The sequence below is a fragment of the Balaenoptera musculus genome, chromosome 11 (assembly GCF_009873245.2).
Source record: "Balaenoptera musculus isolate JJ_BM4_2016_0621 chromosome 11, mBalMus1.pri.v3, whole genome shotgun sequence".
Lineage (NCBI taxonomy): Eukaryota > Metazoa > Chordata > Mammalia > Artiodactyla > Balaenopteridae > Balaenoptera > Balaenoptera musculus.
In genome coordinates, this window is record NC_045795.1 from 102873100 (window position 1) to 103154160 (window position 281061).

Here is a 281061-nt window from a genome sequence, read left to right on the forward strand (position 1 = left end):
AACATGGTGCTTCACGTGACAGAAGGGACTCTGCAGGTGTGACTACATGAAGGATGTTGAACTAGGGCAACTATCCTCGTGGGTCAGATGGGATCACAGGGCTCCTTGTAAGAGGGAGGTAGGAGGGTCAGAGTCAAAGGAGGAGATGTGAGAGTGGAAGCAGAGTTGGGGGTGGTTGGCAAGGGGAAGGAGGATAGAGAGAGAGGCTTGAAAATGCTATGATGCTGGCTTTGAAGATAGAGGGACCACAAGCCAAAGAACACAGGTGACCCCTAGAAGCCAGAAATGGCAGAGGATCAGATTCTCCCTCAGAGTCTCCAGAAAGAGACAGCTGACCCTACATCCTGACTTCAGCCCAGTAAGATCCATGTGGGATTTCTGATCTCCATTTAGTATCAGATACTAAATGTGTGTTGTTATTAGCTATTAAATTTGTGGTTATTATTTGTAGTAGCAATGGGAAACTAATACATTGCCAGCTTATCCAACCGATTCTTTTTTTTTTTTTTTTAAGTGTTTACTTATTTATTTGGCTGCATCAGGTCTTAGTTGCAGCATGTGGGATTTAGTTCCCTGACCAGGGATCGAACCAGGGGCCCCTGGCTTTGAGAGCGCAGAGTCTTAGTCACTGGACCACCAGGGAAGTCCCTATCCAACTGATTTTTTAAAAAATTAATTAGTTTATTTATTTATTTTTGTTTTTTAATTAATTAATTCATTTTTGGCTGTGTTGGGTCTTCGTTTCTGTGCGAGGGCTTTCTCTAGTTGCGGCAAGCGGGGGCCACTCTTCATCGCGGTGCGCGGGCCTCTCATTATCGCGGCCTCTCTTGTTGCGGAGCACAGGCTCCAGACGCGCAGGCTCAGTAATTGTGGCTCACGGGCCTAGTTGCTCCGCGGCATGTGGGATCTTCCCAGACCAGGGCTCGAACCCGTGTGCCCTGCATTAGCAGGCAGATTCTCAACCACTGCGCCACCAGGGAAGCCCTAGTTTATTTATTTTTGGCCGTGTTGGGTCTTCGTTGCTGTACACAGGCTCTCTAGTTGCGGCAAGCGGGGGCAACTCTTTGTTGCCGTGCACCCGCTTCTCATTGCGGTGGCTTCTCTTGTTGCGGAGCACAGGCTCTAGGCACGCGGGCTTCAGTAGTTGTGGCACGCGGGCTCAGTAGTTGTGGCTTGTGGGCTCTAGAGCGCAGGCTCAGTAGTTGCGGCGCACGGGCTTAGTTGCTCTGTGGCATGTGGGATCTTCCTGGACCAGGGCTCGAACCCATGTCCCCTGCATTGCAGGCGGATTCTTAACCACTGAGCCACCAGGGAAGCCCTCTATCTGATTCTTGATCTTTCCTTCTCGGTCTTCTGCTGGAAGCTCGTGTGTCTTTTCTGTCTCCAGCGTCCTGAGGTTTCAGGACCATGTGCCTCAGTGGGCAGTTGGTGGGTCTTTGCAACGTGGCAACTCATCTTCTGGGGACGTTTTTAGACCCTTCCCCCATCTGTCCCCACCCACCCTCTATTTGATTCTCTTTTTTCTGACACTCTTATTATTTGAATCCTGAGCCTCGCGGGCCAGTCCTTAATTTTCTCAACTTTTCTCCTTTATTTTCCAACTTTGGTCTTGTTGTCTACTTTCTGAACTTACTTTCATCTTCTAAACCTTCTACTGAGCTTTCCATTTCGGCAATCATGATTTTAATTACCAAAATTGTTTTTTGTTCTCTGAATGTTAATTTTTATTACATCCTGTCTGTTTCATGTTTGCAATATCTTGTTTTATCTTTTTGAGGATATTAATGATTTTTTTAAAAAGCTTTCTTCTCTTGCAAAAATCCCTGTTTTCTCCAAATTGTCGTTCTTTTTTTCCATCTTGGTCCACCTCCATCTGCATTTTGGCCCCCATGTTTCAGGTTAGGGCCTTTCCTCTGATGTCTGATGACCTTTGCAGGTCTCATATTCGGGAATGGGACACTAAATGCCGACTGGAAACTGAGGGCATGAGTGGGGCCTGAAAACTTTGAGCTTCGCTGCAGGGTGGTGCGGCCGGGTCGTTTAGTTGGGATGTCTCAATGTCACTCATCAGATTCCATCTAGAAAGGTCGTCCAGTCTCCTGCCTCAAGGGGAAGATTTCTGGAGACTGAGTCGGGGAGAGGGCTGGGGCTTTCACCATCCAAAATACACATATCTTTTTGCTTTTTCGGTATCACAACACTCAGTTGTCCCTCGTGTCCCCCAGTCCAGAGACTCACTTTTATCTCCCCCCAAATAAATTGCTTGTCTTCTGCTAGGCTGGGGGAGGGGCCTGAGTGCGGACTGCTCCTCATCACCCCGACTGCCACAGGTGCCTAGCACCTCAGCCCGGGCGTTCCGGGGCTCTGCAGGGCGGAGCTGGCTGGAGCTCCTGCTCCCGACTCCGCCCCTCCTGCCTCCTCTGATCACAGTTGATGGCTTTAAAGCAACCCTGTGTTCATCTAAAAGGGAGTTTGGAGCAAAAGAGATGCCTGGGCTCAATCTGCTACCTCCACCTGGCACGCCCTGCAAGAGAATACTTTGTTAAACATCTCTCCTCTCATACAACAAAATTCTTTTCAGTCATCATCATGAAGTAATAATAACGAAGAAGACTGTCTGGAGGAGAAATGCTGCAGGCTGAACATCTTTTATTGAACTTTGTACGTATAATCATGTCAGTGCATACAAACATGCACATGCACACACATGTCCAAAAAGGAAGAGGCAACGTTAAAATTTTAATTACATTAATTTTCAAGAGGGGAATTTATACTGTATTCATACTCGATTTCACTGTTTTAAATTTTCACCGGAAATAGAAACTCCAAGTCATCAGTAAAAGAATATCAGAACTGAAGTAACTCACGTTCCCTTTCTTCCTCTGTGAAATCACTGTGCTATCATTTTTTATGTTGACTCTCCTGTTTAAAAGCAGGAACATGTGGTGTCCATACCATTGATAGGTTTGAGATAGGGGCCCAAAGAGAACGAAAATGATTGCAAACTTACAATGAACGTGTGCGGCTGGGTCCTCCTGTGTTGGGGGCCAGCTGTGTGAGCAGGGGTTCTCCAAATTCACTGGGCAAACTGCTCCTCCCACACTGCCCTGAGGACATATGTCACATTCTGGAAGTTTCTTAAATGAATGAATGAATGAATGAATGAATTATTTTGGCTGCACCAGGTCTTAGTTGCGGCTCGCGGGATCTTTTTTTTTTTTTTTTTTTTTTTAAAGATTGATTGATTGATTGATTGATTGATTGATTGTTTGCTATGTTGGGTCTTCGTTTCTTTGCGAGGGCTTTCTCTAGCTGCGGCGAGCGGGGGCCACTCTTCATTGCGGTGCGCGGGCCTCTCACTGTCGCGGCCTCTCTTGTTGCGGAGCAGAGGCTCCAGACGCTCAGGCTCAGTAGTTGTGGCTCACGGGCCCAGTTGCTCCGCGGCATGTGGGATCTTCCCAGACCAGGGCTCGAACCCGTGTCCCCTGCATTAGCAGGCAGATTCTCAACCACTGCGCCACCAGGGAAGCCCTCGCGGGATCTTTAGTTGCGGCATGTGGGATCTTTTAGTTGCAGCATGCGGACTCTTAGTTGTGGCATCAGCCTCTTAGTTGCAGCATGCGAACTCTAGTTGCAGCATGCACACTCTTAGTTGCAGCATGTGGGCTTCTTAGGTGCGGCACACAGGCAGGATCTAGGTCCCTGACCAGGGATTGAATCTGGGCCCCTGCATTGGGAGCCTGGAGTCTTACCCACTGGACCACCAGGGAAGTCCCCCTTACATTATTTTTAATGTAAAATTTGCTGCCTACCTACTGCACTCCAGGAACTGCTAGGAGCTTTCACATGTGTTCTCCTGATTCTTAGTTGAGTCCTCTTCTGTGTCTTCTTGGCAACATTCCCTACTGCAGAGCCAGGCAATTCCCTGTCAGCTGAGCCATAGTTAAACACTGAAATGTAAAGTCCTCCTCTAATGAAATTGAGTTTCGGGTTATTCCACCGTCCAGCTGCACGAGAGTAAACCACTTCTACACACGCACAGGAAAATGGAGGGAGGGATTTCAGATCCCCCCAGAGGCCTTTGGATTCCTTGGTTCTACCCGTTGCCCCAGCAGCCAGAATTCCCAACTTTTGACGAGCCTCTGGCCTCAGGCTTAATCTGTCAGCGGCTGCTTGATGCTTTTTGATCTCATGTGTGGAAATTCACATTTGTGTGAATATATTTTACAAGACAGTCACCCCCTTTCCTGCCTCAGCTTGTGACGTTATCTTACGTGTTGTTATCAGTGGCAAACCTGCTGAGGTCCCAGAGGGAGGGGTGGAGCTGACTGCCACCTTGTCCCTCCAGGCTCATCCACTCTGCACCCACAGTGCTGGGCCCGCTGTGAGCCAGGGACCCCTGTGTTAGGGACTGAATGTTTGTGTCTCCCCAGAGCCATATGTTGAAACCTAACCCTCAGTGGGACAGTACTAGGAGGTGGCGCCTTTGGGAGGTGGTGAGCTGATGAGGGTGGAGCCCCGCAGCTGGGATTAGCGCCTTGAAAAGAGACCACAGAGGGCTAGCTCATGCTCTTGCCACGGGTGAGGACACAAGAGGTCAGCTGTCTGCAACCCAGAAGAGGGCCCTCGCCAGGACCCGACCGTGCCAGCATTCTGGCCTCAGACTTCCAGCCTCCAGACCTGTGAGCAGTAAATGTCTGTGGCTTCTAAACCACCCAGCCTGTGGTGCTTTGTTGTTGTAGCTTGAATGGACTAAGACATCTTGCTTTTTTCCTTTTTTCTTTAAATGTAAATATGTCATTATTTTTTACATTGTCACTGGTAGAAGCAATAGGTCAGTGGAATCAGAATTTCTCTTGAACACATTGCCCCAGTTTAACCCTATTTTTTTTAAATACATTTTATTTATTTATTTATGGCTGCGTTGGGTCTTCATTGCTGCGTGCAGTCTTTCTCTAGTTGTGTCGAGTGGGGGCTACTCTTTGTTGTGGTGCATGGGCTTCTCATTGCGGTGGCTTCTCTTGTTGCAGAGCACGGGATCTAGGCATGCGGGCTCAGTAGTTGTGGTACGCAGGCTCAGTAGTTGTGGCTCACAGTTTCTAGAGCACAGGCTCAGTAGTTGTGGTGCACGGGCTTAGTTGCTCCACGGCATGTGGGATCTTCCCGGACCAGGGCTCGAACCCGTGTCCCCTGCATTGGCAGGCAGATTCTTAACCACTGCGCCACCAGGGAAGTCCCTAACCCTCTTTTATATAACTCAAGTTCTTTCCCTTCATAGCATCTTATTTTTCTTCTCCAACTTTTATTTGAAAAATTTCAAATCCACCCCCAAAGTTAAAAGAATAATACAGTGAAAAATTATACACCGTGTCCCAACTCACTGATTGTTAACATTTTGCCACATTTTATTTTACAGTTTCTTTCTTCACATATACTTATATACACACATTCACATGTAAAAAATCATTTGAAAGTAAATTTCAGTTATCATGATATTGCACCTCTAAATAAATCAGCATGTATTTCCTAAGAGAAAGGGCATGAGCCTACTTAACCATCACAAGATTCTCTCAGTCATCGAATTTAACATTGACACACACTATTATTTAATGTATAGTTTATATTCAGTTTTTCCCAATTGTTCCAACAATGTCCTTTACAGGTTTTCCTGATGGAAGATTTCAAATGTTTGTGTTCATTAGTTACACTTTTTCACGTCCTTTAAGCAAGAATAGTTCCCTCTCCTTTGTGTGCACATGTGCATGTGTGCGTTCCCTGGCATTGATATTTTTGAGTCCAGGCCAGTTGTTTCCTAAAATGTCCCTTGATCTGAGTTTGTCTGCATTTCTTCATGATTAAATTCAGATCATGCATTTTTGGAAGGCTCTCATAGAGGTGATGATTCTCTGTCCCCAGTGCAATGCAGTAGGTGGACGTGATGTCACTTTGTCCCTTTATTACACCTGTTAGGATTGATCACCTGGCTAATGCATCATTAGAAACAGGCCCATGTCTCTTTACAAGAAACTAGGTTTTTAAATCCTTTCTTGGGGTGTAGTTTTTATCCAAGTGCTCTGCACATAGTAACTGACAGCCGATGTCCCGAGTTCGAAGGAAAGCAGACGTTTGTTGAGCTTCCTCTATGGGTCAATTCTAGTACCTCATTTAATTTGGCCAGGGAGGGTCATTATTATCCCCATTTTACAGGTGATGTAGTTGAAGCCAAGAAGGGTGAGTAATTTGTCCCAAGTAGCACACTAAGTGATACACTGGGATTCCAACCCAAGACGGTGAAAATTGACATCAGCCTCATTGCCCACCGCCCCCCCACCCCAGGTCTGTTCCTGTCTCCTTAGCCTGGGGACACGAGCTCATGACTTGCTACTATAAACTTGGGCAATGGATACATGCCAGAGGTTCAAAAGGGTCCTTTGAAACAGTGTCTGAATTTGTGCTTAGAAAGCACGTGAGTGGGTCAGCACTCATTCACTACTCGCTGGCATTGAATAACCGCTCACATCCTGAAAATTCTAGTTTTGAGGTATCGAAAAATCACTGTGGAGTCAGCATGTCAGAATAAGTCAAGCAGAAAATGCAAGGCTGTTGCATCAGTTTCTCCCCAAAGCATTGCAGAGATCTCTGGTACAGCGAGCAAAGCATCTGACGGCCCCTGCAGGCTCCATCCTCCCCTTCCTGCTCCTGGAAACAGGACCTCCCACATTTAACTTGGCCCCCGGTTGCCCATATAGCCGCCCAGAGCAAGAACTACATTTCCCAGGCTTCCTCGCAGCTAGGTTCTCCCTGTGAGCAATACGTGCAGTTTCCAGGTGTTCCCATAGAGGGAAGTGGTGTGTCCTCCTCTTCCCCCTTCCAGCCGGAATGTAGAATGTGAGTCTATAAAAGTGGTAGGGGTGTATTTAGGATGTGCTGTGAATATCGGAGTGGTAGGGGTGGATAGGGAGTGCCCGGAGGGTGTGCTGTCACCTCGGCTGTGGAGAGGATAGAGTGCAGGAGTGGAGGGGGCGGGTACAGCGTGCAGGGGCTGAGCCTTGTTGGACCATGTGGACGAGGACCAGGTCTGGCCTGGGGAAGGAGCCTGGGTCTCTGACACAGAGAAGACTTTCTGCCAGCCCTGGACCTCTCATGCTCATATTATTATATGAGACAGAAATTTTGTTTGTTTGATTGATTTTATTCAGTTTTTCATTTTAGAAAGCTTTACATTTACAGGAAATTTGGGAAGATAGTTCAAAGAGTTCCCATATATTCTGCATCCTGTTTGCCCTCTTGCTAATATCTCACATTAGAATAGTACGTTTGTTAGGATGAATGAACGATGTTGAGACACATCTATTAACTAAAGTGCATACTTTATTCAGATTGTCTTAGTGTTTCCCCAGTGTCCTTTTTCTGTCCCAGAGCCACGTCCACGACACCACATTACATTCAGTCAAGTCTCCTTAGGTTCCTTGTGGCTGTGACAGTTTCTCAGACTTTCTTTTAAAACATTTTTATTTTTAAAGCCATTTTTATCTGGGGACATATTTTTGAAGACAGGCTGAACCCACGTCCAAACTAACACCGAGGCCGCTGTCAACTTCATCTCACCCCACTTTCCGTCCTCCTTTCACACTGCAGGTCTCTAAGGACCCGCAAACTTCCCCACACATGCTTCTGCTTAGGCGTTTTGTACATGGTCTTCCTCAGCTGTCATCTGCCTGGTAAACTCCTACTCACCCTACAGTACCTCCACTCAGACATCCTGTCCTCCAGAAGCCTGCTTGGACCCCCATCTCTCGCCAGCCAGGAGTCATTATATCCCTTCTTTGAGCCCATAGTAAAGTGTCCACACCTCTGTTATACTTACCTCGTGGCACCATAATTATTTTCTCACATGTGGATATCTAGAACTAGACTGTCGTTTTCTGGAAGTCAGGGACCATATTTTATTCATTTTTTGTATCCCTAAAAACAAATTTGTAAGAGGCACTTAAAGATCTTTGGTGAATGGATGAATGAGCTCAGATGATGTAATTACATGTATGCCCATAAATCCTCATCTTAAAAGTGTTTCCTTTTTTTAAAAATTTAATTTAATTTATTTTTTTATACAGCAAGTTCTTATTAGTCATCCATTTTATACGTATTAGTGTATATATGTCAATCCCAATCTCCCAATTCATCCCACCACCACCACTACCACCTTCCCCGCCCCTTTCCCCCCTTGGTGTCCATATTTCTCTACATCTGTGTCTCTATTTCTGCCCTGCAAACTGGTTCATCTGTACCATTTTTCTAGGTTCCACATACATGCGTTAATATACGATATTTGTTTTTCTCTTTCTGACTTACTTCACTCTGTATGACAGTCTCTAGATCCATCCACGTCTCTACAAGTGACCCAGTCTCATTCCTTTTTATGGCTGAGTAATATTCCATTGTATATATGTACCACACCTCCTTTATCCATTTGTCTGTCGATGGACATTTAGGTTGCTTCCATGACCTGGCTATTGTAAATAGTGCTGCAATGAACATTGGGGTGCATGTGTCTTTTTGAATTATGGTTTTCTCTGGGTATATGCCCAGTAGTGGAATTGCTGGGTCATATGGTAATTCTATTTTTAGTTTTTTAAGGAACCTCCATACGGTTCTCCATGGTGGCTGTATAAATTTACATTCCCACCAACAGTGCAAGAGGGTTCCCTTTTCTCCACACCTTCTCTGGCATTTGTTGTTTGTAGATTTTCTGATGATGCCCATTCTAACTGATGTGAGGTGATAACCTCATAGTAGTTTTTTTTTTTTTTTTAAGAAATTCATGTTCTTTTATTTATTTATTTATGACTGTGTTGAGTCTTCGTTTCTGTGCGAGGGCTTTCTCTAGTTGCGGCAAGTGGGGACCACTCTTCATCGCGGTGCGCGGGCCTCTCACCATCGCGGCCTCTCTTGTTGCGGAGCACAGGCTCCAGACGCGCAGGCTCAGTAATTGTGGCTCACGGGCCCAGTTGCTCCGTGGCATGTGGGATCTTCCCAGACCAGGGCTCGAACCCGTGTCCCCTGCATTGGCAGGCAGATTCTCAACCACTGCGCCACCAGGGAAGCCCTCATAGTAGTTTTGATTTGCATTTCTCTAATAATTAATGATGTTGAGCAGCTTTGCATGTGCCTCTTGCCCATCTGTATATCTTCTTTGGAGAGATGTCTATTTAGGTCTTCTGCCCATTTTTTTTTGATTGGGTTGTTTGTTTTTTTTAATATTGAGCTGGGCTTCCCTGGTGGCACAGTGGTTAAGAATCCGCCTGCCACTGCAGGGGCCACGGGTTCAAGCCCTGGTCCAGGAAGATCCCACATGCTGCGGAGCCACTAAGCCCGTGTGCCACAACTACTGAGCCTGCGATCTAGAGCCCACAAGCCACAGCTACTGAGCCCATGTGCCACAACTGCTGAAGCCCATGCACCTAGAGCCCATGCTCCGCAACAAGAGAAGCCACCGCAATGAGAAGCCTGCGCACTGCAACGAAGAATAGCCCCTGCATGCCACAACTAGAGAAAACCCGTGCACAGAAACAAAGACCCAGTGCAGCCAAAAATAAATTAATTAATTAATTTAAAAAATATATTGAGCTATATGAGCTGTTTATATATTTTGGAGATTAATCCTTTGTCCATTGATTCGTTTGCAAATATTTTCTCCCATTCCGAGGGTAGTCTTTTCATCTTGTTTATAGTTTCCTTTGCTGTGCAAAAGCTTTTAACTTTCATTAGGTCCCATTTGTTTATTTTTGTTTTTCTTTCCATTACTTTAGGAGGTGGGTCAAAAAAGATCTTGCTGTGATTTATGTCAAAGAGTGTTCAACCTACGTTTTCCTCTAAGAGTTTTATAGTGTCCTGTCTTACAGTTAGGTCTCTAATCCATTTTGAGTTTGTTTTTGTGTATGGTGTTAGGGAGTGTTCTAATTTCATTCTTTTACATGTATCTGTCCAGTTTTCCCAGCACCACTTATTGAGGAGACTATCTTTTCTTCATTGTATATCCTTGCCTCCTTTGTCATAGATTAGTTGACCATAGGTGCGTGGGTTTATCTCTGGGCTTTCTATCTTGTTCCATTGATCTATATTTCTGTTCTTGTGCCAATACCATATTGTCTTAATTACTGTAGCTTTGTAGTATAGTCTGAAGTCAGGGAGTCTTGATTCCTCCAGCTTCATTTTTTCCCCCTCAAGATTGCTTTGGCTATTCGGGGTCTTTTGTGTCTCCATACATATTTTAAGATTTTTTGTTCTAGTTCTGTAAAAAATGCCATTGGTAATTTTATAGGGATTGCATTGAATCTGAAGATTGCTTTGGGTAGTATAGTCATTTTCACAGTATTGATTCTTCCAATCCAAGAATATGGTATATCTGTCCATCTGTTTGTGTCATCTTTGATTTCTTTCATCAGTGTCTTATAGTTTTCTGCATACAGGTCTTTTACCTCCGTAGGTAGGTTTATTCCTAGGTATTTTATTCTTTTTGTTGCAGTGGTGAATGGGATTGTTTCCTTAATTTCTCTTTCTGATCTTTCATTGTTAGTGTATAGGAATGCAAGAGATTTCTGTGCATTAATTTTGTATCCTGCGACTTTACCAAATTCATTGATTAGTTCTAGCAGTTTTCTGATGGCATTTTTAGGATTCTCTTATGTATAGTATCATGTCATCTGCAAACAGTGACTTTTTTACTTCTTCTTTTCCAGTTTGTATTCCTTTTATTTATTTTTCTTCTCTGATTGCCGTGGCTAGGACTTCCAAAACTATGTTGAATAATAGTGGTGAGAGTGGACATCCTTGTCTTGTTCCTGATCTTAGAGGAAATGCTTTCAGTTTTTCACCACTGAGAATGATGTTGGCTGTGGGTTTGTCATATATGGCCTTTATTATGTTGAGGTAGGTTCCCTCTATGCCCACTTTCTGGAGAGTTTTTATCATAAATGGGTGTTGAATTCTGTCGAAAGCTTTTTCCACATCTGTTGAGATGATCATGTGGTTTTTCTTCTTCAGTTTGTTAATATGGTGTATCACATTGATTGATTTGCATATATTGAAGAATCCTTGCATCCCTGGGATAAATCCCACTTGATCATGGTGAATGATGCTTTTAATGTATTGTTGGATTCTGTTTGCTAGTATTTTGTTGAGGATTTTTGCATCTATATTCATCAGTGATATTGGCCTGTAATTTTCTTTTTTTGTAGTATCTTTGTCTGGTTTTGTTATAAGTGTGATGGTGGCCTCGTAGAATGAGTTTGGGAGTGTTCCTTCCTCTGCAAATTTTTTGGAAGAGTTTGAGAAGGATGGGTGTTAGCTCTTCTCTAAATGTTTGATAGAATTCACCTGTGAAGCTATCTGGTCCTGGACTGTTGCTTGTTGGAAGATTTTTTTTTTTAATTAATTAATTTATTTATTTATTTTTGACTCTGTTGGGTCTTCGTTTCTGTGAGGGCTTTCTCTAGTTGCGGCAAGCGGGGGCCACTCTTCATCACGGTGCGCGGGCCTCTCACTATCGCGGCCTCTCTCGTTGCGGAGCACAGGCTCCAGACGCGCAGGCTCAGTAATTGTGGCTCACGGGCCTAGTTGCTCCGCGGCATGTGGGATCTTCCCAGACCAGGGCTCGAACCCGTGTCCCCTGCATTGGCAGGCAGACTCTCAACCACTGCACCACCAGGGAAGCCCAGTTGGAAGATTTTTAATCACAGTTTCAATTTCATTACTTGTGATTGGTCTGTTCATATTTTCTGTTTCTTCCTGGTTCAGTCTTGGAAGGTTATACCTAAGAATTTGTCCATTTCTTCCAGGTTGTCCATTTTATTGGCATAGAGTTGCTTGTAGTAGTCTCTTATGATGCTTTTTGTTTCTGCAGTGTCTGTTGTAACTTCTTTTTCATTTCTAATATTTTTTTAGTCTATTTATTTTTAAAATAAATTTATTTTATTTTTATTTTTGGCTGCGTTGGGTCTTTGTTGCTGTGTGCGGGCTTTCTCTAGTTGTGGCGAGCGGGGGCTACTCTTTGTTGCAGTGCGCAGGCTTCTCATCACGGTGGCTTCTCTTGTTGTGGAGCATGGACTCTAGGCGCGCAGGCTCAGTAGTTGTGGCTCGCAGACTCTACAGCACCTGCTCAGTAGTTGCGGTGCACGGACTTAGTTGCTCCATGGCATGTGGGATCTTCCCAGACCAGGGCTCGAACCTGTGTCCCCTGCATTGGCAGGCGGATTCTTAACCTCTGCACCACCAGGGAAACCCCTCTCATTTTATTGATTTGAGTCCTCTCCCTCTTTTTATTGATGAGACTGGCTAAAGGTTTATCAATTATGTTTATCTTCTCAAAGAACCAGCTTTTAGTTTTATTGATCTTTGCTGTTGTTTTGTTTCTGTTTTGTTTATGTCTGCTCTGATCTTTATGATTTCTTTCCTTCTGCTAACTTCGGGTTTTGTTTGTTCTTCTTTCTCTAGTTCCTTTAGGTATACAGTTAGATTGCTTATTTGAGATTTTTCTTGTTTCTTGATGTAGGATTGTATTGCTATAAACTTCTGTCTTAGAACTGCTTTTGCTGCATCCTATAGATTTTGGATTGTCGTGTTTTCGTTGTCATTTGTCTTTAGGTATTTTTTGATTCCCGCTTTGATTTCTTCATTGATATGTTGGTTATTTAGTAGCATATTGTTTAGCCTCCATGTGTTTGTGTTTTTTACGTTTCTTTCCCTGTAATTTATTTCTAATCTCATAGTGTTGTGGTCGGAAAAGATGCTTGATATGATTTCAGTTTTCTTAAATTTACCAAGGCTTGATTTGTAGCCCAAGATGTGATCTATCCTGGAGAATGTTCCACGTGCACTTGAGAAGAAAGTGTAATCTGCTGATTTCGGATGGAATGTCCTATAAATATCAATTAAATCTATCTGGTCTATTGTGTCATTTAAAGCTTGTGTTTCCTTATAAATTTTCTGTCTGGATGATCTGTCCATTGGTGTAAGTGAGGTGTTAAAGTGCCCCACTATTAGTGTGTTACTGTCGATTTCCTTTTTTTTTTTAAATTTTATTTATTTTTGGCTGCGTTTTTTTGGATCTTTGTTGCTGTGTGCAGGCTTTCTCTAGTTGCGGCTAATGGGGGCTGCTTTTCCTTTGGGTGCGCAGGCTTCTCATTGCAGTGGCTTCTCTTGTTGCAGAGCACAGGCTCTAGGTGCGCGAACATCAGTAGTTGTGGCACACAGGCTCAGTTGCTCTGTGGCATGTGGGATCTTCCCAGACCAGGCATTGAACCCGTGTCCACTGCATTGGCAGGAGGATTCTTGACCACTGTGCCACAAGGGAGGTCCGTCGATTTCCTCTTCTATAGCTGTTAGCATTCGCCTTATGTATTGAGGTGCTCTTATGTTGGGTGCATATATACTTATAATTGTTATATCTTCTTGGATTGATCCCTTGATGATTATGTAGTGTCCTTCCTTATCTCTTGTAACATTCTTTATTTTAAAGTCTATTTTATCTGATATGAGTATTGCTACTCCAGCTTTCTTCTGATTTCCATTTGCATGAAGTATCTTTTTCCATCCCCTCACTTTTCAGTCTGTATGTGTCTCCAGGTCTGAAGTTGGTGTCTTGTAGACAGCATATGTATGGGTCTTGTTTTTGTATCCATTCACGAAGCCTGTGTCTTTTGGTTGGAGCATTTAATCCATTCACATTTAAGGTAATTATTGATAAGTATGTTCCTGTTACCATTTTCTTAATTGTTTTGGGTTTGTTTTTGTAGGCCTTTTTCTTCTCTTGGTTTCCCACTTAGAGAAGTTCCTCTAGCGGTTGTTGTAGAGCTGGTTTGGTGGTGCTTAATTCACTTAGCTTTTGCTTGTCTGTAAAGCTTTTTTTTTTTTTTAAATTATTTATTTATTTATTTACTTATTTATGGCTGTGTTGTGTCTTCGTTTCTGTGCGAGGGCTTTCTCTAGTTGCGGCAGGCGGGGGCCACTCTTCATTGCAGTGCGCGGGCCTCTCACTGTCGCGGCCTCTCTTGTTGCGGAGCACAGGCTCCAGACGCGCAGGCTCAGCAATTGTGGCTCACGGGCCTAGTCGCTCCGTGGCATGTGGGATCTTCCCAGACCAGGGCTCGAACCCGTGTCCCCTGCATTGGCAGGCAGATTCTCAACCACTGTGCCACCAGGGAAGCCCTGTAAAGCTTTTGATTTCTCCAGCGAATCTGAATGAGATCCTTTCCGGGTAGAGTACTCTTGGTTGTAGGTTCTTCCCTTTCATCACTTGAAATATATCGTGCCACTCCCTTCTGGCTTGTAGAGTTTCTGCTGAGAAATCAGCTGTTAACCTTATGGTTGTTCCCTTGTATGTTATTTGTCATTTCCCCCTTGTTGCTTTTAATAATTTTTCTTTGTGTTTAATTTTTGTTAGTTTGATTACTGTGTGTCTCGGTGTGTTTCTCCTTGGGTTTATCCTGCCTGGGACTGTCTGCACTTTCTGGACTTAGGTGGCTATTTCCTTTCCCATGTTAGGGAAGTTTTCGACTATAATCTCTTCAGATATTTTCTTGGGTTCTTTCTCTGTCTCTTCTCCTTCTGGGACCCCTATAATGCGAATGTTGGTGTGTTTAATGTTGTCCCAGAGGTCTCTTAGGCTGTCTTCATTTCTTTTCATTCTTTAATGTGTTGTGTTGGCAGTGAATTCCACCATTCTGTCTTCCTGATCACTTATCCGTTCTTCTGCCTCATTTATTCTGCTATTGATTCCTTCTAGTGTATTTTTCATTTCAGTTACTGTATTATTCATCTCTGCTTGTTTGTTCTTTAATTCTTCTAGATGTTTGTCCTTTAATTCTTCTAGATCTATGTTAAACATTTCTTGCATCTTCTCGATCTCAGCCTCCATTCTTTTTCTCAGGTCTTGGATCATCTTCACTATCATTATTCTGAATTCTTTTTCTGGAAAGTTGCCTATCTCCACTTCCTTTAATTGTTTTTCTGGTGTTTTATCTTCTTCCTTCATCTGGTACATAGCCCTCTGTCTTTTCATCTTGTCTGTCTTTCTGTGAATGTGGTTTTCGTTCCACAGGCTGCAGGACTGTACTTCTTCTTGCTTCTGCTGTCTGCCCTCTGGTGGATGAGGCTATCTAAGAGGCTTGTGCAGGCTTCCTGATGGGAGGGACTGGTGGTGGGTAGAGCTGGCTGTTGCTCTGGTGGGCAGAGCTCAGTAAAACTTTAATCCACTTGTCTGCTGGAGGGTGGGGCTCAGTTCCCTCCCAGCTGGTTGTTTGGCCTGAGGCGACCCAGCACTGGAGCCTGCAGGCCCTTTGGTGGGGCTAATGACAGACTCTGGGAGGGCTCATGCCAAGGAGTACTTCCCACAACTTCTGCTGCCAGTGTCCTTGTCCCTCGGTGAGCCACAGCCACCCCTCGCCTCTGCAGGAGACCCTCCAACACTAGCAGGTAGGTCTGTTTCAGTCTCCTATGAGGTCACTGCTCCTTCCCCTGGGTCCCGATGCGCACACTACTTTGTGTGTGCCCTCCAAGAGTGGAGTCTCTGTTTCCCCCAGTCCTGCCAAAGTCCTGCAATCAAATCCCACTAGCCTTCAAAGTCTGATTCTCTGGGAATTCCTCCTCCCATTGCCGGACCCCCAGGTTGGGAAGCCTGACGTGGGGCTCAGAACCTTCATTCCAGTGGGTGGACATCTGTGGTATAAGTGTTCTCCAGTCTGTGAGTCACCCACCTGCCAGTTATGGGATTTGATTTTATTGTGATTGCGCCCCTCCTACTGTCTCATTGCAGCTTCTCCTTTGTCTTTGGATGTGGGGTATCTTTTTTGGTGAGTTCCAGTGTCTTCCTGTCGATGATTGTTCAGCAGTTAGTTGTGATTCTGGTGCTCTTGCAAGAGGGAGTGAGTACACGTCCTTCTACTCCGCCATCTTGAACCAGTCTCCTCAGTGCTTCCTTTTATACTAAGACACCACTTGTGAATAGCACACCCATCCCTCCTGCAGAAATTCATTGAGCATCAACGTAGTAGTACATAATTCATAAGCCAGGGACTGATTACATATTGCCCGAAAGCCTGCATTACGGTTCGCCAGGTCTCCTTTGCTGAGCCACGCTGCACGTGGGCTCCCTGCCCTGGTGCTGCGGTGACTGCAGAATGTTAAATCAGTGCCCTTGTTCCTTGTTTCTGGCTCCTTTCAGCTCAGAGCCAGCGATCTGGGCTGCAGTGCTAGCAGTTTAGCAGTTTCCAGAAGGTGCTGGGGCGTGCTCACAGTGTTTTCCTGCCCTGGAACGCTGCAGAGTTCAGGGCTTTTCAGGCAAGCGAGTTCTATTCCAGTGGGTGTCATGTTTTGCTTTTCTTTCACTCTGTGCCAAATATCACAGCAGCACTAGCAACTCTGCAGGTGCGTTTTGTACTACTTTTGTACTGATGCTAATACTGGTATTAAAATGATTTTTTCTTCTCTAGAAATGTAATTTTAGCATTTTCTAGGTTTCGACATGCAATGTGTGTGACAAGTCTTGGAGCTGTCCCACATCAATGGCACTCAGCTGGGACTGAATGCTCCTTTGCACAGTGGCCTCTGTGTTCTCAAATCTAGCCTGGGTTTTATTTCTGCAGAGATTTATCTTAAATATCCTTAACTTGTAAAAGTCCTAAAATTATACTCAAACAGTTCTACTGCCCAACTTTATCCACCAAGCTGTGGATTTTAAAATTTAATTGAGAACATGGATTCCATTCTCTGAGTGTGCAGTAATAAAGCATATAGAATACATATGTATTTGTGTGCTTATGTGTTCATTTTCTGTCTCCTTCAGCCAGAATATAAGCTCCAGTAAGAACCTTGTCTCTTTTATTCTGGCTGTGTCCCCAGCACTGGCATATAGGAAGTGCTCAGTAATTTTGCAGAATGACTTTGAGTGGGTGGCGTCTCTCCTCACGTAGATGTCTTTGCTGCCTCAGCAGCTGCTCGCAGTGGGGTGTGCCTGCCTGGGGCTGGGACGCAGAGGCTGGTTCTCAGTGCTTGTCCCCTCCTGTCCTCACTGCTGACCCTTCCTTTCCTGCTCAGGCATCTGGCACCTTTCTCACCCCCAGGCCTTTGCTCTCTCAGCTGCTACCCCACACGGCTCCCTGTGATGAGATTGTTTGTTTTTCTTTCCCTTTCTTCCACCTGTTCTTTCAGGGTAATTAGATTAATTTATCCATAAAATGGGCTCTTCAAAATGCAGTAACTATTTTGGAAAAGAATTAAGGTTATTTCCAAACACATTTTAAGATCTAACCAAGAAGGGAGCAAATCAGGACAGGGGCTTAGTTAAGCAGACAAGGAAGGGCGTTGGCATCCTATGTAACGATGTCGTCAGGGGGCAAGGAATTGCGAGAGAGTGAGGACAGAGGAAGAGAATGCAATGAACACAGTGTCCTGCTAACAAGTGACTGAAGCCTGAACTGTGCACCAGGCGCTCTCCTAGACGCCAGGACAAGACAGGCAAAGTCCGTATTCTCACAGGATGTTCATCCTAGATCACTGCTATCTGGTGGAAACAGGACGAAAATCACAAATGCAAGCCACATGTGGAAGTTAAACTTGTCTAGTAGGCACATTGACAGAGTAAAAAGATGTAAATGAAATTGATTTCAATATTAAATTGTGGGTAACCCAATATATTGAGTTAATCCAAAATTTATTGTTTCAACATGTAATCAATATAAAAATTACTGGTGAGATCCTTTACCTTCTCTCTTTGTGGTAAGTCTTCAAAATCTAGTGTGTGTTTTACACTTGTAGCACTCCTCAGTTCAGACCTGCCGAACCGCAAGTGTGGCTAGAGGTTACCGTGCTGGACGGTGGTGTCCTAGACAGTAAACAAGTAAAGACAGATATACTAAGTATTAATGCATTTGTAAATAATGTAATTTTAGTATTGAGTACCGTGACCTATTATGAAGTACTCAGAATAGTGAGGGTGTTGTGAAGGAAACAGAAGGAAGTTGGGCGATAGAGGATCAGGGGCTACTTGGTCGGGGGTGGGGAGCCTGTCTGGAGCTGACACCCGAGCAGAGCCTGAGAGAGCGAGGGACAGTCCTGCTAAGGTTGGACAGCACAGGGCTTCCGGGGTGGAGGACCCACAGGAGCAAAGGCCCTGAGTCAGGACCAGTGGGCGCGTTCAAGGTGGCGGGTATGGAGGGGGCAACAGAAGGGTTAGAATGGCGGGGGTGGGGTGGGGTGTGGGCTCAGAGCCGTCGGGGTAGGGCCGGACCCGTGGAACCTTGCAGGCCAGGCGAGGCGCTTGTTTCTGGAGGATGTGAATCTGTGCTCCTGTTTCCTAGGTGCTCCCAGCTCTTCCATGTCAAAGGATGCTGTTTTAGGCCTTAACCCTTAAATGCAGCCGTGTGTGTGTCTTGTCTGTCGGTTTCCCTGAGGGTTTTCTATGTACAGCAACTGCCATGAGTCGTCTGTGATTGGACATGGGGACACCTTGTCTGGGGTTTGAGGGCGTCACATGCCAATGCACCTGCTTAAAGGCATTTTCTCCCTGCAGGTGTCACAAGTCACCGGCACGCCCGTTGAATGTATTTATTCTACGCGTATGATAATCATGCTTTAAAAGGGTTATAAATGTGCCTCAGCCTTTCTCTAGGATCAGATGTTGTCCCCGCCGCCACCACCACGCTCCCGCCCCCGCCCGCCCCCGGCTGTGCATCCGTGGCTCTGAGGCTGGAGCGCGCATCCCTGCAAGGCTGACTTTCTGCTGCAGCCCCTTCCGCTCTCGCTGTGGACCCCTCGGTATTTACAGATGTCTTCCCCCTTTGCCAGCCCCTTCCCTTGCAGCGCCCTTCCGCACCAGCCCCGGAAGCTCTGATCTTGCTTGCTGGCCTCTGGGGTTGGGAGGCCGGGGTGCTGTTGTCACTTCCTCTGCTGAGCAGGTTCTGATCCGTCTTCAGGAGGCCGCCAAGTCATGCTTGTCACTCTCGGGAAGTGATTTAAGATCTTACTGGGCCACGCGCTCCACCACCTGGGTTCCCATTACAACAGGTGTGGGGCTGCTGGTGATGTGAAAACAACTTCTTTTGACCGCAGAGAAGAAACTCTAAATGTTACCACCCCTGTAATAGCTTTGCCTGACCGGTGGCTCCCTTCCGAGCCAGGCTGCCCTCTCCCCGATCTGACAGCGGTGCTCCTTCACCACTGTGCCGGGTAGGGGCTGCGGTGATGCTGCCGGCCGTTCTGGGTTAATCTCTAAACAAGCTCAGGAGAGTTTTAACTCAGAGAGAGAACCACACGTTGTTTTCAGCATTTTTGAACTTGGTCCTCGTGGTCTGCTTCAGGTGCAAGGGTATCTGGGAAATGTCTGGTGGTTGCCGTGAGCTGGCAGTCTTTGCACAAATGTGGGTATAAAACGTCCTGTGCATCACAGCTGCACAGTGGGTGAGCCAGGTGGTCTGAAAACTGAAACAAGTGTAGTGGCTCGGCCAAAAAGTTCGTCGATTAGTGAATACGGTGTTCAGTACAGTTCTTGGTGAAAATGAAAAATCTTTTATTTTTACTTAAAACCGAACGAATTTTTTTGCCAACCCAATACTTGTTCTCGGGGACACTCTGCCTTTTCAGTTACTTTGCCAAAGAGTTGAAATCCCAGCACCTGAGAGTCAGGAGGGACATGAGAGTCCTGGCTTTCTGGTGGTTTCTTTTTTTACATCTAGATCTCTGACCCCTTTGTAATTTGTTCTTATGTATGGTGTGAGCTGCAGATCTTGTGTTATCTTTTTTAAAACAACTAATCAGTTTATTTGTTAAAAAGTCCTTCTTTGCCCCAGTGACTTGAGATGCCACCTTTATCAAATGCCAAATTCCTACACGTGCCTGGGTCTACTTTTGGACTTTCTGTTCTTTTCCACGGATCCTTCAGTCATTTGTGTGCTGCTACCACACTGTCTGAAAAGCTTGCTTCAGCGTCCGGTCAGGCGTTCTTGCCTGTCAGGCATTAAATTCGATTCTTGCATTTTTAAGGTTAAGAGCTTTCGTATCAATTGTCTAACTTCACAAAGAAGCTTATTGCTATTTTTATTGGGATTGTTTAAACTTCATAAATTAATTTAAGGAAAACTTAAATTAATTTTATGATGATGCCATTCTGTGTAAGAACAAGGAATGTCTTTCCATTTATTCACATCTATTTTCTATGTCTTTCGAAGGTGTTTAATGTAGGTTTTGCATATTTCTTATTAAGTTTATTCCTAAATATCTTATCTTCTTTGTTATTATTATAAAAGGGATTTTATCTTCCTAATATCCTCTGAGATATATATTTAAGGCTGTTGATTTCTGTGTGCTAATTTTATCTTTTGTGCATTTGCTTTATTGCAGACTAGTGGTTATAATAAAATTAGTTCTATTCCACATTATTGGTTCATAATTAGAAATACATGAACAAAACAGATACAATCTCACCAAGTCTTCTATGGCTAAACAATTAAATTGTCTATGTGCTAATTTTAGAGCCTGTCTTACAGTTTTGTTTCGTTTTTTTAAAAAAATCAGCATTTTTCAACTTGTGAAGTTCCTAAGAGCCACCTAAGGAACATTTTCAAGTAGAGATGCTGAGACTCCCTCCCCCGTCCGAGGTTGCAGAGAATGTCAGGAAAGGAGGGGAGTTCTGGTGGCACTCTGCTCTTCTGGTCAGAACCCACTGCTTAAGACCCAGAATGTGAGGAGCTCAGATCCACGAGTCAGAGAGAGTGGGGCTGGGCCGAGTAGTGGGTTTACCCGCTGCGAGTGATTGCATTTCCCCAGGAGAAGGAGGGAAGAACCACCTCTCATCAGTGGGAATCAGGGCGTCCGCATGCAAGATGCAGAGACAGTTTGCATGAAAAGGGCAGCAGGCCCAGAGGCTGGGCAGAACCGAGCACTAGCCGGGAGGCCAGGGCTCCTGAGGGTCGGAGAAGTGGGTACCTCGGAGTGAGCCCCAAAGGGGACGACGACAGTGACTGTAGACCCCCATGGTTGCTTATTTATTTATTTACATGTTTGTGTTTGAACTTCAGGTGTAGAGGGTGGGCCGAGAATACCCCTCATCTCATGCTACTTACCACGCTTGGTTGTTTCTTCTTTCATTTTATTTACATTTTTCTTCTTTCTTCTTTACTTCTTATTTTATTGTTTGCTCTTTGTTTATTATTTTTATTATTTTTTTTTCTCATTTATCATTTTCTGTATCTCTGCATCCCTCTCCCGATTCTCCTTACAAGCAAATACAGCTTTTCTCTTCTGAATATATAGCTCATGATTGCAAAATATGTTTGGGGTGCCTATGTTTTTAAGTACATATAGATGGAAGTGTGTTATAGATTTCTTTCTGTTTTTCACTTTGTTTACTAAGTGCTCTGCAGGCGCTTCTGTTACTTTGGGTGTGTCTGGCCATTGCTTTGAATTCTATATGACCTTCTGTGATTGGTCCACTGCCCCAGCAACGGCCACTCAGGGGGAATGGACGGCTGCCCACAAAGGGTTGTGCTGCCCCCTCTGGAGCTGTGTGAGAACGGGACTGGGAGGTGCCGGCCGGGGGTGCCAGGCTGTCCACTCCCACCAGCCAGGTGCAGCTCTCCTGCAGCCCCTTCCTGAGCCCAGCCTTCTCTCGTCGCCAGGCTGACACAGGCTTGTACAGAGTGATGTGTCGATGTTATTTAGTTGTGCATTTCTCTGATTACTGATGATTTTGAGCATCTCTTCGATACACTTATTAGTTTTTTGGTATTCTGTTTCTGTAAATCCCCTGTTTATATTCTCTGCCCACTTTTTCCCTATTAGGTCAGTTGACTTTTTCTTGTTGATTTTCAAGAGTTCCTTGTGCCTTGTATAAATTAATCCCTAATTTGTCTTTGGTAAATATCTCCACCTTTTCCTTGTCTTCCCCTATTTGTCCTTGGTGTCCTCTGTCGAAAGGAAGTCCTTAATTTTGATGTAATCAAATTCTTTTTTTTTTGTCTTATGGTTTGTATTTTTAAAATTTACTCTAAGATGCCTTCCCTACACCTAGGGTAACAAAGACATTCTCTGGTATTTTCTTTTAAAGTCTGTCTTTCACTTTTGGGTCTATAATTCGTGTGGTATTAGGTAGAAATTCAGCTTTATTTTCCAGTACTATTTACTAAACCCTCTGCCACCTCTAGTTCTTGCTCTTTTGTGGAGAGAAATTGGTGATTTGACTACATTCATATCAGGGTTGAAAATATAATTAATCATACTCATGTCCCTTAATTTAAGCCACTCATTCTGCTCTTTTGGTTCTTCTTAATGAATCCCTTTGTTTTAAAAGCTTCAAGCCCTTTTAGATGTTGAGAGGTTAACAGCTGGATCCTGGTAGACTAGGGTTGCCAGATTTAGCAATTAAAAATACAGGATGCAAAACAGTTCCATTATGAATTTCAGGTAGACAATGAGTAAAACAGAAATTTTACTAAAAATTAAAAAATATTACATGGGGGACTTCCCTGGTGGTGCAGTGGTTAAGAATCCGCCTGCCAATTCAGGGAACATGGGTTGGAGCCCTGGTCCGGGAAGATCCCATGTGCCGTGGAGCAACTAAGCCCGTGCACCACAACTACTGAGCCTGCTTATCTGTAAAATGGGGCTAATGATAAGAGCTCTTCCTTCCAAGGTTGTGGTGAGTGTTACATAGGCCTATAGACACAAAATATCAACCCAGAGCCTAAGTAATGGGTGTCATCAGGTATTACCATCCCTATACATGACTTAATTTCCATCCCCTGGGTGATGAGGTCCTGGGGACTTAGGAGAAACACAAGATTATTTGCACGGTGTCTCCACAAAGTCTCCTGCAGGTGAAGAGGCTAATCTTCTAGGCTCTGCATTTTATTTTATTTTATTTTATTGGCCGCACCACGCAACTTGCAGAATCTTAGTCCCCCGACCAGGGATTGAACCCACGCCCCCGGCAGTGAAAGCACGGAGTCCTAACCACTGGACCGTCAGGGACTTCCCTAGGATCTGCATTTTAGTTCTTCAAAAAATAAGTGAATAAAATTCAACTAAATGCAGAGTTGGCTATCTCCATTTGCCATTCGACAATCTTATTAAGGGACAGGAATCCTAGGAATATGTCTGTATCTGTGTTTTGGAGGTTGTTTGGTGCCACAGACTAAATGTGTCCCCCACACCACCCCCCAAGTTTGTATGTTGCAGTCTATCCCCCAACGTGATGGTATTAGAAGCTGGGGCCAGGGACTTCCCTGGCTGTCCAGTGGTTAGGGCTCTGCACTTCTACTGCAGGGCCCGCGTGCCACAACTAGTGAAGCCCGCGCGCCTAGAGCCGGTGCTCCGCAACAAGAGAAGCCACCGCAATGAGAAGCCCGCAAACCGCAATGAAGAGTAGCCCCTGCTCGCCGCAACTAGAGAAAGCCCGCGCTCAGCAACAAAGACCCAATGCAGCCAAAAATAAATAAGTAAATAAATAAATGAATGGAAAAAAAAGTTCTTTGATTGCAAGCAACGGAAATCAAATCTGGCTGACTTAAGCCAAAAGGACCTTTATTGGAGCCCTGTTGGATCCCTGACAGGATGCACCAGAGCCTGGAAGCTTGGAAGCCACAGATCAGGGCCCATGACGTGCACCAGGCATCCTGCAGCAGGAACCAACTCCCCCCGCCCCCCAGCCACCATGCCCAGAAAACATGGGTGTGAGTGAGCTCTGCGTGTGCCTTCCATCCTATGTCACTCTGTGCAAGGGTCAGGGAGCCTCCAGTGGCCGTCCTTGGGCCCTGGGCCAACCCCTGGCTGGAGGGAGGTGCACACACTTTGATTGACAGTGGCCCCAAGAATTTACACAGTGGTGGAGAATTCCTTAAAAGGAAATATAGCTGTTGTTGGAAAAGAGAAAGTGTTGTTTGGTGGTCAAAATACAAATTAGAGAAAACAGGTGTCCACAGAGACCTCTTGTGGATTTGAAGGAAATGAGGGGGGGAAAGTCTGACACTGCCTGTGGCAGCATGTGGGTGAGGGACCCCAAGCATCATAATCCCTGGTTTCCAATTGTTTTTCATACCTGAAACACTAAGAATCCACTGGGAATGAAAGCAGATGATGTAAATTGTACCCAAGATGCAAGAGGAGGGCCCCGGGCCCTTGGTATGTACTTGACCGCCAACTTGCTGTGCAGCCTTGGGCAAGTCACCTCACCCCTCTGGTCTCAGTTGTTTCATCCACAAAATGGTGCCTTTAGAATGGATGATGTCTAGGACAGCTTTCAGCTGTAAAATCCTTCCTCAAGCTCACCAGTTTTGCTTGACGTACAGGGAAATGTACATTTAACATTGTATATGGTAACACGATTTCCTAAGATACAGGTTCTCAGGTGTGTGGTATTCACAAAGGCAATTTGGAGGGGAGAGTTGATGCTGTTTTACAAATAGTAATAATAATAATAAAATAATATAGCTCACACATAAAGTATTTACTGTGTGCCCAGCCTTGTTCTCAGCATTTTAATGTGTCAGTTCATTTAGTCTTCACAGCCATTCTGTGAAGCAAATAATATTATCACATCCCTTTTACTGATGAGGACACTGAGGCACAGAGAGGCTAAGTAACTTGCTCAAGGGCACAGAGCCTGAAAGTCCAAGAGCTGATTAAGACCCCAGGGTCTATGCCCATAACAAGCCTCTCTGACCAAAATCAGCCAAATAAAAACAGACCAGAAAATATGCTGTTGTTTAGAAATGCTGTACACCATGCCTCCCCCCAAACTTGCCTAGAGTGTCTGGAAATGTCCATACGCATGCAGCACTTTCTGCAGTTACTCAGCCGTCATTGGACTTTCCCTCCCTGAACATAACCACGACCTCATTTGCCTTCAGAGGCCAACCTTCAGCACTAGGGCAGTGGCATCTATTTCAAGAGAAGTTGAAAAAACATTTTTTAAATAAAAATAGATGTGTGTGACCCGCCACTGTTACTTGCTAGCAGAGTCCGTTTTACTTGTACTTAGAGTGACCCTGACGGAATATTTTTCAGCGTGTATAACTTTAACTGCTCCATTAACCAGATTAGTCAGTGGAAGCATTTCTCCTCTACCGCTGAGTGCAAATCTCATTACAGTGATTGGGCCCGGTTACAAATTGCTGACATTCTGGGCTTGCCAAATGCATTTAAAGGGGGTGGCATGTGGGTGGGAACCTGCATTTTCATCTTTGTGGATTTGATTGGACTTAATGGCCTTTCCCAGTAGGCCTGGCCCTGGTGCTTAAATACATAGCAAAAATAGCCCTCCACAGATGACTTTCTGAGAATGACCTTGGAGACCCTCTGTGCCGACCGTTATTCTGACCCACAGGAGGCTGAAGCCCGGCAGCAAGGTCTCAGGCTGGCGTGGAAGGAGCCTGAACCAGGACGTGCTGTCGGCAGGTAGCAGCAGAGCGCCTCCACCCCGGGGCTCCTCCCTGCGCGTCCCCGACTCGCTTAACGGCCACACCACTGACACTGTAGCTTCGCCATGTCTGTGGACCACGTGCTCTGTATTTACTTCACTGTCTTTCTTTACATCAAGTGGTGTTAAACTTCATTTATTTTAAAGGTTTCTTTAAATAGAAAATGAACTCTCGCCACAAATTTAAGGCAACCCTACAAATAAATGAATGAAGACAAAGCCAAGTGGTTAACTTCTAGGGACGCGTGGTTGCCTTTATCAGAAAGGGAGATGAGTGAGCCTTTACGGATGCGTAAAAACCTAACGAAGAGTTTTCCTCAGAAAGATATAGGGGACTGAAGGGGATTTTCCCATGATGCAGCTGAGTGGCACTTAACCCCTGCCTGTGAACACCTGCATCCATCCTCCCCAGAAACCTCGGCCCACATGCCAGTCTGTAGGAGAGGAAAGGACATGGGGTGCGGACAGATGGGGTTCAGGGGCTGCTTCTGCCTCCCCACGTGTGGGCCGTGGCCAAGGAAAGGCAGTGCAGTTTCCTCAGCTGTCAAATTCCCCCTGTTAATTTAACCCCCTGTTTTGACTCCAGTGGATGTAACTGCTGTGGGAACCCCACTAAAAGGATTAAAATTCCACTGTTTTGTCTTTCCTGCGCAACTCTCAGTGGTCAAGGAAAGGCAGGGACGTGCCTTGAGCGCCACGCCGCCCTGCTGGTGTAACCACCCTCATTGACGCTGACAGCCGTGTCCTCGGGAAGAGTCAGTGGAGGCTGAGTGACCTCAGGAGTTTTTCTGCACCCACACACGCCTTAGGACTTCCACGTGCATCTAACACCCAGCAGCCCTTTCTCAACCATGGCCGTTAGTGGCCCCAAGTGTCCTATGCAGGAAGAATTGATGAAGAAGGAACTTAAGACTTCATGGGAAAAATAAAGGGGGCCAAGGCAGAAATGATGTTAGGAAATTTTTAAGCACATTTCAATACGACAGAACAACAGAATCAATATACCCTGTCATAGCAACCCTAGGATTTTTTTTTTTTAATGACCTTTTTAGTTACAGCTTTGGGTACATCCTATTAACCTGTTTGTTCTGTCATCTGTAAATTCTTTTTTGTAGATAGTGTATACAGTACAGTGTTCCCTTTTCCTTCCTTCATCCAAATTTTCAGTGATTTTAGAAAATGTTTAGACTTGGAACTGTTGAATCCCACCTCCCAGGTCCCGCAGTGATGCCGGAGAAAGGAATCTCTGAGTGTGGAAGAAGGCACGTGTAATGGGGGACCTGCTGTGTCACGAGGCACCCCAGGACTTAGGGCTTCAAACAGCCGCCATCTATTCAGCTTAGGATTCTGCGGGCTGGACTCAGCCAGTGGCGATGGATGTTGGTCCCGGCCAGGCTGCCTCAGGCGCCGTGGGCAGCTGCGGGTGAGCAGGGCCCAGCGGCTCCTGGGCCGGCTGCTTGTGAGCTGCGGAGCCTCGGTTTCCTCCGCACGCTCATCCTCCCTGCGCCTTGGCTGTGGCCCCGCCGAGCCGTCCAGGCGGGTTGACACAGCAGAGGGAAAGGAGAGGAAGCACGGCAGGCCTCTCACGGTGGCTTGGAGCAGGCTTAGAGTGAGCACGGCAGCACTTCACCACGTTCTACTGGCCAGAGCAAGCCGGGGAGCCAGTCCAGATTCAAGGCAGGGGAGCTGGACTCCGTCTCTCCATGGGAAGAGCTGCGCCGTCACAGACGCAGACGGCGTGGGGACTGAGTGGCCCTTCACAGGGGCCGTTCATGCCGCAAACCTCGACACCTGCTGAGGAGCAGTTTCTCGGGCCCTGTCCTCCACACCCACGCCCAGCAGTTGGTCCTGCCTCTTTAAGGAGCCACGAGAAATTCAGTTACTCTCACTCCCATTTGGTGCCCTTGCATCTTACTTCCTCCCTTCCTCCTCCTAGATGTTTCCGGCATTTCCCACTCTCCTCAGACCTCAGAGTGTGTCTGGAAGGTCACTCGAGAACCTGCAGGACGGTTACCTCTGGGGACAGGAGTGGGAAGGAGACTCAACATTCACTGATAACTTTTTGGTTCTCGCTGGCATTTTTAACACATGCACATATATTACCTTAACTTAGAAATCGTGAGGTTTTATTGTACCAGGCGCTGTGCTAAGTACTTGACCTGCGCTGTTCTCTTCAGCCCTGTGAACTAGACAGTAATCGTAATTATTCTCACTTTGTAGAGGCACGAAGAGGGTAAACCACCCGCCCAAGATCATGTCGCTGAAGTCAGCACAGCTGGGCTCTGCATCCAGCCTGTCGGGCCCCCAAACCCATCGACTTCACCACTGTGCTCTTCTGCCCCTTCTTCACAGACAATATCCTGAGACGGTTGTCTCCACTCGCTGCCTCACTCCTTTTCCACTCACTTCATAATGCAGTTCAGGCTGTCTTCTGCCCTGATTAACCATGAACTGGGTTCTCTCCAAGGTCACATGTGACCTCCTTGTCATCAAATCTATTGTGCACACCTCAGTCCTCTTGATTGACTTCTGGACAGTAGTATTAGACTCTGTTGGTCCTTTTTTCTTACCATATGCTGTACCTTTGGATTCTGTGAGATCACACCCTCCAGATCATCTTCCTCTGTCTCCATCACCTTTGCAAACTCTCCACCCCCTCCCCCTCTCCCATCCTCCCTCCTCCCCCTCCTCCTTCCCCTCCCCCTCCTCCTTCTCCCCCTCCTCCACATTTCCTGGACAAGTTACTCCATTCTCATGACCTCAATTACCAATTATTTCCAAATGTCTGAGTCTCATTCTGCACCTGCTACTGCCCATCAGGCCCCTCCTCGGATGTCCCAGAGAACTCAAAATGTCTAGAATTACATGTCACCCCACCATCAACACCTACTCCCCCTCCTTTATGTTCCAACCCAGTAAAATAGACCAGAAACCTTAGGATTGGAGTTTTTGGAGGTGGGCATGGCAGAGGGGCTGGCAGATGGGCACATACATGCACCACCTGAAATAAAAAGCCCAAGAGATGGGTTCAAAGGCAGAATGGAGGTGACAGAGGAAAGAATCAGTGAACTGGAGGATAGGACACTAGAAATTACCCAGTCTGGACAACAGAGAGGAAACAGACTGGAAAAAAGTGAGCAGACCCTCAGGGACCTATGGGAATATAATGGAAGATCTAACATTCGTATCCTCAGAGTCCCAAAGAGAGAGGAGAAAAGATGGTGGCGCTGAAAAAGGAACAGAAGAAATAATGGCTGAAAATGTCCTAGATTTGGCAAGAGACATAAAGCTGTGACTCCAAGAAGGTGAGCAAACCTCAGATGGTATATACTCTAAGAAATCCATGCTAAGACACACCATCGTCAAACTTCTGATAACTAAAGTCAAAGAAAAACCTTGAAAGCAGCAAGAGAGAAATGACATGTTGCCTGTAAGAGAAAAACAATTTGAATGACAGTGGATATCTCTTCAGATCCCGCGAGGCCAGAAGAGAGTGGCAAAACCTGTTTCAAGTGCTGAAAGAAAAGAACTATTAACCAGAATCCTATATCCAGCAGACATATCCGTCAGGAATGAAGGGGAAATCAAGACATTCTCAAATGAAGGAAAATAAAGAGAATTTTTTTCCAGCAGACCTATCCTCAAAAAATGGCTGAAGTAAGTTCTCTAAACAGAAAGAAAATGATAAAATGATCCTTGGAATACCAGGAAGGAAGAAAGAACATGGTGAGCAAAAATACATGGAAATAAAATAGGTTTTACTTTTCCTCTCGAGTTTTCTAAACTATATCTGATGGTCAAAGCAAAAATTATAACACAGTCTGATGTGGTTCTCAAAGTACACAGAGGAAATATTTGACAAATGTAGTATAAATGGGGGAGAGTGAAGGGACATAAGGAGATGTTAGGTTTTTACAGTTCACTAGAACTGGTAAAATGATATCAGTGAACCATGATATATGTGCACATATATGTATATATGTGTAATATACATGCAATATATATATGCTATATACATATGCAATACTAGAGCAACCACTAAAAGTCTGTACAAAGAAATACACTCAAGCACAGTACAGATAAATAAAAATGTATAGAATTATAAAAAGATCCTGTTCCAGTAACCCACAGGAAGGCAAGAAAAAGAAAACAGAAAAAGGAAAAAGAAATAACAGAAAACAAGTAAAATGGTGGACTTAAGCCCTAACTTAACAGTCGTTACAGTCAATGTTCTAAATATACCAATTAAAAGACAGAGATTGGCAGAATTAATTTTTTAAAATGAACCAACTATACGTTGCCTACAAGAGACTCACTCCAAATATAATTATAGTCTATATGGAAAATCCCAAGGAAGCTACAAAAACAAACAACAACAACAAACACCCTCCTACTAAGTGAGTTCAGCAAGTTCAGAGGATACAAGATGAACCTACAAAAATCAGTTGTCTTTCCATGCACTGGAAGTGAATACATGGAAACCGAGATTAAAAATACATGACATTTACAATTATTTGAAAAAAGAAAGATGTAAATCTGACAAAACATGTATAAAACATGTATACTAAAAACTATACGACACTGAGAGAACTCAGACAAGACCTAAATAGATGGAGTGACATACCAAGAAGAATCAACATAGTAAAAACATGTCATCAGCAAATTGATGTACATGTTTAACACAATTCCTATAAAAATCCTACCAAGACTTTTTATAGATATAGACAAGATTATTCTAAAATTTATATTGAAAGGTGAAGGAACTAGAATAGCTAAAAATGTATAAAATAAGCATAAAGTGGGAGGAATCAGTTTATCCAATTTTAAGATTCATTAGATTGCTGCAATAATGAAGACAGTGAGGTACTGATGAAGAAATAGACACATAGATCAATGAACAGAATAGAGAATCCAGAAACAGATCTAACAAGTTGGGCAATTCAGTGGAAGGCGGGGGAAGCCTTTTCAGCAAACTGGAGCAATTGGACATCAACAGACAAAAAACACAAAAAACAAAACTGATCTAAGTCTCACACCTTATATAACAGTTAACTTAGACTAGATCAGAGGCTGAAATGTAAAATATAAAGAGAAAAACATAGGAGAAAATCTTCAGATGTAGTACTAGGTAAAGAGTTCTTAGACTTGACACCAAAGGCAAACTCCATAAGGTGAAAAACTGATAAATTGTTATCATAAAAATTAAAAACTTTTGCTTTGCAAAAGACCACATTAACAAGATGAAAAGACAAGCTACAAATGGGAGAAAATATTTGCAAATCATATCCAACAAATGATTAATATCTAAACTATAGAAAGAACTCTCAGGACTCACAGTAAAAACAAAAACTAAAACAAATAGGAACTTAAAAAAAATCCAATTAGAAAATGGTCAAAAGCCGTGAAGAGGCATCCAGTAAATTGGATATACAGATGGCAAATAAGTACATAAAAAATACTCAACGTGAGCCATTAGACAAATGAAAATTAAAATCACAATGAGATACCACTACATATCTAACAGGATGGCAAAACGAAAACAAAGAAACAGTGACAACAGTAAATGCGGACGAGGATGATGAGAAACTGGATCTCTCATACATTTCTGGTGGGAAAATGAAATGGGACAACCACTCGGAAATACATTTTGGCAGTCTCTTAAAAAACTAAACATGCAGTTTCCATAGGGCCCAGCAATTGTACTCCAGGGCATTTATCCCAGAGAAATGCAAAAACCTGCAGATGAATGTTTACGGAAGTTTCATTCATAGTAGCCACACACTGAAAACAATGCAGACGTCCTTCACCTGGTGAACTGTTAAACCATGTGGTACGTCCATCCCATAGGATACTATGTGACAACCTGGAAATGCTGAAAGAAAAAAGCGAATCCTAAAAGGCTACACACTGTGCAATTCAGTTTATACAACTTCTTGAAGTTACAAAAGTTTAGAGATGGAGAACATCTTAGTGGTTACCAGGGGGTGTGGGGAGAGTGGGGGTGGGAGAGCAGAGGGTGTGACTAAAAGAGGGCAACATGAGGGATCTTTGTGGGGTTGGAAGGTTATGTCAACATCCATATCCCAGTTGTGACATGGCCCTATATAGTTTTGCAAGATGTTACCTCTGGATTAAAGGGTACACAGCATCTCTCTGTATTATTTCTGAATTGAATCTACATTTATATAATTGAATAATCGAGTCTACAATTTTCTCAGAATAAAAAGTTTAATTAAAAAAAAAACCAGATACAGAACAGCACAATCCCACTCTCTTCTTAACTCCCAGTGTGGGCGCTGACCAACCCCCGTGCTGTCGTTTACGTTGGTAACCAAACTAGGAGAGACTCTTCAGGCTCTTAAGCACCACTTCCACTGGGGTTCTGCTGAAAACTGTCCCCCAAACTTTCACAGTGTGTATTCAAAATCATGAGATGCTGGAGCTGGGAAAATCTGAAAGCTGCATACAGGGGACTTGGTGGGCTTTGGGTCCCCCACAACGTCCGTTGGACCCCAGTGGCCACTTCTTGAATAAATTCTAATGCGGGTGCTCGCAGCATGCCAGCCTCCGCCTCCGGGCTCTCTGCTCCGAGACGGCCGCTCCAGACTGGCCGTGCCTGGGTCCTGTCACTTAGCCACCCCTCTCCGCAGCGCTTACCCCCAAGCGGCTTCTCAACGGCTTCTCTCGTTGTATTTCTTAATTTAGAGCACAGGCCTTAAGCAGCCTGGGTGGGACTCCCCCCTCAAGACGTGTGACCCTGAGATGGGAGTTTCTGGAGGACAGTGGTTCTTTTCAACACTGCTATGGTGTAAAGTTGTTTGTGAAAGAAGGAAGGACGCGAAGGCCTTCCGAGGTCAGTGTGAGCAGGGGCACCTGTCACTCAGGGACAGAGGTATTGTCAGTCGTGGGTTGCAGGTGAGGAGACGAAGCCCCACAGGCAAATTGGAGGTGCTAATGCTGAGCCCAGGTGGTCTAGACTCTGATCCAGTGCTGTCCCTGTGCCCCAGCTACACTGCCAGCTGCACTGGACGCTGTTCAGAACTCCCTGTTCCCAGGGGTCTTGTTAGGCGCCCAGGGAGGGTTTCTGGGGCAAGGCCTGCACTTGTCTGCCTCTACCCTACCTCTTGGCGATTGTGCACGTCCTCCCCCAACCCCCCAGCTTTCTGTGTGTGTGTGTCTGTGTGGTGTGTGTGTGTGATGTGTGTGTGTCTCTGTCTGCATGGGGTGTCTGTGTCTGAGTGCCTCTCTGTTCCTTTTTATGTGTTATGTGGGTTTGTGTGTCTCTGTGGATCGCATGTGTCTTTGTGTATTGAGTGTGTGTCCGTGCGGTTTGTTGTTTGCATGCGTGTATGTGTGGTGCCCACGTGTGTGTGTCTGTGGGGAGGTCTGTGTGCATGTGTGTCCCTGCATGTGTCTCTGTGCGGGTGGGTGTGCGCGCGTGGTGTGTGCGCGCGTGGGTGTGGCGTGTCCTCCCGCCGCGGAGGCTCCCGAGAGCCGTCTCCGTTCGGGGAGTGACAGTCCCCGGCGGCCACCCCGGGGCGCGGCCGGTGGGGAGGAGCGCGTGGCGGGTCCGCCGGCCGCACACGTGGGCCCGGCGCCGCCTCTCGCGTTCCCACCCCCTCCGGCCGCCCCCGCCGAGAGCCGGGATAAGTGGCGGCGCGGACGCCGCGCCCTGTCTCCTCGGAGCCGGCGGCGCGCAGCTCTCTGGCCCTGGCCCGCCACAGACGAGGACCGCGCTCGGGGACGCGACAGCGGCGCTCGTGGCCCCGGTAACTGCCTCCCGTCCCCGCCCCCGGCTGCCGCGCCGTCCCCGGGTGGGGCAGCCCCGGGTCCCCGCGCTCCCGCGTTCCCGCGTCCCCGCGTCCGGGCTCGGCGTGGGCTCCCGCGCCCCTGCGCGCGTGTGCACGAGTGCGCGCGTGTCTGTGTGTACATCGGTGCGCGCGCGCCCCGCTCCCCAGCAGCAGCCCCGAACCAACTTGGACCCGTCAACTCCGTGCCCCCGTGCCCGTCCGCGAGCAGAGCAGCTGGCGGCACCTCCAGAGACAGCGCGGGGCTGTGCTGCCCGCGCTGGTGGAGACGGGAGGGGAACAAAGTTTGTCGGGAGCCCGGGTGACTTTCCTCGGGGACCCGCATGTGTGCGTGTGCGGGGGCCTGGGAGCGCGGAGCTGGTTCCCTGGCTTCCCGGGCAGTGGGCGCCGGGCTCCCGGCCCCCCTTCACCCCGCCTCAGTGGTTCGTTGAGGAAAAGTGATGGTGAACTAGTAGTGGAGGCTCGCAGGCGCCCGCTGCCCGCCCCGCGGAGGGAGGGCGGCCCCGGAGAGCTGGGAGGGCGCCGCACCCTTCAAGCCCAGGCGGCGTCTGGGAGCCAGGGCGCGAGGTGGGAAGCAGGGGCGTGGGGCGCTGTGCAGGCCGCCCTGTGACCGCAGAGATGAGGGAACAGCCCGTGTTTGCCTGGCTCTAACTGTCAAGGCTGTGTGGTTGTGGACCGCAGAAGCCAGGACGTGATGGAAACAGGTTTGTCATGGCATCCTTGGAATTTCAGACAGGAGGAATTAATCGGACTATCATCCAGCTCATTATCGCGCCCCTTTGAAACTTCCTTGGGGATTTTAAGATAGATGGGTCTTTTGCAGCTGGGTCTTTATACGCACAGAGCTGACTATAATTTCCACTTGATTACAGCTAAAATAGTCTTTAAGATGAAGTTTCCTGAAATGATTTAAAATAAACACAGATGGGAAGGGGGGAAAAAGCTGTAATGAGGCACTTAAAAAATAAAGTGAGCATTTTTCTTAAGAACAAATGGGATTTTTCAGTCTTAAGAAATATATATGTATTTTAAAAATCTTTGAAATGGAGGTTTTTTGTTTTTTGTTTTTAACCTGCTTTAAAAAATTGTTACTGACTCTGAACAAGGTTTCCTTCCTGATCTCTATGTGTTTTGCCATATCCCTGACTTTGGAATGTGTCCTTCTTCCTTCCCAGGACCTGAAGATCCTTTCAGAATGCCGGAGGAAAGTTCTCCCAGGCGGACCCCGCAGAGTGTTCCGTACCAGGACCTCCCTCACCTGGTCAACGCCGACGGACAGTACCTCTTCTGCCGGTACTGGAAACCCTCGGGCACACCCAGGTAAGTCTCCCCTGAGAGCTATCCGGATGTGCCCTGGGGGGGTTCGTGCCCCCCTCCCCCTTTGTGTGCAGCTCCTGTGCGGCCACTTTCTCCATGACCAACTTCACGTGCCATTTTAACATCAGGTACAGCGGGCTAACAGAACTGAGATTTATACATCATCTTTTTTTAAAATTAAGAAGCAGGCGTTCTATTTTCATTATAACAACTAGGATACGGATTCTACCGTATGGCAGTTTTCAAAAATTCCACATGACTTTATTTTTTGTACTAGAGTTGATTTCCTGTTGTACAGGCATTCCTTTAAAATCCAACCCAACAGTTATAGAAAACCACCTAATCAGATAAGAAAATCAAAATAATGTATATATAGTAACTTTTGTTCTCTTTTCCTGTTTGAGTATGAGCTTCAGAAGGTGTCATACATATGTAACAGAAAGAAAGGGGTCTGGGTGTTTCCTTCTGATTTCTTGCCAGCTCAATTACTTTGTACATTTTCCATCAAGGATTTGTCTTGCTATTAGAAACAGGCGTTGGGACTGCACACACAGTAAGACAGCTGGTCTCCTGCTTCCCTCCTCTTGTACGAAATAGGGAAAACCCTGCTTGTTTGTGTTGTTCAGAGAAAGAAATTATTTGCGGTAACCAATTGGCCTAGTGACAAGTGAACATTTTCTGTTCCATGGACATGTTACCTGTTTCACAGGCCTTTTGTCTCCTAGGGGACATGTATGGTGTGGTGTGGATTATAGGATTATGTCTCCCTTTATGTTTCAGTCATCACCCAACCCTACTGCAGGTACAAAATTCCTTCTACATTTTCAACAAGGTGTGTATAATCCAGGGAGCTGCACATTAAAAAACAAAAGCAGAGATACGGACTTTAAAGACCTGGTTTAAAATCATAGCTTCAGGGCAGCCATATAAACCGGCTATTGTAATGGGCAGTTAAGAGTTCCTACAGGTCTGGCCATCTCCTTCTTAAAGATTTCCTCTAGAGGAGAGAGTGTGTGTGTATATGCATGTGTGTCAGACGGGGAGGTGGGGTTGTCAAGCGTTATCATTAATTCTCCATTCTGACTTAAGTGGCAGTACAAGTGCACACTCTTGGTTTAATTTCTAACAACTTCGTGGTATGTAGTGCCATTATTTGATCGATATACAAAAAAAGGACAAAGAACTGGGAGCTAAGTTTGTGATGTTTGAGTCTCAGACTTTGGGGGCTTTCCTGGTTAAGTGGGGAGGTTGTCCTCGCTCGAGGTCGGTGGAAGGGAGACCCTGCGGTCCTCAGAGGGGGCGGGGCGGTGCTGAGTGGGTGGGCGAAAGCCGATGGCTGCCCTTACTTGGGCTGAGAGGGGTCTTCACAGTCTCCACCCCGAGTCGCACTGTGGGGACCTCTCGTTAGAGATGGCAGACCGCCACTCCCAGTTGTTTAAACCGACAGTCTCTTGGGGTCAGTGTTTACCTTGCAGCGGACGCTGATGGGAATAAGAACGGGGGTGGATGGTTGAGGCAGCTGGGCCCTGGGCTTTGGAAGAGAGGCCGCCCGCCTACCTGCCCAGCCTCCACCCCCTGAGATGATGCAGGGCAATAAACTCCCTCTGTCAGGGGGTCCTTAAAACATTTCCCCACTGGCCCTGACCAGTTGGAAAGTCCTGGAGGCCCCCGCGGTGACAGATGCCGCATCCTGGCGTCCTGGGGGAGGGGTCAGGGCAGGCCGAGTGGTGAGGACGCAGCGGGGGCCTCAGGGCAGAGGTCTGTGCCGACTGGTGAGGGAGCGTGTCCCTGTCGGAGAAGCTGAGCCCAGCTGCTCTGGCAGATAGCAGTGTGGCAGCCCTGCCCTCTTGCTGCTCTGGGTCAGCTCTGCTGCCTCGAGGAGCGGGAGGGGACCGCTGGCCTCCGCCTTTCCCCTCCAGGGAGTGTCCTCCACGGTCTTTCCCCCAGTCAGCTCAGAGTCTTGTCTGCTCTAATCGGTGGGGAAAACACCAGCAAATGTCCCTTTTCTCTGCTCCTTTTAAAAAATCTTTCCCGCAGAGGCCCTTGGGACCTCAGAAGCTACTGTCTTACAGACAGTGTCCAACAGAGGGGTCGGTGCCTGTCTCTGTTAGTTGGCACTGGGATGGGTTGGATTTCTGGTCAACAAGTTGGGCCTGTTCAGAACACCTGCCAGAACATTCAGCCCCCGGAGGATTTGCTGGGTTCCCAGACCAGCTCTGCAGGGCGGCTCAGAGCGACACAGGGTCATGAGCATCAGCCACACTGGGAAACTGGCTTAACCTGCTGATGGAAACAAATTGTGTCTCTACAAACACTGGCCTCCTCACACTGGGCCCTGGGAAAGAGGAAGGCGATTCCTGGGATCGCTGTTACCATGTGTGCGTCCAAACTCAATGCTGTTTTTAACAGAGCAGGCCAGAGGCTCAGTCTTTAATCATTATGAACCAGAGGCTTAAAGCCTACGCTTGGTAACGCCAAGGCAGATTCGTGCTCATCTGGTAGTATTTACGGTAACAACAAACGTTGTACTTAAGGTGTAGCAGAATTATCTCATATTAATCGAGTATCGTGTGTTCTGGAGTCTGGACTAGTCTCTCAGGCATGATCCCATTTTATCTTCACATCAACCTGTGAGGCAGATGTTATCATTATTTTCCCTCTTTTAAAGCTGGTCCAACTGCATTTTGTCCACATTCCTCTGGTTCCAAGTCTCTTACTAAGGAAGACAGACTTTCGTCTAAGTATTGTCTTCCTGATAAATTCTTATATTTTTTGTTAGGGTGAAGGTCACTTCTTATGGTAAAGAATAGTAGAATAATTAATCCTCCCTAATTGTTTCTTCATAATATATTAAAAGTGGGAAATAGATTAAAATATGATCCATTCTGAAACAGAATCTTCTGATGCCCTGGGGGCTGGCTGCCTTATTGAGACTCGGTACTTTGGAATTGTAAAATACTGGTTCTTCAGCAAGTTTCCACTGATGGTGTTTTCAGGGTAGTGGAGACTAGCCCAGGTGAGGCTTGAGTTGCTCTGTGGTCTCTCGTGCCCTTGGATAGTATTTCACACCTTTGGATTCAGTCCACCACGGGGCCCTCAGTCCACTTCAAGGGCAACTTTGAATTAACTTCTGAATATTACTTAGCCATCCTGCCCCACGGGATGAATGACTGGGCAACATCGTTGGGGGGCCGGGGCGGGGGTGGGGGCCTGAAACAATACTCAGTTTGATGACTTGGCTCCAAAGAGGTCCTCCCTTGGTTCTGCTGGACCAGGATGGCTAGAGAGCTCGCTGTAATTGTGTGATCACACAGCTGCAACCTTCTGGGCGGTTAGTTCCCGGCATGGGCCGGTCATGCCCATCTGTCTGTCCGCAAGGCCGGTGTGAAGTAGACACTTGTGGAATAAATGCCCGGATGCTCCTTCGAGCAGGGGCTCCCCCCGTGCTGAGTGTGCTGTCTCTGGGGAGCACCCCACCCCCGCCCGACGCTGAGGAACTGACCAGGCTGTCCTCCAGCTTCTGTGGTGATAACAGCCAGTGTGCCCAGGGGGCCGTTTCAAAGAGCACTGTCCCTCCACGGGCCGATGGCCTGATGCAGATGCCTGGGTGACTCCTCAGTGGACGCTCCAGAGCCCCTACCTTTGCAGGGGCCTCCCAACCTGAGCCCCGGAGCCCCTTCTCCAGGCTGCGTGGCTTTGCCCGCTTCTCTTTTCTTGCCTCCACTCAGGAGCTGGCCTTCCTCCAGTGACCCCGTGGCCACTGGCCGCCGTGGACGCCTCCTCTCCCCTCCCCGGCTCCTCCCATCCAAGCTGCCCCCTCGCATTCTCAGCTGGTGTGGTTGTCAGGACTTTCCTCTTGGTGACAAGGTGCTGGGAGTGGGGCCCATGGCAGGGGCTGGACTAAGGAGGGTGGCGTGGCGTCGTTTCCGGAACCTCCCTGTGTTCTCAGAGCCGTGGCTGTTGTCGGTGGATCTAGAATCAACAAGCCAAGACTCCTCCTCCCCTCTTTATTCCCATTCCCCAGAGCGGGGCTCAGCTGACATCCCCTACCCCTGCCCTACCCTTTCCTGGGTCACTTTGCTCCCTTTCTCCACGAGGCCTTCGCAGTCTGTGTCTGGAGTTTCGGGCGATGACGTCTTAGGGCACTTCCTCCCACCTATGCATATTTACCTGGAGAAGAAGCCATTCCCTGAAGCTGGGATGTAGTTAAATGCTAGAGAACGTCCTTCCTTCCTGCCACCCTCATGATGTCCTTCCATCAGCCACCAACCACTTGGGTGTGGCATCTGTGACTCCAGGAGCTGGGCCCCTCCCGGCCAACCTGGTCCAGACCACGGAGAGGCAGAGTCTCCATCATCTGGTTGGACTTGATTTCGACCGCCCGCCCTCTGGAAATTCTTAGATCAGATTGGCATCTGCCCGTCCTCTCCTCCGCCTTAGGCTTTCCAATTAGGTTGTGTGTCAGTTACTTGGTGCCTTTCTCCCCGCTCCTCACGGTGTGGGTTCCGTGTCCTGGGCAACGTTCCCCGGGGTCTGTGTTTCTTGGAGTGTTTGTTCCTCTCTGTGGGCCCCTGCAGCCCTCATGACCCCACCCCCTCTGAACTTCTGCCGCCTGTGTGGCTAGGCGTTACCGAATCACTTACCTTTGGTTGGTACATCCCCAGGGCCGAGCAAATCACATCCTTTCACTGTCCCTAAAAGTAGCCACTTTGAACTCCATTCTCTTGGTCTCCAAGGGTGCGAGGACCGCCACGCATCTATCTCCCAGCCCAGCCCCTTGGACCTTCCCCCGATTGTGAGGGTCTGGGATAGCTCTCGGGCTCCCCAGAGCCTCTTCAGGGAGGCCGGCCCTGAGGGCTCAGCTCCATGAGTGTCCACTCTTCCCGCTTAGCCATAGCCATGCTGCCACCCAAGAAGTCGCTTAGCAGACCCTGGTTTATTGAAGCCTGCGTGTCCCAGACAGAGCTGGGCACCAGGGTGGGGAGAGAGGAGCAAAGGCCGCTGTGTTTCAGGAAGCGGTGGGCATAGTTATTGTACAAGGGGCAGGTACCTGGAGACGGGACCACTGCTGGCCACACAACACCTTGGTGCAAGTTAGACAAAGGAGCCCATCCAGATAGACGTGGCCTCACAGGTGTGAGGTTTGGTGAGCAGAGCGTGGGCTGAATTTCAGCTCCTCCTCACCCTTCCAGCCAGCGCCCTTGAGCGGTACTGCACCTGTGAGAAGGGCGTGCAGGGCAGGGAACCAAGTGAAGCTAGAAAGGTGGATGGGTGGGGCCAGGCGCCCAGGATCCAGAAGGCCAAGCTGCAGGCTTGAACTTGAGCCTCAAGGGGTGGGGAGCCATGGAAAGGTGTTAGGCCAGGAAGTGGTGCAGTCAGGCTTGTGACTTGGACAGCCAGCTGGCTGGAGGTGTTTGCCATCATCCAGGTGGCAGGTGAAGGGGGCTGAGTCAGGCGTGGTAGTGGCACCTCAAGTTGCAGGGGACTGACCGTGTGTGGTGGTGATGGTGGCGGGGGGCGCTCCCAGGTGTCTCCCTGGGTGACAGCGCACAGGGAACACCTTTAGATTGCTCCGCTCTGAAGACCCGGGGCTGCTCTCTGACAGTGAGGACATGTGGCGCTCCAGGCGCTGTGGGACACCTTGCTGGAGCATCCCTGATAAGCCAGTAGGAAAAATGGAGGAGAGAGCGGTATCGGGGCCGCAAAACGAACCACACTGCGGGCATCACCAGTGAAATGCTAACGCGGGAGCGGTTGATTGCATGAAGGTAGGAAAGGAATCCTGTCTTCCATCTTCTCCCCACGCTGAGGAATCAAAAACCACCTTTGACTTATATGTGTTGGCTCATGAAATTCCTACGTAGACACTGAGAAAATGGACCTTACTATGCGTTTTATAGCAAGGACATTATTTTTAATCAGATCACTGCCTTCCAGTACTACTTCAGATTTCTCTTGCCTATTTTAAGAATTTCCAAAAGTTCCTTCCTCTTGTGAGGAGCCATTGGTCCTCCTCCTGGTGCTTCTGCCTTTCTTTACAGCACAGCAAACTGCCGTATTTTTAAATAGGGCATCTCTTCTGGGCTTTTTTTTTTTTTTAAAGATTCTTCAAACAGCAAAGATCTTTTGATGGCGAGAGGAAAGGCCGCTGCTATTCTTGCAGTTGATTTTTACAACAGCTACGTTAAGGGATAATTTTTTCCAGTTGCTATAAGAATGTTCTGCAGATACAAGTCTGGCTTTGTTTGCAGTGGAGTTGAAGAAAAAAAATAGCAAAATAAGCTGCTTCCTGAACGAGAGCCATGTTCACCATTGTTTGTCTCTTGGCACCTTTTAGGTAGAGATGCTGATCCCAGGCGCACTTTGTCCCCCAGTGCCAGCCAAACATGGGTTATTGTGTCAATGGGGAAACGGTCCTCAGTGGTGCGAATCTTTGCAGCTGAGATTACAGGATGACCCTTGTCCCATATTAAGGGTCAGCCGAGTCTCTTGTTGGAGGAGGTGCTTTCACTTCACAAGACTTGTTCACTGGGGTGGGGGTGGGGAGGCAGTGGTGGCTATCGAATGGGACTGGGGGTGACGTTTTCTCTGTATCGAGGGCCTGGTCCCCCCCCGGGGGGTGCAGGGAGGAGGGCCGCCAGAGGAGCTTGCTCTGTGTCACGTTGTTGCGTCTCGCGGCAGGCGTCCCTCCCGCACTTTGCTGGCCATCAGGCTCTGCTCTGGCGTTCGGCAGGCTCTCTGGTATGCAGGGGTGGAAAGCTTCTCACTTTCCTCAGAAAGGTTCAAAGGAGCTCTTCTCATTAACCTTCTGGAAGGAAGTGGGGAGGAGGGAGGAAGAGGAGGGGCAGAACAGAAGGAGGGTTTGGGCAATGCGTCCTCCCTGGGGGCTTCCCGCGGCTGGTGGAGGGTGTAGGGGGTGGAGTCTGCGGACCTGTTGCCATCATGATGTGCGAGTATATGCCGTTTCCCAGAAAGGACGGTGGGTCACAGACTCCCCTAGACTGTCAAGGTCGGGGCGGCCCGTGACCCCAGCACTCTGTGCAAGCTCATCATGTGCGGGGGAGGTGGCTCAGAGGGTGAGCACGGTCACGGGGGGCTGGCAGGGCCAGAGGGCAATCCCGGAGTTCTTCCACCCCACCCCGTCTCTCAGAAGCTGCTCCCACACCTTCCTCTTGTGGGTTTAAAGCACAGATCAGCCCTTCCCAGTAAGCGTTTAAACAAATGTCTGGCTTGGGGCCCGGCTTAGAGAGGTCCTAATTGCCACCCTTCTCCCCGCCCCCTGCCCCCACCAAAGGAATCATCTCCCATGCCTCTGTTCTGGTGGTTCTGTTTTCAGTGGTGAAGAGTGTGTGGGCACCTATGCGGTGCCCAGGGGGGCCTGAGGAGCAGGGGTAGACGGACCTCAGGAGGATGCAGGAGACGGACTTAGACCCAGAGGTGGGAAGAGGAGCCCAGGAGGCCTCTGGGAACAAAGGAGAAGAATCAGAGGAGGTAGGGGCCCCGAGTGGAGTGGGGGGAGGGTGGGAGAAAGAATGGCGAGAGAAGGAGCTGGAAGGCAGGGAGGAAGCTGCAGGCTCTCCTGGTCAAAGCAGGCCAGTTTCCCCCAGGCTGTCCACGGCGGCTGGATTAGAGATGAAAGGCCCCCGCTTAGGAAGCGCTGCCTTTAGACATTTTAGGAGCTCCGCTCTGTTCTTCCCGTTCAGTCACTCTTGTAGCGGTATGTGCACGGCCGGATGGTGCAGCGGAGAATGGCGAAGGCCGTGGAGCCAGGCCCCAGGACCAGCCTGAGTCCACACGGACGGGGTGGGGGCCGTCACTGGACCAGTGTGTCGGTCTTCTCACCTTTCCCCCCCGGTGATTATACGGTTAGACATCAGTGGGTGGTCAGCACCTGGCACCCAGTAATGAGATGTGTGTCCTCTTTGCCTCCACCGTCTGGCTGGTGAGCTCTGGGGACCGTGGGCATGTCTGTTACTCACCACCCTTCCTTGCTCCCCTCCATCTTCCTGGCCGGCATCAGTCGCGTAGAACCAGAGGCAAAGCAGTAACCTTGATAAACTCCACCTTGACCTCTCTCCCCATGTTGCAGGCTGTGTGCTTTCCCCAGACTCCAGGTTTTCACTTTTTTTTTTCCTTAACAGTTAAAACTCAGTTCCATTTCAGTGAGATTTCAAACTCCATGATAAACTTCTGTAGATGCTTAGTTTACAAAGTCATGGGGAAGCCGTTGGTGGTGAAATTCTTTTTGAGATAACACATAGTTAGCAAATTATATACTTTCTTTAATGTCACATGAGACCTCTGTGACAGTGTTTGAGGTGTCACTCTTGACTGGCTGGAGGACCAAACGACTCTTAGGGAGGGAGGCTGGGGGCCAGTGCAGACAGACCCACCCGCTTCTCAGAGTCCCATCTTCAGTGGCTTCAGTCCTTGCCGTGTGTTTCTCCTTCGGTCCCGATTGCGGGCCCGGGTGTGTGGAGATGCTTGTGCTACAGGATGAGCTTGTGCTACAAGGGCCGTCCTGGCACCTGCCGCGTCTGCAGTGGCAGGGGGTCGGTGCATCAGGAATTCTCTGGGTGGGTGCCCTGTGCTGGGCTCAGCTGGGCAGTCCTTGTGCTAGTCTTGGCTGGGCTCTCCACGTGTCCCTGCGCAGGGCTGGCGGCTGGCGGGGGGGCTGCTGGTCTCAAGTGTCTGGCCCTGGCAGGCTGTTGGCGGGAGCGCGGCTGTTCTTCCCCACATCCCCGGTCCTCCTTTCCCAGGCCGTTAGGGTGGCAGTGTTTCGTGAGCACCAACGTGCTTTCCAAGTCTCTGCTTGTGTCGAGTTTGCAAATGTCGAAGTCAGTCAGCCGGAGGCGGTGGGGACGCATCCACGGAGCAAGGTGAGGGGAGGATAGTTTGTGGCCATTGTTGAATCTATCACATTCAACAATGGAAAAGATGTTTGTGCTGAGATTTGGGAAACCAGTGTTGAAATTTTATTTCTGCCTCTGAGTGACTCTAGACAAGGTACCCTCAATTAGACCTTCCAGCAAGTTCCCAGAGGGTTTTGTATTTTATGTAACTCTGGTGTGTTTTGCATCTCATAGTGGTAGAACAACCTGTGAGCTTCTCCAGGGCAGAATTCATGCTTCCTTAGTGCGTGCCCCTTATAGAGTTTTGTGCCTGGCACAAACTAAGGGATCTAAACATGTTTGTTGAATGAATGAATGAACTTCCCGTATTTAGAGTAAGATGATTGGGCTAGATGAGTCTCAAAAATCCCTTCTGGCATGGTTTTCTAGGAAAAGAACAGAGCATTTCCATCACGTGTAGGTCAGAGGGGCTAACTGTTTGTGCAGGAAATGCAGCACCTAAATCCAGAAGTATGAATGAACGATAGTAACACCTAGGATGGGAACATTCCCTACAGGTGATCCCCTGGGATACTAGGTGGCTGGGTTTTAGCCAATTTAACTTTTAAGTAAAGGTCTGTGTGTGAAGACACACCTACAAGTGGGAACTGCAGGACGGCAGACAGTGTTTTCCGTGTTGGCACAGAAGTCAGCGTGGACACCAGAATCTGGAGTGGTGTCAGCTTCCTCTTGATGTGGGGGATGATTCAGTGGGCGTTAACGGAGCTCCAGATGTAAACTCAGCGCTGTGGTAGACAGCGATGGGGGGGTCCTCAAAGCGACATGGAGACCCAGGGTCTGCTTGACTGCAGACCTCCGATCCCATGAGTTCTTTCTGAACATCTTGTGCATGCCGTGTCTCATTCTGGTTTGGAGATATGGAAATGAAACAGCCCCCTGTCTGCCTTTGAAGACATCTCCCCACATTTATCAGGGAGACAGTTCCAAGCACCGTGGGAGTTTGCTTGTGAGGGCAATTTATTCGGGGGAAGGGGGTGGGTAGTTTCAGGGAAAAGTTGAGGTGACTTTAAGCCGGCCCTTGAATGTGGTTGGAGGAACCAGTTTCACACAGGCATGGAGGTATGTTCTGAAAACGACAGGAAGTCTTTGGGAACTATAGTCTACAGTACATGGCAGAAGAAGAGTTTGGAATCACAGGAGCCTGAATTTGAATGGCCCTTGTATTAGTCTGCTAGGGCTGCCATAACAAAATACCATAGACCTGGTGGCTTAAACAACAGAAATTTATTTTTCTCACAGTCCTGAAGGCTGAAGGTCCAAGATCCAGGTGCTGGTTGGGTTGGTTTCTGCTGAGAGCTCTCTTCTGGCTTGTAGATGGCCACCTTCTCGCTGTGTCTTCACGTGATCTTTCCTCTGTGAGTCTTTCCTCTAATTGGGTAAATCTTCCATGATTCAACTTGGATGAGGATCCTGACTTTTCACATTTTTGCTTCTGTGATTCCATGGTAGATGCCCCAGCCTGTATGAAGTTGCCTTTGCCTTGATGTCTTGTGTCTAAGACCACCTGGTTTCAGCAAACCCTACTGGCCGGCTGGCCTGAGGCAGGTTCAGACACAAGAGTGGGAGATACCAGGGACAAACTCTGTCAGTACTGTGCAGACCCAGTAGTTGCCTTCTCTCTAGCCATTCCTCCTTCTTTCTTACTGATTTTTGTCCCCGGTGGGGAGGGGGGGGACTAATTGGAATATTTACACCTGATTAAAACCATTCTCACTTCCCAGTGTTATTTGTAGCTAGAGGTGGCTATAGGACCAGTCTATCTCCTTAAGACACTAGAAAAAGAACAGTAAATTAAACCCAAAGCAAGCAGAAGGAAGGAAATAATAAAGATGAGAGCAAAAATAAATGAAGTAGAAAATAGAAAAACCATAGAGAAAATAAACAAATCCAAAAGTTGGCTGTTTGACAAGATCAACAAAACTGACATGTCTAGATTGATCAAGAAGAAAAGGGAGAAGACTCAAATTACTAGAATCAGAAATGAAAGACGAAACATTAGTACCAATCTTTCATAAATAAAAAGTTATAAAGGAATAGTATGAGCAATTGTACACCAATAAATTAGGTAACTTAGGTAAAGTGAACACATTTCTAGAAAGATGCAAACTAGCAAAACTGACCTAAGAAGAAATAAATAAAATCTGAATAGACTTATAACAAGTAATGAGATCGAATTAATAAGCAAAAAAACTACCCACAAAGAAAAGCCCATGCCCAGATGGCTTCACTATTGAAATCTACTAAACATGTAAAGAAGAATTAATACTAATTATTCACAGATTTTTCTTAAAAGAGAAGAGGAAGCACTTCCCAACTCATTCTAAGTGGCCATTATTACCAGGATACCAAAAGCAAACAAAGACATGCAAGAAAAGATAACTACAGGCTAATATTTCTTATAAACATTGATGCAGAAATGCTCAGTTAAATACTAACAAACTGAACCCAACAACAGAAAAAAGGATTATACAATATTACCAAGTGAGATTTATCCCTGGAATGCAAGGAGGGTTTAATATCTGAAACTCAATTACTACAATACACTCTATTAGTAGAATAAAAAAAGCTCACATGATCATCTCAGTATATGCAGAAAAAGTGTTTGACAGAATCCAACACACTTTCATGATAAAAACATCCAACAAACTATGAATTGAGGGAACCTTCCTCAGCCTGAGAAAGAACAATGACAAAAGTCTCAAGCTAATACCATACTTAATGATAAATGACTGTATGCTTTTCTCCTAAGATAAGGAACAAGACAAGGATGTCCATCTTACCACTGCTATTCATTACTGTACTGAGGGTCTAGTTATGGCAGTTAGGCAAGAAAAAGAAAGAAAAGGCATCCAGATTGAAAAGGAAGAACTAAAACTATCTCTGTTTGCAGATGAGATGATCTTGTATATAGTAAATCCTAAGGAATCCACTAAAAACTATTAGAACTAATAAATGAATTCAACAAGATTGGAAGATACAAGATGAATATATAAAAATCGATTGTATTTCTATATACATGCAGTGAACAATCTGAAAATGAAATTAAAACAATTTCATTTAAAGGAGCATCAGAGAGAATAGAAATGCTTAGAAATAAATTTAACAAAAGAAATGCAAAACTTGTACTCTGCAAACTGCAAAACGTTGCTGAGAGAAGTTAAAGAAGATCCAAATGAGTGGAAAGACATTCCATATTCATGGATTGAAAGACCTTAATATTGTTAACATGGCAATACTCCCCAAATTGATCTACAGATTTAATATAATCCCTATGAGAATCCCAGATGGCTTCTTTCTGGAAATTGACCAGCTGTTTCTAAAATTCATGTGGAAACTCAAGGGGCCCATAAAAGCCAAAACAATCTTGAAGAAGAAGAACAAGGTTGGAGGACTCACATTTTCTGATTTCAAAACTTACTATAAAACAACAATAATCAAACCAGTGTGCTATTGGCATAAGGATGGAAAAGAATTGAGAGTCCAGGAAAACTCATATATCTATGATTAATTGATTTTTGACAAGAATGCCAAAAGAACTCAATAGGAAAATAATAGTCTTTTCAACAAATGTTGCTGGGACACTTGGATATCTACATGCAAAAGAAGGAAGTTGGACCTCTTCCTCACACCATATACAAAAATAAACTCAAAAACCAAAATGCAAGGGCTACAACTATAAAACTCTTAGGAGCAAATCTTCATGACCTTGGATTTGACAGTGGTTTCTTAGATATGACACCAAAAGGACAAGTTACAAAAGAAAAAACTGATAATTGGACTTCATCAGAATTAAAAACTTTTGTGCTTCAAAGTAAACTGTCAAGAAAACTAAAAGACAGTTCACAAAATGGGAGAAAATACTTGTAAATCATCTATGTGGTAAGGAAATTGTTATCTAGAATATAAAAAGAATGCTTGTAATTCAGTGATAGAAAGACAACCCAATCAAAAAAAATGGGCAAAAGACCTGAGTAACATTTGCCCAAAGAAGATATACAGATGGCCAATGAGCATGTAAAATGATGCTCAGCATCAGCTGTCATCAGGGAAATGCAAATGAATACCACGTGAGGTACCACTTCCCATCCACCAGGGTGGCTGTAATAAAAAAGACAAAGTGACAAGTATTGGTGAGGATGTGGAGAAATCTGGACCCTCATGCACTGCTGGAGGGAATTTAAAATGCTCCAGCCACTTTGGAAGATAGTCTGACAGTTACTCAAAAGTTAAACACTGTTAGCATATGACCCAGCAATTGCATTCCTAGGTATATAGCAAAAACATTTCGGGTTTAACAGATACACACTACTATATATAAAATAGATAAACAAGGACCTACTGTATATCACAGGAAACTGTAATGTTTTGTAATAACCTGTAATGGAAAAGAATCTGAAAAAGAATATATACATATATTGATTTGCATTTCCCTGATGACAGTTGTAGACAAATATTCATAGCAGCATTATTCATAATAGTCAAAATGTGGAAACAATCCAGTGTCTATAAGTGATGAATGGATAAATAAAATGTGGCGTATCAATACAATGGAATATTATTTGGGCATAAAAAGGAATGAAATACTTATACATTGGTGAACCTGAAACAATTATGCTAGGTGAAAGAAGCCAGTCACAAAAGGTGACGTATTATATGACTCCATTTACATGAAGTGTCCAGCATAGGCAAATCTGTGGAAACAGGAAGTAGATTAGTGGTTGCCAGGGGCTGGGGCAGAGGTTGGGAAAGTTGCGGGGTGATAGCTAAAGATACAAGGTTTCTTTTTGGGGTGATGAAAATGTTCTGAAAACTGATTATGATGATGGTTGTGCTACTCTGTAAATATACTAAAAACCACTGAGTTGTACACTTTAAAACAGCAGATTATATGATCTGTGAATTATATCTCATTAAAGCTGTTACCAAAAAATGCAAATACCTAAGGAAATGAGTTAAGGAATGTTATGCAAACATTTTTAACGATGTTTACCAAAAAAACTAATGACACAAAGTTATTTAAGATATAATGGTACAGAGAAAAAATATAAATTTAAGTATAAAACTGTGATCTCAACCATATTAAAAATATAATCATGGAAAGGAGGTTAGAAATTTGACTACAAAAATTGAATGCGTGTCTTCAGGCCTTGCATCATCTTTGGAAAGGAAAGGCAACTAGTCTTCAGAAAGGCCCCCACCCGAGTCTGACACCTTGCTAGATACTTCTTTGGCTTCACCTCCCTGAATCTCACAACACACCAGCGGGTTGGCATCATTCTGGATATTTTATTGACGTGGAAACTGGTCCCAGAGAACCATGGGCTAATGAATGCAGAGCCAGGATTTGAACCCTCACCTGTTTGCCTTAAAGGCACTGTTCTCTTTCCAGCACCCAGCTCTGCCATGTCAGACGCTTACGGAGCCGCTCATAGAACCCAGCTGTGTGCACAGGCGCTGTTTATAATGCTCATGGCAGCTGGTGAAGGTAGGGATGACAACCCCACCTTATAAATGAGACTGATGCTTGGAAAGGCACAGTGGCTCTGATGAGGGGCCCTGGTGAAGTGACAGGTCGTGGTGTGAGCCTATGGTCCGTGGTCCGTCCACCTCCATTCGCGTCCAACTCTACCGTCTGCTCTGATTATGCCGTCCTGACTGTAGCTGCCCGTCAGGGTCATAACAGAGCTCTGAGCTCTGTGCCCGTAAGATTGTGACCATTTCCCTTAAATTCATCGCTGTGTGCTCGTCTTACCTCTCCTGCATTCTCAGTAAATTCCCGATTGTTTATTGCCATCCGTTCGGCATTTCACCACCCAGAAGAACTTGGAGCCATCTGCAGACTTGGAAAGTTCATGCTGTTCTCCTTCCAGGAAAAAAAAATTAATGTTACATAAGATGGGACCGAGCACATTCTTATAGGAAGGTTGGGAGCCACTTCTCAGCCTGAAGAATCCCTGTTACCTCTGCCCGTTACTTCCTGTTTCATCCAGGTCCAAAATCACACTGCAGCTATCTTTGCAAACACGGTTCCTTGCGAAACCTCTAAGAATAAGTGTTGCCTCCATGCCCACATAGAACTGCCCTGTCTTCAGGGTCTCCTCTGGGTCTGAGGAGAGGTTCCTCCTTGAGAACTCATGGGCCTTCCTCTGGGCAGTCCGTGCTGGTCACATTGTCCTCCGTCCTTCAGGCAGGGATAGGGGTCATCTCTGGGGGCGGAGGTCCCCAGGACCCTCGCCCACCTCCTCCTAGCGCCTCTCCAACTGTGGCCACTTCTCCCTCGTGGAACAGTCTCTCCCCGACTCGCTCATCTTGGGTCATTTAATTTTGTCTTTGTAAATAAAATTTTCTCTCTTCTTCTGTGAACATATTCATGATAAGACATTGAGAAATTAAGGAAGAGTGGAAAGCTAGGACGACGGACCACCCCAGGACAATCCTTGCTAACATTCGTGGATTCTGAGAAACTGGAAAGCACCGTAAAGATTATCAGCCCCTTGGCTCTACAGATGGGGCGCCAGAGGAGCTAGGACCATTCAGCCACCTGCAGAGACCTGGTGCCTGTGGCAGGAATCGGGGTCTGAGCCGAGTGAGCCAAGGGCCCACCTCCAGGAAGCCAGAAGTCGGCAGGCAAGTGAGAAAATGAGGGGCAGGTGGCCAGTGAGCAGAGGGGAATCGCCTGACTCTGCTGGGGCGGCTTCGAGCTGAGGTGACCTTGACCTGGGTCTGGACGTGAGCCTGCTGTCCAGTGAGGAGGCGGCCCGGAGCTCTGTGTCCACCTGCCATCCAGCACTGTGCTGCCTGCGGCTTGCTCTGGTGCTTGCCTCACCGGCAGTGGGGCTTTCTGCCTCCTCATCCTCCAGGACCATTTGAAGGTTTGCCTAGTAAATGTCCACCTCTCGTGCGGGTCATTTCTGTCTCCAGCCTCCTCCATCTCTGCTCTTGGTGAGTCTTCAAATGCCCGGTGGTGAGAGAGGGGCCTGGTGACCCCCTCCCTGTCAGAGGAAGACCCTGCGTGTCCTCGTTGCCACAGGCCACCAGCGCTGTGGCGGCTGCAGCTGTCTGAATTGAGTTATCATTTCCTCATTGTTCTCTTTGACTCAACTTTCTTTTTCACTGGCAAGCTATTTTAAGAGGAAGGGTTATTCTAACTCGGGAAATGGAAAACCAGTATCAGGTGCCATCAGTGGAAGGTGACCACAGGACAGAAGAAAACCCTGGCGCTGAATCCCAGCTGTACCCCGGGCTTGCCCCCAGCCTGGGCCTGTGGCTTCTCTCTGTCCTGAAAACGGAGGCGGGTCGTGTTGGAGATCTCTTTCAGACAGACCGGCACCTTGCCCAGGGCTCCCCGCACTCAGGGCGGAATGGGGGGATGAAGCAGTAGTAGCGTCGCCCTGCGCACGTTCCCGTTCCTCGATGCTGTGCCTCCAGCCCTCCCCGGTTCAGCCTGAGCGCTGCCCGCACGGGGGCCCCACAGGTTGGGAGCCTGAAGACAGGCGTGCCACCCCCCCACCCCCGTGACGCGTTGCACCAACTGGGAAACGTCGAGGCTTGCACCTTCCCTTCCAGAGACTGGGGGTCTGGCATCTCCAGGGGCACGCATGTTCACACCACACACCTGCGTTCATGAGTCCCCCGCGAAAGCCTGCCACTCTCTTTTCTGTGGAACATGACACTGCAGCAGGAGCGTCCCAGATGGCGTGGGGTGCCTCCATCCCCGTTGCTGTGCATCTGGCTGGCCCCTGGGAGGAGGCAGGGGAGCAGTGGGAGGCCAGAGCACCCCTCGGGCACCTCCACGTGGCCTGCAGGCGGCGGCCCGCTGTTGGGAGCGAGAGCAGCACAGGTCCTTTTCTGTGCAGGGGGAGGGAGGCCTGGGCTTGGAGGCAGAGCTCAGAGCTCCTTCACGCAGAAACCACGTCAGTCACACCAGCATCTATCTGCCCTTGGCTTCCCTTTTCTGAAATCTTGGGACAGCTGTGAAGCTCTTCATTAATGGACCATCCTAAGAGTCATGCCATGTGCCTTCCACAGACCATTAGTGATTTCCCAGAAGGCCAGTTCCAAATATTGATCTCGACAGCGGCCCCCGAGGAGCCCTTTGGCACGAGAACCTTTCCAGAGCTGCAGGGCCACGGCTGCCAGAAGACGCCTCCAAAGAGATCACACATGTTAATGAAGGGTCTTCATCTCCTGGCCCCTTACAGTTCGGAGCTGCTTTGCGATTGAAGATAAATCATTCCTGGAGGTTGCATCCCCCAAAGCGTAGGAAAGTACTTTGAGGCAGGAGGAATAATAATCTCCATATCAGTTTCGAACTTGGTTTTATGGAAGGCAATTATCTACCTCGCTCACTGGAACTGACGTATATGCTGCACCTTTAGCAGCTGATAGGAGGGGGGGCTGACGTGGGAGGGGCTGAGTCATCTCCATCGGGGCATCCAGGTGCCACTTTTGCTCACTGCATTTTGGGCACTGGAACTGCCAGCTGCTGGGTACCTCAGAGGGCCCCGTATTTGGTGGTTTCTGCATTTTATTGGCAGCAGTAAGGCAGGCAGCTGAGTTAGTGACACCCTCTCCGACCAGACTCTTTCTGTTGTTGCTGATGTTGCTTTCCAGTTTTATTGAGATGTGACTGACACACAGCCCTGTATGAGCCTAAGGTGCGCAGCATAATGATTTGACTTAAAGGGCTTAGAAATGATTATCACGTTAGGGTGGTGAACATTGCTCATCTCATATAGATGCAAAAAAACAAGTTTTTTTTTTTTTCCCTCCTTGTGATGAGGACTCTTAGGATCTGCTCTCTTAACAACTTGCCTGTACCATGTACCGCAGTGGTAACTGTGGTCACCGTGCTGTACGGCACATCCCAGGACTTACTTATCTTATAACTGGAAGTTTGTACCTTTTGACCCCCTTCCTCCGTTTCCCCCTCCTCCCACCCCCATCTTTGGTAACCACAAATCTGATCTCTTGTTCTGAGAGTCTTATTTTGCTGCTGCTGTTGTTGTTCGGTTCCACGTATGAGTGAGAGCACATGCCATTTGTGTTTCTCTGACTTATTTCACTTAGCTTAATGCCCTCAAGGTCCATCCATATTGTTGCAAATGGTAGAATTTCCTCAATTTTTATGGCTGAATTATATTCCACTGTATATATTGGGTTGGCCAAGAAGCCCGTTTGGGTTTTTCCGTAACATCTTACGGCGAAACCCGAACGAACTTTTTGGCCAGCCCAATATATGCCACATCTTTATCCATTCATCTGTTGACGGACACTTAGGTTGTTTCCATAACTTGGCGACAGTAAACAATGCTGCTATGAACATGGGGGTGCAGATATCTCTTGGACATAGTGTTTTCATTTCCTTTGGATATATTTTCAAGTGAAATTGCTGGATCATATGGTAGCTTTATTTTTAATTTTTGAGGAACCTCCATACTGTTTTCCACAGTGGCTGCACCAATCTACATTCCCACCAGCAGAGTAGGAGGGTTCCCTTTTCTGTACACCCTCTCCAGCATTTGTTATTTGTAGACGTTTTAATGGTGGCCATTCTGACCAGTGTGAGGTGGTACCTCATTGTGGTTTTGATGTGCATTTCCCTGATGACTAGTGATGTTAAGCATCTTTTCATGTGCCTGTTGGTCATCCATGCATCTTCTTTGGAAAATGTCTGACCGCAGTCTTGGACCTGGTGTGTCTGGAGTGTCTGGTGCTGCAGGAAGCAATTCTGCACTGTGAGGGGTGGAGCACAGTGGCCCTTGGCCCCCTAACCCTGACTGTTTTCTCCATGGTGCTTTAATGTGACCAGGCATATGTTTATTTGCTGATTATTCTGTCTCTGGCCCTGGACGGGAAGCTCCACCAGGGTAGGGACTTTATCTAATTCAGATGTGTCCTCAGAGCCTAAGCCAGAGCCTGGTCCAGAAACCCAGCGCTCAGTCAGTCTCTGTTACTGAAGAAATGAGGGGCTGAGAGCCAGGCGGCCATTGGACTGTGCCAAGTGGTCCTGTTGCTCCTCCACCTGGTGTTACAGGTGGAGTCATGGCAGCCGTCCATCCCCTTTCATGGGTCTTCGTCTTCTCTAGGGAAAAATATGTCTATGTCTGTATCTATCTACATACAGATGGATGGATGGATGGATGGATGGACCCTTTCATGGGGCTTCGTCTTCTCTAGGGAAAAATATGTTATGTCTGTATCTATCTACCTACAGATGGATGGATGGATGGACCCTTTCATGGGGCTTTGTCTTCTCTAGGGAAAAATATGTCTACGTCTATATATCTGTCTACATATAGATAGATGGATGGATGGATAGACCCTTTCATGGGGCTTCGTCTTCTCTAGGGAGAAATATGTCTATGTCTATGTCTGTCTACATACAGATAGATGTATGGGTGGATGGAGCCTTTCATGGGGCTTCGTCTTCTCTAAGGAAAAATATGTCTATGTCTATCTGCATATAGATGGATGGATGGATGGATAGATAGATTTTTTTTTTTTTTTTTAAGGAAATAGATGCTCTGGGAAACATGCTGGAGGAGACTTGCAGCATTAGAACTTTGCTCTGCAGTTCTTACCACTGTGCTTGTTAGGATCTTGCGTTAAAATGGATGTGAGGACAGTAATATCAGTTGGGGCATGAAGACAGTAGCTGACCACATGGGACCCACATAAAACCTGCCTCCTCCAGCACAGGGTGACTGACGGGGCTGTTGGCAGGAGAACACTCTACTACGCTGACAGTAGCCAGCTTTGTGGTGTGTGTGCTGTGCCATCTGCACTGCCAGTCCTGTGTTATCCTCATTTCACAGGGGAGGAAGCAGAGAATTCAGCAACTTGCCCACCGTTGCAGTTAGGGAACAGCAGAGCCTGGGTTTGAACCCACATCAGCTTGCACCTGCATGTGTGAGGGATCTCGTACACGAGGGTCTGCATTTGTTAAGGTTCAGCCCAAGTGTTGTGAAGAAGAAACGTGGTGCTCATGAAAGATGGAGGTCTGTGTCTCTCTCCATCACCAGCCCAGGGGTCCACACAGCCGCTCAGGGCACAGGTCCCCCCCGCCTTGTTGCCCCACCCTCCGAGGGTGTGGTCCAGTGACCACAGCTGGGCCCTTGCCGCCTGGGCTGCAGACCATGGGAAGGAGAAAGCCAGTGTGCGTTGGGCAGATTGTCTTCAAGTGGCTGTTGTGGAAGCCGCATACATCAGTTCCCCTCACATCCTGCGGCGTGAGCTGGTCGTGTGGCCGCATCTCGCTGCAAGGAGGGTGGGGACTGTGGTCTGTGTCTGGCAGCCATGTGTCCAGGTCAAACTTGGTTCCTCTGGAGAGGGGAGTGGAGTTTGGGGCGGTGGATCTGCGTCTGCCATGAAGACCTCTCCTCTTTCGTGGATGTCAATGCCGGGCCAAGCAAGGGAAGTGCTCTCTGTTCATTATTATCATGCAGGCAGTGTGTCATTATTCATTTAATAACAGTTATTAAGAGGTTTGGGGGCTTCCAAGAAGCCCAGTTCACTGTCTCTGCCGGTAACGTAGCTGGGAGATGAGCTGTCGGCCACCGAACAGGGAAGAGTAAAGAGGCTGAGTCACGATCTCACTCGTCCTTCACTCCCCTTCGTTTGCCCATCTCGCCCTAAGAGAGGGCTTGAGGCTGGTAGCTGGTCACATACAGTTGGCAAAATGCAGTCCGCATGCATAGTCTCTTTCATCTTCTCCCCCCCCCCCCCAAAAGGGGCAGGTAGGTCCATGCTGGTGAGGGCTGGAGCCATGAGCTGGGGCCCTCGGGGATCCTGGTGGGATGGGCAGAGCACAGGTTCAAGGTCAGGTGGATCCAGATTCTACTTCTGACTCTTCTGATTGCTAGTGCGTTATCTCAGCTCTTTGAGTTTCAGTTTTCTCATTTGCAAAATTGGCTACTTATGTCACAGGGCTCCTGGGAAGAGTCTCCTGGGATGAAGGGTATGGCTTTGGGTAAGTGGACGGTCCCAGGCGTATTTCCTTCCCTCTGGCTGCTTCGGAGCCCCCGGTCCCTGACGGTTTGCCCTGCGTGTTTGGCGACGTCCGAGATGGCCCTGCCTGTCCCTTCCCTCGTGGGAACTCTGCCGGCCCTCGTCCTGAGCCTTGTTACCTGTGGTCCTGCGACTCCTCCCACCACCCGCTTGCTCTGCCCATGGTGTCTCTTGGCCGCTCCCCGGCTGGGCCGCGTCGTCCATGGCCTCAGCTCCCTGCGGCCGCCCTGACTGCCCATGCCCTCCCCGGGCCGCCATGGCCGGAGCACCCTGGGAGGGCCCGGAGCAGAGCGTCTTAGGACAGGCAGAGGTGCAGAGCCCGGGCAGGGGCCTGGCAGGGGAGAGGGCCCAGCGAAGGTGCAGGTGTCAGCACGACAGAAAGCTGGGGTTTGTGTCGGCACAGATTGGAGTGGGAGGGCTGGGGGCAGGGTGTGGAGTTGGAGGCTGTTGTGATCCTCGATCTGGGGGAACGGGGGCCGGGGGTGGTAGCAGAAGGGGTGGAGAGAGCGCACGTGAGAGGCGAGGCCCATCTCGGGGGGTCAGGCCCAGGGCTCCATGTCCAGAGGCTGTAGGGGTGGCCGGCGCGGCCGCAGAGGTGGGCCTGGGGCTCAAAGCAGAGGCTGAGCTGGAGGCTGGCTGCCTGTGACGCGCGCCCAGGATGCACCTCGAGCACCGGAGGCTCAGGGGGCTGGCGAGGAGTACACACCTGTCTTTTCACCTAAATCGAACTTCCCACCTGAACCCAAACTACCCTCTGCTGGAATGAGCAAGTTTTCCTTCAAAGCTGATGGAATCCATCAACATAGTGAGCGGCTTGCTCTGTGCCGGGCGTGGTTCTTTTTTTTTTTAATAAATTTATTTATTTTTAATTTATTTTTGGCTGCATTGGGTCTTTGTTGCTGCATGTGGGCTTTCTCTAGTTGCAGTGAGCAGGGGCTACTCTCCGTTGTGGTGCGTGGGCTTCTCATGGTGGCTTCTCTTGTTGCAGAGCACAGGCCTCGAGCACGCGGGCTTCTGTAGTTGTGGCACACGGGCTCAGTAGTCGTGGCTCGTGGGCTCTAGAGCGCAGGCTCAGCAGCTGTGGTGCACAGGCTTCATTGGTCCGCGGCATGTGGGATCTTCCCGGACCAGGGCTCGAACCCACGTGTCCTGCATTGGCAGGTGGATTCGTACCACCGCGCCACCAGGGAGAGTCCCATTTTGTCTTGTTTCAATTGTACACTGTTTTCCTAAGCTGGCATATTTAGGATATTAGTGATAGTCAGAATACATAAAATCGTAGGCATGTAAGTAAGGAGTTAGAGACAATTATAATAAAAGGATGGTGTCAGATCCTCAGTCTTTTGCACCAGGGTTCTGCTTTCAGAGGGCTTCCAGCTCAGAAAAAGGCTGTGTGCAGAGCAAGACTAGATCGAGTCTTGAAAGGTCAAGAGACATATCACTTAGGAGATGTGGTAGTCTTGTGCATCCTGGAGACAACCTTTCTTTGCCTGCAGACATTAGAGGCTGTGGGCTGGGGAGGAACCTCAGCCTTGCTCTGCCAGGCCCAGGTCTTCTCGGGGACAGCCACGCGGGGCGGAGGGCTGAGGGGAGCCAGCCAGGAGAAGCTGGCAGAGACCCAGGAGTGCGTGTGCTGGAAGCAGAGTGGAAGGCAGTCTGGGGATACGTCCTCTGCAGAGGAACGAGGACAGTGGGGCTGGGGGCGAGGCTGGTGCGGACCCCCCGTGCCTGGTGCCGGGGTGGCACCGCACGCTGCTCCCTGCTGGCCCTGACTGCAGGCACACCTGTCAGTCGCAGGAGCCCACGGGCTCTGCAGAGTAGGTGAGATATCACCTTAGCAGGCTAGGTAAGGCCGGCATCCGGGTGGCCCGGGGCGGGGGGGGGGGGGGAGGATGCGATAAGTGCCCAAAGAGAGATGTTAGCAGTGTGATAAATTACGGGTTAAAAATGCATCAGACTGTCCATCCCCCTCTGCTTCAAGGCTGGTGATGCTGGATTTGCTTTTGCACATTTGTATGGAAACACACCCTTAGGTGTGGCCTGTGATTTCCTAGTTGACTGACTTCAGGCAGGCCAACTTTGGGATTTCATTATCCTTGCACAGGGAAACCTTTGCTGAGTGGGGTCAGTGCTGGAAGAGTGGCTGCTCCAGGCGTCCTGTGACACCTCCTGGGGCACCATCGGCTTCCGTGTGTTGCTGTCTAGAGGGTTGTGTGACAGTGTTCCTTTGATGGCCCAGGAATCGAGGAGCCCTGGTCTCAAACTAAATCCAGCCCCGTCACTGTCATTCTGCTGGGACGTCTCCCATCTACTGGATTCCTAGCGAGAGAATTTGAGGCCAGACCCCGATTTTGGAACCTATGTGCAGTGGTTTCACGGTACTCGTTCGTGAAGGCCGCGCTGAATGCAGAAGGACCAGCTGCAGCTCCACAGAATGCGAGAGTCTTGATGCTCCAGGTGGTGGTGACATCATCCTGAGGGAATTAGGAATTGAAGCTGTTCAGAACCAGCCTTTTCAAAACCAGGGCCCAGTGTAGGAACACAGTATGAGTCCAGAGTATGGAGCTGAAAAGGCTCAGGCTTCCTGGGTTCAGCAGAACAGGGAGCTGTGGTTGATTAGTGATGTCTGCTCTGGATGCAGGAGGGGTGTTTATCGTCTAACCGTTTCCTGGGTACTTCCCAGGTGTGGGTGCAGTGCCGGGGGGCCTTCTCAGGTGTTCTGTCCGTTCACTCACAGCAGCTCTGGAAGTAGGTGGTACTGCACTTCCTGCAGGAAACTTCATGGAAAGACGTTGAGGAATCAAAAGAAGGGTCCAAGATGGAACATAAGTGTGATTACAATTATAAACCATAATTACAATTGTAGGTTGTAATTATAAATTTATAATTAACTTACAAATAATGAAAAACAAAATTTAATGTCTGTGGAGAGGGAGAACCTGGAAGGAAATATAATGTTCCTGACAGTATCACTGGGTGGTGGGATTATGGATGGATTTGATTTTTCTTTATGCTTGTCTGTAGTTTTCCATTTTTCAAAATGACCCATATTCCTTTTCAAACTTAACATAAATTATGTGTGTGCGTGTGGGTGTCTGCGTTTTTTTCATATATACTTGTGGAGATTTGGTGGCCTTTGTCCCTTCATAAATTCACCAGGAACATTAATTACTCCTCCTCCTGTGAGTCCTGGTAGCTCCCTAGGGGTAGTTCCGCACCTTTTGCTTCATCTGGACTAAAAGGTTTGGGCAGGACCCTCACAATTGCCCCTCAGTTCTTGACACTGGGCACATCTTGACCTTTTTCAAAAAGGATGAGCAAACGATGAAAATCACCAGAAACCCAAAAGACTTTGCAGCTCCACAGAAGGGCGTCCTTCTGAGGACTCGAGGAAACGTATTATCAGGTAGCTTTGCTGCAAGAAATTTAGAACTTTCCAGTAACTTCCAACAGGGATCCAGGAAGACTTGGCTATAAAACATTCTATAAAATAAGAACGGGCACTTATGAAGAGGGAATAAACTGACATCTGAAAAGGCTCCAGGAGATCCAGAGCTTTTCCAGCCTGGGGGATGAGATTGTGCATACAGAGTGCAGAGCCCAACACCTGGCACACAGGCACTCAAAATACGCCGTTCTTATCATTTTAAAATAAAATTATATTTATGTTATAACGTACACACACACATTACCTGTTTTTTTTAACGTTTTAATAACGTTGGCATATGAGGATTTAGGCTAAGTGGGGTTTTTGAAAGCACCCCGTCGTGCGAATCTGCCAAGCCAGGCACCTTCTTGCCGTGGACGTGCGTGGGTCGCAGTGAGAGCTGCTGAAGCAGCCAAGGTCCCGGGCGGCTGTCGTCCTGCTGCATGCCTGCTGCCCCTCTTTGGTGGCAGCCGAGGGAAGACTTGTGTCTGGCTGGCAGCCAGTGGAATGGAGATGGTCCTGCAGACTTGGGTGGGCTGACAGTGATCAGCACTGCTCCCACGTCAAAATGGCTCGAGTCGCGACCTCCTGTTGGGTTTAGGTCCATATGGGGCCAGGTTGGCCTGCTTATTGTATACAAACCCCGAATACCCCGACCGAAGACCAGGAGGTGACCTGCCTGGCAGCCACATGGCTGTGTGGAGCAGTGGTTGCAAGTGCAAGCACCCCTTGGCGTGTTCTCAGATGGCCTGGCTCACGCAGTGCCACCACGGGCTTGACAGGGAGAGGAAGCCGTGCACCATGCGCTGGGCGGGCATCTCGAGGGCATCGTCATTTACACCTCTGTGAGGCGGGGATGGCTTTTCCCTTTCTACGGGTACCTACCTGAGTGACTTGCTCAGATAGCGGAGGTGGGGTCCGAACTCAGGGAGAGCTGATTTTTAAAGCTCACCCGTTTTTGGTGACTCTAGGTTTTCTCTGTGGCCTTCCCGTCAGGTCTTACAGAAGGACGTTTGTGGACCACAGCTGTGTTTTTCTGCAATGTTACTGGTCTGTGAGATAAAAATAAAGTGAATGGATTGATTTAGCACGAGTATCTTAAAGCCAGGTCTGTAGCTGTCGATCTCCATAGAGAGAGATGTGTGGACTTGGCCCCCTGAGTGGCCCCAGGCACAATGCACTCGAAAGGACGGGGGCCCTGGCCCCTCCTTCCCACGAGGACGGAACTTCAGCAGATGGAGCCAGTTGCAGCATGAAGGATTTCCATGGAAGTGAGGAAGAAACTCCTGGCCTCAGGGGTTCAGTGCTGGGCTAAGTGGGCCACGTGGTGTCCTGGGGGCGCAGTAAGCAGGGAGCTCATTCAGCAGGGTGACTTGACCGCACTCAGCAGATAAGAGTTTCTCCGCTCTGTGGTCTTGGGGCAGCTAAGAGATGCAGAAGACACCTCCAGCCTAGAGACAAGTATAACCAACTGCCAGGGTGTGGAGTAATCAGGGCGTGGACATGAGCTCCGGCTGGGCAGTGGTCACCCTGGAGGCTGCAGGGTGCTCTGAACCAGGAGGGCACGCAGACCAGAGGGGAAGGGAGGCGGGCGGCTCTGTCTGCAGGGCATGTGTGTGCGCAGGATGAGCTTTCAGCTCTCTAGATCTGGCCTTTCGGGCGACCCGGAAGCAAGCTCGTGGTGAGGGGTACAGCTCAGAACGCAGGGATGTGGGGAAGCTCGGTGGTCTCCGCTCGGCTCGTCTTCTGTTTCTGCGAGCATCTTGGTATTGGGTGGGGGGCATGCGCGTCATCGAGAGGAAGTGGAAGAGGGCCTCACAGGGGCTCGCCGGCCACGCCTTACACGTGCACTCTGGGGACCCGGCCACGCTCTCCAGCGGGGAAGGCAGGAGCGGCCGGCCTGGAGGACCAGGGTCAGATCAGAGCAGGAGGGAGGGGGGTGGGGAGTGGGGAGTGGGGGCCCAGACGGGAGGGGGAGTCACATGGGCAGCGGGCAGGCCAGGCCTCCCTCCGCTCTGGAGGCTCTGGGAAGGCAGCACCACGGGTTACTCAAGGCCTTCAGCCCCGCTTTGTATTCGTAAGTCCAGTAAGTCAGGGGGAACGAAGGGCCTGCTGTGCTTATCTCAGGGTTATCGACTCAGAGCAGACCTTCCGTAGGTGGTCTGCAGTCTCCCACTACTGCTCAGGGCGAGGGCCATCGGGACACCACCTGACTGCACATCTGGACATGGTCACGTGGTGTCTTCCCCTTATCATGTGGTCCCACAGTGGCCCAGCGTGCAGGGTTCAAAACCTACAGCTGTGTGACCCCAGGAGAGCTGCTTAGCCTCTCGGGGCCCCACTTTTCTCATCCGTAAAATGGGGAATCTAGCAGTGCCCACCTCTGGGTTGTGAGCCCTGAGTGAGCTAGCGCCCAGCACACTTAGACCAGTATCTGGCCAAAGTAAATACCAGCTGTCAGCACTGGCTGTTACATAACGCCTGGCTGCCCACCGCGTCCTGCTGGGTTATTTTCCATAAATTCTCTCAATCATTCCTCACAAGGCCCGGGAGATAGGCATTATCGATCTGTTTTACAAACGACAGGTCTATTTCTAGTTCCCTCTGTGAAGTTTTAGACCCCCTTCACTGGCTCTGTTCTATTTCTGTCCCCGCTGCACACTGTTCACGCTGTGGGAGCCCTGCCAGGGAGGAGGAAACAAGTCCTCCGGCAGCTGGGTTTGGACTCTGCAGAGCCCGGCGTGCTCCCGCTCTCGTTATGGGGAAGGGGTCCAAGCCAGCCTCACGGTCCCACCCGCTGGCCTGGTGACACATGTGCTGGGGTTTTTTTTTTTTTTTTTTTAAGGCTGCGTTGGGTCTTCGTTGCTGCGCGCGGGCTTTCTCTAGTTGCGGTGAGCGGGGGCTGTTCTTCACTGCAGTGCACGGGTTTCTCATTGGGATGGCTTCTCTTGTTGCAGAGCACGGGCTCTAGGCACACGGGCTTTTCAGTAGTTGTGGCACGTGGGCTCAGTAGTTGTGGCTCACGGGCTCTAGAGTGCAGGCTCAGTAGTTGTGGTGCGCGGGCTTAGTTGCTCCGCGGCATGTGGGATCCTCCCGGACCAGGGCTCGAACCCGTGTCCCCTGCATTGGCAGGCGGATTCTTAACCACTGCGCCACCAGGGAAGCCCCGGGGGAATTTTTTTAAGTCATAAAATTTGGCAGTAAAGAGGGTGGTGGATGTGGATGATTCTCTGACCATCTAGTTTTCTGAGTGGGACGCCTTGGAAATAAGCAAGTACAGCCCCTGAAGAGGCAGGAGGATCCCCTCCCGCCCCCTGCATTGGGGGACATTATGAGGGTCAGTGGGGCTGGTGCCCACAAAGGCTGCCGCTTCCTGGGTCAGGTGACCCCACCTGAGCTGCTGCCTGGTGGTGCAGACATCTACTGTGTCCCTCCGACCAAAAATCTCCTCCAAGAAATCCTTGGTTTTCTGAATTTTTTCCCTAATGAAACGAGCAGAACATCTCTTCAGCTGGACAGTCAGTTCTTCTTGATGAGTCGGCATGTCTGGGAGAAGGGTGCACAGGAAGGGGGCTGACGTCTTCTCCTGCAGCCAGGCCAGGCCGAGTGTTTGACGTTGTTCCCCTCAGTTCTCCCGACGGCCATGTGCCCACCCTGCCGGTGTGCAGACGGAGGTGGGGGCAGATCCCAGCCGAGGCCAAAGTCCTGTAGGAAACAGGTGGGGATGAGTTCTTTGCATCCCAGCACCGCTCTCTGTCTTCGAAGCGCGTGAGGCGGCTGGCCCGTTCCCCGCCCGCCCTTCCGGGGCCTCTGCCCAGTGTGGGTCCATGAATGGGCTCCCTGTCCAGCGGGTGAGTGAGGCAGAGCCCATGACAGGGGCTGCGGAGCCCCTCAGCGTATTTTCACATACATTCTCTCATTTCATCTCCAACCCCATCAAGGAAGCGCCAGTGCCCCCGTTTCACAGGTGGAGAAACCGAGGCCCACAGAGGTGCAGGGCCAGCTCACGGGGGCTGCAGCGTGAACCCGGCCTCCAGGCTGCAAGTAGGACCCCCTGTGCCGTCGGAGAAACATCCTCACCGAGGACAGTGCCAGGCAGGACCCAGAGCATTCCACACCTGTTTTCTTGTTTACCTTGCGACTCCTCTGTGGTCAGTGGTTTTACGATTGTCCCCCTTTTACAGCTGAGAAAACTGAGCCCCAGAGAGGTCAGTCACTTAAACAGTGAACGAGCAGAGGAATAAAGAGAATCAGTTATTTGATGCAGGGCAAGTTCCGCCTTGTCAAACCTGGGCACAGATAAACCGGCCCTGGCTTGTAAGTGCCGAGGAGCTCCGCAGTGTGTCCATCTCAAGGCGGCATGTGCTTTATTGGGAGCTGCCCCACCTCCCAGGGCTGGATGCCAGGCAGGCCATCTGCTCCCGGGGCCGGGCCCGGCAGTCGCCCTCTCCCGGAACGGGAACGACTGGCTCCCTGCTGGCTGCAGCCGGTGAAGAAGTTCCAGGAAAAAGATCTTCGCCAGCGTCTTCTGGAGCCTCGTTCCTGCCGCTGCGGGTATTGCCTTGTCTGCATAAACGGCCTCGCTGATGTTCTGCTGCCCTCCTTTGTCGAGGATGCAGACATGAGGGGAGGAAGGAGGGAGGGGATTGCTTTCCCTGGCACCTGCTGGGGGCCTGGCCACGTGGGTTCCTCGGCAGACGTCGTCCCCTGCCTCCCTGCTCTGTTGTCCACAGCAGCCCCGGGGGCTTCAGGAAGTCAGATCAGGTCACTGCCCTGCTCGGTCCCATCCTCTGCATGCAGAACCCCCGGCTCTTCGCAGCAGCGTCCGGATGGGAGGCCTTTTCTCTGGGCCTGGGGTGGGCAGGACCCTGCAAAGGACAGCTCTCGTTCCCACCACGCCTGTCTCTTTCTCAGCCTGCCTTCCCGGCCGCTCCCACCAGGGCAGATCAGGCTCCCTGCCGCCCCCCTCTGTGTTCACGGTGCTTCTCACAACACACGCTGACATGTGTGTTCTCTGCTGAGATCTGTCTTTCCCACTAGACTGTCAGCTGTGTGAGGGCAGGACAGTGCTGTTGGTCCGTCTCGTGTCCCTGGGGCCTGGCACGTGATAAGCCTTGAGTCAGTATTTCTGGGTGATCTCAGTCAAAGGACTGCTGTTGCTGCCATCCTGTGAGTGGCTAGGGGCCTTGCCCGGGGTCACGCGTGGCAATGCCGGGAATCCAACCAAGTTGTGCTGGCTTCAGCCGTTGCTCCCTGTTCACAGCCTTGAGTGAGGCTGGTGTTTATTTACTTGGCATGCTGGTTCCACAGTGCTATGTTTCCCAGAGCTGAAATGTAATCACGGGGTCTCCACGTGAAACCCCAAAGGAGCGATGCCAAGTGGCAGCCAGCATGCAGTGGTGAATGTGCTGGGGGAGTTCCCTTTTCCCCAAAGACACAGCGTAAACACGCAGCTCGGGACATGGCTGGATGTTCCCGTGGCCACGAGGTGGGGACCTGGGAGAGGCTGGGGCCCGGCCTCAGGTTTAGATCACAGGATGGGACAGTGAGCCGAGGCTCCACCTACAGCAGCCCTTGGGGGTTGGGGGAGGCAGGAAGGTCTGCCCGGGGGAGGGGGGGGTGTCCTGACGGGTGGGTGGGGCCAAGCAGAGGGGCACCCTGGGCATGAGGTCTGAGCCTGTGGGATGCGGTAGGCAGAGGGATCCGGGCTCCAGGGGTCTTGCAGCCTGTCAGCACATCCTTCCTAAGCTCCTGGGTGCGCCAGCATCTTCCTCAGCTGGGAGCTTCGTCATAAATGAGATAAATGAGACCTCTGCTCTGGAGAGTACATGCCGGTCGGGGGTCAGGGGAGGCCAAGCAAAGCGTGGCCGTGGACCAGTAATTCAGACGGTGTCGCGTGCTGAAGGGACCCTTCACCTGAAGTGATCAGAAAAGGCCTGAGACCCAAGCGACAGTCCAAGCACAGTCAGAAAGAGGGGTCCCCAGAGAGGCCTTGGTTGGCGCAGGGGTTCCGTGCCGGCGCCCACGTGCCTGGCTCTCGGGAGTCGACTGTGTACACCTCTCCCCAGCACCGTGTCCAGTGGTGTCACGTTAATAACTTGAAATCCGCTGTGCTGAGAGCATTTACACCATGGAAACTGGCAAACGCTACAAATGAGGACCACTCACTACGGTTATTAAACATTTAGCAGTGCACCCTGATCTGCTTATCTGAGCGCTAGGAAGAAGGGTAGCCCTCGGCCGAGGGGAGAAGGGAGATGAGGGCGTGAGCACGGGGCCAGCAGCTTCTCTCTGACGCAGCAGGAAGTCTCATGTGACTGGATCTTCTCTTTGCTAGACAGATTCTACAAAATAAAGGCTCAGGTCCAGGGAACAAGGAAGTGTGGGGAGCAGGAGGGGAGACTGATGTTTCAGAATCGGGGTCCAGGTGAGAGCTGAAACCAGGAACTACGGAGAACCCCACTTATGGCAGCAGCAGCTCAGGACCGGAACGAGGCCAGTGCCGGAGGGCGTGTCTGTGGAGAAGCCTGGCCTGGGTCGGGGGGAGGCGAGTGTGCAGGTGCTGCCCACCTGTGCGGGGGTTGGCAGAGGCCTCTGCTGCCCGCAGTGGATGGCCACGTCGGTCTGCTGGTTTCCACAGGGGTGGCGGCAGCATGCCTCAGAAGCCTCTGCCGCGGTCTAGATGAGCCTGTGGTTGTCCCAGCGTGTCCCCCCGGGAGGTAAGAGGCTCCCAAGCGGCTGGGAGTCTCCACTCCAGAAGGGCTGCTTTCTCGCCACTGGGGGGCCCACGTGGCACCTGAGCGGCATCGTTGGCCACGCTGCACGTGGTGAGAGGCGCTTCTCTGCCTCGGCCACACAGCGGAACCTCTGGGGCACTCTCCCACCCAGACCAGTTAACCAGAGCTGCTTCCGGGGGTGGGACACAGCCTTGGCACTTTGGAAAGCTCTCCGTGTGATTTCAGGTTGTGGCCCGAGTTGAGAACTGCTGGGGAAGAAGTTCTTCCTGTACAGTAAGAGCACCCGTTCTCCCCCATGTGGTGTCCAGGGTGGGTTCTGTTAACAGACGGTTCCCAGCATGGTGGCAGTGATGGCCGTGTGCCACTCCTGTGGATGCAAATTGAGACTCTGAAGTCCTCCTACGCCCAGTGGGTCCTGACCGCAGGGAGAGGCTGGCTGTCCCGTGACCCGGCTTGTCTGTCTGTGTTAACTGTGGGCTGAATTAATCCAGCAGCTGCCACATTCCCCAAGGATATTAAAGTGCTTGAGCTGCCCCTTCTGGGAGCACAGCCCCTTGTGCCGATGGCCGATGATGGCTGTTCAGAGGTTCCAGCCATGCTTCTGGGTAGCTGAGAGAAGTCCCATCAGCCGACCCCGGAAGTGTCAGGTGGGCAGGCGTAATCTGCCCAAATTGATGTCTGATCAAACAGAGGGGGCTGGACATTCCATGGAGCAATGAAGAGGGTGTGAAATGTCTGTTGTATTTTAGGAAAAGGGCAGGGAGGACAGATGCAAAAGGAAACTGAGGTTAGTGCTGGTGCTTTGTGCACTGCTCAAAGAATAAAATGCGGGGCCCCTCTGCCCCTACACACCCTGGCAGAGGGGAGCCGCAGAGAGAACACAGGAGTCTGTTCGCTCACCACATATGTGCCAGTGCCACTTGGCTGCGGCAGCTCTGGGATTCTGCCAGCAGCAAGATGGACAAGGCTTCTGGCCTCTTGAGCTGACCTTGAAGTGGAGGAGAGAGCCAGGAACCAGGTGAGCAAGTGAATAGCAAAGCAGTGGTAAACTGTGATGTGCAGTACGGGCCCAGTGCAAACAAGGGCAAACTGTGATGTGCAGTACGGGCCCAGTGCAAACAAGGGCAAACTGTGATGTGTAGTGAGGGCCCAGTGCAGGTCAGAAAGGCCTGAGGGATGGAGGCCGCTCTAGGAGACGTCTTCCATGAGTCCCGGGCACGAGGAGCAGCCATGGGAGATCTGGGGGAGGGTGCTCCGGGGAGAGGGGCCAAAGACCCTGAGGTGGGAAGAGCTGGCGCTGCTGAAGAATGGCTGGAAGCCCCTGGTGAGGACGGGTGGTGAGCGGGAAGGGGTCGAGGAGTGGTGACACAGGAAGGGACAGGACGACTTGTACTCTGAGCCTGCTGGTTGCCCACTGGAGACCTGGAAGCCGGGTGGTGACATGCTCTGATCTACATTCTACCCACTTGCTATGTGACCTCTCTGGTTTTCACTCTCAGCAGTAAAGAAGGTAAAGGTAGGATGATTATGAGGATTAGAAATCCTGTATGTGGACTTAGCAGAGGAACTGACACATAGGAAATGCTCCGTGAAGGGGCAGCTGCTGTCCTCCCCTCTCCTCCCCCTCCCCCTCGTCTTTATGGGCGTGGCTCACAGCAGTTCCCTCCTTGCCTGAAGGGGACTCTAGCCTCTCTGGGCCTCATGCTACCAGTACTAGTCTGGGCAGTAGTATATTCAAGAATCTGAGTGCCCTCCTGTAGCCCTCCACTGCTGGCTGACTCTGGGGTGAGCGCGGTGTGATGGGGGCTGCTCTCTGTGTCCGCAGGTGGGCTCACCGCATGGAAGCCTTTCGGCGGGGGTGACTGAGCGCCCAGCCAGGCTCTGCTTTCAGTCCTGAGGCTTCCGCTGCACAGATCTTGGGTGCGAGATACCGCGTTTATTTCAAAATGTCACAGCCTCTTCCTTCCTTCCTTCCTTCCTTCCTTCCTTCCTTCCTTCCTTCCTCCCTCCCTTCCTCCCTCCCTCCCTCCCTCCCTCCCCCCCTCCCTTCCCCCCTTCCTTCCTTCCTTCCCTCCTTCCTACCGCATTTGCAGAGTGCCAGCTGTAGCTCAAAACTGTGCCAGCCACAAAGAGGCAGCAAGAGAGAGAGAGTCAGTGTGTCCTCAAGAAGGCTACAGCCAGCGGGGAGGGCAGCAAGCCGCCTGGCCCCTGCTGGACAGAGGGTTTGGAGCCCAGAGGAAGCTGTGGAATCTCTCTCCTGAGAGGGCCTGGAAGGGAGGGAGGAGGGAGCCAGGTGGGCAAAGGGGGGAAGAGAAGAAAAGCTGCACATGGAGCACAAACTCCAGCAGCTGAGGGCAAGCACGTGCGGAATGGAGTTATCCGCACGACAGTGGGAAGAGCTGTCTGTCGGCACAAGTGACAGAAAACCCAGTGCCTGCACAGCACAGCCAGGAGCGGGGCTGGGAGCAGGGCTGGGAGCGTGCTGGCTTCGGGTCTAGCTGGATTCAGGGCCCAGACAGCACCGTTAGGGCTGGCTTCCCCCTTCGTGCCTCTCCTCTCTCGGGTTGACCTGTCCTCTAGGGTCGGCTCCTCCTGGACCCATTCGCTTGGCTGGAGCCACTTGAGCCAGTGACTGCGGCTGCGACCATGGTGCCCTGATTGGCTCAGGTCTGGCCCCTTGGGTGGGGCCGATGGAGGACCCCCCGTACGCCAGCACCTGCAGAAGTGAGCTCCCAGGACTCCCCCAGCCCGCGACTGGAGACACTGTTGTGGTGACTGTTCTCTAGGAACCGGCTCCGTTCTGGGTGACCCTGAAGCCCATGTTTTAACAGTGTGCCCTCTCACTTAGACCCGTGATTTAGTCTTTGACTCTCCGCTGATGCTGCGGGAGCCCTGCCCCGCCCTGGACACGGCCTCCGTGGCCTGCGCCTTCCTAACGGCCATCTCTCGTCCCTGCAGGGCCCTGGTCTTTGTGTCCCACGGAGCGGGGGAGCACTGCGGCCGCTACGACGAGCTGGCTCGGATGCTGGTGGGGCTGGAGCTGCTGGTGTTCGCCCACGACCACGGTGAGTAGCCCGGGGCTGAGCCCCCGCTCCGGGGCGCCTCCTCCTCAGCTTTCCACTTCTGATTCATGCACTGAAACTGGGAAAAGACGTTCTCCACGGGATGTTTGTAAGTGAAAAATGTGCAGTTATGTCAACAAAGAATGTGTCTGACCAGCAGTTTCTGTTGAGTCTGGGATTGAATGCAGGCTGATTAGAAACCTCCACTGAAAAGCCCGGATGTGTTTGTGTAAGAACTTGCCCCAGGCCAAGTCACCCTCTCTCACGTTTATAAAGTGCTCTCTGCACAGAACGGGCCCTGGTTTCCCCCACAGGACTTCAGACAATGCCATGCTCTCAGTACAAGTGCCGTACACAGCCCAGTGCGGCCTCAGGATGCTTCCAAAGCATTCAGACCAGGAGAACAGTAAGGGTCTCAAGGGCCGTGTGGTCATGAGAAAACCCCGAACACGGGCACATTCACAAGCACATACAGATGCACGCACACATGTGCACACACACATGTCCCCAGGCCAAGTCTTTGATTCTTCATCAGTAACAAAATCCATAGTAACCGTCAGAATGCAGCATTTGTTGCCTAAATCAGTATGTAGTTCCTCAATCTTTTGGGTGACATTCTCTGTGGCTGGGAAGGCTCCCAGTCGAGATCTTTCTTTGTCTAACAGTCTTAAGAATGAAGAGTTCCTTGTAACTGACCATGGTGATTTCTGCACTGCTTCAATGTAGAAATCTATCATCCTGGCCCAGATCCAGAAACGTTGCTTCCGTTTTATCTGATAGGGAAATAATTAAGTGAAAAGAGGGGTAGGGGAGAAGTGACAGGCCTGGGAGTCCTTGTGACAGGAGGGAAAGCTTGCCTGGGGCGTTTTGTATATAAGGAACTGCAATTTGGTCTACCAAGAGCCCCTTTTCAGCCACATATGTGCAAGGGTCCTCATAACTGAGAATATTGACTAAATTCTTTCTTACTATGGTCGTAATGTTCTGTAGTGCTTTGCAAACAGTCCCAGTGATATTTGTGAGACTGTTTGAGAGAATATTCGAGGATTATCCTGATTTTCACTGTGGGACTGTCATTATTTACTTTGGCACCTTCTACACCGTAAGACCCATGATAGGAATGACTTTTTTCCTATCGCGTTTGTCTCTGTTAACGTTTGTTGCAATGAGCTGAACACCATGGGGGCATTCTGAAAGAAAAGAATGTTTGTACTATGCAAACACGAAACACCTCCTACGGAATTTTAAGTTACCTGCTTTTAATCTGGAGGTCAGCTACCTTCTTATCAGCTGCCTTTGGCCAAATCTGTGGGGGGGGAGTAACTGTCCTGCCTTGTTTATGTTGTCTGGGCGTAGAAGTTTGAAAAACAATTTGAAAAGCCTTCTTTTTTAGAGTAAAGAGAGAAAAGAAACAGCCTGCCTTTTGATGTTTCCAAATTAACATCCAAATCTGAGGCCTGTCTCTCTCTGACATTCTAAATATAGCTCAAAGCTGGTTGCTTGCATTCACCTGTTTTAAGTTCCTTGATTGATCAGTTTCTTCCAACGACTCACAGGAAATCTCCCTGGCAAGTGCCTGTGGGCGGTGTTTTATTCAAGAAATGAACCCAGTGTGACTTCGGTTGTCTAGAGATGAGTGTGGCTGTGGCTTCCTTAGTGGGAGAAAGCGGGTGCTGGGCTGCCTCTGTGGGGTCTTGTGCCGGCTGGGCAAGCAGACGCTGGTGGTTACGCCCTGTGCCTGGTTGCTTCTCGCAGGGGTGTGGAGGGGAGCGGGGGGCCGGAGGGACTTGAGCCCAGGCCTGCTGGGTCTGCAGCCCAGCCTCCTTTATCACACCGCACATGACTCGGTGTTCACACCGGCATGACGCCTACAGAGAGGTGCTTCATTCTTTCCCACATAGCTTTTAAATTTAAGTACAGCCTCTATGGGGGAAATGTCAGGGCATTTATGGGGCCAACTGGAGGGATACAAGGATTAAAAACACAGAGCAAAAACACCTCCCAAGGCCCCAGGGCCTCGCCAGTGCCAGGCCGGCCTAGACCTCCCCGTTTCCAGTCATGCTGTCGGTTGTCATCTGCACTCCTGTGCTTCCGGGGGGACCTGCCCCCCAGATGACAGAAGGGCCCCGACGCAGACACACCTGGGTCCAGGTGTCTGCTGGACTGCGATTCCAGCCGTGGGCCTCGGACGCCTGACCATTTCGAGCCTTAGTTGTTTCATCTACCAAATGGGCCAGACAGGGCAGTGATAGAATAAAATAAGGCTACGGGGGCCCAGGGGAGGGTGGTGCCTCCTCCCCTTCACTCTGCCAGCCCCTAGACCCCCTCCATCCCCAGCGGGGGACACCGAGGCTGGGAGCAGGGGTGCCGGGTTCTCGGGTCCCCTGCCCGGCTGCAGGGGCTGCAGTGAAGATCGGCTGAGGGACAGATGGAAAACGCTTCACAGAGTAAACAGACCTACCAAGGGCGGTTTCATGGCTGGTTTCTGTAACACAATTTGTAGAAACACGGGTTTCTACAAATGCTGTGCTAACTCGATTTTAAGGTAAATCTCCTTGCTCAGCTGTGCTCCAGCAAGAAACCTGGAGACCCTGGGTTGGGTGGTGTGGCTGGCAGCCTGGTGTGCACGGCAAGGTGCTCAGTTAGCACCCCGCTTACCTGTGTTTTCTGTTTGACCTTAGAATGTTCCAGGATGACCTCATGGGCCTCAGGGCTTTGCCAGAAATGAGAATTATATTCCTGCCCTTTACTGAGTGCCATCTGCATGCCAGGCTCTGACCAAGGCCCTTTTCGTGCAATTTCCAACCCCTCATAACAGTTAATACGTTACCCCGTTCAGAGGTGAGGGTCTGAGGCTCTCCTTGTCCACCAGAGCACACGTACCAGTCGGGGGGCTGTTTGACTGCATCAGACCCCTGACCTCGGTAGCTTAACAAACAAAGGTTTATTTTTCTCCCATGACATGTGAAGCCCAAGGCGGCTTCGGGACGCCGCCGTGCCATCCACGCCCAAGGCTCCCTCCGTAGCTTGGCTCAGCTGTTCTCAGCGCGTGGCTTTCATGCCCACGGGTACCAGCTCCAGCTCCCGGGCTCAGCAGGAGGCAGTGCAGAGCTCCCCGTCGTGTTGCAGCTACACCGCAGGTGCCAGGACAGCATCACACGGCGGCCAAGGCCAGCTGCAAGGGAGGCAGGAGATCTAACTTGTTTGCTGCGTGTTTGCTGGTTCAGACAAAACAGGGCCCTGTTGCTAAGAAAGGCACCCAGGATGGACGCTAAAGCACCGTCTCCTCTGACAGCCACGCTTCCAGGCGTGTTCTTTAAGAGAGCATTTCTCATCCGTTTCTGCTTTATATATTTTCTGAGCTATGTTTAGCACAGTGTCACCTTTCTATGTGCTTTCAGAAGGTGTAGACGTGAAGGTTATTATTAGGATCGTCAGTGTGTAGTGGTGAAGGTTGCCAATCGTGCATTAACCTTGGGTCAGGTGCTGTACGAGGAGCAGTGCACGGACACAGGCACTGGCATCCTGATGGCCGAGGGACCTGTCCCCCCCGCCCCCTTAAGCAGCCCCTGTGAAGCGCTCAGCTTTGTCCTAGTACTTTTACCCTGAGGGGTAACTCTTCCTTTGGTGGAGGCAACGGAAACTGACTTACGGTGTCGTGTGCTCGCTTCTCGCTCAGCCCCACGGCCTTCCCCTTGCTGTGCGGCCCAGGCCTGGGCAGAGAGTAGAGGCATCAGCAGTGTTTGCCGAACGAGTGAAGGAGGGAGTGTATGACCCGGAATAATAGATCAGACCAGAGACGCTAGGAATATCAACAACCACTCACGTGAAAGGACCTGCGTCAGCAGGGTGGAGAGGACCCAGCAGGGGGACCAGGACTTTGGTCTGGTGGCCTAGGCTGGGGCAGGGCTGCTGTCGACTGAGCTGGGGCAGGGGAGCCTTGAGGCCTCTAACTCGGGTGCTCGAGGCAGGCTCGGCCACCCACCGGCACACGGCTTCCCAACGCCTGGCAGGCTGGCGAGGTGCTGGGTCTTGTCGGCTGAGTAGAGGAGCTTGAGGGGAGAAGAAAGGGTGTAGAGGAGGGGCCCATAGCTGAGAGCCGTGGTCCTCTCCGGGGATGCCCCTGAAACACTGGGGGTCTTGAAAAATACTGATGCTGGGGCCCCTCACTCCACAGAGACTCTGATCTCTCGGGACTTTGGTGTGGCCGTGGTGTCAGGACCTTTGAAATCCCCCAGGTGAGTCTAGCGAGCAGCTGAGGTTGAGAACCAGCGTTCCAGGCAGAGGAGGCCGTGCCGTACCGGCAAAACTCAGACGCACGGGATCGCACGCTTACGTCCTGTCCAGGTGGGACTCCCGGCCCGAGGGTTTAGCTGGACCCTGGAGTCTAGCCCCAGGAGCGGGGGGGAGCCAGCCCCTGGCCTGCGAAGCTCAGGGCTCTGTGGTGAGACCCTGTGGACGCTCGGGAAGGACGCTAAGCAGGGAGTGACCACCCGGCGAGACGGGATCCAGGGCAGGGCCAGCGAGGGAGGGGGCGGCAGGCGGAGTTGGGGGAGCTTCCGGGAGGTCTGAGCAGGTGGAGAAGCAGGGGTGGGAGTTTGTGTGCTGTTCTAAATACAGCACCGAGGAAGCCGGGCCTCTCGTTCACGCCATCCCTGGTCACCAGCTGCTCACGGTGACTCACTGGAAGCCCCTTGGAGCAGTGGTATGAGCGGGAGAGAGGGGCCGGAGAGGCGGGCAGCCCCCAGTCCCGCCTGCCGCTGGGGCGGGGTGTTGGGAGGACGTGGGCGGCGGGAGCCCTTCCGTCTCCAGCACAGCGGCTCCAGGCCCTTCCCGTGAACAGCCTCCCGACTGCACCACGGTGCGTTCACAGTTACACTGGTGGGGCCCGAGTTGCCCTCTCTTTATTGACAGAGTATAAAAGACCCGTTCCTAACTGATGAACAGTGAATTAATTATGTGCAAATGTTTGAGGGAAAGTGTTAAAGGCAGTTTGTATGTGTCTTATTTATCTTTTAACTTTTTAAAAAACTCAGCCGGGGCTGGGGTGTATGTGAGAAGAGGAAGCTCTGGGGGAGTGTCTGTGGGCGGCGGTTAAGCCTGACTCTCTTTGGTGGGAGCCCTGCCCAGTCAGAAGAAGAGTATTTAGGAAATTCAAGGGGAGAAGGAGGTACGTGTGTGTTTTCCACGCAGGGAGTTTTGAGTCAAGGCCCCTTGCGGGATCTAGTCTATAATTGCCGTCAGTTACACTCATATGTTCTGTTTCCAGTGTTGGAAAACTGTGTACATTTGTTGCTGTAGTAAACATGAGAGTGAAATGGATGCCTGGAGAGTGCACGGGGCCCCACCCGCGGTGGGTGCAGGCGTCCGACGCAGAAGGCAGGCCCCAGCCGCCTCTGGGTCCCTTCCAGGCCCTCGTGGTCCCTCCCCTTTGCCCTTCTGTATGCGCGTTATGCATCCCCAGACCTGCCAGCTTGGATATCCGTCTCTGACGTGGGATTGTTTGGTCCCTTGCCTCTTTCTTGCGTGAAGCAAAAGCCTCCACGAGCCTCCGTTTCCTCATCTATAAAATGAAGATGATGATGATGACACAGCAGTGAAGCTGCCTGTGGCTGAGACAGATTGAGAGAGATCGGGTTCACACCTGGGGGCAGCAGGGTCCCAGGAAGGCCGGTGGAAACCCAGACAGCTGGGCCCACCCCCAGATTTTCAGCTTCAATTGGGCAGGTTCCAAGGAGTGGGCCAGGGTCACCACAGGTGTTTCTTGGGTAGAATTTACTTTAAGTAAGGTGCAGCGTCGGGAATTCCCTGGCGGTCCAGTGGTTAGGACTCTGCGCGTCCACTGCCTGGTCGGGGAACTAAGATCCTGCATGCCATGTGGTGCGGCCAAAAAAATAAAAAAAATAGTGCAGCGTCAATGTCGTTGAACTTGGAAGTGTAATATCTGCAGTCAGCAGACTGGGCATCTCCTGCAGCAGATACAGCCCGGGGACCTCCCTTGTGCAGTCTGTGCTGGGCGTGGGCTGCAGAAATGACACAGACCCGGGTACCTACCTCCAGAGCCTCCCAGGGCAGGGAAGGCGGCAGGTACCCTGGGCCTCTGGTGGAGGTGTCCCTGGGGTAAAGGGGGACGGGTCTTCCCTGGAGGGGAGCATGGGGAGAGGCTTCAGAGTACACGACTCCGGTGACCTTGGACAGGGCACTAAGCCTCCCCGAGCCTCCGTTTCCCCGCCTGTGGCTGAGTCATAGCATCTCCCTGGTGAGGAAACATGATGTGGTAGCTGCCGGGCACCTGTCAATATCAGTAGATATCGGCGCTGCCCTCCGCCACCCACAGACCCCTGCTGTCTTCATCCCCAGACGCGATCTTCAAGATGAGGACCTCGTTGTCCCCAGACTAGGGGCGTACTTCCCATCTTCTCTGAAGCAGGGGGCTTACGCTCCCCGTTTTATTTAAGCCGAACTCCATGTCACCCTCGACGGGACCTCTTGAAGGATGTCCCTGTCACCGAGCACCCTCTTTATCACCATCTGGGGGCTTCCCTTTATCATGTCCGTTCTTTACCCGCTACTGATTCCATTTTTAAAGACACTTAGGGGACTTCCCTGGCGGTCCAGTGGTTAAGACTTCGCATTCCAATGCCGTGAGTGCGGGTTCAATCCCTGTTCAGGGAGCTAAGATCCCACGTGCCTCACGGCCAAAAAACCGAAACAAAATAGAAGCAATATTGTAACAAATTCAATAAAGACTTTAAAAATGGTCCACATCAAAAAGAAAAAAATCTTTAAAAAAAAATGAATAAAAATAAAGACATTTAGACAGTGATTGCTGGGGAAGGTGCCCTGATCTATTCATTCACATGTGAAGCAGGTGACAAAAACACGCAGCCCTTTTGAGGGTTAGAGGCAAGTTTTGGTCTGAATCTTGCATCAGGCTCAGCGTGAGGGGCTTCAAGAGCCACATGGATGCTTCTGGAAGCCCAGTGCCGTCTTTTCTCGTCTCAGGGCAGGAAGTGCCTGATAACTTGTCACCCTGTTACCTTTCTAAAGGAATTTCCTCCAAAGGAGTGTTTGTTCACTCAGAACTACTCACCTGGCCCCGAGGTGGAAATATTTCAGGCTTTCTGGTAAGGGGAAAACAGACTCCACTCTCCGTCTCTGGAGGAAGCAGTTTCTGGAGTGTTCAGGTGTGTCACGTGTTGGAGGAGGAGAACAGTCGAATTACCTACATGTGGTGCTGTGCTAAAAAGGAAAAGTGGGTAATTCTAGGGAAGGGAGCTCTTCTCAGCACCACGGATGCTCTGTGCACAGGTCAGGAACTGAGAGCAGATGGACCTCATTTTAACGTATATGTAGGTTATATTTGAAAGTAGAGCAAAACATGTACCTTGGTTATCTGGGAGACTTGATTTCAAGTCAGTTCAACCACTTGCTGGCCCTGTGACCCCGGACAAGTTGCCCAAGCTCCCTGAGCCTCAGTGTTCTCAGCTACAGCAAGAGAAGGATCACAGTCTCTACCTACCCCATAGGGTCAGTGAGGGGACCAAGTGAGGTAGTGCATGTAGAGGGCCTGGCCCCGTGTGGGGACTGGACACGTGGCACCCACACAGGCCCCACCCCCTCCAAGTGCAGGTCACTAGGGTAAGGGAAGCAGGGAAGAATGAGACAGGTAGGGCGGGGGGACAGTCCCTGCAGAAATGGCTCCAGGTGAGCTGGGACTTGAATGACAGCTGGGACTCCATCCAGGCAGAGGTGCAGGGGTGCAGGGGCGCAGGGGCCCGGGGCAGGACGCGGGCGCGGGCTTCCCCGTCACGAGCTAGGCACCATGAGTCAGGGGCGTGTCCTCCTGCATTAAAGGTGAGCATCCCAAGCTTTGGAGCAGCAGAGGCCAGGTCACGGGTTCCCTGCACCATCCAGGATGCGGATGGTTGAGAAGAGAAGCCACGATCGGGCTGGGTGACCAGAGCCTGGGGCTTGGGGACCATCAGCCGCTCGGGAGGAAGGGAACCTGCTGCTGCCAGAGCCTCACAGATGGCCTGGACCAGGGTGCCGAGCAGGGCTTGGCTGCTTCCAACGGATCAGCTCCTGGGTCGCTACGACCACTGTCAAGCAGCTTGGTGCTGCCCACGGGGCCAAGGGATTCTGGAGGCCTGGGTAGCATCAGCCACCTCCTAACGCACTGCTTTGTGTGGGCGCTGGACCAGCGTGTGCCCGCGGCTGCAGCCTACCCGGCGGCCCGGCCACCTCCAGCACCAGCTGCGGGCCTGCCACTGCCCACCCTCCGGCCGGGTCTCCCCGCCCCGGGTCCCCTCAGTGTTCCTGCGACACCTTCCAGCAGAGGAAGGTTCTTCTCCACGGTGCCTTTTCGGCTGTCTGTCCACGCGTTGGCCTCTTAGCTCCTCCAGCTTTGGAGCTGGGACTTTTTCTCCTGGTCACTCCCTGAGGGGAGGTGTCATGACTGGGAAATAAGGAAGCTGAGTGGCCCTCTGAGGTCACTGCCATCCTCTCTCCAGTCGGGGCCCATCCCTGGGGGGAGCGAGGTAGGGAGAGACAGGGTCGGGGGAAGGAGGATGCTGGAGGAGACCCCACGGAGGGCAGGGTCAGGGGCGCAGAGCTCAGAGCAGAGCAGGAAATGGACACCAGCCCGGGCCTGCACCGGGTCAGCAGCAGGACATGTCCGGGGGCCTTGTGCTTGGACAGCAGAGGTCCCCACCTGGTTTGGGCAGGAAGGAGGGGGCCTGATGGCCTTCAGTATCCGGAGCCTCCCCTTCCGGGCTGAGTCAGAGCTGTCCTTGACCCTTCAGAGCCTACAGCCGTGGACGGGCTGCTGGCCAGGCGGCTCGGGAGGCTGGTGCCTTTAGCTGTCGATTTATGACACCCTTGGTCACGGGCGTCTTAAAAACGAACTTTGGAGATGTGCCCTCTGGGCCTTTTCTTCCCGGGCAGCTGCTCCCTGGCTGCTGGGTTCGTGTGCCGGCAACCCTGGCGACCCCCGAGCACGCCAGCCCGTGCCCTGTGTTGCGCTCCACGAGGCCAGCTCCTCCCCACCGCGTGCCAGGCGCCTTCTAAATTGAAACCGTCTGCACCCGCTTAGGTAACAATTACTTTGGGTTATTTTTTCCCATCTGCAAACACTGAGTCTTTTCCTGAAGACGTTCAAGTCGGGTGGATCGGCACCTGTCTCCAGTGTTAGGGACCCGCAGACTCTTCCAGCGCACGTGAGACCAGGGGCCGGGAGCGGCCAGGGTGAGAGGCAGGACCTGGAGTGATCGCCTGGGTTCAAACCAGCAGGCAGATGGTGTGGTCAGGGACGCGACCCGGGGCCCCCCTTCCTTGTGAGGTGGGGATGCTGGCGGTGGTGCCTGGATGCAGAGCTCCCGTGGTCGCCACCCGGGAGGCCCGAGAGTGAGCAGGCCTGGCCCAGGGGAGCCCGGCAGGGGTGGCGCGGGTCCTACACGCGGACTCGTGACTGGAGCTAAAATGGTGATTGTGGCTGCCGTCCTCTTTTGGTCCCCGACAAAGCCGCAGCAAGCCTGCAGGGACGGCCCGTCTCCTCGATTCAGGCGTGGTGGGTGCGGGTGCAGGGTCCCACCCTGAACAGCAGGCTGGGGCCAGGACCCAGGTCCCCACACGTCTCCCCAGGCTTGGGAGCTGCCGCTGCCCTTCAGTACGTTAACATTAGAAGTAACTCTGGCTGCAGATGGACCAGGAAGAGGAGCCACCGAAAGAAATTTTAGAACAGGTGGGGCCAGAGTCGGCTTCACTGGGATGTGTCCCTGGGGAAGGCCACGCTGACGGCCCCATGGGGGGCTGCCTGGGGGAGGGGCCTCGTCTCTGTTCTGTGAGCTGGAGCCTTTCGGAAGTGGGAGCCCAACAGCATGGGACCCGGCCTGGCCGGCCCACCAAGAGCTAAAAATAACTGCTGAGATGCCGCCAAGGGCCAGGGCCTCTGGGAGAAGGGGAGCAGCCGGCGGGTTCCCTCCCCCCACCCTGGGAAAGGACCCCAAGTGGCAGACGAGGCGCTTCACAAGTGCCTGTTACCAACCTGCAAATAACGAAGGCCCAGCTGTGCCTGCTCCTTTCCCGAGGGTGTTTGTAGCCTTTGCTTAATTTCGCTGCACACGTTGCTTCCAAGGTAGCAAGAGGGATCTTCGCTCCATTTCCCAGGTGAGGCAACGAGCCGGGCGGGCCAGGACCAGAACCAGAACTCCTGCTCACAGCTCTGGGAAGCGCCCTCAGTGCCTTGGTTTCTGTCCCGTTAGCGGTAAGAGGAAGAAGTCAAAGGCCGCCGAGGACCCCAGCGGGATACTCAGACCAGGGGCATCTCATGGACAAGCACCCTGGGGGCACCTCGCGTATTCAGCACCTGCCTGGACATCCGAGAAGGAAGCTCTGCGTGTGAAACCTGGGCGAGTCGGAGCCGGAGAGCTGGGCTCCCAGGGGCCAGGGCGGAGAAGTGAGTTTGCAGGACACGCTGGGACGGACGTGGCCTGAGTGGCTGCACCCAGGCTCTGCCCTAGACGAGCTGTGTGCTGGGCCTCTCTGGGCCTCTGCATCTGCAAAAATGAGACCAGAGAAACCTGCGGCGTGAGCTGGACCTACGCAGAACATGCTCGGAACCGAGCGTGAAGTCGGGGTGCGGTCTCCGCCCGAGGCCACTGCACGGTAGCAGCTTCCCCCGGAGGACCGTGGGCTCCTGCCTTGATTCTGGAAGCAGAGGGTGGGCAGCAGGGGCCCTGCCTGCTGGAGCTGGAGGAGCCCTGGAGAGACCCCTGTCCCTTAGCATCTCACGCCCACCCAGATCCAAGCCAGCCAGCCCAACACAGCAGTGTGGAGGAAGGGGGTTGCCTGGTGAGCCCCAGGAAGCAGGCAGACTGGTCATCGCCTCCTGGGGGACGACCCCCACACTGCAGGCCCCTCTCAGCGTGGTCAGCCAGAAGCACGCACCCAGCTGTAAGTGCCAAGACAGCAACTCAGTGACCCGGCTTCCTGGGTCCTGCCTGGAACCCCCTGCGTAACAGGGTCTCGGTGAACGTCTGCTGAATTATGAGGCAGTTGACGAAAAACGATCATTTCTCTGGGTTTGCCCAAGTTCAGACTCGTGAATCGTGTGTGTGTGTGTGTGTGTGTTTATGAATTTGGACTAGAGGATGGGCCCTGTTTAAAGAAAATCAAATAACGCTTTCCCACTGGGGAACATCCATGTTCTCCGTGCTAGTATTTTTTTCCATGGATCACCCCCCACTTAACTCTTGCAGCAATGTGGTGAGACAGCCAACGTGCCCATGGAGGAAGCAAGCTCGCTCAGAGATGGAGAGTAACTTGCCCAAGGCAACACAGCCAATGCGGGGAGGTGTGTGGGGGGAGCAAAGCTGGATTCAAATCCCCAAACTCTTTGCCTTGCTAAGACCTTGACTTTTGGAAAACTGCTTTGGAGTGAGGTGTCGCAGGCCCTGTCCGACCGGCGATGGCTGTGAGCAGCCTGGCTTGGAGTGCGGTCCCCAGGCAAGTGGCCCTGGGGTTTCTGCACCTCCCAACAGAAGTGCCCAAGCAGCTCCAGGAACCTCTTGTGACGCGCAGTCTGTCGGGGGAGGGATGCCAGCTCCCCACCGAGCCCTCCGCCAGGGCTCTGCTCGAAGATGCTCTGACCCCCTTGGGTGGCACCCAAGCTCAGCCAACGGACAGAGAGTGTTGGGCCGATTCCAGGAGTGGAAACGCAGTCCTTCTGCCCCCCGATTCCTCAGAGACGGCATCGCCGCATTTCCCACACTGACTGCATCCTCTGAGCACCACGGGGGGTGGGGCTCCCCGTTTTCACAGTGAGCCCAGCCTGGGCGAGCTTTGTGTGATGCTCCAGAGGGACGCAGCTCGGGGCCTGGCCCCGTGTTTCTGGCTGTGTGACTGGGACAGTCCAGTCTCTCTCTCAGAACCACATTATCCCCGTCTGTGTGACGGGCCTGAGGCTTCCCCTAGAGACCCTAAATCACTGCAGCCAACATAAACTCCATGTGCAGTAAATGCGTGATTCTTCCCCTCCCCTCCGCTCTGCTCTCGTCAGGAGGTTTGAGACCGCCCTCCCTGCCACACTTGTTTCCTTCCTTCAACACAGAAAACCAAGTTGGCTGGCAGGGGCCCGCTGTCTTCCCCAGAGTCGAGGAGGAGGGCCGGATCATTTTGGCACCATAATAGTAATTATTTCTTTCCTTGGCTATTGTGCAGATGTCACCAGATCGGAATACTCGCTTAGAGGGTTTATTCAGTGGAAACTTGCTCTTTTACCAAAAAAGGAGAGCAATCATCTGTGGTGCTTCATCTCAAGGCCCAGGGACAGAGTCCAAGGCCCCTGGGGGGTGGGGGGAGGGCTGGGCTGATCTGGAGCAGGTCAACCCCTCCTTGTGTCCACCGACCCACCAACCAAGAGCCCCTGAGGTCATGCGGCTCCCGGGCTTGAAGCATCTCGGTAAAACGGCACCGTTTCTGTGAACTAAAGTTTCTCCAAGCGGGAGAAGCTGCCGTGAGATGTGAGGACAGGCCTGTGATGAGATTTCTAAATGACGCAGGTGGACACAGGCGTCCCTCTCGAGCTCGAGACCCAGAACGGGGGTGAGCTGACCTCTGCTGAACACGCTGTGTGCCGGGCACGACACTGGGGGCGCTCTCTCGCATCTGTGTGGGGACAGCTCTGGACACAGTTGAGACGTTGGCTGGTCTCCCGGGACCTGCCTGACCCCGTGCGTTTCCCCTGCCGCTGTCACAGAATAGGGGACCATTTGAAGTAGCTGTTGGGAGCCTCCTAGACCATCCTCACCTGCGAGGACACCAGTCACAGTTTGAAGCTAGTGTGTTTATACACATTTTCAAGTTTCCCCTTTAGCGATAGCTTGTCATCGTCATGGTAAATTGACTGGTTTTCCCATAAAGTATGTGTGACTTTAAGGCCTTTTTAAAGAGTGATCGAGAAAAGAAAACTGTAAGTGATGTCCCCACTCTCCATGCTCCAACAGCAGAACTGCTGAGAGCACAGAGTATGCTTTGTCTCCCAGTGCCGGGGACGGGGGGCGCCCGGGAGGAGGTGCTGTGGGTTGAACCTGCTGTGGGGCTGGGATCGTGGGTCAGTTTGCACAGAGAACTCGTGCCATTTCCTCCACATCCGAGAGCTTCACTCCTTCATCCGTTCATTTCTTCATTCACTTGTTCATTCTATGATTTACTGATCACCTGCCAGGGCCAGGCCGGCTTCACACCTGTGAAGGAGACGGCGCAGTCCCTGCCTTGTCAGACACTAAGCGGAAATGAATGACTTCAGAGTGTATAACTCAGAGATCAGTGTCAAGAGGAAGATGAAACGGGGTGGGGTGGGCAGTGGAGCAGGAGGCTGGCCTCACTGAGGTGGTGACAGCTGAGCCGAGACCAGAGGAGGGGAGGGGGGGGAGGGGGGCCGTGAGTGTCCGGGCCGCAGGGCACCTGCAGAGACCAGGCGGCAGGAGAGCAGGCGCCGTGGGCGGAGGGGCAGGTGACACAGGTGACAAGGGCAGGCCATGTAGGGCCCAGTGGACGCTGGGCCCCTCGTCTGTAAAATGGGAGTAAGAGACCTCACGCGCTGTGCTTCAGACTTGATGGTATCGCCGGCGCCAACACGTGGGGGGGGGGCTCAGTGACCTTGAGCAAACACGCACCCCTTTCCTGCAGCACAGACGCAGGCTGGCAGCCTCATCCCAAGGCGCTGATGCACCTGGCCAGAGGCAGCCGAGTTGGGGTGCCCTGAGCCTGCTTCAGATGTCCCCCAGCTCACGATACCATCGCAGCTTACTTCGTGTCCCCAGGGCTCTTCCGGGACTTTATCTTTTAGGAGTTCAGGGAGGAGTTTCTTCCTCTGGGGGAATCCATTCATCTGGGAATGGGGACACATCTCCTGCCAGACTCAGGGCTGGGCCTCGAGCTGTCTCACTGGTTTTGGGGAGTTGGAGGGTCCCAGAGCTAAGATGTAGGATCCTTGAGGACAGGAACCGTGTTGCTAATTGTACATGTGTGTGTGTATTATGTACTGTATGTTGTATGTGTGTATTATGTATTGTATGTCGTATATGTGTCTGTGCGCTGGGATATGCCTCGTACAGGTTCTCACAAACAGTAAGAAATCAGTAAGGAAGTTCCTGGTGTTCCAGTGGTTAGGACTCCGCGCTCTCACTGCCGAGGGCCTGGGTGCGATCCCTGGTCGGGGAACGAAGATCCTGCGTGGTGCAGCCAGAAAAAAAGAAAAGAAATCGAGACATACTTGTAGATCACAGCTTTTCTGACCGAGTCAGGCAGCAGGTGCCACAGTAATATTGTGTCGCAAAGCCCCCCAGACTCGTGAGCGTAAGACAACAATAGCTTTGTTTTTCTTGTGTGTCTGTAGGTGAGCTGACTTGGGCTGGGCCTGGCTGCGCTCAGATCGGGTCCGGTCCTCTCCACGAGCTCTCATCCTCCTTGGGCCAGTGGTCTAGCCAAATCCTGCTCCTCCCAGGGTGATGTCAGAAGCATGAGAGAATGGTGGGACCACGTGATGCTTTTTAAAGTCTCGGCTCAGACTGGCCCCACCATCACCTCTGCCCATAGTCCACTGGCCAAGCCCAAGGTCGGGACATCATACATTCCTCACCTGGTGTGAGGACCCACAGTGACTTGGGGCAGAGAGCTCAGGTGGAGGAGGCTTCCCTAGAAAAGAGCTGAGGCTCATCCCAGTGTTGACCTGGGCCCAGGTTATCAAGGATGGAGCCCAAGGTGATTTTAAACAGTACATAGGCAATCACTTCTTATTTTATTATTTTTACTAATTTTTGGCCATGGTATTCTATTCTATTCTATTGATTGATTGATTGATTGATTGATTGATTGATTGATTTTTGTGTTGGGTCTTCGTTTCTGTGCGAGGGCTTTCTCAAGTTGTGACAAGCGGGGGCCACTCTTCATTGCGGTGCGCGGGCCTCTCACTATCGTGGCCTCTCTTGTTGCGGAGCACAGGCTCCAGTCGCGCAGGCTCAGTAGTTGTGGCTCACGGGCCCAGCCGCTCCGCGGCATGTGGGATCCTCCCAGACCAGGGCTGGAACCCGCGTCCCCTGCATTAGCAGGCAGACTCTCAACCACTATGCCACCAGGGAAGCCCCCCTTATTTTAAAAGATATATATTTATTGACCAGAGGGCAGACAGCAGAAGCAAGGAGAACTACAGTCCTGCGGCCTGTGGAACAAAAACCACATTCACAGAAAGATAGACAAGATGAAAAGGCAGAGGACTATGTACCAGATGAAGGAAGAAGATAAAACCCCAGAAAAACAACTAAATGAAGTGGAAATAGGCAACATTCCAGAAAAAGAATTCAGAATAATGATAGTGAAGATGATCCAGGACCTTGGAAAAAGAATGGAGGCAAAGATCGAGAAGATACAAGATATGTGTAACAGAGACCTAGCAGCATTAAAGAACAAACAAACAGTGATGAAAAATACACTAGAAGGAATCAGCAGCAGAATAACTGAGGCGGAAGAATGGATAAGTGACCAGGAAGACAGAATGGTGGAGTTCACTGCTGCGGAACAGAATAAAGAAAAAAGAATGAAAAGAAATGAAGACAGCCTAAGAGACCTCTGGGACAACATTAAACACAACAACATTCGCATTATATGGGTCCCAGAAGGAGAAGAGAGAGAGAGAAAGGACCAGAGAAAATATTTGAAGAGATTATAGTTGAAAACTTCCCTAACATGGGAAAGGAAATAGCCACCCAAGTCCAGGAAGCGCAGAGAGTCCCATACAGGATAAACCCAAGGAGAAACACGCTGAGACACATAGTAATCAAATTGGCAAAAATTAAAGACAAAGAAAAATTATTGAAAGCAGCCAGGGAAAAATGACAAATAACATAGAAGGGAACCCCCATAAGGTTAACAGCTGATTTCTCAGTAGAAACTCTACAAGCCAGAAGGGAGTGGCATGATATACTTAAAGTGATGAAAGGGAAGAACCTACAACCAAGATTACTCTACCCGGCAAGGATCTCATTCAGATTCGATGGAGAAATCAAAAGCTTTACAGACAAGCAAAAGCTCAGAGAATTCAGCACCACCAAACCAGCTCTACAACAAATGCTAAAGGAACTTCTCTAAGTGGGAAACACAAGAGGAGAAAAGGACCTACAAAAACAAACCCAAAACAATTAAGAAAATGGTGATAGGAACATCATATCGATAATTACCTTAAACGTGAATGGATTAAGTGCTGCAGCCAGAAGACACAGGCTTGCTGAATGGATACAAACACAAGACCCATACGTATGCTGTCTACAAGAGACCCACTTCAGACCTAGGGACACATACAGACTGAAAGTGAGGGGATGGAAAAAGGTATTCCATGCAAATGGAAATCAGAAGAAAGCTGGAGTAGCAATACTCATATCAGATAAAATAGACTTTAAAATAAAGACCATTACAAGAGACAAGGAAGGACACTACATAATGATCAAGGGATCAATCCAAGAAGAAGATGTAACAATTATAAATATATATGCACCCAGCATAGGAGCACCTCAATACCTAAGGCAACTGCTAACAGCTATAAAAGAGGAAATCGACAGTAACACAGTAATAGTGGGGGACTTTAACACCTCACTTACACCAATGGACAGATCATCCAAACAGAAAATTAATAAGGAAACACAAGCTTTAAATGACACAATAGACCAGACAGATTTAATTTATATTTACAGGACATTCCATCCAAAAACAGCAGATTACACTTTCTTCTCAAGTGCACACAGAACATTCTCCAGGATAGATCACATCTTGGCTCACAAATCAAGCCTCAGTAAGTTTAAGAAAATTGAAATCATATCAGGCATCTTTTCTGACCACAATGCTATGAGATCAGAAATCAATTACAGGGAAAAAAACATAAACACAAACACATGGAGGCTGAACAATATGTTACAAAATAACCAAGAGATCACTGAAGAAATCAAAGAGGAAATCAAAATACCTAGAGACAAATGATAACAAAAACACGACGATCCAAAGCCTATGGGATGAAGCAAAAGCAGTTCTAAGAGGGAAGTTTATAGCAATAGAATCCTACCTCAAGAAATAACAAACATCTCAAATAAACAATCTAATCTTAATACCTAAAGGAACTAGAGAAAGAAAAAACAAAATCCAAAGTTAGCAGAAGGAAAGAAATCCTAAAGATCAGAGCAGAAATAAATGAAATAGAAACAAAGAAAACAGTAGCAAAGATCAATAAAACTAAAAGCTGGTTCTTTGAGAAGATAAACAAAATTGATAAACCATTAGCCAGACTCATCAAGAAAAAGAGGGATGAGGACTCAAATCAATAAAATTAGAAATGAAAAAGGAGAAGTTACAACAGACACTGCAGAAATACAAAGCATCCTAAGAGACTACTACAAGCAACTCTATGCCAATAAAATGGACAACCTGGAAGAAATGGACAAATTCTTAGAAAGGTATAACCTTCCAAGACTGAACCAGGAAGAAATAGAAAATATGAACAGACCAATCACAAGCAATGAAATTGAAACTGTGATTAAAAATCTTCCAACAAGCAACAGTCCAGGACCAGATAGCTTCACAGGTGAATTCTATCAAACATTTAGAGAAGAGCTAACACCCATCCTTCTCAAACTCTTCCAAAAAATTTGCAGAGGAAGGAACACTCCCAAACTCATTCTACGAGGCCACCATCACACTTATAACAAAACCAGACAAAGATACTACAAAAAAAGAAAATTACAGGCCAGTATCACTGATGAATATAGATGCAAAAATCCTCAACAAAATACTAGCAAACAAAATCCAACAATACATTAAAAGCATCATTCACCATGATCAAGTGGGATTTATCCCAGGGATGCAAGGATTCTTCAATATACGCAAATCAATCAATGTGATACACCATATTAACAAATTGAAGAAGAAAAACCACATGATCATCTCAATAGATGCAGAAAAAGCTTTTGACGAAATTCAACACCAATTTATGATACAAACTCTCCAGAAAGTGGGCATAGAGGGAACCTACCACAACATAATAAAGGCCATATACGACAAACCCACAGCCAACATCATTCTCAATGGTGAAAAACTGAAAGCATTTCCTCTAAGATCAGGAATAAGACAAGGATGTCCACTCTCACCACTATTATTCAACATAGTTTTGGAAGTCCTAGCCACGGCAATCAGAGAAGAAAAAAGAAATAAAAGGAATACAAATTGGAAAAGAAGAAGTAAAACTGTCACTGTTTGCAGATGACATGATACTATACATAGAGAATCCTAAAGATGCCACCAGAAAACTACTAGAGCTAATCAGTGAATTTGGTAAAGTTGCAGGATACAAAATTAATGCACAGAAATCTCTTGCATTCCTATACACTAATGATGAAAAATCTGAAAGAGAAATTTAAGGAAACACTCCCATTTACCATTGCAATAAACAGAATAAAATACCTAGGAATAAACCTACCTAGGGAGACGAAAGACCTGTATGCAGAAAACTATAAGACACTGCTGAAAGAAATTAAAGATGATACCAACAGATGGAGAGATATACCATGTTCTTGGATTGGAAGAATCAATATTGTGAAAGTGACTATACTACCCAAAGCAATCTACAGATTCGGTGCAGTCCCTATCAAATTACCAATGGCATTTTTCACAGAACTAGAACAAAAAAATCTTAAAATTTGTGTGGAGACACAAAAGACCCTGAATTGCCAAAGCGGTCTTGAGGGAAAAAAACGGAGCTGGAGGAATCAGACTCCCTGACTTCAGACTATACTACAAAGCTACAGTAATCAAGACAATATGGTACTGGCACAAAAACAGAAATATAGATCAATGGAACAGGATAGAAAGCCCAGAGATAAACCCACGCACCTGTGGTCAACTAATCTATGACAAAGGAGGCAAGGATATACAATGGAGAAAAGACAGTCTCTTCAATAAGTGGTGCTGGGAGAACTGGACAGCTACATGTAAAAGAATGAAATTAGAACACTCCCTAACACCATACACAAAAACAAACTCAAAATGGATTAGAGACCTAAATGTAAGACTGGACACTATAAAACTCTTAGAGGAAAACGTAGGAAGAATACTCTTTGACATAAATCACAGCAAGATCTTTTTTGATCCACCTCCTAGAATAATGGAAATAAAAACAAAAATAAACAAGTAGGGCCTAATGAAACTTAAAAGCGTTTGCACAGCAAGGGAAACTACAAACAAGACGAAAAGACAACCCTCAGAATGGGAGAAAATATTTGCAAACAAATCAACAGACAAAGGATTAATCTCCAAAATATATTAACAGCTCATGCAGCTCAATATTAAAAAAACAAGCAACCCAATCCAAAAATGGGCAGAAGACCTAAATAGACATTTCTCCCAAGAAGACATACAGATGGCCAAGAAGCACATGAAAAGCTGCTGAATATCCCTAATTATTAGAGAAATACAAATCAAAACTACAATGAGGTATCACCTCACACCAGTTAGAATGGGCATCATCAGAAAATCTACAAACAACAAATGCTGGAGAGGGTGTGGAGAAAAGGGAACCCTCTTGCACTGTTGGTGGGAATGTAAATTGATACAGCCACTATGGAGAACAATATGGAGGTTGCTTAAAAAACTGAAAATAGAATTACCGTATGACCCAGCAATCCCACTACTGGGCATATACCCAGAGAAAACCATAATTCAAAAAGACACATGCACCTGAATGTTCATTGCAGCACTATTTACAATAGCCAGGACATGGAAGCAACCTAAATGCCCACTGACAGATGAACGGATAAAGAAGATGTGGTACTATATACAATGGAATATTACTCAGACATAAAAAGGAATGAAACTGGGTCATTTGTAGAGACGTGGATGGATCTAGAGAGTGTCATACAGAGGGAAGTAAGTCAGAAAGAAAAAAACAAATATGGTATATTAACGCACGTATGTGGAACCTAGAAAAGTGGTACAGATGAACCGGTTTGCAGGGCAGAAGTTGAGCCACAGATGTAGAGAACAAATGTATGGACACCAAGGGGGGAAAGTGGCAGGGTGGTGGTGGTGGTGGTGGGATGAACTGGGAGATTGGGATTGACATGTATACACTAATATGTATAAAATGGATAACTAAAAAGAACCTGCTGTATATTAAAAAAAGAAATCATAAAATAAATATATATCAGTTAGGTATTAAGTTTGGTTGCTGGAATAAAGATGGATCATAACAGTGGGTTAAACAAGAAGTTAGTTTCTCTCTAACTGGAAAGATGTCTGGAGATATTCCAGGCCTGTGTTTTAAGATGTAGGTTTTATTATTACTCAGGTATGGTGAAATCAACAGATCAGGGACAGGAGACAACTGCCATTGAAAAGATTGTTGTAAGAAAAAAAAAAAGATAATTGTTACAGTCCCAGAAGTGGGGGATGCCACCCCCATGCAGGGCCACATGGGGAAGGACCAGGGAGGGGCAGAGGGAGCAGGGAGCTGGGGACAGGACGCTTCATTGTGGTTTCCCTGGAGAGGGGTGAAGCAGGGTGAGCAGGCTGAGACTGGCTGGTTTGAATAACTTCAGTGGGCTCTGGGGAGTGCGGGCCTGCTCTAGTTGTCTGGTACAGACCCTGGGGTGATTAGGGCAGGAGGATATTGGCCTGAGTGTGAGAGCCAGATAGAGGAGAAGGGGGTGGGGTGAGTGGGCTCTGGATTGGTTAGTTTGCATATGAAACGCACCCTGGAAGGCAGGTTGATATTCTGTGGGAATTGGATAGCCCTAGGAGGGCTTCCCCCTGCTTTCCCCAGGGTCCATAAGGCCCCAGATGTCAAAATGTTATAACAAAAGACACGTTTAATACACCCTGGGATGACAGCTCTATTGTGTTGTCAAGAAACCAGCTTTCATTTATCTTTTCTGCCAGATAGAAGAGCATCCAGCCTCAAGTGTTCCTCTTGGTCCAAAACGGCAGCCAGAGTTCCACCCATTACATCACATTTATATTTCAGACATTAGAAATGCTGCCTACCTTCCGTCTAGATAGTTTCATCCATCAGTTTCCTCATATATCTTTTTTTTTTTTTTTAATTTTATTTATTTATTTATTTATGGCTGTGTTGGGTCTTCATTTCTGTGCGAGGGCTTTCTCTAGTTGCGGCAAGTGGGGGCCACTCTTCATCGCGGTGCGCGGGCCTCTCACTATCGCGGCCTCTCTTGTTGCGGAGCACAGGCTCCAGATGCGCAGGCTCAGTAGTTATGGCTCACGGGCCCAGTTGCTCCGCGGCATGTGGGATCTTCCCAGACCAGGGCTCGAACCCGTGTCCCCTGCATTGGCAGGCGGATTCTTAACCACTGCACCACCAGGGAAGCCCCCCTCATATATCTTAATGACTAGAACTTAGTCATGTGGCCACACCTGATTACTAGGGAGGCTGGAAGATAGAGTGCTCTAGCTGGGTTTATTGCCAGTCTGAATAAAATCAGGGTTAGGTTACTAAGAAGAAGGGAGAGAACGGATATCGGGTAAGCAAATAGCAGTCTGTGCCAGTTACTCTCTGTTTATGGGAAGCGACTCTGGTTCTCCATTAACAGTAGTGTTAGAAAATGTCTGATAAGTGTGTTGGTATAAGATATGAGTCCCCGTGTAAAGAAATATACTGGGTAAATGTTAACACATTTGGTGCATGACCAGGACACAATTGTGAAGGTGGTACCAGTGATGGACGCGGGGTGACTGCCTCCTGTGGAAGAGGTTTGGGGCCACAGAAGGCTTGGTGCATTTGCCGGGGCCCGCGGTGGGTGCCCCTCGTTCTGGGTTCGGAACAACAGTGACCCACGTCCCACAAATCTTCCAGCGTCCAGTTGTGCTGAGTCACCGCCGGCTGGTGGCCGCCCTCCTGACCATGCTTCCCGTCTGCATGCTCCCACCCACGTGTGCTCAGAAGCAGCCTTTTCTTGCAGCTGTCGTTAAAATGTCCTTTGATATATGCCTGACATTCCGTGTCACTGCCGTGTGTGGGGAGGGGGCTGAGACATGGGAGAGCGGGCGGGGCAGGACAGCATCCTGTACTTTATGGAGCTGCACACAGATACTTAAACCTGTCACAGAGACCAGAGCACAGCTCATGTGAACCCTGTTTTAACCTTGGATTTTCCCCTGTTCCCGGGTCATGGTGGCTCATGAGAAGTGAAATTGAATTGAGCCTTTATCTTCTGCTTTTCTTTCTGAGGTTGAGCAATGTTGGGGCAGCCCCGTGCAGATGGGGCTGAGTCAGCTGGGAGAGTGGCCGGAGTCTGACGGCCCTCCTGTAGCCAGCCCCTCCCAAAGGCTAAGGGTGCCGGGAGACACGCGTAAAAACAAAACACCCGTCGCCTTGTCAGAGGTTGCGTCCCTCCTACACGGTCCCCTCCCTTGGGCTCAGGGCAAATTTTGAAACAGAAAGCATCGGGGGACGTTCCTGTCTAAAGGGTGCAGGATATGTGAACGTGAGTGCACACATTTGAAAATACATCTCAGAAGATGCCTGCCCAGAAAACCCCGTTCTTTTCAACATTCCCCTCTCCCTCGCCGTGGTTGTGGTTGGTTTCCTCAGCTGCTGAGTGGGAGAGGGTATGGGGAGCCCAGCTGGGCGCCCTGCAGGGGGAGGCTGGGTGCAGGCACGAGCCTCCCCGCCTCCCGAGACAGGGCCTTGGGGAATTCGGGCACGCCTCCCTCTCCCAGGCACCGCTCAGGACCCTGCCTCCTAGCCTGTAGGGTGAACCTGCTGGGACTAACAGACGAAGGTGGCCAGCTGTGGACCCGGGCGCCGCGGGTCTCCTCCTCCTGGGTCAGATGGGGGGTCAGCAGCAGCACCTGCCTGGTAGGGCTGCTTTGAGAAGTAGTCCAGGTGATGTACGTGGAGGCTCTGGGTGGATGTACAGTATTTCTAGGTTTCCCAGTAGCCTTCCCTCCCTCAGCAAGAGGTTTAAGAATTCTCATCTTATGGTCAAGGAAACTGGAGCAGAAGTGAAGTATTTCTTGCAATCTTGAAACATTTTGGTATGGAGCTTTTTATATATATATTTTGTTTCTTCTTTATTTTGCCTTTTATGGTCGTGAGGGTGACAGCAGGACTGATTCCCTGAAATGGAGAAATTTTCTCACTCAGTCTGGGTGCCTCCTCCTTTCAAGGGGATCCCAGGAGCTCAGCGTGAACTGGGTGGGGCCGTGGATGGTGAGCCTGGCGGGTCACAGGGTCGGAGGTTGCCACGGGGGCTCTCGCAGGGAAGCACCAGCAGGAGAAGGAAGCTCAGAGAAACGGGGGAGCGGGGTAAGTGCGGCCCCCCCACCCCACCCCAACCGCTGAAATGGCCACCAACCAGAAGTGACCGAAACAGAACACTGGCGTGCGGGAGGCAGGGCCTGCAGAACCAGGAAGCCAGCTGAGACGTGCACGGCGGGGCAGAGCCCCAGAGGCTGTGACATGGCTGTGACGGGAGTGCCACCCAAGGAAAGACGGGGCTCGGCCAGTACCAGCTGGTTCAGACTGGTCCAGGCTGGCCCACCCTGCACACCACGCCAGAGACAGGGGTGGAAGTGGAGACCTATCTGCGAGGACCGGGTGCCTGCTGGGGGTGGCGAGACGTGCATGTCCCGAGGACCAGGGTCCTCGTCATCTTGTAGCATGTGGTCCTGTGTCATCGTGGCTTCCGAGCTTCCTTTTTTTTTGCAGAAGGAACTTTCCTCCCCGTGTACCATATGCTGCCCTTGTTACTGTCACCACTTCCAGCGAGGAGAGAGGTGACAGTGTTTGCACAGGGCTCCCGAGTGGCAGAGCCAAAACTCAGGCCCAAGAGTGTCTGATGCTGATTCAGTTTAACTGCAGACACCCAGCTCAGCAGCCGACCCTTACACGCCCGGAGAATCCATGGAACAGAGATCCGTGCCAGCTTGGAAAACCTTGGGTCCAGGGCCGTTGTGCGTGGGCTCAGGGCTGACCCCTGAGGGCATCCCCGGGTCCTTCAGCACCAGGGAGAGGGTGCGGAAGCGGATCTGCCTTCACTGGGCCAGGTGGCCCCCATCAGGCGGGGGCTCCATGCTGCTTCACTGTTTGTTCTGCTGCTTCTCTTCCTTTTGTCTTTTTTCTTTTTTTAAATCTTTTTGGGTTCCTTTTGCACTTCTGTGAATGGTGTCTCCCATTTTCGTACTGATTCCTTTCCTAGTCTTTCTCCCGTAAGAATCTGATGTTTATTTTACAATGCAAAAGTAGAAAGTCTTTTTAAAAAAATTTTTTTAAATGCAAGCCTGTTGACTCGGAAAAATCAATCAAAGGTACAAGAGCAAGTAAATGGAGGGCAGTTTTTTCCTCTCTTGGATAAATATAGCAACTTCAGCGGACATGCTTTTTTAGATTAAGGCAGGAAAGATTAAACTCTGTTTGACAGTCCTGTGCTATGTGGGCTTGAGGCTGCAGGAGGGGAGGAAAGGGAGGGAGCCTGAGAGAGATGGGAGCGGCAGAAACCAGAAGCACAGGACCAGGGATGCTCCGCTGGCTTTTCAGGAATCGTCAGTTCAGTGGTCTGCGTGCGGCTTTTGGCGTCTCCACCCACTGCTTGCTTCTCTTTAAAATGCTTGCTTGACCAATGAGGCCACATTCCTCTTTCCCCCCAGAGGGGCCCAGCGTGTATGCACAAACCTGCTGTAGTTGAAAAGTTGGGAACAGCCCTCGTGCCCACCCAGAGGGGTGGCTAGTCCAGACCAGGGCACACTCAGACCCCGCCTGCTGAAAGGAAGGAGAGAGAGGTATAATTTTGGCTATGGAAAGGCCTCTAAGACATATTGTTAAGGAGAAAAATAGAGTGCCATTTATGGAAAGAAAAAGAAGAGCATAACACAAAATTATCTGGAGGCACAGACGTGAGTGTGACTGTAGAAAAAGGTCTAGCAGACACACACCCAAGTGATAGGGTTAGCAGATGGGAGGCTGTGTTCATGTGCCTTGTCATTTAAAGTAAATAACAGCTTAAAAATCAACAGATGCAAAGCTTGTTGACGGAGGTATTACTTATGGCTCTTCACCTGCCACGGTGCTTGGCCTGGCCAGGCCCCGGGGGGCTGGGAGGCCCAGATGCCCATCACAGGAGAACGAGCCTCAACATGTAAGACAGCATTCTCTGAGGGCAGGTTCAGACTGTGCCACGGTTTTCTCACCCAGGACAGTGTGACAGTTGTTGTGAGAAGCCACCTGCCATGTGTCTAGCCTGTGGTCCTGTGAGTCCACACGGTGGCCTGGGCTGTAGAGGTGCTGGGCGGGTTAGCAGGGCTTCTGGAAGCTGCGAGACCTCTCGAGGCTGGGCCCAGATCTGGCCGACGTCACCGGCGCTGCGTGCGGTCAAAGCAAGTCCAAGCCGGGGTCAGGCCCGGCGGGGAGGAGCTGCGGGCCCACTGCAAAGGGCGCTGCGGGGGGAGGTGCAGCTGTGTTCCCGCCAGCGCAGCAGGGGACCACGATGAGCCCACAGGTGTGTTTCCGAGAAGGCAGAGATGGCAGAATGTAATGAGAAGTGTTTCTTGGAGCTATGTTTGATAGCTGCTTTTCTCCGTCTCGGTGTCGGGTAGGGAATTGTGTTGATTCCATCTCGGTGTCGGGTAGGGAATTGTGTCGATGGCGCTGATCCAGGCCAGCAGCCACGGCATCGCTCATTAAAGGGCCCTTCAGACTGATTGTCGTTACCTCCTTACCCCCCACCCAGATCCCTAGGCTCCAAGCGCGCGACACCTAGCTGAGTCCCGGCCTGTCACTTTCACACCTGAATGCGCTAACTGCAAGTACAGTCACTTCTTGAGAGCAGATATGATTGTAGGCTGGTTGCAGAGATGGCTGATTTTATTTTCAGGCTTTATGTTTCTGTACTTAACGTACAAGTGTGATTTTTTAAAAAATGATTAAAAAGCCTTAATGTTTTCCGCCTGATGGCAAAATACCTGTTCAGTGTAGAAATTTTGGGAAACACAAAAAAAAAAAAAAAAAAAGAAAAGACAAAAAAACTAACCTTAATCTGATTTCCCAGAGACAGTACCCCATTTTGTGGTATATTCGTTCGGCTGTGTGCGTACGTGTGTGTGTGTGTAAATGACACCAGAGTGGATAGATGTCCCCTTACAGGTCACTGGGCCGGCCTCCACCTGCTGTCTGGGGTGTTCTCTGTCTCCTTCATTTTTGCACTTCCCTCTGCTTTTTCTGAAATGGGAAAGTGGGAGCACAGCATCTTGAAGCTCGATGGTAGCAGGTATGGAGGCCGTGTCCTTAACTGCACAGATGGAGAGGCAAGGCCCAGAGAGGGCAAGTATCTTGCTCAAGGCCACCCAGCAGGCTGGGGACAGGATGGCGCCTCGATTCCTGGCCCAGGGTCCCAGACCACCTGTGTGGCCTCCTTGTCCCTCGGAGGCTTCGTCTACAGCAAACCCCAAAGAAAGAAGGGGCCTGAGTTTCACCAGGAAGCTGTGATGGTCCCACTCGCTTGGGCTGGGCTGGGCTGGGCTGGACTTGAGACCCGGTGGTCCGTGCCCGCGGGCCTGTCGGTTGACCTGGGGAGGCCCTCTCGCTTGTGACCCGCGGCGGCCCTCTCGCTTGTGACCCGTGGCCTCTGGCTCCTGTTGCTCCTTGCGTCCTTGGGGGTCTGCTGTGGGCCTGGAGATGTAGGGATGAGGTGAGGTTCCTTGCCCCAGGAGCACTGTCTCTGGGGGGTGCAGTTCTCCAGGTAGAGCGTGGTCACCCCGTCGTGTGCTGACACTGGAGCCGGGGGCCCCAGAGGACAGGGAGAAATCGGGGGGTCTCCTGGGGGGGACAGGATGAGACAGGAGAGCTGAGCTCCACGAGGTGGGGGGGGAGTGTTCCAGAAGGAGCCCCGGAGCATGTGCAAGGCCGGACGTGCGTGGTGCCTGGGGAGGGCAGAGGGCAGAGGCCTGGGAGGCGACCTCGGTACTGACCCTTCCTCTGAGCCCCAGGCCTTCGAAGGGCAGGAGCTGGAGAGGTGCCCAAGGAGCTCCCCGTTTCTGCTGAGTAGGAGGGGCAGGACCTTCTCGCACCCCGTGGTCCACTCGCTCGCAGGGGCGTCCCCGTCAGGGTCTAGAACAGGGCCCATCAGATTAGCAGACCCCCTTCCTGGGAAAAATGAGGAGGGAGGAGGGCGGGGGCGGGAGCACGTCCCCGCTGGGCCCGAAGACCGGGAGGGTTTTGCAGGCAGTGCTGGGCCAGAGGGGGCCGGGCGCTGCAGAGCATGGGGGTCGGGGAGAGTGTGCACCGGTGAGTCGGCGGGCAGGCTCCCCGGGAGGGGTGAGTGAGGGGCGGGGGCAGGCAGCGGAGGACCCTGTGGTCCTACCACCAGCGCAGGTGAGGGACGCAGCACGAGAGGCCTGGGCTGGAGGCGAGCTGCGGGGAAACATGGCAATGGGACCTGGGAGCCCAGTGAGACGGGAATTTGCCCGGGCTGGACCAGGGAGGGGAGGGGGGGCCGCCGTCTGCACAGGGTGTGAGCAGCTTGGAGAGACTCGGGGCACACAGGAACATCAGATGCTTGGAGGAAGTGGCCGTGGGTACTTAGTTTTGGTTTTTCCCTGAAGGAGAATGAAGACGACGTGCCCATTGGAGCTGGACTCTGCTCCGTGTTGGCCACCCCCCGAGCCCCCTGGCTGTCTCCCCGACCTTCTGGCTCCACCGCTCTCCCTCTTCCATTCCCCCTGATTTGTGCACGTCTGGGCCACCTCTGTCCCAGGCTCCTGGCCACTGAGTGTCCTGTTCTGGTTTTTTAAAAATAAATGTATTTATTTTATTTATTTATTATTTTTGGGTGCACTGGGTCTTCGTTGCTGCGCACGGGCTTTCTCTAGTTGCGGCGAGTGGGGGCTACTCTTTGTTGCGGTGCGCGGGCTTCTCATTGAGGTGGCTTCTCTTGTTGTGGAGCACGGGCTCTAGGCGTGCGGGCTTCAGTAGTCAAGGCACGGGGGCTCAGTAGTTGTGGCTCATGGGCCCTAGAGCGCAGGCTCAGTAGTTGTGGCGCACGGGCTCAGTTGCTCTGCGGCATGTGGGATCTTCCCGGACCAGGGCTTGAACCCATGTCCCCTGCATTGGCAGGCGGATTCTTAACCACTGCCCACCAGGGAAGCCCTCCTGTTCTGTTTAAACTCTGTTCTTTGTGTTTGCTGCAGAAAAGTCAAAGCCACTTTGTTAGCAGGGTGGGTGAAAGCAGGAGATTTCACAGCCGGTCTCCTAGGAGCTGGTGCCCTGTGCAGCCACTCCTTCCATGCTCCACGGCCGGTCCCCACGACAGGCGCCAAGGGGGCTGCTCTGGGTGAGGCTCAGGCCTCCTCGGCCTGAGTGGGGGCCACGTCGTAGAGGGGAGCAGACCCCATGCTGGGACTCAGGCGTCCCCGGACAGGCTTTCCCGTTTCTGGAGTTGCCACCGCAAGGACGAAACGCAAAGTGTGGAAGAAGAGGAGCAGCGTTTGCTGGTTGGCGTTGGCTGTTCTCATCTGCGCTCTCATTTAATCCTCCAGCACCTGCCGGCTAGGATCAGGGCAGTTTTAACTGATGGGAGAAACAGGACCACAACAGGGAAGCCGTTGCCCAAGCTCACAGCCAAAACGCAGCAGGACTTGAACCCACACCTGGTGCCAAAGCTGTGTTCTTTCTTCTTCCAGAAACTCTGCCAGTTGAGGGGTTTACGGGGTCGAGGAAAACATGCGAGTCAGAACGTGGTCTATTTAATCTGTTTTCTAACAAAAATAAAGATGATCTTAAGGACACGGAGAAGGTAGTTTAAAAAGGAAGTATCTGTAAAAGCCAGGTCAGGTCGGGCATTTGCCTGATCCGGGCATATTGTTGCCCATCCCTTTGACATTATATGAAATTTTTTTTTTATTAACATCTTTATTAGAGTATAATTGCTTTACAGTGGTGTGTTAGTTTCTGCTTTATAACAGAGTGAATCAGTTATACATATACATATGTTCCCATATCTCTTCCCTCTTGCATCTCCCTCCCTCCCACCCTCCCCATCCCACCCCTCCAGGTGGTCACAATATATGAAATTTTTTTTAACATTAAACCTTTTTCTGAAGTTTCGAGCTCTTGGGATTGCTGATCTCGTGGAGTTTTGTCCTTTGCCTCCAGCGTCATTTGGGATTTGCCGGGATTTGCCGAGCATCCTGTTATTTTGTCACAGGCTTTTATTCCTTGATCTCGTCGCATCCTGGAGTTTCTGTTGTGAATGCCTCTCCCTGCCCCACAGCTGTTGCCTGTTTATAAGCCACGGGCACTTTCTGTATTCAACTTTCGAGAGATCTGGGTGAAAGGTCTGGCAGTTCTGGGTGATTCTGGCTCACCCAGAGTCGCCCAGAGCCCCGCCTGCTCAAGAGACAGGAAAAGAACGTGATGTGTGGGAAGGGGTGGCTGATCCCACGGGGGAACCGGCCTCGCCCAGTCATCCTGCAGCTTGATACAAAAGGAAGATCATCTCGCTAGACACCACGAACCATAGTTATGACACTTTTTGTCATGCTGTTTCCTCTTATTTATGCAGTGGAGAGTAGGATGTTTTCAAATAAACCCTCTAAATATGAAATCCTGAGAATGCATTATTTCTGAAACGCTGCACCGTTAACAGCCTTTTAGCTGGTTATATTATAAAGCATGTTGTAACAGCTCACAAAAAAAAATATATCTGAGCCGAAATGTGTTTCCATAGCCCATATGCTGAATTCTGGCATCTTTATACCTTTTTCAAGCTGTTGTCAATTAGTAGAGAAATTAATTTCTGTCTTTGTGTCCTTCGTACAGTCGAGCTTGTGTATGGGTGCCGCAGAGAACTCCCCTTTCTCCTCCCATCGAGGGGAGCTCGTGCAGCAGGAGTTCAGGAGATGAAAGCGTGTTGGTCCAGGTGTCCATGATGGAAGCCTGGACCATCAGCAAACAGAAAAAGAGGAAATGGCTTTTGTTGAGGGAAACAAACTGTTTTCCAGGCCAGCAAGCTGTGATCTTGGACTTTTTGCCATATGCACATTTTTTTTAAAGAGAGAGAGGGGAGAGACACAGAAGCAGAACCTCCTGGATCACATGGTATTCCCCGAGAGGCAGCACGAAGGTCCTGTCCAGCCTGCACCAAATCGCCTGTGACCCCTTCGCCCTCCGAGTGTCCTTTTGTCCCACACTCTCTGCTCTTGGAGCCTCACAAGGGCGTTTTTAGCATTGGCGGACTCTGTCGGCTGATGATTGAACATGATTTTTGGTGGCCTTTCAGCTGAAGGATGCAGCTCCTCTACTTTTTTTTTTTTTTTTAAACATCTTTATTGAAGTATAATTGCTTTACAATGGTGTGTTAGTTTCTGCTTTATAACAAAGTGAATCAGTTATACATATACATATGTTCCCGTATCTCTTCCCTCTTGCATCTCCCTCCCTCCCACCCTCCCCATCCCACCCCTCTAGGTGGTCACAGAGCACCGAACAGCTCCTCTACTTTTAACTTGTCTTTGGTCTCGTGGCCTTACTCTTCAGTATAGAACGCTGTTGCGCGTGGGACTTCTGCAGCATGAAATCCCATGATTGGGAATTGTCACAGGAGTGCAGAAAACAAGCCAGACCTTCGTTAGAAACGGGCTTTGAAACACTGATGGCTGAATTTTAAGTAGCATGAACACGTTGCAGCCTAAGGTAGGGAGGATCTATGGGGATTCTGGCATCCTCGTTCCAAAAGAGCATTGAGGGGAACTCAATGGAAGCAGAAAACACAGAACAGTCTCAGGGAAACCTGCCGGACCTGGAATGTGTGCGTTTTCTGTCACACCTCTTCTGGGTGCACCTGGTATGGCCCAAGCAGTCACACAGTTGCTCCTGGCAGTCGGGACTTCCAGCTGGGTCGGCCCAGAGCCCTGGTTATCTTTCGAACCATTGTTTGGGTCACATGTGTGTTCTGTGGCTCTCTCCCTACCACAGGTAGAGAAATGAACTGCCTTTAAAAAAGGAGAGAAAAACATTTGATTACAAGTTCTTCAGACCCAAACAGTAGCTTTCCATAGGGTTTTTACCTGGAAGCAAAGTACCGTAATGGGAAGAAAGTGGGTTTGCTACCTCCTCTAATAAAAAAAGAGCTGTAACTCCCGGTGTGGACGAGGATGTGAGGAAATTCAAATTTCTGTGCTTGGCTGGGGACAACGGAAATTCTCAAGTTGGAAGGCATTTTTGGTTCTATAAATGAGGACTCCCCAAAATATTCATATCCTTTGATCTAGAAATCCCATCTTGGCAAGTTTATCCTGACAGTTCTATAAATATCTGTGAAAAGATGTTCATCTCAGTGTTATTTAGAATAACAAACATTGCTGGCAACCTCAATGCTCCACCATTGAAAGTAAAGTGAGTTTCGATTTTTATCCCCCTGATGGGACATCACGCAGTCAGTATAAATCACAAGTATAAATTATGTGTCAAAGTGGGGGAAATATTACAGTCTTATGTGTTAAGTAGAAAATCAACCCCCTGCCCCAGAGCCTAGCCAAGACCAGACACCCAACAGGTAATTGGGAAGCGTTTGTTCCAGTTGAAGCGGTCGGCTTTTACCTTCTTCCTGCAGCAGCCCCTACAGAGGACCCTTGTCAACTGCAGGACTGACCTCCCGAACCCCATCCTGACGTGTACCCCCTGGATGGGAGGTGAGGGTGCTGACTGAATGAGGAGTCCGGTCGTACTCCCGGCTGCTCTGGCTGGAAAGCACTCCTGGCCACCTCCACCAGGACCTTCTGCCCCACTGTGAGGCCCATGGGTGCCCCAGCGGGAGCCTCTCGCCCGGCAGAGGACACGGTGGCTTTGTCTCGTCTGGGAGAACTCAGGCTGGCTGGGAAGAGCCAGGAGGCCGTGCCAGCCGGCCCTGACCCTGCCGAGGTAGCACCCAGGGCCACAGGCAGGACAGGGAACAGACAGTATGGTTTGGTGGCTTGTTAAAAACATAAGTGGTGACAATGGAGGCGTCCCTCACAATTTGAGTTTTTTTTCTCCCAGTGATGTGTGCTGGAGGGTGTCCCAGGTCAGTTGGTACAGTTCACTTTGGCCGCCACAGAAACGAGACCAGACTTTCGTTGTGTTTACTTCTGCTTGGCGAGGGCAGGACTGGTTTGTTGCTTTAAAAAAAAAAATTTATTTGTTTTGTTTGTTTGGCTGCGCCGGGTCTTAGCTGTGGCGTGTGGGATCTTCAGTTGCTGCATGCGGGCTCTTAGTTGCGGCGTGCATGTGGGCTCTAGTTCCCTGACCAGGGATCGAACCCGGAACCCCTAGTTTGGGAGCACAGAGTCTTAGCCACTGGACCGCCAGGGAAGTCCCTGTTGCTTTTTTTGGTTAATTTTTCATTTCCACAACTAATATTTGCCGTCCACTTTGTGCCCAGCCCTGACCTGTGCACTTCACACAGGTGGTCTCGGTTCACGTTGCCCACGGTCCGAGGAGCGGGGGTGAGGAGACAGGGGCCCAGAGGAGCTGAAACCCTGCAGGAGGCTGCACCCTGTGGGGGCCGGGTTAGGTCCAAGGACGTCTGATCCCAGAGCCGTCCCGTGACCCATACTTGGGCTGCCCGACGCTTTCCTGGCTTTCCCCAGAAATCGGCCTTGAACGTGTGTTACTTCTGTAATCAGAGGAGGGGTGCAGGGTTTTATTATTTAAGTAATATTTTAAATGCAGGCCAACGGATGCAGGTGTTTTTCCTCATTCCCCATGGCGCCTCTGCAATAGAAATTGTTTTTAACGCTGCTGAACGGAACGTTCCACGATGGGGCTGATGAGGCTGAGGGCCTGCGTTTTGACGGTTTGCTCCTTAGTGAATTTAAATTTGCCCCACGTGGCTGTGGCTGCCGCCCCTCCAGAGTCGCTGCCCCATGGCACCCGGGGACCAGGCACCCTCGTCCGGGGCCCCGCCGCCACCCTCCTGCCTGCTCCCCCCGTGACCGAGCTCCGCCCCCCACAGGGAGCCGAGCCTCGCGCCCAGGTGGCCCGTCTTTAACCCCTTCAAGGGCAGGCCCGGGGTGGGGGGTGGTTGGGGCCAGCAGGACGCCCACGGTCCAGCCGATGGCCTTGGCACAGGGCCTCCTGCTGCCTTGTCTGTTGCTCTGACAACACCGGAGGGTGGAGGATGCCCGAGGCCGGACTCCAGGCCCCCCCGCCTCCACCCCATGCGGTGATCCCACGGGACCCCCCACTGGCTCCTTAAGAAGCAGAGCCCTGGGGTATGTTTGCTCCTGCGTCGGCTTGAGGAATCAACAGGAAGGGCCCAGACTTCCCGGGACCACCAGCACGCTGACCTCACCCTCACCTCCTAACTTCATAGCCTCGTGTGCAGTAGTGACGCTGACGCATAATTAACGCCGGTTTTGAGGCTCGAGGATGCTTTCACTGTGTCCTGGGGGTAGTTGGTGTGTCCTGGAGTTGACAACGGCAGGGAACACTGCCCAGAGAACACAGGGCTGCTCTGGGTCCCCGCCCACGTCCTCACCCTGACCAGCAAGGCAGTGAGCGTTTATTGAGCGCTTGCTGTGTGCTGCACTCAGGGCTGACCACTGTGCCTCGCTCTCCCTGACTCCCCACGCACCCTGTGGAGTGGGGTCCACAAGCGCCCCTTGGTGCAGGCGGGGAGGCTGAGCCGGCCGAGGTGAAGTCACCGGCCTGAGCTCACAAGGAGGTGAGGTGGAGCTGACTCCTGACCTCCACCCTCGGCTCTGTCCTCCCTATCCCGTCCTTCCCTGGTTCTCCGGGTCCTTAAATGGGGTGGTGACCCTTCCTCGAGACTTGCGCTGTTGTCATCAAACAGGAGGAGCCACGGGTCCAGGGGCTGGCACAGGGCTGGGAGCTAGTAAGTGCTCCTCTTTTCGCCTTTGTAATATTGTAGCTGAATTTGAACTTGCAGTGGTGTTGGTTCAGTACCCGGATGTGGAAGGGCGTGCCCCCTGCCGGGCCCTGCCTGGGCCTCAGTGTGCAGAGCTGGCCCTTTGTCAAGGGAAGAAGGGGCCGTTTGTCAAGGGCAGAAGGGGTCAGTGGAAGTGACCGCTCTGTGGTCACTTCCATTGACTCTCTGTGGTTGAGAAACGCTGACCACCTTCTGTCTTTTCTGAAAGCTCTGGGGTCCTGACTTCAGCTAGTTTTAGTTGCTGGCATCTCCAAGGCTTTCAGAAAGTTCTGCTTCCTAAATATTGACAATACAACGTCTCCCATCCTGGAGAAAGGGATCTGTGCTTCTTTCTAAAGCAGTTCACTTCACCATGGGTGATCTCCTTTGCTTTTTAAAAGTAGCATTTGTTACAGTTTCAACAGAGGTTAAACTTGGGTTGCCCAGTTTTCATGTTTTTCTGTGGGTTACAGAAGCTCCAAACAAATGTCAGGCAGCACATGGGAGCTTCTGTCATCTGGTGGGGACTGAACAGACCTACCTTAATGTTTTGAGGAGAAAAGTTCTGTTAGATGTTAAATTTATTTTTAGTTAGAAGGAAACTGAGGCGAAAGCAAGCCATGATTATGCAGAGGAGAAATACAGGTTAGACATGCAGAAGAATCTCTGATGGAGAAGAGCACTAAACACCACAACTTACGGGTTTTCTCCTCTGAGACTGTATGGGGATGGAAGTGAGTGTTTGGTGAAGACCCGCTTCCTGCCGGGTGTGCTGTTCTGGCTCGTTTACTCCAGCAGCTTTATGATGAGGTGAGGGGATGTCTCCTGGTTTTACAGACGGGCAAGTGACTAGTGGTAACTCCCATTATAAAATTGGTGTTTCATTCCCTTGCTTTTTTATTCTCTGCTTTTATCACATAGGTTTGGCTCTCTAAAAAATAGTTTGCTTTTGCTTGTTTTTTCATTTTCTTTTTTGTTTTTTTTTAGCTTTCTATAAAATGGCTAAACTTGAATACCTTACTTTCTTTTTTTCACTTTGTATTTTGTTTGTAAGGTTCCTACATGTAGATTTCGTTTACTCATTTTTTCACTACTGTAGAATAATCCCTTTAGCTACAATGTGTCCATTCTCCAGCTGTGACAACAGGCTGTAGCGAAAGATGTTACCCCGTCTCCTATGGTGCCAGCACAGGAATTTCTCTTGGGTGTGTGAACGCCTGGGGGTGGGATGGCTGGGTTGTAAAGTATGGAACTCCAACCTTGCGAGATGCCAGATAGGCTTCCAAAGTGGTTGTACTGGTTTCTCTCTGTGTAACATATACGGGCTGGTGACTCCCTTTAAGTTCGGACACGGGAGCTCAATCAGGTCTCCTCCCGGCCCCTCACAGTGCTCTGTTACACCGGAGCTCGTCCAAGTGGCTTTATTCTCCCTCTGGGTCTGTGTGGCCCTGATTCCCACACGTGGCTCCTGCCCGTCCGGGCCTGTGGTTCTGGCGCCACAGTGGGAAAAGGTCAGAGGCGCCACAGTGACCGTCTGTCTCACTGGCCTGAACCACACGTCCTGCAGGAGTCCCCCTCCTGCTTCGTGCTGGCCTGTGCGCCGGCCAGGAATGCAGGGCCAGCCCCCGCGGGATGGAAGTCCATCCTCTTACTGGTCAGATCTTCCCAGGGAGACAAAGCCACGTCCCTAGAGCCTGGGTCAGGGAAATGCTGTCTGCCTGGAGCCTCCAAAGGAGCAGAGGCGAGAAATGAGAACTCTCTGTTTGTGCAGACTCCCCAGTGGGGAGCGTGTGGTCCGCAGTTAGGGCCCTGCTGTGGACCCCTCACCAGACAGGGCGTGGCGATGCTTTTGCTGTGAAAATGGCAAAATTGGGAGCCTGGTACCCCAGTGTCTAGAGGAAACCATGTCATCGTTTAGACTTGCGGGCCTGGTGTGAACGCCTGCCTGTGTTTTCAATCACACACGCCCATCTCTTCTGATTAAAACAGGAAGAACGTTTGAGGTAGATGTAGGGGTAGAATAGAAGAGCGCAGAGGCAGCATGTTGAGTCACCACCGTGTAGGGGGGCGGGCTCTGGAGCAGACTTCCCTGGGTCAGATCCAGCCGTGCCGCGAGGCCCTGGTCTCCTTGTTGGCAAGGGAAGTGGCAGTAAAAGCACCAGATTTGGAGTCTGAAATCAGTGCTTGAGGCCTTGCCCGGCCTGTAACTCACCGGGAAGCTGAGCTCCATCCATTCTGTTCGAGGGTCACTTATCTCTGCTAGAAAATGGGGGAAAGAATCTCTAACTCATGGGGTTGTGAGGATCAAGTGAAATAACCCTGGGAAAAGGGCTGTGCAAATTACAACCTGCTGTGTAAATATCGGGTGTCGTCATTACTGGTTTTTTAATGCTTTGTCTCTCCTTCCTTACTCGAGGCTACGTTTCACCAGATTTTTCTTCTCTAAGAAAAGAGTACTAAGCAGAACTGGTTCCCTAAGAAAAGGGAAGTCAGATGCTCATTTCTTCCTGTTCCAGCTTTAACAGGATCATCAGCTCTCTGGATACGTCCTCGTGATCTCTTTTTAGCACACGGTGGTGCCGTGGAAAGTTATTTCAGGTAGAAATATTTTGTATGAGACAAAGAGACAGGGATTATTTCATCATTCAACAAAGAATTATTAACTACTTAATTGTGCACGGAATACGACGCTAGAGTGTTTTGAGGGTCCTTGGGATTGGTTTTAATCAGATGTGGTGAGACACACAGATATGGAAATGGCTGTCACGAGGGAGAATTGATTATATTCACAATTCCCTAGAAAGGGGGCAGGGCACCCCACACAGGGCCACTCAGGGAAGCACCAGGGCTGGTCAGGAGGCAGAGGGAGTGGGGGGAATGTAGACGGGAGCCTTTACTGCATTTTCTACGAGGAGGAATGGTGAGGCAGGCTGAGCAGGCTGAGGGTTGGCTGGTTTGAATAATTTCAGTGGGCTCGCGGGCTTAGGGGCTGCCCTGGTTGTCCGGTACCTGGCCCTGAGCGACAAGGACAGCAGGAGAGTAGCCCAGAAAGTGAGAGGTGGGATGTGGGCTCTGGGCGGGTTGGTTTGCATGTGAAAGGCCAGCTCACAGGCCAGTTCTTTCCTGTCTCTAGAAATTCGCTAACCCTGGGAGCAGCAGTTCCTCCAGGGACAGCTTTAACCAGACGGTAAAGCATCAAAATACAGAAAATAAAAAACACAGTACATAGCAGAATCAGGGCAAACAAAACAAAAAATATGCTGGATATAAGGCTTGTGATGCAGGGTTCTTTCTTGTAAAAAATATGAGGAAAAGAATTTTAATTGCAAATGCAGAACTGTTGCTCGGTATACGTGGCGGGAAAGGAAATGTATCGATCAGTGTGGCCAGGGTAATGGAGATGAATCTCTGGTGAGTGGCCATTATGGAAATACTGGCTACAGTTCATTTCAACAGGTGTATAGCAGGCACCTGCCCCCTGCCAGGCCATTGCGAGGAGCCCTGAGGAATATGCAGGAGAACAGAATGGGATCCTTGATCCCGAGGTCAGCCCTGGCAGGTGTGGGGCACGTGCGGGCCCAGCCTCCTCCTCGAGTCCGTGGCAGACGTCACCAGTCGCCCACAGCGCAGTGCCGTGGGGGCCGCCAGCCACCCATCAGAGCTGCTTGTCAGCCGGGCTCTAGGGACCCTCGGTCCCTGGGGGAGGAGTGGTGCTGGAGGAGCGAAGGGGGGGGCGCTCCAGTCAGCTCACCTGTGATAGAGACAAGACCTGGTCGGTGGGGGGGGGGGGGGAAGGAGACACTTGCACCTGTGTGGAGGGAATTGACTCCATGGAAGGGTTAGGAGTGGCGATGGGCCTTAAAGGATTTGCTCCTGGCCTGGTGCAGGGCTGAGGGCCCGCAGCAGGGGGCTGCTGTATGAGAGGCGCAGCAGAAGAGCTTGGATGTGCTTTGAGGGACAGCGGCAGGGAGGTGTGAGTGTGGCTCTGATGGTGCTTTCTAGTGCGGGAGCAGGACCAGTCGGAGCCTTTACCCGAGGCCCCGAAAACGGCTGGCACCCGAGGACCGAGCTCTGAGGCAGTGGAGACGCTGACCCCTGCAAGGTCAGAGCAGCTTCCAGAGGGGTGCGGAGGGGGTCAGGGCAGGCAGGGGGGCTGGGTGGGAAGCTCTCGCCAGGTAAAAGGCGATGAGCGTCTCACCCCTTGCAAGTGGCATAGGCATGCAAAGGCGCAGGCCAATCCAGGGGGCTGAGGACCTAGAAGTCTGGAAGGGTTTGGGGGCCAGCTCGACAGAGGGTAGAATGAAGGTCAAAGACAGCAGGCCTGTTTTGAGCCTGAATGATTCAGAAGGTGAATGGAACCCAGGAGCAGAGCCACTTTGGAAGCTGTCAGGGGACTCTTCTGACCAGGGGTTCACGAGGCGGACCTGCAGCTCTGGAAGGAGCGTGCCGGAGCTGGAAGAGCGGGCGGGCGGGCGGGCAGTGCGCATCGTGGGGAGAGGCAACCACGGGACGGGGGAGAGGGGCAAGGGAGAGTTTGCGGGCGGCCGGGGCGGGTAGCACTGCAGTGCCTTCGTCACGGGGGCTGACGTGTGAGCAGGCAGACAGCAGAACCGAGCAGCAGTGCAGAGATAGGCCAGACCCGAGTCGAAGGGGAGCCTTCGTATGGGATCGGGCGGACACCATAGTTCAGCGAGGCGATGAAGGACTTCTTCATAAATTCTGCTAGAACAGTTAGGAACCATTTAGGAGCTTGATAGGGGTGGTTGAACAACATTGTGGATATACAAAATGCCACCGAATTGGTACACTTTACAGTGGTTAACGTTATGTTATGTGAACTTCACCTCGATTTTAAGAAGAAAAGAACCATCAGGAAAGAGGTCCTGTCTCACACCACGTTCCACAATAAGCTGCAGGTGGATCAAAGATTAACATGTAGAAAATGAAACCAAATCTGGAGATGATGGTGGCGATGGTTGCACAAAAGTGTGAATGTACTTAATGCCACTGAGCTGTGCACCTGAGAAAGGTTAATGTAGGACTTCCTGGCGGTCCAGTGGTTAGGACTCTGCGCTTCCACTGCAGGGGGCCCGGGTTCGATCCCTGGTCGGGGAACTAAGAATCCCACATGCCGTGTGGTGTGGCCAAAAAAAAAAGGTTAATGTAAATTTTATGTTATGTATATGTTATCCCCCCCACAAGAAATGAAACCATAAAGGAACTCATAGAAAAAATGCTGAGTTCCTTTATACCCCTGGAGTAGAGAAGGCTTTTATAACTAAGAATCAAAACTCAGAAGCCATAAAAAGAAAAGATTGATAATTTTTTTAAGGGTTTGTTTTTTTTTTTTAAAGCAACTAGTGCTCAAGCTTTTTTTTTAATGAATTTATTTTTTATTTATTTATTTTTGGCTGCGTTGGGTCTTCGTTGCTGCATGTGGGCTTTCTCTAGTTGCGGCAAGCGGGGGCTACTCTTTGTTGCGTGCGTGGGCTTCTCACTGCGGCGTCTTCTCTTGTTGTGGAGCACGGGCTCTAGGCGCGTGGCCTTCAGTAGTTGTGGCGCATGGGCTCTAGAGCACAGGCTCAGTAGTTGTGGTGCACGGGCTTAGTTGTTCAACGGCACGTGGGATCCTCCCGGACCAGGGATCAAACCCGTGTCCCCTGCATTGGCAGGCGGATTCTTAACCAATGCACCACAAGGGAAGTCCCAAGATTGATAAGTTTTTCAAATAAAAATCTTCTGTAGCTTAAACACAACATCAAGTCAAAGGACAAATGACCAACTCATATACAAAGAACTCTTAAATATCAAGAAATGCAAAACCCTGCAAGCAAAGACAGAAATTCTCAGTTTACCAGAAAACAAATACAAGTGACTCTTGAAATATAAGGAGATGTTCGACCTATACTTTCTCCTCTGTCTTAAGGGCAAGAATCCAAACACTGAACGACTTGCTTTGTTGGGAGGCTGATAGATTCAACCCAGCACAACCCACATGGACGGGAAGTGGGCAACTTCTACTGAAATGGCACCCGCATGCACCTTTCAACCAAACAACCTTGCCACCTAGACATACACCCTGAAGGCGCACCTTCACAAAGATGGGATAAAACATTCCCAGTGATTCATTACAGTCAGATGTTTAATAAACGAGAGATTGGATGTCACACAGATGATTTTTGATGAGAGATGGCCAGAATAAGCTGTACTTCACCCACACAGAGGAGCACTGCACAGCCCTAAGACAGAGGAAGAACTCTTGGCCTGTTTGTGATAACGAAGTAATCTCCAGAATACGTTAAAAGTGAAAAAAACTGGCGTAGAATAGGGTGGATCTGTAGCATGCTACCTTCTATTAAAAAAAAAAAAAAAGATAATTTTCTTATTTTTGCAAAAACAATTGCTTTGAAAGAAGAAACAGTAAATAGTTAAAATGATTAGCCATGGGGAACAAGAGGGGAGAGGTGGAGGAGACAGGAATAGAAGCAAGATGTCACTGGATGAATCTTTTTTTATTTTTCTAACTTTTGAACCAGGTAAATGTTTACGTATTCACAAAAAAAAATAAAATTGAAAAGTAAAACAGCAAAATCTATAGTTGTGAACAAATTTATTTTGAAACTAATGAATCTAATCGTATATCAAGTTAGTAACGTAAGCACACAGAGAAAATAATGATCACGTATTTGTAATAATTCGAACTTTAAACATAATACTCTGGGGCTTCGCCGGTGGTGCAGTGGTTAAGAATCTGCCTGCCAATGCAGGGGACACAGGTTTGAGCCGTGGTCCGGGAAGATCCCACATGCCGCGGAGCAGCTAAGCCCATGCGCCACAACTACTGAGGCTGCGCTCTGGAGCCCGTGAGCCACAACTACTGAGCCCTGGTGCCACAACTACGGAAGCCCGTGCACCTAGAGCCCGTGCTCCACAGCAAGAGAAGCCACTGCAGTGAGAAGCCCGTGCACCACAACGAAGAGTAGTCCCTGCTCGCCGCAACTAGAGAAAGCCTGTGCGCAGCAACGAAGACCCAACCAATGCGGCCAAAAATTAAATAAATAAATAAGTTAATTAATTAATTTTTTTTAATGGCAGTATTAAACATAATACTCTGGCCATATCATTACTGAACTATCTTCCAAGGACGGGGGGTGGGGTAGGAGAGTATTGTTCAGTGGGTGTATCAGTCAGCTTGGGCTGCCATAACAAAGTACCCCAGACTGAGTGACGTAAACGATAGCAATTTATTTTCTGAAAGTTCTGGAGGCCGGAAGTCCAAGATGAAGGTGTCGACAGGGCTGGTTCCTCCTGAGGCCTCTCTCCTGGGCTTGCAGACGGGCGTCCCTCTGTGTGTGTCTGTGTCCTAATCTCCTTTTCTTACAAGGACACCAGTCAGATTGGGTTAGGGGCAAGCCCAGCGAACTCATTTTAACTTAATCACCTCTTTAAAGACCTGTCTCCGAACACAGTTATGTTCTGAGCTGTGGGGTTTAGGACTTCAGCACGTGAAGGGAGTGGGGAAGGGGGGTGCAGTTCAGCCTGCGCCAGGAGCATGCGGTTTTAGTTTGAGGAAGGTGGGAAGGTTCTGGGGGTGCATGGTGGCGACGGTTGTACAGCAGTGTGATGTGCTCGATACTGCTGAGCTTGCACTGAAAGATGGTGAAGATGCTATGTTTTACCCCAGTAAAAAATAAAAATGAATTTAAGGGGGCTGAGGGTGCCGCTGAGAGGGTGACAGAAGGGGGCCCCAGGCTGTGTGCGGTGGGCGCTCGTGGGGGACGGACAGCAGGAAACAGGAGTTCGTGGTCTGACCACACAGAGGGTTTCCAAGTTTGAGGTCTGGGCGGCCAGCCGTTCCAGCCGCTGTGAGCAACCCCCCCACTCTCCATCCGTGAAGCGGGCGGCATGGTCACTGCAGCTCTGGGCAGGTCCGCTTGCTGTGCTTCCTTGTGCTCCGGGAGATCCTCCTTGTTTGCAGTTTTCAAACCCTCACATTGCGTGGTTTCTATGGCGACTGACGTTCCTCCGAGAGGGGAGCGTGGAGGGACCCTCAGAACACAGGGAAGTGAACAGCACGGATGTGGGACAGGCAGTACAATCCAGGAGGGAGGGAGCATGACCTAGTTTTACGGCTGCTTCGCTGAGAAGATTCTGGCAGGCGCACTTGACTGTCTTATGTCTGTCACGCTGTCTTCACCAGGAGCTTTAAAGGGAGGTGACAGGATGCAGCACTTTACCTGGTGAAAAGCTAACGCTTGGAAACAACTGTGAGGGTCAAGGACTTGGGAAAGCCCGAGGAGCTCCGATCCTCGTCCGTCTTGTTTCTGGCCACTTGGCGAGAAGCGAGGCCTAGTGAGACTCCACGTGCCTGTCCTTTCTTTCTTCCTGGGATACGGCCACAAGGAAGGCATCCTGGCTGCGTGGACAGGCTTTGTGATGTTCACATCCTGGCTCGTGACTTCTGGCTGTGTGATCTTGGGCACGTTCCTTAATCTCTCTGTGCTTCAACGTCCTAATCTGTAAAATGCGGGGAGAAGAATTCCCACGGTCAAGAGTGCTTGGAAGGACTTGGTGGGTCTTCCCTAAAGAGTGGCTGGTAATTCCGTGTGGAGACCCCTGGGCTTGGCAGGAGTCAGCCTCTGGTAACTGGTTCTGTTTCCCGTTCTCTTCCAGTCGGCCACGGGCAGAGCGAGGGGGAGAGGATGGTGGTGTCTGACTTCCAGGTTTTCATCAGGGACGTGTTGCAGCACGTGGACGTTGTGCAGAAGGACCACCCAGGGCTTCCCATCTTCCTCCTGGGCCACTCCATGGTGAGCAGACCCCGGAAGAGCCCTCTAAGTCAAGCCGGGCCCCAGCCCCAGCCCCAGCCCTGCGGTGGGTGGAGGCTGAGGGTCCCGGGATGCAGGGGGCCGCCCTGCCTCTGGCCCCATCGCTCTCTGCCTGGCCAGCACGGCCCCCTCTGGGAGTTCCCAGACAATTTATGCTCAGGAAACGAGGGCCAGCATCTTGGAGGCAGCCCCAGAGAAGCTCACCTCCGCCCGTTCCTTCCTGCCAGGGCCCAAGGCGCCAGGAAGGTGCCACTTCATGGTGGGGCCCCAAGGGCACTTCTCCCTGCACGGCCGCATCTCAGGGCGGGAGGGCCCCTCAGTCAGCCTGTGGAGAAACACAGGTCCTGTGCGTCCTGCCCGTTTCAGAGTCACACAGTACACGTGGGAATTAGGACGGGCTTCCAGAGGAAACAAGTCCTTACACGTCATTCTAAATCCCTTGCACCTTTTATATACATTAAACCCCCTAAGAATCAACCAACTATAATCTTTAAATCAGGGCTCTTCAAACTGGCAGCATCCAGGCCAAATCTGCCTCTAGACCCCCTGCCCCAATGGCTGGCAAAGAACGTTTTGAGCTACTTGATTTTGAAATCCGGGTGACTTTTCACTCCCTTCCACCCCGGTCACGGTCGGGCTCTGTTCCTACGCGTCAGTTACCTGCCTGGCCCTTGTAAGCATGTGTGATTTCAGCCCTTGGTTCAGATACCTTCAGCTTTAGTAAATAGCCAAGGCCGCATGCCTTCAGCACCACCCACGTTCACTAACTATTTTTCTTGGAACCTAAATTTCTGGGACCTTTACTGAACCAGGAAAACAAAAAAAGTGTAACAATCTCTTATTATCATCAGATTTTTTTCAGATCTCATATTAAGGCTGACGGAATGGGTGAATTGGGGGTCTGCCAGCTTTTGGCTTGAAATGAAATAGAAATATGTTATTGTTTAACTTGCAGCCCACAAGCAGGAACCTTATTTAGATCTCTCTGAAGTGTTTGCTGTTGAAAAACCCGGAGAAAAAAACATGTGAAAACAAGTAATTGCAGGTCCAGTTTATCCAACATTTGAGGGTGTCTATTCCAAGGTACTGTCCTTGGGGCTCTGGGCCGGGACTGCAGCCCAGCCGGAGACCCGCGATGGGGCGGTTAAGAGCCCACGCTGGCGACGCCCACACCCACATGCTGCCCGTTCTCGTTGCAGGGAGGTGCCATCACCATCCTCACGGCCGCAGAGAGGCCCGGCCACTTCTCCGGCATGGTTCTGATCTCCCCGCTGGTTCTTGCCAATCCCGAGTCTGCCACGACTTTCAAGGTAAACGAACTTCCGGTTCCGTGAGACGCCTGCAGCTTCCCTGGCCCCGGGGCGTCCGTTCACAGCTAGAGTCTGGGGGAAAGGGCTTCTCCCACGATTGTGATAAGGTTTGGACAAGTAGCAAGCATTGTTGTCCCTGGAAGTCTGTAGTTTCTCAAGTCAGGTACTTTTTTTCCCAAAGACAAAAGGAAAATGACTTCCTGCTTGTGCATGTTTCGTTGGTGAACGTTAGAAGGAGGAAAGGTTACGCGGGTTAGGAATCCAGCGAAGGGGCCTCTGTTAACAAGCCATGTGCTGGGCTGGAGCTCATTTCCGGGGACCGTTGGCCAGCCTCGGCCACGGTCTGTGGACAGTGGAGCTGCAGGCAGTTAGTGATGTGACAGCGCCGGCCGCCTTGGCTGTGGTGCTCTCCATCCCTGAGCACTTTCACCTCTGACCTATCGGATCCTCCATTCTGTTTTTTTGGCTGTTATGTTCCACACGGCACAACCAGTGGTTCCCGCGTTGAGCTGGGCCTCCTCCCCCTGAGGAAGGAGGTGGGACTCGTGGCCTCAGCAGGGCTGCTGGGTTGCTGACACATTATGCACCTGAAGTTTCAGAGACAGGTAACCCGGTGAGAGTGGGGAATCCCAGCCCCGAGTCTCCCCGAGCAACGGTCAGTCTTCCTGGACGCTGGGGGGCACTGCTGCCCCCGAGCCGGTTCTCAGGACTCTCAAAGGAGCACGAGGGGTGAGTGAGGCAGTGGGTCAGGATCATTCAAGGGTCCTGGTCCGAGTAGAGTAAGCAAGACCAGGATCGCAAAAAGAGGGGGTCCCCACGGCGCGCCGCATGCTTTGATTCGTGGTTTGTTCTGCCCAGTGAGTGCTGGGCACGTGCTGGGCTTACACGTGAATCATCTCCCTTGGCTCCCACCCTCACCCCTGGGAGGGGTCGAGGCCTGCGTTTTACGGTCGGGACGAGTGAGGCTTGGAAGGGACGAGCGACTCTCCAGGTCCACACCCCAGGGTGGTGGGTTGGGATCTGGGACTGTCCTCTCCTCTCCTCTCCCCATCAAGGGTGTTTTCCCAGAGAAGAAAGTGGGTGTTTCCTGCAACGGATGTTTTCCCTTTGGGAAGAGTCCAGGACCATGGGGATTTTTGGATGAAGTGCACCAGGGGATCAGGGCAGCTGGGCCCCAAAGTGGAGCCCACAAGCTTTCCCCCGAGTCACTGGCAAAGGGGGAACTTCTGGGCCAGGCCACCAGCGTGACCTTCCGAGCCTGCCGCTAATAGATCACCTTGTCAAATCAGGAGCCAGGTGTCCCCGGGGGGTGCAAGTCTCCTCTCATTAACCGAGACAAATGAGATTGCCCGTTGCCCCCAGACCAGAGGACACATCCTCCCCACCGTGAAATCTGTTGCTGCTCCGGGCTTTGGCAGTTCTGACTGACATCCTGTGATTCGTCTGCCACCCCCGGACCACGGGCTTACCCTCCACGTCCCGCCTGACAGCCTTCTGAAGCAGTCTCACAGAATCTTTGTTTAAAATTTAATTGACACATTCTTGTAATAATACGTCTGTACGGTTCAAAATGTGAGAGAGGGAAAGGGCATGAGTGGAGCCTCCTCCCGGTTGCAGGCGGGCAGCCAGTTAGCAGAGTGTGTGCATCTCTGCGGGTGCGCACACCCCAGCGGGTCCCTGTGTTTCACACACGTGGGAACACGCTCTCTGTGCTTCCTGTTTTGTTCTTTTGGTGGCCTCTTTGTTTTTGTGGGTGGGGTTTAGTTTGGTCATTTTCCTTTGTGATACCTCTTGGTGCATAGGACTAGGAAAGGCCTCGCTGCAGGCCTTGGGTCAGGTGAGGCCCAAGGGGGATGGCCCTGGGTCAGGTGAGGTGCCCTGCAGGGATGGGCCTGGGTCAGGTGAGGCCCCCTGCAGGGATGGGCCTGGGTCAGGTGAGGACCCAGTGACTGGCCTTTGGGTCTTCCCAGTGGTTCACTCTTACAGACCCCAAAGACAGCCTCCTGGAGACCACCCTGGCTGAGGGGGAGGAGGGGACCCTTCCCTGGCTGGAGTCACACTGTCAGGGCGCAGAGCACAGGGCAGTGTCCTGTTCTGTGACTCTTCTCCCAGAGCGAGGCTCCTTGACAGGTCACAGGTTTGTTTCATGGCAGCCAGTTCCTGATGGAGAGATTTTGAAAATCATTACAGCCAGCAGCATGAGATACCCAAGGCTTGGAGCACAGACGGGCTTGTGGAAGATGACAGCTCCCCGCTCCAGACGTGGGAATGCCAGACCACCCCCCACCCCAGATCCCGCACATCTGGTTCCTCCTCCATTTTCAGCAAGCTGGGGTATATTTAGCCTGGGGAAGAGACAAGGAGGACAGAGTCTCCTGGCCCCAAATGCTGTCTGTGTTCAGATCGTGGTGGAAGCAGGAGAAATTGAGAAACAAAAGCCCTGTGCATCAGAACAAGTCTCAGTGGTTAATGGGAGGTTTCATGGGGATTGTCTCATGCCCCCGGGCATGCTCTGGGGAAGGCAGCACTGCAGCCAGCCCTGGGGACAGAGGGGAACCCTTGAGAACAGGTGTCACACCCTGAGCTCGCCAGGCCTTGTCCCCGGGCTGCAGGTTAACCCAGTCCTTTCTCTGGGGAAGAACCCGACATCCCCCTGGATTTCTGCCCCGGGTCAGGGCGGGGACTCAGCCTGCCCAGAGGGTAATCCTCTAAATGACCTTCTCTGCCTGTTGCCTGGAGGCTGCCCCCTGGGGTCAGGTCCGAGATGCGGGAGCCATCCCCAGTGCTTCCGGATGCTTCTCCACCCGCCCGCCAACCAGGGCGCCTGGCCAGGTGGGGCTTGAGTGGCCGCCGTGTACCCAGCACTCATGCCAGACACGCACCATCTTATTTCCGCCCCCCCGCCTCCCATTTACAGACGAGGAAATGAGGCTGATTGTCTCGCTCAAGGTCGGCGTGAGCTCTGGCTCGGGCGGCAGGCGTGGCAGGATGCCCCCTTCACCCCGAAACTGCCCTGGGTCACCTCTAGCCCGCGTCCCGTCTAAATGCCACTCTGCTGCTTTCAGTTGCCAGAGCCCGGAAGGCCCTGGAGCAGAGGGGCGGAGGAGGGACACGGAAGGGGTCTGGGGAATGGCCACTCATTCAAACTTCAGGTAAAGTTAGACTCAGGAGTCAGGGCTTAGCTAGGTCATGAACTGGCCCCTGAGTCTGGCAACAGTGATGCACCGGGGGTGTTGTTACCTCTGTGAGGCATGCGGGCTTCCTGTTGTCTGCCGGGAGGTGCGCTCTCCCCCAGCCCAGAGACTCTGGACTGTGTCCCGGCCATGCTACTCCTGCGCCCACGGAGGCCTGCACTTCTGGCCTCCTGTGCGCGGGTCAGCCTGTTGAGCTGCTGTAGAAAAGCGAGTGTAATTACTTCCCTCGTGTCAAGTCTTTTAGTGGCAGCAGCTTAAAAATGATCTTCGGGAGCCATTAAAACCTTTCGGATCAATAAAGGCATTTGTGCAAGTCACTAGCACTTAAAGTGATGGGGCTGCAGTTAACCCAGGGGCAGGCCAAGGACATGTGACCGTCCGCTCGCTTGCTTGTCGGGGGTGGACCTCACTTCCGGGAGAGTCATCCTCTTTTGTAGCTGAGATAGTTTGGGGCTCCAGCTGTCACCTGGTTCCGCAGGTCACCTCCTTCCTGGGGTCCCCACTCTGAATGACATCAGCGTTTGCTCAGTCAACCAAGGAGTGTTGGTGGAGCTTCCCCTTGGGGCCGGAAACCAGAGGGCAGTTAGGGACGAGCTCTGGAGGAATTAGGTGTCACGCAACCTCCTAGCAGCCCTTCAAGCTTTGTTTCATTTTCTCCATTTTAGAAATGGAAACACTGAGGATCGTAGACCTTCTCTGGGATTCAGAACCAGAGTTCGAATCCCACTTTGCCCAGCTCTGAGTCTCCAGGACCGATTCCCCCACTTCATTACCTTCCGTTTCCAGGGCTGGGGTCCAGCGACTGTGTGTCAGTCGTCATGGGTCTTGGCCCCCAAATTGTCCTCAGGCGATGTGCCCTGGGGCCCCGTTGAGTCGGGGTCACTGGGACCTCTGTGGTGGCACAGACCTGACTTAGCCTGTTGGAGTCACGATGAGGGTGGGGTCTCTCCTCCAGGGGGCCCGGCAGGGGTCGCCCCTCTCCTGAGCTGGACCCGGGGCTCTCTCCACGCCCCTGCAGGGTTGTCCGAAGAGTTCGGAACACTTACTCAAAATGGCATCAAGATCAGTAATATCTTGCATTCCACTTCCTTTTTGGGTGAGCCACTGCCCCTCACTCCTCGTCTTCCCGTGGACACAGGTGCGGGGCTCTCGCGGTGGATGGCGCTGGGGGAGGTCATGTGAGGAAGCAGCAGCAACCTGGACAAATTGATGTTCCGGGCGTGGGGTCTGCTGGGCCCCCTCGGATCCCCCTGCTTCCTCACCACGTGACCTCAGCACCCTCCTGACCCTCGTCTTCCTTGATCAGCCACTCCCGCTACTCAGTTTTCTGACGGAAAAGCTAATGAAATAGACAGACCCTAGAAGAGCAGCAGGGAAAGTGAGCGTCTCGAGAAGCCGTTCAAAGCATCCTTCCCCGCGTGCCGCCTCTTTTCCTTCTCTGGTCTTTGTGGGGAAAAGGCTAAGAAGCACCTGATTTTTTTTAGCTGTGACATTATTGCCATCAAAGGTTTGTCTCTACCCAGTTGAGTCTTGTTGGAAATGTGGCCAGAGTTTACTCTGCTGGTTTAGAAAAAGAGCTGAGGGTCGGGGTGGTGCCAAGATCTCTCACTGTGGCTCCTTTGAAAGGGAGGCTTACACGTCAGGTGTGTCCGTGCCCCTGGCCCTACGCTGTGGGGGTCGGGGACGCTGCACCGCCTGGGCCACAGCTCAGACCAGGTCAGGCAGAACCTCTCAGGGTGGTGCTTCTCTGACTCAGGCTGCCTGCCCCTCCTCCCTCAGGGCGCGCACGAACGCCGGGGGTCCCGTGAAGATGCAGAGCCTGACCCCTGGCAGCTGCCGGTGCTGCTGGTCTGAGGACCACACGTAGAGCAGGGGTCATGGAACGTCAGGAAGGGACAGGGCCTGATGGGGGCCACGCCCGCTGCCAGTACACCAGCGGGGTGCAGGGAACAGGACTTCAAAGCCAAGCGCCGTCTTCCTGTGGAGACCGGGGGCTCAGGGCCATAGGCTGTCGGAGCTGCAGCAGGAGAGTCCCCGCCGGAACTCGGTGATTGTACCGGGACGGGAAGGTGGGGGGGCAGCTGAACTGCTGTGCATTATCTCGTCCCTCCAGGGACCAGACCCTTGCACTGTTCATTTCATAAAGCAAATGCTTGTCCAGAAAGGGCGCTCCTCCTCTTTTTTTCCCGTGAGGCTCTTCTTGAAGCTTCCCATGGCTGCGCAGAGTTCCTGTTAGTGATGCAGGGAAGACCGCTTGCTCAGGGACAGAGGGCAGGGCAGGTTTCCCTGTGGCCCTCTCCTAGAGGCAGCGTCTCGCCTGGCTGCCTCGTGCCCACACCCACCCCGGGAAACTAGAATGAGGACGGCATGAGCCTCAGCCCGCCTGGCCTGATCCTCGTGGAGCCTGTGAGCGGTCAGTGTCTCTTCCTGGGGGTAGAGGCCTTGGCACTTTGGGGTATGAATGTTTGGGTTGAGAGGTGCCCATGGTGGGAGCAGAGACCGCAAGGGTGAAGGTGAGTCTGACCCTCCATGAACAGCTGGCAGCGTGCCCACGTCCACGCAGAAACGGTGCCCGCCTTGGACAGTGGAGTGGACCCTGTACAGTCTCTGCCTTCACGCCTGCCACGGGGCAGGTGCCCAGGCGGTGCGTCCCTGGGCCTTTTCCTGCTGTCGGCTATCTGATCGGGGAGTGGGTAGGAAGCTGCTTGCCGAGAAAGAGCCGTGTCCTTGAGGAGGCCGTGCTGGACGAGGCAGGCAGATGGGCCAAAGTGGGCAGCGGGGTCTGGTCGCATCACACACGGCCTCCCCAGACTCCTGGGCCTGGCAGGGTCACACATGGAGTCAGCTGAGAGGCTCCGTGTCCTTCAGGAGGCCGTGGCAGGGCATCAAGGACAGCAGAAAGTCTAGGATCAGTTTTACAAGCTTTGGGATCCACGTCGTTTTCCCTAATAACGTTGCCCTTGGGCCGCTGTTGCTGGAAGGGAAAGGGCAGCTGCACCCCAGGCCTCTGCCCCCTTCCAGCTGGCGGTGTGCAGTGGCACTGAGCCTCAGTGTCCTTGTCTGCTACACGAGGGTAAACCCTCACCTCACAGCATGTGTGTCAAGATTAAAAGACTGGGCACCTGGGGCTGTGCCCAGCACACCCAGGGGTTGTCACTGAGTGGATGTGGGTGCCCTCCCCGACGCAGGGTGCCAAGAGGCAGCACCTGTTGGCTCTGTGACATGCGCCCTCCGCGCAGACCGAGGATTCGCTGCTCGCCACCTTCCGTGCAATTCTAATTTCAGCGTTTCTCAGCTCGCTTTGGAAATAGCATCTTTCATCCCCGGGTGTCTGCACAGCCCGGAAACGGGAGCAGCCCCCCTCTGCAGGCAGACGTGTGAGATCCAGGTTCACGCTTTTCCTGGGTAAACACCAGATCCAGCAGGAGGGGGTGGGAAGGCCTGGACCTGAGCCAGGACCACGTTCAAGGAGCATGCGTTAAGCACCTACCGTGTGCCGCTGCCTTTGCACACAGTGGTCCCGGGGGGAGCTAAGGGAACAGGCTCAGTGCTGTGCAGCTCTGCGTCCACACGCCTGGAGCCACACGACCAGCAGTCAGGTCGGTGTCTCCCTCGGCGCCATGACTGTTTGTGCCCCAAGACAGTCGGCAGGTGCTTCCCGACCAGAGCGTGTCCTACCTCGTCTCGGGCGACGGGGTGCTTCTGCTCCTGCCGTGTTTTTTAAGGTCCTCTGAGAGCTGCTTGTGCACAAGCACTCAGCTGGGAGCTCCTGCAGATCATGCAAACTCATGACCCGTGAGGGATCTAGGGAGAGCAACTGCACAGAATCGGGAGCAGCAAAAAACAGATGTGGCGTCGCGCTGTCACCACGCGGCCTCCCCTTGCCCGGCTCACCCACAGTGGCCCACAGCCAGACAGTGAGGCCGTCTGGTCGGAGAGAGGAGGGTCCTTGGGTGCCCAGCCCAGGATCAGGCCTGCCTGATGTCCAGTCTGGGTGTCCCTCTCCTTAGCTGGCCCCGTGGGCAGCTGGGGGGTGGTCCCACTGCACTCACCCTGACTTCCCTCCCACCTAGGTCCTTGCTGCGAAAGTTCTCAACCTTGTCCTGCCGAACGTGTCCCTGGGCCGGATCGACAGCAGCACACTGTCACGGAATAAGACAGAGGTGAGTCTTTCTAAAGACCTGGAGCAGCTGGGGCTGGTGGGGTGAGAAGGCACCAGCCCCGGGGGGGGAATCCAGGTTTTAGCTCTGCCTCGGCCGTTTACCACTATTCAGCCGAGGCTGTGTGCGAGGTGATGGGGACTTGAGGACGTGTGAGGTGCTGCCTGGCTTCGGGATCGGGTGGGAAGGCGTGGGTGGCATTGCTGCCTGTGCGGTACCCGTGTGTGCAGAGGAGCTGACCAGGTGAAACTCTGTGTGTGTCAGCCAGGTCTCTTCTGGTTGTAAGTGACAGAAACCCAACTCAAAGTGATTTGAGCAAAAGGAGGGATTTATTGGTGAGTGTAACTAAAGGCTTCAGGCATGGCTGGATCCAGGGGCTCAGAGTCTTGTTCACCATCTCTCCCCCCACCTCTCATATCCCCTGGTTTGGCCTCGTTCCCAACCAAACTTTCCCCAAGTGGAGGCAAAGCTGGCCACCAGCAGCTTTACATGAGCAACTGCAGTGGAAAGGCAGCATCTCTTCCCAACAAAAGTCTCAGGGCTGGTTCTTATTGGCTGACAGTCTGGGTTATTGGTCCAGGAAAGCGGGCGGCATCAGTCCTACCCAACCTCGTGGCCTGAGAGCAGAGAAGGGCAGTTCTGTTGGGGCACGGGGTGGATAGGATCGAGGATGGAAGAATGGATTCAGGCCAGGCCACGTGTCCACTGGGTTGGGAGCTGGAGGGGGATCAGAGGAAGGGTTTCGTGGCAGAGGGAACAGCACAGGTGAAGATCTCGGCGTGAAGAGCCTATTTGCAGAACAGCCGGTAGTTTGCTTCAGCTACAGTGTAGAGGTGAGTGGCAAGGGGTAAACTGAGGGCAGGTCAGGAGGCACCACTGTGCCAGGGGTGGGCTACTGCCCTCAAGCAGAGCTCGCTGCCCTCTGTAGAAGCAAAACCAGCCCAGGAGGCGTAGCAAGCAGGGTGAGGCGGCCTCGGGGGAGATACGCTGGGGGTTGTGCGACGTCACCGTCACCGCCTCTGGGACCAGACACCAGGTTCAGCATGAACGACGGTGCACCTTGCCACCAGGTCCATGCAGAGACCGGGGTTGGTCTGTGAAGGTGCTGCTTGGTGAACCAAGCCCCTCCCCTTTAGTGAAGGGCCAGCACCTCATCCCCTGCCTGTGACGGGACCCTTATGCTCCGTGCCAGGCTTGTGTCACGTGCTCACCCGTGCACAGCTCCCGTATCGCAGGGGAGCAGACTTGAGGCTCGCCCATGTGCCGGCACATGCCTGGGGTCGCCCACTGACGGGACTAGCCTCAGAGCTTAGGTCAGTGGGTCCCCAGCCCGCTCCGTCTGGGGGGCAGCAACCCCGTGGACGGGCGGCACCCTGGCACCTGGAAGGGGTGGTCCTCAGGGTTGAGCACGTCACTGTGCTGCTCTCCTGCCTCAGCCTCCCACCCGGTGTCAGGAGTTTGAAACCAGGGAGTTGCTGGCTGCCTACGGACCCTGGAAGGTGGAGCCGGGTGCCCAGCATCCCAGTGGCCTCCCCCGCTTCCTTGGGGCATGAGCAGTCAGACTCGGGCTTCATTGTAAGGTTTGGCCTCCTGGCCCTTTGAGCCACTCAGAGAGCGGCAACTACATGGGAATCATCCCTAACGTGCAGGAAGGGACATTCACAATCGGGGGTCAAAGCCCAGGCCTCCGAGGGCCAGCTGTTCATGAACGTGGCGTGTGTGGGCCCTGTGCGGGGAGCCTGAGGTGGGCCAGTCCGCCCAGTCGTCCACCTTCCATTTGAATTTTAATTTAATCTAGTTTTTAAAGTATTTATTTACTTGGCTGTTCCAGGTCTTAGTTGCAGCATGCAGGATCTTTAGTTGCGGCATCCGGGATCTAGTTCCCTGACCAGGGATCGAACCTGTGCCCCCTGCATTGGGAGCGCAGAGTCTTAGCTGCTGGACCGCCGGGGAAGTCCCCAATCTAATTTTAAAAGCAGTAACTCCCAAACCTATATCCTGGGGCCAAATTTGACCCACCAGGGTCAAGAATATTTGAGTAAAGAAGGAAGATTTTCATTCCAAAAGGCAGATCTGTGTGGTGAGAAGGCAAAGTGTTAGGACCCAGAAAGACCAAAGCCAATCATGACATGAGTGAGATCAACATTAACCCCATTTCAGAGGTGAGGAAACCGAGGCTCGGAGGTTAAATAATTTGTCCAAGGTTACACAGCCAGTCAGGGGCAGAGCTGGGATCCGAAGCCTTTGATTCAAACATCCATGCTCGGACGCCTCCTCCCAGCTAGTATTTACAAGCGTGAAGATCTTTCTCCTGATTTGTAATTACTGGTCCACACAGCCCACGGCTGGAGACCATCGCTCTGTGTGCAGGATCGCTTGGGAGGGGAGTCGTGTGGGCAGGGCCTCCTCCACCCGCCGCAGCCAAATAATGGCTCTGGCTCAAACGTGCAATTTCCAGAAAAACCACTGATCTGTGCAGCAGCTGTGCTAGGACAGCAGTGGGCTGGAGGGGGGACCTCCCTTTGAGAGGAAACATCGAAGTGCAAATCCGAATTGTTTATCTCACCCCCTGAAACTACGTGGGCAAAAAGGAAGGAAAGAAAGATAATGAAATGATTCTAAACCCTCATTGTTTGAAAGTAGCAAATTTCAGAGCTTCTATCTCCTTTTTGAACTAATGGAAAATTTCATTGAAGGCCTTATGAAAAACAGAAGAGTCTGGGTGAATATCCAGCATGCAGGCTCCTCTTGTGTGCTCATCGCCCCCATCCATGGTGGCACGCCGTCCTGTGTCAGGTTTCTGACGGGCCGGGTAAGCGGGGTGACTCTTTAGAAGCACTAATAAATTTCCCTGCTGGGAAGGCTCTGAGGGTGGACCCCGGCTGGAATAAAGAGGAAGCGGAAGCTTCCTGTCCTCGGCATCGAGCATTAGCCCCTCTCCTGCCTTCTCTCTGAGTCGCCCTTTCAACATTCTGCTGAGCTTTAAAAATAGCAATGCCGAGGGGGAAAATGTGTTCAGAAAAGGCACCTCCCAGATCCAACACCGGGTGTCTTAAGGCCCATCTTTAGCTGAGACATTTCCCCTGGAGCCCTGCAGCTATAAAAGCCTCAGGAAGAAAAGAACCATTTGCTTCACAAGCTTACTGAAGTAGGACCTGGGGGAAGGGGCTGCAGGCTGGGATGCGGGGGGCCTGGCGGGCTCCCGGGAGGATTTGGAAGTCAGCTGTGTCTCTGGGGAAGCAGGACGTTTGTTTGGGGCTTGATGTGGCAGCCAGGACTGCCAGCATGACACCCTCACTTCACAGCAGCGAGCCCTCAGATGCACAGGCTCCCAGCATGTAGGAGTAAAGGCAGAAATGCGTGGCGTTGTCTCAACACCACCCGGTGCACCGTGTCGCGGCCCTCCGTCTCCCCGTCCACAGCTCTGGGAAGTCAGTCTTAATATCAGTATTTGCATTTGGGAAACTTAGGCCCAGAGAGGGCAAGTCACTTATCCAGGGACACACAGCTACTAAGTAAGGATTTGAGCCTAGGTCTCTCATGTCCGAGCCTTAGTTCTGAAGTGCTCCTGGAACTGAAATCCTGGGAACAGGCAAGCGGCTGCTCGGCCTTCGTTGTGTTTGTCTGCACAGAGTCCCCAGTCAGCACACTGGCGTACTGTACTGACATACTAATTCCACCCTCAACCACGGGATTTCGGGATGTGGTGAATCCCTCCCGCTCTGCAAAGCCTTGAGTGTTCTAAATAGTTCTCCGGCCAAGGCCGCCGAGAGGGAGGTGTGAGGAGGAGGTGCTGAGGAGCTCCTGATGCCCCCTGCGCACCATCGGTGCCCGTCCGCCCGCTCACAAGCAGGTGCCCTGCTTCCCTTCCAAGCCCCGTCCTCTGGCCCCGTGTCCAGGTCTTCTGCTGGGAACGTCCACTGTTTATATATTGAGGCAGTTTGTCTTCTAGAACCAAGTCTCTGTTCTCTGTAACTGTGCTGGGACGCTCTCCAAGCGTCTCCTGGCTGGTTTACATTCATGCCTGCCAGCCATATGGTGAGTTCCGGGCACCCAGGGAGCTGAGAAGGGGCCAGCTCTGTTCCCTTTCATTTCTGTGGTGGGCTCCGCTCCAGACCCCCCCCCCCCCAAGTATTTGCGGTGTGCCTACCTCAGGGGTCAGGCCACTGTTCTCCTGTTGCCTGCGTGTCTTCTGCCCACACGGCTGGGAGGCCACCTGCCGTGGCCCTGGGAAGCTCCTGCCAGCTCTGGGAAAGCTCGGCCATGCCTAGGCGTTTGACTCATCGTAACCAAGGCTAAAGATAGGCTGAGCCTCCCATGCTGCCCCCAGGACACAGCCTCCCAGGAGCCCCTCTGAGAGCCGGTTATTACTTTCCAGTATAACCTGCTTGCTTAGCTGATCTTATTCTGTGACTCGCCATCATTCATAGCTCATATCGCCACAGAAGACTTGTCTATTTCGGGCAGCTGATAATTTACCAACGCCTTAAAAAAAAAAAAAAAAGGAGCCATGGGAACATCTCTTGGCGTGGGCCTCCGTGTGGGGTGGCCGGCGGGGGAGCGTGTGAGCGGGCCTAGCTCAGGCCGGCGCCCTGCATAGGGGTCTGTTGATCTACCCCTGCTCCCAGCCCTCCTTCCACCGGGACCCTGGCAGAAACAGCTCTGAGCTCGAGAGAGGCGGGTCCCTGAGGTCAGTGGCTGTAATGGCAGCAGAAAAGCCAGGGCCTCTGTGGAAAGACTGTCAGGGGCAGTTCCAGCTGCCAGCCAGGCCCCAGACAAAGTGAGGCACCCCCTGCCCTGCAGGCCCAGCTCTTCCTCTCTCCCAAGTACCTTCACGGGTCCAGCAAGAAAGCAGCTGCAGGCCGGGCAGGGCTCACCCACCACAGTCTCAGAGATACCACTGGTGACCTCGCAGCAGGCCGGGAGATGAGGGTTGGAGGCCCATTTACGTGCGGATAGGATGCAGCTGACTTGCCAAGGCTTTTGGGATACCGGCCAAGCCCGATACGAGCCCCAGACAGTGCGGTCTGACCACGGGGGTCTCCTGCCCCAAACCTGCCCAGGGGATGCGTGGCTCCTGACAAGGGGATAAAAGTGACATGAAAGCCAAGACTGCGGGGAGAGGAGAGGTTAATTTCCATAATTCAAATTGGAGCTTTCCCTCCAATTTTAATTGTGGAAAATTTCAAATCTACAGAAAAGTCGCCATAGTAGTATAGCATACACCCGTATACTCCTCCCCATAATTCACCGATTGGAAGTACTCTGCCATACTTTCTTTGTCTGTGCTTAAATATGAAATATCAATATGGACATATATTTTAAATATTTTAAGATTTATTGTGGTAAAATATACAGAATATAAAATTTGCCATCTTAACCAGTTTTAAGTGTACAGCTCAGTGGGATTAAATACATTCACATTGTTCATCCGTCACCACCGTCATCTTCAGAACTTTCTCATCTTCACAAACTGAAACTCTTCCCCACTGAACACCAGCTCCCCAGCCCCTCCCCCAGCCCCTGGGCCCCCCCCCCCCAACCCCGTGAATCTGACTCCTGAGGGACCTCACAGTGTTCGTCCTTTCATGACCAGCTTATGTCACTGAGCATAATGTCCTCAGGGTTCATCCATGTGGTAGCAGGTGTCAGAATTTCCTTCCTTTTTAAGGCTGAACAGTATTCCATGGTCTGTATAGACCATGTTTTGTTAATTCATTCATCCTCAACGGACACTGGGTTGCTTCCGCTTCTTGGCCCTTGTGAATAACACTGCCCTGAACATGGGTGTGCAAGTATCTTTTCAAAACCCTGCTTTCAATTCTTTTGGGTTTATACTTAGAAGAGGGGTTGCCAGATCGTTTCGATATGCATTTCCCTAATGATTAGTGATATTGAGCATCTTTTCACATGCTTTATTGGCCATTTGTATTGATATATCTTCTTTGGAGAAATGTCTATTCAAGTACTTTGTCCATTTTTTAATCAGGTTTGCTGTTGTTGAGTTGTAGGAGTTCTTTATATCAATAACCTCTTATCCAGGTATATGGTTTGTAAATGTTTTCTCCCATTCTGTGATAGTGTTCTTTGATGAACAAAGGGTTTTCATTTTAAGGTAGTCCAGTTTATCTATTTTTTTCTTTTGTTGCCTGTGCTTTTGGTGTCATATTCAAGAAATTATTGCCAAATCCAATGGCATAAAGTAGATGCATTGTTTTGGCTGAAATTTTTTTTAATGTTTGTTTGTATGTTTATCGATTTTGGCTTCGCCGGGTCTTAGTTGCAGTACGAGGGATCTTCGTTGCGGCTTGCAGACTTCTTAGTCGCGGCACGCGGGCTTCTTAGTTGTGGCATGTGAACTCTTAGCTGTGGCATGCATGCGGGATCTGGTTCCCCGACCAGGGATCGAACCCAGGCCCCCTGCATCGGGAGCGCGGAGTCTTACCCACTGGACCGCCAGGGAAGTCCCCTGAAACTTTTGAAAGTAAGTAAGTTGCAGACCCTGTGGTCGTACTTCAGCATGTGCTGCCCAAGAGGAAGGACCCAGAATAAGGACATTCACGCACATCCCATTCTGTCGTCACACTTTGGAAAAGTAACAGTAATTCCCTGTCATCATTCCTTTCATTACCTCTCACCATCTGGTCCATGTTCTGATTTCCTCAGTTGTGACCAACTTTTGATTCCAAGACATGAGGCCACGCGATCTTGCTGTTTTGTGACCAGCAGTTGTGAACATGGTCCTGCAAGACCCCAGTGATTCTTTCTTGTTTCTCTTATTATTTATTCAATCCCTTGGCCTGTGAAAAGGTGGCCGTGGCCCATGTGATTGGGTGCAGAACGTGGGTCTGCTTTTTCCCTTCCCTCTGTGACCACTCAGGACCTGTGTCTGGTTCCAGGGTCACACCGCAGGGACCTCCACTCCCAAGGCACAAGCAAGGTGACCCTCTGCATCATTTCTGGTTCCAGTGCCCTGTGGTGGGTTTGTGCAAACCGCCTGCACCCACCTGCCCAGGGCCTGACCTGCCGGCCCACCTCCGGGCTCAAAAAGCAGATACAAGGATGAACAGGAGTTCAAGCTTTAGTAGCAAAAAGTACTTCTCGGGAAAAGATGTTCGGTAATTCACATGCCCTTGATCAGTGGCAGTTTATACATGTAGGCTAATCCCGATTAGTCCTCTTTCTATCCAAAGTGGAACTGCAGGTCCTTATTTCTGGTGGCTCTCCTCTGGTCTGGCTCAGGAATTTCAGTCCCCCAGGGCGGGGCGCCTGCCCCGGGTTGGGGTCATAGCGGGAACTTGGGCCTCGGTAAACAGGGCTTGCTTCAGTCAGCCGTGCTGGAGAGACTCTGTGGAATCAGGCAGGACCCTTATGTCCCCTCCCCACCCTGCAGGCCGCACGTCAGGCCAACAGACACTGTGTCACTCGCGCTTTGGACCAGGCCCTGTCTTCGGGGTCACATCGTGGGTCTGTTAACAGCGGGCAAAGAGGCGGGGGTAGGGGGAAAGCATGAGCTTTCCAACAAGAAGTCCAGAGGCGAGGCCTAGGAGAGGTTTTCTCTTGTCCGGCTCCCTCTGCAGCAGTCCTGCCCTTCAAGACAAAGGCGGGGCGAAGACATGGTCTCTGCAAAGACCTGCCAGTTCATCTTCGGGTTCCCACGGGTTTCTGGCTCCAGAGAATACTTGGGTAGAGTTGTCCTGCTCTCCCCAGTGTGCCGGGGAAAGCTGTCTGATTTCCCTGGGGTGAAGATGGATGGATGAAGAGAGATGGAAACGGTGGAGGAAGGAGATGGGAATCCCAGGTGGCCCTGAAGCAGGTGGCAGATGAGGTCTCCGTAGGCAGAGGGAGGGGATGGGCTGGAAGGGGGTCAGGAAGACCGGCTGCAGACATGTCTGTAGGTGCCTGGGAGGGAACGCAGGAGGTTAGGCCTGCTGGGCTGGGCCTCTCTGGGAAGTGTGAAATCACGTGGGCAGGGCACTCGCCTGTGCTCAGAGGTCCCCCACCCCATGGCAGGCCGTGAGGGGCGGCAGCACGCTACGGTCCTCACCAGGGACGCACCCGTTTCTCGTCTGAGGCGTGCTGGTTCCCTGCAACTCCACGCCCCCTGGCCGCTTGAGCCCACAGGACTCACCTTGACCTCCCCCTGTCTAAACATGTAGCACAGCGTGGTGAGAGGTTGGGAATGCTGATGGTGGGAACCGACTGCCTCGTTCTTATCCTGGCTCCGTCCCTCACTTGCTGTGTGATGTTGGGTGAGTCACCCAGCCTCTCTGAACCTCAGTCTCCTCATGTGTAAAATGGATAATAATGACAGTCCCTGTGAAGGGGTCCTGCGGAGATTCAAGGAGCAAGTACATGTAAAGCACTCAGCACAGCACCTGGCATAGAGGTGAGGGCTCAGGGCTAGTTATTTCTAATACTGTTCTAATTAAAACTCTAATTTTGAGTCCATCCCAGAACAGCTTTTCAAAAAAGAGGTCAAGAGATCTGACTGGGGAGGGGGGGGTGATTCCTAGATTTTGCTCAACCAGAAGTTTAAGAACGCTCCCAACTGTGGGTTGCTTCCTGTGCTTCAGGGCAAAGCTTTTTCAAAAGGCAGGCAGCCCAGCTGGCTTGTTCCCAGCTGTCGAGTCAACCTTGCCGAGAGCCCTCAGACCCCCGGACAGGGAAGGTGCCAGAAGAGGCTGGGGCTCGGGAGAGGACCCTTCCTTGATGGGAAGCCCAGGCCGAGGAGCCTGACGCCCCACCTCGCTGCCCCGCGCTGGGGTCAGGCAGCCGCACGGCATTAGCCTCGCCGTGGGGCAGACCCAGCCTGGGCCCCAGGGTGCACATCCGTCCAGACGCCCGGCGTCCTCCGGGGCATGACCACCGTCACCCCCATTTCACAGATCAGCAAACTGCATCCCAGAGAGAAGAGCCTTGCCCACATCACACAGCTGGGAAATGTCAGGGCTGGGTGGTCTTCCTCACAGGGTTTCCCGCCAAGAGAAAAGACTTCTCGTTTCAGCCGGTGGACACACCCCCAGAGGTTGGTCACCTGGAGCAAAGATGCCCTGGCTTGGACCCGGGTCCCCAGCCTCCAGCTGATGTGTTCGCGGCTGTGCTCCAGAAATGGGGGGCAGGGGGGCAAGAGAGATTGCCAGAGACCGAGTCCTTGTTGTGCTTCTAAATAAACTTGTGCTTTGAGACCTCTGATTCACGTGCAGTTGTGAGAAATAACTCAGAGGGGCTGTGTGCCTGGCCCAGTTTCCCCCAGAGCTGACATCTTGAAAAACCACAGGGTTATGGCGACCAGGATACCCTCGGGGGTGAGTCAGGCCGTCCCCACAAAGACCCCATGTTGCCATCATGTAGCCCCATGCCGGCAAGCCTGACCACTAGTCTGGTCTCCATTTCTCTGATTTGTCCTTTTTTTTAAAATATAAATTTATTTATTTTATTTATTTTTGGCTGTGTTGGGTCTTTGTTGCTGCGCACGGGCTTTCTCTAGTTGCGGCGAGCGGGGGCTACTCTTCGTTGTGGTGCGCGGGCTTCTCACTGCGGTGGCTTCTCTTGTTGCAGAGCACGGGCTCTAGGCTTGCGGGCTTCAGTAGTTGTGGTGCACAGGCTCAGTAGTTGTGGCTTGAGGGCTCTAGAGTGCTGCCTCAGCAGTAGTGGCGCACGGGCTCAGTTGCTCTGCGGCATGTGGGATCTTCTCGGACCAGGGCTCGAACCCGTGTCCCCTGCACTGGCAGGTGGATTCTTAACCACTGCGCCACCAGGGAAGCCCCCGATTTGTCCTTTTAAGAATGTCGTGGAGATGGAATCCCACAGTAAGTGATCTTCGGGCACCGACCGTTTGGTCTTTGGTTTTGAATGGGCTCAGGCTGCTGACCGGTGCTCTGGGCCTGGCCTGGGCTGGGAGGGAGAACGCTGTCCGTCTCCTGCCTGGGGGACAGGACACGACCCTCCCCCACTAGGAGAACTTTTGGTGGATTTAGGTCTTAAGCCCTCAGAAAGCAAAGGCCCTGGGGTTGGGCCGGGCTGGTTACCTTAGGGGAGGGTTTGGGCTTCTGAGCCTGTTTCCCTGAGAGGAGGTGGTCCCTGCCCTGCCTTCCCGGCAGCCCCTCTGCCCCCGTGCGGTGGTGGCTGGCACGGGGGCCTGCCCTTTCCCCGACACAGCTGGCGGCTCCTCCCAGGTCTAGAATGGGCCATTGTGTACCCAGTGCCGACGTGCTCCAGACATGGAAAAAGAGCCAAGAGCGGGAAGCCACCTGGGCTGTCAGAGCAGTTCACCCGGAGCCGACTCCCTGGGGGCTTCACGGCTGGTCAGCAGGGCAGGCGCCAAGCCGCTCAGGAAGGAGGTGGCCTCGTGGGCCCCGGGCGTTCGTTCACAGGGGCACCCGGCAGCCAGGGCTCTCTGGCCCCGCGGCCTCTTCCCGAGCAGCCCTCCTTGCAGACCTTGAAGGAGCCCCTGCCACTCCCGTGTTCTCGGCCCCCAGACTGGTGGCCCGGCCCCGCGGGAGGCCCGCCGTCTCGGCTGCAGGAAGGGGCTCATTCGTCTCGTGTGGCTTTTCCCAAGTGGTCTGGCTCGCCTGCTCCAGAAGAATCGGGGTGGTGGGGGGACCTGGGACAGCCTGTCCCTCTCCAAGTGGATGAGGCCTGTGGGGGGTCGTCACAGGGGAGACGCAGCCCCCGCCCGAGAGTCAGATGGAGACACGGTGGACACTCAAGCCTCCTCGTGGGCAGCTGACCCTCTGTCCCCTCACCCCTCCTGACACCACGCAGCTCTTGGAAAGAGAGCTGAGGGCAGAGGCGTCATGGCCCCGACCTGGTCCGCAGAGTTCTGTGGGCATGTGTCCCGTCTCAGCTCACAGCAAGCAGGCCACTTACTGTCCACTCGGGGCAAGAGGAGTGAAGCCAGGAAGCCAGGGACGGGGCCCGGGTAGCCCCACAAAGGGCATGGTCAGAGTCTCAGCCGCAGGCGGGGCCGGTGTCAGAGGAGGTCCCGGCAGGCTGATGGCTGAGGAGGGCGGGCCCGGCCGCTGTGCACGTCCGGCAGAGGGGCAGCCGCGTCCACAGGCGCAGGGGGACAGCAGACCTGCCTCTCAGGCCGGCAGGCAGCCCGCTGGAGCCACGTCCTGAAGCCCGCAGGGGTGTCCTGCCCAAGCCCTTCCCGGGCCTCATTCCTGCACAGACAGCCCTGTGACCCGGCGGTCGTGGGTGCCCCTCACCCTCTTCAACCAGGGGACACTGTGTCAGGACAGACAGAGAAAACAGAATCCACTCAGATTGACACCAAACCATCTTCCGAGCTATCCCTGTGTGAAATCATCAAAGCGAACATACAATGCTGCTCACGTGAAAAAACCCCACAGACTGATGCTGAAACCGTCCCGGGGCACAGGCGTGGAGGGGGGGCCACAGAGCAGGCTGGAAGCAGGGGCAGCGCGGCCGGGCTGACCGGGGGTCCCCACCCCGGGCCCACTGGCGGGGTCGGCTCTTCAGAGCCGAGCGGGAGGGGCTGCGAGGGACCGACGGGCTCCTGTCTCCCCTCCCGCAGGTGGCCATCTACAACACGGACCCCCTCATCTGCCGGGCGGGGCTGAAGGTGTGCTTCGGCATCCAGCTGCTCAACGCCGTCTCGAGGGTGGAGCGGGCGCTGCCCAGGCTGACCTTGCCCTTCCTGCTGCTGCAGGGCTCTGCCGACCGCCTGTGTGACAGCAGGGGCGCCTACCTGCTCATGGAGTCCGCCAAGAGCCAGGACAAGACGCTCAAGGTGAGCAGCCGCCCCACGTCCCTGGGGCGGGGAGAGTGGCGCTCCTCTAGGGCGCCTGCCCGAACCCTTGGTTTAGGGCTGGCCTGGCCCCCGGGGAGGCACGTCCCAGGAGCACGAGGTGTCTGTTGATTCCGTGGGAGCTCGAGAGTCATTAGCTGATCGTTCATCCGGTCAAGGAAAGAACCACAACTGGCCTCCGGGCAGAAAAGGTCGTCTTCCTCAGAGAGCGTTAGGCGTGTCAGGCACGACAGGACGGAAAATGCTGTTTCGGGTGGAGCAGTTCCCGAGTGTCTGGCTGAACCGGGAAGACCCCTGGCTGGAGGATGGGGAGAGAGCAGGTGCACCGGCTGTGTCCCTGCGGAGTGGCAGCGGAGCCTGAAGGTGGCTCTGCGTGGTCGGCTGGGCAGACCGCTGCCCCAGGGCACGCGCGTGAACAGACGTGTCCCTGGACAGCGCCGCCCCGGCTTGGGCACGGCCGAGTGGACGCCCCGGTCGAGAGCCACCTCCCGCTAGGTTGTAGGGAGCGCGGGCTGCTCCCCGCAGGTGCCACACCTGCTGCGTGGGGGCCGGCACTGGCGCTCAGCTCTCTGCCCCGAGCCCGCTGCACCGCTTGCCCCAGCGCGCCGTGCTACAAAGGCTCTCACGTGTCCGCACTGTCCAGCGCCCCCCCGTCGCGGCTAGGAGCGGCAGCCCCTGGCCCAACACCCCTGCCAGAGGGAGGCCCGGACAAACAGCAGGAGGAAGGAGGGGAAGGAAAGCCGCTCCCATCACGGCGGGAGACGGTCCCAGCCGCAAGTCCCACGTTAGCACACCCGAGAGAGAGTTGAAATTCAGAAAAAGAATTGAAATCAGGGTCTCGAAGAGAGATTTCCACCCCATGTTCACGGCGGCCAAGAGGTGGATGCAGCCCCAGTGCCCACTGAGGGGAGGTGGTCCGTCCAGGCAAGGGGGTGTTTTCCAACCTTGAAAAGGGGGAAGTTCTGACACCTGCTGCCACACGGATGAGCCTGGAGGAGGCTGTGCTCAGCGAAATGAGCCGGTCACAGAAGGGCAAATAGTGCGTGATTCCACGCACATGACATAGGCAAAGTAGTCAGAGCTCACAGAAATAGAAAGTAGAGGGACTTCCCTGGCGGTCCAATGGTTAGGACTCCGCACTTCCGCTGCTGGGGCCCTGGTCAGGGAACTAAGATCACGCAAGCCGACTGGTGCAGCCGAAAAAAGAAAAAGAAAAGTAGGGTGGTGTTTCCAGGGGCTGGGAGGAGGGCACGGAGGAGGGCGCTGTAACGGGGACAGGGTTCAGTTGTGCAGGGTGAGAATATTGCACCGCGTGCAGAGATACTTAACACCACTGAGCCGTACACTCGAAAGTGGTTAAGATGGTGAACTGCATGTTATATGATTTGTACTACAGCTTAAAAAAAAAACAAACTTGGAGCTAGCTGTTAGAAATCGCTGAAATGGCAAGTGGGCAGGTGGCTATACACATGGAGAGTTCGGGGAGGTCTGGCTGGAGATACAGATTCTGAGTCATCAGCACACGGGTGGGTTTTACAGCCAGGGGCCTGGCCGGGGCTCCTGGGGAGAGGGGGAAAGAGGCCCGACCCCGCCTCGGCCGCACCAGCCTGCAGCTCAGGAGGGCGGCATGCTGTAGTCTTGACCAACAGGCGGGAAGGAGACCAGGAGGGTGGAGAGCTGTGGGAACCACGGAGGAAGGTGTTTCTAGAAGGTTACCCTGGTCAGCTTTTGAATGACGCTAAGAAGCCAAATCCTGCGAGAGTGAAAGTGATCCCCGGCCACGGCGACGTGAGGGCCGTGGAGCTGGTGCCAGGACCACCGCCGTGGGCGGGTGGGAGTGAGGGTCAGCCGGGGCAGGCTGGGGTCCCACAAGGAGGAGAGGAGGCGCAGGGGGGGGCAAGGCTGGAGGGGGAGTGGCGTGGAGAGGGGGCACTGGTTTAAGAAAGGATCTGGGGAACATGTTGGGACCTTTGCAGCTGTTTGCAGCACCACCTGCTGACCAGGCGTGGGTGCGTGGAGAGAGGGTCCTCTCCATCCGCTGCCCGGCCGCCTTGCCCGCCCGTGTCACTCACGGTAGCCGTGACTTCCTGTCTTTCCTAATTGCAGATTTACGAAGGTGCCTACCACGTCCTCCACAAAGAGCTTCCTGAAGTGACCAGCTCCGTCTTCCGTGAGATAAACACGTGGGTCTCTCAAAGGACAGCGGCGGCAGGAACGGGGTCCCCGCCCTGAGTGCCCTGGCCAGCCGTCGGGCCACAGTCGGGGAAGCGGGCAGAGGAAGGGCAGGAGCTGGCTTCTTAGATGTGGCTTGCCAACAAACAAAAATCACAAATTGGAGGAATCCCTAGCACAATTTACTAAAAAAAAAGAAAAAAGACAATCTTGTCGCACATCAGGCCGTCCGCCACTGGATCTGCCTTAAGTGGTGGACACTTTATGCAAAAATAGGAGGTCACAACACTTCCCAGAGAATGTGCTGGAAGGCCTTAGGCCGCAGAGCCCTGCCCCTCCTCTCCCGCTCCGCAGGGTCCCAGGACCCCCACTGCAATAACTGGAGGGGTCCCCTCCCGCCACCCCGCGCCCCGCCCTCACGGCCTCGGCTGGGGCCCCCTCTGGCCGCCGGGTGCGGGGCGGCATCCGCTTCCCCGGCAGACTCTTGTGCCGCCGCGGCCCAGAACATGCCTGCACTTCCTCAGCACGTGTCCACCCGTGACCCGCGTTAGCTCCTTGTCCGCCGGGAGCCCGGGGTGGGCTGTGGGGCAGGTGGGGCTTGGCCCGGAAGGGGCACCCTCGCCCCCTCCCCTCCGCGGGGCACGTCAGGGCAGCTGCTCGTCGCTGGCTCGTGTTACCTGGGGCTCAGAGGACGGTTGTGTTGGAGATGGAATGGCTCGTGTGTATAGCGTCTGTTCTGAAGCAGAGCCGGTGGGGGGTGGGAGCCAGGGGGCTTGAAGGCGTGGGTGCCTGACCCCCCTGTACAGCCCCGGGGGGCGGGCCTAGGAGCCCCGTGCAGGACAGGCCTGTCCCAGCTCCCGCCTGCCGGGCCACAGCCTCCCTGGGAGCCTCGGCGCTGGCTGCACAGCTACCTCTGGTGGCCGGAGAAGCTCCCCACGCGGTGGCCCTGCCCACGGCTGCAGGCCTGAGGCCACAGCAGCCCCGCTGCCTTTCTCGGTGCCAAACCCACGGCCCCCCACCCCTTGGCCCTCAATTGCGCCAGAGGTAAACGGGGTCACCACCCACCCAGGGGGTACTTTGACTTTGAAATGGGACTCGCTGTCAGGTCTTGAGGCCCCACCTGCAGATGTCGCCGTGGTGGGGATGGAGCCGCCGGGGCGTGGAACGCTGGGGGAGGTGCGGTCCCGCCACCCCAAGGCTTCCCTGCCTGACGCAGAGGCTGGGGGCTAGGACTCCCCACTCCTCCTCCTCCTCCTCCTCCTCCTCCTCCTCCAGTGGTGGGAGCTGATGCCCCACGTGTGCCCGGTTCTTCCGGGTCTGGTTCTGGGTCCACCTCCAAGGGCCCCCGAGCTGCTCACCCCCAGCGACGGTCAGCTGGCGGGGGCCTTGGTGTGTGTCCTGCTGCCCCTGCCCCTTGGGAGGGAGAGGCACCCATCCCCGGGGAACGGCACCTGGGTCCCCACAGAGAGCGGCTTCATCGCCACATCTTATTTCTCTGGCTTCTCTTTGGAGGAGAAGAACGTAGAAAATGCAAAGAGAGGTCGGCCCCACCTGCCCAGCTGGGCAGCAGTGAGAAAGTTCCTGCTCTCGGGCTAAGGAACGGCAGAAACTCCACCCACAAACCCCAGACACCCAGCCGTCCCACCCCGCAGGGCACAGCCCGTCCCCCCCCCCCCCAGAAGCATGCCATGGCAAGGCCATATCCCAGATTAAATACCAGGCACGTGGTTTGACCAGTAATCTTTCGATGCATGAATTTATTTATTTGAAAGCTCTTATAGAGGCATATTCAGTCACCTTTACAGATCTGGTTAAAGAATCGCCTGCATTTAAAAGAAAAAAGTTATTTGAAACCAGGACTGTTTCCTCATCTGGGAGGGGGCACAGGGCACGCCCACCTGCTGAGTCAGGGGTGCAGGTAGCAGCGTCTGGAGGCCCCTGGGGAGCGCCCTCCCGTCCTTGCTGCACCGAGCAAGTCTTGAACTGGGGTCACCCTCCATGTTGGCGGCTCCGTGCCGATACCTGGAGCGCCACCGCCATGCCATCGCCATGGTGCAGGGGAGCTGGGTTTGGAAAGGAAGCGAGGTCACACATGGCCTGGCCTCGAGGTGACAGGAGGACAGAGGTCACAGAGGGGCCCTGGACATGCAGCCTATCCAAACCATGCCTGGGAGGACGGACATATTACTCGGGACACTGGGCCCAAGCACGCCTGTGAACTCGGTGCTGCCCTGTAACTCAGAGGCCGTGCTGGGCCACATGAAGTGGTTTCATGCCTGAAAAAATCTCTAGGAAAAGATGTCCCCCGCAGCCACTGGAGGTCCCAACCCCGCCAGGGTCCGTTCCTTTGCCGGGATGTGGGGTGGTGACCCCAGCTTCCCCTTGGCTCTTGGGGGCCCTGGGGCTTGTGATGAGAGCTCTGAAAGATGCTCTGGAAACCCCCTGCAGGGCCCCACCCTCCTGCTCTTTCCTTCACCAACTGCTGACATCACCCTGTTAGGATCGCAGTGATTTTTCCAAGCAATTTACTGGTTATTGTCATTGCTGCAGCTCAGCCATCTCCCTACACGTAAGCTGTTAGTGGGGACCCGTGTATCAGTCTAGAACTATTACAGGACCAACGTCTGCCACAGCTAAGCCTAATAAACCACATGTTTTCTGACGGTGTCGTCTGCCTGTCTGTGCGATCTGACTGCAACGTCCCTTGCGGAGAGACCAGCGGCCCTTTGGGAGGCTGCACTGGGGGTCTGGGCCGGTCCCCCGATACACCCCAGTATGCGGAGCGGACTGCACGCCAGCTTTCTCGTGCAGACTCTGCCGCCGCCGCCGCCACCAGGGGCCGGGCCGCCCCAGTTCAGGGCTCCACGGCTGACCCTCCTCCGCAGTCCCACATAACTTCTGACGATTTAGAAGCAAGTTCTGATCTCCCCCCACGTGGCCGCACCTCTGCCTCGCCTACCTGAGCGCAGGAGACCCCAGCTCGGGCGGGTGCCTGCACCCCTCCCCCCGTCCCCCCTGCGCCTGACCCAGAAGCGGAGGCTGTCGGCTGCCTGTCTGTCCAGGCGGACCATCTCCCTCTGGCCCCACTGGCCCCAGGGCTGTCACGGTCCCCTCCTGCCGGTGGCCACAGCAGCCTCCTCCGGGTGCCCCATCTCCCCGCTTGTGTCCCATTGGTCTTTTCCCACATAGCGACCAGAGCGGGTGTTCAACGAGTCAGGTGGTGGCCCTTCCCACTCCAGCCCTCGTGGTCCCATCTCGTGCAGAGGCGGCCACGGCCCTCCCAAGCCTGCAGGCCCTGGGCCCGTGGCCACACGCCAGCCTCTCTGTGGAGCCTTCCCACCGCCCTGTGTGGAGCTACCCACTCCCCGGCCCCCGCCGCCCCTCCTGCAGCACAGCCACTGCCGTCTGACTCGACCGCGTTCTGTGGACCCTCGGTAGCCCTGTCCCACCGGAGCTGAGCTGCGGGAGCTGGGTCCTCGCGTCAGACCTCTGTGTGGTTTCCAGGGGTCCCTGGTAAAATCTCTCTCCAGGCAGGGAGGGGTTGGGGGACCAGGGCTCTCTCTGGGCCAGGCTGGAGCCTGGAACTGGGGTTATAGGCACAGGGCCCCACTTCTTGGTGGGCGCCCGTGCCCTCACCCAGGCCACACCTCCAAGGGCCCCCTTGGGTTTCATGCTCTGCTGTTGCTGGCTTGAAATCCTCAATCTTTCTGGGCACCGTTCTCCTCCCGAGTTCTTGGACCATCCTTACGATCACTGCTCTGGACTCTTCTTCGGGCAGGTCGCCCGTCTCCATGTCACTTAGTTCTTCTTCTGGGCTTTATCTTTTCCTTCGTCTGGAACATGTTCCTTTGCCCCCTGGGTTCGTCTGAGTTGCTATTTGTACTTTATGTCTGTTAGTTACGTTTCTCGACCTTGGAGAGGGGGCCTCTGTAGGAGACGTCCTGTGTGTCCCAGCGGTGCTCTCTCCTCTCGTCACCCAAGCTACATGCTCTAGGGGTGCCCCCAAGAGGGCTGCGTGAGCCCTCCTGTGGCAGGGGGCTGACTACGTGGGGCGTCTGGTGGGCCTGGTCGGCCCCTGGCCTGGCTGGTTGCCAGGCCTTGCCTCGTGTGGGTGCCGCTGGCTGCTGGGTAGCGGGGTCTGGTCACGAGGCGGCGGGTTGTGGAATCCTAGGGGACCCCAGGCTAGTGCTGGCTCACTGGTGGGCAGAGTCGGGGTCCAGAAGACCCTGGGATGTTGCCCACCCGCTGGCGGGTGAAGCCAGGTCCTGGGGTTAGTGCCGGTCTACTGGCAGGCGGAGCCGGGTCCTGGAGTCTGGCTGCAGGGCCCAGGGGTCCCAGAGCTGGTGTTGGATGGCTGGTGGGCGGGGGCCGGTTCCTGACACAGTTGGGTCTGGGGTCCAGGGCGTCCTGAAGCTTGCGGTGACCTGCTAGTGGGCAGGGCCGGGGCCCAGCTGGTCCCAGGGCGGATCTGGCCTGCTCTGGGTGTGCTGGGTCCACAAGCTGCAGGACTGTGGTTTTCTTTTCATTTTTTTTTTTAAATTTAATTTTTATTTTATGTTGGAGTATAGTTGATTTATAATGTTGTGTTAGTTTTAGGTGTACAGCTAAGTGATTCAGTTATACATATACATATATACACCGTTTCTCAGATTCTTTTCCCACATAGGTTATTACAGAATATTGAGTAGAGTTCCCTGTGCTATACAGTAGGTCCTTGTTGATTATCTATTATATATATAGTAGTGTGTATATGTTAATCCCAAACTCTTAATTTATCTCTCCTCTGCCCCCACGTTTCCCCTTTGGTAACCGTAAGTTTGTTTTCTAAGTCTGTGTGTGTGTTTTGTAAATAAGTTCATTTGTATCTTTTTTTTTTTTAGATTTCACACGTAAGTGATATCATATGGTATTTGTCTTTCTCTGTCTGATTTACTTAGTATGATAATCTCTGGGTCCATCCATGTTGCTGCAGATGGCATTATTTCATTCTTTTTTATGTCTGAGCAATATTCCATGGCATATATGTACCACATCTTCTTTATCCATTCCTCTGTCGATGGACATTTAGGTTGTTACCATGTTCTGGCTATTGTAAACAGTGCTGCAGTGAACACTGGGGTGCATGTATCTTTTCAAATCACAGTTTTCTGCAGATATATGCCCAAGAGTGGGATTGCTGGGTCATATGGTAGTTCTATTTTTAGTTTTTTAAGGAGTCTCCATAGTGTTCTCCATAGTGGCTGTATCAATTTACATTCCCACCAACAGTATAGGAGGGTTCCCTTTTCTCCACACCCTCTCCAGCATTTATTATTCCTACTTTTTGATGATGGCCATTCTGACGGGTGTGAAGTGATACCTCATTGTAGTTCTGATTTGCATTTCTCTAATAATTAGCGATGTTGAGCATCTTTTCATGTGCCTCTTGGCCATCTGTATGTCTTCTTTGGAGAAATATCTACCCAGGTCATTTGCCCATTTTTTGATGGGGTTGTTTGGTTTTTTGATATTGAACTGCATGAGCTGGTATATTTTGGAGATTAATCCCTTGTCGGTTGCTTTGTTTGCCAATATTTTCTCACATTCTGTGGGTTGTCTTTTCATTTTGTTTATGGTTTCCTTTGCTGTGCAAAAGCTTTTAAGTTTATTTAGGTCCCATTTGTTTACTTTTGTTTTTATTTCTGTTACTCTAGGAGGTGGATTGCAAGAGATCTTGCTGCGATTTATGTCAGAGAGTGTTCTGCCTATGTTTTCCTGTAAGAGTTTCATAGTATCCAGCCTTACATTTAGGTCTTTAATCCATTTTGAGTTTATTTTGTGTATTTTTGTGTATGGTGTTAGAGGATGTTCTAAAGTAAGTCCCCTACATAGGAATGAGTTCTGTTCTGAGAGTGCATTCGTAAGTCCAGTTTGTTTGTAAGTCCAACAAAGTTAGCCTAGGTACCCAACTAACACAGTGGGCTATGTAGTACTGTACTGTAATAGGTTTATAATGCTTTTCACACAAATAATACATAAACACAAAAAATAAAACATTTTTTTTAATTTTTTTTATTTTTATGGCTGTGTTGGGTCTTCATTTCTGTGTGAGAGCTTTCTCTAGTTGTGGCAAGTGGGGGCCACTCACTATCGCGGCCTCTCTTGTTGTGGAGCACAGGCTCCAGACGCGCAGGCTCAGTAGTTGTGGCTCACGGGCCCAGTTGCTCCGTGGCATGTGGGATCTTCCCAGACCAGGGCTCGAACCCGTGTCCCCTGCATTAGCAGGCAGACTCTCAACCACTGCGCCACCAGGGAAGCCCCAATAAAACATTTTTAATCTTACAATACAGTACCTTGAAAAGTACAGTAGTGCAACAGCTGGGATACAAGGGCTGGCATCAAGTGAACAGGCAAGAAGAGTTACTGATTGGAGGAGGGAGAGGAGGTGGGAGATGGTAGAGCTGAAGGATCGTCAGCAATAGGAGACGGAGGGCAAGCTGCAATGTCACTCATGCCTGACATTGATGGACCGCACGTTTCGTTCGCAACTTGAAGGTTTGCATGTAGGGGACTTAATGTAATTTCATTGTTTTACATATAGTCGTCCAGTTTTAGGGCTGTGGTTTTCTTGGTCTGGTGTCTGCCCCCTGCTGGGCAAGGCTGGTCTAGCGGCCTGAGCAGGCTCCCTGGAGGGCAGGGCTGGTGCCTGCCCACTGGTGGGTGGAGCTGCGCCTCGCTGTCTGGTGGGCAGAGCCGTGTCCCAGGTGGCTGTGAGCTCAGCAGGTCCCAACGCAGCCTGTCAGCTGACAGGTGGGGCTCTGTCCCCGCCCAGGGGGCTGTTTGGCCCAAGGCTCCCAGCACTGGGCCTGCAGGCTGCTGGGTGGTGCTTGGTCTTGGCGCTCACAGGCCAAGATATCAGCCCAGCAGCAGCAGCAGCTGTGTTCACGGGGCCGAATGTCCCCCAGTGTATCTGCCACCGGCGTCTGTGTCCCCAGGGTGAGCCTCAGCCGCCCCCCACCTCTGCAGGAGACCCTCCAAGAACAGCAGGTAGGTCTGGCCCAGGCTCCCATCAAATTACTGCTTCTGCCCTGGGTCCTGGTGCGTGTGAGGTTTTGTGCGGCCCTTTAGGAGTGGGGTCTCTGCAGTCAAGCCCCGCTGTCTTCACAGCCAGAGGCCCTGGGGGCTCCCGGAGCCGGACCCCCAGGCTGGGGAGCCCGACGTGGGGCTCAGAGCTCACTCCTCGGGGGGAACCTCTGCAGGGTCATTCTTCTCCAGTGTGTGGGTCGCCCGCCTGGGGGTACGGGACTCCTACTGTCTCGTCGTGGTTCCTTCTTTATGTCTTTAGCCGTAGAAGGTCTTTTCTGGTAGGGTTTGGTGGTTCTACAGGCGGTTGTGATGTTGGTGTACTCGTGAGAGGCGGTGAGCTGCTCTCCTGAGGTGACTTCTGATGAAATTTTTGATCATTTTGGGATAGGTCCCATGGGGTGGCCAGAGCTGGCCGTCCCCTGTGCAGAGGCCCCCCTGGGTGGCATGCAGACCTGAAGGACGGCCCCCTCCCCGAGGCCCGCACTCCTTCTACAGCCCGAGCCTCAAGGGGTTGACCGTGGGCAGTGTCCTCCTCTCTGGGCTGTTGCTGCCTCCTGGGAGCACCCACGGAGCACAGACTCCTGCTGAGGGCCATCACACGGCAGGTGCCCCATGGCCTTGGGGCTGCCCCCAGATCCAGGAAGGGGTGACACAGCTTGCCTCATCTTGGTGGGGCAGGAAGAGGGACGATGGAGCACCAGGCCGGCCCAGCGGGGGAGAGCAGGAGGTGAGCAGGAGGGGGCATGTCCGAGGGGCTCGGGGTAGATGGGAAGGGAGCACAGGTTGGTCACAGAACTGGGACTCTGAGGGATGGAGATCTCCAGCAGCAGCAGCACCCCGCCCGGGATGGTGCATGGGGGGAGCCCACGGTGGGGGTGCAGTGCTGGGACCAGCCACAGCGGGGAGCCAACCGCCCTGGCCAGAGGGTGTCTGGAGCCTAGGGTGGAGGACAGGGCCGTGACCAGATGGAGGCTGGGTGGGAGCAGCTGCTGCTCGCCCACTCCCTGCCCTGTCTTGAGTGTGTGGCTTGCAGCCCATGGACCAAGGTGGCTGCTCCTGCTCCTGCCACAGCATCCTCATCCCAGCCCACTGGGAGGGAGGAAAGGAAAGGGGCAGGCTGAGCTCTTCAAGGATGAAAACCAGAGACCTCATCTGCCGTTTCTGCTCACATCTAGGACCCGGTGGCGTGGCCACGGCTAAATGCAGGGAAGCTGGGAAATGAGCCAGGTGCCCACGGCAGAGGAAGGGCACAGAGGTCAGAGAGACAGCAGGCTGTGCCCAGGAATCAGGCATGCACCTCAGGCTTTCCAGGAGGGGAGACCTGGGCTCAGTATCCACCTGGAAGATGCCAACAGGGTGGGTGAAAGTGAGTTGGAGGTGAGGCAGGGCCCCAGCTGGGGCCGAGGTGGCAGGAGGGGGACCCGGAGACCGCCCAGCAGCTACTATGGAGGCTGGGTGACAACTACCTTGAGGGCTGAGGAATCAGGAGAACACGAGTGTCCGTCTCCAAGACTCCACAGGTAAGAAGGGGCTACACTGTGTGCCCGGAATTGCTTGTGTTCCATCTTCCAGGAAAAAAGTTCGTTTGTGCTGAGGTTCAGTGGGCTGAGCCCCACCCCTCTGGGCCCCCTCAGGACCCCGTCTGACTCTCACACCAGGCGTGGTGGCTGGCAGTGCTGCTCCCATTTAGACCGATAAGGATGCTGGGGCTCTGACGTGCTCCAGCCCAGGTCCCCCGCCCACGTGCAAGACACCCGCTGCCTCCCAGGTGAAGGTGGTGACAACCCAGGTGCAGGGTGCTGATGGGACTCCGAGAACTAAGCCACTGGCAGGGGGGTGGGGGGCTGGAGTGCCTGAGGGCAGCTTCCTGGCTCCAGGGCCCCTTCCTTGGAAGTCCCTGCCTGAGGCTGTGCTTCAGACTTTTACCAAAGTGAGAAACTTTTATGCTAGCAGAATGCTCCAGGAATTAAGGCTGCCCCTGGCAAGAGCACTCCTAACTAACTTGTGACGGCACCCTCACCCCTCCCTCTGCTGCAGTGAGGCGGACACTGAAAGCTATGTAGGAGTTTTCCAGGTAGAGGAGCGAACATATATGCATGCCTTTTTTTTTTGCAGGTGGAAAGAATATTATAGGATGGGTTAAAAAATGTATCTTTGGGTAAGGGCCAGGACTAGGGTGAGGCAAGTGAGGCACTCCCCTCAGGCACACAACTTAAGGGTGCACCAAAAATCTTAGTAATCAATATTTTAATGTAATACTTTACTTTTAAATCAAAATTAATGATAAACCAAATATTGACATTTCGAAACAGGATTCCTGGTTGTCTTTTGCTCCAGTCCCCCAGGACTCAGCAGAGCATGGTCTGTCTGTGGGCCCTGCCCCGCCGGCAGGCCCTCTTCCGCCCTTACACTCCACTTTATATACAAGCCGTTCTTCTTTTCTGTTTTGCTTACTCTGTTAACGGTTGGTCTCTTTTTCCCCAATGTGAAAAAATGTCGGGATCTTGCGATGGAATAGAATGCATATACTTTTTCCCAGTAAAATGTATGGAAATTTTTTTTGATTCAACAGTGTTCACTTAGAAGCAGGCCCTGAGCTGAGGGAAAAACAGTGGCTTCCATCCTCAGCACCCCCTGGACTGATACGCACCACAGCCAGTGGCTGAGGCGGGTGGAGGGAGCCAGGCCGGGTCCGCTTAGCTGGGGCCCCGCTCTCCAAGATGCAGGCTGGACTGAGGCCGCACAGCGGTCTGAGCAGCAGCTGCTCAGTAAGTGAGCTCAGAAGCCCCGCCTTAGCTCATCTGAGGGCAAACACCTCTGGCCCCGCGAAACCCCCAGGACCACCAAGGGGGAACCCTGTCCCCAAGGGGAGTCTGGTCATCAGAGGGACTGCACTACTCAGACCCCCAGACGTGGGGCCCTGACCCGAGCTCCCCCCACCCTGTCCCTGGGACACAGGCTCCACGGTGAATTCAAGCTTATTGCCCCGCTCGGCCCAGGAAAACATGCGAGGAGGGGCCAGGAGCAGGTGGGATGGGGGAGGGAGGGCCCTAAGAGACCAGCCCGCCAGGTTTCCCTGAGTGGTGCCCAGCCCCAGGGCCTTGGGGCTGGTTGTGCTGCGGGAGAGGCCTCATCCCAAGGTGACCCTCCCCGGGGTCCCCAGGCACGGAGGGGAGGAGAGCGCAGCCGAGCCCCTGCCGGCACGGCGATGCCCCAGGCTCACAAGCCACCACGCGTGCAGCCGTCAGCAGTCCAGGCCGATGGACACCAGCAGGTCCTCCAGCACCCGCAGCCGCCGCTCTGCCTGCGCCATGGCGCTGCACGTCTGCACCGTGCTGCCCACGTGGAAGCGGATGTCGTCCACCAGCGGGATGGAGTCCGTCTCCTGCCGGGCTGTCACGGCCGCGGCCTCCTCCCTCACAGCCTCCACGAAGTCCTGCTGCCCCGCCAGCTGTGGACGGGCCGGCTCAGGGCACGCCTGTCGCCCACCCCCAGCCGCCCGGGCCCACGCTCACCTTCTCGAGGACCTTGGCCATGTACTTTGTGCACTGGTCCTCCAGGCGCGCCAGGCCAAACAGCTTGGCCACACGCCACACGCCCACCACGCTGTCCTCGTCCAGCAGCTGGGCCAGGCCACGGCCACACAGCTGCTTCAGGCCTGGCAACAGGTACATGTCGGCCACACGCAGCACGTCATAGGCCAACTCGGGAGGCAGCTGCAACGAGAACGGAGGTGAGGGAGGGCACCCGAGGCTTAAGAATGGGGTCCACAGGCCGAGCCAGGGGCTCACGTTGCAGGCCAGCTCTGCCCTGAGCCCCGCAGCCAGAGCCCAGGTTTCCCACCTGCTGTGGCAGGCACGGCCTCAGAGGACGAGGGAAGCGGGGTGTAACTAACACCCAGTCCAGGCGGGGGCACCTGCTTGGCCGCCACCCCCTTCTCCGGGAGCAGCTGTGACAGGGACGCTATGGCCCACTGACCCCTTCTGGGAGGAAGTGTGCTAGCCCTGCCCTGGGCGCTCCCCCTCAGTCGCCGTATTACTACCGTGACCTGCACGCACGCAGGCAGCACACACCTGCTGCCTCCTCACCTGGGGCAGCTGCCTCGGGGCAGCCAAAGGGCCCTGCAGTGACCCCAACGCACGAGGCCAGGGCTCCCCACTGTGGCAGGAATTCAGGGTGACTGTCCCCGCCCACCCCCTGGCTGGAGAACTTGGGGACCCCAGGTGGCTACACTATGTCTCCAAGTGCCAGGTGCTCATGCCATGAGTCTTGTCACTCATTCCTGCCCTGGAACCAGGACCCCTCCACCTGATAGAAAAGTTCAAACAGGACCCACACTCCAGCCTCATAGAGAACAGGTCTCTCAGAGCCAGTCCAGACCTGGGCGCTCCCTCTAAGCCCCGTGGTGACGTGGCCTGTGTCCCCCCCCCCCCACCCCTGCCCAGTGCACACACCTCGGTGTGGTCGCCATAGATGTAGTACAGCACATGGGTGAAGATGTCGGGTGAGATGTCGTGCAGGGTGATGGCCAGGAGGCCGCCTGAGGCCTCCAGCTCCTCGTTCTCTCGGAAGTGGTCATCCAGCAGGGCCCGGAAGTAATCACTGCGGCCACAGAAGAAGGCCTGTGGGAGGCTGGGCTCAGGATGGGCCAAGACTTGTGCCTAGAGGAGCTGGCCCAGGGCTTAAGGCAGGGGTGGGGGTCTGGAGGGAAAAAACTTAGTACCTTGTGACAGAGGAAGCTGTAACCGTCCACTCGGAAGCAGACATCAGGACAGCTGCTGAAGCCGTCGCAAGGGAAGGGCAGCTCCCCAAGATCACCCTAGCGGGGGACAGGAGAGCAGGTGCCATCAGAGCAGGCAGGAGATGGGAGAGCAGCCGGCCCCGGCCAAGAGCCCGTTCTAGCTCAGCCTGGAGGACGACCGCTGCCCCATGTGTTGACTTAGATACAGGACAACTAAAGCAAGCAGGCCAGCTCAGAAAAGGGAAGCAACGGGCTCTAGGTTTAAACCGCAGCCCCATCCCCAGACACGGCCCCTACCCACAAGCCCAGCCCAGGCGGGTGCGCTTACCCGGAGCTCGGGGGGCAGGGCACAGTCGGCCAGCAGGGCCAGGTCCTCCCGCAACCGGGGGTCTGCCTGGGGAGGCTCGATGGTCAGCACCTTCACACACGTGCCTGGCTTGGAAGCCACTGTGGAGGGGAGAACGCAGCTTCAGGGAGCTGGGCGGCCCGCCAGCTGCTGCCTGAAACCCTGGGCCCCGGGCCCCAAAGCCTGGACACGCACACTCACACTTGGCCTCCAGGTCGCCGAGCAGGTCCCACAGCTGGCACTGCTTGGCGAGACGCTCACAGTCGCCAACGTGCTCCACACCGACGTCCAGGCAGCCTGGGTATGGGTGCAAGTGCTGGGGGGAGGCTCAGAGCCTGAGGAGGCCCTCAGCTGCCCCGCGGCCGTCCCTCCACGCACCACCCGGTTCTACAGCACCCGGGACAGACGAGAAGGGCTCCTCTGTGGATGGGAAAAGCCAGCCCAGGAGGCAGCTGGAACCACCCTGCACCCCAGGGGATGAGCCCCAGGAGAGAAAAAGTGGCCCCAAAGCCACGTCTGGGTGTGCTGCAGCCCCTCCCTACCCAGACCCAGGGCTCACCTGTGTACAGGTACTGCAGAAGGGCCCCAAAGGCCACGGGGTTGATCTGTAGGCAGAGACCGCAGGGAGACAAGGTCAGAGGCAGCCACTCAACACGAATTCCCTGCTCACCCTCTGCCCTCCCCATCCCCGGGAGGGACGCACCAGAGGGTGCCTGAGGACCACGACACTCTTGCCCTTCCATTTGGTGTCGAGCATGTGCGCGAAGTAGGTGCTGCGAGCACCCAGGATGCAGCGATGTGCCCGGAAGGACTTCCCGTGCACTAAGAAGACCACGTCGCTGTGGATGCCCTGCTCCAGGAGGCTGGGGGCAGTGGAGGGGGTACTCAGCAGTGCCGCCCCCCAAGTCTCCCCACTGCCCCTCATCCCGTCCAGCGGGAGAGCCCTCAGCCCCACACAGGCCACGCCACCGCAGACCCTGTGCAGGGCTGTCTCGCGCTGTCTCACCGCAGCAGGAAGCGGTAGTAGCAGTCCCGCTGCCGGTAGGAGGCCGTCACCTGCTTGTAGTCACGCAGGGCCCGGCGGATGGCATCACTCTGTGCCCCGTAGAGACAGCGCTCCCCATCGAAGGTGTTGGCCTCGCAGCGGGCTCCTGGGGACGGCAGGGCTGTCCAATCAGCAGGGCCGTGGGGCTGCCCACCACAGCTGGGGAGGGGCCTGGGGGAGAGGTGCATCTCCCCCCTCCCCCCCCACCTACGGGGCCCGAGTCGCCCTGGGCCTGCTCGGGCCCCAGCATTCTCCCCGCCAGGGCCCAGGCACACGCCACACACCACACAAAACAGATGGCTTGGAGGCCGGCCCTAATCTATGCACTGGTGGCCTGGGGACACACCCTAGGCAGAAGGGTCCCCGTCCTCACCTAACTGAGGTTCCTGGGGCAGAAAGACATACACAGGTTAGCAAATAACGTCAGGTGCTCTGAAAGAAAGCTAAGCAAGACAAAGGGTGACAGTGGTGGCAGCTGCCACAGGAGAGGCTATGGAAGGTCCCTGGGGCAGAAGACAAGGTGCAGGGGCCTGAAGTGAGTGAGCGCCATGCCGAGACCTGGGAAAGGCCTTCTGAGCAGAAAGAACAGCAACCGCAAAGGCCCTGAGGGGCACGCGGGAAGGCAGCAGAGGGCTGGCCGGGGCGGGAGGGGGCACACCCGTCACGGAGCAGCTCAGGGCAGGCCAGCTTCTCTAGCTCATGGGAAACACAGCGGGGAAGCCACTCAGGCCAGGAAGCGGGTCACACTGGCCGTGGGGCATGCCCACTGTGGTAAGGACAACACACGGTAGGGGACAAGGAGGGGCAGCCGCAGGGAGATGCTGACCCGGGGCTGGGGAGCCGAGGGGAGAATCGGCTCTGAGGGCAGAGCTAAGGGCACTTGCTGCCGGGGTGCTGGACTGAGAGGGGACGCCAGGGCCCCTGGGCACAGCCCGCGTCCACCGCCCCACCCGGCCCTGCCCCGCGCGCTCACCGTTGGCTAGCAGGTAGAGCACCAGCTCTCATGTCCACAGAGGCAGGCGTAGTACCTGAGGGGGAGGTGGGTGGGGCAGGGGCGCTGTCAGGCCTGCAGGCCCGGCCCGCCCCACCCACCCCCCTGCCCCCCGCCGGCACTCACAAGGGGGTGCTGTCCCACTTGTCCCGCACATTCACCTCCACGTCTCGCTGCTCCAGCAGGTACCTGGGCAGAGGAGGTCAGAGCCTGCGTCAGGATGGGTTTGGGGTCTGGAGAGGAGACCTGCGGAAGGGGAAGGAGGGAAGCCTCCCCAGGTGAGGGCAGAGACCAGAGCAGGACAGGCATTTAAGGCAAAGGAACCACGAAAGAGTGTGGATGTGGGAGCCCCTGGGCGTCAGAGGCCCCAGAGCTGAAGAGGCTGAGCATCTGGGCTGAAGGCGTATGGGAGGGAGGGAGGAGGAGGAGGTGGGGCCCTGCCTCTGCCCGAACCCTCGGGCTGCATGGGGTGGCAGGTTGGCCTTCCCAGGTCAGGGGGACTGGAGATGGAAAGGACCACCAGGAGACTTGCAGGCGTCCTGGCAGCGTGAAAACGAAAAATGGACAGATTATAAAAGGCGGAAATCAGGAAACAAGGCAGCAGAGGAGACTGGGGTGAGGGGAGACCACCAAGGATAGTGATGGAAGGAACCCACTTCGGGGAGACGCCCAGATTGGATCTCAGAGTGCACCACACTTTGGGGGCTACCAACTAACTCCCAGGTGTCACCCGACCCCGCGGAGGAGCCCGGGGAAGCTGCGGGGCTCAGGAAATCCCGACTGGCCCAGGGGAGGGCGCCAGGGAAGGTCGGGACCAGGGATGGGGCAAGGAAAACAGATGCCTCATATCCCACATCAGCCGCCCCTCCCTCCCCGTGCGGCCCGCAGAGACGGCGACTGCAGCACCCGGGCTGCCTCAACCGCAATTAGGAGTCCCTGAATCTCTGAGAACCAGAGACTGGCTCCAGGCCACAGGCGTTCCCAGCGCGGGGTCCGCAGCTCATCAGACGAGCCACGTCGGGGGCGTCCCAGGCCTGCCCCCAGGGTCTGACCTCCGGGCCCTTCTCTTCTCTCTGCCCCTCTCCGCCTCCTCCGGGCGTCCGCGTCGCAGTCCTCCCCTCCGGGACCCCCGGAGTCACGCCAGCACCCGACCCCCACGCCCCCGCTCAGAGAGCTGCCTGGACCGGGGCGGTCCTGCTTCGGCGCCCGGGCCGCCCCCGTCCCCCACCCCCACCCCGGCCAGGCGCTCCGCGGGCGGCCCACTCACACCCTCCCGGGGCCACGGCTCCTCACCGCACTCGGCCCACGTCCCCCTTCCTGCAGCTGGAGAACAGATCGCAGGTATCCATGGCGCGGACGTCCCCGACCCCGGGCAGCGGCGAAGCCCCGCCGAATATAAACACGCCGCGCTGCGCCCCGCCCGCTCCGCAGCGGCGCCTGGCGTCCGGAGGACCGACCCGGGATACGCCCGCCCCGCCCCTCCTCTTAGTCCACCCGCCCCCGCTTATCACACACGTTCTCCCCCCCCACCCACTCCAACCACAGGCGCAAGAACCAGTCGCGCAGGCGGATGCGCGAGGCCCGGCGTGCTCTCCGGGCGGCTTTAATGGGGTCCCGGGGCAGCCCCTCGGGGCCTCGGGTGGGGGTGGGGACGGGGACGGGGACGGGGCCGGGGCCGAGTTGCGCCGTGAGTCGGGGGAAAGCAGGGACCCCGCGACGAGGGCCGGGCGGGGCACAGCCCCTCACAGGTGCGTGTCCTCCTCGAATACGTCCGAGTCCTCGGGGTCGCGCTTGCCCCCCATGAGCGCGCTCCAGCCCCCCGGGCCGTTGACGGCGCCGCCGCCGTTCAGGCTGGGCTGCTTCTCCTGCATCTCCGACTGGCTGTCGCTGGCCACGTCCAGCGTGGGGTTGTCGTGGCAGCCGTTCTCCACGAAGCGCAGCTCCTCGCCGTGCGACTGCGGCGGGAGGGGCCGCTGGGAGAGCACGCCGGGCCCCCGCCGCCCCCGCACCATCCCTTCACCGGTCCTCAGGCCGGCGAAACCGCACGCAGGGGACCCCAGCGGACCCTGATGGACGCAGGCCGCGTCGGCTCTGGTTCCACAGCTCAGCTCCTTTCTTAAAATGACTACTGACCCTTCGCACGGAACAGACCCGTGGCCTCCCTGACACCATCTGATCCCTCCCACCACCACCCACCCCTTCTAAAGGGACTCATGGGAAACAGGAGCCTTGTGCCCTGGCCCCTCCTTTGCGGGGAGCTGCCAAGCTGCTGGAGCCTCCTCTTGACCCCAAGCCAGGGCCTGTCCGGTGAGGCAGCCACAGGAGCCCAGGCCTGCAAGGCCACCCGCCCCCCCCAGCAGGGACTGCGGCCAGGAGCGGCCCTGCGGGTGCAGCCAACGTCCCACTCCCTGCACCTCCAGCACCTCACGCGAGGCTGGCGCCCTGCAGAGGGCAACTGGGGGCCAGGCCCTGCACTAGCGCCTCACCCGCAGTCACCCCACCGGCAGATGAGGACACAGAGTCTCAGATGCCTGAGCTTGCTGGGCACCCCTTCCCTCACCGGCACCACCGCGGCCCAGCCCCCTGCCCCACTGGGCTCCACGCTCGCTCACCACGTGTTTCAGCTTGGGCAGCCGGCGCTGCCAGCAGTTATAGAGCAGGCCGAGCACGATGATGATGACGCAGATGGCGCCGATGACCACCAGCACCACAAAGAGTGTCCCGTAGTCGCTGCGTACCTGGCTGGCCCGGGCCTGGCAGCTGCTGGTGGTGGAGTAGTTCTGGATGCCAATCTGGGGGCGGGAGGGGCCCGGTTCCTTAGCCGAGGTCCTAGGGTGCCAGGGCTCCCCACAGGGCCCGTGGGGTCGGAGCTCAGGGACGCGGAACAGGCTTGGAACAAGCTCCCTCAGAGGCCTGGACCTGTGCTCAGCGAGGACCCTGCCCGATCCCCACCCACCTGCCAGCGGGCGCCCCCATCCCCAGACTCCTCACAAGCCCGCAGTAGCTCTGACCCTGCTGCAGCTGACGTTGGGCCCTAAACCCACCTGCTGGGGGCCCTAACCCCCCACTGAGGTTGGCCCCATGCTGGCAGTCACAATCCACACTGTCCCCACCAGCTTGAAAAAGGACAAGAGCAGCTGTGAAGCTCTCCCCTCACATTCTCCACCACACACCGCAAGGAATCGCAAACACAGCTTCTACCTTGGGAGGCAGGGGTGTCCCCGTATCATTATGGCCATTGTGGGCCAGAGAGAGTGCACGGGGGGCTGGGGATGGTCCACGTCCTCGGCCACCCCCAGTCTCCCAGCTTCCTCCCTCTTCCCACTGGAGTGGTCACCAATGTCATTTACTGCCCAGCACCCCCCCGACACTGCGGGTTGTCTTGAGTGGGCGGCCTTCTCTGGCCAAGTGGCTGCTCTGTCCCCACCGGGTCAGGCAGACGCTCTCCACAATCAGCATCTCGGGTGGAGGAAAGCAGGAAAGGCGAGGCGCCATCATCAGATGACAGGTGCCAGGGTGAGGGTGCCGTCCACTGGCTCCGGCGCAGAGACCTGGGAGTCCCCTTTCTAAAGCCAGGTATTAGCTCTTCTTCCTGTGAACCACCTGTATATTTCCAGTACTTTCTCTATTCACTTTTTAAGTGATCAAGGCTCAGTTTTCCTGCTAGATTCACCACCAATGCACGTGCTAAATCTGCCCACTAATATATGTCCAGAGACCGAGCATGCTTTTCGGCCGAATCAGTCTGAATGAAACATCCGGTAAAGCCAGAATACCCAGGGGAGGGAAGAAGCAGAAGGGTCTGTAAAAAAGGTTAAACCCAAGTTTCCACCAACCCCCAAGTGTTCATGAACCCCAAATCTCACAACTGGACCGGCCCCCCATGGCTACCCAGGTGGTGTAGATACAGACAGCATCACGGTGAAAGGCCTAGGCTCTTGAATCTCTCAGGCCTGGTCCAAAGCCTGGCTCGGCCACGCACTAGCTGTGCCATTTTGGGCAAGTCACCTCCCTGCTCTGGGTTTCAGCTCCCGTCTTAAATGGGGCACCTACGGTACTCAACAGGGGGCCTTATTTACTGCTTACAACCCCGCGGTGGTGCTCAGGGCCGAGTGAGAGAACCCAGTCTGGCACTCAGCACACTTATCAAAAAGCCGCAAACCACCACGGAGGCCACCCCCAGCCTGGCGTGGACTAGATAAGGAGGCGGGGCCCACGGGCACGTGTGCCTCAGCTCTGTCAACAAACACTGGAGGGCTCTCGAGGGACTTCCCTGGTGGTCCAGGGGCTAAGACTCCACGCTCCCAATGCAGGGGGCCTGGGTTCGATCACTGGTTACGAAACTAGATCCCACATGCCACAACTAAGAGTTCACATGCCACAACTAAAGATCCCTCATGCCACAACTAAGACCCGACACAGCCAAATAAATAAATATATAAAAAACAAACTAAAAACACTGCAAGGGGCTTCCCTGGTGGCGCAGTGGTTAAGAATCCGCCTGCCAATGCAGAGGACATGGGTTCGAGCCCCGGTCCGGGAAGATACCGCGGAGCAACTAAGCCGGTGTGCCACAATTACTGAGCCTGCACTCTAGAGCCCGCAAGCGACAACTACTGAGCCCGCGTGTCACAACTACTGAAGCATACGCACCTAGAGCCCGTGCTCTGCAACAAGAGAAGCCACCACAATGAGAAGCCGCCGCACCGCAACAGAGAGTAACCCCCGCTCGCCACAACTAGAGAAAGCCCATGCACAGCAACGATGACCCGACGGAGCCAAAAATAAATTAAATAAATAAATAAATAAAAACAAAAAAACAAATACTGCAGGGCTCTCGAGAACTAAGGGGACTGATAAGGCCCCTGGATTCCAGTGAGTGGACGGGGCCTGGAGGACACGGGCTGTCCTCAAGAAGGGAGGTGAGGAACTGCACTTCCTCCTCTGGGGAAGGTGGATCTGGAGTAGAGGTCGGCCAGCCTGTCTCCTCAGCCCAGGTCCCTGGGGCCGGCCAGGTGTGCGGTGGACTGCCTGGGTCGCCCCCCATCCCCCCACCCCCCCAGGCTCCCGAGCTGGCCCAGCACCGCAACTCTCAGTGGGGAGTGCCTGGTGACACTTTCTTTTGTGCCTTTTGGAACTGCGCCACGTTCTCCCCACCCACCAGGCTTCTGCACGATTTCCTGGCCAGACGTGGTGCTTCTCCGCCGTCCACCAGAGAACTCTGCTTACCCTCCAAGATCCCCTCGGGGGGGCCCCTCCCTCTGCATCCTCTCCTGACCACCTCCCTCCACGGCTTGGGTCTGCGCCTGCTGTCGCATGTCGCACACACCGCAGCTGGTAGCTCCGTGCTCCTCGGGAGCTGGGCCTCGGAGACCGGAAACAGGAGCTGTCCAGAGCTGCTTCAGGCCGCACCCCGCCACGCAGGCCCTCACGCCTCAGGGAAGGCAGCCCCGCCCCAGAGTTTTAGGGGTGCAGGGAGCACGGCCGCGCTCTTACCTCCAGCAGGCTCCTGCGGATGTCGCCCAGCATGGAGAGGACGTCTTGAGTGGGCACCACCCCTGGGGAAACGCACCATCAGTGCAGCCCTGGACGCAGCGGTGCTCGGGCTCCTGACCCTCGGACCCCCTGTCTGAGCCTCCGAGCCTCACTCCCCAGCCTGGAGCCCACGCACACCATGACCTGCACCTGCTGCCCACCCGCTGGCCCACCTATGGTGGGTGTGGCTTCCGGCAGCCACACCCACGGCCCCTCCCCCACCACACACAGCACATGGGCCTGCGCCTCCCTCCCGACCAGGAAGTCCAGTTAGGGCTCAGCCTGCCTTCCCCGCAGCCCCCGCTCACCCTGCTCGCCCACCAAGGCCATCAGCAGGCGCTGCTCCTTCTCGCTGGGCTTGCTCAGGGAGATGTGCCAGTCCCCGTGGCGGCCGCTGCCGTGGCGGGGCAGCACCCCCTCCACCAGGGCCAGGAGCTGCAGCCCCCGGTGCCGCCGGAACACCTCCTACGAGGGCAGAGAGAAAGCCCCGCGTTCGGTGAGGGGTGGCGCCCCCCGACCCTAGCCTCTAGGCCTGGGCCCCTCTGACCCGGGAAAGGCCAGCGGGCTGCCCAGAGGGGCTGCTCAGGGAGCTCTGGGGACCGCGGAGGAGGCTGTGAGCCCAGCCTCGGGGGACAGTGGGCACAGAAAGACCCAAGTTCACTTGGTCCCTGCAGGTGTCCAGGTGCCCCCTCCTGCCTTGGCCTCTTGCACTCACGCGGGGCCTGAGCGTCCAGACGTGTCACGTGAGGGACGAGTATGTGGGGGGGGGACAAGAGAGTGCGCGTCAATACGGCCACCAAAACGGGAGGAGAGGCGGGAGGCATCCTCCCCAAACTCCCCTCCGCCTGTCACTGGAGAGATAGGGCTCAAAGCTGGGGAGTCAAGAAAGAGTCTGCAGTAGAGAAGAAATGTGTGGACACCGAGGCGGGAAAGCGGGGGGGGGGGGGGGGTGATGAACTGGGAGATTGGGGTTGACATACATACACTAATATGTATAAAATAGATTAAAAAAAAAAGACGTCTGCGTCCTCGCAGGGTGCAGCGGTGACCAGGAGAATTAGCAGAGATGGCCATCATGGTAGAGCCCTGGCAGCAGGGAGGGGCAGGAGAAGGGGAAAGGAGACTTCTTTCCCATCTGACACTCCTGTGCTGCTTAGACTTCCTTCAGCTTGTACACAGGTAATTACACAACTTAACAACAAAAGCGAGAGGCTGGCACTGAACAGGAGCTCGGCACGGGGCAGGAGGCCTTGCCTCTGGCTCCCGGCCTGTCACGGTCCCTTCCTGGCCCATCTGGGAATAGGCCCTCCTCGGGCCGGGCCCCCCGACCCCTGGCCCCCAGCAGCCCCTCCCTGCTGTACGTGGGCTCCTGCCTCCAATGCTCCCAGCCGCGGGGCCGCGAGCCAGGTGTCTCTGCCCCTGAGGGCTCTCCTTTCTGCTGGGGCCCAAGCTAAGGAGCGTGGCTGTCATGCTACCAACGTGACGAAGTGCCTTGTTGCCATGGCAAGTGCCCAGTGCAGGCTCTCACGAGCGTTAGGCTCAGCAGCCTAAGAGAAGCCTGCTCAGTTCCACACCTGGGAGAAGGCTGGTACCTGGAGGTGGCCCAAGCAAGCGGCTCGGGAAGCCCCAGCTCCTGAAATGGCCGCTACCGTCGGTGTGCGCGACTACCGTCGGTGTGCGCGCGTGCAGGGGAGGGGAAGCCGTGCCTGAGCCCTCCTTGGGGCGGCGCCCCCCCGCGCGTGTGTGGGCTGCAGCCCTGTGCTCCACCACCTGCGCACACCCCCCATTTTCGGGGTCCAGATGTTTGCCTGGCTTAAGCCCTAGACCCACAAAGTCAGTTCTGGGAGGGTCTGATGACTAGGTATTTCATACCATTTATTCTGTAGATGGGAACTGAGTGTCAGTGGCCTGAGGAAAAAGCCTTGGCTTTGGAATCAAATATGGATTCAAATCTTGGTTCTGCCATTTATCAGCTCTGTGACCTTTAGCAACATACTGTACCTCTCTGAGCCTCAGTTTCCCCATCTGGAAATGTGGGCATCGGTCCTAAATCCATGGGCTTACTGTGAGGATTGAAAGTACTTATTCAATCATAGGTGCTGGGACAACTGGATATCTCAGGAGAAAAGAAAAATCATACCTGGACTCATACTTCACACCATACACCAAAGTCAATTTCAGATGCATTTCAGATCTAAAGCTTTTAGAAACAAGCATGGCCTTGGAGTAGGCAAACATTTCTAAATTGGACCCAAAACCACTAACCATGAACGAAAAAATTGATAAGTTGGAGTATTTTATGATGAAGTTTAAAAAAAATTAAGAACATCCATTTATCAGAGGGTACTATTAAGAGGGTGAAAAGGCACCCCACAGAGTAGGAGAAAACATTTACAATATGTATACGAGACAGAGGTTTCATATCCAGGACATATAAATAATTTACAGACATAAATAAATAAAAAGTCAGATAACCCAGTCGATAAATGAGCAAAAGAGCTGATGAGGCACTTGACAAAAAGAGGCTAAAACACACATGAAAAGTTGTTCAACTTTGTTAATCATCAGGGAAATGCAAGGTAAAACCACAAAGTGATGCCACCACACCACATACCTCGCAAAATGGTTAAAATGAAAAACACCACCGATGGCCGGCAGACATGGCAGCCCCAGAGCACCCAGGCGCTGCCGCAGACTCACTGGCACGGTCACCGTGGAAAGTCGCTGGACAGCATCCAGTGAAGGTGAACGTACGCGTACACGATGACCCCACGGCACCACCCGTCGGAATGTGCCCGGGTGCCCACCCGCCAAAGCGCAGGTCCCAGAACCTCCAGAGCAGCAGATCCACAACACCTGAAACTGAAGCTCCCCAACGTCTGTCACCAGTCAAAGGGATAAAGAGAACGAGCGTGAACACACGGCAACACACGCAACAATACAGGTGAATCTCAAAAGCAAGATGTTGAAGCACAAAAAGCCAGACAGAATATTACACACTCAATGACGCCACTTATGTAAAGTTCAAAAGCATGCAAAATTAATTCATGGCATTACAAGCCAATAAGATGGTTCCCTTGAGGAAACAGTGTCTGGAAGGGAGAGCAAGAGGGGCCTCAGGGGCTGCCGACCGTGTTTTGTGTCCTCATGTGACAGCCTGCTGCGCTGCACATGTCTGACCCATGCGCTTTTCTGGCTGTACATGGTGAGGCATGAGGACGCCCCTCGAGCGTAGCACACTCAGGATGTGACCTGTCTTCCCTGCTGACTCCTGGGCAGGTGACCCTCCCTGCACGTCACACTGTTTTTCCCAGTGCAGGGGCCCCAGTGCCCCTGCTACGGTCCAGGCCCTGAGGTTATACGCCAACTCCTCCAAGTGACTGTGGGGGGAATGTAGGATGGTGCAGCTGCTGCAGGAAACAGTATGGCAGTTCCTCAAAAGATTAGAGATAAAATCACCAGATGATCTGGGAATTCCACTTCTGCATATATACCAAAAGGACTGAAAGCAGAGTCTGGGAGAGATATTTGTACATCAAGTTCATAGCGGGATTATTCACAACAGCTAAAACATGTCTATCAGCAAATGAACGGATAAACAAAATGCGGTCCATCCACACAATGGAATATTACTCAGCCTTAAAAAGGAAGGAAATTCTGATGCCTGCTACAACTGGTACAAACCTTGAGGACATTATGCTCAGTGAAACCAGCCAGTCACAAAAAGACAAATACTGTGTGATCCCACTAACACGAGGGACCCAGAGCACTCAGATTCACAGAGACAGAAAGTAGAAGGGTGGCTGAGAGAGGGGGAAATGGAGGTGTTGAATGGGGACAGAATTGCAGTTTTTGCAAGATGAAAAAGTTCTGGAGATCTGTTTCACAATAATGTAAATGTACTTAACACAACCGTACACTTAAAAATGATTAGCATGATAAATTTTATGTTAGATTTTTTTACAATTAAAAAATCCACCGTAAAAAATAATATTGACTAATTAGGTGGATGTCAAGTCTTAAATGAGAATAACAAACCAGACAAAAACAGGGAAAGCAGAATGAAAGCATTTTAACTTCTATGTGTTCTTTGGGAAGAGAACAGAGACATTAACTTTAGACTTCATTGTTCAAGTATGTGCACCCCAAATTCCAGAGTCTCAAGTCCCCATAAAAGCCATGAGGGCTCCTTGAAGAATGTTGATTCCGTGTCCGGGGAAGGGAACATTCAAGAACAGCCTGGAACATCCTCGTACACAGAAAGCAGGGAAACTATCAAACACTGAAGGTTGGTCAAAAGGACTCAGAAGCCAACTCTGAGTTGAGGCTTTCACTGGCCAAAGATGGGGCTGTAGGCAAAGCAGGCTGCCTGCCACTCAGTTCCACAAGGATCAAGTCTTAAGCCACTGCAGTCGCTGACCTACACTCTGAGAGGAATGCAGGACGAAGCATTCTGTGTCTGGATATATGGGCCCCCAGAGAGTTAAAATGTATACTAAGGAAGAATGGCATTGACCCCAGATTCCTGCATTGTCCCACACAGAGAAAAGCACTCAAATCATTAACTGAGACATCTGGTCCTCAAGGCCAGCAGTGACCTTTTCCTGAGGTCTCCGCTGCAGGCATCCTCGTCACCGAAGTTCATGTGTATCCTGGTCCGTCCCCCCGAGAGGCTGTCTCCCAGGCCACCGTCCTCAGTCAGACACTGAATAAACTCGACTCACAGCCCTTACGTTGCGCTTTTTTTCCAGTTAACAGAGTGAGCATCAGCAAGACTAATAACTGCCCTGGATTAAAACACATCAACGATGTTACAATCTATCACTTTATAAAGATGCTGGGAAAAAGAGAACACCTCACTGGTCACTTTTGGATTAAACGTGTGCATGTACTTTAACTTTTCTCCCAAACACACTGAACAAGAATGAAGGTTTTTTTTTAAGGTCTAAAACCACAAAGACAAAACCACAACAAAACAGCAGAGGAGACAAGAGCCACAGCACGTGATCACCGGAAGCGGATGGGTGAGTTAGTTTCCCAGTTAGGCGAGCCCCAGAGAGCCAGATGCTGAGCCGGACGGGGAGAGCTGCGCAGCGACCAGACTCCTCGTCCGACTTGCCAAGTGCCCTGGATAAGCAGCACCGGCTCCCCCTGGGAGAGAGAACGGAAACAGCACCAGCACAGGACCACACTGAGAGGGGGTTTAAGAAGCAATGGATCCCTAGCTCCCCGACACCGCACAGCTGACAAACATCCCTTCTCCCTGCAGAAGACCGGAAGCTTGTTCTTCAATGATGGTAAAATGGAGGGTCTCGGACCTTGAGGACACAAGACCCAGCTGTGGGAGGGGCTCACACTGCGAATGGGTGCAGTGAATGAACTCACCCATCAGGCACAGGTGTCCTAACACAGAAACACAGCCCTCTCCCAAGCTGCTCCCAGAGCCCTGGAGACCAGCCCCATACCCTCCCCGAAGGACAGAAGTTCCTTTTTCCAAGAATCTAATCACCCAAGAGGAAGGTCCTACAGACACTGACATTAGAAATTTTCAAATGAAATGGCCCAGCCAGACCACCCTCCAGAGAAGCTACAGTGAAGCCCACCCCCAGGCTCAAAGCTTCCGACCAGCTTTTGCTGGCCCTCCTTAAACAGCACCAAACAAACGCCGCCAGACGTCTGAGGAGAGGACGCACGTGGAAAACTGAGAACAAAACTAACCAATGGGGAAAGCATCCCGTACAGGTAGAAAACAACTCTTTAAAAAACAATTTCAAAATCCTCAGAGACAGACGACATCACACACAGAATCAGAAACGGAGAGGGGCAAGCACAAAGAGCCTTGGGGATTTAAAAACCCGAGAGCACTCTTTTCTCAGACGCTGGTGGGAGCCGGCTCCCCCCCCCGGCCCCCGAAGGGCCAGGCCACCCACCCCGGCCCGGCCCGCCCCACCAGCACTCACACAGTCCACGTTCTCCGCCATGGTCAGGATGATGTAGTTCTTTCCGGCTAGGTTGCTCCAGTCTTTGCAGATCACCTGTGCAAAGAAATAAGAAGGGCATCTGGAGGGAGGGTGGACAGAACCCTGTGAGAAGCTAGGAGGGCGAGGCCAGGCACGGGTGTCACAGCTGGGTGAGAGCAGACAGCCTCCGCAAGGTGACATGCCCAGGACCTGGCCAAGGTTCACAAACCCGATGTCTGCAGGGAGTGGAGGCGGGAGCCGTGTCACAGGGGCCCGGCTGCAGGCGCCGGCCTAGAGGCTTTTGAAGGCAAACTCAAGGGCAAACAGTAGCACGCCTGTGGGCCAGATGCACAGCTGACCACCTGGGACCCTTCCTCTCCTTCTGGCGTCGGGGTGGGCGGGAGAGGAGGAGAGCAGGGGCAACTGCACAGTGGTGGGGGGCGTGGAGGTGGGGCTGGCCAGAGCGCTGCCAGCACCCACCCTCGGCGGCTGGGACGAGCAGAGGGCACCCGAACCCATGACGACTGGGCGGGGGTGCCGAGCCTGTGCACCTCAGTGTGGAGAGGATGCCCACTGCTGGGCCACGAGCTGTGCCCCCCGAAGTTCTGCCCGGGATCCACCCGCTGTCCCGGGGCCCAGCAGAGCCCTCCCCATGCCACGAGCTGGGCATGGCCGGGCAGCCCGCGAGCACCTTCACTTACCTGCGTGGAGTCCCAGGGTGTTCTAGACGGAGCGTCGGCGGTCTGCCCTTCCTGGGGCAGCTGGCTGAGGGTTTCTCGTCCCACGGCAGCAGAGGAAAGTGTCAGCTCCAGGTCTCCAGGGGCCAGTGAGAAAGAGGCTGAGGCTCCAGGGTGCGTGGGGTCTTCGTCTGAGGCCTCAGCCCCGCTGGGAGCTTCTGTCTGAGGGAACGAGGCTGGGGACGGTCCCTCCCCCGGCCGGCCGGCCAAGCCAGCTGTTCCCGCAGTGGCCTCCTCACTGGGCTCCCGAGGGGCCTCCAACTCTAGCCCGTGCCCTGCGGCTGGCAGCGCCGTGCCCCCTGCCCCCCAGTCGGCCACATCCTGACCCCCCAGGGTCACTGGACTTGGGGTGACTGTGGGCGGGGAAAGGCTCGGCTCCATGCTGCTCCCCACCTCCACACCCGAGGAGGCCTGGTCCCCAGACTCTTCGTGCCGGTGTTCGGGGGCGCCTGGGGTCTGGCTGCTGCCGGTGGGAGGAAAGCCGTGGACCTGACTTTGGGATTCTTCTTGGGACCTGGTCACAGGCAGCAGCTGCTCCTCCTCTTCCTCCTCTCCGGGGACCACATGCCAGGGTGGCTCCACCAGGCTCATCTTGGGCAGGGGAGACGGGAGGCTCGCCCCCTCTTGACTCTGGCCGGTATCCTCTATGGGACCAGCCTTCTCAGTCAGGTCTGGAAAACCGTAATCTACAGACAGAGATGGAGAGTTCATTCACGAGCTTCATCATTCGTTGATTTGCTGAGTACGTGCTGAACGGATGATAAAAAGAACCGTGAGACCCTCAGGGGAACGGGGGGGAGGTTGGACAGTTGATCGTGTGGGAAAGGAGTGGGAAATAGGCTGGATTGGTGGGGACAGACTGGGGGGACAAAGACCAGGCTGGTCCTCACTTCCTTCATGGGAATAAAACAACACAAATCTGCCACTGAAGTCCCATGACCACGGGAAGGTGCGAAGCCTACACGCTCCCCGGAGGCGGCCCGCTAACATCTGGCGCTCAGGGTCCCTGAGGTGCCTTGTCTGGGCTCTCCCCGGGAGACCCCATCACGACCCTCCACCCCTTTTCTAATGGGCTGGGGTGGGGGTCTTCCAGGTGAAACCCCCCAATGAGGTCTGAGAGCCCTCTGATCACAGATGACCACCACTGTCCCTAGCCAGTGCTCTTATTCTGTAAATCAGGTCCCGACTGGGAAATGGAAGATGCTGGGAGAACAGAGAGGGGCACTGGCTGAGCCCACCCAGCGTCTGGAGCCTTCCAGCACTCACAGGGCCACTGCCGGCGGGTGGAAGGGGAGGTTCCTCTCCCTGCCATCCCTGGAACGACACTCTGAAGTAGAATACGGAGGTCTCCTGGAGACCAGGACATCTGGCTTCTCAGCGCACCCCAGGCCCCGTCAGGATAATGACACGTGAAAAGCACAGACCAGTTTTGTTGGAAATTCATTCAAATATCAGAATCTATATCTAGGTAGCAACTGTTATTGGCTGCCATTTTGTTTCAAAATAATAAATATCAAAGACAGTTCTGAAATACTGCGTAGAACTGAGAGGGCTGGGAAAGGTCTAGGGTGGTGACTGAGCTGCTCATTCTCCTCCTCCCAAATTTCTGTCATATGACAGAATTTTTTTTTTCACTGTCAAAATGAAAGTCTAAAAAATTTAGATAAATTTCTGGGAACACGGAAAGTAGATGAGATCATAAGATCAGATAATCCCTCAGCCAAAATAAACACAGGAAAAGTCAGCAGTGGAGGAGGGGGACTCTCTTTCCATCAGAATTAAGGAGAGAGAACTACTGCAGGGTTAGCAAGGACACAGAACAGAAAACTCAGGGAACACAAGATAGTTTTTAAAATTCTAATGAGTATCCTCAGAAAGACCTAAAAATATTGCATCCCTAAAATAAGAACAGGCTAATAAGAAAATCAAGTAATCTTTAAAAAAGAAAACTTCTTGGAAACTGAAACTCAATTGTTTAAATGTGAAAATTCGATAGAACAGCTAGAAGAAAAATCAAGGAAAAGTCATCAGAACAAAAGCAAAAGGAAAGAAAAGCTAAAAGATACAGGTGATCAATGTATGAAGTCTAGCAACTAGCTAATATGATTTTCAAAAAGATAGAAATAAAATGGAGAGAATAATAGCCAAACAAAGTTCCCAGGCCTCACAACATGTATCATCATGTTGGAAAGGTAATAAACAAGGTGAATCATAAAAGACTCACACCTAGCCTCATTCCTACGACAGTCCAACTCTCAGAGGGCTACCTATAAAGGAACAAGAAACAGATTATCAAATCATCATCAAGCTTCTAATTAATAACACTAGATTGCAGGAAGGGAAAATGTGTTCAAAATTCTGAGGGAAGCTTATTTTGAACTTGGAGTTTTATACCCAACTAAACTATCATTCAAATGTGATTACAAAATAAAGACACTGCCATGTATGTAAGGACTTAAAGGTTTTCTTATCCACAGATTCTGAGAGAATGAATTAAGGAAGTTCTCCAAGAAATCCAAAAAGACATGGGAAATCAAGAAATATAAGAGAAATGTCATGAAAATCAATCTCAGGACAGAAGTTGGGAAGCAGGCCTAGAGAGCAATTGTTCAAATTAGAACAAGGATCCAGAGGGCTCTAAGAATTATTACTTTTCATAAGAAAAAGTATGATTTTTAGAAGCTGATCACTGAACTCCCACTATAACATTTAAATGAATAATTAAAACAGTCCACCACCCCATTTTTGTTGTTAATTATACTCTTCAGGGCAGCAGAGACTTAGTAATTTAAGATCTTCCCCTCCTCCACCCCTGCACACACTCTGTAGGGAAGCTGACCTGTTCCCCACACAGAGCAGTTGGGCTGAGGCCTGCTGGTGGGACAGTGACCACAGAACTGCTGAGGAAACCCATGACAGCCCCTAAAACTGAGCAATCTAGTACCACCTGTACAAACATGGAAGAACAGTCAAGATTCACAAGACATTTGAGGAAAGCCAGGCTCAGGAAAAAGCATGAGGGTGAGAAAGCAAAGCAACTGGCCTCTGAGAGAAGGGCACTTTGAAGAACTGATCATTAACATCTTCAGAGATTCAAGAGACAATTATACCATAAAACAAGAAGAACAAAAATGTTTTACTTCAATAGAAGTAAGAACTTTATAACAGACCTGTTTAAAATTGAAATGCAAAATAAAAACATGACTGAAATGGGCTGGCTGACCACCTGGCGGGAATCTATGTAACAGAATGTCAGATGGGTGTTTGGGCAATAAAACATACAAAAAGCCCTTACAATCGTGCAATTTCATTCTTAGAGGATTAATCTGACAGCAATGCACAAGAATTAGATGAAGGAGGGGATGGAAGAGAGCAGAGAAGAGTTAGGGGCTTGTCACAGTGGATCAGGAGAGATAAATGGAGTGACAATAGTGGAAGTGACGAGAGAGGAACGGATGCAAGAGCTGGCCCTGGGGCAGAGGCAGCTGGCTAACGGGAGGAAGTGAGCACTGTGGGAAGAGCCATTCCATTAACAGAAACAGTGAAATCCAGAGGCAAAAAGCACTGGAAACCCTCAAGAAGCACTGTAAATAGCCAGCAGCTCAGAGAGAGCCTGGACCGTGGCAGAATGGCGAGGCACTGACCCACAGAGTCCCACTGGGGCGGGACAGTCCCCAAGGGGCAAGCTGACCAGACAACCCCTCTACTCACCCTGATGCTGACACATGCCAAACACAGGGGTCACAGTGGTCATGCTGTTGGCGACATGATCTGGGAGCCAGAAGGCTTGCCACCACCTTGCTTGTCTGAGCGACGGCAAATTCCTCAGCTACCCTGGGCTTCAGTTTTTCCTGAGACAAATGAGGATGCCCATGCCTAGGATTTCTAAGATTCTTTCTAGCATGGATATTCTAAGCTTTGGAGACACTTTTGACAAATGTGTCTTATACAAATAATATTGAAAGCAACCACTCGTCTACTGTCCTAAACAGAATAAAATAGGACTCACTAGGTTACAAGCTCCTCTGGACAAGCAGGGGGATCTTCTTCACCTGTGTCCCCAGCACCTAACACAGAGCCTGGCGAAGTGGACAAGAGAGCAAGGCCTGCTCGCTGAGCCCGTCTCCCACCTTCCACCTCCCACACCCAGGGTGTCCCCACAGGGAGAGAACAGGGCCTCCAGTCACGATGCAGAGTCTCCTTTACAATCTGTGTCAGCTCCTCTCCCCTCTCCCTAAATGTGACCACTTCCAAACCATCCGCCCTGGACTCACAATTTCTGCACTTCTTTCTCAGTGAGTTCACTGTTTCTGAAGACTTTATCTATTGCCTCAACACTAAAGTCTCCCAAATTGACATCTCCCAGCAAGCCTCCACCCTCTTCCAGCCTCTCGTCTCTGGTGACTGGACAAATCACTAACTGATGCTCACTGGTGCTGGGAATCAGCAGAATTTTCTTTTTCTACTTTTTTTTTTTTTTTTACCACCTCTCAGCATCCAAAATTATTCCTTTCCCTTTTACTGTGTGATTTCAGTTTCACTGCTTATGAACTGTATGGCCTTGGACACGGAACCTAACGTCCATGTGCCTCCTCTTCTTTACCTGTAAAAAACGAAGAGTACGCAGCACACAGGGCTGTGGTCTGGATTCAGTGAGATGAACCTGGGCACCGCCAACAGTACAAACACCCCGTTAATTTGAGCTCTTCCTCCACTACCAACATTAAAGGAATGCTCATATTGTTAAATCATAAGAGAAAACAGCAGCACTCTGGAAGTGCGCTCCACAAACGAGGAGCACAGTAAACACCTGAGTGGTAAGCCAGGATCCAGGAAAGAGGGCCAGGCAGGAAATGACCAATCGTCTATTGACAAGCCTGCATATGATCTGAATATGGGAAATGCCTCCTACACCAGAAATGAGAACTAATGGGAGGCCCACCAGGGGCATAGACTACGGAAGTATGACAGGAGGTGACACAGGGGCGGCTGGGGGACAGACCCTGGTGGGATGAAAACGGGGGTCCCAGGGGAGTGGACGGTGGGACTGGATCCAAATGTGAATGCAGACTAACAAGCAAAGAAACTGAGCCTTGTCCAAGAGTAACCGCGGTCTGATGAATTGAGAAAGAAAAACCGTGTATGACATTCCTTCCAAAAATGCAGAACCTGAATCTAATTATGGGGAAACACTAGACAAACCAAAGTTGAGAAGGATTCTACAAAATAACTGGCCTGTCTCCTTAAAAAAACAAACATCACAATCATGAAAGACAGACTGGAGTGTTCCAGAATAAAAGAGACAAAAGACACACGAGAACTAAAGGCAGTACATGATCCTGGACTGAACAGTGAACTGGAAACAGTAACTTTTTTTTTTTTTTTTTTTGCTACTAAGGACATTGCTGGGAAAACTGGCAAAGTTTGAATAAAGTTTGTAGTTATATAACAGTATTGTATCCATGTCAATTTCCTGATTTTGATCACTGTACTGTGGTTTGGTAAGAGAATGTCTTTGTTAAGAAATACACACTGAAGTACTTAAGGGTCAAGGGGAATTTTGCCTGCAACTTACTGTCAAGTGATTTAGGAAAAACTCTTGTCTATACGTCCATATATACATACACAGAATAACAAAGCAAATGTGACAAAATGTTAACAATGGGGGATCTAAGTGAAGGGTATATGGGAATTATTCTTGTAAGTTTTCTGCAAATATAAAGTTACCCACCAGAAAACAGAGAAGGCAGGGGACAGGTCAGGCTATGTGGACTAAGAGTTTCAGACCTCCAGGAGAAAGGAATACAGGTGCCACAAGGCAGGTGAACAATCCCAGTGGGGAAGGAGGGGAGCGTTCGTCCCACTCAGGTGTCCACGGGAGGAAGACCAAGATTCCAGAGATTAGCGACCTTGGAGGAGTGAGGAAGCCTCAGCACTCATCTTGCAGGGACCAGGAGTAAAATGACAATGGAGGAAAAGGAGACGGATGGAGATGGGCAGAGTGAAGAGGCAGGAGGAGAGGACTAGTGGGAGGAGGGAGGAGAGGACCGCAGGGAGGGGGAGGAGGGGGCCGGAGGGAGGGAGGGAGGGGAGGAGGGGGCTGGAGGGGGGGAGGGGGGGGCCGGAGGAAGGGGGAGGAGGGGACCGGAGGGAGGGGGAGGAGGGGGCCGGAGGGAGGGGGAGGAGGGGACCGGAGGGAGGGGGGAGGAGGGGGCCGGAGGGAGGAGGGGAGGACTAGAGGGAGGTCGTGGAGAAAATGCACCAGAAATTGCAGGATGACGGGAGGGAATGGGTCTCCTCCCCAGGCAAGGCGGCCCCTGCCAGCGCTCCGGTCTCCAGGAGCAGCATCAAGGATGGCCTGATGCCCCAAATCCTGGACACCGGACCAGAGACCTGTGCACTGACAGCCCCGTGGACACGGACAGTGGTGCTCCATCCTGCTAGGAGCCCAGGCTTTGCCCTCCTTTTCCACCTGCTTCAGGCGTCAGAGTAGGGCTCCACAAACCCCAACAGCCTGTCAGGGACAAACACACCACATATCTGGACACAGGTGTGAGCAGGCAGAGATGCCCAGGAGACATGTTCGAGACAGCCTGAAAGCGAGTCAAAGCCTGTCCCTGTGCCCCGGAGGGCGGTCACAGCGCGGGCAATGGAGAGACAGTAAAGGTCCCTCACAGAGCAGGTCCCCCAGGCGGAGGTTCCAGCTTGGCCTCAAAGGGTGGAGGGTCAAGGAGTGGCCAAGCTGCCCGGGGCTCAGCCAACCAGGTGCCCTCACTATCCCTGAGATACCAGAGGCCCACCTGGGACCTCGTCCAACGCACCCGCTCCCATTAGCTCCCCTGCCTGAAACACCGGCCAACAGTGCGGGGAGCAGCAGCACCCCCAAGTGGCTTCGCTGGAAACGACATCTTCCCCAGAGCGCTTCGGAACATCAGGCCTGCACATTCCAGAGTGGGGCCCTGTGACATCAGCAGGCCCACAGCCCTGCTTTCACAGATGCAGAGCAAAGCTCAGAGAAGGGATGACACTTGCTCTGCGTGGTGAGGCCCAGACCTGTTGCAGCTGTAAAGCTGCCAACCTCAGGTTCTCGTGTGGTCGAAGCCAGTCTCTCAAGACACGTTCCCGGTCAGCCAGGCAGCGCCAGAGCTAGCTTCAGCTGACGCAGCGGCATCACCCCTTGGTCCCGATCCTCTGAAGCTGGGCTTCGGTCACCAGCCTGGGTGACATGTAAGAGCCAAGGCCAAGCTTCAGAGTTCTGCAAGCGGGGCTGGAATTCTGGGTGACCGGCCCGGGGGCTCCGCAAAGCCACCGCTCTGGAACGTGAGGCTAAAATGAATGACATAAGGGATGCACAACCCTGGGCCCACAGAGGCACTCCTTCCTCCCCTGAAAGTCACCTGCAGGTTCTGCATCCCAGAGCTCAGCACACAGCCAGGCACACCGGTGTGTGCTCAGGTGTAGTTGCGGCGGGACCCCGAGGAGTCCAGGGTCCTGACAGCAGAAGAACCTGGGAGGTTCCCTGACGGGCCTTGGCCCTTGGCCGAGGCATGATGGCATTGCTATAAGTTACTTTAATGGTGACTCAATAGAGCGAATTTCTTATTTATCTTTATTCCAACACAAATAAAATTGTACAGACTGTAAATGGCAGAATTATGTATGTATGTATACATAATATGTATACATATTATGTATGTACGCATAAGGGCAAATTATTCAGAAGGGAATTTTTAGACAACGTCTAGAAAGATGGGCTGCAATCTTCTTCAAGAACATGTCTTGGCCTCCTTAGGGAGACATTTCTGTGTCATTGGCTTTTTTTCTCCCCAGTTTCCTTAAACCCAACTGGGATGGTTCGCTTACAACTTAAGCCCATTTCTGTTGTATCTGCTAAATGAGGAGAACCTGGGAAGCATCTTCCTCAGGGGGAAAAATCCCTACATATTCTCTTAGTTGCCCCAGTTTAGCCTTCTTTTCCTGGGGCTACATAACCGTAATTATTCCTTATTCTCAACCCTTCCCCTTGTCATTTATCTCCTCTTGTGAAAATTCTGGATTCGCCAGTTTTAAGGGTGGTCATAAAATCAAAAGAGTAGGCATGCAGTAAATGTCTGGTGAAGGGACTGTTAAACACTGAACACGACTGACGAACCGGAGGCTAACAGATCAGAGGGTAAAGGAAGATCTCTTAACTCACCCAGCGTCGGCACTTAAGCTGCGTCTAGGCCTTTTTGTTTTTCTCTTAATCTCACTACAGTGCTGGTTTTCGTTCCCTAAATAGATCATGTCGCATTTTTTTCCTCCTAATACTTCACCCCAGTTTTGTAGGTCTTTTTCCCTTTTTGTCAAGGTTGCACTGGATGTTATTTCTGCCTTCCAGGGTGGCCATCCTCTCATGTGACCTTCGGCCTCAGCTGAAACGGTAATGAACTGATTCCTCTCTTTAAGACAAGGAATTAAAACAGGCATCAGGGCCACTGGCCTTGAAAGATCACTTTAAACATCCCTTTAGGTTAATGTCAAATCACTGAAAATTGTCCCCTGAGTGCAACACGCAAGCCAGTTATTCAACTGAGTGTTAATATTTACAAAAACATTCACAAAATTCACAATAGATTTGTATAAAACAGAGGTGCAAGGGAAGCTTTCAGTAAATTAAACGACTTTTTAATGGTCAACCTCGGTAGTCATCAAAGAAATGTAAATTAAACCAGATGATAAACCTTTTGGACTACCAACCTGACAACACAGGAGTGCATTTAAGGACCATACTCGGTACCGGGTGAGCGCGGGAACAGGCACTCCACCTGCTGCTGATGGGAACAGAAATCGGGCCACAGTCTGGAGGGGAAAGCATGAACAAAAAGCTGTGAAGGGCTTCCCTGATGGCGCAGTGGTTGAGAATCTGCCTGCCAATGCAGGGGACATGGGTTCGAGCCCTGGTCTGGGAAGATTCCACATGCCGCAGAGCAGCTGGGCCCGTGAGCCACAATTACTGAGCCTGTGAGTCTGGAGCCTGTGCTCCGCAACAAGAGAGGCCACGATAATGAGAGGCCCGCGCACCGCAATGAAGAGTGGCCCCCACTTGCCACAACTAGAGAAAGCCCTCGCACAGAAACGAAGACCCAACACAGCCATAAATAAATAAATAAATAAATAAATAAACCAAAAAAAAAAAAAAAGTAAAAAAACACATGTTGCTAGGCTCTACCAAAAAAAAAAAAAAAAGCTGTGAAGACAAACATCCTGATCCTGTCACTTGTCTTCTAGAAACGCACTCTAAGGAAACAATTAAGGAAGCTCATGATGATTCAGTGTCAAGGATTCCCGTCAGGGCACAGCTCATGGGACAATCCTGCTTTCACATGGCAGGGGGCAGCCCGTCCACACTTGGGATGCCAATTCGGCCTCAAAGCTGAGGCTGGAGAACTGTGTCTACTGCCTGGGAAAGATGTGCATAAGTGAAACCGCAAGATCAGTGCCCTCGAATTCCATTTTTCATAAAGGCATATTTTATCTGTTTTCTATATGGGTAGAAAGTCCAGTAAGAGACACACCAAAATGTTACTGTTCCCAAACTCTGGGTTGATGATGGGGTTATGAATTTTTTTTTTTTTAACTTGTTGCATGTTTCTGATTTTCATACAATGATACTACTAGAGTAAAACAAAAATATGGGGCTTTTTTCGTTTCCTTTCTTTTTTTGGTGTCCAGGTGAAGTGCTACTGTCAGGAAACATGCCTGAAGTGTGGGCAGTGACCCGGAAGGTCAAATCATTGCATAACAGATATGACCCAACAAGACCGCTGTACTGAAACCATTTCCACACCCCAGCAGACAGCTGCTCTGATGATCTGGTTTCCACAAATTCACTCCAGGCGAACAGTAACTGAAGTGCTGTGAGGGAGGAGCTCACACAGAGAAGGAGCGGGTCCTGAAGCAGAGACCTCAGAGCTGAGAGCCGCTCTGCCATCACTCACCTGCACAACCTCAAACCACCCATACACCCCCCTAAGCCAGTCGCCTCTGCCATGAGACAGTAATACTCAGGCTGCTTTTAAGGCTGCGTCAGGTCACCGTGAGGGAAAAAAGAACTGTATGTGACAATGACTGAGGAAACATAAGCACTTAGGAATGTCCCTACTCAAGGGCATCATTTCATCCCCCTTTCTGTTAATGGCACCTTGATTCTCCTCTGGGGGGCCCTCCTCCCCTCTTCTTGGTCCCGAAGTGTGGGGCCGTACCCCCTGGCTTCAGGGGGCTTGGGACCCAGATTAGACCAGACCAACGAGCCTCCACCTGAGTCTTCCCCAGAAGTGCTGGGGCTGCTAAGTGACAGGAGGATGAGAGCAGAGTGATGGAGGGCCTTGCTCAGCTACCACACAGAACGACCGCCTAAGAGTGAACCGACGAGGGGACGCAAAGCACGATGGGCTGAGACAGCTTCTGACGCCGTTTCAACACCTGGACCCCACCTGCCTGGGCCGGAAACCGATCCCTTACAAGCCGATACACACCCCTCTCTCACACAGGTCTGCGGGCCTGTTTGAGTTGGGTTTCTAGAACGTGCCAACCCCAAAGAGTTATCTCTTGTCCTGTAGAACACTAATTAGCTTGCTCACTAGGAAGATGAAAGCTGCATGCAGAGAATGTTACTAAGGAGACTGGAAAGCGAAAGGGGTGAGGCGGCAGCAGGACAGTTTTGGGATGGAGAGGTAACCTGGGAAACTATTCCTAGTCACTAACGGTTTTCCATGAATTAACTGATCAGGCTTCAGGCTGGCTGGATTAGCTGGCAGAGTGGTGATTTATGTTCCATTTCTTTTCCCTACTTTGTAGACACCACTCTTCCCACCCGAAATGTCAGAGAATCATAATATTTTAAAGCTGGAAAAGACTTCAATCTATCACTCCCACGGTCTCACTTTCAGATGAGGAGACTGAAGGCAAGATTAGAAAAGGGACCCACACAAGGTCACAGCCCTCATCACTGGCCAGGCAGCTGCTCTGCCGTCGGGCTCCCAAGGATTGCTGCTACAGGAGGAGAAGGCGCCAGCTCCAGTTCTTCCAGGCCCAACGAACTAGATTGAGACGCAGAACAGAGAGCTCCAGTGACAATCAGAGGCACTGGTTCCTCTCTGACACACACCACCCATGTGCTCTCAGGGCAAGACCTGCTCGGGAGGCCCTGATCCAGACTCAGCTCTGCCGCACACAAGCCGTGTGACCTTGGGCAAAGCTAACAAGCTTTCTTGGCCTCAGTTTCACCACGTGTGAAGCAAAGACAGTACCTGCTGCCTTGCTGACCCCACAGAGCGGCTGTGAAGTTCGGTGAGCTAAGCAAAGAGAAAACGCTATGAAAAAATGGCGGTAACTCCCACACAAAACCTAGGACGTTACTGCTGGTCTCTAGTAAAACTGCTGAGCTGAGAGGCAACACAACAGAAAGAGCCAAGGCTCTGGAGTCTGACAACTCGGGTTTGAATTATGGTTCTTACGCTCATGGAGCTGTTACCCAAACTCCACAAGCCTCAGTTTGTCCACTGGTCCAATGGGAGTAACAATACAGACTTAACTGTTTCTCTGAAGATTAAAGGAGGGAACACTCTACAACACCTGACTTGGCGCCTGGCGCAACTCGGCATTCAATTCCCAGGTCGGATGTCCTCGTTATTAAAGGACCCGCCCCGAGGCTGGACCGTCGGCAGCACGGCCCCCAGCTCTCACAGCCACTGCTGCACGGAGCGACCCCCGTCCCCAGGGGCCTGTTAGGTTGGCACTGAACTCTGGGCAGACTCCCCACCCTGGCAGGCCCTTTGCAGGCCTCTCTCTTTGTCCCCCCGACCTGAGCAGCAAACGCCACGAGTGATGCCCTCCTTCCTCCGAGACCCCTGGCGGGAAGCCTCTGACTTCCCGGGTTGGGGGCAGAGGGCGGGAGGAGCGGCACACACGGTCCCTTCCTGTACACACCAGTCCCACAGCCCGAACACTCTGCCTCTGTCGCGTCCTCAGAGCACAGCGTCGTGTGCTGTGAGAAGACGGAGGCAGGGATGAGCAGGCTGACCTCAGGGCCGTCGCCAGCACAGGGACGTCCCCACTGGCGGATGAATTAGGAAAAGGTGTGCCTTCCATCCAGCCCAGGGCCTGGTGAGAGGTACACAGACTGGACTTCAGCCCCTGGGCCAGGGCACCACCAGCCCAGCCACCTGCAGTGGCCCCGTCACCTGGGGAGCTGGAAGAGCCTCTCAGAGGCCGCAGCTCTCCAGATAAGTGCTGAAGCAGGACACAGCCCAGCAGGCAGTCGGGGTGGAGAGGAACACGCTCAGCAGGTGGGACAGGGTGTAAGGGCATCGTGGGCTTGGGGGATGGGCCTGAGCCACTGTCAGTAAGAGGACACTGATTCTCAATGCAGCCCCATCGCGCACCAGCGGTGACCTTGGGCAAAGCACTTAGCGGCCCTGTGCATCAGTCCCACGTCTGCCATGCAGGGCGGACAACAGGCTAATGAGACGACGCAGTTGCAGGAGGGGAGGAGATGGGGCCGGGGGTAAGGCTGGGCCAGACTGTCAAGGGCGTTTTCTGCAGCGCTAAGACGTTTGGCCTTTATTCCCTGGCCCCCTTTCTGCACACATCTCCTCGGGGTGTTGGAGAAGACTGAGCTGAGGAAAGGGCAGGACGGTGGGCAAACAGAGCAGCAGGAAAGGAGCAAAGACGGAGCCCTCCCCGCCCCCCTCACCAGGGCATGCACATCCCCAACCATCAGGCGTGAACAGCAGACACAGGAAACACACCCGCATGGAGCTGGCATGAGGACCTGGTCACACTCAGTGAGCCCCAGAGAAGCCACTGGGAGAAGAGAAACGACGTGAGAGAAAAAGAAGGGGGGACGCACGGGGGTGGGGCAGTGGGCAGACTAAACGGAGCCCGTCCAGGCCCAGGAGCACCCCACTGTGATCCGAGGACAGGCGGCGCACAGCTGCTGCCTCCAGACCGAGGCTCTCGAACGACGACGGCTACCCGCACACTAAAATCCCAGGAGTACGGACAAAAGGGAAGACCCCAGTACACAGCACTGTCTAGCGCGAGGGGAAAGTGCACTTCTTTTCAACGAGGAGAGGACAGATTTATCAGGAACGCTGCTGTAGCTATAGGCCTGCTCCCCGGGGAGATGAGCTCGATCATCACCCTACACCACAGCGCAAACAGATGACAGCTGGCAGAAAGAGCTACAAGTAAAATTTAAGCTGAAAAAGAATACAAGAAATAAAGGAGCATCTATCTCATGGAGGGAAAGGCTTTTCTAAACATAAAGAAAAACACATAAAAACATTCCAAAAGAAAGGTTGTCAAAGCTTATAAAACTCTTCACTTATGTATGTCAAATATTACTACAATAAAAATAAAAGTAATTACTAAACTGGAAAAAATTTTTCTATTTTTGTCAAAGAAAAGGTTAGTATCCTCTTTATAAGAAGATTTGTACAGTGATAAAAAAATTAAAGCCTCAATAGAAAAAAAAGGATAAGTAATAATAATAGCTAATATTTTCAGAGTACTTAACGATGTGTTAAGCACTTTAAACGAACTATTGCATTTAAACCTCACGACACTGTGATACTATTTCCTACAAGACAAAACTGAGTCTTAGGTTGTTACCTGCCAAATATCACATAGCTATTGAATAGTAGTGCTGGAACTTTGGAATCTGCCCAACTCCAAAGCTTGCTCTTAACTGCACTTGCTTCAAATAAAAAAAAACGATAAATGGTCACAATGAATATAATATATTCAGTGTGTATGGGTTTCACTTACACATGCTTCAGTTAAAATTTACTGGTAATCAAAGGCTATTATAATTTTGCCTATCAAATTGACAAAAATCTCCAAGTGACAAAATTCAGTGATGGGAAGGGGTCAAAATCTGGCATTCATTTCCCTCTCTGACGGGTACGCAAACTGGAGCAACCTTTCTGGAGGTCACCTGGGAAATACTGAACAAGCGCCTGTGCAAAGATTCCCATCCTCTGTGTCAGATACACCCCACTCCCAGGCGCACTCCCCACCCTTCTCCACCCCGTCCTCTGCCCGGGGACCGACCCAGTGAATCACATGAACCGGGCCGCATCCCTGCTTCCTGACCGGACTCCTCCACAGAGGCAGGGGAAGGAGAGCAACGGGGACCCTGGCAGGAGACGGGAGGAGCCAGAGGACAGGCATCTATCTTCCGCTTTCTTCCCCGTCGCCTCACTGCTCGTGTCAGGACCACTGCTCCCCACCCCTCTGTCCTCACGGGCTCCTGTCATCTGTCCCTTTCTTTGTCCCTTGGGTGTGGGGCGCTGAGCGCTCCTCTGCTGGCAGCCCTGAACTCCTCTGGGTTTGCCATCCCCTGGTAAGTCCACTGGTCTATAAATAAACCTCCTTGGTCTCTTCTGGCCCCAGGCGCTTCGGGATCCGCGGGCCCCAGTGCAAACACGGCCAAGCCCGAGAACCACACCACGCACAACCAGTCCCGAAAATGCCACAGAAACGGCATCAAGAAACCCCGATCACAACGATACAAATCTCTTAAGGGGGTGGACCCCAAGTTCCTGAGGAACACACACTTTGCCAAGAAGCACAACAAGAAGGGCCAGAAGAAGATGCAGGCCAACAACGCCAAGGCCATGAGTGCACTGCTGAGGCTATCAAGGCTCTCGTAAAGCCCAAGGAGGTCAAGCCCAAGATCCCAAAGGGCCGCGCCCGCAAGCTCAGTCAACTTGCCTACACTGCTCACCCCAAGCTCGGGAAACGTGCTCGTGCCCACATCGTGAAGGGTCTCAGGCTCTGCTGGCCAAAGTCCCAGGCCAAGGCTGCAGCGGCAAGTGCCGCTGCGGCTCCAGCTCCGGCTCCCAAGGGTGCCCAGGCCCCCACAAAGGCTACAGAATGGAGGCCTTTATCTGCCAATGTGAGGACAGAAGGACTGGTGTGACCTGTGGGCTGCTGTCTGCACGGGGCTGGTGTCCTCCTGTGCTATTGGTACAAATAAACCTGAGGAGGATCTGTCAAAAAACAAACAAAAAAACAAACCACAACCTCCCCGGATTACCTTAGCTTGACTGTGTCTTCTGTTTCTGGGTGGGATGCTCACTGATACATCTTTAGACCTAGCAATTTTACTCTAGAAATTTATCCTAAGGAACAACCAGAAAAGTGCAAAAATATATAGAGATACTTGTAGCATCATTAAAACTGGAAACAAACTGAATAGTCAATAACAGGGAACCGTCTCATACTGAGGGTCATGATCCACACGAAGAAACACTAGGCAGTCACTGAAAACCAAGTTACAAAAGAATAGTTAATGATGTGAAAATAAATTTAAGAAATATTTTAAGTGGAAAAAATGATTCCCATTTGCATATAAGAGAGACTAGACGGATGTACCCCAAACTACTAGCATTAATTATCTTTCAGTTGTGATGTCATGGGTGCGTTTTCTTCCTTGTGTTGTTTTTGTATTTGTCATGTTTTCTACAGTCTTCGTGTATTATTTTCGTAATTACAGAACATAAATCCAAAATACTATGTATTTGAAAAAGGAAAGTCAGTGCTAAATTCTGGAACAGCCCACCCCCATGCACGTGCACACACAGTTTGACAGTCCAGTGCTTAAAAACGGGCTCCTGCCGGCCAAGAACGTTCGCACAGCTGCCGTAGCTGGAAGCACGGCAAGCACGCTCTGCTGCACCTGCAATCAGCCCACAGCTGCGTGCGCCGCTGGCTCCAGGCCTCGGGCTTGCTCTGTGAGCCAGATCCCAGCTCTGGTGCAGGGCCGAGGGAAGGGCACCTAGAATGCCTTGTGGGGCTCTGAGACCCAAGGAGGGACACGGGATCTGCTGACCTCCGGGAACCTTAAACAGAGACAATACAGCACAGAAGAGGGAAAAAACAAACAAAACCCGAGACCTTGGACAGACCTAGGCTTGAATCAGGACTGATCATCTCGACAGCTGTATGACCTCAGGTGTGCTTTCACCTCTCTCAGCCTCGGTTTTCTGACGTTTAAGACAGGAATAACATTCTTTACCTCACAGCCTATAAGCATTACACTGAATTATATGAGCACAGAAGTAAATATTACAAAAGTAAAAAGGGCCTCCTGGGCCAGTAAGACCCTCAGAGCCCAGAGACCTGGCTTTGAGGTGCAGGTGGACAGCAGAGGGTGAAAGCGGGTTGGGAGGGAGAGGAGATGATCTGGCCGAGGAAAGGGCTGTTTGGCACTGTGCCAGGCCTCTTGGCGGCTGTGAGCAGCACACATCTTAGGGGAGAGCGCTACCTGCAGTGGGTCCCAGGTCCAGACTAGAGTCGTTCAGCACCTCCTCCTCTTCCCAGAAGTACTGCGGCGGCTGCAGGATGCGGGACTCTTCGCTCTCTTCGCTGGCGAAGCCAGAGCCAGGGGCTCCCAGGCCAGCCCCCAGTCCCATGGCCTCGCTGGGCTCCTCCGAGTCCAGCGGCTCCAGGCCAGTGGGCAGCAGGAGGTCCAGCAGGGAGGTGGAGGTGAGGCCCTCCGGGCCAGGCTCCTCGGACCCGGCTGCACACGTGACCAGGGATGCTCCTGCACAGACATGAAAGCCGGTGGTTAAGAAGGAAGAGCGGCACAGGGTTGAGACCCATCTCCAACAGCCAAGAGCCCAGGGGTGAGGGCGGGGCTTCGGGGACACTCCTGACGCCAGGGGGCTGCGAGGGGATTCTGAGATGCTGTACTCATCTCCAAAAGGCCAAACTGCTTAGCCTTCCTTCCCTGTAGCAGGGGCAAAGGGGAGACGGGGAGATGGGCGGGAGAGAGGGAGGAAACATTTGCCGAGTACCCACTCTCCACCACGCTGTGTGGGTGCAGGGCAGCGGAGAAGGGGCCCTGCTTCCCTGGACCTTGTGGGCACACTGTTCTGCAGGCTCCTATCCTAGGCTGAACATTTTCCAAAACTGCATTAAGAATGTGATCTGTGTTTCAGCAACACACAGTCTTTAAGACCATGTGAGGGACTTCCTGGTGGCGCAGTGGTTAAGACTTCGTGTTCCCAAAGCAGGGGGCCTGGGTTCAATCCCTGGCCAGGGAACTAGATCCCACATGCATGCCACAACTAAGATTTCATATGCCACAACTAAGGAGCCCAGGTGCTGCAACTAAGGAGCAGGTGAGCCACAACTAAGGAGTCCTCAAGCCACAACTAAGGAGCCTACGAGCTGCAACTAAGGAGCCCGCCTGCCTCAACTAAGACCCAGCACAACCAAATAAATAAATATTAAAAAAAACCAAAAAAAACCATGTGAGGTCACAGGTCAAACTCATCCAGAGCTGGTAATGATACGTCTGTTTGGAATCTTGGACCCCTCTCTCCTAATTTACAAAACAAACAAACAAAAAACAATAAAATAAAGGGCATCTTTTTTCCTTCTCTCTCACTCCCATTCACTAAGAACAGGAAACAGTCCTCTTTGCTGGTTTCACAACATCATTACTAATTACACAAATATCACTAACTTGCTGTTAAGTCTTCCAGAAAGTTGGGTCTCAGTCTCCTCATCCGAAAAATGAGGAAAGTGGGTGAAATGACCTCCAAATTTTCTTTTCCAAAACTAACATTCAATGATGCAGGAAAGAGGGAATTTCAGGACTTATTTCCTACTCTGCGCCTATAGCGCACTATGACGTGGCTGAAGAGCAGTTCATAGAAATTTTTAGTGATGTTTAATAATAAAAATAAACGATAACACTATTGGTGCCACGTGCTAAATGCTTTGTAAGCGTTATCTGAATTTTAATCCTTATAAGCACCTTATGAAGTAGTAAACCCTAAGCTTGGCGGGTGCCCGCACAATGAGTGGCCACTAAGGAAGACAAGGGCTTTTCAGACTGAGAAATGAGTTTCTGAGAACTCAAAAACAGAGAACGTGTCTGGGGGGGGACGGAGCCTTCGTACACTACGCACCAGCTGGACAACACAGGACCACGAATACACTTCTTAAGGAAAGCAGTCCGGGGTAGAGGGAAACGGGCGTAACAAAATAACAAGTGTGCTGAAGAGGATTAAACAGGTCTTGAGATCAGACACAGCAAGAGCGCGTGGCACAGGAAAGCGCCCTGGCTTCCCGGCTGAATAACTCCAGGAGAGCGTCTGCCCCACCGGCACCCTGGTCTCCTCATCTGTAGAGCAAGACAAGAATTCCTCCAGCCCGCAAAGGCCACCCAGTGGCCACCCAGTGGTCAGCTCCATGCAGCGTATAAACTGCACTGCAAAAAGCACACTGCAGTCTACAATCATAAGTATCACGAAGGATAGAGAACCGGGACACTCTCGGCCACGAAGAGAATGTTTAAGAACAACAATGATATCTTCAAATGCATTAAAACAAAAGGTTGACGTGAATAATAAAGATCAGTTATTCTATGTGACTTCAAGGAAAAAACTAGGACTAATGGGAAGAAACATAGACGGCATCAGGGTCTCGAACAGCCTTTAACAAGAAGCTGGTGACGCGTAAGGTCACCTGCACCCACCCGCCTAACTCCTACTCCTGCTTCCACCCTCAGCTCGGAGCAGCCGCCCCGGCCCCTCGGGTCTCAGCTGGGCACCCACCACTACCATCGCCTCTGGACACATCACAGCACTTCCTCGCTGAACTGTAACAGACCACCTTACAGCCTCCCTCACTCAGCAGTGAGCACGGAGTCGAGCGTCCTGTGTCAGCTTCACCTTTGTCCTGCCGGGGCCTCGACAGTCTCTGAAATGTCACAGGAGCTCAAGACATGTTTGAGAGCGAATAAATCAACACCCTCTGCTTTTACAGATGAGATAACTGAGGCCTCATGAGACTAAGGTCCAACAACCAGCCCACAGAAGCACTGTAATTAGCTGGTTTCTCCTCACAAAAAGGTCCTGCAGACGCTCCGTGAAGGAAGACCAGAAAGCTCCTCTTTATGTGCCCTTCTTCCAAAGGATGTGTAAGGAAGAGAGTACCCAGGATGGCACGGACGCCTCACAGGATTTAAGGAGCAAGGAAAGAGGCCAGACCTGAAGACTGAAGACACCCTCTCCTCCCAGCACTCTGCCCAGGGTCCCACGAGAAACCCAAACCATAGGGTGGCTCCTCTCCTGAAAGACCTCACGTTGGTAAAGTGGCCCCCTATATTTCACAAAGAAGCCCTTTTATTTCTATTTCTGCACGGACCCTATGTTTGGAAATAGTTCGTCGATCAACTGTACTCAGGTTAAGAGCTATTTTCTAATTTTTAAAAAGTTAGAATCATATAATATTGCCAATCAGATATGATGCCAATTAGGATCTACTTTGGTTTCAGGCAGGCGGCAGTATCTTACTGGAGCTAACATCTGCATCAGACTTCCACTGCTCAGAGGAATGCGGTCCCCCCTGAGTTCCTATTCTGTGCCACGTACTGTGCCAGGCCCTCTCTGGAGACACAGAAATGAACACAAGACAGCCTCTGCCCTCGGGGAAATAACCACTGTTTGGAAAATGTAATCCAAGTTTTATATAAAATACCAGCTGATAAAACAGGTCTACTTTCAGACTTGGTAAGCTCAGGGTTGGAGGAACCAAATTCTACAAGACAGTAATCTGGAAAAACTCATGCAGTCCAGGAAGAAAAAACTCAATTGATGAGAAATAATTAAATAACAAAAACTGTACAGGTTCCCAGGGCACCAGAGCAGCCGTCTTTGAGATGGCCAAGAGGAGAAGCTCCTTATCCACCTACTGGGAAAGACATTACTTAAGCCGTTTTAGAAAAGCACAATTGACTTTTAAGAATTCTTGGAAGTTTACCCTCCACAAAACCGCTGGAGGATCAAACACACTTTGCCTCGTCAAAACCCAACAGGTGTCTCTGCGAGCTGAACCGAGGTGTGATGGGAGAGGAGGAGTCGCAGCCGTGTGGGCCTCGGTCCTGCTGACCAGACCAGCCCGGACCTCAAGGAACCTGCATGTGCCCTCTCAGGGGAAGTCTGACCAGCAGTCCTGTTGACTTCCCACCTCTGGGGATAAAATACTTTTCAGTCGGTGAAGTTCTCTGCGCAGCGCACTGTGGTCCGGCGAATTCGCTGGGTCTATTCCCGACCATCTGCATGACTTAGGCGGGGTCCCCATTCTCTCAACCTCTCTCCTCCACCTGCCACAGTCCGTCCTTGTCTATCTTTCCCAACAGTCTGATAGGAATTAAAAGAGGTTCTGATAATTGTGCTGAAAAGCTGTGTGTGAAAAAGAGGAATCTGGTTTTTCATTCTTTCTGCGATAAACATTTCCATTTTCTTGAAGTTACTTTTCCCTCTGATGATTATTTTTTTTTATATAGACCTTGATATTTTCAAAAGCTTTCACAGTGGGTAACTATTTAGGTAATTACGAGAGATTACTTATTTTCAAGCTCGCCCACCAAAACAGTAGCTGAGACCTAACCATTCTGTGTGTAATTGCTTTCGCATTTAATGACTAATCTGCCTTGAGACCCCCACCTGATTTTAACTTTCAGAATTACACTCCTTGTGATTTTTTTTTTTCCCTCTAGCACCTGTAATTTTCTGCTACTTCTATGACTCCCAGTGGAAAGGAGAGAAAAAGAAGGCACGTAGAAAGGATTCCAGGATCAGCCTCAAAGAACTGAAAATCTGACCCAAATGAACTCAGAAAGAGGCGAACGAAGCAGGCTTATATCTTAAGGGGGTGGGGAAAACCAGGCCTCTCAATAATCCCCATGTTTTACCTCCCCTGCAATCTGCTCCTGATCCCAACACCCTTCTCTGATTTCCACCATCAGCCCACCCCACCCTTCCCCTAATCAGCAGCTCTGAAGTCCAGGGATCCCTAAGCCCTTGGCAGACACCCATTTGGGAGCTGCCCGGCAGCATCTGTCACGTGGCCCGCACCCTGGAGTGGCAGCTACAACAGAAATGGTCCAGCACCACCAACCTACCACACACACTTGGCTTGTGTGTCCTTGCAGGGTGCCCACACTATGGTGCGCAAGGGAGACATGCTGCTGGACACATGCCACCCAAGCACGGGGGTGATAACAGGCACATGGAGAGCGCGCCCCGGGGGCGGAGGCGGGAGAGGGGGTAGACGGAGCCAAGCTGCCCACGGTGATCCGTGGCTAGCCAGGAAGAAGCACCGTTAACAGCTGGGCATGGTCCTGACTCACTTCGCTGGCCAGTTCTGGGGTGGCTGCCACACAGAGAAAGAGTGGACAAGCGGTACTTATTTGGTGAGCCCCACCTTCTTCCAAAGAGGACTGAAGGTATGCAAGGACAGAGATGGGGCAGCGTCTGAGACAAACACGGATGCCGTTTCTCATGCACATCACCTGGGTCCTTACTCATCCCGGACTGACGGTGCAGAAGGCGTCCCCTCGCTGAGCTGGGCGCAGGGACGCGCTCAGGGGCAGTGGCCCTTCCCCGGGATTTTGCACCACAGCCCAGGGCAGTGGCTGCTCTGCTGCCACCATCAAGCAGAGACCCCCCCCACCCCCGGGGCCGGGACACACACACACACACACACACACACGTGTGCACCACGAGCCCGCGGGCTGCCTACGCGGGGAGCGCCGCGGGCCGAGTCCGCTGGACGGGAGCCAATGCAGGCACCCGGCGGGCGGGCGGGCGGGACCGTACGCGCATGCACACACGTGCACACACATGCGCGCGGGCACACCCCCCCAACGCTCCCCCCGCCCCGGAGGGCTCGCCGCGCTGCCAGGCCACGTCCTCGTGCGACCCGCCCCGCACACGCCGCTCCGTGGCCGTGGCCTGTCTCCCCGCGCCCCCCCCCCGCCTTCACACCTGCCGTCACCTCCGCGCACGTGCCGGCACCGCGCTCGCCCCCCGCGGCCGTCACCACAGTCCGGGGCCCCGCGGCCCTCTGTCGCCCGGACACGCACCGCGGGCCCCCGCCCCGCGCCGTCGGCAGCGCCCGGAGCGCGAACGGCCGCCCCGCCCCGCCGCCCGCCGAGACCGCGCGGCCCTTTGTTGGCGCGGAGCTGCCCAGCGCGCGCCCGCCGCCGCCCGCTCACCTCCGGCCAGCAGCAGCAACAGCGGCAGCGGCAGCGGCAGCAGCGGCGTCTGCCCCGGGGCCCTCAGCAGCCGACCCATGGTGCCGCGTCGCCGCTCCGCAGCCGCCTGGGCTCCTCAGGGCCGCGCGGGCGGCGGCGGCGGCGGCGGCGCGCGCACGCCCATTGGTCTGCGTGGCCGTCACTCGCCCCGCCCCTCCGCCCGCCACTGGCCAATCAGCGCCGCGGAGGCCGGGGGCGGGGCCGCGACGCCGGCGCCTCGCGCCTCGCACCTCAGACCTCGCGCTTCTGAGGCCCGCGTCCACCTGGCGCCCGGATCGTGGAGGAGGGGCGTGGCCCCAGCGCTGAAGGCCGCGCTCGCGAGACTATGCGCGGACCCGGTGCGGCAGCGGTCGCCCACCTGTGCGCCCCGGGCCCCATCGCAGCGCGGGTCCTCAACTTCCATGAGGGGTTGGTCCCTAGGCCGCGCCGGTGGACGCAGGGCTCATTAACTACAGCCAGAAACGCATGCCTTTCTAAATAACTCTAGGATTGGGGAGTAAATCACAAGATAAATGTTACTTTGTTTATAAATTAACGACATTGAGAACGTTGCGTATCAAAATCCGAGGGGTGCAGCCAACAGTTCACAGAGGAGAGTTTATAGCCACAAACACATTTATTAGAAGACAGACAGTAAAAGTAAGCGAATTAAGTATTCAACTTAAGAGGCTTTAACACACACCTACACAGAGGAATCAGTAAGTTTCTATCGTTGAAATAACAAAAACCCAGTAGAACTGACTGCTAAAAGCCTGAGAAAGATGAATAGAGCACACAAATCTTTAGCATCCAGAAAAGGACATAAGTGAATACCATTAGGAATGAAAAAGGGAACAAAACTACAAAAAGACGATTTTAAAATTATACGCAAAACTTGACACATATCAATACAAAATTTAAAATCTAATTGAAATGGATACTTTTAAGGAAAACACAAATTACTGATTCAAGCAGTAGAAAAGCTAAACAACCAACAATGGGGAAAGATAAAAAGATAATTTAAAAAATCTCCTCTTAAAAAAGACATATCGCTCCTTTGGAGTGAGTGCATTCTGTCAAACCTTCAACAAATAAACTCCGCCTGAACAAAGTTAGAAAGCTTCCCAATTCACTTTATGAAGTTGGAATAACACAAATAGAAAAAAAACCCTAAGCCAATCTTACTAAACACAGATGCAACTTTCACAAAAAAATATGAGCAAGGTGATTGCTGCAATGTATTAAATATGTTAATATGTCATGATTAAGTGGGGCTTACCCTAGGGATGCAAGATTGGTTGAGTGTTAGAACCCTAACCTAAACAGACGTTTCTCCAAAGAAGACACAGATGGCCAACAAACACATGAAAAGATGCTCAACATCACTAATTATCAGAGAAATGCAAATCAAAACTACAGGGGCTTCCCTGGTGGCGCAGTGGTTGAGAATCTGCCTGCCAATGCAGGGGACGCGGGTTCGAGCCCTGGTCTGGGAGGATCCCACGTGCCGCGAAGCAACTAGGCCCGTGAGCCACAACTACTGAGCCTGTGCGTCTGGAGCTTGTGCTCCGCAACAAGAGAGGCCACGATAGTGAGAAGCTCGTGCACCGCGATGAAGAGTGGCCCCCACTCGCCACAACTAGAGAAAGCCCTCGCACAGAAACGAAGACCCAACACAGCCAAAAAATAAATAAATAAATAAAATTTAAAAAAAAAAAACACATATGGAAATTAAAATATTGTGGTATTGAATCTGGAATAGATGCATAAACAATGAAATGAAACAGAGAGGTCAGAAACAGACCACTGTACACATGAAAATGTTTTACAGAGGAAGCTTTTCAACATAGTGGAGAATAGATATTTACTCAATAGTGTTATGTCAATTAATCTGAAAATATAACGTTAGATCCATATTTCACATCATACATCATACCCATTAGACTGAAGTACTAAATCTAATCATTTAAAAAGTTGCTTTAAATATTGGGAAGTAATATAGGTCATTTATTAACCAAACACAAAAGGCATAATGGAAATGATTGAGATATACGACCATATGAAAATGAACACCAAACATTAAAAGAAAAATTAATACCAATTTTTCATAAACTCTTCCAAAAATCAGAAGTGCAGGAAACACTTCCAAACTCATTCTATGAGGTCAGTATTACCCTGATATCAAAACCAGACATAGACGTTACAAGGAAAAAATCGCAGACCAATATCTCTTATGAACATAGATACAAAAATACTCTACAAAGTACTAGCAAACCAAATCCAGCAACATATAAAAAGAGTTTTAAACCATGGCCAATGAGATCTACCTCAGGAATGCAAGGTTAAAATTTAACATCTGAAAACCAATTCACCGTATCAATAGAATAAAGGCCAAACCCCACATGATCATCTCCATAGATGGAAAAAAAGCATTTGACACAATTCAACACCCTTTCATGACAAAAACACTCTAGAAACTAGGAATTGAAGGGATTCTTACTCAACCTGATAAAGGGCATGTTACCCCACTGCTGACATCACGCTTAATGGTGAAAGACAGAGTTTTCCCCCAAGACCAGCAACAAGACAAGGCTGTCAAGTCTCGCCACTTCTATTCCATGTTGTACTGAGGTTCCAGCCAGACAAGTAGGCAAGAAAATGAAATAAAAGGCATCCAGAGTGGAAAGGAAGAAGTAAAACCACCCTCATTCATAGATGACATAATCTTGTACATAGACGATCCTAGGTTTTCATCCACTAAAAAAACTATTGGAACTAATAAATGAGCTCAGCAAGGTAGCAGGATATAAGATCAATATACGAAAATCAAATGTATTTCTATACACTGTGTGGTAAGCAGAATCATGGCTCCCCAAAGATGTCCCTAATCTCCAGAACCTGTGAATACATTACCTCACGTGGAAAAGGGGACTTTGCAGATGTGATTAAGTTAAGGATATGGGATGGGAGATGATCCTGGATTATCTAGGTGGGCCCAGTGTAATCACGAGGGTTCTTACCATGGAAAGAGGGAGGAAGGAGAGTCAGAGTCAAGGAAAAAGAGGACAACAAAAGCCGAGCTCAGAGTGATGCAATTTCTGGCCAAGGAACGCAGGGATCCTCTAGAAGCTGGAAAAGGCAAGTAAAGGAATTTTCACCCAGAACCCTGCTGACACCTTGATTTTACTTCAGTGAGACCTATTTCAGACTTCTGACCTCCAAAACTGTAAGATAATAAACCTGTATTATTTTAAGCCACTGAATTTATAGTAATTTGCTATAGCAGAAATAGGAAACATACAAACTGCAATAGAGTAAGAAAATTCCATTTACAACTTAGGAACAAATCTAATAAAATAAATACGAAACTACAAACACTGCTGAAAGACGTTAAAGAAAACCTGTGTAAGTGGATGGACATTCCATTTCATGCATCAGAAGAAATGAAATTGTTAAAATCGTAATCCCCAAGTTGATCTACAGACTCAATGCAATCCTCATCAAAATCCCTCGTGGCTTCTTTGCATAAATTGCTAAGCTGATTCCAAAGTTCATACGTAAATTCAAAGGGTCCAGAATAACTGAAACAATCTTAGAAAAACAAAGTTGGCACCAGCACAAAGATAAGCGTTTCCTTGGAATAAAATTGAGAGTTCAGAAATCAGTCCTCACAGTTATGGTCATATGATTGCCAAGGCAACCAATGGAGAAAGAATAGTCTCTTCAACAAATGGTGCTGGGACAGCTGTACATCCCCATGTAGAAAGTTACACCCCCTATGGCACACCACATACAAAATTTACTCCAAATGGATCAAAGGCTTAAATGTAAGAGATAAAACTATAAAACTACTTGAAGAAAATATAGGGGTATATCTTCATGACCTTGGATTATGCAACGGTTTTTGAAATGATACCAAAAGCATAAGCCATAAAAGGTATATAAATAGGAGCTTGGGGGCGCAGTGGTTAAGAATCCGCCTGCCAATGCAGGGGACACGGCTTCGAGCCCTGGTCCGGGAAGATCCCACATGCCACGGAGCAACTAGGCCCGTGAGCCACAACTATTGAGCCTGTGCTCTAGAGCCCATGGGCCACAACTACTAAGCCCACGTGCCACAACTACTGAAGCCTGTGCACCTAGAGCCCATGCTCCACAACAAGAGAAGCCACCGCAATGAGAAGTCTGTGCACCACAACGAAGAGTAGCCCCCGCTGGACACAACCAGAGAAAGCCCACGCGCAGCAAAGAAGACCCGATGCAGCCAAAAATAAATTAATTAATTAACTTTTTTTAAAAATGAAAAAAATTTGTGCTTCAAAGGACACCATCAAGGAAGTGAAGGCAACCCACAGAATGGGAAAAAATATACTTGGAATTCTTAAATCTGATAAAGGACTTATGTCTAGACTACATAAATAACTCATAACTCAATAATAAAAAGACAACCCAATTAAAAACAATGGGCAAAAATCTGAATAGACATTTCTGCAAAGAAGATATACAAATGGCCAGTAAGCACATGAAAAGACGCTTAACCTCATTAGCCATCAGGGAGATGCAAATCAAAATCAAAGCAAGAAACCACTTCACAGGCAATAAAGATGGCTAAAATCAAAAAGACAGTGTGTCATACAGAACGTGGAGAAATCAGAATCCTCAGGCACTGATGCTGGGAAAGCAAAATGGTGCAGCTGCTCTGGAAAACAGTGTGGTGGTTCCTCCACAGCGAAACACAGGGCTGCCACATGACCCAGCAATTCCACTCCTGGGGACATACCCAAGAGAAGAGAGAACACATGTCCACACAGAAAGTTGTTACAGGGATGTTCACAGCAGCGTCATTCACAACAGTCAAATGCTCATCAACTGATGAGTGGATAAATGAAATGTGGCGTATCCCTAAAATGGAATGTTACTCGGTAATAAAAAGAAGCGAAGCACTGATGTATGCTACAACAGGGATGAACTTTAGAAACATTATGCTAAGAAGCCCGTTGCAAAACACCGTATATTGTATGATTCCATGTGTATGAAATGTCCAGAACAGGCAAATCTACAGAGACAGAAAGTACATTTTGTGGTTTTCTAGGGCTGTGGTAGGGGTGGGGGAAGAGGAAGGAAGGAGAGTGAACATTAATGGCTATGGGTTTGGCGGGGAGATAATAAAAATGTCCCAAAACTGATTTTGATGATGTGCTAAAACCACTGAGCCGTACACTTTAAATCATGTTATTTAACCATATCTCAATAAACCTGTTACTTAAAATAACACGAGTCCACAAGCATACATTTTATAGTCTTTATAACGCACACACAGCAGTACGTAGTATCAGTATACTTAAAATTTTTACCTGTATGATATCACACCTTCTGGTATCTTATTTTTTCAGCCACAGTTATCTTTCAGATTAATCCATTAATAAACTTATTGTATGAATGAAAACTTTTAATTGTTCAATCCTAAAATATAACATAGGAAAAGCCTTCCCTCGATCCCGTACACCTTGCCAGCTGCCCCATCTCACTGCTCCCCTTCAGAACCAGACTTCTCAAGAGTTTCTACGCGCACAATTTCCGCTTCCTTACCTGCTCCCACCCCCTTTATTCTACTCACGCTGCACTGACACTGCTGGTCAAGATCACTGTCAACCTCCGTGTTACCACAAAAACCGGATTTCAACTTAAGAGGCACATTTACAACTATTTCCAGCAACTCTAAACTGGGATGTTTTACAGCTGACGGCATCCAGCCTTTCTAAATGTTAGCATTTTTGCCTTAGTAGCATATAAAATAATGGTGATTCTTGTAACAGGTGGCATCTGACATTGGATGAAACACGGCACGGGGGACAGACCTGTCGTCTCACCTGACCCTGAAGCTGTCTGGGTCCCAGTTGACCTCAACCTTCTTGAAAGGTTTCCCTCTCGTGGCTTCAAGAACAATCCCTCCTCTAGTTTTCCCCAGCACCTGCCCGTTCCTAAGTGTCCTTTGCTGGTTCACACAACGGGCACTCAAGCTTCCAGTGGTGATCACTTCTCTCTGCTCTCTGCAGGGTGATTACACCCAGCCTCACGGGGACACCTGTCGGACCACTACAGCTTGTGCCTAAACCTCCACTCAGCAGCCCAGACTCAAACCTGCCCGCGAAGTTCCCATTTCTCCTGGGACGTCAAACGCATTTCCAGCCAACTCGTCTACGTGAAGCTCCCGGTTTTCCCCTGACCTCAGCCTATCTCTCCGGCCAGAAGCCTGGTCAGCATCCGTGGCTTCTTCTTTTCTCCCAGTACCACCTCTTATTCATGAGATGCAAAATACACCTAAAATAGGTCCACTGTCCCCGTCCCCTGGTCCAGACCACCGCCATCTCTAGGCTACACCCCAGGCTCCCATTCAGCCCCTCCATTACTCTCTCTCCACTCAGTTCCCTGTGGCCGGATAGGACCTCCCTGTAAAACACGTGGGACCAGCTTGTCTCCTGCTTACAAGCCTCAGGGCCATGTACTGCAGTCAGACTCAGAGCCTTACTGGGCCTGTGTGATACTGTGATAGAATAAGAAATATATATTCTGGTCTTCATCCCAGCTCCTGGCCAGAGCTCCAAAAATACCTTTGTAATTTCCTAAGTGATGAGAGACACTGATAGAAGCATCTATTGTTGTAAGATCTGGGCTCCAGAAACAGCTCTGGAGTAATTTAGGTGAAAAGAGAGTCTTTGTTATTCTTAACAAGACCCTTTTGACCACTCCTGTTTGTTACGGAGGTGAATTTTGGAAAGCCCCTAAGGACAGGGCCTAGTTGCCAGGGGAACCAACCAGGTGATCAGAGGGTTGGAACTTGCCCCAGGCCCTGACCTCTTGGGAGGGGAGAGGGGCTAGAGGAGGAGCTAATCTAATCACCAATGCTGATGATCTGACCAATACGCCATAATGAAGCCTCCACAAAAATCTGAACTGAAGGGGTTCAGAGAACCTCCAGGCTGGTGACAAGGACACATCCACACCGCGATGGTGATGCACCCCACTCTCCATGGGGACCGAAGCGCCTGTGCCCGGGACTCTTCATCTGGTTGTTCATCCACATCCTGTAATATAGCCTTTGTAATAAATCGGTTAATGGAAATAAACTCGCCCTGGGTTTGGGAAGCCGTTACAGCAAGTTACCAAACCCGAGAGGGGGCGTGGGAGTCTCTGATTTGCAGCCCAGCAGGACAGAGGTGCGGGTGAGCTGCGGCTGGTGTCTGAGCCGAACCTGGGGGGTCTGCTCGGACTCGTGCAGTGGGCGTCGGAGCTGACGCCCAGTCTGTGACGGCAGACACCCGGACGATCGGCTGGCGTGGAAGCACACGCATCGGGTGTTGCGTACGCGCGGGACAAGCTTTCCTTTTGGCCTGCAAGCCCAGCCTGCCCGCTCCGCTTCAGCCACACCCGCTCCCCCTGTGAGGAGCCCCTTCTAGAGGGTCACCTCCCCACCAACGCAGGCCCACGGCACCAATCCTTCCTCCCGGCTCTTCCTCACCTGCTGACTGGAGTCGATCCGCCCCATCCCGGCAGAGACCACGTCTGACTTGCTCCTCAGGCCTGGCAGCCGCACGGCAGGCTCTCCAGGATTTGGGGGAGGAGGTGAGTGAGGCATCAGACATACTGTGTCATCAGACGTCCACAGAGCTTTCACCCGAGTCCTCATCTTGAAAGGTTCCAGAAGGGAAAACCTGGACAAGAGGGACGATCCAACGCAAGGAGACACTTGTGCTCCGTCTCAGGTACGCAGCAGGAGGACCCATAGGCGTGCAGCGCCCCGGGGGAGCTGTCAGAGCGCGGCAGTGCTAGGGCGGGCAGAGCTGCTCCCTCGGCAGCCTGGTCACCTCCAGCCCCCCTGGGTGTACAAGCCTGTCCCGAGGTCCCCTGATCCCACGGAGCCCACACAGGCAGCAACTGCCAACCGAATTCCCCCGGAAGACCGGAGCGCACCAACAAAGCCGCTCTCCTAGCCTGATTCTGGCCTGCAGGAAACCAGAGGCAAAGAGGAAAGGGCCTTCAAGGCAAGTCCAGGAGAGCCTGGGTTACAATACGAAAACAGAATTGAGACCAGTGTTTAGGTTTACTCCATTTTATTAAAAACTAAAACGACAGAAACAAGAACTCAGAGTACAAATGAGAGAATGAGGAAAGGGCCAGGTAGGAGAACAGATCACACAGCAATGGTGAGGGGGTGGCCCGGCTCCAACGACCCTCACCATCTGACCCCGAACCCACTTCTCCCACTGGCGGAGGCCAAGGCCGCAGGGCCGTCAGAGGACGCATGGCTGTGCCGACAGGTTAGGGTCCCACCTGCGCAGGACCCACACGCTGCCTCTACTCACGGGAGCCTAGAGAAGGCTGCAGGACACAATTCAGAAAAACACTGCCAATACTGACAACTTGCTCTTCAACCACAGGCAGCAAAAGCAGCAGGACATGGAACTCACGCCAAGAGGCCAACAGTTCTGGTAACACCCTTACGTGCTCAGTCCCCTAGAGCAGCCCCCAGGGGTCCCAAACACAATCGACTTCCATCCCCAGAAGGAGGTCAGGCGAACCTCCTGCCAAGCGGTGGGCGGCTGTCAGAGGGCTGAAAACGCGGCTCTGGGAGGTCAAGTGCCCCGAGATGAGAGCAGAGGAAGCGAGTCAAGGAAATAAACACCCCGGACACGGGGTGGAGCCACATGGCACCGCTGCGAGCCCGGCCCCACAACTCGGAGCCCCGCGCGGTTTGGTTTTGGGTCCCTGCAGCAGAGGGAAGTCAGGACCAGGTCTGACCTTCCACCAGGACCACAGAGCTGCTGCGGGGGCTCAGAACTGCTGAAGGATCACCTTGCGCTTCAGGTCGTGGGTGAACTTGTTCATCCTGAAGAGCTCACTGTCATAAAAGGCAGACAGGTTGTGGATGTTGATCTGACGAGCCTGAAAAGAGGGGACGTCCAGTGAGCCGTGCGGACGCGTGGGCAGGTCCCGAGCCCGAGGCCCCAGTACGCGTTCAGGGCCGGACCAGGGGAGGCAGGCAGGCGGGGCCTCTGTCCCCATCACAGGGAAGAGCGAACCGCTGTGAGGCCGAGGAAGGGACTGCAGCTGGACACGGGGCTCGAAATTTCAGCCCGGACAACGGCCGTGAGCTCGGACAAGCTGCGTGGTTGCCCCGGCCTGGCACGTCAGCAGGACGGGTGACAGTAATGGGACAACAGTGGGACACGTGCGTTGTGACAGCCCGGGCAAACCCCGCCCCTGGCCATGCCCATACCTTGTCCACCAAGTCCTTCTCGGGCACCTCGATCGTGTCCTGCTGGGCCCCGAAGCGGTTGCGCTGATACGTCACCTGCTCGGCCACCAGCTGCTTCAGGATGAAGAGCAGCAGCTCGTTGTTGTCACGGCGGAACGACAGGTAGCGGGCAAAAGTCTACGGCGAGAGCGGAGGTGACCCTCCTGCCAGGCCCCCCCCAGGCCAGCTGCTCCTGGCATCAGAGGCAGGGCGGACTCCCGCGGCCCAGGCCCCACCCCCCATGGCCCAGGCCCCGCCCCCACCTTCCGCATGCTGCGCATGACGCTGAACTTCTGCGTGTCCACGAAGCTCTCGAGCATCACGCGGATGGCCATGTTGACGTCATCCTCCATCACGTAGTCGCGCAGGTGGATGCGCGCGTGGGCCTCAGCCATGCGGATCATGGACTCGATGTGACGCACCGTGATGGGGATGCTGCCCGTGGCCTGGAGGGAGGGCCGCGTCAGGTCTCCCCGCGGCACAGCCAGCACATGGCGGAGGGGCAGAGCTGGCGCCGCCGGGAGGCCCAGGTGACCCCCCTGCAGGGCGGCGCCCACGCTTCCACGGGTTCCCAAAGCGCGAAGGCTCACGGCTGCCACCGCCAGCCCAGCACGTGTGCCCCTGCCAGCTCCCGGGCAGCCGGAGTCTACACGCCTGTGGGCGGCTGTATTTGTTACTGTCAGGTACCAGGGACCGCATGACGCAGTGCAGCATCACGGAGAAAACAAAGCTGTGTTTCTGTGAAGCCCAAGCTAATGCTCTGGAAAGACCTGATCAAGTGAAAAGGTGTCAGGAGGGAGGGAAAGGGAAGGAGGAGTGGCTGTCTTGATTAGGTAGGTGAGAGGGAGCAACCTGTAAGAATTCTGCTGTCCACCTGCTTGCAAGCTGCCTTTAAATTCTCTCCCCACCACGAGTGAACGAAAACTAGCTCAGGCGCGCGCTCATTTGGGTGAGATTTTTGCAAAGTCAATGGAACTAAATCAATGGTCCAAAAACAAAGACCTCAGCTGTACCCTCAGACAGACAAATGCACGTACGTCTAAGTTCCGTCTAAAGAAAACAGTTAAGGCGAGTACGTACCACGTCTTTCAGGCCTTCCTGCTGCTCCAGTGCTCCTGGAGCCGCTGATCACACAGGCAAGGCTCCGCCGTGCGCCCCCCTGCCCCCCCGCCCCAGCCCTCACCATGGATTCCTGGAGCCGCTGAGCACAGAGGCAAGGCTCTGCCGTGCACCCCCCGGCCCTCACCATGGATTCCTTCCTCAGGTCACTGTACATCTTGGCCACCTTGTCCTGGTCCATCTGGTTGAGCTTCGGGTGGACCTTCTCCTTGGCGTAGATGATGTACTTCTTCAGGACCTCCTGCGGCAGGGGCTCCACGCCATACGTGTTGGGCATGGGGGGCTCCGGGGCGCCCCCCGAGCCCCCATCCTCCTTGTTGCTGGGGTGGTGTCTGATGTGGCTGCCGACCACAAAACGGGCCAGCATCTCATCCTGAGACAAGACGGAGAGGACAAGAGCGGGCTGAGTGGCGCCCGGCCCGGAGCAGGTCAGCTCACTGAAGACGCTCTGGAGTGACACGTGTCCCCCGCCCGCTATGGGCCGGGAGCTCCGGGGGCGCACCCCCCCCCCCCGCCAGTGAGGACAGAGGAGACAGACAGAGTTCACACTACAGGAAGAAGAGAAGCACGTGGTGGGATGGAGGCCCGAGGACAGCCTCCAGCTGAGGTCCCCAGAGCCCCAGTCACGACATCTGGGAGCAGAGAACAGCGCGCGAGTGAAGCCCGAGAAGGCGAGGGGGTGCGGATGAGAGGAAGGGGAGGGGGAGAGACCTCTCGGGGACAGTGGACTCCCTGCCCGCGAGACGGGATGGGAGGCCGAGAGCAGGTCTGTAAGGAGAGGCAGGTCCGCCCGTGCCCCCAAAGACGGCTGGCCTCTGACGGCGGAAGCCGGGGGCCCAGCACCAAGGCTGCAGTGCGTCGGGCCAGAGGAGGGAAGCTGGGACGGGGTTCATAGCAGCGAGAAGTGAGGAGACTCGGGAGCTGGTGGCAGAGAGTGGACGATGCTGGGTGGGTGGCCGGGGAGGGGTTGGCGAAGGAGAGAAATCAAGGAACTCTGGACTGAGAACAAGTGGAAAACACACGGTCCACGTGGCAGCCCTTCCCTGAGCCCGGCGAGCCACAGCCCTGGGCCGACGCGAGGTCCCCACACTCGCTGCGCACACCCAGGGCGTGGGCTGCGTACCTGGACTGGGTCCACTGTGTCCCTCACCACACACAGCACGTCGAAGCGGGAAATGATGGGCTCCGTGAGGTCCACGTTTTCCGAAAAGGTGAGCGAGGGGTCATAGCGGCCACCTGCATCACAAAGGCAGCTCCCCATCAGGGCTCCCGCTCCCCGGGGCCCCTCTTCTCCTTGACCGTACAAGGTTCTTTCCAACCCACGTGGCTTCAGTGACGGGAGGGGAATCAGTGGTGGAGGGACGCAGGGCCTGCTCCAGGCACCCCAGACAAGCCCGCATGGGGCCTCTCCCCACGCTGCCCCAAACAGCCCGAGGCCGCTCAGCCGCCTCCCGCGAGGAGAACCCCGGGACAAGACGGCAAGGGCGCCTGGGCTCTCTAACCACTTGCTGGCTGAGACCAACGGCCAGTCCCACCCTATTCAAGCGCTAGGCGCTCCTCCTGCCTCCTGAGAGCACGGCTCAGCGAGAGCCCGGGGTCTCCAGTCCTTGCACTCCACCCCCAGCAAGAAACGCAGGACAGAGGAGCACTTTCTGCTGCTCGGTTCCTTCCGCAGACTCAGCGGCGGGGGGCCCAGCGCAGGGCCCCTGGGTCTGCTCTCCCCCTGGCCGGCGCACCCACGCACCTAGGGGGTTGGCGGCAGCAATGACGGTGCAGCGGGCCTGCAGGGAGGTGACGATGCCGGCCTTGGAGATGGAGATGCTCTGCTGCTCCATGGCCTCATGGATGCTGGTCCTGTCCTGGTCGTTCATCTGCACGGCGGGCAAACGCGGCACTCTTGCCCGACCGCGGCCTCTCACACGAGGCCCCCGCGCTCCGCTCCCCACCGAGGGCTCAGCCCACACGTCACCCCTGCGGCCCGGGGACCCACCTTGTCGAATTCATCAATGAGACACACTCCTCGGTCCGCCAGGACCAGGGCCCCAGCCTCCAAGGTCCACTCCCTGCTGACGGGGTGCCGCTGGACGTACGCCGTGAGGCCCACGGCCGAGGCCCCCTGGCCGGTGGTGAAGATGGCTCTGCTGGACACCTTCTCGATGTACTTGAGGAACTGAGACTTGGCCGTGCCGGGATCTCCACACAGGAGCACGTTGATGTCACCTCGCACCTTGTGCTTGCCGCCTGGGGGCAGGAACAGGGCAGAGGGGGCTCAGGATAGAGCTGGATTACCTCCGATTTCCCAGCCTGCTTACTGCAAACAACAAAGCAATGTTCTTTCTAGAAAGGGATGTAATGCCCAGGACCAGCCATCCCACTCTGAGCACAGAACCCAGAAACACGGTGCACAAGGAGGTGCTTATGAAGATGCTGTCTGTAACGTAAACACTGGAGGCCGTGCACGTGCTCTCCAGGCAGGAGGACAGCTGAATACAGCACCACGTGGACCAGGACACGGTAACGTCAGAGGATGAGCTCATTCTCTGTGCGCCCACAGAAAACGATGCCAAAGCCATGCTGACGGGGGCAGCTGTGTATGTCACGGACAGTCCCTCACACACAGACAGGGAGCGCTACACTTGTAAGTAGAAACGTGCCAAAGTGACGGAGTGCCATGTTTTCCGTATCAGCACACGTGTAATCTATCTGAACAGCCACACAAAGTTCTGCCCATGTCCCCCAGACACCAACCAGGTGACCTGCAGGGAGGGACCACGATGAGACAGGGAGGTCAACGGGGGCTTCGGCCCCTCTGAGACCTCTAAGGACTCAAGAACAGGATGTAATACAAACACACATTCGGGTATTACTTCTACAGTTAAATCTGCGCACAGTGGCATGGCCATGGGTTGCACTCTCCCTGTGATGATGAGCTGCCCGTGGACGTGTCCTTCTCCCCGGACACCGGGAACTGCTCCCACCGAGCCCCCTGCAGAGAAGGTGGCCCCCCTGCCCCGCTCACCGGGGTTTTTGGGCTCCCCTCCAAACAGAGCCAGCGCCAGGCCTCGCTTGATGTCTTCGTGCCCGTAGATGGAAGGAGCAATGCTGGCGAAGATCTGGGAGGGGAGGGGCGATGGGAACGGTCACCACGTGCTCCGGCCTGGAGCGCCCACGCACAGCTGCAACTCCCCCGACCCCGCATCGAGACCCACCCCCCATCCCACCCCCAACTCCGGGCCTTGTACTTGGTTGGCTCTTCCCGAGTCACCGAACCTGAGAGCTGACCAGGACCCCGGCCTGACCCCCTTCACTTCGTCCTGCTGCAGGACCGCCCCAAGGTCGCACGCAGACCAGGAGCAGGAGACGAGACCCAGGCCCACGTGGGTGGGGGTGGGCTCCAACAGCACGGACGCAGAAGACCCCACCCAGGCTCAGCGGCCTGCCTGAGCCTGTGTCCTCGAACGGAAAGGAGATGACACTGCCCAGTGCATGGGGGCTGTGAGCACTACAGGAGGCGTCTACACAAGCCCGGCTCCCGCAGGACTGCAGGTACCGAGCTTAGAACGTGTGTGTGTGTGTGTGTGTGTGTGTGTGTGTGTGTGTGTGTGTGTGTGTGTGCGTGTGCGCGTGTGTGTAAGAAAGAGGAAGAGGGCTTCCCTAGTGGCGCAGTGGTTAAGAATCCACCTGCCAATGCAGGGGACACGGGTTCGATCCCTGGTCCGGGAAGATCCCACATGCTGCGAAACAACTTAAGCCCGTGTGGCACAACTACTGAGCCTGCGCTCTAGAGCCCACAAGCCACAACCACTGAGCCCGTGTGCTGCAACTACTGAAGCCCGCGCAGCCTAGAGCCCGTGCTCCGCAACAAGAGAAGTCACTGCAATGAGAAGCCCGCGCACCACAGCAAAGAGTAGCCCCTATTCGCCGCAACTAGAGAAAGCCTGCACACAGCAACGAAGACCCGATGCAGCCAAAAATTAAAAAACTAAATAAATTAAAAACAAAGATGAGAGACAGTCAACGAATCAGTGTGTAGACCTTACTCGGACACTGACTACAAGAAACTTCTCAAAAAGAAACGACCACCAGGGAACCGTGGACCCAACTGAACATCGACCCGAAGGAACTGCCAGGTATTTCTCAAGCGTGACAGTGGTAGTGGGGTCAGTTTAGTAAAAAGAGAGCCTTGAGAGACACACTGACATAGGTGCAGGTGCAACGGCAGGTCTGAATTTGTGTCAGAATAACAGGGGAGGGGGCTGCACGGAGGAGCCCAGACCAGCCATGACCTCGGGGATGGGAGAAGTTGGCAAAGGACACGCAGGGTTGCCACACCACGCCACGCTCGCGTCTCACAACTTCTGTGGTGACTTTTAAAACGTGGGCCAGGTCTTGAGCTGGGTCCCCTGGAACTCACGATAACCCTACACTCAGAGGTGCCTCCCACACGTGGGAAACGCATGGGGGGGCAGAGGCGGCCCCTGGAAGCAGGGGTGGAGGCCGGACGGCCTGGCGGGACCCCGGCTCTGCCACTTGTTAGCCGCGTGACGTGGGCGTCTTAGTAAACCAGGCTCCCACCGCCCACGTCTCAGGTTACTCATCAGTAACAAGACACGCACAACCCTCTGCAGATCGCTCGGTGCCCAGTGGATACTCAGCGCTCCGTACACGTTAACGATCCCCTTACTAAGCCCCCACCTCTGTTGGGAGCGACGATCGCTCTGGACCTGATGCCAGGACTGCCCAGCCTGGGCTTCTCCCCCGAGACCGTCTCTCAGTGCTGTCCGGGCACCAGGCACCTCGCAGGATGAGGTGATGTCTCTCTCTGGGACCAAGGGCAGCAGTCCGCTTCCTGCCTGCTGTGCCCGCAGGCTCCCCGCGCCGTCCCTGCCGGCCTGAAGGGCACGGGAGCGGCCACACCACTGCCACACTGCTCGGTGCACCCGTGCTGACCCGGCTACCTGAAGTGATAGGGCAACTCAGTGCCTGGTAAGAGGGGTGAACCCAAACCCTGACCTGCCAGGGGATGACACCCACCTCCCAAGGATTACTCCAGTTACCGCCACGACCTCCACATCACACAGGAGGAAACAGACCACCTGCTGCTGAGGACCGCCAGGGCCCGACCCCAAGCTCCTAACACTCCTAAGTCTCAGGTGCACTGCCCGCCGCCCGCAGACAGCCCAGCACCCACCTGCACGGCCACAGTGAGCACAGGACTCGTCTCACGCGGGCCCCAAAGCTGTGCTCATCCTCGCACTGGTCCTTCCCAGCGCCCCAGCTGTAACAACCCGTAACAGCGACAGCTGGCCGTGGAGACCCATGCCTGCTCGCTTACCTACTTAACCTTGAGAACAGCTCTGCGCGTGGGTATGACCCCCGTCTCTGCTCACAGCCGGGGCAGCTCAACTGATCACACTGAGCACGACGCCAAAACTCAACCCTAAGTCTGGCTTCAGGCCGCGTGCGTCTCCCGTCAGTTCTTCAAAATCTCAGTGTCAGGCACAACACACACCTCTCGAATGCTTCACCCCATCAGCACCCACGAAGTACAACGCCCACGGCGGCAAGCTGGGTGGAGGCCGCAGTGATTCAGGCGGGAGAGACCACAGCAGTGGGCAGCCGGCAGACGGGAGGGAACCCATATGAGGGCGGCGGCCACCCAGCACGTCACTTGCTGCTAAAGACACAGACCACCCGATTGGAATATCAAAACCTGGGTGCCCACGTTTTTATGTGAAATCTCCCTATTCCTAAGGAATAATAACTCATTCAAACATCTGGAAAAACAAAAACAACACAGAACCATGTACCAGTTGGAGAAAACCCATCGGCAGGCTGGATGGGGCCCACCAGCCACCACACCAGCCTGCAAACCTCCAGCTCCAACCGTTCCGACGAGCCGGATCATTTCTGGATCTTCCCTGTCACCCGTCAACTCGTCTCCAGAGTTGCAGAGGGTGCAGAGGGGAGTCACGGCAGAGGGCAGGCGGGCGCTAGGAAGTGCTCTAGAAGCACACGGACCCCCGCACCCGCACACATCAGGTGTGTGTGCAGACAAGCTGACACGTGCCTGGGACTCAGAGTCCCCCGCCCTCAGAAACCGGCCCAAATGCTCCGGCAAGATTCTGAAAACATGCCCGTCACGCTAGCACTGGTTTCCCTCGGCGGAGGCGGGGGCGGGGGCGGGTTACCGGGGCCGTAGTCAAGGACAAGCCCCATGAGAGTGACAACTGGGTCTCACTTCCCACCGAGAAGCCTGAACAAGGCGGCCCTGGAGGGTCCCCCAGGACCCAGCACGTTGGAAGAACGGCAGCGCCTGTCCTCCTGGGGCTGGGGACACCCGCCTTCCCCGTGGGCCCCCAATCTCGGCAGACTAATAAAGGTGGCCGACGGGGGTGCAAGGACCTGAGCTGGGGGGCAGCAGAGCAGCCAGGGAGAGAGCTGGGCGGTCCTACACCAACAAGAGGACAGGAAGTGGGGAGGTGAGGGGAGAGGGACGCCGAGGGGGCGGGGGGAGGACCATGAGCCTGAGGGGCCACCCGGCGACCCAGGAGCCCGAAGGCCGTGCGGCAGAACTTCCAGCAACAAGAACTTAACGTCCTACAGCTGAGCTTGGAACAACCCGGGCTTGATCTGTGCGGGTCCACTTACACGTGGACTTTCAACAGAGTCAGGGTGGGCGCCCCTCACCCCTGCACTGTCCAGGGGTTGCCTGTATTTGTAATCCTGCAACGAAAACCCCCGTCTCCCCAACCTCAGCAAAAAGCCTACAGTTAAAGGGAAAAGCAAACCCCCGTGCTGGGGTAGCGCTGTTCCTGTAGAAAAGACTGGGGACAGGGGTCTGATGCCAGGGGACGCCCTACCAGACAAGCTTTTCCTACTGCCCCCCGCCCCCCGGTTTCCCTTCCAGCCCGAGCCCGGCACAACCTGAGGAACCCTGACCTCACCCCTGTCCTCGTGGGCAGGACACAGGCTCAGGGAGGCTGCGGACGCTCTTCCCCTGGAGCACAGCCCCCGCCAAGGCAAGCGGACTGAGCAGACGCAGGGAATCCAACGAAGGGACCAGCTTCCAAGACCCGGGCGCCAAGACGGAGGCTGCAGGGCGGGCCAGACGGCGAGCCCCGGGCACCCCGACTCTGCAGCAGCCCCGCCCGCCCGCCTTCCACCTGCCTTCTCCCCAATCTGCTGGTCCTTGGAGAGGCTGGTGATCATCTTCACGTCCTCGTCAGTCAGCTCGCCCACGGCCACCTTGTTGTCCTTCTTGGCCACGTGGTTGGCCAGGATGACAGTGGCGAAGACGGGAAAGCCGTTGGCGGTGTTGAGGGCCCCATCGTAGTTGTTGTGGTAGATGCCGGTCAGCTCCTGGGGGCACCGAGTGGTCAGGAGGGCCACCCCGGGGCCAGAAGCACGGGCCGGGCCCGCCTCCTCACTGGCTTCACCCGACCCCTCCTCCGGGTCCCCGGGCCACCGACGGGAGAGCAGTGACTCAGCACAACCGCAGCACGCGGCTCCTGAACCCAGCACCTAGCTGGCCGTCCACCCCAAGGAGAAGCTCAGTGCTAGAGACGGGAGAGCTGACCTCGACCCACTCCCCGGGCTACCGCCACCCGTCCCCCGCCACAGCACTCACACCACCTTCCTCGGCCCCCCGGCCACTCACTATCTCGTCTCCCGGCTTGCAGCTGTCCACCAGGTCCGCGAGGAGGATGGCGTCCTTGGAGCGCGGCAACCGGCCGGCCGCCACTTTGCCAGGACTCTCCTGAATTCGGATGCGCTGGTAGTTCTGGTAGATAGTCTGTGTGGGACAAACAGATGGTCAAAGGGGCCCGTCCCTAGCCGGCGAAGCCTGGGCTGTTGTCCAAGCACCGATTCTTTGTCACCTGAACTGGACCGGTGCCCTGGGGCAAGGAGAGCAGCGTTATTATTCCCACCACTGACTAGGATACGCAGAACCAAAGATGGCAGGGGGGCGAGCCACTGTGACCAGTGCCACAGTGCACGGTCCCCGCTCCTGCCACCGCCCCCCCCCCCCGGACGCCTCCCTCCTGCCAGAAGCCAGACCCCTGCGACAGGCCCTACAGCTGAGCCCAGTGCACGGGGACACTGGAGGCAGGCTCCTCTGTGGCCCTGGCGAGGCCTCCCCCGCTCCGTGCCTGCCCCGCAGAATGGGGGTACGAACGCTGCAGCCACAGCCACACAGGGAGGAGGAGGTCACGTCACACGTGAAAAGCCCTCAAACCAACGCCCACGAAATGAGTTACACCAAATGTGGGCTTACGGTCAAGGTCACAAGGCAGCACCGTGCATGCCATCTAACATCCACCATCTCACCTACTGTCTAGAAAAGAGCCACAGGAAAAGGTGGTTGTAAGCACATGCTCTGCATCAAAATGCTTGCGTTCTAATCCTTTGGGCCACTTCCTGGCTGGGTGACCTCAGCCTGTTACTTCAGTGGCCAAATAGGACCAATAACAGCACCTGCCTTACGAGGCGTGATGAAGACACGCCCACCGCTTGGCAGCTACCAAGTGCTCCAGATCATTCCACTACTAGCTGCTGTTCCAGGTGCCCTGCAAGCAGAGCCTGCAACTCTGCTCTCGTGCAAGAAGCTTCTCAAGAAACGTCTGTGAAGGGGGAACCTGTAAAGGGGAGGGGGACCAGCTAGATGCGGGGGGCGGGGGGACTCTGGGTAAAGGCACGGGCTCAGCTGGAGCCCAGCCCTGCAGCTGTCGCTCCCCAAGGCAAGGCGCACTTGAACTTTGAAACAGGTCAGTCTTTGCCTGCGGGCTGCCAGGCTTTTCCTGGCAAGGCGGCTCCAGTTGGGGCGCTTCTCAGAATCGTAGCGCAGTGAGGGGTTAGCCCATCACTCACGGCAGCAAAGCAGTAGAGGGGGGTCTGGGCTCTACCGCAGGGATCGTGATGACCCCGCCACACTTTACACTGGGAGTGGTTCACGTTCAAAGGCGGTGTTATGTGCCCGAGGTCTTAAGGCCCAGAGCCTTCCAGCAGGGCCTCCCAAAGACGGCACAGCAGTGTCTCAGACAGTTACAACTCAGGGGTCCCCAGCGCAAGGCCAGAGAGGCAGGTACCAGGGAGTCTGGACTGGAAAGCAGGTGCCCTGCTGAGGGGCAGCCAGGGGAGACATGGGCCCAGTTTCACCAGATCTTCCCGCTAAAAAAAAAAAGAAGCCATGAACGTTGATGCTTTAAACGAAAGAGTCTGATTTGTACATACTGGCTTGAATTCTTGAGAACACCATGCGGGCTGACCACATGGGCCTGCCTGCCCCAGGGCGTGGCCAACACGCACTTGCATCTTGGCTCCCGCGGCTGCGGTACCAGCCTCGCGCTCACCTCCTCCATGTTGACCTCGAAGGGGCCGGCTGACTGGCACTCAGGGCAGGAGCCCGGCTTCACCTCCTGGTTCTGGGACTGGCAGAAAGGCCCCAGCACAAAGCCACACTTGTTGCAGTTGTACTTGACCATGCTGAGCTGCGGCAGGACGCCCGTGCAGCTGGTCACCACGCCGCTGGTGCGTATCAGCTGGTTCAGGTGCAGCTGCCTGCGGAGACGAGGCGCCGTCAGAGCCCAGAGGGCGGGGGCCGGACCCACGGGACGGGCTTTCTCTGGCCGCGGCCACCCGCCACCCCCCACGGGTGCCCGAGCCCCCGCCGGCTCACCTGAGCGAGCGCAGCTCCTCCACCAGGGGCAGGTGGGAGATGCGCACGTGGACGCGGCTGGCAATACGGTCGTACTTGGGGTACATGGCCAGCACCACCTCCAGGGCAGCCTCGCCGAAGATCTGCAGCAGCTCCGCCGGCGCCTCGGGCAGGAAGTAGGCCAGGACGTGCTCCCTGGCGGCCAGGTCCTCGTAGTTCACCACCAGGCTCTCGCGGTTCTCTGAGGTGGGCGGGGTGGGAAGAGAGGCTGGGCGCGGAGCAGGCTGGGGCAGGCCCGTCTCCCTGCGAGCGGGGCAGGCCAGCCCGCCGAGCCCTTGACTCGGAGCTGGAGGCCCAGCCTCGCTTCCAAGTCCGCTCAGCGTTAGCGACGGGACCCAGAGAAGGGACGGATCCTAGGTCTCAAGCTCTGAACCTATGAAATGGGACCTAAGTCCCTGGGGGGGGATAGAGTGGAGTAACACACGGGGTCCGCCTGCCGCAAAACTCAGAGTGCCTACAAGGCCAGGAGGAAACCCGCGAAGAAACGTGTCAGATATGAGACAAAAGGGAGGGGAGGGGACGGTGGGGGACCAGGAGCCACATGCCTCCTCAAGTGCTGCTACACTCTGATCAAAGCAGTAATCCAGACTTTTACATAAAGTCTGCCCAATTGTAAGTCCATCAAAAACGACTTCTGGGGCTTCCCTGGTGGCGCAGTGGTTAAGCATCCGCCTGCCAATGCAGGGGCCACGGCTTCGAGCCCTGGTCCGGGAAGATCCCACATGCCGCGGAGCAACTAAGCCCGTGCACCACAACTACTGAGCCTGTGCTCTAGAGCCCACGAGCCACAACTACTGAGCCCGCGTGCCACAACTACTGAAGCCCGCGAGCCTAGAGCCCGTGCTCCGCAACAAGAGAAGCCACCACAATGAGCAGCCCTCGCACTGCAAAGAAGAGTAGCCCCACTCGCCGCAACTAGAGAAAGGCCGCGCGCAGCAACAAAGACCCAACGCAGCCAAAAAAAAATTAATTAATGAAGTTAAAACAAAACAAAGCAAAAAAACGACTTCTGTGGTCCAGACGTAGTCCCTGGACAGTGGGCTGGACCCTTGACACTTTGTCTGAAAGACGGGCACCCCCGGCTCAGGCCCTGGCCAGCTCCAGAACAGACGCCCCACGTGTCCTGCACATCCGTCTGTCAAACCTGCCGCCACAAGGCCAGGGCGGGCGACCTCCCGCGGGCACGGGGCAGGCGCACCTTTGCACATGTCGCTGATGCGCTCCTTGAAGACGTTGTGGCCGCGGCCATCCACGTGGGTGCGCAGGAAGTTCTTAAAGCGGTGGTGGATCTCCAGCCGCGGGCCGGCCATGCTCACCCACTCGCGCACCGAGTGGCCCTTCAGGTCCTCCAGGTTCTCGATGCTCTCAATCATCTCCTCGTCCTCCTCACCGTCCTCCGTGGCCCGCTCCACCTGCCGCCGCTTCCGGCTGGGGCGATCCTCCTCCTCCTCGTCGCTGTCTGGGGGCCGGGGGCGCGTTCAGGGCCGGCTCCCCGCACCGCCTCCCCCTCCCCGGGGCTCCCCGAGAACGCACCGTACAGGAGCCCGCGGCGCATGCGGCCCAGGCCCCGGCCGGCCTCCCGCTCTCGCTGCCGCATGACCCGCTCGGCCGCCGCCCTCTGGCTGGCGGTCAGCTCCTCCACATCCTCGTCGTCCGGGGCCAGCCCCTCGGGCTCGTAGACATCTATCTCCGGGATGGGGCGGTAGTCCCTGCGAGGCCCCCAAATGGACCCTGTTAGCAGCCAGACCCCAAAACAAAACCCCACCAGGAAGTGGGCTCCCGAGGGCTCCGGAGCCCCGGCCAGGGCACCTGGAGAGGCTCCGAAAGGCTCCCCCATGGATCCCACACGGAAAAGGACATCGTCTTCAAAAGGACGGGCCTTCTGACACCTGCTGCAACACGGGCAAACTCTGAGGACACTGTGCTCAGTGAGACAAGCCAGTCACAAGACAGAAATCCTGCGTGACTGGGTTTGGGGAAGAAAGTCCTGGAGAAGGTGAAGGTGGTGATGGTCGTACGACAACGTGAGTGACGTGACGCCACTGAACTCACAAAGATGGCTGAGATGGGAATCTTATGCCATGTGCATTTTTCCACAGTAATAAAGGGGAGCTCTGAGCACCAGCAGGAAAGAGGAATCGGAGGACCCACAAAACCTTCAGCTGGAAGGGCCTTCAGAGAGCCAACGGCAGCTCCCCATGGGCAGGAACCCTCCTGCACTCGTTTCTGGCAGCCCCGCCTCGAACCCCGGACCCCAGGAGGCCCACACACATCAGTCCAACCAGCCTCTCCCAAACACATCCGTGGCTCGGTCCTCCCAGCCACAGCGAGACCTTCCACGTGACCGCCTGTCGGATATTTGAAGGACTGATGCCTCAACAAGGACCCCCACCAGGGCAAACATAGCTCCCCTCCCCGCGATTTGGGGAAGCACACATCACCCTCCAGCAGAAAGATGAGGAAACCGAGGACAGGGGGCGGGGTGGGGGTGATGGGATTTCTGCCAAAGGTCACTCAACAGAGCTGGGTGTCAAGGTAAGTCCAATAGCAGGTGGCCAGCTGCTTCCAATACCACACTGGCCCCACGACGGTCCTCTTGAATTCTCCCTTTCTCAGGGGACGTGGTGATTTGGGGAACAACTTTTTTTTTTTTTTTTGGCAATAGACTCTGTCAAAGAACACTCTCAGATAATCCCGCACTACTGACGCCAGAAACAGAACCCAGAGCCAGGTATGTTTCTGGACTGATCGCTTCCAAATTCTTAAGTGTTCTCAAGGAAAAGGTTATCTGTCTGACTCGTTAAGAATTTCAAGTCATGGGCTTCCCTGGTGGCGCAGTGGTTAAGAATCTGCCTGCCAATGCAGGGGACACGGGTTCAAGCCCTGGTCTGGGAAGATCCCACATGCCACGGAGCAACTAAGCCCATGCACCACAACTACTGAGCCCGCGTGTCACAACTACTGACGCCGCGTGTCACAACTACTGAGCCCACGCACCTAGAGCCCGTGCTCCGCAACAAGAGAAGCCACCGCAATGAGACGCCCGCACACCGCAACGAAGAGTAGCCCCTGCTTGCCGCAACTAGAGTAAGCCTGCACGCAGCAACGAAGACCCAACACAGCCAAAGATAAATAAATAAAAATAAATTAAAAAAAAAAAAAAGAATTTCAAGTCATGTGAGATGCCTTCAGTGAAATTCTAATTGGTCAATTTAAAAGAATTTGATAAATTAGACTTCAGCAAAATTTTAAAACTGTACACCTCAAAACCCACCATTTTAAAAAAATTAAAACAACAAGCCACAGACTGAGGAGAAAATATTTGCAAATCACATGTCTGACAAAAGCCTTGCATCCAGAATGAGTTTTTAAAAACTCTTACAACTCAACGATAAAAAGTCAGGGAAACAAATTATTGATAAAAAACGGGCAAAGAATCTGAAGACGAATTTTCCAAAGATACTCAAATGGCCAACAAGCACACGAAGAGCTGCTCAACATCACTAGTCATCAGAGAAAAGCAAATCAGAACCACAGTGAGATACCGCCTCACGCCCATCAGGGTGCCTATTGTCAAAAACCAGAAAATAACAGGTGTTGGTGAGAATGTGGAGAACTCTAGCGACATACGCCACTTATGGGAATGTAAAATGGCGCAGCTGCTTTGGAGAAGTTTGGCAGTTCCTCAAAAAATTAACATAGAGTTATCACATGACCCAACAATTCCATTCCTAGGAACTGGAATTCCATTCCAAGAGAACTTAAAAATACATTCACATAAAAAACTCCTAGCAGCACTATTTATAATTGCTAAAAAATGCAAAGCACCCAAATGTCTACCAACTGATGAACGGGTAAACAAAATGCAGTCTGTCCATACAATGGAATACTACTCAGCCATGAAAAGGAATGATGTGCTGACGTGTGCTCCAACGAGGATGGACCCTGAAAACCACAGTAAGCCAAACAAGCCTGCACACACGGACACGTGTATTACAGACTCCACTTGTACGAAACAACCAGCACTAGCAAATCCAAAGAAACAGAAAGTAGATTATTGGTTACCTACGGGTGGGGAAGGGAATGGGGATTAACTATAAACAGGCACAAGGGATCTTACTGGGATGATGGAAAAAAGTGGATTGTGGTGATGGGTGCACAACCCAGGAAATTTACCAAAACGCATTAAATTGTATTCTTATAAGAGACAAATCTTATGTTATAAAAATTATAGCTCGGTAAGGTGGTTTTTTAAACAAGCCATAAAACCAAAATCTAACTGGGCCCGTCTAGTCCTCAGATACCTCTATCCAGGGGTCCTTGCAAGGGAAGGGCAGAAGAAGCAGAGGGGGTGGATGGAGGTGGGGGGCCGGGGAGGGGTGTCCTGCCTGCACAACCTCACAGAGCACAGCAGGGAAGCTGCTCAGGGCTGATCTGTCCAGACTCCTCATCCATCCAGAGTCTGTCTGGCCTGTGCTGCACACCCGGGCTCATGACCTGGAGCGATGGAGCTTAAAGCGAGGGTCCAAACGGTCCAGAGTGCCCTGGATGCTCCCACAGGGCTCTCCCTGTGGACTGGGGGGTGGCCTGAACAGCACTCTCACACACACCGGGTCTGAAGCCCCCGCGTCAGAGTAAAGAGAGCCCCAAAGCAGAATCTCCACGAGGCTCCCGGGCATTCAGATAATTCTCGTGCTAATGTATAGGCCACATCCTGGTTGTTAACACAGGGTGAGAGACACCAGGGGAATCTACCCTTGCTCGCTCACAGAGCTTTACTCCACCATTGTAGCAATAAGCCTCCGTAACCTTTACTACTTTTGTACATTTATCCAGAAGTGTGAACACAAGGTCTGCTACAGACAAGGCACGATAACTGCTGGCTGAATTAAATCTAAATCTTGATTAATCAGCCCCCCCACACAGTTTCTCTGAAGTTGCAGAGAAACTCTTGGCTGCCTGCTTCCTGTCCTTCCCAGTTGGGGTCCCTGACGTGGCCCCGGATTAGAGACGCCCTGCGTCCCCTGGGGGGCACATCTCATGGAGCTGGGGCTTACCAGGGCCTTCGGGTCTACTCTAACGTAGACACAGCAAGTTACACGGACATATGCTGTGGCTCCAAGAACCTGTCTCCCCCCAGACGCTGGACCAAGATGTGCTCAAAGGCAAGCAGGCGCCGATTTATCTGCTTCCCCGGGACACACAACAGCCCCCCAGCAGAGCTGTTGAGAGCAGGGCCTTGAACGCTGTACCTCTCCATGCCATCTCCGAAGAGCTCCTCTCCATCCTCCTCCTCCTCCTCCAGGGGCCCCTCTGTGCCGAGCAGCCCCTCCGACTCATCCTCAAAGGGAGGAAGGTCGCGGCCGGGGCTGGAGGTCAGGGCATCCGTGCGCCGGGAGCTCCGCCCAGGGCTGGAGGTGAGAGGATCGTTACTTCTCCGCCTCGGGGCCGGGCTGGACGCCACCGTGAAGGACTCGGATGATTCCTGCAAGAGGAGATGGATTGGAGGGGGTGAGGGCCGACTCAGCTTCCTGTACGGTGGCACCCCCACCCATAGGGTCTCCCTCCTCACGGCTGACCCTGTCCTCCCACGATGCAAACCCCTCCCAGCCTGCACACTTTGCACCTGCTGTTCCCTCTGCCTGGAACGCTCCCTGAGCCTAAGGCTTCTCCACGCCCGGGCCGGCTCATTCCTCACACACTCCGTGACTCGCCCGACCCCGTTTTCTCCAGGACAATCCACTGCGGCTACCTGGTTAGCTGGTTTGCCTGTTTACCGCCTACTCTTCCCCCCAGCACGCGTTCCCGCTCTTCTGGGCCCCCGGTGCACCAGGAGCTGCCAGGGGAGACGGGACACGAGAGCGGCCACAACCTAAGAGGTCGGAGACCCAGGTTGGTGGAGGGGCAGGCAGCTGACGAGGCTGCGGACGAAAGCAGCACGATAAGGAGGGCCCGAGCGCGCGGACCAGGCCGGGGCCCCGGGCTGCCGGAGTGGGGCCCGCCGGCCTCGCAGACCCGCCCGACTGGAGCAGGGGAATCGGCTCCGCGCCCGCCCCCCCACCGTCCGCGCCCCGCACGGCAGACGCGCAGACTCCGCCGCGCTCACCGCCATCGCTACTCGGTGCTAGTCTCCGCTCCGCCAGCAACAGCCAGTTTTCGCGCGAAAAGCGGCCCACGTGACCGCCCGTGCCCGGGAAGCGTCTGAGGGAGCACTACGTCATGACGTCGGCGCCCATTTTCGTCACGCCGGCGCTCGGGGGCGGGCCCGAGGGTGCGGCCCCGCCCACGCCGCCCGAGACCCCGCCCAGCCTGCGCTCTGTGCTGCGGGGCCGGTCGAGGTTCAGGAGCTGGTGTTGGGGCCGGCTGGGGGCGGTGAGGACCTGCCCCACCTGCCAGCTGCGTGACCGCGGTCACTCTGTGGCCGGTTTACAGACAAGGCAACTGAGGCTCAGAGCCTTGTTTTCTGATGTCTTCTTACTGTGTGATGTCAACTCCTCCAAAAGCTCAGGCTGCATCCTTCAAGCGCCGAAAGGCGGGGGATGGTAGGAGGCCAGCTGTGACGTTCTAGTGGGGGTTACCCTCCCGAGGGAGCCGAGACGCAGGGGGTGTTCCAGGTAGCAAGAGCCTCGTGCGCAGAGATGTGGAGAGCAGGGCACGGTGGGCATCTGCAAGCACTTTCCTAGTTCCAGTTAAACCGCTTGTGATGTTCAGGAAGGGACAAGAATTGAGGCTGGAGAGCCCAGGGCACAAAAGATCACCAAGTCTTTCTACTGAGCTGGCCTGAGGGCAGTGGAGAGCTACGTGGGTTTTAGGAGAATCCCTCAGGCTGCCAGGGGTGGACGTAGATGGAGGCAGGTTGGAAGCAGTTACTGTTGGTTCCAAATCTGCGGATTCAACCAACAGGGTGGTTAGAAAAAAAGTTTTTTAATTCCAGAAAGTTCCAAAAATCAAAGTTTGATTTTGCTGTAGGCCAGCTAACCATTTACACAGCATTTACACCCATTTGCATAGCATTTACATTGTATTAGGTATTGTAAGTAATCTAGAAATGACAAAGTATACAGGAGGATGTACCTAGGTTATGTGCAAATATTACACCATTTTATATGAGACTTTAGCATCCTTGAATTTTGGTATCTGCAGGTAGCCTGAAACCAATCTCCCAAGGATACAGAGGGACGAGTGTGCTGTGATTCTTCGTCCAGGTAGAGGCAGCCTGGGCTAGGGCAGGCGAGCAGGGCAGCTCTTGCCCTGGCACTTTTGTGCGGTGAACAAGCATCTCGGGATGGGGCCCCGGGTAGGGGCGGGAGCGATGAGGAGGAGGGGAAATATCCAAGACGTATTCAGGAGATGGAGTCTCTAGGTCCTGGGGACTGGGGACAACAAAAGGGAGGCACCCAGGATGGCAGCAGGATTCTGGCTTGGGTGGGTGACAGCGCCACCTCTGAGATGGGGGCGCGGGAGGAAGACAGGGAAGGAATCCATCAGCTTAAAACAGCTGCCATGTTGTCTCAGTGTCCGTGGGCCTGGGCCTGGGCAGGGCTTGCTGGGTGCCTCTGCCTCGTGGTCCTGCTGCTGAGCCAAGCACTTGTGTCTATTATTTAGGGAGCCCGGTTCTGCAGCAGCATCTCCTCCTGTCAGCCATGCCTCGGGAGGATCACCACCCTGAGCCTGGTGCAGGTGGAGGGATGGAACCTGAGAGTCAGATCTTTATCTACTGAACTACTATTCAGGGAAGCTCACTGCTGCCATGCTCTGTCTGGTGTGCAGGGGGCACCGCAGTGAGTCAGCACCCCTCTGCCCTGGAGGGAGGGGAGATAGATACCCTCATTACTCCACAAATGAAATCCCACTGAAACCTATGCGTGGGGCCCAAAACTCAAGAGTACAAAATGCAGAATTGCGCACGGCGGTAGTGAGAGCAAACTCTCCCCTCCTCCCACGCCCGCTCCAAAGTATCTATACTGTCTCAAAAAAACAAAGATGGTGGGGGGGGTCATTTGGGTTAGTCACCGATTCTCCATTTCTTCTCCTTCCTGGCACAGGGTGGAAGGGAAGTTTCCTGCCCCTGGAGGTCAGAAGTGGCCTAAGACTTGCTTTGCCGATTAAAGGTGTGCAGGGGGAATGCGTGTAACTTCCCGGCAGAAACTCTTGAAGCTGTCCACTCAGGAAGACAGGCGCCTCATGGAGCTCAGCCTCTCTTGGCTGATACAGAAACTGCACGCTGACCAAGTTCCAGATAAACTGGGTCCCAGATGGTCACAAGGCAGCGGCTTCCTCACCTTCCCCTTGTTCAGAACAGGAGCGAGGCAAAGACTGGGGCCCAGTCTCATTCCAGCCCAGCTGTGACACAAGTGTGGTGTCACGGGGTGTGTATCTTGGGGCTACTGTGATCAGTGGGTGCCTACGACGTGCACCAGGCCCTGAGTCAGCCTCTGCACGTTCAGGGAATGTGATAAGCGTGGCTCTGTCCTCACGACACTGACGTTCTAGTTGTGGGAGGCTGACGCTGAACTAGGAAGTGACTAAATGAATGTGAACCCGTTAGAGAGACTGTGCTGCTGTGTAAGCAGATGGGGCAGGTGGTTCCCGGACAAAGAGAACCAGGAATGGCTTTCTTGACATAAGAGAAGCCATTTTTGGCTTGGTTGGGATGGAAGCCTGGCCACAGTGCTTACCCTTAAACAGGTCTCAGTAATTAATGATCTTAAAGGAACAAAAGAATGCAGAAACAAACTGTTATCAGGTAAGAGAAGTAACAATGCTAGACAACGTATCAGTTGTGAAGATTCCCTGTTCTGATTCAATGGCAAAGATTAGCCTGAAGAGCTCAACCATCAGATCAACTGGACCCTAAGGGAGGATGATGGTGACCTTCTCTGAGCCTCATGACTTCAATTAACTAAAGCCTGGACTGCCCAAGCCCCTTGATGAATATGCATGTACCCTTAGCTTAAAACGTCCCCAATTTTGTTGTTCGGGGAAGCACGAATTTGGAAAAACTCCCCTATGTTCTCCTTACTTACTGCAAGTGATCAGTTCTTCCTTCTCCTGCTCTTTGCCTTGGTTGTGTCTTTCCGCTCGACGTCCACCAACAGACGAACCCAGTTTTGGTAACGCTGGGAATGAAATAAAGGGGCTTTGTGTGACAGAGACTGGACAGCTACTTTGGCTAGGGTGTCAAGCAGGAGGGGGGTCATGTGACAGGAGCCAGGCCGGGGGGCGGGTGGGGACGACAGGTGCAGACCCACAGGCAGGAACAAGCTTGGTATAGCCAAGAAACAGAAACAGAGACCAGTGTGGCTTGAGCACCCAGTGAGGAGCGGGTGGGAGGGATATGTTGGGAGGGATAAGGACGCAGAAGCAGGAGGGGCCTGACATGGCGGAACCCGGGGGAGGGGAAAGAGAAGTGAACACAGCAGAGACGCAGGAGGTCAATCCGGGAAGGCTTCCCGGAGGAGGCTGCCTGTAGTTAGAGGTGAGAGGAGGCGGATCAAACCCCAGTTCTGGGCTTTGTCATTTCCTGGTCCTGTCGCTTCGGTCAAGCACTTAACGTCTCAGCCTCAGGTTCTCCTGAAATGGACTAATTACAGCTGTTCTGAAGAGCTGCCGTGAGACGGAGGGTGCGCAGCACTGCGCCGGCCACGGCCGCGAGGGCAGGTGCGCGGGGGACGCGCCGGTCCGGGCGGGGCTTGTCCCCCGGGACCAGAGGTCTTCAGGCCGGCGGCGGAGGCTCCTCCCCGGACGCCCGGCTGCCGCCGGCGGGAGAAAGGTCGCGGGCGAGGGGTGGAGGGGGCGCGCAGGTCGCGGACAGCTGAGGACAAGGCCCCTTGCGGCCGAGAGGATCGTGCGCTCTTTAAGAGGTTGGCGGGCCGCCCCGCCCCCTAGGGATCTGATTGGCTCCTCCCGCTACGTGCGCCCTGTTTTCTGCGTAACTCCATTCCTATAAGCTGCTGCGGACTGGGGGCGGGCCTGCGTGCCGCAAGTAGGGACGGTGGCTGTTTTGCAGTTTCGGCGGAACGAAAAGGACGCGCCAGCCTTCCGGGTCACTGCTGTCGGGAGGGCCGCGCGGTGTCGGGCCCGACGGCGTCTCCCTACCCGCTCGCCCAGTCTGCGGGAGCCGGCCGCCCGCGCCTCTTGTGCGACGCTCCCCGGCCCGAGCGCCGGAGGCCGAGTCCCGCGGCCTTGCGGGGTCCGCGGCCGGCGGCGGATGGGCGGCCGGGGCCTCAGGTAAAGAGGGGACCCCACTCCTGCCCCAGCTGCGGGAACCGATCCCGGCGGCCCCCGTCCCGCCTGCCGCTCCTGCCGCCGGGAGCGACCCTCCCGCCCAGAGGCAGGCTGGGGGCGCAGAGGGCCGGCGTTCTGGGTCCCCGGCGAGGCCGGGCTTGCGGACCCTGCGATCCAGGTTGTGCGGGAAGACGTCCCTGCGAGTGGCCGAGTCCCACCTCCGGCTCCCTGGGCCCGAGAGGTCGGGGGTCCACTGGACAGGGAGCGAGGAGTGACCTGCCCTCACGCTGCAGTTGGGACGGGGCCTAGGGCCTCCCAGACGGCCCTCCCACTCCCCAGAAGGGCTGAGCCGCACTCTGCTGGATATTCATCTGTCCACTCACAACGTTTGTTGTTCTGGGGGGCTGGGTCATGAGATGCCTGGGCTGGACAACCCACAAACACACAGCGAGGGCCGCTTCAGACAAACAGAGGTAGTCAGGGAGGGCTCCTCAGAGGAGGTGGCCCGAATGGTGAGCCGCAGCTGGGAAAGAGCACGCACAGGGGCCCTGAGGTAGGAACAGCACAGCAGCTTGGAGAACAGGCTGAAAGACAGGCTGCAGAGTGGAAGGGAATCGTCACGGCAGTTGGCAGGGGTGAGGCCAGGTTGGACCTTGAAGGCCCAGGGCTGTCCTTCCTCCTGGGGGCTCCTGGCAGGGTCCACCTCCCCCCTCCCCAAGGCTGAAGGATTAGGGGGTTGGCCTCTGTCCTGTGGAGTCTTCCTCACCCTGTTTCGGTTCCAGGGTTTTAAGGCTCATCAACCAGCTCCGGTCGGAAGCCCTGAGGGGCGTTTAAGCAGCAGCCTCTCTGCTCAGGGTTTTGTTTGCCCCAGGGTTTCCCATCCAGTAGCTCTGGGTGGTCAGTCCCACTGCACAGATGAGAGACGGGAAAGCGGAGGCCCACAGAGGGTAAGGTCCTTCTGGTCCAGGGTCTCACAGCAGGTCCAGCTCGCAGGACCCTAGCCAGTTGGCATCCTGCCCACAGAGGAAGGAAGGGAGGGAGGGAGGGAGGTGGGTGGGAAGAGGCCTCTGGAATGTTAATGAGGTCAGGAGAGTCCTTCCCAGGTGGAAGAAACGTCCCAGATTCCCCGGTCCTGAGAGGCCAGGGGTTGCCCCAGAACACTTGGCATCCCAGGAACTCCCCCTCTGAGAATTCCCTTCCCCATCCCTCTGGTTTGGCTTCACCCCTCCTTCCCCTGCCCTCAGCCAGCCTTCCCACCATCCCCTCTTTCCTGAGCCTGCACACCCCTTACTTTGCCACTACCTGGGCTTCTGCCAGCAAGGCCAGGAGCTCCCTTGTGGTGGGGAGAGGGGAATACAGGCCACAGGCTGACCCGTCTCAGCCTCTTTCCCCTTTGTGTGATGGGATGTTAGCAGTCACCTCTCTTGGAGGCTGGTGTGGTGGCTCAGCAGGTGACCGCGTGGAAAGCCTCAACTGCACACAGGCAGGGAAGGGTGCATTGTCATTTTTATCATGGCTTCAGTTATTTTGTGAGCTTTGACACATAGTGGCAATTCTGGTGTGGCTCAAGTGTGGTTCTGGGGCCAACAGAGCAGCAGTGCCAGCTGGGAGGGTGTTAGAGATGCAGACTCTCAGCCCCCAGACCTGCCTGACCCGAATCTGCTTGTTACCAACACTCCACTCTGGATCAAACCCGGCTGCAGGTGGAGAGACCAAGGTCCCAGGAGGGGCCCCTGGCAAGTTGCCGGTTGGGGGCCTGGGCTCTGGAGACAGACAGTCTGGGCTGTCCAGCTCCATGCAGGGGGTGACAGAAGTACCTCCCTGGAGGGTGGCAGGGCTCCGTGAGCCTTCTCTGCAGTTATTACAGAGCTAGCAGGGCTTGGTAGAGGAGGCTTAGCTGACGCTCTCCTTCCTCACCTCAGACTCCATAGCAAGTGGCGCTTGGACCCGTGAACCAGATCCTTCCCCGCTGCACGTCCCCCAGCCCCTCCTCCGGGAAGAAAAGCAGCAGTTACCTTTCTGTGTGTGACCTTTTGTAGACATTCACTTCTCTGGTCTTGCTTGATCCTTACAGCAGCCTTGTTGGGGGGGTGTTATTGTCCTGTGACACCCAGAGAGGAGAAAGACTCCCCCAAGGTCACGAAGAAAGAACCTGGCAGAGCCAGAAGCACAACCAAGGTCCACCCAACTCCAAGTCAAACAGGCCTACACAGGAAAGGGAATTTGTTGGATTTTGTAACTGAAAAGTCTGGCCTAGGGGTGCGGGTATCTAGCTTCAGGTGTGGTTGGATCCAGGGGCTCCCGCAAGGCGCTATCTCCAGGATCTATTTCCATCAGTCTTTCGCCTCTGTGTTGGCTTTCTTTCCACGTGGGACTCCAATGTGCACATTCCCTGGAATTGTGGAGGGGTGGAGTCAACAGTACCTAAACCCTGCGGATGGGGACTGGGGTACTGAGGTGCCCTCATAGGAAAATGGGGTGCTGGACAAGCAAGGCCAAGAGAAGCCCTCTGACCGCCCCCCCTCCCGACTCTATCCGGCCCTCCTGCTTCTGTCCCCATTCATCCCCACGGGCTTCTCTCTGCCGTGTGGGGTCCCTGCAGGACATCAGGCAGCCCTGGACCCCGACCCTGTGTCACATGGGCACCCTGCGCCCTGCTCAGGTGTCCCGCGCTGCGCCACACCACCCCCACTCCGAAACCTCTGGCTTACAGCAACCGAGGCTCAGCTTCTGGCGCTGGCAAGGGGCCCCTGTCCTGAACGCAGGGCATCAAGGAGGGTCCTGCAACGGCGGGGCACCTTGTTAGCAAGGCAGAGGGGCAGTGTCATGGGGACACTGGGCTGGGCTCCCCGAGGCTCGGGCCAGAGCCTCGGCCTCAGCCTGCCCTGCCCTCTTCCTTCACCCCAACGTGCGTCTGTCTGTGGGTCTTGCTGGCCAGCCCTCCCAAAGGGATCCCAGATCCCTCCACTCCCCCCCGCTGCCCCCGCCGGTCGAGCCACTGCCCTCGCCGGCCTGGCCGGGCACTCCTCGGTCTCCCCGCCCCTCCACGGCAACCTCTCCACGTGGGAGCGGGGCCGCGTCGCCCGCCTTCCTACACCCTCCTGTTGCATTTGAAGTGAGCTCACGGTGCCGGTGATCCCGGCTGACCTGGCCCCTACCCTCCCTCCTCTCTCTTCCAGCCTGATCTTTGCCCTTTGAACAGGCCAAGACTGTGTGTTCTTCTTAGCACTTACCTCTAGGAGAAGTCTGCTTTTTAAGTACGGGTGTTTGTGCTGGCTGTCGGCCTCCGCTCTGAGAATGAAGGCCCCAAGAGGGCAGGTGTGTCCTGGCACCTGGACCCGCCGGGTCATAGCAGGTGCTTGGCCATGTCAGCACCGGTGGAAGGGTGCAGAGCACGGGAACAGGGAGGAAACCAGCTTCTTTCCTTGGACCTACTGTGTCAGGCACACGTTCTCCCCTGTAATACCTCCCGTCCTTGGTGTATCCTCAGGCTGCCAGTGGGGACGCCATCCCAGAGCCGGTGGGTGGCCTGTGGGAGAGGAGGATGGGGATTCTGAGCCCTACGTCTCGGCCCTCCCGCTTCAGAATCTCCCCACTTTCGGCAGAGCAGCGCTCGCGTTCCACAGCTTGGCCCGTGGGGTGCTGCCCTGCAGGCCTGCTGTCCAGGGACGTGAGCGCAGCACGAGCACGGGATCCTGTTGCTTCGCTGCAAACCCTGCAGGAAGTGTCCTAGGCTGCTCCTTGCTGAACGGGAGACCTGCGCTCTCAGCATAAACGATTCATCTTTTCCATTTTTTAAAATCTACTGAAGCGTAACCCATACGGAAAATCACTCGGATCACAGGTGCGTGGCTCCGTGAACCGCGACACTGGAGCACGCCAGCGTGCCCGCCACCGGGTCGTGTCTCCAGGGCTGGCCCCGCGCCCTCGGCCCTCCACAGGGCGCCCCTCCTGGTGCCCGTGTAGGGTCAGGCCACGTGCCTACAGCTGGCCGGGCTCCGCTCAGCGCCCGGCTGCCAGGCCCTCCGTGTCACCACAGGGCAGGAGTCACTCTCATTTCCGGGCGGCGTTCCACCGGTCACGCGGACGCCCCGTTGACGTGTCAGTTCTGCTGACGGGGGCACTTGGGCTGCTCCCGCCTGGGGCTGTCGCGAATGGCCCAGAAATGGGGGCGCCGGGTCAGGGGCCCAGTCTGTTCAGTCATCGTTTTAAATGCTGGCATCTGTCACGTCCCGCTGCCCAGGCCCATGTGCTCCCTGCGACGTGCTGCTGCTGCTGTCCGGTCCCTGACACAGAGCTGACAGTGAGGACTGGCCCGTCGGGGGCCGGGTTGCGACCTGGGCGGGAGGGAGCGCCACACCTGCCCCCCACCTGCCGGCTCCCACCAGAGGCCCAGGGCTGCACAGCCCCTGTGCTGCTCACGTGGTGGCTCTTACCCCCCAGGGCCGGCTGCTGGCGGGATGGACACCCCAGAGGAGGAGATCTGGGCCAGCGGGCCCCCGCCCCCGGCGCCCAACATCAGTGTGCCGCACCGCTGCCTCCTGCTTCTCTACGAGGACATCGGCACCTCTAGGTGAGGCAGGCACAGTCCTGCCGGGCTGCGTGACAGGGGGTTTCCGGGGTTGTGTGTGTGTGTGTGTGTGTGTGTGTTTAAGAGAGACGGGTGGGCTGCAGACAAAACCCCACCAGTGAGCCGCCTCCTGTACCCACCTGCTAGGGTCCGGTACTGGGACCTCTTGCTGCTCGTCCCCAACGTGCTCTTCTTCATCTTCCTGCTCTGGAAGCTTCCGTTTGCTCGGGCCAAGATTCGAGTCACCTCCAGCCCCATTTTTATCACCTTCTATATCCTGGTGAGTTCATTCCAGTTGGTGACAGAAAACCCAACTCCAACTGGCTTAAGCTGTCTTTGTAATGAAAAACCAGCTTCAGGTATGGCTGGATCCAGGGGATTAATGGATGTCATCGGGACTCTGTCTCTCTCTCTCTCTCTCTGCATCTTTGCTCTCCTCTGGCATCATCGCAGATGAGTTCTCCCCATAAGGTATCAGAGGTAGCCAAGAGCAGCTCTGAGCTAACCTCCCTGCCAACTCCAGCAGAAGGATATCTTTCCTGATGCTGCAGTGTTGACCTGGAATTCCCTCTGAGTGGCCCACCTTGGAACCCCTGTTCATCCCTGAGCCAGACTCTGTGACTAACAGGGAAAGGGACACTTTGGAGCTGGGACGGTGGGGTCAGCTCAGCCAGACCGTATGGACTGAGGAGGGTGGTGGTCCCAGGAAGAAAACTGGGGAATGGTTACTAGAGGGAAGGGGAATGGATGCTGGGCTGGGGAAAAAAGCCCACTGCATTCTGAAGCCCAGCTGTGCTGAATGACCTTGGGCCAACGACTTGGCCTCTCTGGGCCCCAGTGCCCTCCTACACCATGTGACGTGGAGCTGCTTCAGTCTGTGGTGCTCCCGTGAGCACCCAGTGAGACTGCGCAGAGCTCCAGCCCCGTGGGGGCCTGGCACACAGTGGGCACGCGGCCCTGAATGGTGTCAGCCTCCCTGAGATTGGACACGGTTTCCAAGGCACAAAGGACAGAGTGTACGAATCTGGGCCCTTTTGTTCATAGGTATCAGAAAACTGAACTTAAGCTCACAGAAGCCCGGGGGGCAGTGGGGTGGGGTAGTATTGACTGAGAAACTGATAGTCCCAGCTGGATCCCAGGGTGCTGTCTCCCTGTGTTTCGTAGGCGAGGTGCAGCACAGACACGTCCCAGAGGCAGCGAGCGGCAGGTCTGGGGTTAGAAGCCGGCAGGCTGGCTGCACCACGGCACCCTGACAAGCCTTCCCAGGCTGTCAGCGTAGCCAGGAAACCAAGGCCCAGAGGGGAGGGCCAGGCCTCCCTGCATCCCACCCAGGCGGCTCGTGTAGTGTGGGATCCTTCCATTCTCGAGGAATTGAGGGCTCCTGCAGACGTGGGGTGTGGGGTGCAGGCCCTGCGATTCCCGGAGCTCTTGTCCCCCGACGCCAACCCCCCAACCCCTCTCTCGCTCACCAGGTGTTCGTGGTGGCGCTGGTGGGCATCGCCCGGGCCGTGGTGTCCATGACGGTCAGCACCTCAGATGCTGCGACTGTCGCTGATAAGGTGGGGCTGGGCCTGCTGGCAGGGCTGCCGGGCACTGGGAGGGGGCAAGCGGCCCCCAGGCTGACGCTCTGCCCACTCTGTGTCCAGATCCTGTGGGAGATGACCCGCTTCTTCCTGCTGGCCATCGAGCTGAGCGTGGTCATCCTGGGCCTCGCCTTTGGTGCGTCTGCTGCTGCGGCCAGGGCTCCCCTGCCCCTCCCTGGCTGGGGGCCGACCCCACCGTGGTTCCCTAGGCTGGCGCCCGCTGACTGACCAGCACGTTTCTTCCAGGTCACCTGGAGAGCAAGTCGAGCATCAAGCGGGTGCTGGCCATCACCACGGTGCTGGCCCTGGCCTACTCCGTCACCCAGGTGAGGTGGGGGAGGGCAGCCCCGGGGGTCAGCGGGGCTGGGCATCCACTGCCTCCGGGCCCTGGGTCAGAGTTGAGTGTGCAGTGGCTCAAACTTTAAATGCAGCTAAGGAATCACCTGGGCGGCTGGTTAACAAGGCAGGTTCTGGGCCTCTCCAGTTCCGATCCAGTAGGTTGAACCTACCGTTTCAACAAGCAGTCCAGGTAGGGGGAGTGCAAGTCTGTAGATCCCACTGAGACCCGTGCATCCAGAGACCCCTTTTTTACCCGGGGGCTGCCCCTCCCCGGGCCTGTTCTGAGGGCTGGAGCTGGGGGGCAGGGCGTGGCCAGAGAGCTGGCTAGAGCAGGGGACTGAGCGCCAGGCAGAGCGGGGCTTGGTGTGGTGGGGAGCCCAGGGACAGGGCGTTGCAGGTACAGGAGCCCCTGAGACCCTCTCCTGCCCGCCGCTGCAGGGCACGCTGGAGATCCTGTACCCGGATGCCCACCTCTCGGCTGAGGACTTCAACATCTACGGGCACGGGGGTCGCCAGTTCTGGCTGGTCAGCTCCTGCTTCTTCTTCCTGGTGAGTTGGGGGCTGGCCGGAGCCGCGGGCACGGCCTGCTAGCGGGCTCAGCACTGGGCGGGAGCTCCCTGCGTCCTGGTCAGCACCAATGTCTCCGCAGGTCTACTCTCTGGTGGTCGTGCTCCCCAAGACCCCGCTGAAGGAGCGCATCTCCCTGCCCTGTGAGCGCCTGGGGACGGGGCTGGGCGCGGGGTGGGCTGTTGGCCTTGCGGTGGCCTGGAGCGGACAGCTCTGGGTGGGTGGGAGGCAGGGAGCCGGTCCGGTCCCGACATGTGGGCAGGACCTCACGCGCGTCCCCCCCGCAGCACGGAGGAGCTTCTACGTGTACGCGGGCATCCTGGCGCTGCTCAACCTGCTGCAGGGGCTGGGGAGCGCGCTGCTGTGCGCGGATGTCATCGAGGGGCTCTGGTAAGCGGCCGGGGCCGGGGGCGGCCGGGAGGGGGCGGGGGCCGGCCAGGTTGCTCCGCCGCAGCCCTGACCCGCCCCTCCCCCCAGCTGCGTGGATGCCACCACCTTCCTCTACTTCAGCTTCTTCGCGCCCCTCATCTACGTGGCCTTCCTGCGGGGCTTCTTCGGGTGAGTCCTCCAGCGGGGACTGCGGGGAGGGGGACTGGGGGGCGGGGTTCCAGGTCGCGCTCTGGGCTTGGCCGTCCCCAGCTTCCAGGCCGCGGGCGCCCCCGCGTGGCCACCGTCGGGATCACGCCTTCTGCCTCTTGCGCATGCGCAGCTGCCACTGCAGCATCCCAGGCTCCGGGCTCGGGACTGGGGGGCAGCTCAGGCTGGGACCGGAGCTTGAGAAGGCGGACAGGGTGCATGTGTGTACACGCATGTGCGTGCGGATATACATGCACACACGGGCGCACACACATGTGCATGCGCCCCTATAAATATACACATACACACATGTATACAGATGTATACATGTGTAAGCTGCATATGCACACAAACATGTACACATATATATATTTATATACACATACATATATACACATGTACACACAGGCACATGCATGCATATACCACAGCCATACAGGCACGCATAGGTTCACATAGATACAAATACAGACACACACATTATGCACACAACACACAAAGACATACGCACTTTTCCCACGAGAGAGACAGGCCATGCCTGCTGATCTGCACTGTGTTTTTCATGTAAGGATAGATCAGCTCATTCCTCAGCACCTGCTGTAGCCGCAGACACAACAGGGAACAAAGCAGACAAACCCCTGAGCTCACGGAGCTTGTGTTCCATCTGGGGGCAACTGGAGTGGGGAGCAGTGTTGGGGGGAGTCCAGTGTGTCTGAGTGTGGGGTGGGGTGCACTCTTGTGAGGCACTCTTGTGACTCAGACGTGGTGGAAGCAGGCGTTCTGCCCCCAGCCCCCGCTTCCCTACCTGCCAGGTCTGAGGGTGGGCTGCAGGGGTGCCTCAGCGCTGGAGCGAGAAGGACTAGATCGGATCCCAGCCCTGATGTGCGTGACCTCGCACACGATTTATCTCCCTGGCCTCAGGCTCCTTTTTGTAAATGGGGAGTGACGCTTTCTCCCTGGACAGTTACCCAGAGGACTGAGGACGGGCGGGCACCTGGTGGGCAGTAGTGAGTGCTGCGGGGCAGGGGTCTGGGCCCGTGTCTGCCCCGCACTGTGGGCAGGTGCTGTTTAAGGCCCATCATTTCCCCAGTCGAAGTCCTTCCACCCATTTTATGGTGAGAAAGCAGGCGCTCGCCAGGCTCACACGCCAGCAGCAGGAGGGCCGGTTTTAATACCGGTGTCCCAGCGGACTCCAACATCAAAGCAAGGAAGGGGACCTCGCGGGGTGGGTGTTAGGGGGCCGTCAGCACGTTTCTTGCCATGTCTGATGCCTCATTGCCCAGCCCCAGCGAGGAAGGCCTTTGCTGACCCACAGTGGGGCTCCCCTGCCTCTCTCCTCCCCTCCAGCTCGGAGCCCAAGATCCTCTTCTCCTACAAATGCCAAGTGGACGAGACCGAGGAGCCGGACGTGCACCTGCCCCAGCCCTATGCGGTGGCCCGGCGGGAGGGCCTGGAGGCAGCGGTGGCCGCCAGCACGCAGTTCGACTCGGCCGGGGGGATGGCCTACCTGGACGATGTGGCTTCCATGCCTTGCCACACGGGCAGCATCAACAGCACAGACAGTGAGCGCTGGAAGGCCATCAACGCCTAGCCTGGCTGCCCCGGAGGGCGGGAGGGCCTGGGGGCCTGCGGAGGACCGGCTGGGGAGCGCAGAGCCCCCGGCAGGGGAGGACGGGGGTCAGGCCCGTGCAGGCCCTGTCCCGCCCTCTGTCCCCCACTTGCCTGCGGCCACCTCTGCTTCAGCTGGGGGCCGCCTCCCCCTCCCACCTGCCCTCGCCTTGCGCGGCGACTTGGCCCCGACTTTGATGTCTCAGGGCCGGGCCTGGCTAGGCTGGCCGAGGGCACCTCCCTGCAGCCTGCGCCCCCAGGACTGGTCTGATCTTCGTCATCCTCCGCCCCCCACCCCGCGCCCCCCAAAGCCCGCTCTGGCGGATGGGCTGAAGCGTGTATATTTTCTGGATCTGTTTTCTAATAAAAAGGAAAAGGAGCAGAACGTGTTGCCGTGAAGGCTGTGCGGGGATACCGGGGCCGCGGCGCCCCTCTGCACGGGGAGCCCGGCGTACCTGCTGTGAGGCCCCGTCGGAGCGGAGGGGACGGCCGTGGAAAGAACCGTGGGTCCTGTGCGCTGTCCTGTCTGCCCCTCACGCTCTGTTATCCCGGGCAGCACTTCCCCTCGTGCAGCTTCTGTTTCCCCATCTGTGAAATGGGGATAAGAAGGCCTGTCTCGCAGGGATGTTTTTAAGGATTAGCAGAGAGCAAGCGTGGCTGGCTGGCACGTGGTGGTGGCGCGATGGTGACCACAGGGGTTCTTTTTAGTCGCTAGAATAGTGCTCGGCACATAGTAGGCCCTCGGAAGGTAGGATGCGGGGACTGACGTTCATAGTCACGGACGGGATGAGCCGAGAGTGGGGACAGGTCCGAATGAAGCCCGGGGCCCTGGGGCGCTGAGGGCCAGGCCGCGCTCCACCTCCACTGCCCACCTCCTTTCTCAGGAGGGCACCGAGGGCACCAGCTCCAACACGGCTCATGACTGTGGGACCAGCGGCCAGGCGCCCCGGATCCAGGGCTGTCAGCGGGCGTGGGCACAGCCAGCGAGCTGGGCTCCGGGGCCCGCGGGGCTGCCAGGGGGCTCCTGCAGGCTCCTCCCAGTGCCCGGCCTGGCTGCCACCCCGCAGCTCGCACAGAAGCCTGTTAGGTGGGGAGGGCAGCCAGCGGGGCATTCCGAGCCGGGCAGGTGTCGGGGGCCAGACAGGGAGGAACTGATCGTCAGATCCAGAGCTGGGCTCGCCGTCGGCAGCGTTGACGGGCTGCGTCTAAGACGGCGCGGCGGCAGCCTGCGTTGGCTCCGCGTGATGACTCGGTAGAGGGGGCAGCACAGGAGGCCTGGCGCCCGCTGCAGGGCAGCTGGTGGGCCGTGGAGGCTGGGGGGAACCTCCGCTGCTCTGACCCCGTCTCCCTGCCCCACTCCTCAGAAGCACCACAAGGCCGGGGTCTTCCTAACCTTCCAGGAGCACCTGCGTTCACACGCGTGTATGCACGTTACCCCTAGTTTGGGAGCGTGAATCTCTGTAGCTCGTTTCCCACGCTAACACCTGGTCTTGAGCTCGTTCCACGTCAGGTGCGAGAGCTGCGAACGTTCTGGATACGTGGCAGTTGATTTACCCAGTCCCCTCGGGAGGGACCTGGGTTCCTAGTATGTTTTGCCACAACAAACAATGCAGCAACCAAAATCCTTACAAATAACTCACACAGGGGGGATTGCTGGAGCACAGCCTTAACTAGTTAGTTAATTAGTCTCGCAGTCTTCCGGCAGAGACTAATTGCTGTCCTCCAGTACATGTTCTCCTTTTCTTCCGCTGTCATAGGATCCCTGATTTGTAGCTGGATACACAGCTGCCTGGAACAAAGACTACATTTTCCAGCCTTCCTTGCAGGTCCTGGCCAGTGGGATGTAAGTGTGTGTGCAACTTCCTTGAAGAGAAAGGATAGGCTCTTCTTTCTTGCAAACTGGGATGTGGTTGTAATGGCTGGAGTTGTAGCAGCCATCTTGAATCATCGGGGGATCTTGGAATGGGAGCCTCTCATGGCAGAGCGACAAGGTAGAAGCAGCCGAGGTCCCCGACACTAGTGCACCCATAACAGCCCTGGACTTCCTCCTTTGGACGACTTGTTAGATGAGAGAGAGAAGTAAACATCTGTCTTTCGTAAACCACTTTGGATTTTTCTCTCACTCATAATCGAACCTAATCTGAACCGACACACCCTTCAAAGAGGCTGTACCAGTTTTGACCCCCATGAGCACAGCCTCACCAGCGCCGTGTGCTGTTCAAATTCTCGGTTGTTCCACAAGGCCGTGCTCAGGTCTGTTCTGCTGGAACCACACCCCGTGTGCTGAGTCTGGGTGGGAAGAGACCTCATGCCGAAGAGTGGCCAGGATGTGGGGCGATCTGGATGACGAGTCCACCATATTGGCTCCCCGTTCCAATCTTACGGCCTCCTGCTGCTCAGCCTGTGGACCTTGACATCATGCCTCTCTGACCCTCGGTTTCCTCATCAGTGACACAGGGCTGCGGGTGACCGGTGGCCACGTGATATTCATTTTCCCTTCCTCAGTAACTGCATCAGGATGTTTTGAGGGTCAGTGAAGCACCAGATAGAAGGTGACATTCCTGCCCCTTTACATTCACTCAAGTGACTAAGTCCTGGTCATTGGGATGTTAGCAGGAGTATGAGACTTTCTTCAGCATGGGCTGCTTAAAGGGAGCTGACTGAGCTCGGAGATGTGCTCCTTTGTCCTCCTGCCTTTCTCCTTCCTGCTTCCTGGAGTGCAGATGTGATGACTGACTCCAGCAGCCAGCTTGGATTATGAGGTGACTCTGGGAAGCTAGTCAACAAGGGTGGTCAAACAGAAGGACAAAACAAGCCCTGTCCCTAATGATGATGGCACTGCCATACCAGCACACGGCTGCTACACGACAGAACAGAATTCTCATACAGGAGAGAAAGACTATCTTGTTTACGGCAATCCCGATCCTAAGGGAAACACGTGAAAATCCTAATGTGTCCCCCAAGGGGTCACATGAGGGAGATAGGATATTTCCAGGCACCAATTTGTGTCTTTTCCTTCCTGAGCCCACCCTTCTCCCTCCCCGTCAGAGGGAGTTTGGGCCTGGGCTTACTTGCTGAGGGAGCCTGCGGCTGGTGGACGACCCCTGACTTTGTTTCCAGATGCCTTGGGCTACAGAGGCAGCAGGGGCTTGTGGGAAGACACAGGTGAGATTCCCTTTGGAGTGAGGTCCTTCTGTCCCCGAGTACTGGGGACCAGGCACGGGTGAGGCCAGGATGCAGATAAGCTGGCTCCCCTGTGGGTTTAGGGCACAGAGCGCTCAGCTGCTGCAGAGGGTCCCCCAGCCCGGGTGTGGCTCTGACGCAGTGCAGCTCTGAAACCTGCAGGTCCTGTGGCCAGGAGCACTGGAGGTGACAGGGCGACCCAGGACCGACGGTGTATCTGTCTGCTCGGCTGCTAGAATGGGTTCCATGGACGGGGGCGGGGCTTGAACCACAGACATCTGCTGCTCACAGCTCTAGAGGCTGGACGTCCAAGATCAGGGGTCGGCTTTTCCCAAGGCCTCTGTCCTTGGCGTGCTGGCCGTGTCCTCTGTGTGTGCATGGCCCTGGTGTCCCTGTGCCCACAAGGACACAGTCAGATTGGATTCCGGCCCACCCTGATGGCCCCATTTACATTTAATGACTCCTTCAACGCCCCCGTTTCCACATACAGTCACATCCCGAGGTCCTGTGTTCAGGACCCCACACTGACACAATGCCCCCTTTACGGACGGAGCAGCAGAGGGACAGAGGTCACACGGCCACCAGAGGCGGATGCCATCGGACCCCAGGCCTCCAACCCTGCGCCTGCTGCCCAGACTCGCAGACGCACCTCCCTCAGGGGACGGGCTCCGAGCCTCGTCGCTGGGGCCATCAGACCAAGGTGAGGGGGCTGTAGCCACTCCAGGCCAGTCTGGGGGCGGTGCAGAGGACCCCCAGCGGGCTGCCTGGGGGTAAAGGGAGCCCCCGGTGTTCGCGGCAGCGCTGGGTCCGCTCAGCCACGCGGCACCCCAGCCGGCTCCGGGTCCAGCTCCGCTGTTCCTCACCTGTGACCCTAGCAGGCCCCGCGCGGGCGGATTCCCCACCGGAACGCGGTGCTGCCGTGCCTCCTCGGCCTCCATGCAGCCCCCAGGCCCACCCTGTGCAGGGCCTGGCACCGAGCAGCTCCCTTCCAGGCAGGACCTTGCAGGGCGCTGGAGCCGCTGCGGGGAGCAGGCCGTGGAGCAGGAGCTGCGCTGGGCGCCCGAGCGTGGCCAGCATTTTATTTCTCATATTGTTTGCAGGTGGTGACTCAGCTGAACCATTCAGCAAATCAAGACCCAATCACCACCCACCGTGAAGAGTGTTTAAAGCTGGGCTGCAGTCAAGATCTCGTTAGGCACTCAGGAGGCCCCGGGACACAGAATCAGTTCCACTTGGCCGGGGTCGAATCGGGAAGGTGGGCCCAATTCCAGGGGAAGATTGGAGAGCGGCCCTGAAGACACGGTCCTCCCTGGGGCCGGGCCTGCCCGGGATGGGGGCCGAGGGCTGCCCCGAGTTGGTCTGCCTGGCATGGGTGGTAGCACCCCCCTGGAGTCATCCAACAGCCCCGGTGAGGGTGGCCTTCCGGAACATTCCTGCTCTTCCCCTTAAGATCTGACTCCAAATTCTGGCTCTCGTCATCCTCATAAACACAGGGGGCCCACGGGCGGGAAGAGGTGGGGGAGGAGAGCCAGGGCTGCCACTGTGCCCTGTGCCTGAGGAGCTTCCCACAGGCTGCGCTGAATAACTGCCGTGCGCCCTGCTGGCCGCCGTGCCGCAAGGCAGGCTGAACCTGCAGGCTTTCCTTTTCTTTTCTGAGCTGGTACATGCTGCCCCCAACAGATCAGTGAGAGAGAAAGAAAAGGGGTGTCAGGGAGGCAGCTGGCGGTCTCCGCCACGAACCCCGGGACACAAAGACCATCGGTAGCTGGTGACGCACCGCCAGCTCGTCTGTTTTCCACTTCCCCACAGTCCCTGGATGGTGTATTGAAAACAACTTTACAAATTAAGCATCACGGATACAGCGAAAGCCCCCGTGTAGCCTCCCTCCTGACTCTGCCCCAACCCCCAGGTAACCACTTTCCCGCCGTCTTGAACTTCGTGTTTATGGCCGCAGCACACGTATGTGCGTCCGCAAACAATGTGCTTTGAGCCAATCAACCGGCTTCATTCTGAGCTCTTCTTCCCCGACTTGATTTTTTTCACTCAGTTTTGTGTGGGGGACTTCCCCTACGTTGAGACTTCCTACAGCACTCTGTTGTGTAAACAGAGCATTGTCTACTTGTCAATTTTATCTTTCAGGTTGTTTCCAAACCGTGAAAGCGAGCCGTGTCCCGACGCACATCCCACCTCTGACTGTCTGTTTCCCACGTGCCCTCGAGGGGCTCTTGGGCGGATCCAGAGGACGGAGCTGCTGGGGTTACGGGCGTCCGCATCTGCAGCTCCAGTCTTCTCCCGGTGGTTGATGGTGGCGATCAGGGCACAGGCCAGGTGCTCTCGCACTGGGTTCCTCACCCCTCAGGGCTTCTGAGACCCTTCGAGGGGTCCCTGAGGTCAAAGCCATCTTCGTAGTAGTGTGAGATGTTCCAGCCTTTCTCATCCTCTCACGAGTGCACCATAGAATTTTCCAGACCAATGTGTGGTAACGTCATAGCTCTGACGGCCGAAGGCACGTGTGCTTTGGTTGTTATTGAAATCAAACTTTGAGTATATAATTTCGAATATGTAAATGTTGGTAGACAAAACTCCCAGCCACAAAAGCTCTTCGAGGCCCTCAATAGTTTTGAGTGTAAAGAAGTCCTGAGACCAAACAGCTCAGGACAGTGGGACAGACCCACGGCCTAGACCCCAGGGCGGGGCCCGGCGGGGCTGTGGCAGCTGCTGTGGCTCCTCCCCACTTCCTGGGGCGCTGGTGGCACAGTGATCGCACACGTGGCTGCCGGAGGTGCGCTGACCGGCCCTGCTTGTGGGCCCCCAGAGGACACTCGTGCTCCTGGAATTCTCCGCACATCTCAGAACAGCCGCAGCCTGACCCCTCGGCCGCTGGGGGTCGCTGAAGGCGCATCACAGACCCGACCTCCCTGATCCCGTCCCGCTGGGGGCACTGAGCGTCTGAGCAGGGAATCCTTTTCGAGGCTTGGGGAGGGGCGGGGGGTGCAGAGGCAGTAAGTCAGGGAGCCTGGTGCAGGTCAGGCCCCAAGAGTGACCTTTACCCGCCGAGTCTCAGTTGCAGACGCACAGAAAAGGAACAAAGAACTTCTTTCCCTGGACCATCTGAGAGCCGTGGGCGACACGATGCCCAGCACCACGGACGCTTTTTTGTGTATTTCCCTCAAACGGACACTCCTCCTGCGTGACCACTACGCCAGCACTCATGTCAGGAAAGCACACGGATACGACAGCACCGTCCAAGCCTCAGACCCCACACACGCTTTGCCGATGGTCCCCGTCACGTCCTTTATGGCAAAAGAATCTAGTTCAGGACCACAGGCTGCCAGGTCGCTGCCGCTGTGAGGAACCTCTTCTCAACCATTCATCCATTTGTCATTTAGTTATATTTATTTATTATTCGGAGGAAAACAGGGACCCTTTTGAAAGGGGGCACAGTTATAATTACACAGGGACCCTAGGTATAAAGCAGGACTTTTCCCCAGGAAACTGGGAGGTGGGCTCACCTGTGACATGCCCCTCCCCAACGCCAGCTGGCCCCCTGCTAAGGAGAGCACGCTGCCGCCACTCCAAAGGGGATCCCTGCCCACCAGCTCCAGAAGCCAGGCCTTGAAGGGCCTCCTGACGCCGCCCACCATGCACCTCAACATCCATCCTGTCACCAGGTCCTGTGCATTCTACTTCCAGCTATGGCGTCGTCCACGCTGCCACCCCACCCCTCCCATCCCCTTTGCAGGCTGAAGCCAGAGGCTCTTTAAAAATGCAGCTCCGATTCTGTCCCTCCGTGCCCTCCCCCGGTCGCCGCCCCCGGGCTCCCAGAGGCCTCAGCAGGACCCCCAGAGGCCCCGCCCTCCTCACCTGCCTTACCTGGAGCCTACCTCCCTGTTTGGGCTCCAGCACCCTGGTCTGTGGGCCCCTGTGACTCCGAGCCTCCCAGCGCTAACCTGCCAGACACGGACGGAAGGAGATCGCTCATGGCTGCGAATTTTTATGGTTACTGAGTCATATTGTTTTACAGCCATTGAGTTAAATTCATCAGGAATTGTATGGGGTATTACTTTGGCTCCAGCTGTGAACTCTAATTCAGCTTGGCGACTTCGCCTGGGAACTTCCCACCCGACACTAGAATCAGCGCCCTGCACGCGCTCTTCTTGCTGCCCCTCCCGCCGGGGCTCACCCGCCAACAACATCAACAACCCAAAGGCCTGGTCCGGGAAACAAAGTCTCAATCAGGCGCTGTATTTAGCCCTCTCAGGCATGACACCTGATATATTGCTGTAAAAGACCCAGCTCGGGCTTCCCTGGTGGCACAGTGGTTAAGAATCCGCCTGCCAATGCAGGGGACACAGGTTCGAGCCCTGGTCTGGGAAGATCCCACATGCCGCGGAGCAACTAAGCCCGTGCGCCACAACTACTGAACCTGCATTCTAGAGCCCGTGAGCCACAACTACTGAAGCCCGCGTGCCTAGAGCCCGTGCTCCGCAACAAGAGAAGCCACCGTAATGAGAAGCCCGCGCACCGCTACGAAGAGTAGCCCCCGCTCGCCGCAACTAGAGAAAGCCTGTGCACAGCAACGAAGACCCAATGCAGCCAAAGATAAATAAATAAATTAAAAAAAAAAAAGACCCAGCTCAGGATTCATTTACATATTTGAAAACGTTTTATTTGGAATTTTAGTGCACATTCAGTACTGTCATCTTTATTTATTTATTTAGGCTGCACTCAGGTGTCTGCAGAAGAGCCATGTGTGTAGCTCCTGCCCCGCGTGCCAGGCTGCTGGAAGGTCCTGCACCTCCGGGGGCCCCCTTAATCCTTGAGACATTGAATTCCCCAGGTGCTATTATTGTCCCTATTTTACAGACGATAAAACTAAGGCTTAGAGGTTTGGTGACCTGGCCGAGCTCCTACCACTGGAAAGTGGTGGAGCTGTGGTTCTGACCCAGGCAGTGGGGCCCAGGCCCGTGCCCTCCACCACTGTATTATGCTGCCTCTCCTTCATGCACTGCCTTTGTAGAGCTGAATCTATCTGTGATGGTATCTGGTTACTGCGATTTCTGTTGGGGGCCCCGACACAAGGTCCTGTCCTTGGTAAGTGGTCAATATACATTGGTTGAATGAATGAATTAATGAAATGATCCCTTAAGTGATCAAAATATCCTCATCCTAAGTTCCCTCTCATGGAATGAAGGGATATGACCAGAGCACTGACAGACGATGGATGCTCAGAGGGCAGAGATGGGTCATCCTGGGCCAACCTTGCCAGTGGGAGCCAGGGAAGGCTGCCCTGAGGAGGTGACATTGGGATGTTTTGCAGGATGAGTAGGAGTTCACTGGAGCATAGACATCGAGCCTGATAGCACCTGGGGCTAGGAGCATCACCTGTGGGGAAGGTTCGGGCTCAGCTTCAAACAACCTCCCTTCATTGCAGGTGCCTCTGCCTCCACACAGGAGGCCGGCCCGAGAGCACAGAGCAAACCAGAACGAAGGGACAGATGGAGATTCCGGACGACTTCTTTCAATGCCCGCATCCACATGGGCCTGAGGTCCTGGACTTGCAATGACATGGGCTTCTCCCCGTGTCGTAAGGCCAGTCTGGCTGGGTGTCTGACCCTGGTTACCGGGAGGATCCAGGGCAGAGGAGAGCTGGCCCAGCTCAGGGGCCAGGGTGAGGTCTGCAGCCCCTCCAGCGCTGAGTCCGGAGGGAAGGGCAGCTGCAGGTGCGGAGACACTGGTGTCTCCCAGCTCTCGGGCAGAGGAGGCAGCTCTGAGCGGTTCTGAGACAGGGTGGAGGCCAAGCACACACGCCCAGCGTGCAAAGCCACTGCAGCTGCAGGTTTGCGGGGGAACCTGCATGAGCCTGCGGGCACTGGCCCAGAGACACACAACAGGAACACACACACATTTCAAAAACGTGCAGCTCTCCCCACAAAAAAGTACACGCCCCTTGAGCTAGAAATTCCACTTCTGGGAAGCTGCCCGAAGGACAGAATGAAGGATGTGGGCCGAGACTCAGCTTCAGGGAGTTTCCCCGCAGCGCAGCTCATAAGCTGGCAGCACTCTGGATTCCAACGTGGCAGGAGAGCACGATGGCGCTCAGCCCTCGGACCACATGCAGGCGGTTCCCTTCCTCGGGAAGAGGAGCCTTGTTTACTGTCACGTGAGAAAAAGGCCGCAGCTTGAGAACAGTCTAAATGCTCTGAGCCCATTTGGGGAAAGCAAGTCAGGACCAGTGAAGAAGCAGGTCTGGGTGTAATCGGGGTGATCTCTGAGTCCAGAGGGCTGTGGGGCTTTCTGTCCCCACAGGAAGCGAGTGATGCTTTGCGGGTGAGAAAAACAAACCCGAGTTTGAAGATGAATATGAATTCTGCACACACCTACTCTCCCATGTGCGACCATGAGTTGTGAATAAAGACTGAGGTCACAACATTGCCTTAAAGGCAGGTGGCTGGGGCAGCCGTGGTGTCCAACGGGGACGCTGCTGCCGTTGTGACCAGGGAGGGGCCCCAGGTACCCCGGGTGAGGAAGAGACTCCACGATACAGTAAGTGGGAACAAAAGCAGAACAGTGTTTATGGTGCGTGATCATTTTGTATAAACCAGTCTTCATGCACGCAGGAACATAAACCATCTCTGGGAGGACCTGCAGGACACACAACGGCGCATGTCTGGGGTGGGGACAGGTGTCCGGGACCAGGGTGGAAAAAGCGAGGCTCGTGGAAGCTGCAAACCCGTCCACACCTTGAATCAAAACGTTATTTGCGGGCTTCCCTGGTGGCGCAGTGGTTGAGAATCTGCCTGCCAATGCAGGGGACACGGGTTCGAGCCCTGGCCTGGGAAGATCCCACATGCCGCGGAGCAACTAGGCCCGTGAGCCACAATTACTGAGCCTGCGCGTCTGGAGCCTGTGCTCCGCAACAAGAGAGGCCACGATAGTGAGAGGCCCGCGCACCGCGATGAAGAGTGGCCCCCGCTCACCGCAACTAGAGAAAGCCCTCGCACAGAAACGAAGACCCAGCACAGCCATAAATAAATAAATTAATTAAAAAAAAAAAACGTTATTTGCATGTGCTCCCTGTTCGAAAGCATGATTGAAACATTAAGGAAAAAGGAAGCACACACGTCTTAGGTTAGCACACAGCAGGGGCGTCCAAACATGTGAGCACGGGCACCTGCTCACCCCAACGCCCGAGCGGCGCCCGGCGGGTCCACACGTGTTCTCCGTGCCAGGCTCAGCTCGGGTGGGGCCAGGGGGCCGGGCAGCAGGGAGCAGTGGCCGCCCAGAGCTCTGCCTCTTCAATTCCCTCTGGCTGAGCTGCCAATTTTCTGCTAGGCTGGCCCGGCGGCTGCAGAGCCGCTTCTGTCAACCAACTGCACCGAAGAGCAGAGCAATTAGGCAATTAAACTGTTTTAAATGGAATTCAGAGCCCTGATGTCTCTCGGGGAGGGTGGCCTCGTGGCCTCACCTCTGCCCTGCGTGATGGGCAGGGGAGCAGGGGGTGAAAGGGCAGGGCTGGCGACAGACTCCAGAGACAGACACTCAGACCCGCGGCCCCTCCCGGCTCGTCCTCTCACACAGGAGCCGGTAGGCCCTGCGCTCATCCACGTACTCATGTATTTAACGAACGCCCAGCACGTGCCAGGCGCCATCCCAGGCACTGGGATCCACAAAGTCCTCGTCCTCCGGAGCCGGAGCCGGGGACACAGATAACAAAGAAATCAGCGAGACAATTCCAGAATGAAATGGGAGGATGGGAAAGGGAACAGGTGGGGAACAGGACCAGCTGGAGTGGTCAGGCCTCTCCAAGGAGGTCACATTCCTGCTCTGAAGCTGGGGATGGGAAGATGCAGACACAGAGCTTTCCAGAGAGCAGGAACAGTAGGGAAAAGGCCCTGAGGTATGCCCAGTCTCGGCTAATTTAGGCAAGACCAGAGGTTAACACGGCCAAAGCAGGGAGCCTGCCTGTGGGCTGGCACCGTCCCGTGAAGCTCAGAGCGCTCGTGTAGAAGGGGCGTGTTATCCATGTCGGCACGGGGAGGGAAGGGGAGTCACCCGACACGGCGATCAGGCCCGCGCAGCCTGCAGCCCGGCGCCAGGTGCCCCGGCCTCCGCGTGCCCGTGTGGCTTCCCTGACAGAGGAGCAGGTGGCCCCCAGGGCAGAGTCAGGGGCGCGGAAGCGCAACTGCGGAGTGAGGAGGAGCTTTTTAACGGAACCAACTGGCCATGGAATCCCCTCCTTGTAAGGCGGTGAGCTTCCTGTCCTGGGAGGTAGGGCAGCCCGTCGAGAGGTTTCTATAGAGGGGACTCCAGTGCTGAGCAGGGTGGGACCGCGTCTGTTCCCCACCTGGCCTGGGAGCGTCTTGGGGACTCGATGGGCAGCATGCCCGCCGGCGTGTGATGCCGGGTGAGGCCCTGACCTCTCCAGGCCTCCGTCTCCCCAGCTATAAAATGGAGGCAACAGTGGTACTTGCTCAGCACGTGCAAACCCTAGAACAGAGCCCAGCTCGAGGCGCAGCCCATGCTGGGGAGCTGCTGCATTACTTCAGCAGCCCGTGGGCTCCCATCTGCTTATTCTTCTTCTCCTTTTTTTTGATTTGAAAACTTCGTAACATGTATATGGTAAAAATAAATAAAGAAAATACTAATCCACCCATCCAAATGGATCAATGGTGAAGGGTGTCTCCCTCCAGCCCTGGCCGAGCTCCTCCCAGAGGCCACCGCGGCAGCATCTTGTGGGGAGGGGTTGTCCTTCCAAAGCAACTCCACACATCAGGGAACGTGCCTTTCCCCCACAGACTGAAGCATCCTGTACACACTCTCCTGCGCTCGGCTCCTTTCCCTCGCTCCAACAAAGCCATATGCACTGACTTTAAAGTTTTAAACTTCTGACTAGAATATACATCCTCTCAGGGCTTCAAAGCTGCAATGATCAACACTGAGTACTCTCTCTCCTCCCTGCACCTGACCGCCACTGCCCAGACAGGTACACGTCTGCTTGGTTTCTTAGGGATCCTTCTAGCGTTTCTTTACACAAGTACAAACACATACCAACAGGCCTCTTACTCCCACACCCAGTTGTGCACGTCAATTTTTTCCCTTAACATCTACCGGCACGTAGATTTCCCCTTACCTGCCAGGAGTCTCCTTGTTGCCGTTAACGGCTGCGTACTATTCCCCCGGGGGCGTCCAAGGCAGAGTTTCCATATGGCTCCTGGGTGGGTTGTGATTTCACCATCACAAACACAGCAGCAGTGGCCCTCCTGATGTAACCTTGGCAACATGGTACCCAGCTGTGCCTGCAGGGGCCAGGGTTGACGTGGGTTGCTGGGTCAGGGGGAAAGCCTGATGGACAAACAGCGTCCCCTCCCGAGGGTGCCTGCTGTGTGCTCCCACCAGCGACACGGCAGGGACCTGTTTCCCACAGCGTCGCCAAGTCGGTGTGCGCGCACCTGATGGAGGTGCATACTGGCGGGAAGCGGGGTATCTCTGGGTCCTTCATTTCCGTTTCTCTTATCACATGTGAAGTCAGGCATTTGTCACATTGGTTCAGGGCCTTTGAGTTTCCTTTTTCAAAAACCGTCTATTAATGTTTTCTCCCCATTTTTTATTGGGTTGTCTCTTCTTTTTTTTTTTTTTTTTAAGAAATTCACGTTCTTTTATTTATTTATTTATTTATTTATGACTGTGTTGGGTCTTCGTTTCTGTGCGACGGCTTTCTCCAGTTGTGGCAAGTGGGGACCACTCCTCATCGCGGTGCGCGGGCCTCTCACCATCGCGGCCTCTCTTGTTGCGGAGCACAGGCTCCAGATGCGCAGGCTCAGTAATTGTGGCTCACGGGCCCAGTTGCTCCGTGGCATGTGGGACCTTCCCAGACCAGGGCTCGAACCTGTGTCCCCTGCATTGGCAGGCAGATTCTCAACCACTGCGCCACCAGGGAAGCCCTGGGTTGTCTCTTCTTGATCTCTAGGACCTCTTCATATATTGGTTAAATGAGACCGGACTATGGCCTGTGGGCTAAATCAGGCCCACTGGCTTATTATGTTTTTAACAAATAAAATTCCCCTGGAGCACAGTTGAGTAGAGCCTGTGGCCTGGAAGCAGACAGTATTTACCACGTGGCCCTTTACAGGGAAAGTATGCTGATTCCCATATTAGACTTCTGTGATGTGAGTTGCAAACACTTCCCCCAGTTTGTCATTTATCTTTTGACTTTTTTTTTTTCCTTTTGTTTTAAGTGCATTTAAAATTTTTAGCTGTCTGGACATCTTTTCATAGGCTAAAAGCTGCTTGACTTTGGAGGGTCCTTACTTCTCAAAATGCATGATCTTTACGTTCCAGACTCTGCAGTTCAGTGTCACTTGTGTTTCGCTCCAGAGCTAAGAGAAAATGAACGAAAAAGGCAGATTTAGACGAAAACTGTCTAGAAATTGTTGGAGAATTTAGCACTTGCACTCTTCCGGCAGGGGGTTTAACGGTCTGAGAGGTGAAGTCTCTAAGGCAGGTGCGGGTACGATGACCCCTTCTTACAGACGAGGAAACTGAAGCTCAGAGGTTGTGCAGACTGCAGGCCTGCGTGGACAGCGCCGCCACTCCCACTGGGTGACCCTGGCCCGCCCCGCTATGAACGAGACCCAGGGCAGGAGAGGCTGTCCGAGGGGACAGGGCGCGCCTCCTCCTCGCGCTCGCCTCGCAGCCCTGCGTGGGTCCCACGTCCTGTGCCCCCCGCGGCCCTGCAGACCTCCCAGCGCAGAGCGGCGCGATGCTTGGCACGGCCGGCAGGGGGCGGTGTCGCACCGGCCACTGCGCGCTCGGTCGGTCCGCTAGCTCTGCCGCGGGGCTGCAGGGCTGCGGGGCTGCGGGGCTGCAGCTGACAGGGCAGAGCCGGGCCCAGGCCCACGGACCCTCCGCTCGGACCCCGCGGGTCGGGCAGCCGCGCTTCTGCCTCTGTGCACCGGCACCGCCCTGCTGCGCCCTTGGCACCCCGGCCTGTGTCCGCACCCCGGTCCCCACCTGGTAACCCACCCAGGCCCCAGCCTGTGCCCCACCCCGACCCCACACCCCCAGACCCCAGCCCGTTCCCTCCACCGGCCCCCAGGTCCTCCCTCCGGCTTCATCTTCTTGCCTGGAGCTGTGGGCTTGGAGTCAGAGCCAGGGCAGGGCGGGGCCTGCCGCGGGCCTCACAGTGAAATAGCACCCCCACCCCCAACCGCTGAGCTGCCTTGGAACCCACCGGGGGCTCCTGTCACCTTAAAATAGAATCCCGATGCGGTGGCTTGCAGACCTGCAGAGGCCCTGCCCGGCTGACGTCACCTCCTCCACTGACTTCTCCTGAGGTCCGCACATCGCTCTTCCGCCTTCTTGCCGTTTCCAGCACAGTCTCAAAGCTCCCTGCGCAGGCACTACCTTCCCTCCCCGCATGCCCTTCCCGGGACTCCCCCCCCCCCCCGCCCCACCCCTTTCTAACGTACCTTCCTCAGGACGCTCCTCCCCGCCGGATCTCCAGTAGCCCCAATTCCTACCTGCATGTTTCTGCTTTGCATGCTCCCTGCTCCCAATACACACAACCCTAGGAGACCTGGGGCAGCCCCTCCCGGTCTCAGTCTCCACTGGCCGGCTCTCCACAGCGGCCCAGGGTGCGTGGCACACGGCAGGGACTCAGTAAGTCAGGGGTGAAGGTGACCTCAAGCTGGGACTCTGCCGCTCAGGCAAGTAGACGCTTGATCAGGTGGCCTGGAGCCCGGCCTTCTCTGGAAGCTGGCCTCCATGCCACAGTCTGGGACACTGGCCATGACCTTGGCCTGAGCCCTTGGGGAGGGGGACACAGGTCAGTTCAGGACTCACAGCTCCTGCTCACACTTCCCGAGTGCTTACTATGTGCTATGCGCTTTCCTCGACCCGTCTGATGGCACCTCATAATAACCTCATGAATTACGGCTCCATTTTATGGATGGGGAAACAGTCTCAGAGAGGTTAAGCCACCTGCCCAAGGTCACACAGGTAGAAGCAGAGGTGGCTGAGTTTGAATCCAGAGACAAACTGCTTCTCTCCTGAGACAACAGGTGCGTGAGCTAGGGGAGGCCTCAGAGGGCATCACAACGGCCACCCCAGGGAACAGCCAGGCAAACTGAGGCTGCTGCCGTCACACAGGTAAACAGAGGCAGGCTGGGGCTCGGGGCCAGGGCTTCTGGGAACGGATGCGCACCTTTACAGTGCCCCTCCAGGACTCTGGGAACAACTAGCCGAGTGGCCCTCAGTGTCCCCTCAGGGTTGGCCCCCTCTGGGGTCTCTGGCTGTAGGGGCCTCTGGATCCACGTCTTGGAAGCCTGGGGGTGGGATTCTAGGGCAGGAAAGTGAGCAGACAGCGGTGGGATCATGGGGGCGGGGGCTGAGGTTGTGATTCCCTCAGAGAACCCCTAGCGTACGTGCCCCTCGTCAGTGGAGCAGCCAGTGGGCCCAACCAGAGGCGGCAGATGCTGCATGGCAGGGGCGGGGGGGGCAGAGACGAGGGACAAGGCCAAGTGTGGCGCAGGCGGGCTGGGGCCGGGCCCGACCAGAGCCTCTCCCCTCCCACCTGAAGGGGTACAGTGTGGGCCAGCGGGTGTGAGAGGGCCGGGAGGGCTGTGCACGGTCGTGGGAGGGGGTCGCAGCAGGCCCCACCCTCCAGGCTCCCGGCGCACTCCGCACAAAGTCCAGACTCTCCCACCGTGGTGACCAGGCCCTACCCGAGGGTGGGCGAGCTGCCTCTGGGCCGGGCTTTATCTTGTTCACCCCAGGGTCCCCAGAGCCGAGCTGGGCGCCCTCGGCTGCACTGTAGCTTCTCAGTGAGTGAATGAATGAATGAACGAATGAGTGGATGGGTGGGGTGGCTGGGGATGGCGGCTGCTCTCCTTCCCTGGGGATCCAATTAGTGGAAAGTCCCTGCGTGCCAGCGTAAAAGCCGGCTGGCCTCCCCAGCAGCCGAGGTCCATCTGGAGGCTTTGTTCAAAGATACTGAAATCGGCTGCTCAGCTGTACCACCACGGTGGGCACAGCTCTCCCGGGGCTGCAGCCCCGTCCTGCCCGGCGCTGCTGGGCCCTGCAAGGAGAAGCGTGGATTTAGGACCGGCTGGTCCAAGATCACGGGTCCTCGGGCTGACAGACCCTGGGGTTCAGCCCTTCCCTGGAGGCTCAGAGAGGGCAGGGGACCTGCCCGCAGTCACACAGTGAGGCTGGGACCAGGGCTGCATGAAGACAGGGGCGGGGACAGGCTCAAAAGGCAGCTGGAGTGGCCCCTGACCAGCCCTGTCAGTGGCGGGGAGTGAGGGGGCCCGAGGCAGCGACACTGAACCTAGACCTGAAGGACGAGGGGGACCACGGAGAGCGCGGCAAAGATCCGGAGGAGAGTGGGAGCAGAGAGCCTTGGGGAAGGGCAGCCAGTCTGTGAGGCTGCTGCGTGACGGGGAGGGGGCTTGGGCATGAGGCCGCAGGGCCTAAGAGGCCTGGACCGCCGGGCTGAGGATGTGGGCTTGGTCCTGAGGCCCCAGGCAGCCACTGAAGGCCTGAGATATTGCCCCTTGGCAGCCTTGTGGATGGAGGGGGCGGGGGGTGGGGCTGTGATGGGGAAGAGGGGCCCTGGCCTGAGCTAGGGCAGGAGGCGGCTCAGTCTGTCACCCCCCAAGAGGACAAGCATCCCTGTGCCCTGCCACCTAGACCCCCAGCCCCCCTTCCCCGTCACCCTGGTCTGTGTCTCAGGGCCCCAGGGTCGTGTGCACGGCGAGGAAGAGGGACGGCTGCATGGTCTAGTGGTCTGTTACCCGCCCTGTTGAGTCCTGCAGCTTAATTAATGCTGCAGTGAACTTCTTTGTTTCTCTCCCCACTCCTCCTCTGCTGAAAATAGAAGGAAAATGAAAGTATGACTGAGTGAACGAATGAGGAAATTCAGGAAGCCTAGGACCAGTGGGGTCTCCCCAGCTCTCCCCTCTCCTCCTCCCCACACCCGGTCCCCAAAGAAACCCTGACCCCTCCACCTGCAGCCTCTCTCCCCACCCCACTGTTACCCCTGCTCTGAACTGCCCCCTCCCTCTCCACTGGGTTGTTGACACACCCTGCTCCTGCCCCTGCTCCCCTGGCAGCCAGAGGGGTCAGACCCACGCCCGCCGTGCTCCCCTTCCTCAGAGGAAAAGCCCCCGCCATCTGTCCCCGTACCTCTCACTTCAGCCACACTTATCCCTCTCCCACGCAGCCCCAGAACGTGCCAGGCCAGCCTTGCCCCGGGGCCTTTGCACCTGCTGTCCCCCATGCTTGGATGATGTTCCCCGGGGCCCCATCGGCCCCTTTGCTTCCCTTGAGTCTCTGCCCTAAAGTTCAGAGACGCCTTCCCCGGCCCCCGTCTGTCATACTCTCTCCCCTCTACCTCGTGGTTTTACATTTTTGCCCCAGGACAGCACCCGGGACCCATCGCCGGGTGGATAAATAGACGCTGTGTCCCTGTGTCCTGCCTGTGTGTGGAGCTGAGGCCCGAGTGCGGCGGTGGCCCTGTGCCCGCGCCCTGCCCCCGTGTGCGGTGTGTCTCCCTCGGCTGTGGCCAAGCTGGGGTGGTTTAGGCAGAGCGCTTTGCCTCGGCGTTGGAAGGAGAGGCTGTGCTGGGACGGTGGCCTTGGTGACAGCCGCTGTCCCTGGATGCAGGAGGGGCCTGTCACAATACTTGTTTAACAGGCCGGCATGCTGAGCCAGGCTGCAAACACAGCGCTGCTAAGGGGGGCAGCCTCCTGCCGCCGGGCTCCCGGGCGGTGCTAGGGACACGGTGCCCAGGATCCAGCGTCTGCCTGGCTGCCCTGGGGCGGGGCGCCCGTGACCCTCGCGGCCCCGCCTCCCCGCCCCCGTCCAGCCCAGGCCCCCTCTGCTCCAGCGCCCACAGCCGTCTGCTTGAGCCCCTGGAAAGGCTCCCCTTGACCCTGGCTCCCCAAGGCGCTGGGGCGGGCCCAGCACTCTCAGCTTCTGAAGGCCTCGGCGGGGACGTCCTGCCGCACAGGCCCCTCGGGACTCGGCCAGGCCCTGGGCCACCAGGCTGCCTGCCTCTCACCGCAGGACAAGAAGGGGAGGACCTGCTCTGGACGGGGCTCCTGCGGTGGGGGGGGCGGGGGGAGTGGGGAGGCGCGAGGCCAGCCATTTGTTTATTTGAAAGTCTCTTTCTTGTCTGTCTGCCTGGGTGTCCCTCTGTCCAGGCATCCCTGGTGAGCCAGACCCTGTGCTGGCATCTGGACACAGACTGGGCGCTCGGAGAAACCCGTTTCACAGGTGGGGCTGCTGAGGCCCACTGAGACCACCCAGCGCTCGCCAGCCTGCAGCCCATCCTGCCCCACCCCACGCTGCTCCTGTGGGGTGGGGGGCCTCCACATCTGCACCCCCTGCTCTGCTCTGCCCACCTGAACCCATCCCCTGATCGGCAGCCCCCTGGGCACGAGCCTCGGCCCCAGCGCCCCCGCCTGGCACGACTCCCCCGCCTGGCACTCCTGCAGCCACAGTTTAGCACGTAGTTATACACTCTGCTCACCAATGATCCTCGACGTGCGTGAGCTCCTGGAGGTAGGCGGCGCTCTCAGCCTCTGGCACAGCCTCCGCGAGGCCGGCCTCCTGCCGCCTGGGCTGGGGGGCCACGCCCGCAGCCTGGAGACCACAGTGTCCCACTGGTGGCCACAGGCACAGGACCGAGGCAGCCCATCCACTCCCTTTACAAGTGTCCATCTCCCCCCACCCCGTCCCTGCCCCCCTGGGGCCCCCGGGGAGCGGGCTGAGGCCACCTGCAGCCAGCGGCAGGCCAAGCGCCCCCAGTTCCTCCGGAGCACTCTCACCCCCAAAGCCCGCGGCCAGGCCAGTGGCGGCGCCTCCCGACCCTGCCCCAGACGCACGCAGAATCGCCCCCGCCAGCTCCACGCCGTCACCCGAGCCCAAGCGGCCTCCCTCCCACTGGATGACGGGGCTCCTCCTGGGACCCCCCCGCACCCCAGGCCCCCAGCAGTCCATCCTCCACCCACAACCAGAGGAAGCACAACGTCCCTCCCAAACTGCTCCACACGGCGAAAGGTAACGGGACAGAACCTGCCACCCACCCACACTCCACGCTCGGGGCAGAGGCCGGGGGCAGGGGGCCCCGGGACGGGTGAGGAGGGCAGACCGTTCACCTCTGACGGCTAGACTGGGGAAGGGCCTGCGGCATCTGGGGAAAGACTCGGCTCTGGGCTCCACGGTGCCCCCCCGGCCTGGTCCGTCCACTGACTGTGCCACTGGGCCGGGACCCCCGGGAAGGTTCAGGATGAAGCCCTGAACCTTCATCCTCACCTGGGGGTCCCAAGGCCCAGGGCACAAGGGAGCCCGCACGGGGGGCAGCTGATTGTGCAGGGCCCCCGGGAGGAGGTGGGGCTGGCCGGGGGCAGGCGGCATCCTCCGGCAGGGCAGCCCCCAACCCCTGGCTTTCCGCTCCTTCCGGCGAGAGGCCTCTTCGTCCTTGCTCTTGACCTCCGTCCTCTCCTCTCCTGCTTCCGCCCCGCCACCTGGACCTCTTGGCTCTGCCCTCTTCAGACTCCCCTCTGCCTCTGAGAGAAGGTCCCAGCCCGCAGTCAAGGCCCTCAGCGACCCGCCTGCCCTGCCTCTCCCCGGCCACTCCATCCCCCGCCCCTGTGGAATCCTACGCTGCTTGAAAACCAGCTAAAACCTGACAGCAGAGGGTCCCGGCAGACAGAACCTTAACCAGCGTTCAAGGTCAACACGCCTGTGTCTCAGGACCCCTGACGTGAGGTGATGGGGGCGCCCGTCTCTGGGTCTTCGGTCCGCAAACCCACAACTTGGTGGAATCGCGAGAAAGTGACAGACAAACGCAAGCTGAGGGACGGACGTCCTACAGAGTAACCGGGCCGCCCTCTTCCAGAGGGTCAACGGGCCCTGAGGGACTCGTGCAGGACGAGCCCAGAGGGACCAGGAGGCCAGGTGGGGTCCTGGACAGGACCCCGGGCCAGAAAGAGGAGGCGGTGGGAGACCTGGGGAACCTTCAGTCAGCAGTGTCCACCGGCTTCATTTCTTAGTCACGATCAACGCGCCCGGTCACGGACCGCGTTCGGGAAGCTCCTAGCTTTGTGCCTCCTTGGTCGAACTGAAGTTATTTCAAAAGGAAAAGTTTAGAAACTCCAGATGCTTAAAAATTCGCTGTTGTGGTTCTCACTGTAGCATAATACACGCTCAGTGAAATAACTCAAATCAGCAAAGACTCGAGGTGCCGTCGGCACCGCCTGCCCCGGAAGAAGCCCTTGGGTTTCTGCACCTGAGCATAGATTACTGCCATTCCTCTGTTTCATCACGGATGTAAGCACACTCTGTCCCGCCAGCGCTAAGGGGCGTGGAGAAACTGGTTTGCTGGGAACACAGAGGTGGTGGCCCTGCGGGGAGAGGCCTGGCACAGGCGGGGGCAGGGGGCAGGCAGGAAGGACTCCAACACCCCCGGCCCCACGCCCCAGCGTTGCCACGTCAGCAAGGGGTCCGCCATCCAACCCGTTGCCTGAGCTGGAATCCCAGAGCCCGCACGAGGCCTGCTCCTCCCTCGTCTGCCCCACCCGAGCCCAGGCACAGGAACCCACACCCGCTGTGCAGCTGGACCTGCCCCCGCTCTTTGTCCCCACAGAGGCGCCCGGGTCCCCGGTGCCCCTGCCAGGCCTCGGCCCAGAACTCACAGCACTTCCCAGCCTGGATCTTGCTGTGGCTCCCGCTGTACTGAGAACAAAGGTGAACTCCTGAGCCAGCAGGGACCCCGACACTCTGCCACATTCACGGTGCACCAGCCGCCCCGGCCCCGCCCTGGCTCTGTCCTCAGGACCTTTGCACATGCTTCGAATCTCCCTATGTCGGTTGCAGGGCACCCCCAAGTAGGTGAGGCCTCCTGCTACAAGCACCACGTGTTCAGTTTCTACTAAACGTTCACAAGGGCAGGACAGGCTGCCATCTGAGTGCAGGACGCCCAAGCACCCAGTCAGTATTCCTGTAAGGCATGGGTGGGGTGCAGTGAGGGCGGGTCCAGGGCCTCCCCTCGTGAGGGATACGACCGAGGGGCAGGCCCTGGACTCGGGGGGAATGTGGCCCTGCAGGTGGAGGTGACGTCTGAGATGGGGGCGGGGCAGGCGGGTCGGAGGTGCACCCGAGGGCAAGGCGGTGTGGACAGGGCTGACGGCCACCTTTCGGGGTGTCCCTCTGGTGTCTCTGGCCCTGGTCAAGGCAGCGTGGAGGGCCCCTCCACCTCCCGGAGTGCCAGCGTGTGACCGAGTGCCTGGCGTGCCTCCGTGCTTGCTTGTGTGAATCAGACCTGCGTGTCGCGTGTGACTGTGCATCCTGTGCGGGGGTGTATTTGTGTGCAAGCGTGTGATTGTTTTGGTTTGGTTTGATGGGTGTGGATGTGATTCTGGGGGCCTGTCTGCGAGGATCTGAGGTGTCAGCCGTGGATGCGGGGCTGTCCCCAGGGCCCGCGGGGCTGCGTGAGGGTGGTTTGTGGGCTCCCCCCACGTCTGAATTTTCAGGGGCACCCACTGTGGGGCCCACCGACCCTGCCATGCTCCCCACCGTTCCCCCGCCCCCAGTTCCCATCACCTAGCAACCGAGGGACTCCAGTCAGCCCTGTGGGTGAGGAAGGGGCTGTGCTGGAGCGGGAGGGTCTCCGGGCCTCTGGGGGAGGCCCAGAGCAGAGCTGCATACCTGGCCTCTGGCAGAGCACGGCTGCCTCCCGGCTCGGCCCCTGTCGCCAGACAGAGCTCCCCTCCGTCCCTCCTTTGTCCTGGGGCTGGCAAGGGCCGGCCTCACGGACACACCCTGCCCCTCACCCACCGGGGAGGCCTCAGCCGGTGGGGCGTGAGGACAGCAACACCGGGGCTGCCTGGTGGGGTTCGGTTCTGCGGACGGAGGCCCGACCCTGAGCACGTTCGCATGAGAGTGAACCCCCCCGAGGCTGGGCGAGGGGCTCCAGGGCAGGGGCACTCTCAGGTCTGAGCCTCCAGGGTGTGGCTTCCTTCCCCGGAAGCCAGACAGACTGACAAAGTGATAAACAACAAAACAGCAACTTCACGGTTAACTTTTTTTTAACCTAAGCACAAATCTTTGGGCTCTCCTGGTCATTATCCTTATGAACACATATGGATGCATCAAAGTGAAGAAGATAATTTTGCAACGTAATTCAAAATTAACATAGATTTAGAAGAAGCGGCACCAGTAATATAAACCGACCCCCTGTGCCCGTCCCCCCCTCCCCCCAGTGGTAACATCTCCTGTGACTACAGTGTAATATTGAAGCCACAAACTGACACGCTGTGACGTGTGTATCAAGTCTGTTGGCCCTCATCATGTATAGATTCGTGTCACCATCACTCCATCAAGATACAGAACTGCCCCCACCACAGAGACATCACCCTTGTGCTGCGCCTGCCGTCAAAACCACCCCTCCCACCACCACTTCCAAAACCCCTGCAACCACTGACCCCATCTCCACGTCCACAGTCTTGCCATTTCAAGAATTTCGTATAGGGGCTTCCCTGGCAGTCCAGGGGTTAGGACGCCACGCTTCCACTGCAAGGGGGCACGGATTCCATCCCTGGTCTGGGAACTAAGTTCCCCCAAGCCGCGTGGTGTGGCAAAAAAAAAAAGAATTTCATATAAGTGGAAACACATAGTACGTAACCTTTTTCGATCAGCATAATGCCCTTGAGATCCAGCCAAGCCGTTGCATGTTCTGATAGTTTCGTCCTTTTTTATTGCTGGTGTTGGGACACAGTCTGCTTAAATACTCACCTGTAGCAAGCGCTTAGGTTGTTTCCACTTTTTGACTATTATAAATCAGGCTGCTATGAACAATTATGTACAGGTTTTTGTGTGGACAGAAGATACCATTTCTCCAGCGTAAATGCCCAGGAGTACGAGTGCCGGGTTGTATGGTAAAGGTCTACGCAAAGAAACTGCCAAACTGCTTCCCAGCAGCAGGTGAGGGTTCCTGTCGCTCTACATCCTCGCCAGCACTGGGTGTTGTCACTTTTTTCATTCTCTGACTTTCAACCTACTTGCATCATTAGATTTGAAGTGAGCTTCCTGTAGACAGCATATAACTGTTATTTTTTTTCCACCTGGCCCATCTCTTTTTTTTTTTATATACAAATTTATTTATTTTATTTTCGGCTGGGTTGGGTCTTCGTTGCTGCGCATGGGCTTTCTCTAGCTGCAGCGAGTGAGGGCTACTCTTCATTGCTGTGCGGGCTTCTCATTGCAGTGGCCTCTCTTGTTGCGGAGCATGGGCTCTAGGCGTGCGGGCTTCAGTAGTTGTGGCTCGCGGGTTCTAGAGCACAGATTCAGTAGTTGTGGGGCACGGGCTTAGCTGCTCCGTGGCATGTGGGATCTTCCCGGACCAGGGCTCGAACATGTGTTCCCTGAATTGGCAGGTGGATTCATAACCACTGCGCCACCAGGGAAGCCCCATCTCTGTCTTTTGATTGATGCATTAGACTTTTTACATTTAATATAGTTATTGACACATTAGGGCTTAAGTCTGCCATTTAATTTTCTTGTCTTTTATTTGTTCCCTCTGTTTTTTATTATTAATTAATTAATTAATTAATTAATTTTTGGCTGCATTGGGTCTTCGTTGCTGTGCGCGGGCTTTCTCTAGTTGCGGCGAGCGGGGGCTACTCTTTGTTGCGGTGCGCGGGTTCCTCATTGCGGTGGCTTCTCTCATTGTGGAGCACAGGCTCTAGGCACGTGGGCTTCAGCAGTTGTGGCACGTGGGCTCAGTAGTTGTGGCTCGCGGGCCCTAGAGTGCAGGCTCAGTAGTTGTGGCACACGGGCTTAGTTGCTCCGTGGCATGTGGGATCTTCCCGGACCAGGGCTCGAACCCGTGTCCCCTGTGCTGGCAGGTGGATTCTCAACCACTGCACCACCAGGGAAGTCCCAGTTCCCCCTGTTTTTAATTTGTTTTCTTTTTCCTGTCTTCTGTGTGCTACTTGAGCATTTTGAAAAATTCCATTTTGATATATATATAGTGTTTTTGATTGTATCTCTGTATATTTTTAGTGGTGTTCTAGGTATATATTATGATGACATAGTGTCACAGTTTTATCACTTGGAGTGAAGTATAGAAACAGTCCCTTCGTGCCCCTGTGTGCTCCCCATTCATAATGTAATCGTCTTAAATATTTCCTCTACATACACTGAGAATCACATCATGTAATGTTATAAATTTTGCTTCAACTGTCAAACATAATTTAGAAAATTAAAAAAAAATATTTATTATTTATTTGCTTGCGTCGGGTCTTAGTTGCAGCAGGTGGGCTCCTTAGTTGTGGCTCGTTGGCTCCTTAGTTGCAGCATGTGGGCTCCTTAGTTGCAGCAGGCGGGCTCCTTAGTTGTGGCATGTGAACTCTTAGTTGCGGCGTGCATGTGGGATCTAGTTCCCAGACCAGGGATTGAACCCAGGCCCCTGCATTGGGAGCGCAGAGTCTCAACCACTGCGCCACCAGGGAAGTCCCAGGAAAATTTAAGAGGAGATGAAGTCTATTGTATTTACCCATATTTTTGCTCACTGTGTTCTTTCTCGATGTTACAAGATTCCTTCTTTTATCATTTTCTTCTTGTTTAGAGAATTTCCTTTAATAATTCCTTTAGGGTAGGTCTGATGGTGACAAATTCTTTCAGTTTTCTTTCTTCTGAGAATGTCTTGATTTCTTTTTCATTCCTGAAGGATATTTTCACTGGATATAAGATTCCAGGTTGACATTTCTTTCAGCACTTGAAAAATGTTTGCCATTTCCTTTTGGTCTCCATAGTTTCTGATGAGAAATCTGCTGTCAATCAAATTGTTTTTCCCTTATACTTAAGATGTCATTTCTCTTACTGCTTTTGAGATTTTTCTCTGTCTTTAGTTTTCAGAAGTTTTAATATGCTCTGGCTCAGCATAGATTTCATTTGGTTTATCCTTTTTGGGGTTTTCTCAGCTTCCTGAATCTGCAGATTCAGGTCTTTTGCCAAATTTGAGAATTTTTAAGCCAGTGTTTCTTTAAAAACTTTTCCAGTCCCATCCTCATCTTTTTTTTCTTCCTGAGATTCTGGATCACACAAATCCTAGATTTTTTTTTTAATAGTTTCTTAGGTCCTTTAGGTTCTGCTCATTTTTAAAGTCCGTTTTAAAGTCTGTTGTTCAGATCGAGTAATTTTTATTGTTTTATCTTTAAGTTCACTGATTCATTCCTCTGTCCCCTTCACTTTGATGTTCAGCCCACCTGTTGAGTTTTAAATTTTGGTTATTGCATTTTCAGTTCTAAGATTTCTACTTGAAAAATAAATAAATAAATACATAAATTTTCCATTTGGCTCTTCCTGACATCTTCTCTTTGCTGAGACTTTCTATTATTTCATTTGTTTCAACTGTGTTCATTGTTGAAGGAGTTTCATAATGGCTGCTTTAAAACCTTTGGTAGGGACTTCGCTGATGGTGCAGTGGTTAAGAATCTGCCTGCCAATGCAGGGGACATGGGTTTGATCCCTGGTCCTGGAAGATCCCACATGCTGTGGAGCAACTAAGCCCGTGCGCCACAACTACTGAGCCTGCACTCTAGAGCCTGTGAGCCACAACTACTGAGCCCATGTGCCACAACTACTGAAGCCCATGTGCCTAGAGCCCGTGCTCTGCAACAAGAGAAGCCACTGCAATGAGAAGCCCGCACACTGCAACGAAGAGTAGCCCCCGCTCGCCACATCTGGTGGGGGAGTGGGGACACCGCCTCATCACTGCCCAGTTGGGGTGGAAGTGCAGGTTCCCCACTAGCCCTCCTCTAACACTGGGGGTGGAGGGGTTTCTCATTACTGCTGGGAGAGGTGAGATTTCCAGCTCCCCACCAGGTCCCACTGACGTGGCCCTTGCTGGGAGGGATGCCTCGTTACTGCCACCTCATGGCCTCCTCCAGATAGCAGGGTGGGTGCCTGTGGTTGCTGGACTGTGGTGGTGAAAGTCTCCACTCCCAGGTGGCCTCTGATGCCCCCCAGTGAGGGGGTCTTGACCATCCCAGGGAAAGGGAGACTGTACCTCAAAGCAAATAGAACACAATGAGTTAATTAAGGAGTTAATTTAGAATTAAAAATTTCTGGGACTTCCCTGGTGGTCCAGTGGGTGAGACTCCATGCTCCCAATACAGGGGGCACAGGTTCGGTCCCTGGTTGGGGAACTAGATCCCACATGCATGCTGCAACTAAGAGTCCACATGCTGCAACTAAGAAGTTCACATGCCGCAACTAAGAAGCCTGCATGCTGCAACTAAAGATCCTGCATGCTGCAACTAAGACCTGATGCAGCCAAAATAAATAAATAAATATTAAGAAAAAAAAGAATTAAGACTTTCTAAAGGTCAAGGCTCTGCAGTTTTAAGGAATTTTTTTCCCCTGTGAAATAGAACCATTACATAAAATGAGACTCTGTCTGAGATGGGCTCACTTAGGATTTCATTCTCATTCCACATATGCAAACACTGAGGTGCTGGGAGGTAAGAGATTTGCTGCAGCAGAGCCAGCAAGCATCCAGCTCTGGGTACACGTGATGACTCTGCAGTGGCTCACTATCCTGTGGTCCAAGGTGGCTGCTCTAGCTCCAGCCATCACATCTGTATTCCAGCCAGTGGGACGGCGAAAGCATGACCCTTCTTTTTAACAACACAATTCAGAGTTGCACACATCATTTCCGCTCACACTTCACTGGCCAGCATTTAGGCACACAGCCACACCTAGCTGCAGGGAGTGCTGGGAAATGCAGCTTTTATTCTGGGAGACCCTGTATCCAGCTAAAAGTCTAGAGTTCTGTCTCCATGCGAGAGGCTTGAGAATGGATACTGGGGGACAATGAGCAGTTTCTGCTTCACCTTCTAATAAATACAACGAGTGCAGCCCTTGCCCTGTGCTGTGCACCCACCTTGCGCAGGCACACAGAGCACCTGCTCCCAGCGAGCCTGCCGTGGGCCCCACGGATGTACACATATGTCTAAGGCCAAACAGCACGCAAAAGCCAGACCTGGGGAAAAATAACACGACCCTGGGCAAAGCAGCTGCCACCAGCACCCGGGGCAATTCCCAGGGACTCAGCCCTCAGTGTCTACCTTCAACGCTCCCTGGCTCTGGGGGTGGGGGTGGGTAAGTAGGTCTGAAGCCTGCCCGGGCTGCACAGGACAGCGGGCCCCGCAAAACCACCTACTCGAGGTCACGTGGTTTGCTGGCTCACGGCTGAGACCCCTTCGTTCATGCTCCTTCTCGTGCCCCTGGCTACCGCCCAGGGCCCATCAGAGGCAGACGCACTGCCAGGGGACGGGCCTGCGGCTGGATTCACACCCCCTTGCACGTTGCTCCTGGGTCAGACAAGGTCTGCGCCGCTCCTGGGCCCCAGATGGCCCACCCGCTCTGCCCTCCTCCCGTCCCGGCCCAGCCCACCCCAGCCTGTGGCCTCCTTGCTGAACCTGGACCTGCCAGGCTCGCTCCAGCCTCTCCATGCCCTTGCTGCACGCCCCCGTCCCAGCTCGCCCCCTCCAGCCTTCACACGGCTGCTCTGGGTCATTAGGGTTCAGCTCGGACGTCAGCTTCCCTGACCACCCCATCAAAGTCCCCTGCCTGCCCAGGGCCTTCTCTGTCTGGTCACTGTTGTGTTTAGGTCTCTCTAAAATGATCTGTTCCTCGGTTACGTGGCTTCAGTCTGTCTCCCCTGAATGTGAGCTCCCTGAGGGCTCGTGCCCACCGCCACCTTCGCAGCGCCGGGTGCAGAGTAGGTGCTCAATCCACGTGGGTGAGGTAACGGAACAAATGAACACGTGACCTGCCCAGGGGAGAAGGGACCTGGGCCTGCTGGGACCGCTCAGAGCTGGGAGAGTCCTTCCTTCAGCTCTGAGCCAGGGGGAGGGCAGGCTTCCTGCCTCCCAGGAAAAGCATGTGCAGTGGGGAGAAGGCGGCTGCCGGGCATGAGCTGACCCAGGTTCGAATCCCCATCCAGCCCGTCCCTCCTCACACCCGCTGACCCCCGGCCCCCAGTGTCTGCATCCGTGAATGGGTTTGATGATGAGCTCCCCGCGGAGCAAATGGAGCAAAACGGGTGACGGGGGAGCGGTCTGCTTGGCCGCCAGACGAACACCACAGGCTGCGCAGCACAAACAGCGGATGTCTGTTGATATTTTCTCTCCGCCCTGTGAGCAGGGCTGGCGCCTCCCGAGGCCTCTCTCGTCACCGTGACGGTGGCTGTGTTCTCCCGGGGTCCTCACACGGTCATCCTCTGTGCGTGTCTGTGTCCTGATCTCCTCTCCTTAGAAGGACACAGTCAGCCTGATTCCGGCCACCCTAGTGACTTCAGTGTAACTTAATCACCTCTTTAAAGGCTCCATTTCCAAAGACAGTCACATCCTGAGGTCTGGGGTTAGCCCTTCCGCATGTGAATTTTGGGGACAACAGCTCCTAAGAGGGGAGGCCGGCTTTTCTCCAAGGTTGAGAGAGGCCCTCAACTTCCAGCTGGGGTTTTTTTTTTTTTTTTTGATCTTGGCATATTAAAAAATGAAAATATGCCTCAAGGGTTTAAAACATTAGTCTGTATTTTATTTTTATTATTTATTTTTTGGCCATGTGGCCTGCGGGATCTTAGCTCCCAGACCAGGGATCGATTCCAGGGCCCCAGCCTTTTTTTTGGACTTGAAAGCTTCGAGTCCAAACCACTGGACCGCCAGGGAATTCCCTAGTCTATATTTTAAATGGTTACTTTAACAAATTACCAACAAAAACACACTTCACACAAATAATGCACCACAATTGTGCTGATAACAAGTTAATTCCAATATTACTTATAAAGCATTCCTCTGGTGCACTGTAGATTGTCTGGTCTGGTTATGGCACAAAATTTTCAAGTTTTGCTACAAGAAGCTTCTTCTTTGATCATGCATCTCTATATTTAGGGATAACTCGTCTAAACTTTTGATTCCTTGAGCCTGGGTGGCCTGGCTCTCTGCGACCAGCGGTGCCAGGCACATCCTGGGCCTTACGGAGCAGACAGAAAACTTCTCTGGGGCTCTCCCAGGGCCGGGGGCTCCCTCCACCTTCCCCCTGCAGCCTGCAAAACCTCTGCCTGGGGACTTCCCTGGTGGTCCAGTCATTAAGAATCTGCCTTCCAATGCAGGGGGCTCGGGTTCGATCCCTGGTCAGGGAACTAAGATCCCACATGCCGCAACTAAGACCCGATGCAGCCAAAAAAATAAATAAATAAAATAATTAAATAAATAAAATAAAACAAAACAAAATAAAATGTAACATGTAAAAACAAACAAACAAACAAACCTCTGCCTAGGCTGGCGGCCCCACGGCCAGGAAAGCTGCTCAGCGAGTGGGAGGGGAGCCAGGCCCTGCTTGGGTAGCATCACCATGGCAACGCTCTCCCCACTCCACTCCTCGCTGAGAGCTGGGCATCTGTGGCCATGGAGACTGGTCCTGCCACTGACACATCTGCATAGCAACCAGAGAGGGTGCCGAGCGCAGCTGGGCCCCACGTCAGGAGAGCAGGTACACTTAGAGCTTTTATAAATCATTAAGGAGAAGATGGGCGCCTCGATGGGGAGACGGACAAAGGACGCGGACAAAGACGAACCCTAAGTGGCTAATAAATACGTGAGAAGCGCTCGACATCGCCAGCGATCATAGAGATGCAAATGCAAACAACAATAAGATGCTTTTTTTTAAAAAAAAGCAGTGCAATTGGCAAGAGATGAAGAAAACAAAAAGATAAGACTTGGAGTTGGGGGGTATGCAGGGGAATGCGGACTTGCACACCCTGCTGGTCTGAGTGCATGTTTGTAGAACGTTTCTGGGAGGGCGATTTGGCAATACGCGTCAAAAGCCTTTAAAATGTGCATACCTTTTGAACCAACAATTCTAGTTCTAGTAATTTATTCCAAGGTAATAATTAAGTGAATAAAGATTTAGCTACAACTGTGTTCCCTATAGGGACAATTATAATAGCAAAAAGTTAGAAACAACCACAATCTGGAGAGAAAAAGTGATTAAATCATCTATTTTGCATTCATACAACAGAATGCCAGGTAACCATTAGGAACGCTGTAGACCATTTAATGGCACAGAACACGATATATAGTAATGTGTTAAGTGGTAGAGAAAAGATTATAAAACAGATGTACAATGCATGGGGGTTTGAGGGGAAGGGTGCTCAGGGACGCACTCCGACCCCCCCGCCAAACACCCTAAGTCCTCGGCACCCTGCCCACAGTTCCAGAGAGAACTCCCAGAAGTTTCTGTGCACATGAGAGCACGTTTGGATGTATATCATAGGAGGCACAGTGCAGGGGGCGTGGGGACTCAGGACCCCAGGCTGGATCCTGTCACTGCCACTAACCACGTGACGAGGGGACAGCCCTTCCTTGAGAGCTTGTCATCAGGTTGAGGTGACACTGGCCACTGCATCCCAGGCCATCTGATCCCAAACCAGACCCAGCTGGGTCGAGGGGATAAGTCATGAAGGGTCAAAATTTTTTTTTCAAGGCAACTGTCCAGATTTGGGAACCTTGACTGCATGAGAAAAATAAGCTTCAATGTAGGGCATTACAATTTTTTAAAAGTTTTATTTGTGGTAAAATACATATAATATAAAATTTACCATCTAGGGACTTCCCTGGGGGTCCAGTGGTAAAGAGTCTGCCTTGCAATGCAGGGGACGTGGGTTCAATCCCTGGTCAGGGAACTGGATCCCACATGCCACAAGGCAACTAAGCCCGTGCGTCACAACTACAGAGCCCGCGCACCCTGGAGCCCGCGCGCCACAACTAGAGAACAGAAAACCCACACGCCACAACTAGAGAGAAGCCCGTGCGCCGTGACGAAGAGCCCACACACTGCAACGCAAGATCCCACATGCCTCAATGAAGATCCCGTGTGCCGCAACTAAGACCGATGCAGCCAAAAATAAATAGCCTGCAAGCAACTAAGGAGCCCACTTGCTGCAACTAAAGAGCCCGCCTGCTGCAACTAAGACCTCATGCAACCTAATTAATTAATTAATTAATTAATTAAAAAATTTACCATCTAACCATTTTCAAGTGCACCATGTGACTGGCTTATGTCACTGAGCATAATGCTCTCAAGGTTCATTCATGTTGTAGCAGGTTTCAGAGTGCCTTTTTTTTTAATTAATTAATTTATTTGTTTTTAAAATTTTTTGCCTGTGTTGGGGCTTCGTTGCTGTGCACGGGCTTTCTCTAGTTGTGGCGAGCGGAGGCTACTCTTCGTTGTGGTGCACGGGCTTCTCATCATCATGGCTTCTCTTGTTGCGGAGTACGGGCTCTAGGCGCGCAGGCTTCAGTAGTTGTGGCACGTGGGCTCAGTAGTTGTGGCTCGTGGGCTCTAGAGTGCAGGCTCAGTAGTTGTGGCGCACGGGCTTAGTTGCTCCATGGCATGTGGGATCTTCCCAGACCAGGGCTCGAACCCGTGTCCCCTGCATTGGCAGGCAGATTCTTAACCACTGCACCACCAGGGAAGCCCCCCAGAGTACCCTTTCTTTAAAGGTTGAACCATAGTCCACTGTATGGATGGACCACATTGTGTTTATCCATCACCTGTTGACAGACACCTGGGTTGTTTCACCTTTTAGCTACTGTGAATAATGCTGCTGTGAATGTGGGTGTGCAAATATCTCTTCGAGACCCATGCAGCGCATTTTAGATGAAGAACCGTGACCTGGGGTGAAGCTAGAAAGCGGCTGGGGTGAGCCTTGCTTCCCACGTGGGGATGTCTGTTGTAGGGACGAGTCAGACAAACCGGGAGGCAGGTGTGAAAGAAGCTCCAATCGTGAGCGAGCCTGGTGAGGCCGTGAAATGGAGGAAAAGAGTTCGGTGCGTTCTCATCTTCCTGCTGGAACATCTGGCACATTCAAAGGTTGCAGGGGAACAATTTAAACAGTCTTCAGAGAAGTGAAAACAGTGAGAAGCCATGTAGGAATAATGGGGGTGAGAAACCTCTCAGAGCAGCACTTTATTCGGCATAAAAGAACCCACACAGAAGACAAATCCTGTGGAATTAGGGCGATCTGGTAGCCATAGCACATGAGACAATTCACAGGGAGGGAAATATCACCTCCAGGTCTGCGGGCGTGTTTGTCACCACAGTACTTGTGGGCATCAGAGAATCTTCCGGAGAGGGTCCCGGCGGATGACCGGTCATCGGTGCAGCTTCTGATCCTTCCTGGCTTCTGCCAGCCGCGCTCTGTCTTCGTGTCCAGCTCAGTCTTTGCTGTGCTCTTGTATCCACTATGTGCTCTTGTTTTATGGCAGCAGTGACTCCTCTTTCCTGACATTTCCATGAACATCCTGGGGTTACTCCAATGGACCCACATGGTCACAGGAGCAGCTCTGGGGTGTGGGGTCTTCAGCTCGGATCAGAAAAACAATCGCCCGGTCATTGCAGCTGGGAGCATGGCAGCCCGGGATGTCCAGCAAGGGACAGAGGCAGCGAGGCGCCGGCGGGCAACTGCCCAGATGTGGGACATGGGCCAGGCTACAGGTGGGCAGAGCCCACGTGGGAGGGTCAAGGGCCAAGCCTCACAGACTGGCCTCTCCTTTCCTGTCTGCTGACCTGCCTGGGAACCCCTCCTGCCATGGATGACCACGTGGACAGCCCTGCCTGGGGGCCTCCTTGCTGCAGTTCAACAACTACCCGTATTATTTGCTGTTTCAATACTGTCTCTGCACTGATGGGTCCCACCTCCAGCTGGACTCTCCAGGACTCCAGACTGACTGACCGCAGCGTCTCCACTTACTGACCCAGGATGAGTCTCGAGCAGTGTGGTGGACGCGCCACTCCTGACCCTCTACCCAAAATCCACTCCTTCAACTGCCATCCCTGGGTTGGTAAATAAGCTCCATTCTCCCCGGTGCTGAGGCCAAAAATCTTGTTGGCCCCATTTTCAAAATCTATCCAGCATCCAGCTGGAATTCTCACCCCCACTGCTGCCACCCTGGCCCCAGTCACCATCGACTCGCCCAGACACCTGCACAGCCCCCTCCACAGCCCCCTCCACTCTCCCCATCTCCATTCTTGCTTTACAGGTAAAAGCCAGAGGGAGTCTTCGACAAGTACATCAGATAACCCTCTGCTCAAGGCCCCCACCCCGCGTCGCCCTACTCCATGCATAAACCCCAAAGGATTTTCAGTGGCTGACAGGGCCCTGCATGGTCTGTCCCCTCCACTTTCCCCTCTCACTCTGCTCCACCACGCCGGCTGCTACGTTTTTTCTCAATCACGCCAAGAACACGCCTGCCCCAGGACTTTTGCACCTTCTACCTGGCAGCTCTGCCATCACCAGCCCCTCATCTATGCACTGGGGGCTCCTTTTCAGCACTCGGGTCTCTTGTTAAATGTTGGCCCCTATGCCAAGCCACTCGCCCCTTGCCTGGCCGCCAGCGAATGATACAACTTGCTTCTGTCCTGAAGGGATTTCACGGAAGGGCGTGGAAGGAGATCGGAAGACGGAGCACGTCCCCCAAAGAGAACCCAACCGGACGTGGAGCTCAGCTGTGGCGGGACGGGGCTCAGCCGTGGCAAAGAGCTGACAGCAGGCGGGGGCCGCACGGACGCCCCCACCTCTCTCCCTGCCACCCCCACACACACACCGCTGCCGCCTCCCACTGGCCACACCCAGCACGAGGGAGCCTCTCAGGCCAAAGAGTGACTGAGACAGAGGGGGGCGGCAGATGGAGATGCGCTCACATCTTGGCTCCGTCGCTCACTAGCTGCGTGAGTTTGGGCCAGTTTCTCAGCCTCTCTGTGCCTTAGTTTCCTCTCCTATAACACGGGGATCACCCAAGTGCCCACCTCAAAGAATCATTCTCAAGGTTAACGAGCTACAACAAGCAAAGCACTTAGAACGGCACCGGAACACAGTAAGTGCCATGTAAAGGCAGCGCCTGTCACCCTGGAAGGGGCAACCCCAGCATGGGAAGAGGCCTGCAGCTTGGACCCAGTGGCCCAACCTCCTGGTGGGCACCACGGCCTCGGCGGTCCCGCCCCTCCATGCGGCAGCTGCGCTTGGCTGACCAGGCCTGCGCGGGGAGAGCTCAAGGCCCTGCTTGCTGAGAAGCCTGGAAGGCGTCCTGGCCTTGAGCCGGTCACTGCCCTCTCGGGCCTCGGTTCCCTGTCCATGCAGGAGGGCAGTGGGCGGGTGGTGTGCCCTGGGGTTGCACCAGACGCGGCGCCCTCCCCCCCGGCAGTGCCTCCTTCTCCTTCCTGGGAAGCCTGTGTCTGGTCTCCAAGGCAACGGGGCATCTGAACCACAGGGAGAGTGTGCTGGGGGTGCAGGAATCAACACCCCACCCGGGCAGCCCTTGGAGACGGCCCTCCTGCCCCCATCTGTTCCCTCCCTCCAGCGTGGGAGGTCTCGCCTGCCTTCCCTGCCTCAGCTGCATGCCTCCGCAGGGCCGGGGTCACAGACGGACGCTTCTCCCACATCAGCACTCACCACCCCGTGGAGACTCGCACCCGCGAGTCCTGGGAGAGCGGCGGATGAGGAAACAGGCGCAGAGAACCGAGGCCGTGCAGCTTGCGGGACCTTAGTTCCCCGGCCGGGAATCAAACCCGGGCCCCGGCAGTGAAAGTGCCGAGTCCTAAGCTCTGGACCGCCAGGGAACTCCCGGCCCCTCACTCCTTACTGTCTACCAGTTCCAAGATCCTGTGCCTTCCGCGTCACCAGTGGCGGCCAGTGGAACCCAGGAAAGCAGCGGGGGGAGGACAGCGGGCTGAGGTCAGAGGGAGGCTTTCAGACCTGCAGATCCGGGGCGAAGCAGTGCCGGGCAAGGAAACAGCATAACAAAGGCCTGGGGGGAGCCCTGGCCCTCGGGCGGCCGTGTCCCCGGAGCCCGGGCAGACACTGCTGAGCGATTAGAACACGTTTCCCGTCGAGCCAGGCTCAGCCTCGCGTCATCCTCAACACGGCCCTCCGGGCAGCCTCTTGCCCTCTGCTGGCCTGTGTGTGCGCGCGATGAAACGCCACCCTCCTGGACCATCATCTGAAGGACGATGGCGAAGGATGAGGCGGGAAGACGTGGAGGTCACAGACGAACGTCCCAGGACCTGGGCGGGTGACCTGTGAGGGCCAGGGATGCAGGCTGGGCTCCAGGAAGGCAGAGCTGGGTCAGTGGGTCCCGGCCCGCCACTAGCAAAGCCCCAGACTGGAAACAGCCCACGTGTCCGTCAACAGGAAAACAGAGCTGTAAGCTGAGGTGTATTTACCCAACGAAATACCATGCAGCAATGAACAAACTGCAACTACACAACAGTGTGGATGAATCTCACAAAAAATGCTGAACGAAATTGCCAAACAAAAAAGGAGACAAACAACATGATTCCATCCTATTTTTTTTAAAATACAGGCAAAACTAAAAATAGATAACTAATAAGAACCTGCTGTATAGCACAGAGAACTCTACTCGATACTCTGTAATGGCCTATACGGGAAAAGAATCTAAAAAAGAGTGGATTTATGTATATGTATAACTGATTCACTTTGCTGTACACCTGAAACTAACACAACATTGCAAATCAATTCTACTCCAATAAAAATTATAAAAAAAAAAAAAACAACCCAGGTAAAACTAAACAACCGTGTTTTAGGGATGCAGGCTTAACACAATGATAAAACTATAAAGGAAAGAGGGGAAGCGATTACCATGAAAGTCAGGAAAGTGGTCATTTAGGGGAGGGGGGGAGAGGCAGGGACTGGGGGCGTGCGAAGGGCCTTGGGGGGCACCCACAGTGTTCGGTTTTCCGCCCTGCTTGGTGCTCCCTGGGATCTGCCTGTGATAATTCACTGACCAGTACATTTCTGTTTAGTGCAATTTTCTGTATGTGTTTGCGGTTCACGTGAAGAACTTCTTTAACTCCCTCTGTGTCCTTGGCCCCAATCTGTCCGCGTAGACTCTAGCTCTGACACTCTGGCTGCAGTTCACACTTCCTAAGGTCCTTCACAAACATGAAATTGCCCTCCTAGCAGGTGGCTGTTATTCCCCCTTTTCTGATAAGGAAACTGGGGCTGGAGGCGGGTAGGGGCCCACAACTGAACTCAGTGGCAGAGCAGGAACCAGAACATTCAGTCACGTCTGATCTTTTACTTCTCGCAGTGGATGTGTTGGGGGGGCAAGTATAAATCATATTTTCTGTAGATTGATTTCATTTAAGATGCACTGGGGAGCCTGCCACTTCAGGAAACCCCAGAGCGAATTCATTTATTAATTGTCTCGGCAAATATTTATCGAGTGCCTATTTTATTCACAGAACTGTGAACCCCTTTGAAACCTGAAATGTTCTTTCATCAAGTGACTAAATGTTCATTTAATTTGCTGGCTATACAGGCCTATATTTTCAGATGTTGATACTTTTATACTTTTTATTGCTTTTTTTCCCCTTATGCTAAAAGTAGTGCATGTTCTACAGAACTGTAGAGAATTTAGAAAATTGAGAAAAACCAAAAGAAGAAAATGAAATCACCTGTATCCCACCTCCCAGAGGTAACCATTGTTACCATGTAGGTATATACCCTCCTAATAGTTTTCCCTAGGCACGTATATATGGATTTTTTACCAAATTAGAATCAACTTAGGTTTCTTTTTACTTTACTTTTTATTTTAAACATCCAGTTGGAATCTATCCAGAAAAACAGAGAGGTTTCCCCAGCACATGAGCCGCCGTGCGTCCCCAGCTGCAGGGCGGGCGGGGGAACCGCAGCGAGGTGTCGGCGCAGGTGGGGCACCGTGTGTGCGTGCTGGGGGCTGAGGGTCCCTCTCCCGGCGCTGCCTTGGGCCTGGACGATCACCACTGCCCCACCTCCTGAGCACAGTGCCAGGTCTCTGCTCCCAGAGGGCCCAGAGGACCTACAGTTAGGAGCCGAGCATCCGCGAGAGGACACTGCACTTCCTCCAGGTCACCCTCAGGACTCACCAAAACCCCTGGAGCCCCTGGGCCAGCATGTGCGCAGCTGACCCGTCTCGCCACTAGAATCTCAGCACATTCCTCTTACAATCCTACAGACGTGTTCCACTTTATGAGAGGACCCTACGAGCCCAGCTTGTGGGCAGGACCTCGACGCTTTTCAAAGGGCAGAAAATCCAGCGAGTTACCCCTGTCAGGGGTGGCGACTGGGCAGAAAGCGGCTGTCAGGGGCAGCGCTGGCCTCGTTCTCTCAGGAGGGTCCTCGGCAGGGACGGAGGGGCTGAGGGGCAAAGCGAATACAGGGCACAAGGGCTGCCGGCAGGTGACGCCCCCGCCAGGGGTTCGGTGGGCATCACGGTCCAGAAGGAAGCCAGCAGCATCCGAGCGAATGGGCAGCCCCTGGACGAAGAGGCGGCGCCACAGGGACGAAGACGCCTCCTACAGGGGACAAAGCACCACCTCCTGAGTCCAGCTGCAGGCAGAGCCCACTGACCGCTCAGAAGCTGCGGAGAGCCCAGCACCCTCCTTCCAGCCCAACTCAGGGCCTGAGACGGCGTAGGACCCACACCCCAGACCCTGGGGCGCGGAGCGGGGCTGGGGGTGCGGCCTGGGGTCTGCAGAGGATTCTGGAGTGTGGTCCAGAGATGCAGCCCTGAAAGCAGCCCTGCAGATCAGGGGTCCCCAACCCCCAGCCACGGACCAGTACCGGTCCCTGGCCTGTTAGGAACCGGGCCGCACAGCAGGAGGTGAGCGGTGGGCGAGCGAGCGGAGCTTCATGTGTATTTACAGCCGCTCCCCACTGCTCGCATCACCGCCTGAGCTCCGCCTCCTGTCAGATCAACGGCGGCCTTAGATTCTCACAGGGGCAAGAACCCTACTGTGAACTGTGCAAGTGGGGCATCTAGGTTGTGCGCTCCTTATGAGAATCCGATGTCTGATGATCTGAGGTGGAGCTGAGGCAGTGATGCTAGCGCCGGGGAGTGGCTGCAAATCCAGATCATCGTCAGCGGAGAGGTGTGACTGCACAGAGGCCATAATGCATCAGTTGCGTGCTGACTTGTATCAAAACCCTATCAGTGAGCGGCAAGTGACAATTAAGCTGCATCTGGTGGCAGGCCTTATAGTGGCAAGTGAGTTGATGTACCTCAATTGTACAGCTGCATCTGGTGGCAGGCTTTAAGTCAGAATCCGACACTTATTTTAGTCTACGTGTGGCCCACCCATTATTTTATTTACCACTACCGTCCACGCCTCTTTCCCGCACTGCATCCTTGTCTCAGTCACAGTTTTGGTAAGCCCACAAGCTAACCCTAGCCAAAATCAGTAAAAAAACAAACGTTGCTGGAGAGCTTCTTTGAAAAGGGGGAAAGACCCAACGAGGAGACAGCAGAAGACTCTAAGACTGCCAACAAAAAGAAGGCTGCGTTTAAAAGAAAATACCGGGCTTCCCTGGTGGCACAGTGGTTGAGAATCCGGCTGCCAATGCAGGGGACACGGGTTCAAGCCCTGGTCCAGGAAGATCTCACATGCCATGGAGCAACTAAGCCCGTGCGCCACAACTACTAAGCCTGCGCTCTAGAGCCCACGAGCCACAACTACTGAGCCCACGTGCCACAACTACTGAAGCCTGCGCGCCTAGAGCCCGTGCTCCGCAACAAGAGAAGCCACTGCAATGAGAAGCCCGCACACCACAACAAAGAGTAGCCTCCACTCGCCACAACTAGAGAAAGCCTGTACGTAGCAACAAAGACCCAACACAGCCAAAAAAACAAAAAACAAAAAACAAAAACCAAGAGTCCTACTTAAATTACGGGTTCATTGTAGCAGGTGATTCACATTCTCCAAGCCCGCTTTGTATAATATGTGGCAACCGGCTATCCAATGAAGCCATGAAACCTTCAAAACTGCTTCTCCACATGGAGACCAAGTCCCCTGTATTAAAAGACAAGCCTTTGGAGTTTTTCAAAAGAAAAAAAACGTGAACACGAAGAACAGAAGCAATTACTGAAGGCCACCACTTCATCAAATGTGTTTGCACTGAGAGTATCATTCTTAGTGGCTAACCGCATTGCTAAAGCTAAGAAGCCCTTTACTATTGGTGAAAAGTTGATCCTGCCTGCTGCTAAGGACATAGGTCATGAACTTTTAGGAGAGGCTGCAGTTCAAAAGGTAGTACGTGTTCCTCTTTTGGCTAGCACCATAACTAGACGAATTGATGAAATAGCAGAGGATAATGAGGCACAATTGTTAGAGAGGATTAATGAGTCACCGTGGTACGCAATCCAGGTTGACGCGCCTACTGATGTTGACAACAAGGCCACAATGCTTGTTTTTGTGCGATATATTTTTCAGAAGGATGTGCATGAGGATATGTTATGTGCACTTTTGTTGCCAATCAACACCACAGCTGTAGAACTATTCAAGTTTTTGAATGATTACATATCAAGAAAACTGAATTGCTCATTTTGTGTCGGTATATGCACAGACGGAGCGGCTGCCACGACTGGACAGCTTTCTGGTTTCACTACTCAGGTCAAAGAAGTCGCTTCTGAATGTGAGTCTACGCACTGTGTCATCCATAGAGAAGTGCTGGCTAGCCGAAAAATGTCACCTGAACTTAACGTTTTGCAGGATGTGATTAAAATTATCAACCACATTAAAGTACATGCCCTTAACTCACATCTGTTCGCGCAGCTCTGTGAGGAGATGGACGCAGAGCACACACGTCCTCTCTTATACACAGAGGTGAGATGGCTTTCCAAAGGTAGATCACTGGCCAGGGTTTCTGAGTTATGAGAGCTGCTCCAGAGATTTCTTTTAGAAGAACAGCCACCACTGGCAGCACATTTCAGTGACACAGAATGGGTCACAAAACTTGCTTACTTGTGTGACATATTCAACCTGCTCAACGACATCAATCTGTCACTTCAGGGGGGCACGACAACTGAGTTCAAGTCCACAGATAAAGTGGCTGCATTCAAAGCCAAACTGGAATTATGGGGGCGACGAGCGAACATTGGGATTTTTGACATGTTTCAAACATTAGCAGAGATTTTGAAAGAGACGGAGCCAGGGCCTTCTTTCTCCCAGCTGGTGCATGATCACCTATCTCAGCCTTCAAAAGAGTTTGAGCATTACTTCCCAACCACAAAAGACCCCTGAACTGGGAAGGAATGGGTCCGCGACCCATTTGTGAATAAGCCAGGTGAATCAATTTTGTCTGTGCTAGAAAAGGATCAACTGCTTGAGATTGCAAATGACGGTGGCCTTAAAAGTATGTTTGAGACAATTTCAAATCTTCTTACATTCTGGATTAAAGTCAAGGCGGAATATCCTGAGATTGCCACAAAAGCACTGAAAAGCCTGCTTCCATTTCCAACATCCTATCTTTGTGAAGCAGGGTTTTCTGCAGTGACGGCAACCAGAACGAGATCACCGAGTAGAGTGGACATAGCAACACACTTCGGGTGTCACTGTCTCCCGTCCCCCCCAGATGGGACCATCTAGTTGCAGGAAAACAAGCTCAGGGCTCTCACTGATTCTGCATTATGGTGAGTTGTGTAAGTATTTCATTATATATCACCATGTAATAATAATAGAAATAAAGTGCACAATAAATGTAATGTGCTTGAATCATCCCAAAACTATCCCCCTCCCCACCCCGTCCGTAGAAAAACTGTCTTCCACGGTACCGGTCCCTGGTGCCAGAAAGGTTGGGGACCGCTACTGTAGATCTTTTTATAATTCTGTGAGATACCCAGTATCCTTTCAACAAGCTCTATTTCTGAATAAATCAGCTAAAGTTGGTTTTTGAGCTTTCCAACTAAGAAGCCAGATTGCTAGAGCATGAAAATAGTAACATGCCATGTACAGACTGCAACCACACCGTCTTCTAGGATAAAGCAGTATCACTTAACCTCCATGAATAAGCTAGACATTTTCCTTGAAATATGTATTTTCCAAAGACCTAGGTATGAATTTGTCTTATTACTATATCAGATATGATATATAAATTGGATGACATTGATTGAAAGCAAAATTGTTACAAAATTTAAAAATACAAACAAGGCTTTTGAAAACAGCCCCCTCTCACTGAAATCTCTCAGATACAGCAAGAAAATCAGACTTCAGCTTGATAGAACTAGGATTTAGCTGAAACATCAAATCAAGAAAAGAGGTGAAGCATAAAAAAGCAATACAATTTGAGCAGGAATGTAGGAGAGAACACAGAGGCAGTGCCCATGGCTGCGGGTACCAGAAGCCGTTGACTAGGTGCACGTATCTGAGTGAGAACCAAACCCTTAACCGTAAGACCCAAATCCTTTTTGGTGAAGAAAAAAAAAATGTATCTTCTCTTACTCAGTTTGGGTCTGAAAAACAGTGGGCTGTCCTCACCAGCAGCCCTAGACAGAGGGAGCACACACTTGCAACAAGCCCCCGGCCACGTGACCAGGTGAAAAGGGCAGAGTCTGCCCTGGGACCAGACCTCCAGGTGACTGCCCTGCCAGGTGGGGACAGGGCAACACTGCAGCCAGCCCTGGCCGTGACCCTCCACGGTCCCTGCATGAATCAGCTCATCCACGAAACACTGCCTTGTGCAGAGACGAGTATCAAAAATAATTGAGTACCAGATGCTTTTAGAGATACCACAGTAAATGAAAAATGAGAACTCTCAGAGAAAAACAAATGGCAGATGCATCTCATTCACTAGAAAACATATGACTCCCAAGCAACAGAGAACAGATGTTGGAATTTACATCATAAAGTACCAGGATGTAATAAAGTCATGGCCAGTGTAAGACAAGAGCTTTCTGAGTGGGTCCAACTAAGAGGAACACAGGAGGGACAGTCCTGGGTCCACCCAACTTGACCTTAAGTGGGTTTTTCGGTGTCTGAGACGATCCATCGTGGTTAAGACTCTGACCCGTTTGAGTGGGAATCTGCTGTTTGCAAGGAAAGAATTCAGACCGGGGCCCAGAGATAGCCCAGCCCGGCTTGCTCGGGGTGGCGGTGCTCAGGGCCCGGGGCGGGGGGCCTGCAGCTGTGTGTGCTCTGATCTCTGCCCGGATCCCACCCACTCCTGGCTCCAGTCTCTTCCGGGCCCCTCACCCCAACAGACGCTGTCCTCCCGACCAAGGCTGCTAAGTGCCCTCCCCCTGCCCCCCGCCCCTCTCTGGGCCCTGGGCCAACTCCCCTGGCCCCTCCCATCTCTGCCAGATGCTTCACTGCCCACCAGCGGCCAGTCCCCTTTCCTGGCTCTGAGCAGGTACCACGGCTGTGGGCAGGGACCACGAAGGGGTGAGTGCGGGTAGGAAGAGCCGTGACCCTGGCAGCATCTGAGTGTGGGGGGCAGCCTGACACCAGGGCCGGGGGGCGCCCAGAGCCGCCCGCTGCCAGACGACTCGCCAAGTGGACAGTCGGCGTCCAGGTGGCTGAAGCAACTGTCCCCGCAGCACGTGGAGCCCAGAGCCCTCCGGACGGATGGCCCCCTCCCCCACTCGCTCAAACAGTCATCAAACGTAAAGCAAACGTTCCCGGTGTAGCCCCTGCACGTGAGGTTTATCACATGTAGTTCCACCCACTCAGCAACTTCTGAAGGCACGAACCACGACCCCGTTTGCCGGACGAGGCGTCGGGGCCCGGCTGCTGTGACAACGCCGCGGGGCGCGTGCCTGCTCACGCGCAGTGGGTGGGCAGTTGGGGCGGCGTGGCTGCTCCCCGCGGTCACCCGGGGACCAGGCTGGCGGGGCCCTGCCGCCTTCCACAACCGCAGGGCAGACGCGGGAGGAGCACGTGGGAGGGCCGTGCAGGGGCTCCGTGGTCCAGGTCCGGGCGGCGGCCGTCACCTCCACGCCACACGCTCACCGGCCAGCCCACAGGCAAGGGGCTGGCACGGCGCCCGCTGGCCTCCTGGCCCAGAGCAACGAGACGGGGCTTTGCTGAGCGCTCAGCCGGCCCCTGTGCCGCGGGAGTCGCGGGGGCCGACGAGAACCTGGTGACTCGGTGGGGGGCGCCTGCTCTCCGTTCTCGGTGTCCAGCAGCCCAGGGTGCGTGCGGACAGGGGCGGTGCTGACCGAGGAGGAGGCTGCAGGTGCCCGCTGGCCGGCCCCCCTCTCTGTCCTGCCCTGGCCCGTCTCCAGGAGAGGGATTTACAGCCTGCAGTGAGTGCTCTGCTCTGCGTGCCCGACTCACAGCATGGGCTTTCGGGGGTCCAGCAGGGGAGACAGAGGGTGAAACCGGGGTGGGTGGCCAGCTCCGCTGCACCCTCGCTGTGAGGCCTGGCCAGTCCCTAAGCGTCCTCACCTGCAGGGGCACCGACACTGCCTCATCAGAGACTCGCTGGGAGGGTGGGATGAGCGCGTAGAAGGCACTTGGAACCGCGTCTGGAGAAAAGCACGGGCTCCCTGCGTTCTTGCCTGGTCAGGACCTCACGGCTCTCGCGATGCCCATGTACAGATGAGGACACGCGGGCTCTGTGGGCAAGTCAGGCGTGTGTTCCTCCCACCACCCCGTCCTCTCGGGGCTGGCTGGGGGCTCAGGGACCACGGCGCTCGGCGTGGGGAGGGCCCTGTACCTGCTGTCTCCTCTGCAGCCGCCTTCCCTGCCTTGGGAGTCCTGGGCCCCGGGAGCGGAGGGCCCGGGCCGCCTGCCAGCCTGCTTCCCCTCCGGGTTCGAGCTGGCAGGCGCGCGGTCTGGGAGTCTGCTGTTAGGGAACCGTTGACCGAAACCGCCCGCCTGGACAGGCACGATGAAAACCACTTGCCTGAGCTGTCTCACAACCGGAGCTCCTGATAAGGAACACGGTGCTGCCACTGAAAACTAACCGGGAGAATTCGGGAGGGGCCAGAAGGAGGGGAGACGCCAGCCCATAATATGGCCTGCCAACCTCCCAGAGTCCTTCGCGCTGGAATCTTGGCTGAGAGATGCACGCACCGCCGGGAAGGACCCTGAGTCACCAAACACGGGCCAAGCAAGATGACTGGCCAGAGACAAGCCAGAAACGAAGCCCACCACCATGGACCCGAGACCGTGAGCCACGTGGCGGGGCAGTCCTCCTGGGTCCCCTCACCCTCCTGCTCTCCGGCCGGGCGCCCCTCGCTTTGTCGGCACGTGTTCCGGGACAGTTCATTTCCGAGTGTTAGACAAGAGCCTGCTCTCGGGCCCAGGAAGGGGTCCCCTTTCCTGCTACACTGTCACTCACCCCACGTGCAAACTCTGCAGAGCTTTCTCTCTCTGCTCTGGCGGAACCAAACCCCCAGGCGGCTGAGCTCGTGGGGCAGGCCTCGGAATGTCTGTGCCTGGAGAGATAAGGCCTTGGGGACCTGGAGTGTTGGACCCCCAAGGATGGGGCGCCTCAAGGGTGCCCTCTTCTAAGTCCCGCCTCCCGAGTGTTCATTCTCTGCAGAATGGCTGGCAGCTCTTCACTCAGCACCTCCTCCCTTCCTCTCTCCTTCCTCCCTCTTATTTACCCAATGAATTTTCCTTTTTTAAAAAATATTTATTTATTTTTACTTATTTGGCTGTGTTGCGGCATGCAGGATCTTTTAGTTGCAACACGTGGGATCTTTTAGTTGCGGCATGCGAACTCTTAGTTGCGGCATGTGGGATGTTTAGTTGCGGCATATGAACTCAGTTGCAGCATGCGGGATCTTTAGTTGCGGCATGTGAACTCTTAGTTGTGGCATGTGGGATCTTTAGTTGTGGCATGCGAACTCTTAGTTGCAGCATGCAGGATCTTTAGTTGCGGCATGTGGACTATTAGTTGCGGCACATGGACTCAGTTGCAGCATGTGAACTCTTAGTTGCGGCATGCAGGATCTTTAGTTGCGGCATGTGAACTCAGTTGCAGCATGCGGGATCTTTAGTTGCGGCACGTGAACTCTTAGTTGCGGCATGTGAACTCTTAGTTGCGGCATGTGGGATCTTTAGTTGCGGCATGTGGACTCTTAGTTGCGGCACGTGGACTCAGTTGCAGCACGTGAACTCTTACTTGCGGCATGTGGACTCTTAGTTGCGGCATATGAACTCTTAGTTGAGGCATGCAGGATCTTTAGTTGCAGCATGTGAACTCAGTTGCAGCATGCAGGATCTTTAGTTGCGGCATGTGAACTCTTAGTTATGGAATGTGGACTCTTAGTTGTGGCATGTGAACTCTTAGTTGCGGCATGCGGGATCTTTAGTTGCGGCATGTGGACTCAGTTGCGGCCTGCATGTGACATCTAGTTTCCATGACCAGGGATCGTACCTGGGCCCCCTGCATTGGGAGCACAGAGTCTTAGCCCCTGGACCACCAGGGAAGCCACTATACAATGAGCTTTTATTGAGCACCTATGAACTTACAAGTTTGGTTTTTTTTTTCTTTTGGCCGCCTGCGTGGCTTGTGGGATCCTAGTTCTCCGACGAGGGATTGAACCCAGGCCCTTAACTGTGAGAACACAGAGTCCTAACCACTGGACCCCCAGGGAATTCCCTGAACTTAAACAACTTAAACCAGGTGCTCAGAAAAGCCCTTACTGAGAAGGTGACAAAGCAGTCCTGTGCCGATCTGGGGGACAAGGGCTCTGGGCAGAGGCCGCAGCCCATGCAAAGGCCCTGGGGCAGGGCGTGCCTGGCTTGTTTGAGGACCAGGAGGGGCTGCATTGGCAGAGGAAAGACTGGTGGAGAGAAATCTGAATAACCTGCACCTGGATTCAAACATCAGGACAGTTCTGCCAGTTTCTCATCTGCCCTTCTGTCTTCATGCATTTGATATTTGCTGAACTTGAAAGTAAGTAACACACATCACAACACTGGAACCCTTCAGGCTGCATCTTCGAGAACAGGTTCGGGACACTGGAGACCTGCGTGACTCTTGGGACTTGCAAACACCCATCCGGGGGCGTCTGTGGTCACCAGCAGCATGGTCCCCTGCATGGGTAGAGGTGACATCCGTGGTCCCCGGGCCTGGCCACTTCTCCGGGCCTCTGCTGGGAGTCCTCACACTGAGGAAGCAGACCCACTGGGCGCTGGAGAGCCTCTGACGGCCATGCTGCAGCCTCAGGGCCTCCCAGGGCCCCAGCTGAGAGAGGCCCTCTTGTCTTGTTTTGTTTTGCTTAAACCAGTTTGATTTGGGTTCTCGTCCATTGGAAGTTGTAAGTGACATAATACCAGCATCTCATCCCCTCCTGAAATGTACTCAGTTATATAAAAATGTTAAATTAATGAGACTGTCAGTTCAGGATGACGTGAGAGCATTTAAAGTGGATTTGGCAATCTGGATATATACTGGGGCGAGTGGCCAGGTGGCGGAGTAGACCCTGAGCACCTCCTCTCGAGAGCACACCAAAATCACAACCACCTGCAGGACCACCGCCAATGGAAAAGGCCAGAACCTACCAGAAAAGGCCGTCCGCAACTAAAGGCATAAGGGAGTGAGGCAGGAGGGAAGGGGGCAGGGCGCAACCACTGAAAGAACAACACAGCCGTTGAGAAAAACAGGATACGACAAAAACGGGTTAGAACCAACTAGAACCAAGAAGGCGGAAGATGCGACCTTGAGCCTCGTTACCCGCTCACGGTAATACAGCAGCTAAACAACCCCCACAGGCGCCAGGACAGAGGCCAGCGGCCCAGTTCCTGGAGATCCCAGCCCCTCCACCAAATAGCTGGAATAATCCCCCCACCCGTTAGCTGTGCAGTTACCCAGCTCATAACTGCTACCCCCATCGCCTGCACCACAGGGCCTCTCTCACCCTCTGAGACCCGTGTCCTGCCTACGCAGTGCACATCTTTCTCAAGAAACTCGCCTTCCCTTTACTATGTCTCGCTCCTGAGTTCCTTCCTGCCCGAAGTCAAGGACCCTCACGAGACGTGGGAGCTGACCATCCCCTCGTGCCTCTTCTCCTACAACAGCAGGAACCACGACGAGACAGTAGGAGTCCCTTACCCCCAGGTGGGCGACCCACACACTGGAGAATAATGACCCTGCAGAGGTTCCCCCCGAGGAGTGAGAGCTCTGAGCCCCACGTCGGGCTCCCCAGCCCGGGGGTCCGGCACCGGGAGCCCCCAGAGAATCTGGCTGTGAAGACAGCGGGGCTTGACTGCAGAGACCCCACTCCTAAAGGGCCGCACAAAACCTCACACGCACCAGGACCCAGGGCAGAAGCAGTAATTTGATGGGAGCCTGGGCCAGACCTACCTGCTGTTCTTGGAGGGTCTCCTGCAGAGGTGGGGGGCGGCTGAGGCTCACCCTGGGGACACAGACGCCGGTGGCAGATACACTGGGGGACATTCGGCCCCGTGAACACAGCTGCTGCTGCTGCTGGGCTGATATCTTGGCCTGTGAGCGCCAAGACCAAGCACCACCCAGCAGCCTGCAGGCCCAGTGCTGGGAGCCTTGGGCCAAACAGCCCCCTGGGTGGGGACAGAGCCCCACCCATCAGCTGACAGGCTGCCTTGGGACCTGCTGAGCTCACAGCCACCTGGGACAGGGCCCTGCTCACCAGACAGCGAGGCGCAGCTCCACCCACCAGTGGGCAGGCACCGGCCCTGCCCTCCAGGGAGCCTGCTCAGGCCGCTAGACCAGCCTTGCCCAGCAGGGGGCAGACACCAGAAAAACCACCGTCCTGCAGCTTGTGGACCCAGCACACCCAGAGCAGGCCAGATCCGCCCTGGGACCAGCTGGGCCCCGGCCCTGCCCACTAGCAGGTCACCGCAAGCTTCAGGACGCCCTGGACCCCAGACCCAACTGTGTCAGGAACCGGCCCCCGCCCACCAGCCATCCAACACCAGCTCTGGGACCCCTGGGCCCTGCAGCCAGACTCCAGGACCCAGCTCCGCCTGCCAGTAGACCGGCACTAACCCCAGGACCTGGCTTCACCCGCCAGTGGGTGGGCAACATCCCAGGGTCTTCTGGACCCCGACTCTGCCCACCAGTGAGCCAGCACTAGCCTGGGGTCCCCTAGGATTCCACAACCCGCCGCCTCGTGACCAGACCCCGCTACCCAGCAGCCAGCGGCACCCACACGAGGCAAGGCCTGGCAACCAGCCAGGCCAGGGGCCGACCAGGCCCACCAGACGCCCCACGTAGTCAGCCCCCTGCCACAGGAGGGCTCACGCAGCCCTCTTGGGGGCACCCCTAGAGCATGTAGCTTGGGTGACGAGAGGAGAGAGCACCGCTGGGACACACAGGACGTCTCCTACAGAGGCCCCCTCTCCAAGGTCGAGAAACGTAACTAACAGACATAAAGTACAAATAGCAACTCAGACAAACCGAGGGGGCAAAGGAACATGTTCCAGACGAAGGAAAAGATAAAGCCCAGAAGAAGAACTAAGTGACGTGGAGACGGGCGACCTGCCCAAGGAAGAGTCCAGAGCAGTGATCGTAAGGATGGTCCAAGAACTCGGGAGGAGAACGGTGCCCGGAGCGAGAAGTTAGAAGTTTTTAACAAAGCGAAAATACAAAGAACAACCAAACAGATGAAAGAAACAATAACTGAAATGAAGAAAGCACTAGAAGGAATCAACAGTAGGCTGAATGATACAGAGGAACGAACGGATCAGTGAGCTGGAAGAGAGAGTGGTGGAAACCACTGCCGCTGAACAGAAAAAAGAGAGAAGAATGAAAAGAAACGAGGACGGCTTCAGAGACCTCTGGGACAACATCAAGGGCACTAACATTTGCATTAGAGGGGTGTCAGAAGGAGGAGAGAGAAAGGGCCCGAGAATGTATCTGAAGAGATAATAGCTGAAAACCTCCCTAACCTGGGAGGAAACAGTCACCCAAGTCCAGGAAGCGCAGAGAGTCCCAAACAGGATTAACCCAAAGAGGAACACACCAAGACACGTAAAATAGATTTGGCCGTGAAAAGAAACTCCCCACTTGGTTACCTTATATGATCATCATGGTTAACGTGCGTGCACTGTGAACTCACCTCATCTACATGTCCAAGTGATGATAGAACAGACCATTCCATGTATTTGCTGAGAAAGGCAGGGTGGGCAGCGGGGCCCCTCACATTCAGGCCTCAGTGACTGGAGTAGTTCGTGGGTGATCAAAGTTGCCTGCCGTCCACTCGGATCCGTTGAGACCTCTGTCTCCTTGTTTAGAAAGAAGAAAAGAATTCTGGAAAGAAATTCATCAGAAAAGGGAATTAAGAAAATTTAGAACAAAGAAAGGGAGGGCAGGGTGGGAGGCCATTCCAGGGGGCACAAGGGAGCCAGTGCTGGGGGCCTTCTGATGTCACTTAGCTTGTCTCAGCTCACCGTTTACATCTGTGAAATGGGCTCGGGGGCCGCGGGGACCTACCTACCACAGCATTCAGGACCTCGGACGACAGCCCACCCCAGATGCCTTCGAGCCTGTCTCTCAGGAATCAGGGTGCCCCTGGCATGAGGCTGGGGACCTTCAGGTCTCCTGTTCCACAGGTGCCCTGTGGACGGACATCTGTTGTGCGTGTCGGCTGAAGCTTCCCTCCCTGTGGCCTTAGCGGAGATTATGTTTTTCTCAGTTTAATAATCTGCCTGCCTTTAAACAAATTAAAGAGCACTGAATTTGAAGCGGGAAGACTTCACATTTACAGAATTCTCCTTGATTGGATTTGTAGGAGGTTGTTCTTTCTTATTAGTTTCTTTTCAAAGAACCAGGTCTGGTATTTATTTATTATTTTCACTGCTTTTATGTTCTCTAATTTATTTATTTGCTTTTATCTTTATGATTTCCTTTCTCCTGTTTCCTTTGGGTTTGTTCTTTTCTTAGAAATCTGAGGTTGAAAGGCTCATCTGTTCACGTGCCCTCGGTGTGTGCGAGTGGATTTGTGACAATAAACGCATTGCAAGTTATGGGAGAGGCTCCAGGAGGGTGGGACAGTCCCAGAGGCTTTGATTCATGGGGCCGTGTTTCCATTGTTTTCTAGGAAGTCTGTTCCGTGCTTGATTTCCTCCTTGACCTAGATGTTATTTACGAGAGTAGTTTTAAATCTCCAATTTTATTTCTATTTTTAGAAAGTATTTATTTCTAGTTTTATTATACTGTGGTCAAGACTGTTGTCTCTAAAAGATCTGTTCAGATATTTTTTGACGTTCGCACTCTATGGGATCAGCTTCAAAGATGCCTCATGGTCCCTCCACGACCCTCACCCCAGCGGCACGTTCTGTTTGTTGGGTATCATGATAGATGTTTCTATATTAATTCTATCCTCTTAATTACACAGTTCACATCCTCTGTGCTTACTTTTTTCACTTAATATTTCATACAGGAGTATTAGTGAATTAAAAGTCCTACCGTAATCAGATTTCTCTCCCTTTATTTCTAACATTAAAAAATGTTAGAAAAAGGAAAAAGGAAAGTCATGATTAATTGAACCTTTTTTGAGATGGTCTTAGAGCACAGACTCTGGGCAGGACTGCTGGGGTTCAAGCCCCTCCCACCTTGTGCTCTTCGTGACTTCTCTGTGCCTCAGTTTTCCTGTCTCTGTAATGGGTTGCGTGCGGGTGTTCAGCGCGCGGAGCTGCCATGAGGAGGGCCTGAGTCAGCAGGTGGAGAGCAGGCGAGCAAACGCTGACCTTGGTGCATTATCTGTAGACACAACGAGCCTCTGACCACTTGGCGTGTCAGCTTTGTCTGACACCAGCACTGCCACCCTCGCTCCTGTTGTTAGGCTTAAATTAAACACATGCACGTGCAGGAGTCTCAGCCCCATCTGGCGCCTTCCCGGATCCTTTGTCCCGTCTTATTTTCTGTCCACTTGCAGTGGAGGCCTGGTCGCGTCCTTCTGTTCCCGATGCCTCTCTCAGAGCTCATCGTGTGCCCTCAAACCAAGCGGGGGAGGGTTTGGCCGGGCCCAACACGGCCTCCCCGGGCAGCTCCCAGCGCCCCGGTGCCGCTGGCTCTCTCTGCTTCCCTTCCCCTGCCTGAGAGGGGCTGTCTGAGGACGTGTCTCCTCGTCCTCGAGACTCCTCTCCTTCCCCGTGAGGCTGCACTGGTCCGGAGGTGTCCGCCTCCTGCCAAGCCTGCAGGGACTTTTCCATCCTAGCAGGAGCTGGATCGAAGCGCCCAGGTTGTTCTGATCTTTGCCTGAGGGGTCGTCGGGGGTGGCGGGCTCCTACTGGATCCGCGGAGCCCGCTGGCCTCCCAGGCGCCTCCACTGCTGACGGTTTAGAGGCTGCACCGACCAATTTGAGGGACAGCCCCTCCTTCCCTCATTACGTCCCCCTTCCCTCTTCCCTCCCTCTGGCCCCCTCGTCCTTCTCTCCTTTCACGAAAACGCTTGTTAAACGTCCACTCTGTGCTGTCAGCATGGAGATAAAGAGTAAAAATAGGTGAGGTCCACCGAGTGACCACACGCGTCCACAGGCCGCGCTGACCGGCAGACCTCGCAGCTGGTACTGTGGGGGAGGGAGCCGGCGAGCCCGCACCCGAAGCTGCTGACAGCCTACTGTTGACTAAGCGGACACACCTTCTCCCACGAGCCGGCAGCTCTACACCGGGGTCCACGTGCTGCAGAAACGCCTGCAGGTCACCAGGAGACTGGACAGTAGTCTTCTCCAGGACAGCCCGAGCTAGAGTATCGTACCAACCGCCTGCGACCACGCGACGTCGACCCTGATGGAGAGAAAGGCAGGAGGACTCAAGGATGGAAGGTTCGAAAGCCAGAAAGATGCCTCTGGGTTGTCAGAAGTCGGGACGTGGTCACCTTTGGGGGGCGGGTGACATCCGAGGTGTCTCGTCTGTTATCATTCCTCATGCGGGGAAGCTGGCAGCTTTGCACAGCAATTATAGTCTCACACAATTCCAAGAACAGATGGTTGGGGGCATCTGAGGCCCTCTCTAACATTACGGGGGTCACATCAGGGCCAAGGCCTCAGGGCCTGAATCCCTAATCATCCCTCAGAAGGACCGCAGGGGCAACCGGAAAGCCAAAGCAAGAAGTGTGTGAATCCAGCTGTGTCCTGGGATCTGACCCTCCGGACTCTGGCAAAGGCCTGATTGGACTGGAATTCGCTGTGGTTTGCGCTCCCCGCAATCAGGCCTGGCCTGGCCCCTCCCAGTGGCGGGTGGTGGCTGTCACCGCCAGGTGTCACCGCCAGGTGCTGCCCATGAGCCCAGGGACGTTCACACCTGGGGGAGGGTGTGCCGGCAGGCAAGGGCGCGGCCAGCAGTGTCTATCGCCCTCTCCCTGCACCAGGCCGCTCAGATCTCTGCAGCTGGCCTGGGGGAGCTCTCCATGGAGGGTCTTCCTGACTGACTTGTGACCCCTGAGACTCCCTGCCCGGGGGAATCTCTCTCCAGTTCCAGCCGCCTCCGAGAAGCACCAGGGCCCCTCTGTGCCCTGCTTCATAGCCCCAGGGTGCTGGGGGCTTTCAACAAGCCCCGAAACGGGTGGCGTGACACAGTGAAGTAAACTCCAGGCAAGCTGGGGCCCGCTCCAGGGCTGCCCAGCCTCCAGGGGCCTGGGACCTCAGGTCTGCTGTCATGGCCGGGAGCCCCGGGCTGAGTGTACATCCAGTAGGGGAGATAGACAACATAGGAGTGCAAGTTTGACGGTGTGTCCACAGGTGATGTGTGCTCTGGAGGAATCAGCAGGGAAGGTAAGAGGGAGTGCCAGGTTGCAGGGGTGGTCAGCGACAGACCCCAAGAGCAGAGACCTCCAGGACGGAGGCCATGCGGTAAGGATGTCTCTACGGGGACAGAAGGGCCAGGGAAAGGCCCCAGGGTGGGGACAAGTGGCTGGAGCAGGGTGGGTGAAGGCAGAGAGGTGAAGGGGGTGGGAGCCACAGGCTGGCCCCTGGGGGGACCTCGCCTTGTAGGCTCCAGACAGATAACCACACCTGGATGGATACTGTCAACTCACATGCAAAAGGGGGAGGGGGGGCAAGGAGGGCCATTTGGAAACCCCATGCCCCTTACAGGGCGAGAATCCAAGGGGTCCTCTTTCTGGATTCTGTTCTCTAGGCTGCTGGGCTGGTGCTGCAGACACAGAGGGTCTTCGTGAGCCGAGCTGCTGCCCACGCTGCCCCCCTCCCATCCCCTCCCGTCCCCTCCCATCCCCTCCCGTCCCCTCCTGCTCTCCCCCGTCTGGGGCCTCAGCCGCCTGTACAGGCTGATAGGGCGCCGGCTCTCCACCTGTCAGGCCGTGGACTGCTCCTCACCTCTTATCCCCTTATCCTCCTGCCTAGAACCTGGCATGTTTCTTTGAGAAAAAGTAATTTATTTTCTAATTACAAATGACGATAAGCCTGAACAAAGGAAAGGCAGCTCACAGGGGCCTCTGCAGAGCTCCCGCCCCACCTCCCCCCGACCTAGGGAGGGTGCCGGTGTCTCTGGAAGGAAGACCAGAGACAGGTTCAGTGCCTGGTCCTAATTTGAGGTCTTGGGGCCCATCTGGGGGGTCCAGTTACCCATCTGCGGGACGGGATGTGGGTGACTCCAGGGCCTTTCCAGCTGGGGTCCCCTGTAATTCTGGGGATTCATTCTGGGAATCAATCGTTCTCACAGACTCACTTCTCTTTCTCCTTTTATGCTTTTAGTTGGAACACAGGCCCCACCCCCATTCCTCCCTTCACCAAGCCACCGTGCAGCCTTGGTCCCCCTGCCAGGAGACCCTGAAGCCACCCCCTGATCAGAGCCGGGCTTCCTCCAACCAGTCACCAGGGCGACACACACCAAATCAAAGTCGACACCCCAAATGGGCCAATCAATAGCTCCATTTTCCCTTTCCCACCCTGGCGGGGGAAGGAAAGCTCACTTACGAAGAAGCTTTTTTGTTTTTTTCTCGTCTCACAGGCATGAGAGAGCCCAAAGACATTTGTTTCTCCACTGCCCTCTGACCTGACATCTCCCCTTGGCAATGTTTCGGGAAACACCTGTGGGGACAGCCAGAATCCTACCTCCTGGCCTGGCGTCCACCTTCCCCGGGCTCCGGGCAAGGACCACACAGGAGCCGAGAGGCCCGTCTGTCTGCACCTCCGCTTTACAGCAGATACTACCGCGCTCTGCTGGACACTGGGCCCCTGTGGCTGCTCGGCCCGATGGCAGTCCTTCCCTGGGCCCTCACTCTGTTCCTTCGCGGGGTCCGTCTGGGCCCCTGGCCCTCAGGGGTGGCTCCTCACCTCCCCCTTTCCAGCTCCAGTGCAGGCCCAGGCCCGCAGGCCTGAGAGTCTCCTTGCGGACAGGACCCCGAGCGAGAGCCTGCCCCCTGCCCCTACAGCTTGGGTGGACGGTGGGCCCCTCCAGTCTCTCCGTGCTTCCCCTGGGCTCTGGGCCCAAACTCCCCACCGCTGACCACCTCACCAAGTATCCTGAAGGCATCTCAAGCCCCAGCATCCTCCCCACACCTGCTCCTCCTCTGTGTCCTCACCTCGGGATGGCCCCAGCTTCCACCGGGGGCCCGAACTCCAGCTACCATTTGGGAGCCCCCCCTGCCCCACTCATGACCCACCTGATGGTTCCCTTCCCCCACCTCCTCCGGGTGCCTGCGGCTGTCCCTCTTTCACGCCTACGTCTTCTACCAGGACCATGGCCGTGGTGCAGACCCCCTGCCCCCAAGGCTGGGTCTCAGCCAGGCCACCAACACATCCTCAAAACCGTGACTGAGATCATGCTGTCCCTGCTGAAGACCACCGGTGGCTCCCGTCCTGCTCCATCTCAACGTGGACCCTGCCAGTGACACTCCAGCCACAGGACGGCTTTGCCTCTCACCTCAAACGCTCAAGGCTTTGCATGTGCTGTTCCTTCTGCTGGGAATTCCCGCTCCCATAGCCTCCTGGACCCCCCTCTCCTGGAGAACTGATCCCAGGAGCTCCTGACTGCCCCTACCTGCCTCCCCAGACTGTGAGCTCCTGGCGTGGCCTGAGCCCCCTTCTTCCTCGCCTCCCGACAGGCTCACAGGTCTGCACAGTCCGAGGCTCGATCCACGTTTGTGGGCCAGCAGTGGAGCGGATCCCGGCTGTAGAGTGAATTCTCCCGAGGGTCCAGCCTCGCCCACCTCCAAGGGCCCGGCCGGCAGGTGGGCAGGCTCTGGCCTCCAGGCGACCTGGGACTGTGGCCTCAGCAAGCCCGTGGCAGGCTAGACTCCTCTGCCAGGAGAAGCCCGCCCTCTGCACCCCGTACCTTGGGCTGGGGGCCCCCACCCCTGCCTAATTAACACCCAGAGCGGCCGTCTGCTTCTTTGCTCCGTCTCATCTCAGACAGTTTTCATGTCTAATCCACCGAGGAGATCTCCTGAAGGCTTTGAAGTCTCTGGGTGCACGAATAAAGATGTCACCCTGGCACACACAGAACTTCTTAATGAGGACGGGTTTGATGTGGAAGCTGTGGCCCGAGGGAAGTGGCCAGGCCTGCCTGCAGCAGGCGGGTGGGGGGAGCCCAGGCTTGAAGCCAGAGCAGGCTGGGGAGGTCTGAGCCTGGCAGGTCCCAGAAAGAAGGGGAGTAGATGACACTACTGATGTCCTCTCATCCCTCCAGGTCAGGGACCCCCAGGTGCTGGTGCCCAAAGCCAGAGACCTAGATCAGACAGAGAGTTGGCTGAAAAGAGAGTGTAGGTCAGGGAAAGGTGCAGAGATGGCACTTTGCAGGGGAAGAGATGGAGCCTGGATGGCGTGAGGGGAGAGGGTGCCTAGATGGGACCATGGAGAAGATGGGGCTGGGGGTGGGGGAGGGGAGCAGGGAGGAGATGGGGCTGGGGTGGGGGAGGGGAGCAGGGAGGAGATGGGGCTGGGGTGGGGGAGGGGGAGCAGGGAGGAGATGGGGCTGGGGAGGGGGAGGGGTAGCAGGGAGGAGATGGGGGCTGGGGGTGGGGGAGGGGAGCAGGGAGGAGATGGGGCCCCTTGGGGAGGGGGAGGGGGAGCAGGGAGGAGATGGGGGTTGGGGAGGGGAGGGGTAGCAGGGAGGAGGTGGGGGCTGGGGGTGGGGGAGGGGAGCAGGGAGGAGATGGGGCTGGGGGGGGGGAGGGGGAGCAGGGAGGAGGTGGGGGCTGGGGGGGGGGGAGGGGGAGCAGGGAGGAGATGGGGCTGGGGTGGGGGAGGGGGAGCAGGGAGGAGATGGGGCTGGGGTGGGGGAGGGGAGCAGGGAGGAGATGGAGCTGGGGGGTGGGGGCAGGACAGGGTGTGGAGCATAGAATGCACCAGAATCTCCATGAAGAAATATCTGGTTTGACAAAACATTTCTGTATTATAGAATACCGCAATATTTGGAAAATGAAAGGAAATTAGGTATTTTTCCTGTATCTTGTAATGGAAGCTACAGAAAGTAGAACTAAACAAATTCTCCAGACAGGTGGGGCTTGGATTTAAGAAGAGAGTGACAATGACCAGAGGCAGGGCCAGTTTCTCTTGGTGTCGCCGTGCTGCTCCGTGGAGGGCATTACCCCTCTCTGCACTGCAGACACCAAGCCTCGAGGGGGGAGGGAGCCTCTCCGGTCACACAGCCGTAGCAGGCGGCAGGCGGGGCAGGCACCCACACCCTAGCCCTAGCCCAGATCCAGGCTGCCCGACCTCCGCGTCTGTCTCCGCAGAGGGAAGGCCCGCGGCCTGGGTGTCCGGCGCCAGGAGCCCACGCCTGGCTCTGCTCTGCTCCTAGTAACGGGCGGACCTCCACTTTCCTGCACACTTACATGTGCAGAGAACTGATGAGCCTCGCCTGTAAATCCTGCAGTAACCCCAGGACGCCGGCCTTGGTGGACCGCCTACAAACATGGATCCAGTTCCTCATCCCTCCCGCACCCTTGCTCCCCTGCCACGCGGTGCAGCCCCTCCCACGGGGTCCCCCTCCCCCGTCTCTGGGCCGCTGGACCTGCTTTGCTCAGTGGATGTGGCGGAAGTGACGGTGTTCTGGTTCCCAGCCCAGGTCTCAGGAGGCCTGTACTTTCTACCGCGGCTCCTGCACTGCCCACTGCCGCGTGGACAGGCCAGGATAGCCTGCAGAGGACGAGACACGCGTGGCCCGGTCACTGCTGCCCCAGCAGTGTCACCAGTCCTGTGAGCAAGTCCCAGCTCAAGCTGAGCCACCAGCTGACTCATGAGCCATAGCGGGTTGTTTCCAAAGCCTCTGTCTGGGGGTGTTTGCTAGGAGCACCGTTTGTGATAAGACACAACACCGTCCCTTCTTCAGGTTCCAGCTTCTGAACCAGCTTCTGAGCAGTGTGGCTCAGCCCCTCAGAGGAAGAAAGCAAGCGGGTCTCAGAGACAGAGGCACCCCGCGGTGGCCGGGTGGTCTGAGCCCCAGCCGGCCTGACCATGCTCTGAACTCCTGACTTGCCTGGGGCCCTGGAGGCTTCTCCCTTTTGTGTCCACTTCCCTCTCGAACACAGAGGAAGGTTCTCCTGCCTTCTTTGCCAATTTCTCCCCTGTATTCAAGGCTCCGAGGATAATTCACGTGTGAAGACTACCTGGGAGGCCCCCGCCCGCCCCCCTAATTTCTATTTCGGGAAAGAGGGCTTGCTGGATTTGGTTCTGCAGGTCAAGCCTGCCCCGGGGAATCAGGTTGGTGGGAACACAGGACTTTACTGAGTAATTATAGGATTAGGCATCCCCCTCGAAATTAAATGCTACCTCTCCACCTTCCAGAGCAGAATCCCACCCCCACCTGCTACCATGTAATTATCTAGTGAATTACTCCACGGAGGTCTCACGTAATTACACACGAGTGAGAAGCCAGCAGCTCTTCCAGTCACTACAACCGAGGAATTAGCTCTCATTGTGCAAGGCAGCCACGTGGCCGAGGTGCTGCCAGAGCACACGGTCCCCCAGAGCCTTCCTCTCTGCGGCCCAAGAGCCAAGAGCCTGCTCCCTGCACGAGGGGGACGGGTCCCTCGAACGTCCAGGATCACCTGCTCACGTCACCCAGGGCAGCAGGCTGTTAAGAGTGCAGAGCCTGGGCTTCCCTGGTGGCACAGTGGTTAAGAATCTGCCTGCCAGTGCAGGGGACACGGGTTCGGGCCCTGGTCTGAGAAGATCCCACATGCCGTGGAGCAGCTAAGCCCATGCGCCACAACTACTGAGCCTGCGCTCTACAGCCCGCGAGCCACAACTACTGAAGTCCGCGCACCTAGAGCCCGTGCTCCACAACAAGAGAAGCCACTGCAATGAGAAGCCCGCACACCGAGTAGCCCCTGCTCGCCGCAACTGGAGAAAGCCCGCACGCAGCAACAAAGACCCAACACAATCAAAAATAAACAAAATACGTTTATAAAAAAGAAAAAAAAAAAAAGAGTGCGGAGCCTGGGGTCCAGCCACTCACAAGCTCTGTGCCCGCTTCCCGCCTGTCTGTAACACGGGGTGGTTGTCAGGATTAAACGAACTTGTACACGGATTGGGGGGGCCTCTACAACGTCCGGCACAGAGCGAGTCCCAGGAAGGGTCTGCTTCTGGGGTGATGGTGTGTGGGGCCAGAGGCTGGACCCCTCTAAGGCTCAGCTAGACGCAGGTCACTGGGCAGGGCCAGGAGGGGCATCCAGAGAGAGGTGACAGATGACGCCAGAGGAGGATGTGGGGCTGAACGTGCTAGAAGCGGGGCTCATGCCAGGAGCCGGCCTGTCACTTCCTCCACGCGGGTGCCTGGCTCATTCAAAGGGACGAGGAGGGCAGGATTCCCCCCCTCCCGCCACCCCCCTTCCTCAGCAGAGCCTGTGGCTGAGACCCCAGGCAGTGGGCTGCTCTCAAGCGCGAGGCCGGCGGGGTTGAC

At 54.1% G+C, this 281061-nt stretch overlaps 5 protein-coding genes, 1 long non-coding RNA gene and 1 pseudogene across 12 annotated transcripts; 3 read left to right on the plus strand and 4 right to left on the minus strand.

Moving 5' to 3' along the window:
* Positions 1–33111: 33111 nt before the first annotated feature.
* Positions 33112–136789, plus strand: MGLL (monoglyceride lipase). Of its 3 annotated transcripts, none has more exons than XM_036868539.1 (8): positions 33112–33234; positions 34449–34593; positions 68634–68740; positions 111361–111497; positions 112715–112825; positions 120093–120182; positions 131722–131937; positions 134062–136789. In XM_036868539.1, exons 2-8 carry the CDS (start codon positions 34469–34471, stop codon positions 134185–134187), a joined length of 912 nt encoding a protein of 303 aa, XP_036724434.1. In that variant the 5' UTR covers positions 33112–33234; positions 34449–34468; the 3' UTR covers positions 134188–136789. The 3 variants fall into 3 exon arrangements, with proteins under 3 accessions (XP_036724434.1, XP_036724435.1, XP_036724433.1); XM_036868540.1 differs by lacking the exon at positions 33112–33234 and adding an exon at positions 33458–33574; XM_036868538.1 differs by lacking the exon at positions 33112–33234 and adding an exon at positions 33585–33977.
* Positions 136790–141381: 4592 nt separating this feature from the next.
* Positions 141382–149769, minus strand: ABTB1 (ankyrin repeat and BTB domain containing 1). Its single transcript, XM_036868659.1, is given in 13 exon segments — positions 141382–144643; positions 144708–144908; positions 145647–145814; positions 145916–146011; positions 146262–146380; positions 146481–146576; positions 146839–146884; positions 146983–147142; positions 147286–147430; positions 148298–148327; positions 148330–148352; positions 148442–148504; positions 149609–149769. Coding segments are annotated over 13 exon segments (1410 nt in total). The 5' UTR covers positions 149665–149769; the 3' UTR covers positions 141382–144436.
* A 119-nt stretch (positions 149770–149888) lies between these two features.
* On the minus strand, positions 149889–182737 carry PODXL2 (podocalyxin like 2). Of its 3 annotated transcripts, XM_036868658.1 has the most exons (9): positions 182611–182737; positions 176863–177141; positions 160941–161233; positions 160512–160709; positions 159811–159885; positions 154159–154315; positions 153812–153873; positions 150928–151107; positions 149889–150270 (listed from the first exon to the last, which is right to left on the minus strand). In XM_036868658.1, exons 1-9 carry the CDS (start codon positions 182687–182689, stop codon positions 150058–150060), a joined length of 1536 nt encoding a protein of 511 aa, XP_036724553.1. In that variant the 5' UTR covers positions 182690–182737; the 3' UTR covers positions 149889–150057. The 3 variants fall into 3 exon arrangements, with proteins under 3 accessions (XP_036724553.1, XP_036724551.1, XP_036724552.1); XM_036868656.1 differs by having other exon boundaries at positions 160512–161233; XM_036868657.1 differs by lacking the exons at positions 149889–150270; positions 150928–151107 and adding an exon at positions 153393–153680 and having other exon boundaries at positions 160512–161233.
* On the plus strand, positions 172050–175515 carry LOC118903472 (annotated as a pseudogene).
* Positions 182738–190733: 7996 nt separating the features above from the next.
* Positions 190734–212573, minus strand: MCM2 (minichromosome maintenance complex component 2). Of its 2 annotated transcripts, XM_036868148.1 has the most exons (18): positions 212260–212573; positions 211787–211879; positions 208867–209644; positions 208013–208245; positions 204294–204469; positions 203959–204219; positions 202722–202941; positions 202396–202603; positions 200703–200837; positions 200213–200404; positions 196062–196155; positions 195033–195283; positions 194787–194913; positions 194166–194278; positions 193170–193415; positions 192187–192369; positions 191906–192061; positions 190734–191571 (listed from the first exon to the last, which is right to left on the minus strand). In XM_036868148.1, exons 3-18 carry the CDS (start codon positions 208870–208872, stop codon positions 191461–191463), a joined length of 2712 nt encoding a protein of 903 aa, XP_036724043.1. In that variant the 5' UTR covers positions 208873–209644; positions 211787–211879; positions 212260–212573; the 3' UTR covers positions 190734–191460. The 2 variants fall into 2 exon arrangements, with proteins under 2 accessions (XP_036724043.1, XP_036724042.1); XM_036868147.1 differs by having other exon boundaries at positions 211787–212573.
* Positions 212574–212769: 196 nt separating this feature from the next.
* Positions 212770–229759, plus strand: TPRA1 (transmembrane protein adipocyte associated 1). Of its 2 annotated transcripts, XR_005021761.1 has the most exons (16): positions 212770–212990; positions 217431–217560; positions 217705–217837; positions 219030–219116; positions 219204–219276; positions 219387–219466; positions 219918–220028; positions 220129–220189; positions 220334–220436; positions 220524–220604; positions 221970–222184; positions 223988–224073; positions 225904–226113; positions 226514–226821; positions 227223–227322; positions 227553–229759. XR_005021761.1 is itself a non-coding variant. In XM_036868149.1 (11 exons), the coding sequence occupies exons 2-11, from the start codon at positions 217448–217450 to the stop codon at positions 222211–222213; spliced, it is 1086 nt and encodes a 361-aa protein (XP_036724044.1). In that variant the 5' UTR covers positions 212770–212990; positions 217431–217447; the 3' UTR covers positions 222214–222595. The 2 variants fall into 2 exon arrangements, 1 of the variants encoding a protein (XP_036724044.1); XM_036868149.1 differs by lacking the exons at positions 223988–224073; positions 225904–226113; positions 226514–226821; positions 227223–227322; positions 227553–229759 and having other exon boundaries at positions 221970–222595.
* Positions 229760–234556: 4797 nt separating this feature from the next.
* LOC118903917 lies at positions 234557–236948 on the minus strand. The gene is made up of 3 exons (XR_005021897.1): positions 236885–236948; positions 235725–235792; positions 234557–234712 (listed from the first exon to the last, which is right to left on the minus strand). It is a non-coding gene; the product is annotated as an uncharacterized LOC118903917 (long non-coding RNA).
* Positions 236949–281061: the final 44113 nt, after the last annotated feature.

Excerpts from the sequence above, each read along its gene's own strand:
- MGLL (XM_036868538.1), top strand. Across the intron at positions 34,594-68,633 it reads AAACCCTCGGGCACACCCAG|GGCCCTGGTCTTTGTGTCCC; the intron begins GTAAGTCTCCCC and ends TCGTCCCTGCAG. Across the intron at positions 112,826-120,092 it reads AGTCTGCCACGACTTTCAAG|GTCCTTGCTGCGAAAGTTCT; the intron begins GTAAACGAACTT and ends CCTCCCACCTAG.
- PODXL2 (XM_036868656.1), bottom strand. The coding sequence starts at position 182,689 with ATGGGTCGGCTGCTGAGGGCCCCGGGGCAGACGCCGCTGCTGCCGCTG. Across the intron at positions 154,316-159,810 it reads TGGCGGAGAACGTGGACTGT|GAGGTGTTCCGGCGGCACCG; the intron begins GTGAGTGCTGGT and ends CTGCCCTCGTAG. Across the intron at positions 151,108-153,811 it reads TCCGCAGGAGCCTGCTGGAG|ATTGGCATCCAGAACTACTC; the intron begins GTAAGAGCGCGG and ends TCCCGCCCCCAG.
- MCM2 (XM_036868148.1), bottom strand. Across the intron at positions 200,838-202,395 it reads TCGAGGTCAACATGGAGGAG|ACTATCTACCAGAACTACCA; the intron begins GTGAGCGCGAGG and ends TGTCCCACACAG. Across the intron at positions 196,156-200,212 it reads ACCAGCAGATTGGGGAGAAG|ATCTTCGCCAGCATTGCTCC; the intron begins GCAGGTGGAAGG and ends CTCCCCTCCCAG.
- TPRA1 (XM_036868149.1), top strand. The coding sequence starts at position 217,448 with ATGGACACCCCAGAGGAGGAGATCTGGGCCAGCGGGCCCCCGCCCCCG. Across the intron at positions 219,277-219,386 it reads CATCCTGGGCCTCGCCTTTG|GTCACCTGGAGAGCAAGTCG; the intron begins GTGCGTCTGCTG and ends CGTTTCTTCCAG. Across the intron at positions 220,605-221,969 it reads TTCCTGCGGGGCTTCTTCGG|CTCGGAGCCCAAGATCCTCT; the intron begins GTGAGTCCTCCA and ends CCTCCCCTCCAG.